Here is a 287568-nt window from a genome sequence, read left to right on the forward strand (position 1 = left end):
GCCTGCTAAATATAAGTGCCATTTTCTGAACACCTGTTATGTGGCAGAAGCTGCATCAGGTGGAGGACATACAACAACAACAATGAGGTAAGCATCATTGTCCTACCGTGTATATGAGGAGAACTGCGGTTCAGAAATGTGGAGTGACTTGTCCAAGGTCACACAGCAAAATGAGGTAAAGTGAGGGTAGACTCCCGACCAGCCTGTCCTAAAGGACACAGGCTGTCCAGCCTCACTGTCTCTGTAGAAGCAGTGAGACCAGAGTGGAGCCTTGAAGCATAAGTAGGTGTTTACCTGGAGAGGCAGGCAGCCGAGGGCTGGCCGGGTGAGCCAAGATCCAGGGTGTGAGGCTGCCTGGTGTGGTGTAGCAGGGAAGGGGGATCAGGCTATCCAGGGAGGGAACTGGGATTCAGCAATGGAGCCATGGAGGGTACAAAGCAAGGGAGGGCCACTGAGAGGTCCCTTCCAATCTCGGCCAACTCTGCCCATTTTCCCATGGGCCTCCAGTTCCCCAGTTGTCAGAAGGAGGCTGTAGGATGTGGTTTGCAGCACAGGCTCTGCAGTCAGGCAACGCAGCCTGGGCTCCCACCCCAGCTTCACTGGCCCCTCATTGTGAGGCCTTGGGGGAGGGACTTACCCACTCTGTGCCTTGACTGCTTCCCTCATGAAGTGGAGGTCCTGGGGGCCCAGTGAGTATTTCTTTCAAATAGACTAATTTTTAGAGCAGTTTTACATTCACAGCAAAATCAAGCAGAAAGTAGAGATTTCCCACATACCCCGTGTCCCCCCACCATGCGAGCCACCCCCACGCTCACCATCCCCACCAGAGTGGTCCATTTATTACAACCGATGGACCTACACTGACACGGCCTTATTTCCCAAACCCCATAGTGTGCATCAGGCTTCACTCTTGGTGCTGTCCATTCTGGGTCCAAATGCCACACAGAGCAGTTGCACTGCCCCGGAAGTCCACTGTGCCCCGCCGAGCCTCCCGCCTGCCCCGCGGCCCTGGCCACCTGCTATCTTTCGCTGTCTCCATAGTTCTGCCTTTCCCCCAAACCGTCACGCAGCTGGAATCCTACAGTGTCGTCTTTTCAGTCTGACTTCTTTCACTTAGTAATTTGATTTTCAGTTTCCCTTCTGTGCCTTTTTTTGGCTTTGTAGTTCATTTCTTTCCTTTTTTTTTGCACTAAATAATATTCCATTGTTCGGATGTACCACAGTTTACAGAGTTTTCAACGAGGTGATTCACAGAAAGCATTGAGAACTGTTCCTGTGCATAGGGCCACTCACTGTCCTCCGGGGCAACTGACAAGCACCCTGCGGGCCAGGATCGTTCTGAGGCAAGTGCCAGCCTCTTCAAAGGCGGGACCTCCGCTGAAGGCAGGGTCCTGAGGTTTCTAGCCGTCTCAGAGTCCCTGTTCAGCAGGGACGGGAGCTTTCGCCTCAGCTCCTGCAAAGGTGTGAGGCTGCTGGGATCACAGGATTCCTGGACTTGGTCCCCCAGAGAGGAATGACTTGAAGGGCTTGCTCACTGACCACATTCCTTGCACGCAGCTCATTTCACCAAAGAGAAAGTATTTCCACATCTCCTATGCTAATTAGCCAAACGCTCTGGAGCTGATTTAGCAAAAGCCTCATTTGCTCCCTGTGGAGCTCGGTTCCCCACGTTACTTCAAACACCCACCCCCGGGGTTTAGGTTAAAGGTAACCAGGGCGCCCACACTCATCAGGCAGTTTATACTGACTGGGCAGCTGTACAGATGGTCACAGATGTCAGACAGGGCTTATTATGGGATGGTCTCCCTGTGGTCTGCCGGCTCTCTCTGCCACGCCCCTCTCTTCTGGGCCTGGGAACAGCCTCGTCTCATTCCCCTGGGCTGGCCGCAAGCCCCACAGGAAGCTGACTGTGGAGGTGAGAAGGAGGGGCTAGGACTGCAGTAGGGAAGGACAGGGCGTGACAGAAAGGACACTGGCCTCAACTGGGAGTCCCAGGCTGCTCTGATTTGCTGTGTGACCTTGGATGTCCCTTCCACTCTTGAGAATCGGGCTGAGCTCTTCTCTGAACAAGGAGGCTGCGCCTGCTCGGACACCCTCCGGGGAGATGCAGTGGCTCACTGCCAGCAGGAGCATCGCCCTGGCAGGTGCAGGCCTCCGCCGGGCCCCTTCATTCCAGGGAAGCCCGTTCCGAGAAGGCAGGTCCCTCCTCTGTCCCTTTGGCTGCTCCCCAGTTCCTGCCTCTATGAGGACAAAGTGCTAGAGCCCCAACAACCAGCTCCAGGGCCTCTATCAACTCCCGCTACCCCCCCCAAAGAATCCATTCCCACCAAGACAGAGAGAAGAGAGCCCCTTCCTTCAGGGCACAGGGTTTCACTGCAGGCATCATAGTTGGGGACTTTTGAACTGGTCTGACCTACACTGAGTCCCAGTGTCACCTCTTCCTGGTGGGTGACCATGGATGTAGAGCACCCCTGAGCCCCAGGTTTTCATCCATTTAATGGAGATATCGGCACACCGATCCTAGATTTCTCATGGGTCTGGTGGGCATTCAGTTGAGATTGTGGGGGGACATGAGCTCACAACACTGTAGGCAGTGAATGTCAGGGACCGCCTGAGCCCAGCAGATATTCAGGAGACGGGATGGAGGGGAAGGTTGCTTGGGGTGGGCTGGGGCATCTTGAGCTGCCCACTACAGGACCCACGGGCTGAGCAAGCAGAAGAACGGAGAAGGATGGGCAGCCAGGTGGGAGGAGCAGGGCGAGCCAGGATGCCAGGGGGAAATGAGAATAGTGAGTTTGGAGGGCTATGCAGGGTACCTGCCTCCCAGTCTGTCCGCTGCCAAAGAAGCACCTCCATTGTTCCAGGGCTTCTCTCCTCCCTCCCTCCCTCCCTTTTCCCTTCTTTTCTTTCTACTTCCTTCACCAGATATGTATTAGTACCACCATGTCCCGGCACAGTGAACATCCACCAGCCCCTGCCTGCCCAGACTCACAAGGAAGTGGGAGAGGAAGCTACGGCATAATTCACTATGCACATACTCAGTTAGTGGGGGGAGTGTCTTGGATGGAAAGTTCCAGATGGGTAGCTGTTCTCTGTGATGGATAGGGGCACAGCAGGGGAGTTAGATGGTTTAGAAGATATGGCCATAATAATTCCTCTCATCCAGACGTGGAGTTTATTTCTTCACCTCTTGCATCTGAAGATGGCCCCATGATTTGCTTTTGTCAATGTGACACAATTAGCGAATGTGACAGAGCAGAGGCTCAAAAGGCACTCGTGCGTGGAGGCTGGCCACCTTTGGTAGCCCTTGGAATCCTGAGACCATGAGGCAGCAAGCCAAAGCTAGCCTGCTGGGGAGGCCACATGAAGGAGGGCTAAATGCCCCACCAACAGTGTGCCAACTGCCCCACACTCAAGGCCATCCTAGAACAGCTGGCCCAGCCAAGGTGCCAGCTAACTGCAGACACATGAGTGAGCCCAGGTGAGCGCACTGCAAGACACCCCAAATCGGCAACCACAGAGTCCTGAGCTAATTAACAGTGTTGTCAGTCACTACATTTTCAGGTGGTTACATAGCCAAGTGACTGATGCAACAGGAAAAGGGCTCCCAAATGAAGGAAGGTCTGAGCTAGGTCTGAGTAACCCAAAGGAATTAACCAGGGAAAGACTGAGAGAGGTTGGAGAATTCCAGGTGGGGCAGTGGGTACGTGCAGAACCCATTTCTTAGGAGGCAGAGCAGTGCTTTAATTTTTTTTAAACACTTTATTGGACAAATTGGTGAACTATCATGGAGTGAATGAACACACTTGTGTTACCAGACACATGTAGGAAACAAATGCGACCAGCTCCAGAGGTCCCTCTTATGCCCCTTCCTATCCGCCGTCCCCCTCAAGGCTGACCACCACCTGACGTCTGTCACCATATGGAAGTGCGCTTTTGAACTTCTTAGTTTTGAACTTCATAGATTGTTTTTGATCTTTGTAACATAGGAACCTGCTCCACATGCACTCTTTTGTGTCTGGCTTCTGTCTACATCATGGTTTTGAGACTCATCTGTGTTGTTCTTTTATTCTCATCGGTGAATCCCACTATGTATCCACTTTGTGCCTGATGGACATTTGGGTTATTTTGGCTACTAAGAATAAGGCTCCTCTGAATACTTTTGAACACATATTTTGAGAACTATGTGTACATTTCTGTTCAGTGTAGACTAGCAATGGAAACCCTGGGTCATGGGGTTTGCACATAAGGCAGTTCTTCCAAGGAACTGAAAGGAACTGGTGGCTTGAATGGGGGGCAGGGGGGAGCTTTAGGGGAGGAGTAGAACCTCATGGAGTGCTGTGGACACGGGAAGGAGGCTGGCTGTCATGATGAATGCAATGGACAGCCAGGGAGTGACACGCTCTAATGACATGCTAAGATCACTGTGGGGGCTGTGTGTGGAATAGGTGGGATGGGAGGTTGGAGACCATCAAGGGGGGTAAGGACACACGCAGACATGGGGGAGGAAACCTATGGGACAGATGGCAGCAGCCTGGACCAGGATGCCAGTGGAAATGGAAACAAGGAGATGATGTCTGGTCACCCAGTGCTACGTAACGCAGCTTAGTGGCTTAAAACAGCAATGCATTTTCTCCCACAATTTGGGGGGTAAATTGGGCTCCACTGGGAGGTTCCCACTGGGGTCTCTTGTGTGGTTACAGTCAGATGGCAGCTGGGGCTGGAGTCATCCAGCAGCTCAGAGAGTCCGAAGACGAGCTCTTATTCAGGATGGCTTTTCTGTTAATGCACCTGGTGCCTGGGCTGGGCTGGCTGGAGCAGCTGGGGACTGGTGGGACCTCTTTCCTTCTCTCTTCCTCTCTCCATGTGGCTAGCTTACGTTCCTTACAACAGTTTCACACTAAATGACAGCGGGCTTTCCCCCAGAGCAAATATTCTAGGAAGCCAGGACAGGAGCCTCAGTGTTTCTTATGACCCAGGCTCAGAGGTCCCACCCAGAACATCTTTCCTACCACATTCTCTCACCAAGCAGTCATTACATCTAGCTTAAGTTCAAAGGAAGGGAAATTAGACTCTACCTCTCTGTACATGTATGCCAGGAGGGAAGTGTTGATGGGCACTAGCTACCAAGGATGGTTTTGGGGAATCAGGTTAAATTTACGGGACTTGCTGCTGTCTTGGACAAATCCTTTGCCCTTTCTCCTTTGGAATCTGCATGTTAAAATCCATTTGAAAAGCATGAAACATGCATACTTTTCCAGCAGAGCCACACTAAGGGTTCTTCACAAAGATATGTTGCCTTTTGAGATGCTCAGGGGTCAGAAGGGGAAATGCCTCCCAGCATTTCACACACACAGAAGAAACCTCCTTGCAGAGGACTATGGAGAGAGTATTTTTGTTCCTGACCTAGTAGGGAAAACTTGCCTCTAGAGGTCCTGTTTCCTAGCTAAGGCCAACAATTGGCTGGACTTATTTCCCAGTATATCCCTAATGGGAATGATTCCACCTAGCATCCTGGACCAGTTGCTAAAGGTCAAAGGCTGCTGACATAGAACAGAAATCAGACTCAGTTTCTGCACAATGTATGACTTGTGTGACCTTGGGAACTTCTTTTCATCCCTAGTTTCCTCATCAATAAAGTCAGGATGATGCTAGCAAAGCGCGGTTGGCAGGATTAAATGAGATAATACAAAGTACTTGACATAATCGTTGGCAACCAGTGAGTTCTTGGTAAATGTCAGCTGCCCGGCAGACAAAAGATGCCCAGTATATGTGTAGAAATTCTCTTGTCTGTGCTGGGAATGTCAGTCAGCTGGTGGGGTGAGCCCAGGAATTGTATGTGCATCAAGCTTTGGCTTTTAAATCACCATTGTTGGAATAACCATCCCTAAAGTTTGCTTTTGATTTCAGAAATGTCTTTTTAAAGAATCATGTTTATTTCTGTGATGTGGCAGTGCCTCATCTGGGGTGTTTTCCCTCCCTCCACAATGCCCTGTCTCTTCCCACATTTTCACATTACCAGCATCTCATCATACTTTGCAGGGGAAAACATTTTTATCATCTGCTTTACTGGAAAATATACACTCCTTAAATAGTGTTCTAATGCCTGCAAGAAAAAAAAATTAGCAGAGTTGTCTCCTGGGAAGCAGCCTTTGACTATTCAAACCTGAAGAAATGAAGGGTTTTATTTGTGGAAATTGGGACATCCGGTGCAGTCTACGGAGAGAAGCAGAATTAAAAAAAAAAAAAAAAACCATCAACACCTCCACACACCAAAAAAAATATTAATAAAATCTCAGAGAATATTTTAATATTTTACACTTTAGGTAATTTCCAAGTTCAGGGCAGCTTTTCTTCTGAATGGGGTTCATTTTATTGCATAAAGGTGGTCTGAATTTTGCTGAAGACTTACTGAAGCATCTCTTCTCTATTTGCGAATCTTTGATCTCACAGCAACCCTGCCAGGTAGGGATTCTGGGTCCTATTTTACAGATGAAAGCACAAAGGCTCAGAAAGATAAGAACTTGCCTGAGGTCACACAGCTGAATCTCCACCGTCTGCCACATCCACTCACCACACTTCTTCCACTCTCTTTGCTGAGCTGGATTCCTTCTATTTCTCAGCAGTTCTCTCTGGCACCAGCCTTTGCTTCATGTCCTGCAGGATTCCTGGAAGCAGGTAGCAATCAATGGGGAGTATTAAGCCAGAAAAACTCAGAGAACAGGCAGACATGTGATATTCCTAAGGCATGGAGGAGACCTTGACTCTCTTGAGGAGCCCCGGTCTCAAAGAGTTGCTGGTTGGTGAAGTTTAAATACAATTAATTTATTCACATGTGCAGCTAACATTTATTGAGCATGCCCTAGGTACCCAGCATGGCAGTGGGCTCTGGCAATACAAAGATGAATTAGAGAGCCCTGGTTATAAATGCATTCTTTTTTTTTAAATGTTTATAACTATTTTGTTCTATTTTATTTTATTTTGATATTGTTAATGTACAATTACTTGAACAACATTATGTTTTTTAGACTCCCCCTATTATCAAGTCCCCCCCACACACCCCATTACAGTCACTGTCCATCAGCGTAGTAAGATGCTATAGAATCATTACTTGTCTTCTCTGTGCTATACTGCCTTCCCCATGTCCCCCACCCCCACCCCTACATTATGTGTGCTAATTGTAATGCTCTGTTTTCCCCCTTATCCCTCCCTTCCCACCCATCCTCCCCAGTCCCTTTCCCTTTGGTAACTGTTAGTCCATTCTTGGGTTCTGTGAGTCTGCTGCTGTTTTGTTCCTTCTGTTTTTTTCTTTGTTATCATACTCCACAGATGAGTGAAATCATTTGATACTTGTCTTTCTCTGCCTGGCTTATTTCACTGAGCATAATACCCTCTAGCTCCATCCATGTTGTTGCAAATGGTAGGATTTGTTTTCTTCCTATGGCTGAATAATATTCCATTGTGTATATGTACCACATCTTCTTTATCCATTCATCTACTGATGGACACTTAGGTTGTTTCCATTTCTTAGCTATTGTAAGTAGTGCTGCAATAAACATAGGGGTGTATATGTCTTTTTCAAACTGGGCTGCTGCATTCTTAGGGTAAATTTGTAGAAGTGGAATTCCTGGGTCAAATGGTGTTTCTATTTTTAGTTTTTTGAGGAACCTCGAAACTGCTTTCTACAATGGTTGAACTAGTTTACATTCCCACCAGCAGTGTAGGAGGGTTCCCCTTTCTCCACATCCTTGCCAACATTTGTTGTTGTTTGTCTTTTGGATGGTGGCCATCCTAACTGGCGTGAGGTGATATCTCACTGTGGTTTTAATTTGCATTTCCCTGATGATTAGCGAAGTGGGGCATCTTTTCATGTGCCTGTTGGCCATCTGAACTTCTTCTTTTGAGAAGTGTCTGTTCAGATCCTCTGCCCATTTTTTAATTGGATTATTTGCTTTTTGTTTGTTGAGGTGTGTGAGCTCTTTATATATTTTGGATGTCAACCCTTTATCAGACCTGTCATTTATGAATATATTCTCCCATACTGTAGGATGCCTTTTTGTTCTACTGATTGTATCCTTTGATGTACAGAAGCTTTTTAGTTTGATATGGTCCCACTTGTTCATTTTTGCTTTTGTTTCCCTTGCCCAGGGAGATATGTTCATGAAGAAGTTGCTCATGTTTATGTCCAAGAGATTTTTGCCTAGATTTTTTTCTAAGAGTTTTATGGTTTCATGACTTACATCAGGTCTTTGATCCATTTTGAGTTTACTTTTGTGTTCGGAGTTAGATAATAATCCAGTTTCATTCTCTTACATGTAGCTGTCCAGTTTTGCCAACACTAGTTGTTGAAGAGGCTGCCATTTCCCCATTGTATATCCATGGCTCCTTTATCATATATTAATTGACCATATATGCTTGAGTTTATATCTGGACTCTCTAGTCTGTTCCACTGGTCTATGGGTCTGTTTTTGTGCCAGTACCAAATTGTCTTGATTACTATGGCTTTGTAGTAGAGCTTGAAGTCAGGGAGCATAATTCCCCCTGCTTTATTCTTCCTTCTCAGGATTGCTTTGGCTATTTGGGGTCTTTTGTAGTTCCATATGAATTTTAGAACTATTTGCTCTAGTTCATTGAAGAATGCTATTGGTATTTTGATAGGGATTGCATTGAATCTGTAGATTGCTTTAGGAAGGATGGCCATTTTGACAGTATTAATTTTTCCTAGCTAAGAGCATGGGATGAGTTTCCATTTGTTAGTGTCCTCTTTAATTTCTCTTAAGAGTGTCTTGTAGTTTTCAGGGTATAGGTTTTTCACTTCCTTGCTTAGGCTTATTCCTAGGTATTTTATTCTTTTTGATGCAATTGTAAATGGAATTGTTTTCCTCATTTCTCTTTCTGTTAGTTCATCATTAGTGTATAGGAATGCAACAGATTTTTGTGTATTAATTTTGTATCCTGCAACTTTGCTGAATTCAGATATTAGATCTAGTAGTTTTGGAGTGGATTCTTTAGGGTTTTTTATGTACAATATCATGCCATCTGCAAACAGGGACAGTTTGAGTTCTTCCTTGCCAATCTGGATGCCTTTTATTTCTTTGTGTTGTCTGATTGCCGTGGCTAGGCCCTCCAGAACTATGTTGAATAAAAGTGGGGAGAGTGGGCATCCTTGTCTTGTTCCCGATCTTAAAGGAAAAGCTTTCAGCTTCTTGCTGTTAAGTATAATGTTGGCTGTGGGTTTGTCATATATGGCCTTTATTATGTTGAGGTACTTGCCCTCTATACCCATTTTGTTGAGGGTTTTTAATCATGAATGGATGTTGAATTTTGTCTAATGCTTTTTCAGCATCTATGGAGATGATCATGTGGTTTTTGTCCTTCTTTTTGTTGATGTAGTGGATGATGTTATGGATTTTCGAATGTTTTACCATCCATGCATCCCTGGGATGAATCCCACTTGATCATGATGGATGATCTTTTTGATATATTTTTGAATTCGGTTTGCTAATATTTTGTTGAGTATTTTTGCATCTATGTTCATCAGGGATATTGGTGTGTAATTTTCTTTTTTTGTGGTATCTTTGCCTGGTTTTGGTATTAGAGTGATGTTGGCCTCATAGAATGAGTTTGGGAGTATTCCCTCCTCTTCTACTTTTTGGAAAACTTCAAGGATGATGGGTATTAGGTCTTCACTAAATGTTTGATAAAATTCAGCAGTGAAACCATCTGGGTCCAGGGATTTTGTTCTTAGGTAGTTTTTTGATTACTGATTCAATTTCTTTGCTGGTAATTGTTCTATTCAGATTTTCTGTTTCTTCCTGGGTCAGCTTTGGAAGATTGTATTTTTCTACAAAGTTGTCCATTTCTTCTAGGTTATTCAGTTTGTTAGCATATAGTTTTTCATAGTATTCTCTCATAATTCTTTGTATTTCTGTGATGTCTGTGGTGATTTTTCCTTTCTCATTTCTGATTCTGTTTATGTGTGTAGACTCTCTTCTTTTCTTGATTAGTCTGGCTAGGGGTTTATCTATTTTGTTTATTTTCTTGAAGAACCAGCTCCTGCTTTCATTGATTCTTTCTATTGTTTTATTCTTCTCAATTTCATTTATTTTTGCTTTAATCTTTATTATGTCCCTCCTTCTACTGATTTTGGGCCTCATTTATTCTTCCTTTTCTAGTTTCATTAATTGTGGGTTTAGACTGTTCATTTGGGATTGTTCTTCTTTCCTGAGGTATGCCTATATTGCAAAATATTTCCGTTTTAGCACGGCCTTCGCTGAATCCCACAAATTTTGTGTTGTTCAATTATTGTTTTCATTTGTCTCCATATATTGCTTGATCTCTGTTTTTATTTGGCCATTGATCCATTGATTATTTAGGAGCATGTTATTAAGCCTCCATGTATTTGTGGGCTTTTTTGTTTTCTTTGTATAATTTATTTCTAGTTTCATACCTTTGTGATCTGAGAAGCTGGTTGGTATAATTTCAATCTTTCTGAATTTACTGAGGCTCTTTTTGTGGCCTAGTATATGATCTATTCTTGAAAATGTTCCATGTGCACTTGAGAAGAATGTGTATCCTGTTGCTTTTGGATGGAGTATTCTGTAGATGTTCATTAGGTCCATCTGTTCTAATACTTTGTTCAGTGTCTGTCTCTTTACTTATTTTCTGTCTGGTTGATCTGTCCTTTGGAGTGAGTGGTGTCTTGAAATCTCCTAAAATAAATGCATTGCATTCTATTTCCCCCTTTAATTCTGTTAGTATTTGTTTCACCTATGTAGGTGATCCTGTGTTGGGTGCATAATATTTAGAATGGTTATATCCTCTTTTTGGACTGACCCCTTTATCATTATGTAATGTCCTTCTTTGTCACTTGTGACTTTCTTTGAAGTCTATTTTGTCTGATACAAGTACTGCAACTCCTGCTCTTTTCTCCAGGTTAGCATGAAATATCTTTTTCCATCCCTTTACTTTCAGTCTGTGAATGTCTTTGGGTTTGAAGTGAGTTTCTTGTAGGCAACATATAGATGGGTCTTGCTTTTTAATCCATTCAGTGACTCTATGTCTTTTGATTGGTGCATTCAGACCATTTACATTACATTTAGGGTGGTTATCAACAGATATGTACTTATTGCCATTGCAGGCTTTAGATTCGTGGCTACCAAAGGTTCAAGGGTAATCCCCTTATTATCTAACAGTCTAGTTTAACTCACTTCATGTGCTATTACAAACACAACCCAAAGGTTCTTCTTTTTTGTCCCCTCCTTTTTCTTCCTTCTCCATTCTTTGTATGTTATGAATCATATTCTGTGCTCTTTGTCTATTCCTTGGGTGACATCTATTTAGCCTTAGGAATACTTCCATCTATAGGAATCCCTCCAAAATGCATCGTAGAGGTGGTTTCTGGGAGGTAAATTCTCTCAACTTTTTCTTATCTGAAAATTTTTAATCCCTCCTTCAAATTTAAATGATAACCTTGCCAGGTATAGTATTCTTGGTTCAAGGCCCTTCTGCTTCATTGCAGTAAATATATCATACAATTCCCTTCTGGCCTGTAAGGTTTCTGTTGAGAAATCTGATGATAGCCTGATGGGTTTTCCTTTGTATGTGATCTTTTTTCTCTCTCTAGCTGCTTTTTAAAGTCTGTCTTTGTCCTTGATCTCTGCCATTTTAATTATTATATATCTTGATAATGACTTCCTTGGGTCCCTTGTGTTGGGAGATCTGTGCACCTCCATGGCCTGAGAGACTATCTCCTTCCGCAGATTGGGGAAGTTTTCAGTAAATACCTCCTCAATGACACTTTCTATCCATTTTTCTCTCTCTTCTTCTTCTGGTACCCCTATAATATGAATATTGTTCCATTTGGATTGGTCACACAGTTCTCTCAATATTCTTTCATTCTTAGAGATTCTTTTTTCTCTCTGTGCCTCAGCTTCTTTGTATTCCTCTTCTCTAATTTCTATTCCATTTACTGTCTCTTCTTCTACATCTAATCTGCTTTTAAATCCCTCCATTGTATGTTTCATTTCAGACTTAAATTCGTTCCTGAGTTCTTGAATATTGTCTGTACCTCCATAAGCATGTTTATGATTTTCATTTTGAACTCTCTTTCAGGCAGACTGGTGAGTTCAGTTTCATTAGGCCCTTTTTCTGGGGTTTGTGAGATTTTGGTCTGAACCATGTTCTTTGATGTTTCATAATTCTGTGTGGTGCCCATTAGTGCCCAGAAGCTCCAGTCTCTGGAGCTGCTCAGCCCCTAGAGTGAGGCTGGGGGTCGTAGGAGAGTGGAGCTGGTGCCTTGGGGGAGGAAAGTTCTGTTTCCTGATTCCTGTCTGCGGTGCCTGTCTCCAGTGTCAGAGCCAGTGTAAGCCTCTGTCCTTTGCATCTATAACTGTTGTAGGCTGAGCCTCCTTCTGGCTGGCCTGATGCCAGTGCAGTGATTGCTGGTTTGAGAACTGGTGCCGGCAGGCTAGGAGGAAGGTGCAGCAGGCTGCGTTTCAGTGGGGGGTGGGGGGGGCCACGGAGCTGAGTAGGCAGCCACAGGGATGGGGCACCTGAAGCTCCTCAAAGTTCCCAACCAGCTGGGCAGAGCGTGCCCAGACAACCTTGTCCAACTCTCCCCTCTCTTGCACAGCAAGCTCCATGCAAACCCTGCTCCTTCAGCAGCCTTCTCGCTGCTAGGAAGCCTCTCAAGCCGCCTGCCTTTCCTTTGTCCCAGAGCAGCTGGGTGTGGATCCCCTCCTCCACAAATGTCTGCAATCTGTCCCCCAAGCAGTCCACCTGTCTGAGCTCCCCAACGTTCAGAGCACCACACAGTGTAGGTTTCTGCTCCCAAAGCAGGCCTCCAGGGATCGGTGTTCAGCAGTTCTAGGCTTCCACCCCCTCCCCTGCTCCATTTCTCTTCCTCCCGCTGGTGATCTGGGGTGGGGGAAGGGCTTGGGTCCTGCCTGATAAAGGCTTTCATATGTTACCCTGTGTTGGTGAGGTCTACTCTGTTCATGAGGTCTGCATGCAGTCTGGTTCAACCTTCTTTCTTGTTGCTGTTTCAGGGTTAGTTATAGCAATTAACTATATTTTCATACTATTTGTGGTTTTGGGAGGAATTCTCTGTCTCACCTCTCATGCCACCATCTTGAATCCTCTACAATGCATTCTTAAGTAGTTTGTAGTGAAGTGGGTGTGACAGAGATGCACAGTACTGGAAGCAGAAATATATGGACAGGTGCTGCGAAGTTCCTTAGACAGCCACCAGGTACCATCAATTCCAGCATCCCAACCGCTGGAGGATCCATTTCTACCACCTTGCAGCTTTGTCACTGAGACCAACTGTGTCTCCTGAGCTCCTGCTGTGTTTCTGGCCCCTTCTCCACACCACAACTAAAGCCACAATCTGACCCATTTTCGTCCTCCAAAGGTTCCTCTCTGCCCTGACAACAAAGTCCAAAGTCCTGGGCAGAGACCCCTCCACACAGGCAGATTTGGGGTCTTGTCCTCTGTCAGATCCCAGTGCAGAGCCAGGCCATGGGTGGGCATTCAACCAATGTTTGTGCAGCCAAACATTTACTATGCTATAATTCAGCCTTGTGACATTATAATGCGGAGCCCCTGCCCGCAGACATTCTGAGTCTTTTTGAAAACTAGTCGTTGGTTAATCAAGCCAGGATCCACTATAACCCCTTAACTGGACTGAATTTGAAATTCCTAACAGTTTTCATATGCTGATGAGCTAAGAATTTTAAACAAGGTTTTTAGAGACATGACAATACATATGTGCATGTGACTAATATCAAACTCCTAAGTGTTCATCGGGTTCATAGTGCAAATCCAGCCATATTTGGGATTGATGTGGACAGGCAAGAGGACAGGAGAGTCTGGGCTTACCAGTGACCCTGGGCAGTTATCTAAGCAGCTTCATGCCCCATCTACAAATGATCCCCTCCATTTCTGGCCTTAGGAGGTCACTGTGAAGAGCAGATGAGCACCGGCTAAAGCACGGGCTGTCCAGACCCGAAAGGGCTGTGCACACGTAAGGGGTCATGGTGGTGATCAGAGAAGGCGGCTTCCCACTGCCTGAGGTCCCCAGCACATTCCTCCCCTGGAAGTGGCTGGGGGTACACGGGAGCTATCTTTGTTGTTCCTATTCTTACCCAAAGGGGGTCTAGGATGTGGAGATAAATAATCCACCCAGATTATCTGCCTGAAGTCATCCTCCCCATAAGCAGAGGCAGGAAGAGCACCAGGCCAGATAGTTTTAGAAATCCTTCCGTGGGAGGGATGTTGGATTCCATGGTCTCTGAGGTCCAGTCCAGGGATTCTTTGTGATTCTCTGACTCCATGTCCTTTCCCTTGGCAGAAGTCAGTGTTAAACAATGATAAAGATTCTAGCAGAATTGGGCAATTTCTAGAAAATCCATTTCTGGAAACTCCCGGGAAGCCAAGCCTTTAGGCAGAGGACTTTTCCTTCCCCAAAAATGAAAGGGCAAAATAAAAGTAGTACTGTTATTTCATACAAGAGGGCAAATAACCTAAAACCCCCAAGAGGTCACATGACTGTTTCAGCCAGAACTCCAGACCCAGGAGGCTGCGTACACCTGAGGAAGGGATGTATCACAGTGTGGTCCTTGCCTGGTGCCCAGCATCATGAACTTCACCCATTGCCAAATGCAAACATTTTGTGATCGCCTTTCCAGAAGTTGTCTTGGGCCCAGGACCATGCAAGCCAACTGTTCGTCATTTGGTCCTTGCCTTCTGAGTTCAGCCCTGTGAGAGTCACTGACTCACTCACTCACTCACTCAGCAATGAGACTTCTCTCTGAGCCTGTGCTAGATGATCAGATAGGGAAATTAATGGGGTACAGCCCTGTTCTCAAGTACTTCACAATTAATGGCAGTGAGGTGGGGGGACCATCAAGTAAGCATAATTATAATGTAAGGTGAAAACAGGAGGGCTGGTTCACAGGATATTATGAGATTGTAATAATATTACAGGAGTTGTATAAGAGTCACTCAGCTGGGCTTAGGGGTTTTGGAGAAGGTTCCTTTGGGGAAGACATGACTGAGCCGGAGAATACTAGGTAAAGAGGAAGTGCAGGCAGCAGGGGAGGTGAAGGGCATTTCAAAGGGAACAGAATGAGCAAAGGCCTGGAGGTACTGGGGTGTGGCCAGGACCTGCAGCAGTTCAAAAAGTGTAAAACCAGGACTAATAGGCAAGGAGGTGGCACAAGGACCAATCAGGGAGGACCAGAGGCACTGAAGGGAAAAGGCATGATAATGATGCATTAGTTCAGTGAATATTCAAGTACATGTTAGGGGCCAGCCTCACTCTGACTGCTGGATCAGGCTCCCATTCCATCTTGAAAAACCACCTAAAATTCTCTTTCCACCTTGATGCAAAGAAAAGAAGTTCTTAAGGCTTGGGGCCAACACCTGGTATACAGTTGATGCTCAGTCCATGTTGGTCGTGGCTCCTCCCTGCCAGGGAGTTGTTACTGCCTGTACAATGTTCCCCAAATGACACAGCACTCCATTCACAGGAACTGTTATCTTTGTATGGTGAAAAATGGCCCATCCTGCAGCCCACACCTCATTGTTTAAAGCCTTCTGTTCCCTGAGATGGGCCTTTTGATAGAAAGGAAGGCCAATTCTCTGGCTCTTGGCTTTGGAAAGAAAATGACTTTCAGCCCAACTTCGTCCCATAGCAATTACAGAAAATAAATTGAAATGTAAAGACAGGAGATGGCTAGCAGATGAGGCAAAATTAGGTGCTGCTCGGCTACCAGCACCATGCTCTGTAGGGCAGAGGAGCAGACCCTGCTCCCTGGAATGTGAAATGACCCCGCGCTTTGGAATCAAAATCGGGGGAAGGCAGCTGCTGCCTGGAGCCCAGGGGCATGCATGCAGGCACCCATGAGCCCCCACTGCCTCCACGGGGCCTTCATCAGGCGCCCAGACCTGCAGATGAGGAGAGCTGGGGCAGGCTGGGGACTCCTGGAAAAGACCTTTGAGAGGTTTAAAAAGAACTTGTTGGTTTTCTGCCTGACTGTAAAAAATATGTGCTCATGCTGGGAAACCTGGCAAACAGACAGCAAGGAGAAAGAAAAAGCAATCTAGCGCTCCGCGCCTGGATATTATATTCCTGGTCATCTTCTGTATAAACTTCCCCACTGAAGTGTCAGTGCACGCAGGCAGCCAGCTCCTGTCCCTGGCTGCCCCGTACAGAAGAGGGCAGGGCCCAGGAAGCCACACAGGCCATGTCCCCACTGACCCTAGGCTCCCAGGTCAGTCCTCAGAGAATTCCCCTGACCCCTATCCCCAACCCAGGTACTTACCCCATGTGGATTTCTCTTTTCTGGAACTCTCTTCCATCTGTATTTTGTTTCCTTGTTGGTTGGCTGTTCCCCCACCTCTACCAGGAATCTACCCAAGGCTGGAGTCACCTTAAGGCCCTGCCTCAAGGGCATGGGATCTGTTCACCTGTGGGGGCTCCACAGTGATTGGTTATTTAGGGAGTGGCCCATCCTTGGGGGTTTCTAGTATTTCAGTAGTATGAACATAGCAAGGATAAATACAGCCCATGTTTAAACGCTGGGAGCCCTGCCCCTTTTTTTTTTTCTCTTAAAATATTCTGTACATAAAGGACTTTGTGTGTGTTCTGAAAGGGTCAGAATACTGAGCTGGAGGTCTCCTTCCCTCATTCACTTGGTAGCCTGGGGAAAATTCCAAGAGTCTGGGATCTCACTTTTTCTGTGTTTGTAAAACCAGTAACTCTGCCTGACGTTTGAATTATGAGCCCCAAACAAGATCCCGGAACTTAAGAGAGTCAGACGCCTATACTCCACAGGGTACCGGGCAGGCAGACTGCTCCTCCCTCCTTCCGGAACCTGGGGTCATCCATCTCTGGATGGGATTCCCTGGAAAAGGTTTCCAACATCCAAACCCAGGAAAGGGGGTCCTTCTCGCCACGGCCCCGAGTTTAGACAGAGAACTCCCCCTAACACCATACCCACACTCACCGCTCCCCTACCCAGGCCCTCGCAGCCGCGCTCCCGGGAGGTGCCTGCAGGGCGGGTGGGCACGGCCCGGACCCCTTGCCCTGAGCCAGGCTGCCTCTCAGAAATGCGGGGACAGGGGACCTGCGGTGGAGGGGTGAAGGTCGGGGTCGTACTCGGGACTGGGGGCGGGGGGAGGCGAGCCCTCCCGGACCAGGCACTGGCACCCGCGGGCTCACCCCCTGTTTGCGTCACTCGGCCCGCCTCCCCCTGAGACATCACAATCTGGGGGCCGGGACCCCGCGGCCTCATCATCGCCGGTTTGCTACCAAACAATCCAACCAACAAACACCCCGGAAAAAAAAAAAAAAGAAACGGGCCTGAGCTCCCTCCTCCGCCCCGCCCCTCGCCCCCCGGACCCCCGCCCCGCACAGGGGAGTGAGCGCCAGCCGGGCGCCCCGCACCCGCGCCCGCCAGCTGCCCGCCCGCGGCGGGGGCGGCACGACCGCGCGCCCGCCCCGCCCGCGCCCCGCCCGCGCCCGCGCCGCTCCGGCTCCGCGGCGCCCTCGCCGGGTGCGTGCCGCTCGCACGCCCGCCCGCCAGGCTCTCCGGCCCGCCGCCCGCGCCCGGCCCCGGCGCCCCGGCCCAACCGCCCGCGCTTCATGGCTGCGCACGAATGGGACTGGTTCCAACGCGAGGAGCTCATCGGACAGATCAGCGACATCCGAGTCCAGAACCTGCAAGGTAGGGCGCCCCAGCCTCCCCAGAAAGGAGCGCCAGCTCGGGCTGACCCCGGGCGCCCGGGAGCCGCCCCCACCCCGGCAGCTCCGGCCCGCGCCGCCCCCTGCCGGGTCCCGACCCAGCCCCCCCAAACCCCAGCGCTTCCGGCGGGGCCGGTTCACAGTTGTCCAGGAGGTGGGACGGCACACGTGTGTATCGGTGGTCCTGTTTTCTTTGGGGGAATGTCACGACGCTCCCTCCAGCCGCAGCTGCGAGTTTGGAGAAGTTTGTAGTGTGGGCTCAGGGGGGCAGTGGTCCAGGTCAGGGAGAGGAAGAGAAAGTGCGGTTACGTGCGTGTGAGTTCGCACACTTCCTAAGTACTCTGAGGCTAGGGGGATTGAATGGGGAGCGGCGCCTCTGGGTGGCTGGGGAGAAGGGGGCCAGGGGCGCGGATCCGTGGGGTCAGGCAGGCAGCAGCCAAGACCGGCCCTTTCCCCCGGAATGCCGGGGTCACTGGGGAGGGGGCGAGGGGCCCCTGGGCAGCGGACGCCTGGACCAGAGTCTGTCTTCTTGAGAGGAGGTGAAAGAAACTCTATGGCTAGCGCGTCGGACAAGGGCTCGGGAGTGGCCCTCGCCACCGATGAAGTCCATTTATCTTTCAAGAGCGTCTTCAGTGTGAACATTTAGAGAACACAAAAATATTTAAAGGGAAAAAGCCACCCACAATCACCTCCTAACCCACCCACCCAAAGAAGGCTGCTTTTCCTGGAGGTGTGTTTCCAGTCTGTTTCTTTACATCCGTGGCTTTGCCCAACTGGACAGAGTTCCACTTCCGGCCTCTCTTCACACGCAGAGACCTGGGCAGGGAGGGTTCTTCAGGCTCTTCCCCTGCAGGTTTGGGTCTCTTGGCGATTCCTAGGTTGGGGCGGCTCAGAGAGAAAGAGAGGGCTGGACAGATTGTGACGGGGCTGTGGGTGCCTCCACCCGCAGCAGGTGCTGTGCCCTCCCCGCTGGAGGGCTGGGTGCCCCAGGTACGGGGTGCAGTCTGGGGGTGGCTGAGTGCTCAGGTTTAAACATTACACCTGCGAGAGTGTTTCCTGGAGCCCACATGGCCCTGCTCCACCCCTTGGCTGAGCAAGGACAGTGGAGGCAGAGGTGACCTGAAGTGGTGGGGTTGCCCCGTGCAGTGGACACCAGAAACTGAGTTTTCTGTGGGCTCCCTGATCAGGCTGTGATTTATGTAAGAGGAGGAGTGGGCTGGCGATGTTAAAAACGATCCCTTTTGATAATAAGCCTTGTGCCTGGATCCTGTGGCCCAAGAGTGGACATCCTATTTTCCTGTTTGGGGGTGGGCATTAGTATCTTCTGCTGAAATGGCATCTGCTTTGTGCTGTCAGGGCATATGTGTGTATGCGTCTGTGTCTTAGGCAATCAGTGGGTGTTTAATATGTACTGATCAATTCTTTGTGCAAAAATTTCCTGTATTCCTTCAGGATCAGCTCCCAATGCAAGGAGATCAACTTTGTGAAGGGATGCTCAACAATATGAGGAGTTACTTATACCTAGAACTGTGAGAGAAGGCTTCACTACATGGGGACAATTTGAGATGGGTCATGAGGGTTGGGTCGGAGTTCACTGAGTGGGTTTCTCACTCTCAGCTCACAGTGAACTTTCCTTACTTTTAGGCAATGCCAATTAAAAGTTGAGATCAATGGGCTTTGCTGTTTAAAAAAACTTTTAAGTTTATATGTTATTATGTATATCTCTTATGTGTGATCATATATGTATATAAAAGTGCATAAATCTGAAATATAAGCCCCCAAAACTTTTAGGTATGATATACCCATGTAACCACCACCCAGATCAAGATGTAGAAGATTTCCAGAGGGGTCATCTCCCTTCCCAGTCAGTAATTTTTCCCCACCCCCCACCCACACAAGGCAACTACTCTTCTGGTCTTTATTACTGTAGTTTTGCCTCTAGAATTTCATGTAAAAATGAATCATACAGTACACAATCCTTTAAAATGGGCTTTTTTCTCCACATTATGTTGGTGCAGTTCAGCCCTGTCCTTGCTTATCAGTAGTTCCTATTTTATTTTATTTTTTTAGTTTTATGAAACTATGCTATTATAATTTGCATATCATAAAATTCACCTGTTTTAAGTTTATAATCTAATAATTTTTAGTACATCTAGAGAGTTGTGGAAACATCAAGTTTTGCGACACTTTCATTATTTAGAAAAGATGGCTAGTGCACAACATGTGCATCAATATCAGCTCCCAGACGCAGACCCAGGCAACACGTAGTTCCTTGTTACTGCTGAGGACTGTCCCGTCATATGAATTCCAAGGTGTCACTGGTGAGGGACAGTTAGGTTGTTTGCAGTTCAGGGCTATGCAAATGAAAGAAGCTGTTAGTCCTTGGGGGACCTTAATGCTGAGGAGTTGCTGGTTCCTGGCTTTGCTGCTCTGCCGAGAACCACTGAGAAGAGGTGGGAGAGGAGGTGGGGGTGAGGTAAGAATCAATCTTCTTTCTCCATTTTTTCCTGTGGCTTCCCAGTCTCTTGACCGAATGCTTACAAGACATTTTTTCTCCTTGTCTTTGTGCTACTCAGGAAGTCTCAACCGAAGAGCCAAGTCCAGAAGGCTCTCCTCGCCATGCTTAGGGCATCTGCCCAAACTGGCTGGTGGGTTTCAGCCAGCCCTGGATGTGTCAGGAGGACCAGCTGGTGGGCCACAGGCGGGGGCTCATTCATCTGAACTTAGTGCGGGTGGTAGGCAAGGGAGGCAGGAGCCGTGCAGACAGAAGGGTTGTTTTTAAGCCATTTGCTTAAAGCACAGGTAGTCACAGTTGTCGTGGTGATGGGAGGCTGGGTACAGTGGGATTTCATGAATCTGTAATCCTAGGGACTAAGGAAGATTCTGTGCTTCCATCTGCAGGCGGCAGCTACTGCCTTGGTCAGGCGGCCCTGATTCTTTTCTGAAAGCTTTGACTCTGGTGGCCGGGGGCTTCTGGGGTCATTCATCGGGATATTGCATTTCAGGGGGGAATGGTTTGGTAACATCCCTATATCCTTACATCTTTGTATACATTTAAGGTGACTTGGAGGTATGTTGGCTTCTAAAGGTATCTTGCTCATCTGAAGCCTTTGGCTATGGCCCTAGACTGTGGAATTTTGGAATCCACATAGATATGATTGTAATGTCGCCAGGTCATCCCCACAGAACTTTGGAATGAAGACTTCCTGGCCTGTCTGTGGCCGTTGGGGTGAGCTGGGCAGAGAGCAGGGCCCCTCCCAGGAGGTCTATCTGTCACTCAACCTGCTGTCCTGACATGTGGGCCGAGGAAGTCCATATTCACTTTGAAGGCTCCTAAAAGTGTTTGTAAGTGAAGGACTCTCTGGCAGAGAGCATGGGTGCCCCTCGGACAAAGGCTGCCTGTGCCACCGTCACAGGGTCCCTTGGAGGGAAATGGGGGGTGGCCCAAGCTGTTAACCTTTCTGGAGAGGAGAAAATGGAATTGCAGGATGTTGGTGGCCTCCACCTGGTGGTCCTGCTTCTTTGAAGCCATGTGGGGTAGAATTGAGGTTAGAGGCAGCCTGGTTAACAGTCTGTGCCTTACTCAGCCAGGCTGTGGGCAGCCAGGGCTCAGACGCTTTGCCGATGACAAGGCTGCTTTGGCAGCCCCCTCTCCCTCCTTGACTTGTCCTCAGGGTCCAGCTGAACGCACCACCAGTTCTGGGGGCAGCTGACGCTTGGTCAAAGGGGTGTCTGGCCAGAATTTGGAAGACACTCCAGTTCTTGTAGGAAGCCTCCAGAACCCCCTAAAATTCACAGCACTTTTCTGTTCAGTTTAGCAAACCTGTGCCAAGCACATAACATCACACAGACAGCCAGGAAGGCAAAGTTGGTTCTTGTCCCTGCCTTAAGGAGTGTGAAGCCAACACGGGCACCCAGCCAGACTGAAGCTTGGATTTTCTGGCAGCACAGACATCAGCTCAGTTTGGGGCTGTCTCCTGTTGCTCTGGTACCTGTTGGGTCCAATGCTATGGAGCTCGACCTCATTGTTTCAGAGCAGCGTGGCTGAGACCTGGCATCCAGAGTTGGGAGGAGACGAAGTTAGGTGAGGCTGGGCAGACACAGGCTGTTCTCAGTGCCACCATGGGGGAGCCAGGTGGGGCATCCATTGCTGCCACCTGGGCCCTGCAGGTGGGGTTCCCTAAGCAGCATCCCGTCCCTACCTCAGTGCCCCCCTCAATCAGAATTTGTTGGGAGGCAGCACTGCCAAGGTCAGCAAACAGGAACAGCAATTTGGGACACTTGGAATTGACAGCCAAGCAGAGGCAGTAACAGATCAGCCCATGTGGCAGGCATGTGCCAGGCATGGCACTAGCTGCTGCTTTCGGTGTTTCCCAAACCCGTGGGGTAGGTGCTTCTCTCAGAAGTGGAGAGGTGAAATGACTTGCCCGAGGTCGTGGAGTTGCAGGTGGAGCTGAGATTTGAACCCAGGTCAGACTAAGCCCACACATCCCAGCAGGCTCGCTCTGTGAATCATGCGATAGCTCATAGGGAAGGGAGCTGGTAGCCTTGAGTCTGGGAGCTAAAAGGCCTCTCAGAGGAGGGCGTTGGAATGGGACCTTGAGGGTAGAGCGGCAACTTGACCATTGGAACCCTCCATTGCCAGCATAGAAGGAAGGAAAGTCACTGGGTCAGCCTGCACGCTGGCTGGGGGGCAGGACAGGGCCTGCAGGGCTAAAAAGGTCAGCCCTTGCTGTGATACCCACTTCCTCCTCTCATTCCACTGACTCCATGCCTGTAGTGATCTCATTATGGCTCTGGGCCTTATGTCACCTCCTCCAATCTGCCTACCACCCAACACATGTCCCTGCTAATCCCTTCATCAGGTCTCAACCTATGGGCTCAGGGTGGCTCCTTGGTCCTTGTGGTGAATAGCATCATTGTCCATGATTGCTGGGATGTGAAAAGGTTGGGCTGTGCAGGCTTACAGGGTCAAGTCCAAGCCCCTTAGCCTGGTGTGCAAGGCCCTCTGTGGTCCAGCTCACAATGCCACACCAGCTTCCCCTCCCCAACTACCCACCTGCTCCCAGCCCTGGGCACCCTCCCTTCCGGTTCTGTTCTCCATACCTCTAGACCTCCTGTGTGTACAGCGGTGAGGTCCTGTGTGTCACTGTGGTCAGAGTTACCCAGCACCCAGAGAAGAAAAGGAGCCAAGGAGGAATTTTTCCTGCTTCCGCCTCCCCTGGCTCTTGGCAGGCACAGCAAGTACGCTGGAGATTTCTCTAGAAGAACTGAAGAAAATCAAATGCAGAGGTTTCCTGTCATCCAGGAGCTTGCTGCCCATGAGGGCCCTGGCCCAGGGCTGTGTGCTTGGTTCTAAAGAATGAATCATAATGTAGAACACTTATTTTAGGCCCCCAGCTGGAGTCAGGCCACAGGCTTTGAGTTAACTCTGGATTTTGCAGGCAAAAGGCCACGTTCTAGTCCCGGCTCCATCCCTAACTCAGGGTGTGGATTCTTCTGGGGGGCTTTTCCAGGTGGAGCATTTTATGCAGCCAGGAAAGCCACAGCCAGGTCCCAGAGGCTGAGGCCTGGGTCTAGGTCCTGGTTTTGTTACAGACCCTGGGAAATCTCTTCCCCTGGCTGTGCCTCAGTTTCCTCATCTGAAGGATGAGAAGGCTGCACTATCGGGTACAAATGGGCCCCCGGGAAGGTGGTTTGAGGAGTGATGGGGCCTGGGGGGGGCATGCCCAGCGAAGCCATCTGTGTTCCAGTCCCTGGCACACTCAGTGGGCAGCTGTGGGACTCTGGGCACTGCTGTGCACAACTGCCTGCGTTCCTGGTTTCTTTTCACTGTCAGCTGCTGAGACTCACTCCCACTAAGGGTCCTGTGTAGAACAGGTTGCAATTCATAAGCTTTGTTGTAAAAGCACGCAGTAAATGCATATTCTTAGTTTATTCTTGGCTGATGAATTACAGTCTCTGTGAAAGGCTGGGAAAGGTCTGGGACACCTGCTTTGAACTAGCCGGGCCAGTTCAAGGTGCCCAGAGAGGTTTAGTGACCCGGTCACAGTTACAGCAAACACAGGGCTCCTGCGTTTACCCATGTCCATTTGCACCAAGGAACAGAAGTGGTCAGGGGCCGGGTAAAATGGAATCCCGTCACGTAAACAATTTGTCAGTAGTAGGGTGGCCTGCAGTCCAGTTGGCTGCAGACATAGGAAGAGTTTTTGCCACAGAATCACTTGCTAGTGGCCCTGTCTGGTGGTTGGCCTTGATGCCGTCAGAGCAGCCCAGGGGCCAGGCAGTCAGGGGCAGAAGGAACTTGTGACCAGATCTAGGGCTCTGGGGAAACAGCCCTTTGCTGAAGGCGCCCCGATTGCATTAACTGCCCTCCCTGACCAGTGGGACACTGTGGCATTTAATTTTTGACTGGAACAGCTGAACACTGGGCAGAGTCCTGCCCAGCCAGCCGACGCCTGCCCTGCTCAGAGAGGAAGAGAGAAAAATAAAGTAATTGTCTTTTTAGTGGTTGAACCATTAAAAGTGAACTCCCTGTTCCCATAGAAATCTTTTCTTATTTCCCCCACCCCCTCCCCGCACTTTTTTTTCTTTAACAGTGGTAGATGGCATCAGTCACCAAAGAAATTAAGCCAGCATCAAAAATCGACAAGTGTAACTTAACAAAAATCTCTTGATGTTTTTTTTCCCTCACTAGTCTGTCTCCTTTTCTTTCATTAGTTATTTTCTATCAGATCGGGGATTGGCAAAGTATGGTTTGCAGGCCAAACCCGGCTTGCTGCCTGTTTTTGTGAAAAAGGTTTTATTGGAACACTGCCATGCCCATTCATTTGCATATTGTCCGAGGCTGCCTTTGCACTACAGTGGCAACTGAGTAGTTGTGAGAGGGAAGTACCCACAAAACCCAAAAGATTTGCTCCCTGGCTCCTTCGGAATGTGGGAATCCAGAGAGCTTCCTGTAGGAGGGCAGGATCCTTATTTTCTAGACCCAGACCCAGGGCACACGACAAATAGGAGAGTCTGAGATGACAATGTCAGCGAATGCTTGTGCATGTATAATGGCCCAGCCTTACTTTCAGAGGACTGGCACGTGCCGGTGGTGGGTTCTGGACCTGCTTCAGAAATGCACTTGGCCCCCAGAAGCCTGGCCATTTGGTTCTGCCATATGCCAGGAGCTGGCATGGAGGGGGTTGGGACGCTCCAGGAGTCCCCAGTACATGGAGGACACAGGCATTGTGAGGCTGAGGGCAGCATGTTAGGACTGAAGGTGTTTAAGGTGGGGGTTGCAGGGGTCTGGGAGGGAGGGGAGGCTGTATCCAGCCTTGGGGTGGGTCTGGGGTGGGAAGGCAGGGGAAAATCTGCAACCAGCAAGGCAGGCAGTGTGAAACCAGGGACGCTGGGGGAGGCAGTAGGCTCTTCGGCAGGACTGTGGCCTGGGTTGGGGTCATGGGGGTGCAGGGGGATGGGTCCCAGAAGTAGCCTGTCAGTGGACATTCTCCTCTCTTCTTGCCCTTCTTGAGTGCCATAAATAGCTTCTGCTTGAAGGTCAGTCTGAAGCCCCTGAGAACCAGGAAAGGCAGGGAGGAGGTGGGGAATTTGCAAAAGTCCTGGAGTCATTTTGGTGTCAACCAGCAGGACCTTTGGCTCCTGCAGCACTGGGGATCTCACTGGAAGGACCACTGGGACTCCAGTAATGTTATGCCCCAGTCCTGCTTCCCTGTCCTGGGGTGGAGCTCTCTATGCAGGCAGGAGCCTTTGGGATATTTATATCCCTCTCCTCTTTTAAACTATTTTTAATCATCTATGGGATGACATACTTAAAAAGCAGCATTCTGAGGCCTTCTGGCTGGAACTGGGGCGGTGGGTGGGGAGGGGGCCCGGGGATGACCTGTCAGTTTGGTGGTGAAATACCTTGGCCCTCAAGTGGTATCCTCTGTTGGCCCCTCCTCACCTCCTTTGTCCATCAGTCCTGGCCCCGGTTTCTCTCTCATCTAGGCCTTTCCGTTCTCGCCTGCTTTTGAGACCACTGTTCTCCTGCCTTCAGGGCGTCCAATCCCACTGCAGCCGTGTAACCAGAGAGCTTTCTCTTCCGTGTCCCTCTTCTGCCCGGATTCCTCCCTGCCTCCCCTGCTGCCCGGCTGTGCTCCGGCCCCCACTGCTTCTGTCCTTCCTGGAATGAACCAGACCCAGGTGCACCCAGGCGTCACCATGCCCTTTCTTGCCCCTGTACCTTTGTCTGCTCTGCTCCTCCTGCAGAGACTGATCATGACGGTGCCTTAGCAACCTCCCTGACCCCCACCTCACTGGCCTGGGTGGAATTCCCAGCCTCCTGCTCTGGACTGCCTGGGGCCCACCCCTGACAAGGGTGCGTACAGCTCCGTCCTGTGCACCTTTCTTCCCCTAACGTGGAGTATGTCTTCTGCCCTGTTTGCCAAATCGTGGTAGGCTGTATAATGGCCTTCCAGACATGTCCATACCCTAATCCCTAGAACCTGGGAATATGATGCCTTACTTGGTAAAAAAAGGACTTTGCAGATGTGCTTAAGTGGAGGATCTTGAGATGGGAGACGAGCCTGGGTGACCCAGGTGGGTCCAGTTAATCACAAGCATCTTTAAAGAGGGAGGCAGGAGGGAGTGGGGTGTAGAGAGGAGGTATCGTGGTGATGCCATTGCTGGAAGTGGCCATGAGCCAAGGCCCGCAGGCAGCCGCTGGGACTGGGAAAGAGAAGGAATGGGTTTTCCCCCGGAGTTTCCAGAATGAACGTGTTTCCTGCTGATGACTTTGGTTTATAGCCTGTCAATCCCATTTCAGACTTCTCACCTCCAGAATTGGAAGATGTTAATTTTGTGTTGTCTTAAGCCTCTAAATATGTGGTAATTTGTCCCAGAAGCAACAGGGAACTCTTGCACAAATGAAGTACCAGTGGCTGGCTGGGAGAGACGCATCTGGGAGGCATTTGCACATCTGGAATACCCTTTAGGTTTCCATGGGAGTTTGATGGACACTGGGGTGGTGGGTTCAAGTCGGAACTTGGAGTGCAGAGACCTGGGTTCTGGTCACCGGGCTGCTACCACTTGGCTGTGGAACCTGGGGAGGCTGCCTGACAAAAGGCAGAACAGGACTTGAGGGGACAGGAGGGGACCTGCCTAAGCCTCCAGAGACTTCACCCAGGAGTCCAGATGCAGTGCTGGTGTGATCTGAGAAGAACCAGGGGACAGGGTCACGGGGCCCAGGCTGTGCTCTTTGGCTCTGACAGTGTGGACAGCTGCGGCATGAGGAGGGTGATACGCTGGTCTGTGGACCCTGGCATTTCACATGCTCTGGAAGCGGTAACATCTCCATTCTAATCCTTGTGTTCTTTTAGAATTGAGATATGGTAGCTCTGGAAATGCCATTACCCTGGAGCAAGTCAAGTCCTGGATTTTCGGATAAACAATCTTCTATTTCATGTAAAATATTAGTCTATTAGAATTGAGCTATCATTATGATAATGGCTTATAGTCAGTTCCTGACTTTTGGTAACATTACGTCAAGGGCTAAAGGTCCAAGGCTAGACGTCCAAATTATGAGGAACTTGAATTCCTGGAGAATGGGAGAAAAAGCCTAATCATACCTCACTTTGGGCAGAGTGCAAAGACACCATGCTTTACTACTTTCATTTCATTCACTTCCCGAACCTCCCCTCCCTTCTTAGCTGAAGGTCAACCCATAACCTTCATTGCTCTGGTTCCACTGTCTCCATGGTATTAGGTTTATGAAACTCTTAGTAATCACTGATAATGACAGATTTTTTCCCATTTCTACTTATTTTCATGAAATAAGCATGAAATGCAATCACATGTTCCAGTCATTTCCCAAATAAGATGGCAGTGTAGTTAGTTAAAGGGCTTCCCTGTGCTGTACCCTTCTCTTTCAGGCTGACTCGAGTTAGAGAAGATAATTTGGGGTATTGTTGTAAAATGTGTAATATAGAGTGCAGGTTGTGTAGAAATCAGTTAGGTCAGGGCCTTTCATAATTGGCTATAGAACACTGATGTCATGATTAGGGGGACTGTCGGGGAATGGGAAATGACCGCTTACTGGGCACTGTACCATGTCTTTCCAATAACCCCTGTGGTGGGCATTACTATCTAACCCTGAAAACTTAAGGTTGAGCAAGTGCGTCATGAATGTCAAGCTACTGAGCTAAAAAGTGGTAAAACCAAGAATCAGAACTAAGCCTGGGAAGAGGGAGTAAGATGGGGACGGGGATATGAAGACGGGGGCTGATGGGACTTGAACTTGGCAGGTGGGGCTTGGTGAGCACTAGGTCAGGTCCCAGACAACTGTGGAAAGAGCAGTTGGCCTAGAAGTGGCCAGGCTAAAGGCTGTTGGGCAACAAGTCACCCAGCCTTGGGTAATGAGCCTTATCAGAGCAGTCAGTGACAGCTCTTTATAGTCACATACATACCAGGGTCCTTGCAGTGTTACAAAATAAAGTCTAAATTACTTGTGATTTCAAACTAGTGACTCCCAGGGGCAGGTCTGAGAAGAGTGGGGGCAAGGATCCGTTTTGAGAAACTGACATGGTAAAATCCCTGTGACCTTGAACAGTGGCAGAAGTGAATGCAGGCAACCTTGGGAAACCATCCTGTCATCCTCCTACTGGGTCGTATCCTAACAATGGCAGATTATAAAGCCCTGTCATCTCCATTATGTCACCTAATTCTTCCATAACCCTCTGAGGTTGGTGGTGTATCCCCACTCTACGGATGAAGACCCTAAGGTTCAGAGGAGTTCAGGAACTTTGCCCTGTCTCACAGCTCGTAAGCACCATATTCCAGGTTTCATTTCACACCCTGGTATCTGACACTTCCTCTGGCCCTCCATACCCACCGGCACTTGCTGGAGGCTGGTCTGCACTAAGTATTCACTTTCCCTTCATATACACTTGGGACTGTGTGGAGTTGTCCCTCTGAGAGACGGTCTGGCCTTTGAGCTTGACTCTGGTCTAAAAACAAAATGTGATACCTTCCCAATCAAAGCTGAGAGCCTCAGGCCTAGTGGCTGGGTGTGGGCAGGCCTGGGTGATGATCTATTGCGTTCCCAGAAGTGCTGTGGGTGAAATGGTATGTGATGGTTTCCCTGTGGGAGGATGAGGGGGACAAGGTGCCATGGGACTAGTGGTGGGCTAACAGAGGAAGAGGCCTGGAATCAGACAAGCGTACCCCTTGGTAGGTTATGACACCCCGGGGTTGTCCGCTATGCTTGGGCCTGTTGTTAGTGATAGCTCGTTTACAGTTGGTTTGCCCTGGTAGACCAGAAGCCTCATTACGCTGGGCCCTGGGCCCTGGCCTGTCCGCTGCTCTGTCCCCTGGCCTAGCCCCCTATCCTAGGCTCAGTGTGTGCTCAGCTCATATTTGTTAAATATATGAAGGCAGACTCAAAGGGAAGGTGTAGGTTCTGAGGTCTGGCAGACTGGATTTTTAGTTTTAGCTTCTTTTCAGTATTGACTAGCTGTAGATACCCCATGTCCCCATCCATGTCTGTTTCCCCTTCCCTTGCCTTTTCCAAGTCAAACATGTCAGTAGTTCTCCAAGGTTTGTGTGAAAAATAGTGGTTGCCCCTATTGCCCCTTTTCCCAGAGGTATTTTCCAAATAACATGCATGTATTACTTCATCTCAGTTTTTTGGTTCTAGGCTCCAATTTCTTACTATGGAAGGTAAGGACATAAGTTTCTTTTTTACTTTTAAACACAGTTTTTCCTGTCCTTCCGACTTCCTGATATACTTTCCTCAGAACTTTGGGAAGGTCAGTAACTGGGGTTTGCACTGTCACTACTAGGTCAGTGCTATTCGGATAGCCATGCAGGAGATTATGACTTTTCCTTTCTTGCTGTACTTTCTGGCTTTCTTGGAGTTAAAAATGGTCTGTTTCTGTTGGTGTATATGCTTATTGATTCATCCCCAAACTGTCAGTGTTCTAGGTACCCCTCGAGTTGTTTGCATGCACCAGGTAAATTATCTCCGTTTCCTCTTCTTGAGAACATCAGGTCCACCTGCTCGGATGTGGACTCCTAGCCCTCCACATCTGAGGCCTGGCTGTCACCTGGGCCCTCTGTCACCATCACCTCTGGTTCTCCTCACTGCTCTTCTGGGTCACATCTCCCACTTCCTGTTTCTGTCTTATGGCCTAGTCCCTCGAATACAGGAACACATCTTTCCTGAGAGAGTGCCTGGGCATTCAGTTATCTGAGAACGTGTACCTGAGAAAATGAATTCTTGATTGCTAGATTAGCTGGGCATCAAATTCAAGATTGCAAATCATATTCCTTCAGGGTATTGAAAGCTTGGCTCCACTGTCTTCTAGCTTCCAGAGTTGCAGCTGAGAAGTATGAAGCCATTTCTGGTCCTCTGTGTGACCTACTTTGTTGCCTCTGCAAGCTTATGGGATCTTCTTTTTGTCCTCAGTACCCCAAGACTTGAGAGTGACATGGCTTGGTGCCAGTCTTTTCATCCATTATACTGAGCACTTAGTAGACCCTTTCCATCCGCAACTGTGTCCTTCAGTTCTGGGAGATTTTCTCGGATTAGTCCATTGTGATTCCTGTTCATTGGTCTTCTCTAATTTTCGAGAACTCCTTTCTATTAGTCCAGGGTATCGTCCTGGAGAATCCTCTAATTTTCCTATCTTTTCTATTTTATATCCCTTTTGCATCAATTTTACATTCCGCTTTTTAATCTACCACATTTTTAACTTGGAAGAGCTCTTTCATATTCTTTAGAGAAGCCCTGTCTTGTTTGGGGCTGCAGACCTTCTCTTCACATCGGGAATGATGGCTGGGTCATGCTTTGAAAGGCTGGGGTTGAGGCATGGAGACAAATGGCCGGGTTGGATCCTGGATCTGCCACTCACTTGCTTTGTGACTTCAGGCAAGTTATTCGACCTCATAATTCTTCAAACACTAAAAATGAAAATAATAATATCGATATCTGCCTCAAGAGCTGTGATGATCACATGGCTACTGGAAGCAAAGCGCTTAGAGCTGCACTTGTGCACATTGGATATGCCGTGTGTGTGTGTGTGTGCATGTGCATGTGTGCATGTGTGTGTGCCTTCCACCTCTCTCTTTGCTTGCTTGTTTTCGTTTGGTCTGGAGCTTTCATATTAGAGGCTTCTTTCTAGCAGGCTCACAGCCTTTGATTGTCTTCTCATATTTAAGCGTTGGGGCCTGAAGAGTATCCTGTAAGCTCTGAGCACGGGCTGGGGCTTCTGGGCCGGGAGCCGCACTGAGGGCTGCCCAGCTGGGCTGTGTCACTGGGAACCCTTGGTCGGTATCTTCAGGTCTCTCCTCCTGGCTGGCCGGACTCCTCATGGAAGGATCTTACAGTCCCCTGTCTGGAGGGTCAAGCCCAGGCTGCTGGGGTGAGGAGTGTGGAACTGGGAGCCAGAAGAAGGGAGAAGCTTGGGGCAGGGTGGTCCTCTGTATCCAATATGCATGAAGTCACTCACTGTGCCCGTTCAATTCAGTTTGTACTGAGACCTTCTGTTTTATCCTCTTCAGAGAATAAACTTCCAGTCTTGTGCCTGATGGAGGAGGGCTATCACCCAGCTAGAAGACGGGGGGCGGGGGGCATCCAGGGATCCAGGTGGGTTTTGCATCTACTTTTCTTACTGCGTTCCTCCACCCAACCCCATTTTACAGACACCTTTCACCAACAATTCCTGCACCACTTGAACTTCTGAGTAGACTGGACTGTTTTTGTCCTCCCTCACTGCCATTTAGGACACAGATTTCTTGAATTTGCTAAGGCAGGTACTGCAGGTTCGTCTTTGTTCACCGTGCAGAATTCTGATGCTGTCCCGCCCCCTCCTGTTCTTTCCATCCTTAAGGGCTTATGTTCTAAGTACACAATACACACACACACAATCACTCCAGGTTGGGGTGGAGCTTTGAGATGGACTGACACTAGAAGCGTCTGTTGAGTCTCTTCTCTGAGAAGTCACTCCCCTGCCTCTCCAAGTGTCTCGAAGAGCCAGGCAGGAAGCAGACAAGCAGGTGCCGTGTGTTTCCCAGCCTGGAAGATGCGAAATGTGAGGATACTTGCTTGGCTACGGGCCCTTCCACTTTGACTATTTTTCAGAGATTGCTGCTGAATACTGGTGGCCAGGAGAATTCTGGGAAATTGCTGAGGGGTTTTGGTCACATCTAATGGCTGTCTCCCTAGCCGCACACTGTGGTTACCTGGGGCTGGAGTCCCTAGGCCTGGGGGTGAGGGGTCCAGGTGGGAGGCGGCTTAGAGGTGGAGTGATTTCCTCTGATGAACTTGCCGCCAAGGTCCAGTCTCCAATCCCCAGTCAGTGGGCTAAAAGCTTCTCTCAGCTCTGCAGGTGGGACCCCTGGCACCAAGCATCACACACTTCTGGTTGTCGTTTTAAAGCTGCGGCCTGTGCTGCGCCCCCTGGAGAGAAACACCAAACCGCTGAAGGAACGGCTTGTTAGGTTTCGCCGTTGTTTGATGTTAGAGTCCTGCCTGCGTTCATAAAACCTCCGGAGCCCAAAGCTACAGGCCACCTGGGGGAGAATTGGCTGGTGCCAAGCTCTGAAAGTTAAGCTGCTCTTCATGGCGAGATTAAAGATGATCCTGCCTGAGTCTCCAGCAAACACTACCAGGCTGACTTCCCTTGATTGCCTAGATTTTTGAGTAGGTTGGATGACCTGGGAGGAAGAGACACACCTTTTGGAGATTCCAGTAAAGACAGAATCCATGTGTGACCCTCCAGGACCCTTGAAATGATGCCTTTTTATCCTGCAGGCCTTATCGAGTAAACATAGTTGATCAATAAGAACAAAGCCAGAGGAAGGAGAGCCTGTCTGGTCTACAGGAAAGAGAAGGTTGTGGGAGCCAGGTGTGGACTTGAATTTTAGCCCCTTCACTGTGGAACTGTAGCCGAGAAATACACCCCACCGTGGAGCTTTGATCTCTTGTATCTGTCACATGACTTTAATAATAGTAACCCCCTGCCCCTCAAGGGTTGTTTGGAGTTTGACATCAGTGATGTCACAGATGCTGAGTGCCCAGTACTAATCAGGACCTTTTGAATAGATGGGTTTCTTTTATACTTAAAGTAAAAGAAGAGTTTGTTTTGGTACCATGGTCAATATTTTGGTAGGGATTCCACTGAACTGAACACCAGTCAATATTTGAGGTCAAATTTGGTGTCTGTACTCGAGGATCAAGTTGCAGACACCACAGGGCAGTAAGTGACTTGTTGAAGATTCATCAAACACTAAGTGACTTGTCTAGTTGGGGGCCTGGACTCCCCTGGGGATGGGATAGATGACTGGGATTGAGCCACCCAGCAAGGTACATGCTCACCGTGTTGGGTGGAGGTTCAGGATGGTGAGTTGGAGATGGGCAGGGTTGGCGCTCCCAGGTGAGTGAGGAAGATGGAATGAGCCAAGGAGCAGAGGCAGGAATGTGTTGGAATGTTCAGAAGGTACCTGGTCCAAGCTGGGTGGGAAGGGGACAGTGTTAGGTTAGGGGGGTCTTTATTACTAATGAAGTGATCTTTTGGACTCATTTTCCCTGACCACCATTTCCCCTGGGGACATGACCCGGCTAGCTTGTGGCCAGCATCCCTCAGTGTGTGACTACTGGGGAAACACTCTGGTTTTGGAACAGGATGGTCTTCCCTGGATGGGATGTTCCACATGTGGCAAGAGGCGTAGCATCCTTGACAAGCCCATGGATGCTAATCATCTGGCCATGAGCACCTCCCTCAACACTGGAGGTGGTAGCACCCACTTGAGAACTAACAGGGGAGCATGCAAACGAAAGGGCGAAGCTGTGCTTCTCCAAAGAGCTGTCTCCATTCCCACACAGACGGGCTGTGGTAACTACATGTGCCCCTCACTCAAAAGCCTCTTTGATATGAAGCTCCAGCTTTGTGGCTCTTGGAGAGTCAGTAGTTGATGTAATAGTCATTCTGTGAATTGTGTCCATTATAAGCAAGCACTGCTCTCCAGTTGTTGGACCAGCAAAGTTGATGCAATAATGCCTGACCCTTTGGGATTTTTCCACAGAAAATTACTTAATGCATCAGGTGCCAACACTGCAACTTTTGTTTCTGTTTTCAAAGATCATGCTTGTTTTCTCTCCACATCAAACCGGCCAGAGCCCTTTTGGTTCTTTAGTTAACGTCATGTAACAGCAACTTCCAGCAGGTGTTTATTGAGTATCTGCTTGGTGCCAGGCACCCTCCCAAGCACCAGGGAGATACAGACCCAGTCTCTGCTCCACGGCAGGCAGGCATTGCCATGGTCTTGTCAGGATATAATGATGTCTGTGATTGATGGCAGACTGTTGGGAGTGTCTAATGAGGGAACCCTGCATCAGGTGCCGTGACAGACTTTGAGACAAGGTGACAGTTTAAGTTGAAATGAGAAGAGTAGGAATTAGCCAGGTGGAAGAGAGAGAGGAACATTCCATGCAGAGGGGACAACTCACCCAGAGGCTTAGGTGGGCAGGAGTGTGGCTCCTGGACACGGCTGTACAGACTGGCGCAGAGAGGTTGTGGTAGGGGCCGCATTAGACCTGGAGCGCCTGGTGCACAGAGCCCCGGAGCACCACACTGGGTGAAGAAGGGCATGTCTTTGGAGTTGAGGTGGAGCTTCTAGATTTTTCCCATTCAGCCAAGCAAGAGACTAGGGCTCTGGGCCATTGTCAGTGGGATCAAAAGGTCTACGATTCTCTTCCTTTCAAACGAGGTCAGCTCTGAAGGGACAGTCCTGTCACTGATAGGACACAGGTTGACTGTGGCACTGGCTCATGGAGTTGGGGTGGCTTTTTGGCTTTGGGGTGCAGCAGGCACTGTGGCCCCAGTGTCCTGTGGGTGTGTGCTCTCATTTCCTCTTCTTGCCCCTATCCCAGTCCAGGCAGATCTGTCCCCCAGACGGGAGGGGCTTCTCCCTTCAAGCATCGTTTTTCTGGGCTGGGGATGAATGAAATGTAGATGAGGAAGGCAGTATATTCACCACTTATGTCACCATAATGTCCCCATATTGAATACCTACTGTGTGCCAAGAACTCTGTTGGCTATTTTATATTTAATTTTCACAACAGCTGCATGAGTAGGGGAATTATCCCAGTTTTCATATGGGGAATCGAGGCTTGGAGGGTCAAGTACAAGGCTCAGAGTCACACAGTTCATGGCAGACTCAGAAATTGGCTTTGGCTATTTCTCACCCTAAAGCCTGTGCTCTTGCGACTAAGCCACCCCTGTCCCCGCCGAAATGGGTTGGGTACTGTGACTGACACGCATGTGGCTCCAGCCTCACAGAGTCCCCTCTCTTGACCTCAGTGTCCACAGTGTAAACTGAGGGGTTAGATATGTGCTGTCCACTGTGGTGGCCACCAGTCACCTGTGGCTATCGAGGATTTCGAATCAGATTGAGATGTACTGGGAATGCAAAGTACACACAAAATTTGAAGACCTACTATGACAAAGAGGATGTCAAACACCTCATGAATAGTTTAAAAATATTGCTTACATGTTGAAATAAAAATACTTCAGATATTGTACGTTAAATAAGATACATCATTAACATGAATTTCGCCTGTTTCACTCGACTTTCTGTAATATGGCTGCAAGAAGACATAACAGTTCACGTGTGGCTTGCGTTAGATTTCCACGCAGTGGGACTTGGTTAGATTGTGATTTCCAAGGACACTTTAGAGGTTAGATTCACAGACTCTGGCACTCGTGTTTCTCTGCTTCCCGTGTGGTGTCTTTGAGCCCCAGGCCCACTTCTCAATTACTTGCCCTGTGTTTGTCCCTGAGACTCTCAGGAAACTCCTGCCCTCAACTCCGGCCTGACCTCTGAGTCCATCGCAGAAAAGAAACTCACCTGTTCCAGCTTGACCTGCCACCCCCTCATCTATAAAACAGAGACGAATCTTGCCCCCCTCACGGGCTGGTTCAGAATACAGGATATCTGTAAAGCCCCAGCACCTAGCAGAATGTCTGCGTGCATTCAGCCCCTTGGCAGCATTCTGTAGCTGATGTCAGTCACCCTCATGTCAGACACCAGTTGTTGGCATTGTCCCTGCTGTTACTGACACTGATTTCTTTAGCAGAGTTCAGGGGTGACAGAGTCCTGCAGTCCGTGAGCCAGCTGGTCCCTAGCAGGTGGGGTGGGCTGGCCTGGCCTGCGCCCTGGAAGCCAGGTGTGTGGGGTTGGAGGCCTGGATCTGACTTTGTGTACCTGGTGCAGGGAAATCAGAGGCCTCTGAGCAGGTGGGTCCAGTCCACACCCTGAATCCTCCCTCCAGTGGCCATAGATCCCCTACTTTTTCATCTATTTGGGCCTCAAGTGGGCTCCGATCTAGAAATTCTGGGGTCAAAGCATTGAAATGGTGGTTGGGCGTGCCGGTGGGACAGCTCCACTGGTGTGTGGTGATGAGGGGGCAGACGGAGAACAGAGGGCAAGGAGGAGGGAGCAGAGGGTCAGCCTGCCCTTAGAGAGTGCCCTATCTGGGAACAGAGCCCCTGCATGCCACAGAGCCGTGGGGTGGGGGCGAGCCCCCTGCCTCCCTGTGCCGTTTCCCCATCTGTACTTGGACAGAACAAGCACCACCTTGTTAGTGCCTGAGAAGCACTTGGCATGGTGTAGTGGTGTGGTCTGTAAGGGCATCCACTGGGCTAATCATTTGTGGCAATGACTATTTTTGCTTTAAACGGTTATAAAAGTCATACAAGCACATTTTGGGCCGCCACCCTAACACAACCTTCCAGTGTGACATTTGGGTTCATTGTGCGTTTGGGTCCTGCTTTTCACGTTTCCATGTCCTGTCTCATCCAGTGCCACCTTCTGGGCTGGTGGGCAGCCCCCTGGCACCCGGAGCTGGGTGTGGCCCCCCTCTGCCCTTGGCTTCATGTCTCAGCTGGGATCACCTTGTTGATCACCTTGGGATCACTGCCATGACTTGTCCACTCCTCCATCACACATGGGCCCTTTGCAGCCTCCGTGGGCCTGGCCCAGAATGGGTCCCGCAGTGCCCGGAGAATGGACACAGAGGGCCCCACTGTGTGCCTGGGCTGTCGTTTTCTTACCCAGCTCCCTCCTGAGAGGTGTGAGGATATTTTCCAAAGAGAACTGCCTTCCTGAGCATCTAACTCTGTACAGTCATCTTGACGTCGGGGTGGTATTTTCTCAGGAAGAGTTCCCTGAAAAATGATAACTGGGTCAAATATTTTATAGCTCTTGGTCAACATTTGTGGTGTATTTTATACTTAGGACTGCTTTTGGGGCTTGAGGTCTTGGGTCCCCCAAACTCCCTTCACTTGACACTTATGCAGAAACATAAACTTGAAGACACTTCTAATGGGGGATAGTGGAGGTGTAGAATACAGATGAAACAGAACAGTCCAGCCAAAGCTTGGGCTTCTCTCCACCCCTTCCCAGCTGGCACTAGTCGGGAGGGGGCATGATACATGGCTTCCTAGGGAGAGCCAGGCCTGAAAGCAAAGGAGTTCGCCAGGGGCGCCGGGTGGATGGAGCCACATGCATCAGCTTCTGAGGAAGGGGACTGTACGGGGAGGTGCAGCTGTGGCAAGGAGCTCAAAGGGAGGGAGACGGCCAGCACGGGTCAGGGGCTGGGGTGGGCTGGGAGGAAGGTCACACATCTCAGAGCCCAACAGCTTGGGCTGGATCCTGCAGGCCCTGCCTCTTAGGGGGCAGGTGGCTTCACACCTTGCAAGCCCAGTTTCCTGGTTACTGAAATGGTGCTGCTGTAAGGGGGCAGGCGTGCATCTAGCTGGTAAGTCCGCTAGTGCAAGCTGCTATTACTAAAAGCAGTTCCCCACTAAGCTCCCTGAGGGAGCGGCCTGCTTCATGCTCTGTAGAACTCTGGTCAGTGGTTCTTAACTCCACAGTTTGTCCCCGGGGATATTTCACAATGTCTGCAGACATTTCCAGTGGTCACAACTGTGAGGACAGTCTTGGCCTCTTGTGGGTGGATTTCAGGGATGCAGCACTTACCACAGACAAGGAGCCAGCATAGAATGTCAATGTCCACACTGCTGGGAGTGGAGGCCCTTCCTGTGAGGCCACCGCAGCTGTCTGGGCCCCACCCCCACTAAGTCAGGGGCAGGGCCGAGAATTTGCTTGCCCAGCAGGTGCCCAGGTGCTGCTGGTCCCTTGAGGAGATTGACCAATGAACCAAGCTCGCATTGACAGCCTCTACTGTAGCTAACGCCCTTTTGTGCTCTTACAATGAATGCACTGCAGTTTGTGACCGTCGCCTGAGAGAGCTACTTTTATCGACTGCCCCATTTGCCAGATGAGAAACTGAGCTCAAAGAATATGATTCACACTAAGTACCCGGATGCATGATTCTGAGAGGGGTGAGCTCTCCCTCTGGCAGGGCTTGCCCAGCCCAGCTGTGGCCTACTGGTCAGCTGCTGCCAGATGAGGTTAGTATGCCCCTCCTCCTCCTGGTCCAGTTCACATACTGCCAGTCAGCTTCACAGAGGGCGGGAGGGAAGCGTCCGTGGGCTTTGGTCCCGACCCTGGAGAAGAATGGTCAAGGGGGCGAGGAGGGTGCAAGAGGAAGCTGCCCAGGGGACCGGCTCCGGGGACCCCTGGTCTCCCATCCAGAAGTGGCTGAGCAGGTCCTAGGGACTCGGGTGGGAGCACTGAGTGCTGGGCATTCAGTGCCTTAAGGCCCCTTTACTCCCCTTGGTGCTTGGGAGGCTTGGTGTGGGGAGCTGAGGCCTGGCAGCCTGCAGAAGGCAGGAGACACCATGTGTGCGATGGCCCAGCTGGGTGCTGGGCAGCAGCACTCAGGAAGCAGGGTCTTGAACCTGAGCTCCTCCTGCGACTTTGCACAGGGCTTTGTCCTGGGGAATGGGGGAGATTCTCGTACCTCCCTCAGAACCTGATGCGCCGTGTGTGACCCAGATGCAGAGCACAGCAGCCCTGCAGAAGCAGCAGCCACTGGTTCGAGGCTGCCGGGGAGCCACAGCGCCCACTCCGGCGTCCTGGCCCCAGTCCCCTCACCTGGGAAGGAGGTTGGAAGTGGCTGCACGGCTTCCTCACAAGGTGGTAGCGAGGGTCCCAGGCAGCCGGGGTGGACACGCTCCTCCCTCCATTCCCCACCTGCCCACCTTTGCCACTCCTCACCTCCAGGCAGCCTTCCTTGGTTCCTAAGCCCACTGCACCCCGCTTCCACCCTGCACCCTGCTTCCAGTGCTCCAGCACTTAGCACTCTGCCCCCGAGCAGCTGTTTGCAGCTCCTGCCCCCAGGTTATGAGTCCTCAAGGTCAGGGGCTCTGCTGTGGCCCTCCTGTGTTCCCAGTGCCTGGCGTGGAATGGGTGCTCAGCAAGCACTGGGGTGAGCGTGTGGAATGGCTGTGTGAGGGACCCACACTCAGACCGCACTCACCCCCTACTTTCAGAGCATCTCCCCCTCTGATGGGGATCCCAGTAAAGGCTGGACACCGACCAGCCCAGAATGTTCTCTATGGGCTCTGGGTTGCCCTGGCTGCTCTCTTCTGACTTGGATGAGGGCCTGGGGGAGCCACAGAGAGAAGCCAGTGCAGCCCAAGTCTCCCCAGCCCACCTGCCGGCTCAGTAGGCTGGAAGTGCTCTGAGGGCAGGATTTTGTCTGGTTTGTTCTCTGAGGCATCCCAAATGTCCCGTGCAGGGTCTGGCACATAGAGGGCACTCAACAAACATTTGCATGCATGAGGGAATGAATTCTGGAAAGTGCTGGAAGTGACTTTCTGTGGGGCATCAAAATATCTAGCGGTAACATAGGGGCTTTTAAAATAAGTTTCCTTTCAAAGATACTCAGACGAGACTCACGTAATGGCTGTGTGACCTGAGCGGGTCATCATGCATTCTGAGCCGCCTTTCCCCTTCTGTAAAGTGCGGATGATAATACCCGACTCACCATGGGGTTAGGTTAAATACGCTCACTTACGTACAACCAACTCCATTTTAGTTTGCTTCTCGCACCTCTGCGGCCCCCTCCTCTGTGGGCATAGATGCATTTTTTGAGCAAGAGGGATTTGCTCACTTGTTATGCGTTCTCCTGGATAACCCTTGGACCAGTGTTTAGACCAAGATTTCCTTTACCTGATGGAAGTTTATTTCTTCCTTTTACAGAGAGTGTGTTTGTGGGGGAAGTGGTGCCGGCAAGTGGGGGAGTCACATTCCTGTCCCTGAGTTTACAACTCTTTGCATGACTGACACCCTCCTTTCTGGGGTCCCTGGGCCGGCAGCTATATGGCCCCCTGGAAAACTGTTTCCGTGCCCCAGCTTGCCTCCAGGGTGGCAGAAAAGATGAGAGAAAGAAGTGGTAACTACAGGAGAGCCCCCCTGCTGTGGTGGTGGCTGCCTGGGACAGGCTGAGCAGAATCCCGCGTGACTTGACAGTAGCCCTCTGCAAGTGCTGCAGAGGCCGTGGGGCCGCTGGAACGCTCACGCCTTGCTGGTAGGAGCGCAAAATGGTGCAGCCGCTTTGGGAAAGTTTGATGGTTTCTTAAAAAATGGAACATACACAGACAGTCCCCAACTTACGATGGTTCAGCTTAGGACTTTGGGCTTTATGACGGTGCAGAGGCCACACAGGGTCAGAAGAAACGGCACTTGAATTTTGAGCTTTGATCTTTTCCTGGGCTCTTGACATGTGGTACATCCTCTCTCGTGATGCTGGGCAGGGCAGTGAGCCACAACTGCCAGTCAGCCGTGCGGTCACCGGAGTACACAGCCACTACGCTGATGAGCCTTCTGTGCCTGTCCACCCATTCTGTTTTTCACTTCTGGTATAGGATTCCATAAATTGCATGAGATAATCAACGCTTTATCATAAAATAGGCTTTGTGTTAGATGACTTTGCCCAACTGTAGGCTAATGTAAGTGTGATGAGCACATTTAAGGTAATGTAGGCTAAGCTATAATGTATGGTGTAGTAAATACATTTTCAACTTATGATACATTCACCTTGTGGTGGGTTTGTGGAGATGGAACCCCATCATAAGTCAAGGAAGATCTGTACTGCCAGTCAGCCCAACAATTCCCCTCTTGGGTATTTACCAAGAGAAATGGAAACATGTTTGCACACACAACTACATGAGAATAGTAGGAGCTTTATTCACAATAGCCAAAAACTGGATATTTGGACAACCTAAATGTGCCCCAGCTGGTGAACGGATGCAGATTGTGGTAACTTCATGCAGTGGAATACTGCTTAGCCATAAGAAAGAACCACTCGCACACCCGCTGCAGATGGATCTCAGAAGCAAGCTCAGTGAGGGAAGCTGGAGTCTAAAGTCTCTACCTTACGATTCTGTTTATTTGACATGCTGGAAAAGACAAAATTATAGAACTAAAAAATGGATCTGTGGCTGTCAGACCATGGAGTAGGGGAAGAGGACTGACTGTTAGTGGGGCACAAAGGAACTTTTGGGGATGATAGAATATTCTGCATCTTGAATGCGGTGGTTATATGACTTTATTTATCAAACCTGTACACGAGATGGTGAATTTTACTATATGCAAGTTATACCTCAATAAGCCAGACTTTAATAGGAGAGCAAGGGAGAGAAAGAGACCACTAAGAGCTGAGAATCTCCTTGTTGCAGTTGTTTTCATGATGCTGGTCTATCCATTTACACAGGGATGCACAAAAATGGCCTTGTTTGGCTCTGTGACCGCTGATGTAAGTAAGCACTTTCTAAGCTGATCTTTGAAATTTCTTCCTCATAAAAGCCACAGGAACCCCTGAGCCCCTGAGCCCCAGGCATAGATTTACCTTGTAAATGAGACTTTACAAACTTCTTTCAAGCCTAGTAAAGTGAGACCTTCAGGGAACAGCCACAGGTAGGTAGGAGTCTGACATCACCCTCTCACTCTGGCCCCCAGCAGGCACCAAGCCCAGAGCGCTCCCTCACAGTACACTAACTGGCCTGCCTTTGCTTTCTCCACCTCTGAGAGAGACAGACCCCGGAGGTGACTGTGGATCCGTCTGGATTAGGTTTGTCTGAGAGTTACAGAAAGCCCCAAATCAGTGCTGTAAACAGATAAGCGTTTCTGTATGGGCAGTCCAAAGCTGGTGTGGCCACTGTGCATCACAAAATTCGAAGGACCCAGGCTCCCTCTAGCTTGTGGCACTGCCATCTCCTGTGGTAGCTCTTGACCTCATGGTCCAATAGGGCTGCTAGAGCTCCAGCCATTACATCAGTGTTCAGGGCAGCAGGATGAAGGAAGGGACAATAAAGACAGGTCAGGAGGTGAGTACTATCTGTCTGTTAATGGAAGTTTCAAGAAGCTGCCTCTTGGCAGTTCTGCTTACATCTCATGGGCCAGCACTTGGTCACATGGCTGCAATTAACTGTGAGAGAGGCTGGGGAATAGTCTGTGGTGCCCACCTAAGAATGGGGGGTTTAGTTCTATGAAGGAAAGAAAGGAAGGGCAGTTGGCATAGGGAGACAACCAATCGTCTCTGCTACAACTCCAAGTTTTGCCGTGTTTTTGTTGTGGGGGTGTTGGACCAGGACCCTTAGGGCTTAGTTTTTCCATCCATAAGTTGAGCACATAACTGCTCCTCTCCTGCTTGCTGTGGAAATTAAATGAGGTCATGTATATTCAGTCCCTGGGGCCCCCGGTTTCCCCATGATAACCATTTTTTTTACTCCCACCGTGTTTCCTATAATCAGTCTCTGGTTATTAACGTCCTGGCTGAGCGGGCACTGAGGAGAACACCGGAAAGACTTGACACACTTTGAAGATACCCACTATCTGGGCATCCAACATCTGCACTCTGCAGTTAACTCTGAGGCCCGCGGATCAAGTTGGTTGTCCCCTGGTGTCACCGCCAGCTTCACTCTGCAGCAGGCACCCAGCTCAGTGCCTTTCTGTGTGCTGGACAGTGCTGTTGTCACCCCTCTTTAGCAGAGGGGGAAGCTGAAGCACGGAGAGGAGTAGGGACTTGCCCAAGGTCACATGGCCAGTGAGAGGCAGGCTGGGTTAGAGCAGCTTGGGGCAGGGCCTGGGCTCTCTCAGTGTGTGTCATCAATACCCATGACTTTGTGCAGAGACACGCTGTCTGCACAGCCGGGCAGGACTGTGGGCACAGTGGGCAGACGTGTTACATGGGGCCATGGGACCCCCCAGGACTGAGGGCCCTTTGAAAGCAAAGCAGCCAGTAGAGGGTGGGGCTGGCAGAGGGCATGCCAGGCAGAGAGAAAAGGTGGCGATGATGGGGGCAGTGTGGTGCACCCATGGGGAATGGTCCAGATGAGGTCCTGGTGACTTATTCCATTTTCTGTTGAACTGTTGGTGTTCAGAATAATGACTGCTTGTGGGGGAAAGTCACTGACAATGAGCTTACAGGGTGATGTGAGTCCCAGCCCTGCCACCTGGCAGCTGTGTGAACTTCTGTGAGCTTCAGTTGTGTTTGTCCCCCGTGTTGCGGGCCTAATGCCAGGCCTGGCTGAGAGGACATATCCTTCAGGAAAGGCCTGGTGCCCGTTGGCCGCAGCCTCTCCTCCCCTTGACCTATCCTGCTGTGGCCCTCACAGGCTCTGGGGCTTCCTCTGCACCCAGGCTGGCACAAGCCCCCTTAGATGTCAGGACCCCAGTGTCCTGCCTTGGGTCCTCAGCAAGACTCTTGTCCTGCCTCTGAGCAGGGCCACTGTGCTCAGGTGGTCAGTCAGGAGCTCAGGGTGGCAGGAGGGGAGGAGGGGCCGAAGTCCCCTCGTTGTCACATCTGATTGCCGTCAGCACCTTTTCTTTGCACTTCTGACCCCCTTAGGCGGGAGCGGAGCAGCTTGCTGCACTTGAAAGCCCCTGGCTGGCCCCCCAGGTTGCTGACAGTGGCTCTCCCCACGTGGTAGATCAGTGGGCGTCTGATATTTTCCTCTTTTCACTAATATGTTTTTCCGAATTTTTCTACAAACAATATGTTGAGTTTTACTAATAAAAACAAAGTTTTTAAAGAATGAGCTCCCAGCGTCTGCCTGGTGCGTAGGTGACAGCATTCCTTTGCATCCTGCCCGCCGTCCTACTTTCCCCATAGGCACCCCCTCAACTAGAGTTTTCTATGTTGCCATTTTAACCTACTAGATGAAAATGGAACTTATTAAAACTTATGAATAATTCACATTACAAAAGAGGGTTGGCTTTATGGCAATCTGCTTATCATGTGACAAAGTCTCCCCGGGAAACCGAGAGAGTCAGCCCGCTGGAGGGTGGGGCCACCCACTCCGTGGTGTCCTCTGCAGGTGGGTCTCTCCCCGGCCTGTTTCCTCACCCATAAAGTGGAGGATTGGGCTTTGCTGCCTATTCTCACTGACTGGTCATGCTGCCTAGGTAAGGGATGGGGCCCAGCCTGGGCTCAGTGGGATGGCGTTCTGGGTTTGATTAGCAATGTCTGCCATGGTGGTGGATTAGATGTAGTTCATTCATAGGAAGGATTTACTGTACCAGGACTAGATTATCCCAGAAATCTCTTTGGCAGTCTGTGGGTCTATGCACGGTATCCAGGGCCAGCCATATACTTACTGGAGTATGAAATGAAATGAAATTAGGGTCCTGGCTGGGAGCAAGGAAACTCAGCCTTTCTTTCCCAGGAGCTCTGTGCGTCGTCCACCCCAGGTCCCTGCCCCAGACTTGTGATGTCCCCCAGCCCAATTCTCCCCCCACTGTTGGGCCCAGCACCATCCTGCCCTTGGCACCCACCCCCTACACCCACCTGGGTCCAGCTGTCCTCGTTTCCCCATTTGGCTCCTCAACCGCCAGCCCTCGGCCTGGCTGGCTGCTCCCTCTCTCTAGTGGCTCCCGATTGCCCTCTGCCCAGGGGGTTAACTGTTCTAAGACACCAGTTCTGGCAGCTCCAGAAGGAGGTTGGGTTCAATAACTGAGGCAAGAGTCAGGCAAGGTTCAGGCTTTTTCAAAACTGCTCTCCCCAGGGAGGGACAGGGTGAATGCCTGCCAGGGCTTGACTGTCAGGTGGGCCTCACTTGCCTGCCCTCCCTCCCTTCCAGTGCCAATTAACTGAGCATCCACTGTGTTCCAGACATTGTTCTAGGTTCTGTGAACTCAAGGTGGGCAAGACAGATAACATCCCACTGCCCTGGAGCTTCAAGCCTACTGGGGGAGATTAGCCATAAACTAGTGCACAAATAATCAAAATCCAGATGTTAGAGGTGCTTGGAGGAAAATAAAGAGGCGGAAAGGGAGGGAGAGTGGGGTGAGGGAGAGGGGAGTGTGGTGGTCAGAACACTGACCCTCCAAGGGGTCCGTGCTCTCATCCCTGGAACCTGTAAGTGTGTGACTCTACATGGCAAAAAGGCCTTTGCAAATGTAATTAAGTTGAGGTTCTTGAGATTGGAGATTGTCCTGGATTATCCATTGGGCCCAGTGAAGTCACAACGGTCCTTCTAAATAAAAGAGGGAGGCAAGAGGGTCAGCGTCAGCGTGTTGTAGCTTGAGTAAGACTCGACCAGCTCTTGCTGGCTTTACAGATGGAAGGAGACCACAAGGCACTTTGTTACAGCCGCCATAGGAAACTCATACAGGAAGTATTTGTGGTCAGGGGACACCTCTGAGGAGAACGAAAAGTAGTAACAACGCAAAGATTTGAGTGAAAAGTATTTTGGGCAGAGGAAATAGCATGTGCAAAGGTCCTGAGGCAGGATTTGTTTGTAGGTCACTCCTCTGTTATGGTCAGCTGTCACTTTAAGTGACCTGGCCCTTTGGTCAACATGAAGAACACTGACCTTTGCTCCCCCCTCCCCCATGACCCCTGGTCTCTCCTCTCTTTGTCTTTGCTCATGTTTTCCCTTCTGCCCTGAGTGTTCAATGAACTACACATCCAAAGAGAGCCAGCTCAATGTCACTTCTGAGAAACCTCTCCAGACACCACCCCTGTGCAAACTAGCAGCTTCCCCACCTTGCAGTTCTCGGCTCTTATATTCTCCCATTGTGCACCAGTCCCTTATTGGTACATCTCTCTCTTCTGCTAGGCTATTTTTCAGGAATAAAGTGTCTTTTATTCACCTCTCTATCTTTAGCACCTAGCATAATGCCTGGCATGCAGGAGGTAAAATGTTTGTTGAGTGAATGATAGCTCTGACCTCAGAACTGATTGCTCTGAAGCCTCCTGCTTACCCTTTCCGGCTACCAACCTCTTTGACTGAACTAACCAGCTTGTGAGCTTGTGAGCTGTGTTGCTGCCTGATCACGTTTTCCCCAGGGGCAATGTCCTCCTCCCTGGGATCCTGACCAAACAGGATTGAGCTTATCTCAGGGCCTTATCAGTCAGGAGCCCAGCAGGAAACTCACAGGGGTAAGAGCAGGATTTGATGGAGGGCTGTTTACAGAGGCGGGGCAGATGTGCAGCAGCCCGGAGCTGTTAGGGGCAAGGAGAGGGGGTGGAGTTGTAGCAACCCCAGAAAGCCACAGCCTGGTGAGAGGTCGCCCAGCAGGAGCTGTGGGCCAAGGTGGAGGAATGTAGCCCTGAGTGAAACCTCAGATGGGAGGTAAGGGGGAGAGCAGGAGAGTCAATCAATCAATCCCACCCATCTCTGCCCGTCTGTCCTGCCAGTGTTTGCCATTGGCTGAACCCATGGGGGCCAGAGGACAAGGGTGCTCAGTGCTGCAGCCTGGGGAGGAATCAGCCTCCCAGTTGGGGGATGAATTGGCGGGAGGGGGTGCTAATGACTACTGAGCAGTCCTGGGCCTTACGTCCTCATCCTCACCACAGCCCTTTGAAATGACTGTCCTTTTCTGCATGTTATTATAGACCACGAAGTAACCTGCCCAAGATGACACTGCTAGGAGGGACGGTGAGGGAGGGGAGTGGAGTGTGCATGCAGGTCTGTCTCCAACATCTTTTCTTACACGTGATCCTCCATCCAGATGCCTGTGGGCTTGTGTCAACCTGCCACAGGTCCTGCCATAGGTCCCTGAGCACCAGCTGTGTGCAAGGTCAACCCCCTGCCTGCCAGACCAGCATCCTAGGCCCTCTCCTTCCACAGGGGTCCTGGGTATGTCCTAGAGCCTAGCATTCCTCCCTTTCATTGCAGCAATCACAGTTGTTAGTTCTATGGTTGCGTTTTCTTGATTAGCACCTGCTTCCACATAGCAAGCAGGGGCCATGCATCTTGCTCATCATTATAGCCTAGTCCAGAGCCCAGCACATAGTAGATGCTTAGCAAATACCTCTAAACATACAGATGAACCCTATCATTCATTTTAGGTTCCGTAGCAGGCAGGTTCTGGAGCTGTTTGGGATGGGGGGCTGGGGGACTGTCTGGACAGTTGGGGCAGCCCTTCAGGGCCAGACTTCTTGCCTCCCCACTTCCTCCTGCATCCCACTGGTCTGTTCCGGGTGAGGGTGGGGACAGCACCTCCTTCCTGTCGTAGGATTGGTCCCTCCCTGCTGACCTTCAGCAAGCTTCAGCTGGAGCTACGTGAGAGATGGAGCAGGCAGTGGGGAGGGATTCTTTCCTCTTCTTTTCTTTATGCTGCCTCCTCCTCCACCTTCACCAACGCCAGGCCTGGCGTCTAGAGACCACAGGTCTGGCCAGTGGTCCCGAGGAGGGGCGAGGAGTGTGGCACCCATTCTCAGCTTCACGGGACAGCGCATCCTGGGGACCACTGCTCCTGTGGAGTCATTTCCTCATTATACAAGCCAGGCAGGGCCATGTCAGGGGCAGCACAGCAGCGTGGCTGGGCCCCCCTGCGCCTGGGCTGGGGTCTGTGTGGCTTGCTCCTGCCCGTGGGGTCAGGCGCTCCGAGTCTGTTGGCACTGCTCCCGGCCTGGCGTCCAGGGAGGGCAGCGAAGGCCAGAGCCTGGCAGACTTCCCAGGAGGGCTTCAAAAATATATATGTTTATTTGATTTGATTTCAAAACCAAGTAGAGAAAGCTTGGGAAATGGTGGGGGCAGGAGAAAAGTATCTTCAAGCCCATTCTCTCTGTCATTGTTAATGTCTTTGCTTTCCATCTTCTCCCAAAGGCAATGCTTTCTGCTCTGTGACACCTACCATGTCTTTCTCCTGCTGCTTGGTTGCCTCGCTGTGGTCACGTACGATGGCTGGGTGGGTATGCTGGGATTGAATTAGCCATGACCTTGGAGATGCACAGACCCAGGGCCTCCTGTCCCCTCGCCTCCACAGGCATTCTGTGCTCTCACAGGCTGCCCCTTCCCAGCCTTATCTTGCCCTCCCGAGCTTGTGTTCAGCCTTGAGGATTTCTCTCCAGCTCTCAGCAAACCCTGGCTCCTGGGAAAGCTGGTGTTTGTAATTGGGGGCACAAGTGTGGAGATCCCTACCCACCCTCCCATCCACTTGGGGATCCAGAGAGCAGGTGCAGAGGGGGGTCCCTCTGCTCTCTCAGTGTGTGGAAGGGGGTGGGGCGAGCTATTCTCAGGCTTTGGCCCGAAGCTATTTAAAGTCAAGGCCATGGTCTACTAGGAAGGAAAGAAAATCAGTGTTTTTTAAGATGTAAGAGGCTTTTGCTCTAGGATTGGGGCCGGGGTTGCTGGGGTCCTGGAGGTCTGGAGGCAGAGCTCCTTGAATTACTAGGCTTTGTTTGTGTTGTTATTTAAACCATGCTCAGGGAGGTTATGAAATCTCTGGAGGCTTTTAAAAATAGCATAGTTTCTAGTTTTAAAAGTAGTCCATGTCCACTGTATAAAATATGGGAAAAAAACAAAATATAAAGAAGAAAATAAAAAATCATCCCAGTGGCACCACCCAGAAATGACTGTTCTGAGACATTTGTTTTTCAGGCTTTGTTCCTAAATACGTTGATGGTTTTAACATAAATGGTTTAACATGCAGCAATTTAGAGCTGCCTTCTAGTCCCCCTGTCACTGCTTCCAGCCTTAGTGATCTTGAGTGAACACCTTATTCTCTCCATGCCTCAACCCTTCATCTGTGCAATGGGCTGAGAGCTGGAGTGCCCTCACAGGCTGCAGCAAGTCTAAGTGAAGCCATGTGCATACATGCACGCCAGGCTTGGCATGGTGCTAGGCACCTGGTAAGCTCCCAATAGATGCCTGTCATGGCCATTAGCGATTTCTGCCAATCTTACAATCGTGGACATTATTTGTTTTCATTTTGTATCACAATCTCAGAGTCTCCCTATGTCTTACATACTGGGTCAACATCATTTTGTAGTTGCCTGAGAATTCTGATGATTTATTTAGGCACTGTTTTCCATTCAGCTCTTCCCCTGTTCTTAACTATTTTCAATACATCCTGCTGTGATGAACTTGCACGTCCATTCTCACCACCATTTCTGATGATCTTTTAGGACATATACCAAGATGTCAACATATGGGGTCACAGGCAACAGGAATTTATTTCCCAGGCTCTGGATAATAAGAGACAAGATTGCTTTTCAGGAGGGTGACGCAGCTTTGCATCCCCTGCCTGATTTGCTAGGACCATTCTGGTCGCGTTAGTGTTTATTTGCAAAAGTGATCACCCCTGGTCATGCCTGTAACCAGGAGCCCCTGGGGATGGGAGGTGGCTACTCTGGCCAATGGCATTTCCAGGGAGGATGCGGGTGGCTGGTGTTTTGTTCTGGACACAGGCAGCCTACGGCCTCAGTTATGAGTCAGCCCAAGGAAGGGCAGGAGCTGAGGGAGCCGGGGAAAGCAGACTCACGGGGGTGGGAGGAGGAATCTGTTTACAGAGCCTTCATTAGGCTGCTTGGCTCGCATTGAACACAGGCCTGCAACAGGTGGTTTCCTGGACAGTGAGCCAAGCCCCAGACATTCAGGAAGTGCCATGCCTCCTGCTCAGGCTGTGAATGTTGTCGTCAGTAACCAGGGACACCGTTGCAGCCCCAGTTCTGCCTCAGCCAGCAAACCCTGTTTCCAAGGCGGTTTCTGTTGTCATTGTTCTTGTTCTCTTGGGCAGGAAGAAATTAAGAATTCAACACAAGAGCTTGGCCAGGTCAGAGCCTAGCAGGCAGCTGAGAGGGTATTAATCACAGTGATAACTAGAGTACCGATAGCCAATAGTTCAGAGAGCTACGCTCTTTCCAAGCACGTTTCCATGTGGTCTCTACTGCAGCCCGGTGCGTGGCACACCCTTAGTGGTCCTAATTTCTAGGTTCACTGCATCATTTTTCCTGGGCTCCTAAGCCTAGTGGGCCTGTGGTGCACACCCTACTCCATGAGCTCTTGGAATCCAAGCAGTACAGATAAAACAAAATAAATGCTGATAACAAAACACCTGCTTTGCAGATGAGGACACCAAGCCTCAGAGAGGTTCAGCTTTTCCATGGTCACCTAGCTGCGAAGTGACAGAACCAGAATCTGACCCAGGTCCGCCTGTCTGTCTCCAGGACCTGTGCTTCTGATCCCCACTGTGCACCCCTCTCACCCAGCCCACGTCTGCAGAGCACCCACGGCACACCGCACTGCCCACGTGGGGCGGGGACTTGCGAGCCGAGCAAAGCTGGGCCAGTTTTCAGTACTCAGAGCGTCATAAGGAGGTGTGTTCATTTCCTGCAGCCGCTCTAACAAGTAGCCGCACACTTTGTGGTCTCAAACAACAAAAATCTATGATCTTACAGTTCTGGTGGCCAGAAGTCTGATGCAGTGTCCCTGCCCAGGCAACAGCCAGGCTGCACGTCTTCTAGAGGCTTCAGGAGACAAACCCATTTCCTTGCTTTTTCTAGCTCCTAGAAGCCGCCCGTGTGCCTTGGCTCATGGCCCCTTGCTCCAGTCTCAAAGCTGGAGCATCTCATCTTCGTTCTCTCTCTCCGCTTCCATCTTCTTCCTCTTTCCTTTTGTGTTCCGGGCCAAGCCTCCCTCTGCTGCCCTCTTAGGAAGACCGTTGTGACTACATCCAGCCACCCAAAGAATTCTGAAAATCTCCCCGTCTCAAGATCTTTGATTTAATACATCTGCAAAAGCCTTTTTGCCACATAGAGGTAACATGCACAGGTTCTGGGGACTCATATCCGGACATCTGTGGGTGCTGCCCAGTGTGACAGGGTCACAAAGTGTAGTTGACCGGGAGATCCCAGCCAGCTGGGCTGACCCACTGTCCCTGTGCGCGCTGAGCGCTCTAATCTATCATCCATGAAACTCTTGGCAAAACGTAGAAGGCGGTAACCAATGTTAGGGAGGCTCTCTCTATGTTAAAGCTGTTTCTTTCCTGACAGAATATTGTGATGTGCTAGAATGCCAAAAGTGGCAGTGGGGAGTGGTCTCCGAGGACCTGGACTGTTTCGAGGACAGCCCCAGGGGGCCGGCACCAGCTCATGTGCCAGGAACCCTTGGCCATCTAGCAAATTCTGCTTAGTGGAGTTTTTACAACTGCAAGAGCCAAGAACAGCCTTGGATTTGAGGCCACTTCTCTTTTAATGAGAGGATTAACTAGCTTTTCTTTTCTGAAGGTTCCACTGTTTTGAAGATATAATCCCTAAAAGATACCCCCAAAGAACGGAAGCTTTGCCTTGAAATTTTACACGGCTCAGCTGCTGGGTGTCATCTCTCCCGGCCATAAGCATTTATTCTGTGAGGGCTGCATACGAGGATGCTGAGCACACACAGGCCCGGCCCCTGCAGAATGTCATGCCTTCTGTTTTCATTCTGTGTTGCCTCCTATTTAATTTCCCCTCTTCGGGTGGTTGACAAGCTGGCTATGGCCTGAGGGGGTCTTAACAGGGATGGCTGGCTTCTCAGAGGAATGGGTGCCAAAGGGACAGGCAGGTGGCAGCGCTGAGGTCTAGGCCGGCAGAGGAAGCGGGCGACCCGGGAGTGAGGGTGGCGACTTGGTGTGAGGGAGCAGGCGGCTCCTTCAGACTTGCTTCACTGCTGCCCTCCTCTGGCTTGAACCCTGAATGGCTCCCCATTGCCTTCACTACAAACCCCAAACCTCCTACATTTAACATTTAAAAAATTGAGATGTGATATGCATATGTATGTACACTGGTCATAAATATATGGCTTGATTGGTTTTTGTTGTGTGTGATATGCATACAGTCAAGTGTGCCAAAAACCCCAACCCTAAGCCCACAGATAGGTGAATTTTAATGTGTGTACATACCTGTGTAACCCTCATCCAGATCCAGGCATAGGGCCCTCCTAGAACCCCAGCACCCCCATGCGCCATCCACAGTAACCACCGTTCTCATTCCTATTGCCGTATGAACACTGCTTGCTGTTGAACGTCACACGAACGGAATCATAGCGAATGTATTCTCTGTGTGCATGTGCCCGGATTCTGCTGGACACGCTCTGGGAGATGATTCAGGTGGTGCGGAGCAGGAGTTCATTCTTTTGCATTGCTGGGTGTTAGTTCTCTGTGTGAACGTACCACGGGTTATCTGTTTCCCTGTTCCCAGCATGAGGCTCTTACAGATAACGGGTACGCTTTTCAGTATGTTCTTGTTGACCTTAGCACTTGTTTTTTCCAGGTTGTACTCAGAGATGGACTTGCTAAATCAAAAGGGTTGACATGTTTCACCTTTGTATATGCATCCTAACAGTTTTCCAAGGCAGTACCAGTTTACACTCCTGCCAGCAACGGGGAGATGAGCTCTAACTTCTTCATAACTTCTTCATGTCCCTTGTCACACCCATAAGCTCTGAATGTGCCAGTCCCTTCAGTCTCGTCCTTTGTAGCCTAGCAGAACCCTGTGCTCCAGCTGCTCTAGTTACAGCCCAAGGCTGCCTGCTTTCTCTTGCCTCTCAGCCTTTGCATGTGCTGTTCCCTCTGCCTGGAACACTGTTCTCCCTCTAACATTGCTGTCTCCCTCTGGCTAACTCCTTCTGTTTCAAACTTCCCCTTAGTCTTATCTCTTTCAAGAAGCCTCCTCTGATTCCAAAACTTCCTCAGTGCCCTCTTTGGGCTCCTTTGCCCCTTGGACCAGCTGGATCGTAGGTGTTGCCCCTCTGGGGTGCAACTACCTATGCAAGCCCTGTTAAGAGTGGGGCCTTGTAGAAGTAAGGACCCTTCTTCTGTGAAGAAGTTTCTATGAGGGATGCTGCTGTGTTGGTGTTGAAGTCATACAGCAGTTAGAGGCAGAGGCCAGGCCCTCCGCCAGGCCCCACTGTTCTTTAGTGGTGAGATCTTAGACAAGTCACTACCCTTCCCAAGTCTTTTCCTTGTGTAGCTGGTGGTGATACGCAGTATCAGTGTGCACTGAGAATCTTTATATGCAGTAATTGATTGTGGTTGATTGAGGAGGTAAAATTCAGAGAGCTGGCTCAGAGCCCCTCTGTCCACCAGAAACACAGGAGCATGTGGACAGAGTCTGGTGACTTTGGACCTGAGTTGTGAGCTGCAGGATCCCATGAAAGACACAGAATCCCAGGATTTCTCTAGGTGCTCAACTGTTGGCTGTATGTTAGAAATCTTACAATGCTAAACTACTGAAGCAGTGGTTCTCAGAGGGTGGTTCCCAGGTCAGCAGCCTCATCATCCCCTGGGAACTCGGAAATGCAGGTTATCAGGCCCTTCCCCAGACTATGCATTGGGCACTCCAGGCATGGGGCCCAGTAATCAAGTGTCCACAAGCCCCCTGCCTCCAGGAAGGTCCTCCTTCCTCCTCCTCCAGGGGGTCCTCACAGATCCTCCTCTTGCCCTCTGTGAGTCAGTGACAACTGTGGATCGGCTGCTGCCCTTTAGTGTGTCCAGCACCCTAGTGATGCCTAGGCTGCGGATCTGTGCTGAGGAGGGTGGGCAGGTTGAGGCAGGCCCAGCACACCTGGCCCTCTGGTTTGTGAGATGCACACAGCTTCAGTGGGGGCTGACCACAACACTGCGCTAGGAGGTTCTGGAGATACTGCCCATCAGACAGAGGGTTTGTGGGCGGAGACGCCTGGCATGGGCAGACAGGTTTTTATGTGTATAGATGCATACCTGGGCGCTCAGATCCGTAGCGTTTTCCTGGTTTGCAAAGCCAGCCCATCAGAATCACCTCTCCCCACTGCTGCAGATTCACAGGGAGGAGTGTGAGGGGCAGACGCGAGCAGCTGGCTTCCAGGAGGGCTGGATTCCGGGAAGGTGCTGGAAGCCGAATGTCGTGGCTTCCGGGGACCGAGACCTAGGGAGCAGCTTGAGCATGGCCACTGGCCTTTTTTTGTTAGTGGCTTACTCTTCCTCCCAAATCATAGATGTGCCTTTTATGGTAGGTGTCTGTCATCTGCAGAATGTGTGCAAACTTCCTCTGAGTCATGGGGCAAGGGCATAGACTGGCACATGGCCGGTGAGGAGTTAGACCCTAATGATCCCCAGGCGGTCTGCCGTGAGATCTGGGCCTCCGAGACATTCCCCCTGCCTGGAGGACAGGAGGCCTCGCTGTCCCTATCTTCACCTAACACCTGTCTATTTTATTTTATTATAACTTTTTATTTGGAAAAGCAGCCTTTTTATTATGGAGAACAGCTTTATTTTTTATTTTGAATGCATAAAATTACTTTAAAGTGTACAATTCAGTGGCATCTAACATTTCAGCACTATCCAACCACCATCTCTGTCTTGTCGCAAAACATTTCCACCTCCCTGAAAGGAAACTCCGCACCCTTCAGCTGTTACTCCCCGTGCCTCCGTCCCCGGCAGCCACTAATCTGCTTTCAGCCACTATGGATTTACCTATATTGGATATTTCATATCAATGGAATCACACAATATGTGACCTTTGGTGTCTGGCTTCTTTCATTTTGCATAATGCCTAGGCCCATCTGTGTTGTAGCATGTATCAGCTCACTTTATTCCTTTCTTTGTGGACAAATAATATTCTGTGGTATGGATGTGACATCTCCTCTCTCCATTCTCCCACTTCATTGTCTGGCACTTACTATTTTAAAATAAATTCCAGACATTGTGCTATTCCATCCATCAATATTTTAGTATGTTTCTTTAAAAGATAAAGACTCTTTGAAAAGCTTGACCACAATACCACAATACCATGGTCACATCTAAAACAATCAACAAGAATTCCCTAATGTTGTCAAACAGCCAAAGGAAGAAGTTTTTCAGCCCAGCCTTTGACACCCAAGCCTGGCTCATCCCCTTTCCTGTGGTCCCACATGGATCAGTTGTTAGTGGTTGCTTTGAGTGCTAGTGCAAAAGGATTCTGAGGTCAAGGCTGGGGTTTGTAGGAAAGAGGGCTGTGATTGGTTAACAATGCCTGCTGTGGGCATGGATAGAGACTGTGGCGGCACATATCCCAACTACCTTCTGTGCCTTTGTTTCAGGAATCCAGTCCTCTGTACACTCTTCCTGCCATTCCACCCACCCACCCAGGATCTCACCCTGTTAATACCCAGCTCAAATATCTGTTCTTCTAAAAGACCTGTTCAGCTCCTCCAGTATAATTAATTTTTCTACTCTTGCATTTTGTGGGTCCTGTCATATGTCTCCAGAGGAGGAAGTCATCTACTACTGTTCGCTCAGTGTTTACCAAGCCCTGTGTGCACAGCACAGAAGAAGCTATGCTATTTCCCCAGATGCCCCAGCATTCAGACATGGGCCCTGCCCTCCTGGGCTCTGATTCATATTCTCTCTCTTTTTCTCTGTCTCACACCCACACTTTCATGCTCTTGTTCCCTGGAGAGAATTTGCTGACCTAAAGCAGTGATCTTAACAGGTATAATTTGGGCACCAGTTAAAGACAGATGGTTCAGGGTTTAATTTTTCATCCTATTCATAATCAAACTCTGAAAACCGTGGCATCATGCAACAGAAACCAGCCCTGGAGCTGAAGCCCTAAGAATGCTTCAGCCCAGCCTCTGCTCTGTGACCTAGGGTGGGTCCTCGGCCTCCCCTGGTCCTTGACATCCTCCTGTGCACAACGAAGGGATGGACTCCATGATCTGTGATCCCTGGGCCAGCCCTGTACCTGACGGCTCTGCCCTTCTCCTCCCACAAGGACTGGCTGTCCTGCTGAAGGGCAGGCTTTAGACAAAGAGGAAGCAGAGAGTTTGTTAGAAATCACCACTGTCTTCCCTTTCAGGATCCTGTTACGGCCTTCTGTATGGCTGGCTGCCACTGAGCAGGAGGAATGTAAAAACTTCTAGGGCAGAGGCAGGAAATGCCTTGGAAATCAGGTCCCTTGACTCTGGCCTGTGGGATCCTGCCCGGCCCCTGACTCTGCGGCACTGCAGCCTGACCACCTCACTGCCCACTGCCTCAACTCCAAACAGTTCTCAGGTCCCTCCTCAGATCTGACCCTTCCCACCCCACATCCCCCAGCTCTGGCTCTTGTCCATCACGCATTCCTGGATTACAGCTTCCTCCCCGGCTTCTTGACCTGTACGTTCTTCCGACTGCAGTCTCCTCTCCATACGCTGCCAGAACGATGTTCTTAAGAATTAACTCTGATGTAGCCAGTCCTCATGGTTCTCTAGAAGTCCAAATCTTAGTGTACGAAAAACCATTCAAGATCTGGTATTTACCTTCTGCCCATCCTCTGCTCCTACAAAACCAAATTGCTCTTCCTTTTTGCACATGCTGTTCCCTGCACATTCTCTTTTCCCACAACTGTGTTTAGCGAACTCCTATATATCCTTCAGAACCCAATTCACATATTCTTACCTCCTCATACAGCTGATGGCCTGAGGAAGATTACTGAGAACAGAGACACATAGCCAAGTCCAGAAGGTGTGGCCCACAGGAGGGGATGATGGGGCAGTTCTCTGGTGAATTGGGGGAGGTGGAATGCATGCCTACCTGCCCCTCGCCCTCCCTTCATCTGCCAGTGTTGGAGTAGCCCGACTCTGCGCAAGAAAACAGCATATTGTCACAAAGGATCATCAGGGGTTGAATGTCAGAATTTCTAAAACTTGCTTCCAAATTTCCATATGTGGACAGATGTCACCTAAGAACGGGATTGAATGGGACCATCTCAGTTTCAAGACAAGAAATGCTGTCAGAGCAGGTTACAGAAATGTCAGAAACATTTCCCAGTGGTAGGTTTATTTCCTGTGGGTCCTGATGGAGCATCTCTGAGCAGAGATCGCTTCGCCTTTGCAAGGCTGAGGGATTCCTGTGTACACAGGTCTGCTACTGATGCCTGGGGCTTCCGACTGATGCAGAGCACGGCCTGGGAAAGCACGTATGTATCCCATAAAGCTTAGCTCTGCCAGGCACCACCTCCTCAGGGGGCCTTCCTTGATTCTCTCCAATCAAGGGGGTTAGGAGCTTACTGCCACAGAGATTGTAGGTCTGGCTTATTCACCTTCAGACCATGAGCTCCCGGAGGCAGGCATGATGCATTTTCATCCTGTCATTGCCTGTGTATGACACAGTGCTGGCCCAGGGTGACTGCTCAGAGTTTGTTGAATGAATAAAATCACCACTTGTCGATCGGCCACTCTGGATTTGGGAGAGACCTGCCTGACTGTCCCCCAACCTGAGTCTCTATGCTTTCCCTCATCTCCCCATTTCATTTGCTCACTTCCTCTTTCTCTTCCCCTCTCAACCAGCCTGTTCGCCTCTAAGCACTGCCCTGAACTGCTAATAATACCCAAATGTCTGCCGCTCAGAAGGAAGTAAGAGGGTTACAAAGATTTCCATCAAACGAATTTGGATCATCAAGAGATAAGCTGTAGTTCTTCAGAAACTTTATGAGTTGGAGCGTTTCTGTCCCCATGACCCGCCTAGGTGGAGTGCTGTTCTTTGAAGTGCTTCAAAGGGTCACAGGTGGACATGAACTTGCACCAAAGTCTTTGACTCCTGACATGGTCACATCTCCAGAATGTAAATTCATCACAAGTCTGACATCTGAGCTTGATTCTTTCCTTCAGCCTGGCCTAGGTCCCTGTCTGTACGATACTCACAGTAGCATGGGCCTCAGGGAAGTTTCCAGACACCTGGCAAAGGCCTCTTGGCACCATTTAATTCTACGAGCACCTTGACATGGCCTGTCTAAAAGGCCAGCCTCTGGTAAGACCTTGCTCAGGGGGGAAGATCACGAAGGGCTGAGCAGCAGGGGCCCCAGCACTGTGACAAGCCCCTCCCCACTTAGGTCCCCTTATTCATGGCACTAGGAAGTACCAGTTCAGGTCCCCAGGATAGATTCCCTCACCCACTTCCACCTGCCAGGAAGTGATAATAAAATTGGTCCCCCAAAACTTTTTCTTAGATCTATTGTATATTTGATCCCTGTTAAGTTAAAAAATACAGTTATGGAATATTTCCAGCATTCAGCAGAGTACAGAGAGTAGGACAGTGATGTCCCTATGCCCTTGGCAGCTTCAATAATAATTAAGCTGACCCCTCTACATCATCTGTGCCCCCTGCCTGTCACCCCCACGTGGCCTGATTGTTCTGAAGCAAATCCTAGATGTCAAATTATTCTATCCACAGTTATTTTAGTATAGAACTCTAAAAGAGAAACACTTTAAACATAACTTCAGTAGCATGATCACACCTCAAAAAACAAACAAAAATCCTTTAATATCATCAAATACCAGGGTTCAAATTTCCCCAAGTGCCTAATGAATGGTTTTTGGTTTTCCATTTTGTCAGGTGTTCAAGTTGGGTTCCAGACAGGGGCTGCTCACGGCACCTGGCTGCTCCTGCTGTCCCCCAGGTCTCTTGTAATTGGAGGTGCTTTCAGGGGAGGCACAGAAAGTCTAGGAGGGTTTAGAGGGGTGGGGTACCTGTGCCTGCCCCGCCGGCCCACTGCCCCGTGCAGGCTCCCGGGGCCCTGCCACACCGCCTCTCTCTGCCTCTGTCTGTCCCTCCAGCTCACACAACAGGCACTTCCTAATTGCATTACTTATGTAACTGTCACCAGACTTCTTGCATTTGTGTCCTTGTGTTCTAAATGCCCCCCTGGTGTGCGTGGTGCTGAGCTAGACACAGGGATACAGAGATGAAGAGTCACTGGAAAGATACATCTGGAGTGCCTGTCAGTCTGTGCTTGTATGTGTGTGATCCATGTAACTCTGCCACGCCTGGTTAACCTCAGCTCTTTACTCAAGTGTCACCTTCTCAGTAAGGCGTTTGCCAGCCGCTGTATTTACATCGGGGTTCCTTGACCTCAGCACTCTGTCGGGCCTGATGATTCTGTGTCGTGTAAGGCTGTCCTGTGTAGGCTGTTTAGCAGCCTCCCTGGTTACTGCCCACTAGATGCCAGGAGCACCCTCCCCTCAATTGTGACCATCAAAACATGTCTAGGAATTGCCAAATGTCCCCTGGGGGCAAAATCATCCCATCTAGAAAAATACTGATTTAAATTTAGATTGGAGAAAATTAAAATCACCACTTCCCACCCCTCCCCCATCTCCATTCCCCATCTCTTTTTATTTTTTATTTTTCTCTTTAGCCCTTATCCCCAGCTAACAGACTAGGTCTTTCACATAATTATCAAATTGATTGTTGGCTTCTCTAAACCTGACTGCAAGTGCCATGTGTCTGGGACTTGAGTCTACATCATCTATAAGGTTCTCACCTTTGCTCTCCTGCCCCGGGCCTAGGAGGGGGTCTGTAGGAGGGGTCAGTAAGTGTTTGTTGCATGAACAAGTGAGGGTTCAATAATGCAGCAAGGCACCCTCAGGAGGAGGAAGGCATTCAGGGCCTCCCTTCAAGGAGCCACATGAGGTTGGAGATGCCCTTCTGAGATAGCGCACTGGGAGTGAACAGCTCCTTGGGGTGCAGGCCATGCTTCCCTCTCGACCAGTGGCAAAGGCCATGTGCCCAGGCCAGGAACCTACCAGGAAGTACCTGGTAACCACTGCTGGGCAGAGGGGCAGGCAGCTCCCCAGGGAGTGTGTTTGCTACTGACCGCGTGAGGACATGATGGCACTAATCACAAATCCATGACTGCCAAGCTTGGGCAGGGCCGGCAATTAAAATACCGGCTGGTTTCATGGTCCTGGATGCCACGTAGTCCTGGGAAGTTGTAAGGTGTGGTTAGTGCCACATGGGGTCTGAGGGGAAAAGAAAGAAAGCAGACATTTCCAAGAGCAGCAATGGAAAGAAAGACCGAGGAGCGAGTTGGCAGGGGTGCGGTGTGTGAGTGTGCAGGTCCGATGGCCACGCATTTCCGGGAGGAAGCAAGTTGGGGCAGAAGAGCAACGGGCAGGGACTGGATGGCAAACGTGGGGAGAAAGACGAGAATGGTCAGGAAACACATGAATCGCAGTAAGGGAGGGTCAGAACCAAGTGGTAAGCCAGAGCCCGACTAACGAAAGTGAGGAGACAGAAGGGAAAGCCTCTTCCTTGTCTTTTCTTGCCACAAGTGCACACAGAGAAGAGGAAATCCTGCCCCAACCAGGTGGATAAGCCACGTGCTCTCTAATAGCAGGCGGGTGAAAGGTTCAAAACTGGACAGCTGGGTTCATCGTGACCCAGCCGATGGGAGATGCTGCCCGCAGGCTAGACTGGATGGGAGATGGGCCTGGCAGCAGGGCTTAGAGGACGGTTCCTGAGGACCACATGCAGTCATTTTACTGTAGGATGGTCTTGGCACAGGGTGAGGGCTTGGGAGATGGTAGCATTTTTATTATTATCAGTTATTTTTGACTCAAGGTGTGCAGTCAGAACAGAGAACAGGTAGGTGAGGGCAGAGGCAGTATTTACAGAGCCACAGATCAAATACACACCCACATCTACCCACCCTCCCAGCACCCCTCCCTTGGTGGCAGGCTGAGACAGTCAAGGGCATTCAGTTCCCAAGAAGCAAGCGGGGAGAACAGAATAAGGATTGTTGTTGATCCGTCACAGACACCCCTGAGCCTTTTGGGGCCTTTCCTGAACGTGGCTCATTGCGTTTGGTGTACTGTTTAGAGGTGAGCCGACTTCAGATGGGGGCGTCAGGCCCTATCAGATGACAGAGCTGGCCTCCTAGTTATAGGTGTACCTACCTAGGTCCTCATAGACGCTGCCCCCTCCTCCCTGCTGCTCAGCACATGGCCCAATGCCAGATGAGGAATCCTCCAAGCAGGGATGAGCAATGGATGAGCCCGCGCAGGTGTGCGACCTCCGGGGGAAGTGGGGACAGTCCATGAGCTCACCCGGGAATCTGCTCAGAGCAGTCCCAGGGACAGAGGTCCACAGGGTCCCTGCCGCCGAGCCTGCTGAATCTCTCTGAGGCGTCTTCCTGGGGCATTCTCCTCGCTGCACTCTGCAGGCTGTCTCTGCCTCACCCTCAGGGGCCCATCCTTCTGAGTATGCTAAATTGGGGGGCAGGGAGGGGGGCCATGTGTATATATGCATTGGAACGTCTAAAATAATTCTGGAAGAAATCACACAAACCATGACTACATTGTTTGCTTTAGGGGAGGGATGTAACCCAGCCAGAGAGAGGGATGGGCGGGAGAGCTGAAGTTTATTATTTTATTGTAATTTTTTTATTATTCACTTTTATTATACTTTCTGTAGTTGAGCCATGTCAATATTTATTCAAACTTATGTGAAAATAAATAAGGGAAATTTTCAATACTTGGCCCCAGTGTTTTCCATCCAGAGCCCTTATGAACAATTCGTACTTATTTTATTGATTGAGTTTGGCTTTTCATCTCTCCCTTTGGACTACAAACTCCACATAGGCAGGGCCCATGTTGGCCTGGTTCTTTCATATCTGGTACAGGGCTGGGCACACAGCCTGGCTTAACTCTCCTAAATTAAGAAAGAATGAAATAACTCAGGACATACGACAGGTGTATTGTTGTACTGAACTTGAATCTATATCCTGCAAACTGCAGGCTTTGAACACTGCCCCAGATGTCAAGGAACTCACAGGCATCCAATGAGTTTACTGCTAAAATTCCCTACATTCCTGTCATGCCAGCACAGGGCCTGGCACATAGTAGGTGGGGAGGAGAGATCTGTCAAGTATGTGGATGGATGTCTGATTTTATCTCCAGGCATTCTAGAACTTCCCCCACCCATAATGTTCCCGGGCCCTACTGCGGCTCAGGGGTTATCTGTTACAGCAGCTAACATAACTCTAATACCTTCCCTCACCTTCTTTACAGAGACACATTCCTTTACACCAGCCGATTGGCATGGCTCTGGTGTCACTGTGTCAATGGCAGCTTCTCCCGGGGCCTGCGTGTGAGATGAGTTTCACCAGGAGACGGCTGCTGTTGGCTTGCAGCTGCCAAGAGGATTGTGTGGTGGGGCTGTTGCTATAGAGAAAATCTGATTACATTCAAACTCAAATTTATTACATCAGCATGTTCTTTTTCCTCAAGGCTGGAGAATGTCACAGGGAGGCCCTTCCTCCTTCTGCCTGCATCAGGCTACTGGAAGGTAAATATTCCAGTGCTGTGTCTGAGCATGAAAAGAATGCCTTGTTCCTTCTGATCCCAGCCAGCTGCTCGAAATATGATTCACTGGGAAGCAAAAATGAGAAACTGATATGGCTGGAGCAACTGCAAATTATCACAAATGGGGGCCGGACACAGGCAGTGCCTTTCTCCTCCTTTTTCCTGCACTCACACGCGCCGCAGGCCACACCTGTGTGTATTAGTCAGGGCTTTCCAGGAAACAGAACCAGCAGGGCATGTATGTTCAGAGAGAGATTCATTTTAAGGAATTTGCCCACTTGATTATGGAGACTGGTGAGCCTAAAATCTGCTAGGTAGTCTGGCAGACTAGAGACCCAGGGAAGAGTTGCGGTTCAAAGCCAGAGGATGTTTGCTGGAAGAATCCTTCTTGCTTGGGCTGTTGAGGCCTTCAGCTGATTGGGTGAGGCCCACCCACATGCTGGAGGGCAGTCTGCTTTACTCAAAGTCTAACAATTTAAATGTTAATCTCCTTCAAAGACCACCTTCACAGAAACATCCAGAATAATGTTTGACCAAATATGTAGGTGTGTGGCCTAATCCAGGCAGCACGTAAAATTAACCAGTGCACTGTGTTTATTCCAAACATGCTCAAGGAAGCAGTGCATGGACTCTTGGGAAGCCAGGTGTGAATATTTCCTCTTAAATTTTTTGTAGGAATATAACTTTAATCTCTCTGAGCTTCTGTGGCCTTGTGAAAATACTGGCTGTTTATGGAGCCCCATCACTGGTCAAGGATGCGGATTCGTGATTCTGCCCAAGTGTAAAGAGGGCATTTTAAGGGACTGTCCCAGGTTGTACTGATGCTGCGTGGAAGTGTGCGGCCCAGAATCCAGGTGTGGCCTGAAGTCATGGTCTTTCTCCTGCTGTGCACCAGGCTGGGGTGAGGATTAATTACGGTGAGGTACAGGTGCCTCAGATACTAAGTGTGAGGCTGGCATCAGCCTGGCTGATGGTCAGTCTAACATGTTTCATTTTCAAATGGATGTGGAGTCTAAGGTCGTAATGACGATGGGATGATGACAGGAACAACCAATATTTTTGACATTTTCTGTGCCAGCCATTTGTATAAGCTCTTCCCAGGCACTAACCCCTTCAGTCCTCATGGCAAACACACACAAGGGTGGGTGTGGTAATTATCTTCATTTTCTGGGAAATTGAGGCTCAGCTTCTGTGACTCATCCAAGGTCTTCTTCCTGCTTCTGGAACCCCCTGTACCCCCAATGCTTGTGGCTACTCCAGACTCTGCAAAGCCTGTCTGGGCAGGTCAGGCTGCTATAATAGAGTGTCACAGACTGAGCAGCTTATAAGCAACAGACATTTGTTTCTCATAGTCTGGAGGCTGGAAGTCTAAGATCAAGGCTCTGGCAGATTCCGTGTCTGGTGAGGGCCTGCTTCTGGTTCATAGACTGCCATCCCCTTACTGTGTCCTCACATGGTGGAAGGGGCCAGGGAGTTTTCCGGGGTCCCTTTTTTAAGGTCACTAATACCACTCGTGAGGGCTCCACCCTTGTGACCTAATCACCTCCCAAAGGCCCCACCTCCTTATACCATCACATTGGGGGTTAGGTCTCATCATGTAAATACTGGGGGACACATTCAGTCTATAATATTATCCCCTCCCTTTCAACTCAAAATCCAATTATTCTGAATGTTCAATTCCATGTAAATGCTATGGCTTCATTGCTGGAATTCTGCATTTGGGGTAAACTGAGCAGATCCTCCCATTGCCTCCTGGGCCACCCATCCTCTGCATGGCTGTGGCCGCTCCATTCCCTCATGAGAATGCAGGCCATTCAAGCCTGCTGGGTGCCCAGCCCTGCTGAGCCACATGGCCACATGTCACTTGGTTCGGCCGTCGCAGGCCAGCCCAGGATGGCACTCATTACACAGTGGTTAAGAGCTGGACTCAGAGACTCAGCCCTGGCTTTACATCTGCCCCTCAGAAGGACAAGCTGTGTGATCTTAAGGCCTGACTTCCTTATTGGGAAAATGGGGAAAAAAGTAGCCCCTACCTCAAACATATCAGGATTAGATAAAGCAACTCTAAAGCACACAACAAGTGCTCAAGAAATGAGAAATGGTATCTATTTTTATTAACCATCTAATACGTGCCAAGGAGTTATTTCTTGGCTGACTCTGTGCTTGTTCTAGATTATTTTTCATGTCATAGCTTGCCGAGCTGTCCTGTGGTCACTGGCATGTGTATGTGTTTTGTGGAGGGAGCTGGGGCAGAGCTGCTGGTGAGCAGAACCGCTGGGGAAAAGCTAAACGCTCAGTAGCGAGGCCAAGAACTGGGTTAAGCACAGGGCAGATGAAGGGCCCAGAGAAAAAGTCAACTTCAAGAGAGTCCCCCAGAGCCCAGCTCTAAGAATAGCTTTAGTGCTTCTGAACAGGTGATGATAGTTGATAGCTGACGCCCCATGCAATGTGGGGAGACACATGGGGAGTTCAGACTGATTTCCCGGGGTCTTTGGGAACACAGACATGGACACCGGCCCAGCCCCAGCACCTGTCACCCAGACTTCTGATGCCGGCTCTTCTGAGCCCTGAGCTGAGCTGCTGCTCAAAGGAGAATTCTCAGGAGAGGCATCTGGATGGGGGAGCTGCTTGCAGATTGTCAGGATTCATTCCTTCTTGAAATGAAGTTGATGGATGCTTTCAGAGGGGCCAGGGCAGGGGAAGTGTGGTGACGGCTTCCAGGTTCTTGCTGCAGGCGGGAGATGGGCTGCAGGGATCCCTGTGTTATCTGGGGCACATGTGTCTTCATGGGGGTGTGAGGGGGTGCGGCCAACCACACACTTGCAGGCAGCCTGGGGTGGCCAGAGTTGGAAGAGCCCCCTGCACACCTTAGTGATGGGCTTTGCTGGGCCCTACAGCATAGACAGGCCTCTCCGGCCTTGGTGACACTCACGCTTTTGAGAGTGAAAAGGGGGACGCTATGAATTCCAGTTGATACTCATTAGTCACCGATTCCATATTTGCACTTCGCCTACTCGCTAAAATTATTTGTAACCCCAGACTTAATATTTGCAATGCTTTCACTTCACGGTCAACTGCAGACATGAGCAGAGCGGCAAAAAATCGGGGCCATCTAACGCACATGTTCCCAGCTGAAGTGGAACAAAGAACAAAGTAGCATTCTGTCTTCTTGTTTCAGCTCTCAGCCTGTAAGCAAGGTCCTTTTCAAGGTCTAGTATGCACCTTATTTTTACCATTTTTGTGCTTTTTTTGGTGATTTCACTATTTGAAGTGCCTCTCCCCACACAAAAGTGCTAGAAGTCTGTGATGTACCTTGCAGAGAAAATACATGCATTAGGTAAGCTGTGTGCAGGTATGAGCTATAGTGCTACTGGCCATGAGTCCAATGTTAGTGAGTCAACAATACATACCAAATGAGATGTCTTTAGACAAAAACACATCAAATGAGGTATGTATCAATTAGTTGACAAAAATGTTGTGACCAGAAGTTCACAGGAAGCTGATGCCGCTTTCCCCTAGGAGCAATAGTTCAGTATTTATTAATTCAGGGTTCATAGTGACTTTCTAGAACAACCTGTTTGAATAAAGAGAAAAATCAACTATTATTTCCTTTGGTTAACAGGATTAAACTGGGTCATGTAGTCACTTAGGACCTGACAGCTTCCTCCTCTAGGAAGTTTTCCATGGTCTCTCTAGCCTCCAAAGATCTTCCCATGACCCCATCTTGCCCCACAATATGTTTTATGTTTGCCCTTGGTTTGACACATGACACAGACTGCAGCATATTAGTAATTCTCTCATTTGTTTGCCTTTTTATATGACAGCAGCATGAGCTCCTTGAAGTCTGTTTTAATTCTTTGGACCCTACAAAGTACAGTGTTTGATTCTTTCTGCAAATGTTTAATTTGTTAATTTGATTTGTGTTGGATGCATTTTTTTAATGAACAAATAAATGCAAGACTGAAAGATGGAAGGAAGGAATGGTGTGCTCACTGAATGCCAGGCACCCACGGGAGGCAGAGTCTGTGATGAAGAGGAAGTCATTGTACACAGAATCTGGGTGCTGCACTAGTGGAGAACAGAGAGGCAGCACCTCCCCCATTTTAGTGGGGTCAGGGCAGCCAGCTAGGGGAACTGGACAAGTAGGTGAAGAAGTGCAGGACTGGTGTTCCAGGCAGCATGAACAGCATATGCAAAGGCCCAGAGGTACAGTGAGCAGGCATACTTGGGAGACACAAGGATGTTCAGTGGCAAAGACGATAGATGAAGTGGGGAGAGGAAAGCGCAGTGCAGCTGGACAAGCAGCTGGGCCAGGCCCCTGGGGCCACGTGTTTGCACAAGAGTCCTGAATTATGAAGAGCCTTTGGGGGGCTTAAGCACTCAAGCTTGCAGTTGAACATGGCACTTTGGTCCTTAATTAGCTCGACAGCACATGCACATGATTTGGAACAGGTATTGCCCTGTGCTGACCCGTGGGGGTCCCTAAGGAATAGGTGTGCTGTGGTGCTCAGGGAGCTCACGCCCTGGAGGGGGTCAGCCCCACCGGCCAGGCATAAAAACAGGATCCCCACATAGATCAAGATCTTGTTTATCTGGCCTGCTCCCAGCTGCTCTGTGGGAACTGCAGCCTTCTTGTTTCCTCTCAAATGTTTCTTGAAACCCCAAGAGGCTGGAGCTGAGGTGGGGATGGGTGTGTCCTCCCATGTCCTTGTGAAGTACACGTCCTGGCACCCGCCAGGCTTCTCCACACTGTTTCATTGCTGCTCTTGTGCCAGAGGTCAGGCTTGGTGTCGGGGAGCCGGTGAACAGCCAGGGTCCAGCCAGCACCTGGATCTCTATCTGTGTTCCCCATCAGAACCAGACGCCCTGCACCACCTCGCTCCATCCCTGCCCACAGGAGGCACCACCTGGCTGCTCCCTCTCCTCTCCCAGCCCTGAGTAGCCTGTGCCCTTTGCTCAAGCCTCCAGGTCCAGCAGCCACTAAATACACACTCCCCACCCCCTACACACACCCTGCAGACACACACACACATACACACCACACAATATATACACATAAACATCCACACACATTACATACCACGTGTACATTACACACACACACGCACGCACACACGCGCGTGCAACATGCACTCTGATACCTGGGCCTGCAGTGCTGGCCCCCACATTCTCCCTACTTCCTCCAGGATATTTCCTGCTGGCACTTTCTTTCTCAGTCTTTCTCTCTTTATTACAGGCCCCTGGCCTAAGGATTCTGGCCAGCACCTGTTCATGTCAGCCCCCTGCACACCCCACTGTGCTTGGGGTCACCCCTTCCTCCTGACACTGGGCTCTTTGGGGCATCCAGTGAGACATATGTTACTCTCTTCTCTTGGGATGAGCCAATACCTGGAAGCTTCTTTTCCCTGGTGCATGGAGACCCTCTTAGCTTTTCCCACCAGCCCTTAGATTAGAGGATCTGTTCAGGAAGATGGAGACATGTCAGCTCCTTGTAGAACATCGCTGCCAAGGATACAGTGGGCGTTCCTGAAAGACTAATGGAGAAGCTTGTGCAGCATAGTTACTAAACCATACGGAATAGCTACTGCGGGAGGCATGCCAATGGCGCTGCTGCCTTGTATGTCTAATTTTTAATTCTTACCATGACACCTCCCCATAGCCCAGGGCCACAGTAATACCTTAGTAATTGCACGGACGGGAAGAATGAATCTCAGAGTCTACTGGTTTGCTAGGGCTGCAGTAACAAAGTACCACGGGCCAGTGCTTTAACAGAATGTGTTTTCTCACAGCTCTGGAGGCCAGAAGGCCGGTGTCAGGGTGCTGTCAGGCTTGGTGCCTTCTGAGGGCCATGAGGAGGATCTATCTCAGGCCTCTCTTATCTGGCAGGTGCCATCTTCTCCCTGTGTCCTCGCGTGGTCTCCCCTCTGTGTGTTTAAGGACACCAGTTGTATTGGTTCAGGGCCCATCCTAATGACCTCATTTTCACTTAATCACAGTTGTGCTCTGCTGGGGCCCAGGACTTCAGCGTACGGAGTTTTGAAGGGACACAGTCTAGCCCATCACAGAGAACTCAGGCAGCTGGGTAGTGGAGCTCAGAAGGGAACCACATCTGCCGGGCTCAGAAGCCGTGCAGGGCCAAAGCAACACCCAAAAGCAGCTCTCTGGAGAGGGCTGTCTCCTTGCCTTGCTCTTTGGGGGTGGTTCAGGGTGGGAGATGTGGTGGGAAAGGCTGGAGGGAGCAGAACCTTCCCACAGCTGCCTTTATATTCTTACTCTAGGGATACCCTGTGTTCCAACTGGAAGGACTCATAGTGTCAGTCTTGAAAACTGTTCTTTCTACTGTACGTACCCAAAGGCGTGTTGGAAGTAGAGCTGTGGGCCCAAATTCTAGTTCTCATGCTTTCTAGCACTGTGGCTCTGAGCAAGCACCCTGAGCCTCGTTTCTTCACTGAGATGTGAGGGGCTGATAGTGACGCCTGCCTGTGAGCAATCTTGGTGGCAGGGGACAGAAGTCTAACTGGAACTAATCCAAGCACAAAAGGGAGTAAATCTGTTTACAGACTTCCACGCAGACACTGAAGAGGCTGCTGCCAGGCAGGGCAGGCAGGCTGCCGACCCCCAGGGGCAAAGGAAGCCAGGCCCCAGGCATTGCCAGTGGCGCGGCTCCTCTGTGTGTTTTGTCTGCCTTGCCCAGCAATTCTCTTATCCTGTAGACCAATTTTCTGCACTGAGTGGGGAATGGGCCGCCGCCATTAGCCCCCAAGTTCAAGTCACCACTTCAATCATGGGAGAGACGCCCCTATTGGTCTCTGTGGCCCCAAGTCCAAAGCTCCCAGGGAAGTAGCCCATTGGTTCAGCTGCGGTCCCAGGCCCTCTAAGCCAGTCTGACTGGGACTGGGAGGGGCAGGGTTCTGAGATGTGGTGGGGTCATGGCAGATGTGAGGCCATGTTAGAACATGGGGGCTCCGTACCCCCGGCCACGTGGCCGGTAGGGGAGCAAGGAGGCCGTCTCTCAAACAGGGAGTGTGCGCACCCTGTTATTGCAAACATTAAACAAGGTGGTGCTCCTGAGGGCTCCCAGCTAACTGCCTGCCTCCGGACACAGTAGCCCCCTTCTCCCCTAGTCAGTTGCTTATGTAATGCAAGTTAATTGAAAGAGATTGATTTGAATTAATGAGGTTCAGTTAAATTATTTTTAACACATAAGCACATAGTTATCCTATCAACAAAGTATTTTACATGACTGCTGCGGGGTCTCTGTCAATACATAGACACCTTCATTTACAGGTGGCATCCTTCACACCCAAGAGAATGACTTAAAATCCATTATTTGTAGAGGATAGGGAGGAAAAATGAATAAAAACAGTAACAAACAGTTTCTTGTCTAGATTCAACTGGCAGCAGGTGCCTGACAATTGTTTAATTGGATGAACAAAGTGTAAGTCATGCATTTTCCTCTTGCCTTTGCCTTTGGGTTTACTTCTCAAAGTCTCACTAGTATAAGCTCCAACCCAGGACGCAAGATCACACATTGTCACTTTAGGGATCCCAATGACTAATGGCCTCATTGTATATTTGGTCCAAAAAGAAGTCCTTGGGTGGCACTCAAGGCTCTCATCAGTTCCCTGCCTCCCCTCTCTGTTTATGCTCCAACTCTCCCTGCCAAGAAGCTGGGCTTCACGAGTCTCACAACCCAGCATTCATTGTTACATGGATCACCCTGCAGCTTCCCTGTGTGCGTGGAATGCCCTCTTCTTTCCCGTCCCCACCTGCTGACGTCACGCTGGACCTTCACGATCCTGCTGCAGGTCCACGCCCAGCCCAGGCCGTCCCTGAGGCTGGTGGCTGGTCCACCCAGAGAGCCCTTCTCCTGCCACCCACAGCTTTCCTGTACCTGCGTGCCCAGCGGGGTGTAGACTGGGACTCCTGTATTTGTATTTTCTCCCATATGGGTCCAGTGCATTGTTCAGTTCCATTTTTAAGTGAATAAATTAAAGGACATTTGGCCAGGAGCCACCTGGTCTTCTCCCTGGTCATCAAAGTGTCGTAAGTGAGTATATAAGAGATGGTTGAGAAGAGGGGTGTTGGGGCTTCATCTAGTGCTCAGTAAGCACAGGGCAGGTGCCCTCTGCTGGGCACAGCAGGTGGGATGTGCTCTAGGAGGCTGGCCTCTCAGGGAGCCAAACTGTGCATAAAGAGAGCCTTTTCTAAATGTTAAGCATGTAATTGTCTGTTGAATCACAAAGCCACTGGTTGCAGTTTCTTCAGGCAAAGATTCATTGTTGCTGACAATACAAGGAGAGTTCTTTCCCACTAAACATTCATGAACTTGATCAGATGGTGCTCTTTTGTGAATAGTATGGGTTTAAAATGACCTGCTGACTGCTGTGAAGTCCTTCCTAACTGAATGCAAAGGAGTGGGAAGGGGAACTTGGTGGAGGGTGTGCCCAGGAGGAGGAAAGCGTGGGAGCATTGTTCCCTTGTGTCCCCCATATACCCACCACATGTCCCTGTATGGAGAACCTGGGCTCTGGGACTCAGCTGACCCACCACCTGGACTCAAATTACAGCTCTGCCTACTGCTAGCTGGTTGACTGTAGGCAAGTGACTTAACCTCTCTGTGCCTCAGTTTTGTTCTTTGTAACATGGGGATAACAATAGTACCTGCTTCATAGGGTTAAAAGAATTAAGATTAAAATAATTAATTTGGGTGAAATGCTTAGATTAGTACATTAGGAAAAATGAATAAAAACAGTAACAAACGGTTTCTTGTCTAGATTCAACTGGCAGCAGGTGCGTGACAATTGTTTAATTGGATGAACAAAGTACAAGTCATGCATGTTCCTCTTGCCTTTGCTGTTCTGCTGTAAATGACATACGTGCTCCTGAAAATCACCACACTAATGAAAAAAATGGCAATAAGGAAAAATAGGGCTAGAGGCATGTCTTATATGTCTAGGCTGCTAGAACAGAACACCACAGAGTGAGTGACTTATGAACAACTGAAATTTATTTCTCACAGTTCTGGAGGCTGGACATCCAAGATCAAGGTGTCCACAGATTCCATGTCTGGTGGGCCTGCTTCCTGATTCATAGTTGTACCTTCACATGGGAAAAGGCAAGGTTGCTCTCTGGGGTCCTTTTCATAAGGGCACTGATCCCGTTCCCTGTGGTTCCACCACCAAGACCTCCTCACCCCCCAGACAGCCCACCTCTCAGTACTGTCTCACTGGACCTAGGTTCCAACATGTGGATTTTGGGGAGACACATTCGGTCTATAGCAACATGACAATGGTCAAAAACTTGTCAGTGGCCCATTAAAGAAAGAGATGGGAACCTTATAAAAACAATAGCAGTTTTATACCTGTTCTGTGGTTAAGAAATACATACAGACTGCCATACCTATGGCTGCCTGCCTTGACAAGGGCCTGCAGCTTGCTTCTGGAACTGAACACAGGAAGCGGGCAGCTTGTGAGCTACTGGGAAGTGGTGGAAGGAGGGTGACCTGAGACTAGATGGCAAATGGTTTGCTTGGGCTGCCATAGCAAAGCCTCAGACTGCGTGGTTTAAAAACGGACATTCATTTCCTCACAGCCCTGGAGGCTGGCTGTCCGAGATCAAGGTGCAGGCAGGGTTGGTTTCTCCTGAGGACTCTCTCCTGCACCTGCAGACGGCCGCCTCCTTGCTGTGTCAACGTTGTCTTCTATTTTGTGCATGCATTCCCCTGGCGTCTGCATGTCCAAATGTCCTCTTTTTATAAGGACTCTGGTCAGATTGGAAAAGAGCCTACCCTAATGGACTTATTTCAATCTAATCACTTCTTTTAAGGTCCTACTTCCAAATGCGGTCACATGCTGAGATCCTGGGGGTTAGGACTTCCACTTATGAATTTAGGAAGGACACAGGTCAGCCCATAGGAACTTGTAACATTAGCTGTGGATGAACTCATAACACAGGTTGTGGATGAGGTAGCCAATGTATGTGTGTGTGTGTGTGTGTGTGTGTGTGTGTGTGCTATGTATTCCTGTTTAGCTCTGATCAGCTGGGTGCAGCTTTCCATATACATCTAGTGTTTCTTGAAAACAAATTGTGCACCAACAAATGCACATTTCATTTTATGCTTAAGCCATCCCTAATATATCGATTGCATCAGCACCAATTTGTGTTTTGAACAAGCACTGTAGGAGAGCTGGCTGTACATGCTGCATGGTGAGTGCTGTATGCTGCTCCTCTGTGGGGACGACTGGCTTCTGGGTCATGGTGCAGGCCTGTCCCAAGCACGTCATCCTACAGCCATACCATGCATGAGGAAGAACAGCCATATCGTTGCCTCTATTTGTGCAGATGAGGAAACGAAGCCTCAGGACCCAAGACTTGCCCAGCAGCACAGTGGCTGGGGCAGGAAACTCAAGCCCTTTTGATCTTGATCTTAGCAGCAGTCTTCACATCTGTCTCCCTGTGAGAGACTCAGCCTGCGTGGGATGTTAAACATGCAGATTTCTGGCTCCTCCACTGGCATTTGGATCCTGGAGGGCCTAGGAAGCTGTGTTAGTGAGCATCCCAGGTGATTTTATGACCAGATGACGTAGGTGACACTGTCTGGCATCACCCAGCATGCAAACATTTGATCCTTACTTGTAACTGTGATGATTAAAAGGTATAAAATGGCATTTTGCATGTGAGCAAGACCTCCTTCTGGAGGTGGGCCTGTCTCACCCACAAGCTGACCTCGGCCCCCCATGAGGAGTGTGGCTAAGTGCAAAATGGTTAGGGCATGGAGTCGAATCCCATGCTCTTGCTCCCTGGCTGTGAAACTGGGCAGTGCGCAACCTGGAGAGGCAAGCACAGTTTGTCCCATTTTAAAGATGTGTAAACTGAGGCACACATGCGATCACTTCTGGAAAGCACTCTGCTTAGTGTACACACAAGCTCCTTTTCTTTGTCCCCTTATCCTTTCCAGTGGGTGGTTGAGGGGGGTCACAGTGCACGTGAAACTCAGGAGGTTTTGTGTCAGAGAAGTTGCCTGAAGTTTGCAAAGCTGTGAAGGTTGAGGAAACAGTCCCCACACAAGCCTACCCTCATTTCTGACACCAACTGCAAGTCTGACGGGTTCCAAAAACCACCCTCAGGTTTGATAATTCAGTACAAAGACACAGTACCCACTGAAAGCTGTTACATCCTCTCGTTGCCCTCTTGGCACTGATACGTGGCAGTACACACAGAGACTTCACTGGCCACTATGGAAGCTCACATGAGCCTCAGTACCCAGAGTTTTACTGGGGCTTCATTACATGATTGATGGTTTGATTGATTGCCCATGTGGTTGGACTAAGTTTCCAGTATGAGTGGTACTGTGTGACCACAGCCCCCAACCTGATCACGTGGTGGGTCTTTCTGGCATGGCCTGCCCCACTCAGTTGGAGTATGGGGGGTCCTGGCCCTAAACAAAAACACTCCTATCAGCTATTTTATAAATCACCTCCTAGAAGCCAAAGGCAAAGGCCAGAGCTCTCTTTGGGCAAGGCTAGATTCTGTCCTATTCAAAAGATGACGGGAACCAGCTTTGACTGGTCTGATGAATATAAATGTGCTCACGCAGACACAGGGCTGGGGCTGTCCGTCCGCAGTGACTTCCGTGTGTCAGGTTCCGAACACTTTGTAAACACCAGCTCTCATGTCCTCCTCGTGCCAACCCCATGGTGCTGTGGATGACCCCCACCTCTCACCGTTACAGACGGGGCGGTGAGGGGAAGCACCTTGCCCACCGTCACACAGCTGGGAAGTGGTGGTGCCAGAATGCCTGGAGCCACTACAGTTGGCTGCATTCGTTTTTCAACTTTTTAAAAACAGTAGTGAGTTGGTGCCCTGCTTCGGATAGCCTGCTCAACAGCCCCCTGGTGTTCCTTTGGTAATTTCTGGCCCCTTGGAGAAGGAAGGACCACCCAGAGTCCTCCAGTCTTGGGGCCAGACTCGTCAAGAGCTGGAAGGAAGAGGCGCAAAGCCATAAAGCAGCCTGGAGGGAAGTTAATTTTCAATCAAGTTGGGCTTTGCCTCTATAATCCTTCCCCTCTGCAGGGGCTGGAGGCAGAAAACTCTTCTCTGCATGAGGAGACGCAAAGCCTGGCTCCAGCCCTTGGACCAAGCTTAGAACCTGGGCCTGCAGCTTTGAGAGTAGGCCAATGTAAAGGAATGTGTCTCAGACAATCAGCAGGCCTGGAAGGTTCCAACTGATCTCTGTGAAAGAAGCAATTTAAAGGTTGGCAGAGGGGCCATTCACAAAAAGGCCCCACACCCAACGATTCTCCCCCACTGCTCATTCCAGGAAGCAGAGCGAGTTTGCCTAAGACACTTGGAATTCCTCCCCCACAGCCATCTGCGGTCCTAAGCCCCAAATTCCCTCACCGCTCTTAGCCTCAGTTTTCTCATCTATATAATGGAGATATTAATATATTAATACCACCTCACAAGTGCCCTGCACAGAACTTAGCAATTTTCAAAATTGAGGCTAATACACGACCTTTGTGATTTTGACACCAGATTCTCCTTATTTTATAATAGATGAGTTCTATTTATAAAACTGAGAGCAAATGTGTTTAAAAGCGTGCGAAGACCACTTGACTGGGAGATAAGTCTCTGTTACTACATCTGTGATTTTTAGGTGCAATGAGTCTACGAGATGCATTTTGCAATCAGAGTGATTGGACCCCATCTGTGAAAGTAACATCAAGTGCAGAGGCACAAACTGTTTCAGTGCACGGGGGCAGGTGGTGTTTTAGCATCATCACCCAAGAACAATGAAGATGTACATTGTCTTCCACCCTTCAACCCTCCCCTGCCCCCTCCTCACACACACATGGGAACCCTGTGCAGACGCCAAACATGTGTGCCTCATGGGAAATAAAAAGCACACTCAGGAAACCTAGAGGTTAGAGGGGGTTGTTTGTTTCCAGGTGGTCGCCTGAGCAGACTTCCTGTATTGTTGTTAAGAGCCAGCCCTCTCCTAATGGCTTTTCAAGATCTCACAATCTTTTCCACCTTCTTGAATACCTGTCCTTCTCAATCTGCCCCTGTGCCACCAGCCCACGCACCCAGCACACAGGCATTTGGCTCATCATCTCTGAGGCTGTTGTCCAGTCCCCCTGCATTGTTCCAAGACCCCAAGCAATACACAGTATTTACAGGTCCTTGCTTATGCCTTAGTCTCTTGCATTCATTCATTCTTGGCACCCCATGATTAGGGACGGCCTTCCTGGCTTCACAGGGTGGCCACATGGGGGTTAACCTATGGGGTTTCTAGCTCTTCACAATTTGCAATTGTTTCTCATTTCTCACTTGGACTCAGCAGCACTATTTACTGAAGTTGGCTTTTTGAGCAGAAACTAGAAGTTGGGGGAAACATAAAGGAGAGAAAAGACATCATGGAGAGACTGGTGCCTATAATTTGGCCGCTGAGCCACCCTGTCTTGAATCATTTTGCTCTGGCTGCATGAGAGAATGGAGACTAGTTCTGCAGATTGTAAATTGCCGTGGAAATGAAAGGACCCGCAGGTGCTTAGGTCCAATGTGCCTATTACTAAAGTACTTATAGTTACCAGGAAACTTGGAACTAGCATAACTATTCAATAATAGGGCTATGATTGAGTAGGCGTTGATGGGTTTATAAAAACAAGGGGACGTATATCAGTTAGGACTGTGTTTAGCTGCAAGTAACAAAACCCTAACTTACAATAACTTCATCAAAAAAGATCTATTTATCTCAATCAATAGGAATCCCAGACATAGGCAACTTAGGGCAGTTCTGGGGCCCAGCAAGGCCACTGAGGAACAGTACTTCTATTGCTGCCCTGTCATTCTTAGTGGTGGCTGTTGTGTCTTAAGGCTTCTCGGCTCCATGACAGGAAGGCAGAGGGTTCAAGGAAGAGGAGCCCACCCCCACGTTCTCTGCTCCTCGAAACCTCACTTCCTGACTTCCATTTCATTGGCCAGACTTTGTCACATCATGACCCCCTCAAGGGAGGCTGGAAAATTATCATTTTTAAATTATACCAACTGCCGGCCCAAAATTAGGATTCAGTTAAGAAGAAGGAAATAATGTGTATTGGGGAGGTAACTAGCAGTGTCTGCTGCAGTCCATCCCATTAGCTACCCAGCATCCTACCCAGCATCCAAACATGCCTTCCTTCTTTCCATATCAGAACTCATTTACCTTCTTCCCAAGGAGAAGGCCACAGAGTTTCATTCTGTCATTGCAGCCAGGGCTCAAAGTCCAGGATCATGAAGGGCTGTGCCAATTTCCCCATCAGTTTTGAATGCATCTGGTTCCCTGTCCCTATAAACTAAAAGACAAGTTATCTGCCCTCCTTGCCTAACACTCCAACACAAAGTGGTGGTGAAAAAGAGCAAAATAAATAATAATAATAGTAACAACTATTGCCACTCAGGAAAGGTGAGAAGAGGTACCAGGGAGACAGCCAGCAGTGCCCACAATACAGAATACCAGTGACCACATTGCATGCTTAATATGGTCAAAATTATGTTAAAACAAGCAAGCAAAATAAAACACATGAAGGAATAATGGAAGGAAATAAGCTGTTGGAATAATTTAGTCACTTTTTTATTTCTATTGTATTCTCCAGTTTTTTTGTTACAGGTCTCTACTACTGTGATAAACAGAAAATTATTTGTGCGATACTGTGTTTGTAAACATTTTCCCTAATGGTTTCGAGGACCAAAAAAAATCAGAAATATCGTCCCAGGCACAGGGTTAAAGACATAGCAACTTTTTAAAAGTAAGATATGAGTTCTATCAATTGTATGCCTATAGTTAAAATAAAAATACAGCCAAACTTATCATAAAAGCAATAGTCTCCCCCAGCTGTCCCTACCTTCCGGCCTGCTCCCACAGGGAATCCCTTTTATAGCTTTTAGACTTTGAAGCCAGGGTTCGTCCTTGGCAGTCATTGTGGTTTTGTGTGGGAGAACTGACCAAAATATGTGAAATTGCTAAGACTGCACCTCCTAGAGTCTGCGTCCTTCTGCAGAGGGACCTGCCACGGTGGCAGGAGGCAGTGACCTAAATTGGAAGGACTTAGAATAGTTCTGCTAATGAGTTCCGTCCTGGTTTACTAGGAAGTCTGTGCCTCGACTGTGGCGGCTGATGTCCCGGTTGGGGATGAGGCTGGCAGGCAGTACGTGGAACGGTAGGACACATGCTTGGGGGCCGGGTGTGAACCCTGGCTCTATTCCTTACTTGCTGGGTGACGTAACTTGTCCCTGCCTCGGTTAGTGCAGCTGTAAGATGGGAATCGGGAATGTTCAAGGTAAGGACTGTTGTTTTTTTTTAACATCTACTGATTTATTTAAATTCCCTATTTCTCCTGGCCCTCATTGTGGCATTTTATATTTTTCTAAGAATTTATTTTAGTTATGTTTTTGAACTTTCAGAATGCAATTATTTTATTTTGGTTTTGAAACTGTTTGAATAGAAACCCAAATAAGGGCCTGCAATTGCAATAGGTTGGTGTCTATAGGTTTCCCTTTGTCTCTCTTTTTTCATTTACAGTTTGCTTGTTGAGGAAATTAGTGAGGATGCTTCTAATTGTAAGCCCACAGAAACTCACAGGAGCATGACGAAACTGACGAGTTGCATTTACGTTAAGTGCAGAGGTCCCACCGAATCCTAAGGCCAGGATGCAGCAGGACTGCAGGAATGGGCCAGAGCACAGCTCTCCCTTGCACGCTTTCCCCCTCCCCATCTACCTTCCCCCATCTCTCATCTCTTTCTTATTTTCTGATCAGTCTTTTTGCTCTCCAGTATGCGTGGCAGCCTGCAGTCTCCAAATCGCCCTTTCCCTTCAAGAGACCAGGCAGAGGGAGCTGGAATCAGCCCCATTCTCAATTTCCAGTGTGGCACTCAGGCCCGGCCCTGAGCAAGTGGTCATGCTGTTGGCTTCCCAGGTCCTACTATACTTACCAGCTGGATCACAGCTAGGGAGTGGCATCCCCGTACAATGGGGTGCCCTGCAGAGCACTCAGGGGGTGCACACCCAATGATAGTACCTGTACCATAGGTTGGAAGCAGGCAGAGCACCGGGCACATAGTGAGCCCAAAATACATGGCAGCTCTAGCAAACTCTTAAAAGAAATCAAGATTCCCTCAAACAAAATGGTGCCATGGAGCATTGCACCCCATTTCTTTTTTTTTTTTTCACTCAATAAACATTTATTGACTGCTCAAGATTTTGGAAACACAGGAGAGAATAAAACAAGGTCCCTGCTGCCCTCATGGGACTGACATTCCAGAGGACAAGGTAATAATCAACAAACACACAAATATATAAATGTTATAACATCAGGAAGTGGTGGCTCTGTGGGGATGCTGGGTGACCCTGGTCAAGCCATTTAACCTCCTTGGACTCCCTTTTCTCAGGCTTAAAATGGGGAGTCAGAGAAGAAGTCTCCACTCTGAATAGACCATGAGGCCTGATTTTAAGATGCCCCCTTAGAGGACTGTGACATAGCTGGAGGGACTGTGGTTTCCCAGGAGTGTTTGTCCCTGGAAGTCGCCAAGGCCCAGGTCAGGGCTGTGGATCTATGTTCATCGTCTAGGTCAAAGCCTCAGAGCTTTCCTAAGTGGGCCGAAAGACGCTTATGTCCATCTGAAAAATGGGACAATTGAGGCTCTCAGAAAGAGAAAGTAGCTTTCTTGCTACCAAGAGGGCTAGAAGCAGATGCTTCTTCTTGTTGGACTTCCTTGCACCCCATTTCTTATTGAGGGGCAGGCACAGCACTTTAATTGGCCATTCACTTAAGCCAAGTTCCACAATGCCTAGCCTGGGTCAGGTGTGGCCCTTGGCCACTGTGTGCATGTGGTGGTGGTGATGTGGTCAGGCTTGTCTTCTTGGTACCTGAACCTGGGCTTAGAAAATGCTGGCCTGGGAGAAACCCCTTCATGGCAGCTCGGTGCCCTAAGCAGCCCCACGGGGGGTGGGGTTGGCTTCAAGGCCACACTTCCACTGATAGAGCCATAATGATCTGTCCCCCCGGGGATGGATGTCCACAAAGCCCTGGGGCCGGCATACGGCAGAGCTGGTCCCCATGCTGATTCCTGGGTATATTCTTCTGGGCTTTCTTGGTTCAGTCCTATAGGTTCTGCCTAAGGCTATGGCTCATATTGATGACCAGAGCCACACTGTGAGCAGGAAATGGAAGTTTCAGGGGACAGGTACAAAAGGGAGAGGTCCTAGCTTTTGTTCCTAGAGCCATGCTGGTGAGGTTAGGCTGCCAGACTGGAGAGTCAAGGCCACAGCTGGGACGTGAGTAATCCAGACTGTATGAGAACGGGCTTGCTGGTTTTGGAGGCCATCTGCAATGAATGGATGGGTAGCTGGGTTTTCCATTCATTTATTCATTCATTCACTCAACAAACATCTACACTTAAACACAAGGCAGCGTGTGGGGTGGTGACAATGATGTACAAGAAACGCTACTTACTGATTTACTCACTCACACCTTCATTCATTCATTCATCATACCCTACCTTCTTGAACAAAAACATTTAAGGTAGCTTACTTGACCCATAAAGTTTAAAAGTACATAAACAATAGAATCTGTATCGATATTTTTGTAAAAACTGAGGTCCGGGGGAAAGTTAGTATCCAGATTATTTGTAAAACTTGGGCTTTCAGATTTTTCCTGACAGCAAAACAAAAAAGGAAATTCCCTTGTTTTTGAGGTTCCTGTTGCCCCAGAAGAGGAAAATCTGAATATTTGCAGTAGCCCCTGCCTTTTTGTTTAAGAACCTGTTCAAGAATCTGTGATAGGCTAGGTCCCTTCTTTTAGTGGACTGGTGTGTTTTTATCGCCTGCCTAAGGGCACAGATTCATTTTCAAGTAAAAATTCACCCCTATAACCCTGTGACTAGAAACAGCTCTCATAGCTTGTCTGGATGGAGGAATTACAGTCATTTTCAGGAGAAGTAACACTTCCTTCCGGCTCACCAGATTTTTCATCAGCCTGATAAACACGTACCAGGGCTTCCTAGTCAGAATCAGCTGCTGTGGAGTATCCATGTGGTTTTAGTTTTTCTCTAAAATGTTAAGATTTGAAGAACTGGAACTGTCTGGCCTCTCCGGGTAGCCCATTCCTCTGTTGGTCAGATCTGAAGGCCTAATTCCCAGACACCAAACCAAAGCCTGTTGTCCTCTATCTCCTAACCGTTGGTCCCACTGGACCTTCCGCCTTTCCACGAGACACGCTCTCAGATAACGGAGCCTGGCTTTGGAGAGGTACTGAGCTCTTTGTCTTGGGAGGCATCCAGGAAGACTCTGGGTGACTGCCTTTGTGGTAGTGTTGGATGGGAAGCTACCCTCAGTAACCTTAATTTCTGGGTTTTTGGGGTGCTAAGAAAATGGGGGCGATTACTTTCCTTGAACAAAATTTAATCTGAGAAATTTTACCTGTGAGTTGTGCCATTTGATTTTTGTTTGTTTGTTTGTTTCCATTTCAACTTTACAAAAGAAGAGAAAAACATCAGTGAAGATTGTCTGGGGTCAGTTTTCTTTTTCATCCTCCCTTGGATTCTTCAGAAAAAAAGGGACATTTAGTCAAGGCTGAGGAGTAGGGGATGTGTCTTAACTTGATTTGAAAAAAGGCCAGTTGCTGAGGAAGGAAAACAAAGGCAAGAATGATGCAAAAGTCTGGTTGCCCAAATGTTACTTTTCTTACTGGCTTCGTTGATAGAAGGAGAAAATCCAAGGAGAATTTTGACTTGCCAGCATTCAGCACTGAGTAGTTCTGCTCTTTCATTTCCCACATACCTTATGCCTCTCCACCCTGCCACGGCTCTTTGATTTTCTTATAACAGAAACAGAAAGCGAATAAACCCCTGCTCCTAAAGCCCAAAACTGAATTTTTAAGCTGGACTTTGAGAAGTACGCCACCAGTAAGGTCTAGAGTGGCTGCTTAAATCAGGCGGTGGGGCTTATGGAGTCTGGGGCAGGCCTTGGCTAAGTGCGGCCCACTGCCTGTTCATGTGAATAAAGTTTTATTGTAACAGACCGTGCCCAATTAATTACAGTCTTGGCTGCTATCCCACCACAGCCAACTGGTCTCTGGAGTCCAAGTGGCCTGCAAAGTCTAAAACATTTACTATCTAGCCCTTGACAGGAAAAATTTGCTAACCGCTGGCCTAGAGCAGTGGTTCTCAGCCCTGGCTCAGAGTCAGAATCAGAGGGGAGCTCTAAAAATGCAGATGCCTGGGCCCTTGGCTCCAGGGATGCAGATTCAATTAGTCTAGAGCATAGTCCAGGCCTTTTACTTTTTGAAGTTTCCCCAGATGACTGTCATGTGCAGCCACATAAAGAATCATGGGTCTAGTCTCAGTGGGTTTTTGATTACAGCACTGGAATTTGCCATTCTACAGAGTTTCTGCCCGGTGACAATGATCCAACCTTGACCTCAGTGTCAGAGTGCTGCCCTTTCGTTGTGAAGCACCATGACTGTGGCAGAAGGGAGGCCTTATAATGATAAAATCCCTCCAGTGACCCTGGAGATGACATGTCTCTGAAGAGGGTTGAAGGGAAAGGCAGAGTGTGTGTGTGTGTTTGTGGTATATATACATGCACGCTGGCATGCACACCTGGGCATGCACAAGTGTGCATGTTTTCAAGGTTTTTGTAAGTAGTAACTTTTGTCTATTTTCATACAAATATGCTTCAAAAAGGAGCCAGTGGAGTGTGAAGCATTCAAATTTGTCAGGTTGGCACAGGTCAGCCCCCAGCCTCCAGCTTAGGCAGCCTCTCCTCTCCTTCTTGCTAATTAACATGACATGCTGGTGGCACTTGCAGCTCCAGAAGAATTTGGCACTTCTTGCCTTTCCCCATCACAAGCTCCCGTCATTACCCCTCCTGCTCTGGGTAGGAATTTCAGTTCACACAGTGTCACTATTTGTTGGCAGGTACAAGTTGTGAAGTGGATTTTCATAGTTTAAAGCAAGTGGGAACCACCTTGCCTGCCACTGACGTTGTCCCTCAGGCGGATCCCAGTGCTTTCTGCCCCTCCCAGCAGCTGTCCCCTTGGGGCTACCACTGGAATGTCCACCCTCTACCACTTCATCCCAGTTTGCCTGCGACTTCCCTAGTTTTAGCACTGAATGTCCCATGTCCTGGGATGCCTCTCAGTTCTGGGCAAACCGGGACAACTAGTCACCCTGCACTAGAGATTCTCACAGCTGACTGGCCTTCGCATGTACGCGAAAACATAGGTATTTGAAGGGTGAGTACGAGGTCGTATTAAAGACAAATGTGCTTAAAAATGCAAATCGAGGTCATTTGTATGAAGTTGAGTGTTTTTAATCTCCTTTTTAAGAAATAGCTGAACCCAAGAGGTCAAGCTGATTCTTGTTAGGCCTGTTCACCTATGTTTGGGGACAAAACACCTTGTCAGCCTTTGTTCTGCAGTTGAGCCAACCTGGGCATGAAACAGATCCTTCCTGAAGGTTCTTCCACAAGGCATTGGCTTGGAAGGGGTCCAGCCGGCCCAGCCTGGTGCTGTGGGGAGGGCCTCAGCTCGCAGAGATGAGGCTGCATTCTTCTCTCAGCTGTACCACCAGTCACTTCCTCGCCCTCAGACTCAGTATCCCCATTCACACAGGACACACCGCCGCTCCCTGTTGCTGTGAGGATTAAGTGGATTTAAGTGATTCTGACCGTGCCAGCAAAGGCTTCATAGATATTGACTCCCTCCTTCCCTTCCTTCCTGAGGAGCCCGGCCCTCACTCGAGACATCCGTCAGCCAGAGTGGGCAGCTGCTTTAACAGCCACCCCCACAGGGCCGTGTTAACTCACTGAAGATGTAGTTCTTACTGACTCAGCATCCAGCAATGGCGTTGCCCCTGGACGGCACTACCGGGTGGCCCTTTTCCACCGGGAGACTCAGGAATCCAGACTCTAAGCTTCTGTGGCTCTGCCCCCCTCTCCTCTTAGTATTGCCTCCGTGTAGTGGTCACAAGGCACAGAGGACATCCAGGCCTTGTCTGAAAGTGCCATACGCTGCACTTACTCACATTCTATCGGAGAACTCAGTCATGAAGCCTCCACCACCTGCAAGGCAGGCTGGGAAATGCAGTTTGGCTGTGTGCCCAAGAGGGAAAAGAAACTGTTTGGCAAAACCATGTGGCTGCCTAAGTCACTGGCCGTAAGCACCCAACAGAGACATCCCCGATTAATGGCTATCTGTCTGTATCTCCAAAGCAGGATTCTGCAAGAAGTCGTGATCAGTTTTATACAGAAAAAGGGTCTGGCTTAAATGAGCTTGGTTCAGACCAAGTTAAATACATTTCCTGATGGCAGGACTTATCAGAGCCTCTAATGCACTGATCATAAATAACCCTGAGAGGGAACAGAGAACACACTACTTCCCAGAGATACTGGGCTCTTCCTTTGAGAGTCCTTTTAGAGTTAGTGCTCTGCAGAATGTGGTTTGGAGAACAGTGCTTTAGGAGTTACTCAAGTTAGTATTTGGAAGCCTGAATACTTTCACAAAATCCCTGGTATAAAGAAAATCACCAGAATTTGTGGTCCACAGTGGAGAGTACAGTCCCCCAGAGATCGTGTCATCAGGGGTCCATGAGTGAGTCTTGATGGTGTATGGAGAAAATACTTTTCCATCTTCTTTCCTTCCTTCCACCTCCTCCTCTCCCTTTCTCCTTCCTTCCTTGTGGAACCTGGTGAAGGGGGCCCCTGGGGACAGGGTCCACATCTTCCTGTCCGTGGTGGAGGTGGCGTGGCCTTCAGCCTCGGATACCTGGCTGGGTGTGTGAGGAATCGGTACAAACCACTTAAACCTCCGCCTCAGGTTCAGCTGGATGCGGCATGGCAGTCTGCCTGGACTGGTCATGTCACCCTCGTCTGCCCATCTGGGTGGACGGCAAAGTCCTTTTTCCTAAGCATGAGTTTTTATGGCTGGCTGGCGTCATCTGTCATAATAAAAGCAGACTGAGGTTTAGCCCTGAGGTTAGACAGAATCACTCACAGAAAAAAAACTAGAGTGGGTTTATTTTTATTTTAGTTACAGGCACCAGCCCTATATATCTATTATATATATAGCTTAAAACTTAATTTGGTGTGTAATTGGGACTAGCTCTTTGGAGCCCTGGGTTATGTGTTTTGGAGCAGCTGAGAAGTAGGGGCATGGCGGGGCAGGACATGGTATGTTAATTGGTGGCCTCTGGGACCTGTGAGAGAATTGGATTGAAGTCCCCAGTTAGAATGAGCTTGGCAGTTTTATTTGAGTCTCTCCGGGCACATATTGGGGAGGCCACTGGTTTGCACCAGCTCGAGCAGCCTGCTCGCTCTCCATCCTGATGCCCTTATCCCTGGCCTGCACAAGGGGCAAAGGAGAGAGGGCAGCAGAGGAGACCGAGAGGTGAGGGGCTCTGCCAGCTCTGGCCTGCCCCTTCTCTGCACGCTTCTGTGTAGTTGCATGGTGCTCGGCCTGTGGTCCCAAGGAGGGTTTTGCATTTTATTACCAAAGTCTTGATAAAAGGGACTCGGGTCAGAGCAAACATTCAGGGAGGAAAAACAAAGGAAATTAAATGCAAAATCATGGCTGGTGCAAACCACATGGAGGCCTTGGCTTTAATACCGCCAGAGCCAAGGGGGGAAGTGGCCCCCAGGAGTCGGAACCAAAGGATGTTGGCCTGGTATTCCTGAAGCCTGGCTCCTCTCCTGTTTAAACCGAAATTGCCATTTAATTTGTTTCTGAGTTTTATTTCTCAAGTGAACCAGCATGGGACCATGTAATGAGGTTGGCGTTTCTGGGAGGTGTTGAAAGACGGAAAAGGAGCGAACCATTGAGTGGGACCAGGCCACATGCAGACAGAGGGGCCCGGGTCTCCCAGTGGCCAGCTGCACCGAGGGCTGGAGGGGCTGGCAGGGCCTGCTCCTCTGTGCCCTGTCCGTGGGGCAGACCTGTGGTCTGGTGGCAGTCCAGCTGGCAACCCGAGAGAGAGAGAGGTGTGTCTGCGCCCTGGTTGAAAGACCCCTGGGGGCCCGCCTGAGCTGATGGCGTGAGGTTCCATGGCTGGAGTGAGCCAAGGAGGACCCGTAGAATGAGAGGTTGTCTGAGCCATGGAGAAAAAGAACATTTGGGAGGGAGGAGTGGGTTTCCCAGACAGCGGAGGAAATCAGCTGAGACCCAGAATGAGAACACACGTGTGAACGTCTCAGGAGGTCGCTAATATGAGGTGGGGAAGGGGCTTCAGGACCAGGCTGCTGTCAGAGGAGCCCCTGGAGACTGTCACCGGAGGCTGTGGCTGTCCCTGGAGCTGAGAGGGAGGATGGGAATGGAGGCCTGCCAGGATCTTGTCCCCCGCAAGCAATAGGAGTAAAGGTTGGAAAGAGCGCGGTCTCCGGCCACCCTCCTGGACAGAGAGGGTGGTGGGGCCTTCACCCTCAGGGACCCTCATACTGGGGGCAGGGAGAGCCCTCCAGCTGCAGCCAGGGTAGCCAGGCCCATCTCCCAGATGACCTGCTCTCCCAGTCCTGGGTGTGTGACATCCACACCCATCTGGGGTCCAGGTGGGATCCCCCCTTCCCTGCTGCCACTGCCACCCCCTCCCAAGCCTGTCTTGGCTGCCCAGAGCCAGGCAGCTCCTCCTGGTCTCAGGGCTGTCAGGTCCACTTGGAAGAAGGACTTTGGCTCCATGCGGACTTGCTAGGAAAGCCGCCTGCAGGGCCCAAATATGTGTCCCCGAGGTGCCAGGAACTGTTGAGGATGAATGAGTCTGTTTACTGAGCTTATGCACGCGGCATGCACAGGCATCTTCCCATTTGGCAGAGGAAGGCATTGTCCTTATTTTACAGAAAAGAAATTCAACCTCAGAAAAGTTTAGTAGTTTGTCCAACGTTAGCATCGTATCAACAGCTGTGTTTATTAAGCACTTACGACGTGTCCAGGCCTGTGCTGAGGTCTTTGATGCTTTGTCCCTTGGAAACCTCATGACTGTCCCTTTGCCCCTTTCTTTGTCACCTGCCTGCACACTTTCCCAGCTACCTAATGGCCTGAAGAGTGACCGCAGCTCACCTCCGTCCCCACACCATGGCAACGCCCTCCCGTGATGTGGGGAGGACAGCTCCAGTGCACTGATCCCCACCGCACAGGTGGGTATGCTGAGGCCCCCAGAGCAGAACCCGCCTTGTTCAAGGTCACTCAGGGATACTGTCAGAGCCTCTCATTAGCTGAAGCCTTTCTCTGCTCGTGGGAGGGAGGGCTGAGGTGGGAGCCTTGGCCACAGCCTGATGGGCAAGCTCCCTAATGTGTCTCCTCCTCTACACCAGCCTCGGCGGGGGAGGGAAAGCGAGCTTTTGGTTTCCAAATGGTGCCGTAGCTCTCCGGGCACCCTGCCCTGGTGGAAGGTTCAGGTGTCCTGGGGCTTCACTAGCCCTGCCGGCGCCCCTCAGCCTCCTGCACCTGTGGCTTGGAGGAACGAGTGCATAGAGATGAGCCACGTCTCACCCCGCCTGCCTCCCTCCTTTTGCCCGGGCAGTGCCTCTGAAGCTGAAAACGAGTGCTTCCGACTGACCCCTCTGGGTGGATGTCACAGAATAAGTCTCTCCTGCAGAAATCCTGGTCTGCAGTCCAGCTAGGTGAATTCCAGTTCATCTCTCTGGAGAACCAGGACCTCCCAACTGTATGAATGCAGTGACTGAAGCCAGTCTCAGGAGGAGCCTTTTGGGCAAAGAAGGAAAGGGAATGACCTTTTTCCTTGCCCAGTGCCAGTAAGCGATTGCACGTCATTGTTGCAGCAGGCCCAGGAGCTACAGCCACGTCCCCACCTTACGGTCTACTGCGGAGCCCATGTGCCCGGCCGCAGTCCGCCGGTCTTTCTCCTGCACCAGGTAACATGCCCATTCCATTCTCTATTCTGTCCAAGATGACCAAGGAACCATGCCAACTGTCCCTTCCCAGCAAGACCTGGGTTCTCAAACTATATATGTCATCCCCTGCTGAGCTGGTTAAATTCAGATTCCCAGGGCTTAGCCCCAGAGAGTGTCAGTAGGTCTTGGATGGGGTCCAGGAATTAGCATTTTTACTGTCACCCCAGAAGCTCTTGATGCTAGTGATCCAGGGGCTCTGCTTTGAGAAATGCTGCCTCACTGAAATTATGTACATGTATATCTATAGGCATTAGCTCTGCGTGTGTGTGCCTGTGTGCATGTGTATGGTTCTGGAAAGATGGTCAATAAAATGCCGGCAGCAGTGATCTCCAGGTATAATGAGATTTCAAGAGATTTTATATATAGTTCTCTTCACTTTCCTATATTCCTTCATTTTTTATAATGAGCATATAATTTTATAAACGGATAAAGCAATCAAGCCCCTTCTAATGGGCAGGGAAGAGCAGAAATATGATACAGGGAATATTATGGAGGAAGTAGGTTTGTGGATAATGTGGACATAGGGACAAAGGCCACAAGGGTAAATGAGTCTGTTTTAACTCTCAGAGCCAGTGCCCCCCTCTCTGTGGTTCCCACCTCCAGAGCTGGCCACCGGTGGCCTGGAGAAGGGCAGAATGTCAGTTTCAAATTGTCTGTTCTTTGCAAAGCAGGGGCCAGAGTCACGTCTGGGGATTTGGGATGGTGGAGTTGAGCCAGAAGGCTGGGCCTCCCTTCTGTCTCCCTTCCCAGGGTCCCGGGCCTGGTTAGCCCCTATTCCACACCACGCCCACCCTTGGGCACCCTGGCCCGCCAGGCAGAACCAGCGATGGCAATTTTACAGCACCGTTATTACTCTTTTGCTGCCCAGCAGACCCACACCGGGCCTCACAAACACTCCATGAGAAGGCCAGACCCTTCCAGAGAAACGGTTTCCTACACCTTTACAATGTGAGAGCCGCGGAGGAAAAAAGGGGCCATTGGATTTATGGAAACTATATAAAGTTTATGGAGTCTTGGCAGGCCAGAAGTAGAAAAGACCTGCAGGCGGGGGTGGGTATTTTGAGATGGAGAAGGCCATGAAAGGGGGTCAGACCTTGGTGTTGAGACACCAGACAAAATGCCCCAAGTCCAGGGCGTGCTGTGTGGCTGTGGGGGCCAGAGAAGGTGACCCTTATGGGACAGCTTATCGGGGCTGCCTGTGGGGGTCATCCCATTGACTCTTCACGGCATGCCTGTGAGGGAGGCACAATTGTCCTCATTCTACAGACGGGACACTGAGGCAAAGGTATCTTGAAAGTTATGAGCCCATCCAAGGTCGCCTGGCTCATGGTGTGTGGCTCTCAAGAGGACGTTCTGGGGCAGGCTAAGTTCTGGCAGTCTGTCTCTCCTGTGTATTGAGTGATGTGTCCCAGTTTCAAGTCCAGAAAACATGGTTTCCAGACCCTGTTTCAGCTGGGGACGTGCCTGTCACGTGCAGTTTAGTCCCATGGTCCCGTTGGCTCCTTGGTCATCACCTTGCCCTCCCGTGGGTCAGCTCTGCTGTCAAAACTGAATTGTACCCAGACTCACCCGCTGGCCATGGCTGGAAGGGAAGCCTCCCAGAAGCTGGCTCTGGGTCAGGGAAGGGCTGGGTTGCTGTCCATGCCTTCAGGAGGCCTTGTGTCCCGTTCTGCTGTGGGACCCTCTGGAGTAGTACCCCTTAGGGTCTGAAGCCCCCTCCTCACCCACCAGCCCCAGACATTTCCAATTCATTTCTCCTTGTCTGTGTGCCTTGTGGGGTCCATGTTTTGTCTCCTGCTTGGCTGTGAGTTCTGGTAGTACAGAGGCCACAAATGCTTAATTCTTTATTTCTGATTTTGCCCACAGCGTTTGGCATAGTTCCTGGCGTATACTCATCACTGAATAAGTGTCAGCTGGGAGGATGGATGGGTGGATGGAAGGATGTATGGATACTTAGTTGACTGGAAGGATGGATAGATGGACGGATGAGTGGGTGAGTGGATGGATGAGGCATATACAGACTAACAGACAGCCGCCTGCTCATTGACACCCTTCCTCACGGGAGGACCCACAGCCCAGCACAGGTTCCCCCAGGCTTTCCCTGAACGCACTTCTGTTTCAGGAGATATACTTTGCTCTCTTGGCCACCGTATGGAGAAACAAGCCTGAGTGTTTGAATGTGTGTGTAAATACTTTACAATCCCATAAACTTGTTTAAAGACAGGTGGGGGTGAAGGTATAAACTGGGGCAGCCTTTTGGGAGGGCAATTTGGAAGTAGCTATTAAAATTTTAACTGTGCCTACCACTAAGACCCAGCGGTTCCACTTTTACTTGTCAAGCGTGAGAAATGTATTCATAGGTTTTGTGCACAAAGAAGCACATGCCAGGGTGCTTGGACCAGGATGCTCATGGCTACTCTGCTCCTAACCGTGAAAAACTGGAGATAGCTAAGTGCCGTCAACAGAGAATGGTAACTAAACTAGGGAACAACATACCATGGAAAAAGCTATAGAGGCAGAAATATCTCAAAGGGGCTTGAGGTGGGATTTTCTCCAATATTCTGCAAAGTTCTGAGACTCAATAACTTATGGCCCCAGCAAATGCCCCTCTCCCTACTCATTTCTATCAGCTTCTTTTCCTTTCTCCCTCCCCTCACTCCCCTCCCTCCCCACGAAACACAGTTTACTGGAATTAGATCTTTAATTCTTACGCCTACATGCCAGTGACCTTCCCTTCCAGAAAAAGGGGGAATATGAGAAAAAAAAGCAGTTATGTGCATAATTACTGTCTGCTGGCTCCTCAATTAAAAAGATTGAAAGGCACAATATTAAAATTTGATTTATGGACCCTACTATCTACCTAATAATGAGGCTGAGAGGAAAAAAGAACCATAGTCATTATGGAAAGCCATAGCCTTTTTTCTCCCCAGAGATAAATTGCCTCTCATTTTCTTATTGCTAAAGAATTGTGAAATGGTTTTAAGCATATGTGTTATGTTGAAATCCAGAATGTAGTGATTCAGGAGTCATCTGGCTCAGACATTTCCAGGAAGCTTCCTGAGAGGCATAGCGGTTGAGCTGTAAGGGGGGCTGCTGGCACAGGCCCCCCGGCCCCAGGCCCAGGCCCCAGTGCCTCCAACAGCACCAAGCCAGCTAATGCCACGTGGCCCAGAATGCAGCTCCAAGCCGCAGCTTTGCCGCTTATTAGCTCTTTCACCCTCAGTTTCTTCATCTGTAACATAGAAACGATAACCTTTTGTGACCCTGGGTGAGCACCTCTGTTTTCCTACCTGCAGGTTATAAATAGTTCTGTCCCTGAGGGCTGTAGTAAGGATTCAGTCAGTGAATGTGTATGAAGTGCCACAGAGCGAGGGCTCGCGACATCATATTCATTTGGTCATTGTTACTATTGCGGATGCCTTTGCCATAATTGGAAGAGCTAGAATTCAGATCTTCCATTTCCAGGGTGCTGACAGGGGCAGGCAGACCCGGGGGGTGATGCGCAGCTCTGCATTTCTCCAGCTGGTGCCCTGGGAAAGTCATGGTACCTCTCTGAGCCCCATTTGGTTCATCTGCAAAATGACAGTTTCTACTTTGCAGGCGGTGTTGTCAGTTTTAAAGATTAATGGAAACGAAGTGTCTGGGAGGCAACTAGTGCCGAGTAGATGGCAGTAACCCTTGAAAAGGAAGGCTCTTCCCTAAGAAACCTGTTTGGGAAACACTCTCCCTGGGAGAAGGGATCTCCGTGTGGTTCGTGCCCTCCCTGCTCACGGTGGTGTCCCCTGCAGAGCCCCAGTGAGCAGGGAGCCCCCCTTCCCAGAGGGCACAGTGTATTCCCCGGCTTGAAAAATAAGAAGGACAAAGAAAAGATATGAGCTGTTGTGCCGGGCACTGTGCTGACCTTGACTTGCAGGATGGCAGGTTTCTTTCCAGCTGGCAGTGAACTTCTTGTTTTCATGGGTCAGCTCAGACCTGGGGACAGGCAGCTGGCCCACGGACACAAAGCTAGGAGGTGACAGGGCTAACAGTCCGATGTGGGAATGCCAACTTCGTTCCCCCGCACTGTGGCACATTCTAGAGCCCCATCCTAGTCCCTAATCACCCTCTCCTCTGTGCCAGCTCCTGAGGTCATTACTCCTGCCCGGCAGGTGTGTGGCACTGTCACTTGGTAGTTTTAATTTGTATTTTCCCATAAGCACATCTTCAGCTGGAGAGCCAACTGTCCAAATGCTCACACTGGGTTGTGTAGAACATTTTGTTTTGTGTGTCTGAATTCATAGGGATTTAATCTATTTAAGATGCTCTGGGGGTTGGGCTGGGGGATGTGGATTCTAGGTGCCACCCCTTCCCAGCCCCCTTTTGGGAAGGGCTCCATTCATACATGGGACCCTCCGGCTCTGTCTGCTGTCCACCTAGAAACCCTCTTGTGAAGAGGAGGGAGGGATTTAGCACGTATTTCTTTTCACCCAGCTAATGATGCTACTCTGTTTCAGTTGAGAGGGAAAATGTGCAAAAGAGGACCTTTACTCGATGGATGAATCTACACCTAGAGAAGGTAAGAGGGCATGTGTGTTTTCATCAAGTGGAAACTGATCCATACCTGCGGGTGCGGTTCAGTAGTGTAGCAAGGGGAATGGTGGCTCTGTGTTTTCAATTGTTACTATTTTTTTGTTCATTCATTTAAACATTTATTGGGTGCATGCTCACTGACAAGTATCAAGCTCGGTGCTGGGCACATGAGGGTAAGTGAGGCATGATTCTGTGCTCATGGGGTCATTGGTCTAGCTGGGGAAGGAGAGGGTCTATATTTCAATAGGAATAGATGAGCAAATATTAGAAGACATTCATTGTTGAACAACCCAGACACTTACGTGGTGGGACTTGGGGCAGGGGAATCTTGGGAGGCTCTCCTTAAGAGCCATTTGTGGGTATTTGGATGGATTTATGCCAGAACTCTTGACACCTTTTGTTTTTTTATTGAAGTTTCATTGATATACCATCTTATATTGGTTTCAAATGTATATAGCACAGTAGTTCAACAGTTACCCAAATTATTAAATCCTCACCCCCTCTAGTGGGGTTGCTATCTATCAACACATAAGGATGTTATAGAATCATTGACTATATTCTCCATGCTGTCCTACTGTCCCTGTGACCAACTTATATTGTGGTTGCAAATTATTGTGCCCCTTTATCCCCCAACTCTTGACACCTTTTAGCAAGTCCAGATTCCCTTGGTCATCACATAATGTTGCTATTGATCAGTAATATTACCTGCCATTTGGTGCATCAGGCGTCCTCCTCAGTGTGTCTTATATGTCCTTTAATCCCCATGACAGCCCTCATTACCCCATGCTGAGGAACAGAGGCTTGAGAATTCAGTGGTTTTCCTGCAATTCCACACCCAAGAAGGAAGGTCTTCTTGTGGCTTCTCTTGCACATTCAACTTAATGGCCCTTCGCCCCTATTTCTTTCTCTCGAACATTCTCTGGCCAGGCAATTCTGAATTGCATTTTGTCTGCAAGCTCCTTGTGCACGCACACCATGAAACAAAAGCAGCCGACCCAGGTCCTCCGAGGGGCAGGTGAAGGATGAGCAGCAGACGGGGGGCAGGGCTGCGAGGTGGACGGTTGGCTGACTCGGAGCAGAAATCTGAGCCCTCCTTACATAGGAGGTTAGCCTAAATTGCCCTGGGGCTGAGAGAGGAGAGATTATTTTCCTCTTTATAAGTGTCAGATCTATCCCGATTCATTTTACTCACTTCACTTCTTTCTTCTTGATTCCATTATCTGCTTGTCCAAACAGATCCATTCAGTCATCTCATTTCTTTTTGAAACTGGTCATATTCTAGTACCCCGCTTTAGTGAGGTTAGGTATGTGTATTTTCTTTTCTCCTCTCCTCTTGAAAACCACAAGGGTAACTATTGACTCTCCTTAGCATTAACCCAGAAGAAAGGTTCTTAGAGGAAATCATTGAAATGGTTAGAAAGCAGAGAAAATAAATGTGGTTTTTAGGAAATGGAGTTCTTGACTGAAATTCTAATTCACATAATTTACCTTTAGGCCTATAATCTTTGCCAGGCAGCATTTGACCACCCACACCTCTTTTCCCCTCCTGGAGAATGGGTTACACTTGACCCTGGAGGTTCCTGAACTCTCCAGGTGAAAGACTTTGTATCACTGATGAAGCATGCTAAATCATTTGCTGGTTGCTTTGACTATTGGTGCATTTTCGGCAGTTCTCATAAAGCCAAGTGTTATTTTTGGAAAAAAGGAAAACCATTCCCTAAACCGAAGTTGATTGAACTCCTAAATTAATGCCTGATATGTGTCAGGGTAGCTGGAAAATTCCTCCTGGTGGATAGAATATCACGATGGCATATTTCTTTCTTTCTTTTAAAAAAAATTAAAAAAAATAAATACAGAAAAGTCACGAGGGTAATGTAGCAAATACCCAGGCGCTCACTCACCACCCCGGATGGGCCTGTTGGCATTTGTCATGTCACGGACTTTCCCCTCGGCCATGCTCCTGTCCCTTTTTTGGGGCAGGTGGGCAGCACCCACACTGAAGATAAATCAGATAGCACCTGAACGTGATGCCTAATAAACAGGGCAAAATTAACAGCCATGTTTCCAACCTTGAGACTTTCAAGAACAACCTTTCATGTAAAGGAAACCGGGGACTCCTTGGGGAGTTGAGCTTAACTGCAATTTGAAGGCTGTCAGAAATATTTACTGAGTCTCTGGCTTCTGGAAAAATTCCTTAATTTACTGAAGGAGTTAGAACATGAAGAAAGCCCTGGGGGTGCTGTTTACTTGGCCATACCAATCTCATGAAGCCCACGGAACGTTTGGGGCCGAGGAGTGTTTTCACTGGAACGGTTTCATTTTCTCCTCCTGCCCTCATGCGGGATGGACCCCAGCCAAGGCTCCGTTTGCTGCTGCTGAGGCTCTCACAGACACTGTCAATGGAAATTATTCTTCAGGTTCGACTCAAAAGCAAGGCTTGGCCACGGTCAGGGTTGGTAACTGAAAATTTTGTTAGTCCATCCATCAGGGGCTGTTTTATTCGGGTCTCACATTTTCTGCCTCGCATTAACAGGAATAACATTTCCGTAAGACTCTGAGTAACCTGATGCCGTCATGCACGGTGTGGAATGCCCAAGGAGCTGCGGGAGTTGGCTAAGAAAATAATTTGCCTGTGGTTCAAAGTTTCTGCTGCCCTTGAAGCAAAGCCGTTTTCTGTGCACCTGTGGGAGGAATCACCCTGTATTTTGACTAAGTAGGGGGCCTGGGGGCTTATATAAGGAGTAAGGAAATGCCACCTTCCTTAATAAAGAAAGAAAACATGGCCCTCCAAGCTATCGTGGAAAGGAGGCCTTCCCAGAGAAAAGAGTCCCTGGACCACAACTCCATGTTGCCAGGACTTTCCTTACCCTGAAGTCCCTGGTGGTCACAGCTGCCACCCCCAGCCCCCAAATATGAACACCCCCTTTCATTGTACCTGGGAGCAGAGAGACAGTCTATTCTAAGGAGAGACAGTGCCCACCTAACTATTCTAATGTGGCCAAAGGCCCCGATACCAAAGGTAAACTGAATTCATGCTGGGTGGGAGCTGATTAAAAAGGCATGTTTCTGGGCCTTGTTCCCAGAGACTCTTGCAGTGAGTCCTAACCATACTGCATGAAAGGAGCTATCAGGCTCTTCTAGTCAACAGAAACCTTCTTTTAGCAAAGTCTTACCTGGAACCCTAAAGAAAGGCCAGTAGACCTCACTGATGTAGTGGACACAGTGCATCAGCGTCCTTTTCCACATACCTCAGCCCCATAGGACACGCCAAAGCTGCTCTGCTGAAGCGTAGGGTTCCAGGAAACGCAGTTTGCAAATCCATGTGCTGGAGCATCTAACCATGTTCCAACCAGCCCTGGAACTCCAGGCCACATCCAGCCAGACTCCTGGCAGACACAGCACAGTGTCTGTTCACTTAGACAGTGGGCTTCTCCAGGTCTAGGCCCAGAGAGGAAACCAGGGGGCGTCTGGTTTTTCCCACCCAGGTCCCGTCCACACTCCAGACTGGACAATAGCCTTTCCCCCCAGAGACAGGAATGGTTCCGGGTGACCCGAGATTGAGGTTGCCATTTACTGGCCCAGGGAACCCAGAAAGAGAAGCAGGTGGGGTGGAGAAAGGATGACTCCTGGAGGAGGGGTACCAGCTAAGCATGTGTCCCTCTCATCACTTATGGGTGTGAGGCATTCCCCCCTGAATGAATGCCTTACTAAAGGAGGCAGGAGGGAAGCCCCTTGATGGTGAGCTGGTGTTCCTGATGGTATTAATCTGGGAAGACGGGTAGTGCCACGTGCTTTACCTGCACGATCTCATTTCATCAGCCTCCCTCCTCTGAGATCTTGCAGGTAAGGACACCCAGGGAGGTTAAGGAAAATGCCCATGGCTAAGTCCCTGTTGGGGGCTGAGCCTAGGGTTGAACTCAGGTGTGTCTAACACCCTTGCTTCCATAGTGAAACAGGTGAAATGTCACCTTCACATAACGTTGGTTTATCTCAAGAAGCCTGGATTTCACGGAGGAATAGAGGGAGTGGCATTCAGCTGATTAACTTTTTTATGCAGTTTTAATTAGTTTGATTTGTTATAATGAGCATCTGTTACTTTTGTAGCTAAACATATAAATATTCATGAACATATACATACAAGTCAGCCTCTCAACTTTTGAATTCCTTACAAACCTACAAACACAGGGTAGAAGAAAAGATTCTCTTCCTCTCACCAAACCTACCAGCTGTTCAGCAGGCTGGCTGTGTGTCCGTCCGCCCTCCAGTCCCTCTCACCCGAGGTTCACACACCAGCCGCCTTCCTGGCTTCCTCTGCCAAGGATCCCAGCACCTCTAGAGTCAAACTAAATATTGATGAAGTGACAACTAGCCCCATGGGAAGGAGCACGTGTGGAAACTGAGCAGTACTGGACAGGCCCTGCCGACACTGGGCCTGAGGCCCAGAGGGCCACTGGCCAGGGCCATGCCGCCGAGGTGTGGGTCTGGGCTGCATCCGTGGTCAGCCAGTATGTCCTAATGAAGAAACAGGACTGTGCCAAGGAGCTGGCTTAACTAAGCACGGCACATCTCCCAGCCTCTGTGAGCCTCAGTTTCCCCAAATCTGAAGGGAAGGGCTTGTACTAGGTAAGCTCATGTGAGCCCTACTAGAATTATTTAATTCAGTGGAAGGCTATAGGGAGGACATGCCATTGCTTATTGCCCTTAAGGAGAAATGTGAGTATAATGTACTTCGGAGGTCTGAGATCTCAAGTTAGAAGGGCCAAGGGTTCCTGGGTCAGGGCCCAGACACTGCATCTCCCCAGCTCTCCAGCACACCTACTGCCTGGATGTCACCTCCTCGGACCAGCCTTGCTTCCTGTGTGGAGCTGGGTTACCGGAAGTCTCTTGAGTGAAAGCGGCAGCTCTGAGAGGGTTGTAGATCACACGGGCCACTAACCGGCTGCTTTCTTTCCCCCCCTAGTGCGACCCACCTCTAGAAGTCAAAGATTTGTTCATTGATATACAAGATGGCAAAATCCTAATGGCTTTGTTAGAAGTCCTGTCTGGGCGAAATCTGGTACGTATGTCACAGCAGGGTCAGGAAGAAATTAAACACAAAGGAAAATGCTGCCAGAGGTTTCTTTTCAGGACAGACCTATATGTTTGTACACATACCTGGCCATGTGTAAATTCTACGACAAGAGACTTGGAAAGGTGACATTCCTTTCTCAGCGACTGAGAGTGATATAATCATATGTAACTAAGCAGTATCTCTTCTTTTTGGCAAACCTACTTTAGTAAATAAATAAACAAATGCCCAGTATTTTCCGTGAGTCTGTTCAAGGTAAACAGAGTTCTAAATGAGATTTAGAGCTAGATGGTTAAACTTTACTTAGCCAACCATTGTATTAACTAGAATAATGGCTGAGAATCAGGAAGATTGAGGAGAAGGGCATCTTACCAACCAACTTTTATTATCCACACGGCTAACTAGAACTGCTTCTAGAACCTTCCTGTAAGTCCCCCCTTATCTGTGGAGGATATGCTGCAGGACCCCCACAGGATGCCTGAAACTGTAAATAGATAGTACCAAACCCTATATATCCTATGTTTTTTCCTATACACACATACTATGATAAAGCTTAATTTATAAATTAGGTACAGTAAGAGGTTAACAATAATTAAGAATAAAATAGAACAGTTGTAACAATGTACTGTAATAAAAATTAAATGGTTGTGGTCTCTCTTGCATTGTCCTCACCCTTCTTGTGGAGATGTGAGACGATGAATTGCTCGCTGTGTGCTGCGAGCGAGAGGGAATGGCGTAGGCTTTATGACGCGGCATTAGGCCACTGCAGACCTTCTGACCATATGTCAAAAGGAGGATCATCTGCTCCAGACCACAGTTGACCACGGGTAGCTGAAGGCTGTGCAAAGCCAAAGCATGGATAAGGGGGAGCTGCCGAGTGAGGAAATTGAATTGAACTAGCTGCTCTTGAGGTTCTTTCCACTTGGATCGTCGCCAAACCTCTGTGCGTGGCATACATCTCTGCACAGGTCAGCCCTCCCCCTCTGTCATGGAGCAGGGTTCCTCAGCCTCAACACTCCTGATATTTGGGGTTGGATAGCTCTTTGTCTTGGAGAGCCATCCTGGGTGTTGCAAGGTATGTAAAGCATCCTTGGTCTCTACCCAAGGATGCCAGGAGCACTCCTGGGTGTGACAACCAAAAATGTCCCCGACCCTGCTGAATGTCCCCTGAGGGGCACAGTGAACCAGCCAAAATGCCAGTAGTGCTGATATTGAGAAACCCGGCTCTAGGTCAAGTGTTTGAATCGGCCTCAGTGACCCACTGTGCTAATCAAAGTACATCAATGGACAGAGCTACCAGCCCACAGCTCAGTCCATGCCGACCTCCCCAGATCTGTTTTTTATCGTAGATTTAAAGTCAAGAGCCCCTTCTTGTATTCTCAGATCTAATGTAGCTAGAATCTTACCACATTCCTTAACCCTTCCCACCTTTGCTCCCCCAATAGCAACATGGAAGCTGCCCGTAAACCACACTCCCAGGGGGCTGCCTGGTTACACAGTGAAGTCTAATGAAGGATCAACCCACAGCAGTGAAAATAGTATTTGGTTTCCTACAAGGTTTTCTAAGACCAGCCAAGAGTGGAGCGTCCACTTGCCCATGAGCTGGGCCTGGTAGTTCCCACCTGGTGTGACACCTACTGGTTTGCCTTGTAATGTAAACCACCCACCTTGAGGGGCATCCCCGAGCTTCAATTCAGGATGAGTTTCCTCCATGGCCCTTCCAGATGTATAACTAACACTGTTGGAGTGTTAGCTTCTGCAAGCACCCCCCTCCCTCCCTCTCTGTGTGTGTGTCTCTCTCTCCATCTCTGTCTTTCTGTCTGTATTTCCTTCTCTGTCTCTCCTCTCTTCTCTGTCTCTGCCTGTTGTCTCTCTGCCTCCCTCCCTCTCTCTTCCCCCATTCCTGTCCCCCCACCGCCCCCTCTATCTATCTGACCTGGGCTCACTGTCCGCAAAGCTCTTGCCCAGAAAACAGAAACATCTGCTGCCGCCAGGGAGGGACTTGCAGGATGATTTAGCAGCTGTGTGGTGACGCTCCCCTCCAGTGCTCCCTGCCCTGACAAAAACCATCAGCTCAGCGAGCAGAGCAAGTCATGAAGGTCTCAGGAGGAGGGAGAAGCATCAAAAGCCCAGATCAGGGTCAGAGAGAAAAATTTGACAAATCTGTCCCTTGTTTAACCCTTCTGGAGTCCCCCCCGTTCACCAGCTTGAGTGAGTTAAGTCCCAGGAACCATAAATAAGGGATGAGTTTTAGCTGTGAGCCCCTAACTTTCTCCTAAGATTAATACAAAAAAGGTAAAGAAAAAGCAAAGCATGCCCACGAGCACCACCGGGCACTGAGCGCCTGCCGGTTGAACTCCATGTCCTGTTCTGTTTTGTGTTACAGCTGCATGAATACAAATCTTCATCCCATCGTATTTTTCGGTTGAACAACATAGCCAAAGCACTTAAGTTTTTGGAAGATAGCAATGTAAGTATCTGAAATGCATCTCGTTAACATGAGCCCTTCCTGGGACCAAAAGAATGTGATTGGGAGTTCAGTGCCGATCACAAGAGAAGCAGGAAAAGGGGACTCTGCTAAAATGGTCAAACTAAGTTTAAATTTAACAGAACTCACTCAGCTAATCCATCCGTTGGAGAGCTAGCCCCTGACGCCCTGCCTACCCCGCTGGACCCATCAGGTTGAAAACTCAAGATGGTCATCCAGTCGTAGGAAGGGAGGGGCAGCAGGCTGGCTCCCAGGGCGGTAGAATTCAGTTGACATTTTCTTTTTCATTCCTGTGAATAAAATTACAGCGAACACGTCAGAGTGGAACACTTCCTCTGAGAACCCAGAATACAGGAGAATATTTCTCCCAGAGGATGGGAGGAAAGGGGAATTAAATGAGCCAGGGAAAAATTACAAAATCCTCCCATTGAATGTAACTTTCTGGACTTAAATTAGCTTTTTCAGTGTTTTGAACTCTGCTTCATGCCCGTCAAAGATGGGAAGGGACAGCCCTAGAGGGCTGACATTTCCAAGACTCCCCCTTCGTGATGTTTCATCAGTGCATCTGGGTAAAGACCCCTCAGGCTGCATGTACAGTAAAATTTCATCATTGAGTACGATTCACTATGGGTTCTTAATGGTGAGCAATAGAAGACGGTGGATGATTTAAACAGAAAAGGAATTTGTTGAGAGGATGCCGGGTAGCACACAGAATGGCTTGAAAGACTGGGGAAGCAGGGATGGTCCCCAGGGATGTCGGGAACCAGGACCGCTGCAGAGACGCCACCCCCCCATCCGAGGACCCGTGTGGGTGTGGCCATCATGGCACAGGCCCCGCCTCTGGGGGAAGGACGGCGCTGCCTCCGCCACAGCCCCTGGAATGAGCTCTCAGTGTCACACGTTCCCATTCAAAAGCCTGAGCTGCCAAGCCTGGTTCTCCCGTCCACATCCCAGCCGCCAAGGCTCCTCTCTCAGACTTCCTGGTCCCATAGCTCTAGGGGAGATGGGCATTTCTCACAAATTCCTACTGTGTGTTGCTGCTGGTCCAAGGAACCACTCTGAGAACCAGTGCCTTAGAGATTCACCAAGAGCGTCATCCTGTGGTCAGAACATAGTTAAATAAATAGGGAATCTCCCAAAGGTTTCTACAATAGGCACATTTTAACCAATCTGTAGGATATTTTGTAATGATACAGAAACTCTGGTTTTAAGCCTTATCCCAACACCCTATTTCTAGTTAGCATTGGATAATTAGCTTTCCTATTCATGGTCCATGATTGCTAACGTCAGTGGTCTGTGTCCAAAGGTGCATTAAATCTGGTGGTCGGGTGGTGGTCGTGCAGCATGCAGACAGGCATAGTGAGCACTTATCATCTCCCCTTGCAAAGAATGACTGACACCTTACTAGCTGTATGTCCTGGTCATGTTACACTGACCTCTTTGAAATTTCCCCACCTACAATGTAGGGATATTGTAAGTACCAGCATTGTGGGGTTGTTTGTGAGGACAAACTGAGTTAATACTTACATAGAGCTTAGAATAGTGTCTGCACATGGTAAGTACCACATATGTGTTTATTAAACACATTTCCATACACTTTTGCACTCGGGGTTGGGGTGGGGGGTCCTTGGGCTGTGCTGAATGGTACAGGTGAGAAAAAACACGCTCATGAATGCATCAGAAAAATAACAGGTTTCAGCCTTCTTGGACACCCTGTGTTAAGCTCATAAATTGCTTCTCTTCAGGTAAAACTTGTTAGCATCGATGCAGCCGAAATCGCAGATGGCAACCCCTCCCTGGTTCTGGGGCTGATATGGAACATAATCCTCTTCTTCCAGGTAAAATAATTTCCTTTCCATTATACTTGGAAATCCTTGTGTCTGCTTAGTGCCAACAAAACAGAGTGGGGCCAGGTCAAGAGACACAGGGAGATTTAGCTTCTGACAGATTTTGACATTTCTGTTTCCTGAAAAAGAACCAGAGGAATCTGGTTGCTCAAGATTTTGAGTCCCTGTGATTTTAAAAGTGGTGTGAGTTCTTCTCCAGAAGGGTATATCTGTTCTCTTGGGACGAGTTAACTGCTTTCTTCGAGAACTGATTTTTTTTCTAAAGTGTCACAAGAACTGGGGAAATATTTGTGACCAAAAATTGAACTTGGTAGAGTTCAGTGAACAAAATGACTCCTGTTCAGCAGAGACAGTTAAAGAGCCTGTCTGGAAAACTCTCGGAAGAGGCATGTGTGGCAGGCGAGGCCTTGTTTTTCCATCCTTAACAAATCCAGCCTCTAGTTGCAAAGGCAGATTTTTATAAAGGAAGGACAGGATCTGTGGCTGGGATACGAAGGCAGCATTTAAAACTGTACTCAAGCCCTTTCCCATGGAGAGGGAGCAGAAAGCTGACCTTTCAACTTCTAAAATTCCCCTCTTTTGAAATAGAAAATCAGGGCTCATTGTTTAATTGCCCTCCTGAGGGTAAAAATGATCTGCACAGAGGTGATTTGCTGGGGCTTTCTGCTCAATGCTGGTGTTTCAGAGAAGAACGAGCACAGACAAGGTTTGGAGATAATAGCTCCAGTTCTATGTGAGCTTTGAATTGAAACCAGAGGCTCTGTCTCTCTGAGTCTCAGTTTGCACTTCTGCAAAATGGGAGCAGTGGTCACACTATGTGGTGAACTCCAAGAGATGCTATGTGGGAAAGCCTTTTGTCAGTGGTACAGGGTTATATGCAGGCTTCAGTTACTGAGCTCATTATTAAACTCTCTGATAGATGCTGGAAACATCCTAAAGATATGTTAAAAGGTCAAAGTCTTACATCCAGCACAGATCTTCACGCATCCATTCAGTAAATGTCTCTTGAGTTTCTCCTCTGTGTCCTGCTCTGGACATACAAAGTCCTGCCCTAGCGACTCTCTGGGATCACAGACAAGCCAGTCCCATGTTATAGAACTCTGTGGTGAGAGTCATGGTCAAGGTATGAGCAGAGTGTTTTAAGAGCGCCAAACAGGAACAGCCGCCTCAGAGTGGTAAAGGAATGAGGAAACCTTCCTAAAGGAAGTGACACCAGAACAGGGTTTTGAAGGATGAGTAGGAGTGCACTAGACCAGTGCTTCTCAAACTTCACTGTGCATCTGAGTCTCCTGGGGGTAGTGCTGAAACTCAGATTTTGATTCCTGAGGTTCTGCATTTCTCACAAGTGCCATATGGTAGGAGCCACATTTTGAGAAACCAGAAATTCAGTGATGGAGGGAAGGGACGTCCAGGCAGCATAACCAGGATGAGCATAGGCAGTGGGGCTTAAAGTAGCATGATGCATTCTGGGAGTGGTTGGCCGTGAGAGGAAACGTGTAGAGCAGGGTTGTGTGCAGGTTCTGGCCAGAGCTAGAGATTCCAGGAAGGGGTGATCTTCCCTGTGAAGTGCCTCTGCACACACTACAAGCCACAGGAAATGGCCAGGCCAGTGTGGGTACTGCCCTGTCCCCTGACACACACCGTCAGGAAGGGGTTTCTCCTGTCTGCAGTGCTGGTTCTGCTTGAGCTGCCCCTTCAACCCGGGTCCGTGTGGCCTCGGGTCAGACGAGGGTCCACACTGGGTCTGTCTCTGGAGGTCCGACATGATGTTTTCCTTTCAGATTAAGGAGCTCACCGGCAACCTCAGCAGAGACTCTCCACCTTCCAGCCTGTCACCTGGCTCGGCGGGCACAGACCCAGACACTTCCTTCCCACCCACACTCACCGCAGAGAGGAGCGTGGCCATATCAGTGAAAGACCAAAGGAAGGCCATCAGGACCCTGTTGGCGTGGGTGCAGAGGAAGACGAGGAAGTAAGGCACAGCGCCCTGTCCCCCACCACCCCACACTGCCGTCCGGCCGAGGGACCTTCCCTGGGGTGGGCAGAGGGAAGGGCCATTTGCATTTATGAAGTTATATGCCTGTTGCTTTATGTAGACTTTCAGAACAGGGAATGCGGTACGTTTTTCGGTTTCTGCACATACCAAATTGCATCATAGAATGTTTGGTTTGCCAAAAACTGACAGGAGGCTTTGAGTATAAATCAAAGGGGCTTTCACTGTATTAAATCCCAAAGTGGAGATGTCTCTTAGATCCTAATAACATACACATATTTATTTTAAGCTTCAGGGTGTCTGTCAGAGTCTGTACCTACTTGAAGACTAATGGCAATAAAAGCTATACATATTCAGAGTTGGGTCTGGCCTTTCCAAAACCAAGACAGGTGAACTGGAACAAAGTTTCCAGCCTCCTGTTTGGCCCTGTGCCTGCAGATGAGGGCTTTCAGTGGGTTTGTATCAGGCCTTCACTGGTCACTGGCTGACCGCCACTGGGCCTATGGGCCGTGGGCAGGGATGGTAGAAAGCTAGGTCATGTGTGCAGAAAGGCCCACCAACTCAGGGCTACCCCAGCGGTGCCGAACACACACTGGGGAGGTCCTGGTGAGTCACCTCCCCAAGCCCCAGCTACAGGATAGTGACTTACCGTCTGCCTTACAGGATACTTAGGGTTAAATGGAATCACTCCAGGGGAGTGGCTTGCAGGATGCCAGCACTTAACAAGCACTCAACAGACATCAGATCCCTCCTCCCCATGTGTGGAAGAAAAAATAAAATAGAAGAGAGGTTAGATCTTTGGAGTTCCAAGTAGGGGGTCAAATATGATTGTGTTGATAAATGTGACCAATCATTAAATGTCATTTAAAAATGAATCAACCGAAAGAGGACCCATTGCCTGAGGCAGGGTGACTGTCAGGGCGGGGTACTGTCTTCAGGGTGGTGGTGCTGTTATGTCTCCATTGTGTGTGTGGTGATAGGAATCTGCACCATGCTAGCATCTCATGGTGCTATACTCTGCACCCCTGAGAATGAAATGGGAAATCAAATATGGTCTGTAGCTAATTAACCGTCACGTACCAATGTCGGCATCCTGGTTTTGTTAATATGCTGTGGTAACATAAGGTGCCATCTTTGAGGGAAGCTGGGTGCACAGCATACAGGGGCTCTTTGCCCTGCTTTTGCAGCTTCTTAGGAATCTTAAATGATTTCTAAATAAAAAGGTGCTTTTTTAAGAGAGTTCAGTGGCCACAGTTGGGAAATCAGTGGGGGTGGATTCTAAAAGAAGGCTTCTAAAGGAAATTAGTGCCTGGCAGGATTATCTATCTTTGTCCCTCACTTTAAAATTTAAAATTTTATTTATATTAGTAATAATACTAGCTGCCACTGAGCCTGTGGCTTCTGTGAGCTCCCTACATTGCAAAGGGTGACCATATTCCATGGCTGCTTTTGTGGGTTTAAACTGATACTTCCCCACAACAGCTGCCAAAACGTCACAGTGAGATGATCCCCATTTTATAACCTAGGAGTTTGAGGCTCAGAGAGAATATGTGATTTTGTCCAAGGCCGTCGCACTAGAAGCACAGAATGGGTGAACCTGGGTCTTTCGGGGTTCATTTTTATTGCATGACACATCCTTGCTTGCTATGTTTTGAATATCACTGGTGAAACGAGCAGTATATGGAATCATTCCTCATCTGTGGACTTGGAAACTCAAGGTCATCTTTTGCCTCTGTGTGTGACATACACCTTTCTATTCTGTTTGGAAATGGAAATGTGAATGGTTCGGGGCAGCTGTGCCAGGGTTCAGCGTGTCTGCCTTGCAAGGTCAGCATTCCTGACCCCACTCAGAGGCCAGTGAGGCTGCTCCACTGACCTCCTTATCACTGTGTCTGTAACTAACCTGCACTGTGGCCACCACTGTGGCATGGTCTCTCCAGGTATGGCGTGGCTGTGCAGGACTTTGCGGGCAGCTGGAGAAGTGGGATGGCTTTCCTGGCTGTGATCAAGGCCATTGACCCCAGCCTGGTCGACATGAAGCAGGCCCTGGAAGACTCCATGCAGGAAAATCTAGAAAAGGCTTTCAGAATTGCACACGATGCCCTTCACATTCCCAGGCTCCTGGAGCCAGAAGGTAGCAGTGGATCTCTCTCTTTCTCTTTCTCTCTTTTTAATAATTTGTATTGCATATGTAACACATGCTGTCCATGTGGAAAATCTGGAAAACACAGAAAAATCTAATGAAGACATTTTTATATCTCCCGGTATTTTTCTACATATCTAATATTTTTACAGAATTGGGATCATTCAGTATATGTATAGTTTTGTGCCATACTTTTTCTTCCTTAACATTATAATTATGCCATAAGTATTTGCATGTTTCTATAATGTCCTTGTCCTATACCTTTATTGGCTGCATAATGGTCCATTGCTGGGCATACAACAATTACCTTAGCTTTTCTACCAGTGGTGGATATTGAGGTTGTTTCAGAAATAATCACATTTATATATGTAATGCTACAGTAAATATCTTACTGAATAGATCTCTGTGTGCATCCCAAATTATTTCCTTTGGGACCAGATCTCATCAGCAGAATGACAGAGTTGGAAAGTACTTTAAAAGGTGCTAAGCTCTGTCTGTCAAATCGCTTTCCTCAAGGGCTAGGCTAATTTGGGACTGTCTCCAGCAGTGAGTAAGGGTCTGAGTTCACCAGACTTGCTGATGGAGCCGGCCCTGAGTTGGCTGCTCAGAGCAGAGGGCCTGAGAGAGCCCGGGATAACAGACGCCCTTGGGAACAAGGCTGGGGCACATATCCCAGCGCCTCTGTTCATCAGCCAGCTGTGAGGATTTAGTCCAGTCATTCACTTTCTCTGGTCCTCAGTTCCCTCAAGGGTAAAATAAGGAGTAAAACCCTCATTGGTCTGTGGGATTCTTTGCCACCAAGCATCCTGTGAACCTATTTAAAAATCTTGCGTCCCTGTGTCCTAACTCCTGTGTCTCTCCTAACAGACATCATGGTTGACACCCCGGACGAGCAGTCCATTGTGACTTACGTGGCACAGTTTCTAGAACATTTCCCGGAGTTGGAAGCCGTATGTTTGTTTTTCTTACCTTCGGTTCAAATACTCTACATTTCCATCCGCTGGCCATCAGACAAAACTGGGGTTCGGGCGATGTTCCCTGTGATAAGCAATGATAATCAAGACTTGATCTCAAGTCCCTCAAGAGTTGTCTTGCCACATTTTAATTTCAAAATCATATATAACATGTAGTATGTTTACAAGCAGGACAGAGAGACAGCTACACCTCTCACAAACCTCTTCCCATGCCACACTTTATTAAGATTATAAAACATGCTCATTTATAATATGGATCAGCTTCTACTTGGTTTTTTTAGATGTCAGCTGGAACAGTTTAGCTGTCTCATCAGGTTTACCAGAGTCTGAAAAACTATAAAGGACAAAGACTGTTCAAATGCATGCTTTTTTATTTCCAGAACCCCAGACTGTACTCCCAGATTTTTTGGAGCCGGATCAGACCTTTGAGAAGTTGTCATGGCCCCGTTGAACCTCACCCCAACCCATGCACAGCCCTGAGATAGTAGCAGTAAAGGCAACGAGCATAAGAACAGCCCTTTATTGAATTTGTTGGAAATGTGCTGAACACCTACTGCTGGTTCAGGGGCATTCAGCAATGATGGAGATTGGTCCTGACTCTGTGGAGCTTTGTTCTAATACAGAAAACAGTGAACATGCCGGCAAACACATCATAAGTTTCAGGTAGCTATAAGTACTAGACAGGAAAAAGTAAGCATAAACGGCCAATGCTCACAAGCTAATAGGGCTGTTCTCTTAGCTGGAGGTGGGTCAGGTAACTGTCCTGCGTTTCTCTGGGCTGATTGCCTTTCCTACAGTCCAGTGTGGCTCAGTATCATTATTCTCATATCATGGAGGAGAATACAAGTGCACAAAGTCCTCTCCAGTGTCACACAGCTCCCAAGTACAGAGCTGGGGGTTGACCCCAGATCTCTGTAGTTTGACCCCAAGTCTCTATGGTTCCACAGTCCAGTCTCTTAGATCCCTCATGACCTATGGCTAATACTGAGACCCCATTTTGTAGATCTCAGAAGAGCCAGACTGGGTGGCTGTGCTGTGGATTTTATTCCAGTCCCTTCCTGTGTGTGTTTCCCATCTGTCCCTGTACAGATCAATTCCCAGGGTGCTTTAGAAACAGGAATCACATGGGTTGGAATGTTGTGCCACTTGAAGCTGTGTGACCTCTAGCTGCTCACTTAATCTCTCTGATATATGTCTGTATAAGATGTCTGTATACATGTCTGTGAAATGGAAATATTACCCCCATTTCAGAGTTGTGTGAAGAATAGATGGATCTGTAATGTACCTAGTCCTTTGTCTGAATGCTCAGCAAATGGTAGTGATTGTTATTATTTTGTTATTCCATTTACTAGCCCATTGTTAAATTCTGAAACACAGAGCACCAGGGCTTTTCCTAGCCCTGAATTCTTACTCTGTAGGCAGAGTTTGACTTCAATTAAAACTTAAAGTATTTGTGTGATTCGAGGATACAGCCAGGATTCAGCAAATATATCACTTGGATCTCCTCAGTACTGGGGCCAGATAGGGGCTGGGGAGGGGTAGGATACCTGGACTTGAACAAGGTAGGATACCTGGAGAAAATGATCCTGATTGACAGAACACAGTGCATCACTGAGGGAACCGCCACTTTCATGTCTGGAGGAATACAGATGGGAAGTCCCCAGCTAGTCGGGACACCCTCTGAACTGTTCCTTAACAAGTCAGCTGAGTTTAGTTCATTTCAGTAAACATTGTTTAAGCCCTGGCCAGCCACGTACCAAACTCTGTGCCTAGCTTTATGGCCCAACATGGTTCATTTGGGTAATTGTACCATTTGCACTTGAAATGAAGTGTCTTATGTGGGGAAAGAAGTGACAGTATTTAAATGTTAATTAGGTCGAGTTAGTTAATATGCTTCTCTAATTATTCTATAGACATACAGTTTCTTTTTCCTGCTTTTCCTATCAATGAATGTGAAAGAGAAGTGTTAAAAAATCTCCAACTTCTGATTGTGGATTTCTCTCCTTAGTATTGTCAGTTTTTGCTTTATGTATGTGGAAGCTGTGCTTTAAATGCATACACATTACGGATTGTCACGTCTTCCTGGTGACTTGCTCATTTTATTTTCATGCAGTCTCTCTCTTTGTCTTGAAGTGTACTTTCGTGGGAATATAGCCATATCAGCTTTCTTAATAATTAGTGTTTGTGTGACATAGCTTTTTCCTTTTGGCATATTATGCTTACATTTAAAATGCATCTCTGGTAAACAGTATACTGCTGGGTCTTGTTTTTTAATCCATTCTGACAAGAATTAGTGTATCATTAATGTATTTTCAACCACTTACATAGATTAAATCTACCAACTTGATTATTATTTTCCATTGGTCCTATCTGTTCTGTATGCCATAATCCTTCCTAACTTTTTTATTCAGTTGTTTTTGAGGTTTCCACTTCATCTCTTTTATTGGCTTTTTAGCCACATCTCCTTATTTTGACTTTTTAGTAGTTTTTCTAGGGATTATAATACTAATTTTGAACAAACTTCACTCTACCTTGAGTTACTACTGTATCATTTCAAGTAAAATGCATATTTTATATATTTTTATATATGTAACAATCTAACTCCACTCACCTCTTCTCCATTCCTTTGTGCTCTTATTTTTTTTTACTTTACTTCTACATATGTTTTAATCCCCAATGCTTTGTTATTATTTTTGCTTTAAACAACCAGGAAAGTTTCTAAGAAAACTTTTTTAAAAAGTATTTTATATTGACCATATATTTACCATTGCAGATACTTTGCAGCCCCTCCTTCAGATTCAGGACTTTATCTGTGATCATTTCTCATCAGCTCAAAGAACTACCTTAGCATTCCTTGTAGTACAGATTAATAGTTATTTTAGAATCTTTATTTGCTAGTTCTCACCCTGGGGCATACATATTTGGGCCTACTTCTAATGACTGTTGTTTCTCTTTATTATGGGTCTCATTCTCCTGCTTCTATATGCCTTAAATTTTTTTAATTAATGCCAGAACTGGTGTATAAAGGAACAGTAGAGATTGAGGTAGATGACATCCCCTCCCCAGCAGACAATGTAACTCTTTAACAAACAAGGACCTGCAATGACAAGCTAATCATTTCAACCTTCTCAGGACTTGATAAAGGCTATGTTGCAGTTTCATTTAACGTCAGCTTTAATGCCTTTCATAAGCCAAAATGGTATAAAGGTATGGGTTTCTCCTACTTTCCAAAAGTTCATGTTATGCCACTTCACTTTTATGGAAGATCTACATTAGTACCTGTTTTCTCTAACCAAAAGAAAAAAAGAGGATTTTTTGCTTTTTTTAAAAAAAAACATTACCTACTAATGTAGGTCTTTTGTTAAAGGAATGTGGTCTAATGCAAACCTTTGGAAAGCAAGGGACACATAAACCTCCAAGATTATGCTCCACTTTGAAGCTCCACTCTCAGCTGCCTCTGACTTAGAAAAAGTCCCTGTGTGGGAGAATTAGCATATGAGGAGACTTGGTTTTGCATTTGGGACCCTTCTGGATTCAATCTGTCACACCAGCCTACACAATCCATAAAGATTTCACTGATATGTACCTATCTCAGGTGGGCTAGCTCTCCTGTCCATACCCAGAGTAGGTAGTTGCCCAAAGGTATGAAGTAGCTGACATCTCTCCCAGTTCAGAAGGGCCTGTCCTTCTCCAGAATTCCATTCATTGAGATTTTGTTGCATCCATAGCTTTAAAAAATACGGTTTTGGTTTATCTGGTGTTTTCACATTTCAGCAGGAACAATAGTCCTTTGCAACCACCTACATCTGAATCAGAACACTTTGCATTAGTTCTGTAGTGACTATTCTGCTTTGGTTTTTGTTTATTGAGAGGGGAATATACATTGGACTTGAATGTTCCTCTGATTTCATGTTTCCCTGTGTTTCTCTGCAGGAGGATCTTATGAATTCAGATAAAGAAACTCCTATCGAATCCACCTTTGTCCGCATCAAAGAAACTCCTTCTGAACAGGAGAGCACAGTCTTCCTTCTAACGGAAAACGGAGAGCGTGCCTACACCTTTAACCATGACGCCAGCCACCCACCACCCTCCAAAGTCTTTGTCTGTGACAAGCCTGAGAGCATGAAGGCATGCTGCCTGGAAGGCGTTTGCATCCATGCGCTGTCAGACAGCTCCACGGAGATCAGGTATCAGATCACAGACCAGGTCCTCCAAGGGGTCCCAGGGAATATCAGCAGCATCAGTGAGGCATCTCCAGAATCCTCCATTTTATTATCCAGAAAGGACAACCGGAGGTCCGACTTTTTACCAATCAAGAAAACTGTGCATTTTGAGACTGATACCTATAAGGATGCTTCCTGTAGTAAGGACCCTCTCTACAGTCAAGACCTGTGCTTTGCAGGGAGCCCAGGAGGGACTAAGGAATTGTTGGAGCAGGATGGTCAAGTCTTGACAGTTGAGGTTGCCGACGAAAAGGCAAACCAGGAAGCCCCAGAGATCCCAGAAGCGGCCTCTGATGAGACCCTAGGTGACATTTCTACGGCAGATGCTGAGACTGACCATTTGCAGGCTCCCCAGAGTCCTACGTCCTGGAACAGGGTGCTGAAGAGTTCCACCCATCTGGGGGAAGAAAGTCATCCCCTTCCATCTCTTGGAGACAATACTGTTATGGCCGATTCCTTAGAGATCAAGGTTAAGCTGCTGACTGCAGATGCTGTGGATGAGGGAGACTATTTTGAAGGCATACCGCTAAAAGCCTCTAAATTTAGCATCAACCTGGTAGATTTTGCCTCAACCAGCCAGGCTTTCAGTGAGGTTCCTTCACCTCATGAGAAAAAACCTGCCGAGCATGAGGCTTTGGAAGACCACATAGAGAAACTTGGTAAACAGAGAGGCAAATCTGCCCACAAAAAGGCAGATTCAGAGGAGGCCCCTCCAGCGAAGCCTGACAAGCAGGAGCCTCATGGGGAGCCTGGGCAGAAAGACCGAGAGGCTGTGCTGGGAGGTGCGGAGCCCAAAGTAGGTGTGAAGGCAAAGCGTAAGTCCCCCCGGGACCATCGCCAAGAGGAAGAGGTGGACGCGGAGGGTCCACAGGGGTTCCCCGGAGAATTGCCTTCCAACCCGCCAAGCCGCAGTGTCAGCTTGGAGACCCTCTGGCGTCACAGCGAGGAAGGCCTGGACTTGAAGCCCTCTCCGCCCCTCTCTAGGATTTCCGTCATCCCCCACGACCTTTTCTACTACCCGCATTACGAGGTTCCCCTGGCTGCCGTTTTGGAGGCTTATGCAGAAGGTGCGGAGGATTTAAAAAACGAAGACAGAGATCTGGAAGAGGCAGAAGGCTGTCTGCAGGATCTGGGATCCTGGGAGGAGGAGGCCGAGGAGGCCAAGGCCTCCCAGAGCAGCTGTAGCAACTCAGAGCTGGGCGACAACCTTGCCCAGGCCTACAGCCAGGCACCTTGTCCCGACCTGGGAGCACAGGAGGCCAGACCGGCCTTGGAGCCCACTCCCCCAGCCCCGCGAGGGGACCACCAGCAAAGGGAAGCTGAAGACAGCGCCCCCGTGGAGAACCATCAGGTGCCCGATTGTGCGTTCAGGGACCCTGGGCCCTGCACGGGGGGTTCTGCTCTTCTCTGAAGCTCAGCTTCTTCCTCCATAAACTAGGGAGATGGGAGCCTCCCTCACAGGCCCCGGGCCCACGACTCACGGAGGCACGGGCAAGGCCAGGGCTGGCACTGAGAGGAGCACTCCTCGAATTTTGCACCCTGGTCTCTTCACTGGCCTCCCCCTAGTCCCGGCCCTGCCCACAGCCTGCCAAGAGGCTCAGACAAGGGCACATTTGAGGGCCCAGCATAGCAGCAGTAACGATTGTAAGTAGTCATCGTAGCCATGCCTAGCGTGCACTGAGTGAAGTGAGCCCCTGCCTCCGTAGCAACCTAGGAAAACCAAGCAAAAGCTCCCATTTGGCTCTGGCCTCGATTTTTCTAGGCCTTTTGGCTGCTGGGCACCGTTTGTTGCTCCTATAGATAGAAGTAGGTTGTATAAACAAGGCAAGGGGGGCACACACTTCTCAGCTCAAGCAGCTGGCACACTTACCTAGCCAGCGTTCCCGTTTTATCTGACCTAGTAGCAGCTCAAGGGCGGCCACGAGGGTGAGCAGGGAGGGCCTGCTGGGGCGAGACCTGATCTGCTAGCCCCCTCGGTCTCCCGCCTCCCTCCAGCCAAGCCACCCTCCTCCAGCCTCCTCCCTGGCTCCTTAAAGACATTTAAGATTTAGGTAGGCCAGAGGGGGTCTACCTAAATGATGGGAATGGATGCTGGGAGCACAGGAAGACGGGAATTCTCAGGCTGAGGGCCTAGAAGGCACTCGTAGCAGGACCAATTGGCCCTGTGGGGTGGGGGCGCCACACTATGTCTGTCTTTAAATGGAGACAGAGGAGTGGCTCCACAGGGGCTGGGACCCACCCACCACCTTCCCCTTCTGCCCCCTGCCACCTCCCACCTTCCTCCTGTTGACTCTTCAGAAAGCAGCCCCTTCCTGCCGGAGACCCCAAGGTCAGGGGGCTTAGTTATGTCTCAGGAAATCAAGTCTTGGGGTCCCCAGGTTGGGGGACCATGATGGCAATGGGGTGATTATCTGGACTGTCCTGGGCCAAAAAGCTCTTTTAGGACAAAACAAGAGGGGCCGAGTGGGTGGCAGGAGGAAAGCCTAGCTGCGTCTGCCCCTCTGTGTTACTTAAAGTGGCCAGTGAGCGTCTCTGTTCCTCCCCCCGCCCCAAGGCGCGTGGCCTGTGGAAGAGCAGCTATGGCCTTCATCCTCTTCTGCTTTTCTTCTGGTCATTGCCGAAAGCAGATTGTGCCCCTGCCTGTGCCCAGCACGTGGACAGGGGATCGGCGGTGTGGTCAGAAGAGCCCTGGGCTGGGAATGGAATCGGGAGATCTAGATTTGAATCCGTCTTTGAATCTGACGGAGGGCGTGAGCCTGGCGAGAGCTTGCCCTCCCGGGTGCGGTGTGCGAGCTCTCGCCGGTCTGTTGAGCGGGTGCCCATTGCTCCTAAGCACACCTGGTAACTGGCCCCCTGGTATAGCTGTGACCTTGATCTGTGTAGGTGAGCAGAGGAAGGGGTGCATTCTGGGATGCCAGGTAATGTCTGTGGTCTTATTCCTGGCAGACAAGATGATGCCAGAGGGAGTATTTCTCCAATACCTGGCCCTCCTTTAAAAAGAAAAAATATCTAGTTCAATAGGCCTAGAAAATGGCTAGTTCTTCTAGTCCTTAAAAAAAAAAAGTCCTCTTCTCAGTAACTGTAATGGGGTATGTCAGAGGGACTTGATAACAGGGGGGAATGTAGTAACCACAATGTTGCTCATGTGAAACCTTCATAAAATTGTATTTCAATGATACTGTAATAATTTTTTTAAAAACCAGCAACAAGAAAGAGAAAAAAAAAAATCCTCTCCTCATTTCACCTTTCAAAAAGGTAACATTTGCCCATGACAATCTAAGAGGGACTGGTGTTTCAGACAGCTGAGAGCATTTTTCATTTCTGCAGAGAGCTTTGTTCTCTGGGGGGTGCACAGGACTGGCTACCCGAATCCTTTTATTCCAATACCGGGTGAGCCGGTTCTCCCAGCCCCTGAAGGAGATCTTGACCAGCGGCTCCAGCAATTCCCACGCTTCTTGATTTCATTCAGGAGCATTGCCCGCGGGTTTCAGAATCCCCAGTGGGGAAAGCAGTCAAAGAATCCTCCTTATCAAAAAATGCTAGAGATGTTGCACTATGCCCCACGTTCAGCCACAAGCCTGGTGAAGATGTCGTCCACAAACTGTATGACCGTATGTTTGCCTGTGTGTGTGCAGCTCTCCAAACTCAGGGGTCACCTTTGTACCCAGGACCTACTGGGCTTCCAGGATACTTGTTCCTCTGTTGAAGTGGGTGATGGTTGTGTGCAGGGTCCACCCATTGCCCACTGTAAGGGACATCCTTTATAGGAAACACTGTGGTAGTGGGAAGAGGTAATTATTATACCCATTTAACAGAGAGGAAAACTGAGAGCCAGAAAGGTAAAGACAGTTGCTCAAGGTCAGAATGTTAACCCCTAGCCAGGATTTGAAACTAGATCTTAATGACTCTTAAACCCATGTGCTTTTCACATCAGACGGTAGCATTTGGACATTGCACAGGGAGCAGGAGGCAGGCTGCTCTTCCCCGGCAGGCTGTGCTAGAAGGAGTCCACAGGTGAGGCAGAACTGGAAGGGATGCCCCGGGCCCTGGAGCCGAGGTAGAGCAGAGCATCGATGGGTGGTGTCCCTCACTCGACATCGACGGGCATCTGGGCATGAAATGCTGACTTGTATTTGGTTGTCTTGTCCTTACATCCCAGGAATCTGCAAACTTGGAACACTCTGCAAACCCTTTAGAAGAAACAGTAATGGAAGAATCAATCAGCAGTAAAAGAAAGGAAAAAAGGAAACATGTGGAGTATGTAGAAAGTTCGACATCTGTAGCGCCCAGAACCGTCTGCTCCTCAGAGGAGCTGGGAGATGACCCCTGCGATCACACAGCCCTTTGCAGGTACTTTATCACCACCTCCTCACCCTGGGGGTGGGGCGTGAACCAAAGTGGCCCAGCATCAATTCCCTGGGAATAAACTCAGCTCCCATGCCTTTTCCTGGACCCCAGGATGCCACCTAGTAGGTTTGCCTTGAGGAAACAGAGCTGACTGTCTACACCAGAGCAAATCAGCACCCAGCACCAGTTCTGCTGAGCAGCAAGGCAGAGCCACTTTGGCCTATAGCATGCTGTTGTCCCCACCAGCTGGACAGTGGGAACAGTGGGACAGTGATCCACTTTGTGGATGAGGAAAACCGATCAGACGTGAATAGTTAACTAAGGTTACCAGTTAATCAGCCAACAGCCAGGATATAGCCCAGGCCTCTGGCTGAGCATCTTTTGCCTCAGTGCTGGACAAACCAGATTTTTCTAGAAGATCACAGATACATTCTATATCAGCCTTGGAGATACGGTCAGAAAATTAGCTTCCTCTTGTATGAAAGGAAAAAGCGGTGGTACAACTGAGCGCCTTACAGCTGGAGAGCAGCATTATGCACAGAAGAGGGCACAGGAAAGGGAGTCTGAATACCAGTCTCTGCCCAGGTCTGAATTTAGCTTATAAAGGACCTCCAGTGAGTACCAAGACCTCAGGATGCTTAGAAAAAGAGATCACTTCCTGTCTCCCAATCCTATGATTTTGAAGAACACATGGTCTACTTAAAATTCTTTCTCACTTGTCTTTCTCCTAGACAAGGTTACAATGTGTCTCTTTAATATCCATCCTACTGTTTGTAAGCACACTCCAACCCAAGTGGGCATATCGGATAAAATGTCTCATTTCCATCTGATGTCATAGCTTGCCCAAATCCCCATGTGGAAGAGTTGGGATGGGGGTCACTGTACAACTGAGACATGAGAAGTTCTTGATGGTACCAATTCAAAACGTGTGTTTGTTTTTCAGGACTAGTCACAGTGACTCCAGCATTTACATTCGACGACATACTAATAGGTCTTTGGAATCGGTTAGTATGTGAATTTCTTGTTCTTCAGTACAACCCCTGCTGATCAGTTCCTTTCCATGCCTCCTCCTCCTCCTCCCCAGCCCAGAGCTTTGACATTACTGACCTCCAACATGTATACTTTTGGATAGAAGACAAGCAAATTCAAACCTTGTCGTTAAGCACAATGCAATCTCATGTCCCATTTGGGCAATAGGGGATGTATGTAAATAAAGTGATGATTTTGAAGCCCAAAGGCATTGTTGTTATCAATATTGCATCGAAAATCCCCACCCCCACCCCTACGCACACACACCCAGAAAGATCAAAGACTGAAGTTAAATATAAGTGCAGGGTTCACTTTATTTAAAACTACTTGGCCCCGGATGTGCTGGGACCCGAAGCAATCAGTGGTCTGCAGCCCTGATTCTGGTTGTGGGTGGTGGGGACTCACTCATTCACCAGTGGAGAGTTGGGGGAGAGGGTAGAACAATGTAGAATAGCATTTAGCAGTTTGACTTTGAAACTAGATGTTTGCAGTAGTGAGGAAAGCATGGCATGCTCGGCTTTGTATGTTAAAAATCATCTTATTTTCTGTTTCAGAGATTTCATCTTTACTAATTGGGTTGCGGGGCTTTTGTTTATAAATTTCACTGTAGGATCATATTAGCTTTGTTCAACTGAGGAACGCAGCAGATCTGGATGACACAAGAAACCGCACGTTAACCAGGTTGGTGGCTTTCCTGCAGGTTTCATGAGGCTGGAAATGTTTTTTTTTCTTTCTTTTTTTTTTTTTTCTTTAATTATGCAGCCGGCGTTTTTGTTTTTGTCTTTAATGATGCAGCCGGCGTTACGGGGGTGGCTGTTCTCCAACTAGGCTTTGTTGATACCAGTATTAATAGTCTGAGATAATACGATGATTGGTCCAGAGAAGATGAATGTAAATTGAATATGAGTAGGAGGGGAAAGTGGATATTAATGAACATGGATGGGCAGGGCATGGTTCAGGAAATGACTCAGTTTAAAGACAAGCCTGTGTCACGAGCCTGCAGCTGCACTTACCTAATGCAGTGACAAAAGCTGGCTTTCTGAGGTGGCCCCAGGCAGAAGTAGAGATCTGACAGTGTGGGTGTTCTGAATACTAGAGTGCCTGACAACCGTGTTCGTTCTGTGTCGCCACTATAGGTACAATACTCAGAAGCTCACTGAGCTGATTTTACAGTTTCACGGCATCAGAGCAGACATGAAGAGAGAATGCAAACATGCCAGGATGTCCATGAAAGTATTTCTTGCTGTTGGAGAACTAGATGCCCTTGTCTAATATTGATCAATTGCTATAAAACTGCTATAATGTTCAGTCCCATTTAGGACATAGGAAACCAGAGAACTCTCTGTAAAACTCTGACAATTCTGAGATGCCCCATCTCTGTAAAAGTTATTGAATCACTTCATTTTATTGATTTTTTTTTTTATGTTTGCCACAGATTTGAATTGGTTTGAAAGGGCGTAGATTATTGGAATGGAAAGCCTCTAAATATTGCCCAACACCCTAATCCTTAGAACTCCGCCTCTCTGGTTCCGAAAAAAGAGGCAAGACACGGTTCCCTCTCCTGCCATTAAATGGAAATATTAATTCATGTTTTCCTCCAGGTTTGACATGCTTAGAGGAAAATAGTACTTTTAGCTTTTTTGAAATTGAGACTGAAAATTGAACCCACAAGATTGAGAAACGTACCTGTGTTTTTGAACATTTATTAACTCTGTAATAAAAATATAGTTTAAATTTTTTCCTAAAAAGAAGTTTAAGGAAAAGAAATCTCATCATTGTCCAATGCATGCGAGTCAGTTTCTAGACCAAGGCACCTGTTTAATCCATTCTTGGCCTCGCCTCTCACTGCGTCTGGAGGTAGTTCAGGGATGGGGTGGCTCTGCTCCTCATAATCTCCATCACACTCCGCAGATGACCCTGGAAGCTTGCGTGTTCTAACAATGCTCTAGAACTGAGTTTAACAATGCAGCTTCGGGCAGAGGCGCCCCAACCTTCCAATCAGATTGTGCCCCTGACTCTTTCCTCTTTGGGAATTTGGATCTGTGGTGGGTCGCCACATGGCACCCTTCTGGGCTTTAGCCACCAGGGAAAAGTAAACTGTCCCATTAACTGCAAAGTTAAAGGAGAAAGATAATGCTGACCATAATCAAATCTAGTCATTACTTTAAAGGTTCTATTCCATATTCAAACACAACACCTTGGGGTAGTGGGATGTGTCTTTGTTTCTGATGGCCGTTTTTAAATTATCTGTGTCTCTATTCTTTTAGATGACTTACGAAGTCCCCTCTGTTACTAACCAATGACACAGTGCTGTCAGCATCTACCTCTGCTATAAGGACACTGTGCTGTAAAGGGCGGTGTCCTGGACTGGGAGTTCATCCTGGACCAGTCCTAGCTCTGTCATAAACTGTGTGGCCTTGAGCAAGCCACGCCCCCCACCCCCACCCCCGGGAGTCTCAGTATGCCCACGTGCAGAACGGGGCTAGCGGCTCCTCCCGCTGAGTGTGTGGGGGATGAACTGAGCATGTGTGAAAACTCTAGTGCCATCTGGACCACGGCCCTCTGCCCGGGGTCTGCACACATAGTTTGAAGTCTCTTCAACACCTCACTGGGAAGCCTTCAGCATTGCATTTGGGCAATGAGGTTGCAGTATGGGGAAGGCGTGGGACCATTGCACTGGGGACCCCCTGGTAACTGCCTTGTCTGTGTCTTCCCTTCTGCAGGAAGGCCAGCAACTCTGGAGAAGCCGTGCTGCGGAAGAGCCAGAGCCCACAGAGCGACTCACTGACACAGTTCGTCCAGCAGCCGGATATGATGTATTTTATGCTCTTCCTCTGGCTCCTGGTTTACTGCCTGCTGCTGTTCCCACAGCTGGACGTCAACAGACTCTGATGCGTGTGTCTGCATAATAAAAAGACCGGACCCTGACGGGGGCGTGGGAGTTCTCTTTCATTTTATTTCAGGTTCTGGATGGGGGGCTTCTGCAGACAGTTGAGCATCTCTGAGGAAACAGACTCCCTCTCCCTGCTTTTTATCTATGTATCCTTTTTCTCCTGTAAGTCCTAGGCATGCTTTTCTCTTTGGCTGTGTACTCAAAACTCAGGTGTTTGCTGGATCCTTAGGTGGAGTTTGTTCTCGTGTGCCTTGCTTTGTCATATATTAAGCACCATTACTAACAGTTCACTATAACCTGGGTCATAGCTTGTCCTACATGCAGGTTTTTAAGGTTCTAGATGGACTTGAGTTACGTACCTCTGAGATGAGGGTCCTCCTGGTGAGAAAGAGAGTGCATGCCCCCAGCAGAGTCTCCCTGGGGACAAAACCCCGTTTCCCTCCCAGAGGTGGGGTTTGAGCAGGTGCTGATGTCCGTGCATCTGCTGTGGTCTGGCGGTTGGCAGTGGTCATCAGCGATATCTAAGCAGCATAAAGCTGGCGGCTCCAGTATGGCACATGCGGGATGGCAAACCCCAGGAGGAAGGTGAAGGCTGGGTCATGAGCTGCAGTGCACTTGGTTTTGGGGAGCATAGGGAGAGCGGGATGCATTTCAAATTCCCTTTTGCATTGACTGAATTGAGGTAAAGCTGTGATTTTCAGCTCATTTCCACCAAGAGAATCCTTTCAAATGAATTCTTGGGGGAGGAGGGATGAGGTCAGATGGTATATTAAAAGCAGAGCTCAGGCTGACCCAGAAGAGCCAGGCCTCCCTCCCTGTTTGCCTCGCCAGCCCCCTGGCTTCCATTGATGGCTCCTGAGGCATCTGTGCTGAGCCCCCAAGGCCTCCCCAGAGCACTGCAAAAAGCCCCTTAAAAGCTCCCGGGAGGAGCGCAGAAGTGTCTGGGCTGAGAATAAGCTCGGGCTGATGTCAGAGCTGGAAGTGGTCCAGCGGCTTCCTGCCCAAGGAAGCTTGTGCACACCTGCCTCAGGACACAGCCTCTGCGCTGGCATCCTTTGCAATTGGTCATAATGGGCTTCTTGAAAGGGAAGCACTCCAAGTAGAAGACCAGAAGAGGTCGTGTGTGAGAGGAGAGAAGCACCTACCCACCCATCCATCTTTCCTCTGCCCTGGGCTCCCCACTCCCTGTTTCCTGCCAAGATGCAGATGGTGATGATTCCCCCTCAAAAAGCATGTATCAGGCAACACTTATAAAATCACCAACTATTAGGTCAGAAGAGACCCGCAGACAGCAGCTTGTCTGCTGAACCCAGAGAGGCACAGTGGCTCGTACCGAGGACACAGTAACTGGGAACAGACTGGCAAGCATACCGAGGCCGCCTAATGCCCAGTCCTGAGCTGCCCCCTCTTTTAGGAAACTTTCACTGAGTTCCATGAATGTCCTGAACAAAGGATAAAATAAGATGAAAAGGTCCTCATTTAAAGAAAACCAAAATTTCTGGCCAACTATCAACCTTTGCTTTGTTCTTTTCCCATGAGGAAGCTGTCTTCACTTTCAAGTCCATCCCCTATTACTTCTGGAGGACCCTAGACAGCTCTGACAGCTTCTCAGTGGACGTAACAGAATCGCTCTTACTCCAGGAACCACGTTTCTCTCTTAGCAAGCCAAGGACTTGCTTCTTTCAAGCAGTAGGTTTCAAGTTTACAGAATTCCAACTTGGCCAAAAGAATTTACAAAGCACATTTGAGTGGATGGCAGCCCAAATCTGGCCTCTAACCCGTTCTGATTACAGCCTGCCTTCTCGCTGTGAACAAATCTACGCCTTCCAAGTGGAATGCTGTTGGAAGCTTGGAGTGATTCCATCGTGAAGGCCACTTGTCCCATGGAACACAAGCTAATTAATGAACTCCCCGATATCACGGAAAGCTCAAAGGTACGGATAATCAGATAATAAAGATCATGCAACCCTGGACACCTCAACCAAATTAGATGTTGGAAGAGGCAGAGAAGAGCTGACCCAAAGGTTCCTCGTATCATTTTATGGGTCTAGAGCTTGTTCACAAAAATTAGGCTGCTTCTGTCATTTATTACAGTGTGTTTGTTTAAAATCATCTACTGGCAAGATGCCTACAAGTAATGTGGTTCGTGTTGGCAGTGAACTGATTTTTTTTTAAGGGGAAAAGCATTTTCATTTGAGTAAAGGCTTACTATAGAAGAAGCTGGAAATGAAAGGTGGATATCAAAGCCTGCAGGATAAACCGCCCCATGGCTTATAATTTTTTTAAGAATTTGTTTTTAATTCTTATCCAAGTAATACATGTGCATAGTTTAAATAAACAAATTCTATGAGGGTTTTAATGAAAACTTAGTCTCCTAAGTCTTGCTCTATATAGTCTTACTTCCAGCTCTTACAACTGTTTCTTCTGGTATTTAGCTTTGCATTTCAACATGCTTACAACTCTTTTTAACAGAAACATCTGCTGATTTGCTCTTATGGGAGGTGTGGCTCCTGCTCTGACCCACACTCCATTTTATTTTTGTAGTATAGTTAGATCACAGTGTTCAGTACCTCTGTATTCAGTGTGGGTACATAAGGACTCTTCACTCCTGAGCCAAGCAGTGCACTGTGCTTACATGTTAGGTTTTCCTGCTTGATTTATTTTATTTATGTATTTTTGAGGGTGTGGAACATTCTTCAATAACTTTCTAAGAAAAGGAACATGGAAAGTATATATTATTGTAAGTAATTTGAGATTTTGCTAAACTTAAAATATCTATCTTCTGCACTTACTCAAGTGTAACTGGGTAATAGGACTGAAGGTGAAAAGTAATTCTCTCTTACCACCTCCTAAAGTTGTTGAGATTTCTGAGACCATTCTGATTCCCAAGTCTTTAGATGTGATTTGGATTTCTACCCACTCCTGGGAAACATTAAGATCCTTTTATTCGTAATGGTCTCAACTGTCCTAGTGATGGTACACCCTCCATTGGTATTCCTCATGCTGGGTTCTCATGAGAAATTTCTGAAGTTTTCTTGTAATGGTTCACATTCTTTCTTTGTTGACCACCTATTGTTCCAATGTTGGACCTCCCAGGCTAATCCTCTAATATTTTTTATCTTTTCAATTTCTAGTCTCTTCATTTTTTGGATCTGCTTTCAGGGAGAGTTATTCAGCTTTATCTTCTCAATAGACTTCATGAATGTTTTAATTTTTAATTTCCAAAATATCTTGTTACTCTCTTGTTTCTGTTTGATAGTGTCCTGTTCTTACCTCGTGGATGCAGGTCTATGGGTGCAGGTCACGGATTACCTCGTTAAGGGTGTTCATGGCAGGTGTTTCTGGGAAGGTCCTTTCTGCTCCCTGTTTTGCCTTTGTTTCCCCCAAGTTCTTTCTCTCTTGGTTAGTGTCGGTCTCTTTCATGTCACAAGCTTTCTTCAGATATCTGGTGATCCTGTGGAGCTGTTCTTTTTAAGAGCATTAAAATAGATTGAAAGCTTTGTGTATCAATTGGTGGGCTTTTCTGTAGGGTCACAGGTGGGCACTTGGACTCTTCATGGAAGGACCCCACGTATCAATATTTGCCAGTCTTTTCTCTGGGGCTTATTTCATTCCTTTAGAGATACTTCCAATCTTCTCCTTCCTGGGAAAGAGAGACATATTCAGGGCTACTTGCCTAGGCAGTGCCCTTGTACAGTTTCAAAATAGGCATTCCCTCTGGGTAGATGACTTAGAAAGAGGTGCCCCCACTAGACAGAAGCCATCCATGGGCACTTGGCATCGCTAGCAGAAGGCATCATTTGCCCCTTTCTCCAGGAAGATGCAGCCTTGAGCCAGTACAAGGCTTGGGGAACAAAGCAAGGGCTAGATTTTAACTCCCAGTAGTCCCCTTAGCCATGCATCTTTGTGCAGTACACAGACCATACGGCTGTACACAGAGATCCTGGCAACACCTGAGTGCCTGTGTGCTGACCTCTGAGCAGGTGGTCTCATCACAGTCAGTATTTAGACTCATTGAATTGCCCCCACCTCATTATGCTTGTCCCTGGGTGGGAGCCTCTCTCCTTTCCCCATGGAGCAAGACTGCTACTTCTGCCTGCTCGGTGGCCTGCCTCTGCGGATGCATGGTATCAGGATTCCTCTGCCATGCTCTCTTCCCCAGTAGCTCTGCCCCTGTCAGAAACGGGTCCACATCTCTTGCCTACTGCCATCTCTTCTCTGCTTATCTTCTTGATTGCATAACTTCCATTCCTTTGCTCTCATTTCCATGCAGTTTCATGAGGGAAGAAATGAGCCCATATATTCAATACCCCATCTTGAACCGCAAGTCCCAGTTGAGCCTTCTCACCATTGTGTTTGGTTCACTGCCCTGTTGCCTTGTTTGTGAACTTGCCCTGCGTCCAGCTGGGGCAATGTCCATCCTGCCAGGCTGCGGCCTGTTGAGTGCCTTCGTAAATGCTGTGCCAGGTGAAGGGAGAGGGTTAAATGGCATGCAGCTCTGCTTGAATGCCTCAATTAAAAAACAGATTCTCTGTCCCACCCCCCTTAGCACCCCCTGTCCCCCGAAACTGAAATCTCCTGCCTCCCTACAGGCTTCAGTCTCTAGAGTCATACAGTTTCTGGGTTTCCTTTGCTGCTCTCACTTTGTTCTGGAAGCAAGCAGTCCACCCTGGGATTTTCCAGCAAACAAACAGGGTGCTCTGTTGGTTGGCTGTTGGGAACTTAGCAAGCATTTCCTTCTGGCCAAACCTGGCCTGGGGAGATGGGCTCCCACCAAACTTGGAACTAGGGAGGACACCTAGTTGCACACTGCCCAGGACAGCCAAGACACGTGCTGCTCCCTTACTGAAGGACAACGTAATTCCCCAGCCCTCTTCCCCATGCAGTGCTCACCCGGTTCTGATAAGGGTAGAACATCTTAGAAGGCAGAGAAGCATTTGGAAGCTGCCTGTGCAGTCAATTTTCCTAAGTCGTAGATTATCCGATAGCCTTAGGCATCTTGTAAGGGCCTTGTCTGAGAAATGAGAGCAGCGAAGATCAGGAAGGCGAAGTGGCGAGTCACACTGCTAGTTAGTGACCTCAGCATGGACAATTTGATTCCCAGTTACGCGTGCTACAAAACTAGTCTCCAGCCACTGAGGCTGAGCTGCACCTCCCTTCTTGCCAAGGACTCAGAACATCATGGAGCTAATGTCTCAACCACGAGTCAGAGTAAACAAGTAAAGAATGGAGCTCACCGCGCACCAGGATTCATCGCAGCCTCTTTGGCAAGAACTGTTCTCTTCCCACGGCTTTGTCACTGCAGGGCAGTCGTGGGACATGAACTCTTTCACACAAGCTCAGTTTTTCTCCAGTCTTCGGAAGGACTCCAGAAGGCCCGCTGGAGTTTTGAGACCCGGTCTCCCCCTCCTTCCTTGGAGGCCTCCCTCAGAGACCTCTGCCGAGTAGCCCGCCTGGGCTCAGCTCCACGTCCAGCAGTCCCCGAGGTGGGCTGAGTCGGAGTGTCCAGCCAGCGTGGCTCCCCAACCTTTTAGTGATGCTCTTGCCGGGAAACGAATGCATAAAGCTCTTCAGGCCCAGATGGGTCCTTTCTCTTCGCCCAGCACTGCGTAATCTCCATGGAAATTACCTTTGGGGAAGATTTAATGTCTTGGGACTGCAGCTGCCATCTGGGGCTCCCGCTGAGGAGAAGGCTGTTCCACTGGCCCGTCCTCGTGGTGAGTGGGGCTGCTCTAATGACAAGCTCCTGGACCTGGGGTGAGTGGCTGAAGTCTGAGGGCCAGCCTGAGTGTGAGAGCATGCTTGTTTGCTGACAGTTACTGTGGCATTTACCTTAATAGTTAGCCAGTGTGAGGGAGCCAGGAATGGGATGTCACTTCTTTGCTGGACGTTGAGCTGCACTGATCTTTCCAACTCTGCCTCTCATCAGGCGTTTCCTTGAGGAAAGGCAGCACTCAGGAGCCTGGTGCACGACATGCCGCAGACCGTTCACTCCCGTGGCGTGCAGACACTTGTCTTCAGGTTCCACGTGAGCATTCAGCTTTCCTTGCTCTGGTTTTTAAGAGTGACACAGTGACCTTCAGGCCCTGTCACCTCAGTGCTGTGCGTGGGACCAGGCTTGGGATGAGTTTGGTGGAGTTACTGGGCAAAGGCCTAGAGGCACCGAACTCCTGCTTCTCCAAGAGTTGGCAGAGGTCATCAGAGTCCAGAGCTGCTCTGACCATCCCAGAATTGCCAGACCCTGCAGAATGGGGAAGACCAACTTCTTTGTGTTTATAATTTGCTCTGAGAACCTTGATGAAAACACATGCGGCAAGCAGTTCTTCCCAGCCCAGGGCCATAGGGTCAACAAGCCAGAAAACACTCCTCTTTAGGGGAAAAAGACAACCAGTATTTTGTGCTATGTGATGACATTTTTAAATACACATGCAACTCAGTATGTGGCCCTGATCCCACCGCTAACTCTTAAAATCCCTGACAGTCAGATGTCAAGTCTAGTTTTCATCTAGCAGGCATCTCTAACTGAAATCATTTGTTTTTAAATCCCTCCCTCCTTCCTTCTCTGGGAGGTAATATGGAATAGAGAGGAGGACAGGTGTAGGAACCAGCCAGATCTAGATTTGAGCCCTAGCTCTGCCACCACATATCTGGGTGATCTTGGGCAAATCAGTGTCTCTGAGTGTCTTCTGTGCACACTAGATACTCAACACAGATTTGTTGAATGAATAATTCTTCCTTGCAAGTTTGTTATGAAGTTGCAAAATGCTCAGTAGCTCCTCGTGCTGCGGTTGCTTCCTCTCCAAGCTTTAAATCTATCTCCATTAACCACAGCATCTTCCAACCTCTCTTCATTCCACCTTCATCTTGGCAGCTGCTCCATCCCCGATCTAATTCAGGCCTTTTACAAGAGGAAGTGGAAGCCATTGTGTACCCATTACTCATTGGAGTTCTACAACAATCATAAGAGGTGGTTATTTCAGAGAGGAAATTAAACCTAGGCAGGAAAACTAGCAAGGTTGTAGAACTAGTAAGTGGCAGAACTGGGAACAAAGGACTATTGTCAAAGCTGACTTCCATCCTAGACTTCACTACTCAGAAAGGAGGGCTGTGCTAGTGGGAGTCTGATTCTTGGTCGCCGTGGCACATTTAGCAAGTTGGCAAGGGTGGAACTTCTGAGTTGGAAGCTGATGAGGTTTATTGGTCATACTGCAACCCCCCCCCCCACTTTGTTCTCCTTCCCACGATTCTGCATACTTTGACTCCCAATCCCCCATCAAAACTGCTTAAATAGCCTCATACTTGCATAAAAATGACTGAGCTTGCCCCCAAATGATGTTTTAGCCTATGACTGCAAATTTACAACCAAACGACTGCCTCTAAAGGGCCTTCCGCAGTAAAATCGCAGTGTCTAACTTTGACGACTTCTGTGACTTCAATTAATTCTAAATCCTGCCCCCAGCTAGTCACCTCTCCACCTCCAACACATGGTTTTCAGAGTAGAAAATTAGGTTTTCTCCTTCAGAAAACAAATCCATTTCATTGTGTTGGGCAGAGCATAATTAAAATGGGGAGTGAGAACATGGATTACTTGGATGATGTCATAATTGGTTGGTCTAAAATAGGCATTATTTTTTCTGTGTTTTAAGTGTAAACGTGATTTTCTTCATTGTTGCCAAAAACAAACAGGGAAAAAGAATCTTTTGATAGGTTTATCCCCTTTGCAACATTTTACCACTTCTTTTAGCCCCACCAAAAGTCAATAGAGCATATTCTCTGCAAGTCTGTGCTATGAAAAAGGACAGTCACAAAAATGCCTGTATTCCTACATGTCACGCAGGATTTTAACTCTTTTTTTAAGGGAAACTCTGGAAGTGTTCTAACCTAAAGAGCTGATGTTATTTCAAAGGACAGCACTGGCCTGGGCATCGGGAACCCTCATCCTCGCTCTGGGTCACCTACTGTGACATTCAATAATTCATTTACCTGTCTGGGTGGGAATTTGGAAGACCTTTTTAAAAAAAAATCTTTCCTTGGTTTAAAAATCCAAAGGATAGAAAGTTAGATTTTTTTTTTTAATCTCAATAAGTGGCCTGTTTGCTTAACATAAATGCAGCTTTGTATTTATAAGTGGAATCCAAAGCTTAAAGCATTGCTTCTGGCTTTAGTATCTGAGAAAGGCGCCTTTGGAAAGGGTCTGGAACAACAAAAGGGACTGTGTGAAAGGGGTGGGGGTGAACATCTGAACTAGCACCTGGGAGATCTGCTTCGCAGGGCTGGAAGAACTAAATTGGACCCCTTAAATTAAGTCAGCCTCTGAGGCAGTATCCCAGGGAAATTTCTTTCAAATTCAAAGGCTCAGCTGCAGGAATAAATAGCTCTCAACTGGACCTTTCTGTCCATCTCACCTTTTTTCCCTTCCCCCAGCAGACTCCAAATAAATCAGTACAGAAATCCCTGTGGGAATGAGGGCATGCTTGCATTCTAACATTGGATTCCTTAAGCCAAAGGCTGGTACATATGTATAAAAAGCCCCTGGGTGGGCCTGGTACCTGAGGGAGGTACTGTGAAGAAGAGGCCTGCCCTTTGCCCTTGAACTTGCACCATAAGATAACTCCTGCATCACTTGCATCGGTGCTGTAAGATCAGCCAAAGACAAATAGTCAAAGTGGAAAAACGGTTGCTCCCTTCCATACATCATCAGGACAAATTACTAAACTGGAGTTTGTTCAGAGCATATTGTATTGGATGGCGATAGGTGTTTATTTTTCCAAGGTCTGTAATATTTAACAGATTTAATGCTACAATTTCTCAATGTCATGGCAGGATTCAGTGGACAATGTCTGAAAATTTTTACTGGGAGCTCCTAAGAGAACTATTAAAAAAAGAAAAGGTGAAATGTTATTTTGTAGTACAAGGATAATTTTGTCTATTTAGTATATTCATAGCGGTAGCTTTGTAAAAAGGGATCTTTGTAAAAACAAATGGTGTGAATGTGCACTCTTATTTATTGATTATTGTAAATGAAGATATAAATGACTTTACATAATTTATACCTGTGGGAAATTAACTAGAATATTTGTTATTTGACTGTTTTCTATTAAGGAATATTAGGCTTGGTGCTATGATGAGTGGTCTTGTAAAATTACATGTATTCTTCAGAACATTTTTGATGATAAATTTCATGAACTGACCATCTCGTTGATAATTCTTATTTCCATGTGTTAAACAGAAATTATATTGCCTCTCCTTTGTCCCAAAAAAGAGTCCTGTTGCCAGGGTAAAAGTGAAGCCAACTAGCTTTAGAATTGTAGAGACTGTAGGGAATGTACCCTTTTTAAAGCTGTTAACTTGTCTTTGCACATGAAGCTCCAAGATGAAGCAATAGTAGTCGTAGGAGCTACAGAGCTGTAGACTTAGACCGCCTGCCTGGGCTTGAATCCTGTCCTACAAGCTGTGTGACCTACAGCAAGTTACTATGGCAGCCTGGGTTCCCCAGAAAACAGCCTGAGTCAAAGCTGAGGTGCCGCTGCATCCCTGGTGGCTGAGCGTGATCCCGGGGCAGCAGGAATGAGGCAGGGCATGAGGGAAAGCAAATTAAAAGGTGATGTGGCAAATATTTTTTCAACATCTGCTAAGTATTAAGCACTGTTCTGGTTGCTGAGAACAGAGTAATAAACAAAATCAAAGTCCTTGTGCTCATAGAGCTTACATTTTAGTCTGGGAGGAGAGACATAAAATAAGTTCAATATATCGAATGGCAGATACATATCGATAAGTGTTCTTAGAAAGATCAAGAACGAGGATCAGATTGGGGTGGATGGGGAGGTGATGGAATGTTGATGGGGTAGCCAGGAGGGACCTCTGTAGGGAGAGACATTTGACTACAGATCTGAAAGAGATGCAGGGATGGATCACTGAGTATCTAGGGGAAGGGCTTCCAAGCAGCAGCTAGTGCAAAGGCACTGAGGTGGAATCATGGTTGGTGTTTTTAAGGGACAACAAAGAGCCCAGTGTGACTGAAGCCCAGTGAGAGAGATGCAGGAGAGGAATTTACCTGGGGATTTGGTGAAGACTCTGGCCTCTACCCAGGTGAGCTGGGATCCACTGGAGGGTTTGGAGCACATGTGGCTTAGCAGGCTAATCCTGGCTGCTGTGATGAGAACAGACTCTGGGAACAAGGGTAGAGCCTGGAGGCCAGGCAGGACCCATTGCTAAAGAAGGCTATGGTAAGACCAAGGTGGGAGCTGTGGAGCGGTAAGCAGTGCTTGCACCTGGACATGTTTTGAAAGCAGCCCTTGTGGATTTGCTGTGGGATTGGGTATGGGCTGTGAGAGAAAAAGGTCAGAAGGCTCCAAGATTTGGCCTGAGCAGCTGGAAGGATAGAGGTAGGCTGAGATGGGGAAGCCATGGACAGGGCAGACGTGGAGTTTGAAGATTCACGTGTGCAGCTGAGATGTCCATTAGATGTCTCCTTCCCCTCCCGTTGTCCAAGGGTGCTCGCCCCCTGGCTGGGGAATGCCCAGAGTACTGACTGATCATCTTTCTTTCCACCCTGGGTAGGCGCAGACCCCAAGGTCCCTTAGGTGCTCAGCTGCTGGGTCACATTTGTGCCTTGGGAATCTGGTGGGTTTGGAATCTCAGGTCCCCAATGCACCTTGAAGCCATTCCCACCTGCATCCTGTGGAGCCCCCAGACTGGTCTCTCTCCACCTTCACCTCTGTCTCACTCCCCAGGCTGGCCTCCCCTCCCTCCCCCTCCTGTCTTTGCATTTTTAATCTTTTGAACACAGATGTCAGGTCCTTCCTAAACCTCCCTCAACATTGTGCAGAGCATGTTCCCAGCTTGAATGGAGAAAAGGAGAAAATATAGGGTGAAAATACATTGAACTACCTGACCACGTTAAAAAGCGGGGCAGGGGGCAGATAACACGATAGGATGATAAGTCTTGCACGTGGGTCTCCAAAGCCTGTAACCAACGGTACATGATCATGCTTCAACTTGGGGCTTGAGTCTTACTTTGGACAGGGTGGCTGTGATATAAAAAGCTCAAATGTGAAGATGGGATGATATTTTTCTTTTCATTAATTGCCAGAACATTTAGAATCGCTTCATCTGCCTCTGACTGAAAACTCACAAGAGCAATGGCTTAAACATGATAGAAGTTTTACTTTTGTGTCAAGAGAGGCCACCGACCCAGGATTGGTTTGGCAGACTCAAGCCCCAAGTTGGAGCGTGATCGTGTGCAGTTGGTTACAGGCTTTGGAGACCCACGTGCAAGATCCCTGTCCTTCCCTCTGCTCCCAGAGTTCTTGCAGCTTCATTGGCCCTAGGCTCCATCCTTGACCTCACAGTCCAAAACAGTGTCTGTCCATCCAAACCACACATTTGTGTTGTGTGCTGTAGAATGGAGGGGGCAGAAACGAGCCGGCCCTGCCTCTGAGGCTTCCTAGAACCACACAACGCCTCAGCTTTCATCTCATTGCCGAGCTAGTCACTGACCACAGCTCCCGAGTAGTCAGGAAAGGTGTGCTTTGGCTGAACACACTGCTGAATGAACTATTAACTGGAGGAGGATGTGGTTGGGACAGGCAACTAGGCACCCTCGGTGACCCCTGCCCACAACCATGCTGTCGGTTTGGGCCAGAGATGGCAGCTTGTTCCATAAACACTCCCGGGCAGGAGGCCTGCTGGTGCACGGGGCGAGGTGCTGGTGATAAAAGTCAGATAAAAGTAAGATGCAGTGCTTCCGTCTGACGCTCACCAAGGAGCACATTTACCCAAATAAGTTGTTGAAAACTTCTGTCTACACAAAAGCCTGCACAAGGGTTTTCATAGCGGCTGTGTTCATAATCGCCAAACTTGGAAGCAACCAACATGTCCTTCAATAGGTGAGTGGGCAAACAAGCTGGGGTACATTCATCCAATGAAACATCATTCAGCAATACAGGGAAATGAGCTACCAAGTCATGAAAACAGGAGGAAACCGAAATGCATGTTGTTGAATGAAAGAAGCCAGAGTGAAAAGGCTACACACTGGGTGAACCCAGCTATAAGAAGTTCAGGAAACAGCAAGACTATGGTCTTCCCAATGGGTTTCAGCCCCAAACAAGTTCACTATGGATTCAATGTGACCAAAGAAATGCAGTAGAATGTTCTTGGGGTGAAAGGGTTATAGCCAATTTTATTCCCACGGTGGCAGGTCAATCACTAGAATCCTGTCCACTCAGAGCAAGTCTGCATGTAGCAAGCCGGGCCCTGCCTCTGGGCCTCTCTGCCAGCAGAGCCATCTCAGTCTCTGTCTTCGGCGCTACCACCACTCCAGCCTCTGCCCTGCTCTCCTGCAGCCTTGCAGCTGTGCCACTGTGTTGCCCAGGGCACTGGGCAGAGCTCTTTATATAGAGTCACTAACAACATATTGCCCACATGTGTGTGGTGAGCGAGCCAACCAGGCCAGGTGAGAATCCTGGCCACAGGACCCTTCACTTTATCCACATATGGAAACAGTAAAAAGATCAGTGTTGCCAAGGTTCATGGGGAAGGGTGACAGGGATGAATAGGTGGAGCACAGGGATGTGGAGGGCAGGGAAGTTGTTCTGCACAGTACTGTAATAGTGGATACATGACATTACGCATTTGTCAAAACCCATGGAATTACAACACCGAGTGTGGATCCTAACATACAGTGTAGACTTTGGGTGATGACTATGTATCCATGTAGGTTCATAGCTTGTGACAAAGGTACCATACTAATGCAAGATGTTATTAATAGGGGAAATTGTTACTAGCGGGTGGGAGTAGGATTTACTGTACTTGCTGCTCAGTTTTTCCTTAACCCTAAAACTGCTCTACAAGATGAAATCTGATTATTATTTTCTCTCGCCAATACCCAAAGGTCACAACTGGGCAGAGATCACTTTATTTGTAAAGTTGGTTGTGGAGCAAATGTTCTTACGTCTATGGGATCTGTGTACGTCTTTGTTAGTTGTGACCATAATCTTATTCCACCCGAGAATTGTTTTTACAATGACTGCGGCATTTCTCACTGCGGGATGTTATCACAGCAGTTACTATAGAATTGACTAGAGGGCTTAGAGGCGCACCATCTGCCTAGGGAGAGGCTCTGAACACTCAAGTCACATAAGAGAAAGCATGTATCATAAAATACCTGCGTGAAAATGGCAACTCACAAAATAGAAGTTAAAAGTATGACTTCACACCTTTTAAATTAGCAAAATGTAAATAGAGGCACTACTTTACACATGCTAAACTAGCATACAATTTCAAATGCCACCCTACCGCTGTGAGGAATGAGGTGGGATAACACCCAGCTGGTGACAGTCTACTTGACAAACACTTCCACTTGTCCATAGGGTGAGCAAGAAGCACAGGGAGGATCACGTCCTTTGAATTTTAGAAATTCATGTTAGAAATTTATTCTAAAGACTATTTCCTGAGGACCTAATTCAACAGACATTAAAAACCTATTGTGGAATTCAGGAAAAACGCCCTGGTTTCTCTAATAAATTGGTGACATTTAAAAAAGCAGGTGTGGGAATAGAGGTCACAGGATAAAGGAGACTTATAAGATGTGAGAACCAAATGAAATGTGTGGACTTTGGCTGGACTCTGATTTGAATAAACTACTACAAAAAAGACTTTTAAACATATGGGGAAATTTTAATGTGGACTAGAAATGATATGAACAAGTTATTGTTATGTATAAAAATAGCAAACAATTATGTTTTAAAAAGTCATTATCAGAGATGCATGTTAAAGTGTTTTTGGGTAAAATGACATGCCAAAAATAATCCAAATTTTATGTTACATATATCTCACCACAATAAATATAATCCAGAAAAAAAATGTAGGGGGTAAAGAAGTGTGGTGCGGGGACAGGCAGCAATGAAACAAAATTGGTGAATGTTGACAGTGGTTGAAGATTTCTGATGGACACACTGAAAGTCATTATACTTTTTTTATATCCTATTATGGCAAACTGCTGGTTGCACCTTCCTATCTGTTCGAAGCATGTAGCCGGGCACCTAGCCACCTAGTAAAGACTCTATTTCCCAGCTTTGCTTGCAGCTTTAGTGTGGCCATGTGACTACATTCTGACCAATAAGATGTAAGTGAAAGTGACATGTGCTACTCAAGGGTCTTGCCCTTAAAATAAAAATCCTTTGGGTGTTTGTTGTTTTCCGCAACTATCCTGCTGGAATCGGAAATACTGGAAAAGGAACCAAGGAATCCTGACCCCTTTATTGCCCCCCTAATCTTAGAAGTTTATTCTTCAGTACAGAAAGATGAGACTGAAAGATACTTCTGTCTCTGTGGTTGTCCTTATTTTAGGACCACATCCCTCTCTGTGAACCTATTCTATGACTACATCCAGTGGGCATTCAAAAGTCACTCACTGAACAATGCACAGACTCTCATCAGCTTAGCTTAGGTCTGGTAAATCAGGAGGCAATCTATCAACCTCAGAACTACAAGCTCACTGCTTTGGGTAACAGCTTGCTTAGGAATTTTCTTAACTACTTGGTCAGTTAATATCAAATAAGGAAAATTCATATCCAGCATCTACTATATATATGCCAAGCACTGTGCTGAGCCTAAAGAAAATAGATTAATATGGTATTATGTCTCCCTCTTATAAAGATCTTGTAGTCTGGTGACTTAATTTTATACAAGATTAAGGACAGAAATCTGTGCACTATTGATGGAAGATAGCAGTCCTTTCCAAGACCAAGCACAATAATATTATTTCTGATTAGATATAAAATTATGAATCAAAACAAATTTCTACATGCTTTGATACAGCAATAAAAGGTTAGAGTAACCGAAAAATTTTAACTGCAAAAACACTGTAACAACAAAAAATACTTTAAAGGAGAAAATTCCACTGGTAGTCCCTTCACACATACACTATTTTAATTTTCCCATTTACTTCAGTTGATGTTTTATGTACAATCTTAACAAGGCCCAACTAAAGCACAGATAGAAGATTATTTTCTGAAATGTTTGGTCCAACCCTCTCCTTACTCAAGCATTTTTCATATCTCCATATGGACTGCATACATATTTTAATGGCTGCAGAGTATTCCATCATGCTAACATTATATTTTGCTTAGTCTCTTCATAGTGGCTATTTAGGTTGTTGCCAATGTTTTACTATGATTAAAATGCTATAATAAGGAGCTTCATGAATTTAGCTTCTTCCTTTCTTAACAAAAGTACCCAGGATTATAATCATTAGCTCAGAAGTGATTGTTTTTATGTTTCCTGCCAAATTGATTCCCAAAAGAGTTGCACCAATAATTATTATTAGGACTATAACAGTTTTAACAGAATTTCACCAGATTTGGGCATTACTGCTTACAGTTTTGGTTACTTTAGAAAATACATTTTTCTTTTTTCTTTTTTAAGATTAAAAGTGGGGTTGACTTCTTTATTTGTGAATTGACTGCCCTTATGTGAAATATAAATGTCCTTTGCACATTTTATCTATTGGAGCCTTAAAGATGTTGTTGTATTTCTGGCTATATCTTTTTTTAAGGCTTTAATTTTTTAGGGCAGTTTTAGGGTCGCAGCAAAATTGAGAGGAAAGTATAGAGATTTCCCATGTACCCCTTTCCCCACACATGCAGAGCCTCCCCTGTTATCAATATCCATCACTAGAGTGGGACATATGTTACAACTGATGAACCTACATTGACATCACTTTTACCCAACGCCCATAGTTTAATTAGGGTTTACCTCTGGCTTTTAATAATATCTATTACTTGTGCCAATTGCTTTTAATCACAGTATAATTTTTAGAGAAATTAATAACATTTTCTAACAATTTATAGCTAACAGGGATAAACAGGACAAGTGAGTCTCATGGCTTTTAATATATTTAAGCAAAAAGCATGAAGTGATAACTGAAACATTAATTTCACATGATATATGAAATACAGGGTAGATCACAGTGAAATATATAGCTCCATCTACTGTAAATACTTTGAATTGGATATCTCTGGGTTTTTACTTTATGGGTCTTAGTTTACTTTCAAAATGAAATGAATTTAGCAGTTTTGTAAACAATGTCATGCTCAGAGCATTTTATCGATTGCACGTTTAACAGAAGGATGTGGCCCTCGGGCTCTCCTAGTTGAACAGTTGTAAGGCAGCTCCTAGCCCAGCTGACTGAAATTTGGTGATCTGGTAATCCTGTGCTGCCTCAGAAGGGCTGAGGTATTATGGTATAAAAGGAGTCACTTTGATAAAGCCAGTCTTTGGAGTGGGATAAAATTGAAAACAAGAGGAGAAAGGGCTTGTGGAAAGTGCTGGTGAGGTGAGTAAAGAAACTGAAAGCCAGGAGCAAAGGTAAGGCGAGGCCAATGGTGTTCTCATTTATCCCCAGCTGACCAGCATTCCAATGAAAGGACATGGTCAGAGGTGATGGTTCCTTGACGGAGCAGCTCATTTATTTACAGCAGTTACTCCTAGCAGAGACCACATAGCATGTTCTGAGCTGGGAGAACCTCCAGCAACTACTGTCTAGTAGATGGAAAAACACTCAGGTGAAAACCACGCCCTGTGGTTAAGTGCTAGAATAAAGTATATGCGAGGTGCCTTGAAAGTAGAGAGAAGGAAAACAATCACTGTGCTTAGGCAGTGAGAGCTGGAGCAGCAGGGCATCCGGTCTCAGAATGGGTGACCTCACGCAGGAGGAGAAGTGAGGATAAACCCTAAAGCACGAAGAATGGTATGATTTCTAAGGGCACAGAAAGAGAGGAAGGGCATTTTGGGCAAGAGGAACAGCAGGCATAACTACCTAGAAGTGTGAAATACTGTCATGTGTTTAGGAAACAGGGTAGCCTGGTGTGGCTAACAGTAAGATGGCAGGGCAAGGAGGTACATAAGCAGGGAGCAGCTTCTGCAGAACCGTGAACTCCAGGTTGAAAAGTCTGCAGGCAACAGAGAGCGTCAAGAACTTTCAGCAAGGCTGAGACCAGAGAAAAATCACCTGGAAACAAAGCAGAGGGTAGGTTGTGGCAGGTTAACACTGGAGGTTAGAGAGACTGGTTAGGAGGCTACTGTAATAGTTCAGAGGAGAAGCAGAGTATCAGAAGCAGGGCAGTGACATTATAAACAGGAGGAAACAGAATCACAAGAGGGAGATCAAATTCACCTTTGGAATGGACAGCACTGGGCCACTAACTGGACTTGAGTGACATCTTTAACCAAGACAGGACATTCAGAGAATTTCGCTATTGCTGAGGTCTAGACAATAAATTATATAGTCACCTTAACTAAGTTGGATGGGTCTGGAGCAGTGTTTTTATTTGGGGAAGGGAAAGCTGGAGGAAGGAGTGGATTTACTAGGAATAGTATTAAGTACTGCGGAAGAGGGTTGTCAGAAAGGAGGAAAAGCCATAGAGAGTGTTGCCGACAAGTTTTGCCGACCTTAGAATTTGCCTTAACCAATCTCCCAGTGTCTATTAGGCCTCCCATGTCAGTGAGCCCAGAAATGGTATGGGGTGGCTTTCGGGGAGCTTAGCCTAAGTGATAAAAAGCTATCAGGCCTGAAAGTGACTCAGGCCTGAAAGTGAGACAGTCTTTGGGATTTAAATCCCAAACCCACTACGAATTGTTATGTGACTTTGTCTCTTATCCATGGAGGTTTTTATCACTATTCTGTGCCCCTTGTCTGTTGAGTCTTAATTTCTTTATGTGCAAAATTGGGATAACTATAAACCCACTCTTAAAGCAGCACTTGAAATTAATACATGTAAGGTATTTAGCATAATGCTTGGAGCTTAGCAATTACTCACATTCATCAATTCGGTTCATATCAGTACTGGGTATCTTTAGGATTGTTTGTCCAACTGTCCTCTGAAAACTTCCTACGGTCTGTGGTATACTGAATAAAGATAGACTGCAAAGATATCTCTGTCTTTATCCCTGGCCCGGTGAAAGTTACCTTATCTGGCAAAAGAGACTTTGCAGATAAGATTAAAGTATGGATCCTGAAGTAGAAAGGTTATGCTGGATCATCCAGGTAAACACTAAAGCTCAAGTGTCCTTATAAGAGGGAGGCAGAGAGGTCTGACTACAGAGGAGTGGAAGTGCTGTTACATTGGAAGCAGAATGAGTTACTCTGAAGGTGGAAGGAAGGGGCCACAAGCCAGGGAATACAGGCAGTCAGGAGAAGTGGAAAGATTCGGGGCAATGACTTCTCCCCTCAGAGCTTCCAGAAGGAACCAGCCCTGCCAACACCTTGGCTTTAAACCCAGTGAAGTTGATGTCAGACTTCTGACATCCAGAACTGTAAAAAAATACATTTCTGTTGTTTGAAGCCACTAAGTTTGTGTTTAATTTGTTACAGCAGAAAGAGGAAACAGACACCTGCCCACAGTGGGAGACTCAACAGCCATGTTTTTTTTTTTCTTTCTTGTTTTTAAAAAAAATATAATTAACTGTTGAGAATTAGGCTTGGGGTTGATTAATGATTGTGCATTGAGTCCCCTATACAGAATTTTATTGTTGTTAACAACCATCTGATCAATAAATATGAGAGATGCCCTCTCAAAAAAAAAAAAAAAAAAAAAGAATGCCCAGGTCCCATTCCAAAAAAAAATAATTAACATAAAACGGATCAGTTTCAGGTGTACAACATAGTAATTTGACATTTGTACATATTTTGAAATGCTCACTGGCAATAAGTCTGGTTCACTTCCATCACCATACATGGTTACAAAAGTTTTTTTCTTGTGATAAGAACTTTGAAGATCTATTCTCTTAGCAACTTTTAAATATGGAGTCTAGTATTATTAACTATAGTCACGTGCTATACATTACATCCCCGTGAGTTTTTCAACATCCATACTTCTTTCACTTGAGCTGAGAGTAGCCACATGACCTAAGCTGGGCCCATCAGATGCTTCCATCCAGGCATTGTGAATATTGAGCTGCAACTTATGGGTGTTGAGTCGCATAGATGGCAGAATGCCAGAGAGATGGTGCATCAACTTCCGCTGCTGAGTCTCCAACACTGTCCTGCTTCCTGTCCTCCTCCTGGATTATTCAGCTCTCCCTCACATATAACAGGATATATTGTGGAATTTTACAGTATCCTTTCAACAAAATCCCTTTGTAAGTTAAGGTAGCTAGCTTTGGTTTTGGTTAATTGCCATCCCAAGGAATTGATCAATACAGACAAGCTGTAATGAACAATCAACTAAGAAAACAGCTTGTCTGCAATGAGCCACTGGACTGCAACCTTTCTGGCAGCACCATTCAGGCTTTGGTGGCTTTAAGGCAGACGGCAGTGGTCCCTGGGAAGATGCTCTGCAGCACAATTGAACAGTGAGCAGAGGAAATGCCCTTCTCTAAGCAAAACTAATAGTTCTGAGTGGTTGAGAAAACATGGCTCACCTGACCTGGCACAAAGGTGGGGAAGCCCAAGGAAATGTCGTTCTAAGGAGAGCTGCACATTCTCAACCTGACTGGATTTTTGGGAGGAGACTGTGGGTGGGAAATTGAAACATTCACAGAGCCACATAGTTCCATGGGGCAAGCAGTCAAGCTCTGCACAGTGGGTATACTTTAAAAGAGAAGAAGACTGCAGCCGAAGCCCGGGGCCTCCCCTGGAAAGAGTTGCTACACTTTGGAAGAAGCCCCATGGGAGTGAATCTATTTCTGGAGCCAGCCTACTTTCTATCCTTTGGTATCTGAGAACCAATTCAGTGACAGCCACTTTGGAAGAATAGAGCCCAAGAATATGGCACATTCTCTGCTCCCAAGGGGCTGAGCATAGCATAGGGAGGTGTCCAGGGAAAAGGTCTGCTTTATATCATTGACTAATGCTAAGATAGTGGTAAATACTAAGTGCCACCATAGCACTAATCCTACCTGGAGACTTAAGAACAGGTGCCTACAGGTGACATCTCAGCTGGGTATGAGGTAGTATGGGAGTAAAGTTGTTAATCATAAGCAGGGTCACAGACAGAGGCACAGTGGAAACGCTTTCCAGCAGGTACTTGGAGTATAACTACACGACTGACTCTGGTCAACACATAGGGACCCACACATTGTACCTCTGGAGGAGCAGAGGTCAGTGTTACCAGAAAATAGACAGCAAGGATTACAGGTAGGACATGAGGCTGGAAACCCAGGTGTAAGCTGGGGTACAAGGGACTTCGAATGCCATACTAAAAAGTCTGGAGTGGGGGCTGTCATTGAAGATTTTAAGCGGAAGAATGAGTCAATCGGATTGGTGTATTAGAAGTCAGGCTAGAAGCAATGTGGTACATGAAATGGAAAGAGGTGCCCCTAGATCTGGAAGGAGAGGAGGCTGAAGGTTAAGGAGATCTCAGGGGACTCTCACCTGATAGCCTCTGTTTTTCCTCTAAATTATTAGGTAAGAGGGAAGGTCATAATCAGGGACTGAACAGAAAGGGAGGTGGCTCCCACCAGTGTTCAGACTGGGATGGCATTCTGGGGGTCAGTTATGTGTCTCCTAAGCCCCCCCATGGTGGCAGAAACAGGGTATGGTTTTAAGGGCTGGGTTGTGGTCCCACAAAATTCCTATGTCGAAGCCCTAATCCCTAACCTCAGAATGTGACTGTATTTGAAGACAGCATCTTTAAAGAGGTGATTAAGGTCAAATGAGGTCATATGGGTGGGCCCTCATCCAATACATCCTTATAAAAAGTGGAAATCTGGATACACAAAAAGAGACTACAGGCATGTGGGCACATGGAGGAAAGACCATGTGACATATATGAAGAAGGCGGCCATTTGCAAGTCCAGGAAAGGGGCCTCAGGGGAAACCAGCACGGCTGACACCTTGATCATAGACTTGCAGCCTCCAGAACTATAAGATAGTTCATTCCATTGTGTAAGCCACGCACGGTGCAGTATTTGTACAGCAGCCCTAGCCCGCTAACACATACAGCGTGTCAGAGTGTCCCCAGGGGCTGGATGCCCACAGGGACTGTCTCAGTCTGTCCAGACTGCTGTAATGAAGTACCACAGACTGGTGTTACTACCAGTCCAAAGTGAGGGCGTCAGCTCAGTTGGCTTCTGGTGGATGCCCTCTCCCGCTGCAGACTGCTGACTCCTCGCTGTGTCACATGGTAGAAGGGGCGAGCTTTCAGGGGGCCACTGTACAAGGGCACCAATCCCATCACAAGGGCTTCACCCTGTGACCTAATCACCTCTTCAAAGCCCCACCTCCTCCTACCATCGTCTTGGTGGCTAGGGTTTCAACAGAGGAATTTTTAGGGGCCCAAACATTCAGACCATGGTTGGGAGCCACCCTGGTAGTTGCCTTGTTCTGAGCTGCTTGCCTCCTGTCACACACGGAAGGTGTCAGAGAATGGCAAGGAAGAAACTCTGGAGTGTGAGAACTAGGAGGAAAAACCGCAATAAGTTTATCTAGGAAAATGGGTTGGTGAGTGGTAGGGAAGTGAAAAGGAATGAATGATAAAGTCACTCAAATCTATTTTAAACTCCAATAGTTTAGACCGTAACTGATTTAAAAAAATCTGGGTAAACCTGACTTTGTAACTCCAAACAGCTTTAGAAATTGGTTCAGCAGAAGTATTACTGCTGCAAGGATGTTGTTTACTAAGTAACAATTCAATATAAATGAAGCGTGTACTATTTTTTTTTTTTTTCAAATGAAAAAGAGCTGATGCTAAGGTATGGGAAAATTGGTATCGCCCAATTAGGGGAAAAGTCAATCAAATGCTGTGTCCTGCCGTGACACTCCATGGCTGTAACCTTCCTGTTGTTTTATTTTCCCCAGTATGGGTGAAAAGATACTGAAATTGTAGGAGAGCAGTTCAGGGTGCTGGGAACAGCTGTATTTTTCCCTGGTAGAACACTGCAAAGTCCGAAGGTCAGGATTCTTTCATTCTAAATGAATCAAGCCTCAGGAATTCAGCGCTGATGTGAGGGGCAAAAGACATGAAAGAAACAAGTCACCTAGAATGAGGAGATGCCAAGAAACATTGATTTTACTCAAGCCTAAAGAGAAGATGATATAATTTATGAACTGGGGACAGTGAAAAAGGTGTTGAATGTGCCTGACTGGTGTATTTTTCTCTCTGTTTTATTCCCACTGAAAATGCTATTAGAATAGACTAAGGCTCATGTTCAGTTGTTTTAATTATTTTGTTAAAATAAAAGCAACAACAGTAAACTCTGCTGTTAATCATAATCACAGTTAACAAGACCCTTTGATCTGATCTCAGAGTCTAATGCCTGGCAATGTTCTATCCTAAAATTGTACCTTCTGCTTTCTAGAAAATGGTGTTGGTGACCTCAAAACCACAACTACAAAAGAAAGAGAGTGAACTATTCATATTTTAACCTTCCAAATATCTAGAATTCAGCTACGTCTTTCTCCATGAAGGCTCTCCTGGCCATGAAGCCCCACACCTTTAAACTCTTACAAATGAACCCTTCTGTTCGGGTCTTCTCTCTTTTCTACACTGGCCGGAGTGAACTTTTAAAAATGTGTATCTGCTCACATCGCCTTTGGCTAAAAAACCTTCCTATGGCTTTTCATCGCTGGGATGAAACAGTAAATCCTTAGCATGATACACAAGTTCCTTTGTGTTCTGGTGCTGTTTGCCTGTCTTTCCTCATCTCTTGCTCCCTGGGTCAAAACTGGGCTTGCCTCAGTTCCTTGAATGAGCCACAACTCTGGCTCTGGGCTTTGGGCATCTGTTCCTTCTCTCTGAGGAAAGCTCCCTACCCTTTAACGGCTATCAGTACTTCAGGTCTCAGCCTGCAAGTAAGTTCCTTACTTAAGAACTTGCTTGACCCCCATGGACTAAGTTAGGTTCCCCTATTGTGAGGCCCCATATCCATTCGTGTGCATCTGTCATAGCAATCACCAAACTTTGCTGATGTTCTTTTAACATTCTCTCCTGCTGGACTGTAAGTTCCAGGAGAACAGAGACCATGTCTACCTTTTTGAACTCTATAGCTCTAGCACCTGAAAGAGTGTCTCATACAAAAGTGCTCAATGAATATTTAGTGTTTTTATAATGAGTGAGAGGAGATATTTGTAACAGCTAACACTCAGCATTTCTCCTAGGAAAGGGACCCTCTTGGGGGAACTACTCTGATTAAGCTAATCAGACTGGGTGACCCCTTGAGGGTTACGGATGTCAGCAAGCACTAAGACCTGTCTGAGGAAGAGGCCAGGACTCAGTATCCGAGTTAAAGAGGTAAATTTATTGTTGCTTAAGAGACGGAAGAGCTGTGCGTGCAAGGCACAGTCTTCATGATCAAAGCAAATGGCTGATTTAAAACAGGCACTGGGAAGTGTGGAGCCCAGGGATTGGTGGACTTGCAGAAATAGGAGTGTCCAGGGATTGATTATTATCTATGGAAATATGGCTACTGGACTGAAGTTTGTTAATCGTCTGACTTTCAGAAAGTAGAGGCTGTCATTAAATAGCAAGTTTTCAGGAGTATTCATGTGTATTCACGTGGAACTGATCAATTTGGACTGTTTCTGGGGGTTACATGTTGTTACAGTGAAAGAACAATCAGTTATTCTGGGAGGGTGGAGGATGAAAATTTTATTCTCAGTCCCCAAGAGATGAAAAAACAATAGCAACAAAAAACATCACCAAAGAGGAGAGAGGGAGGGAGTGAAGCAAGCTGAAGGCACAAAGGAGCCCTACAGTGATGGGATGTCATTTGGAGGACAATGCCTTTATTCAATGCAAGTTATTTTCCCTGACATGAGGCAAATTCTCTCCTTTCTCCCCATCCTACCTCCCTCCCTTCCTAACACAATCATGCATTTGGGGTAATGGTTGTTATGCTTAGGGAGAGTAAATAAGCTTGTGGAGATGGAGGGAGGCTGGGTTTCATGTCTGAGTCACTGTGGTGTGAGGCAAAGATGGTTTGTGCATTGGTTGTCTAGAGCCTAGGGTGACCATTAAAACCTAAGTGAGCTCCATTGAGGAGTCATAGATTTTGATTTGAAGGCAGGTTTATGGAGGTCTAGTTTAAATTCAGTAAAATTCAGTGTATAGTTCAATTTGTTCTGACAAGTGTATAACTACTGCCACAATCAGGATATAGGTCATTTCCATCACACCAGAAAGTTCCTTAATCCCTTCCTTCACATTTAGCACCTAACAACCACTGGTCTGATTTCTTTCCCTAAACTGTACTTTTGCCTTTTCCAGAATGTTATATAAATGGAATCCTACAGGATGTAACCTTTTGTGTCTGGCTTCTTTCACTTGACATAATACCTTTAAGATTCAACAGTGTTGGTGTATATAACAATAGTCCATTCCTTTTTGATAGCTGCATAGTATTCCATTGTGTGGTTGTACTACAGTTTGTTTTTCTAAGAGATGACATTTGGATTGTTTCCAGTTTTTGACCTTTGTGAATAACATTATTATAAACATTCACATACAAGTCTTTGTTTTCATTTCTTTAAAGTTAACATGTAGGATTGAGATTGCTAGGTTATATGGAAAGTATATATTTAACTTTATAAGAAACTGCCAAACTGTATGAGAGTTCTAAATGCTCTGTATCCAGGTCAGCATTAGATAAGGTTGATCTTTTTAGCCATTTTAGTAGATACGCATTGTAGTTTTAATTTGCACTTTTGTAGCAACTAATGATGTTGAGGAATTTTTTTACATGTTCATTTGCTGTATATCTTTACTGGTCCTTTAAGGCATCTGTAGAAATATTTTGCTCATATTTTAAAATTGGGTTATGTCTTTATTATTGAGTTGTAAGAGTTCTTTATATATCATGGATACAAATAATTTATCAGATACATATTTCAAAATTACCTTCTCCCAGTCTGTGCCAGTCTTCTCATTTTCCTAGCAGTGTCTTTTTCAAAAAGACATTTTGAATTTTGAGAAGTCCAATTTATCAATTAAAAAAATATTCTGGCTCATACTTTTTGTTTCTATTAAAGAAACCAGTGCCTAACCCAAATTACAAAGATTTTCTCCTACGGTTCATCTAGAAGTCTTACATTTTTAGTTTTATATTTAGGCCTATTACCCATTTTGAGTTAATAGTTGTATATATACTGGGTGTGATTTAAGATTCTCTTCCTCCTTCTTCTCTATCCCCCTACTCTTCTTCTTTCTTCTTTTTTTGCATATAGATATCTAATTGCTCCTGCACCACTTATTGAAAAGACTATTTGTTCTCTCCATTGAGTTGCTCTCCCATCTTTGGCAAAAATTGAGTGACCATATATGTGTGATTATTTTTCTTTTCTTTTTTCTTTTGACATCCTATTATTTTCCATTGATCCATATTTTGGTCCTTACATCAACACCACAACATCTTGCTTATTATTGCTTTACGGTAAATCTTGAAATCAGGAAGTTGCATCCCAACTTGCCAACTTGTAAATTTTATTTAAAAAAAAAAGCCTACTGGGGTGTTGATGGGAAATGCGTAGAATCTACAGATCAATTTGGGGAGAACTGTCATTTATGATACAGTACCTTTGTTTCATGAATATGCGTGGATGTGTTTCTGTGGGGTGTGTCTGTGACCCTTTGCATGACAGTTAACTCTGAATATGAATAAGGTTGTATCTGCTAGATTCTCTTTTGTAAATTTTTAATTTTAAATAAGTGTTTTATGGAGACATGCTTTGAGCCTGTGTAAACATCTTATCCTTGTCTAACTTTTACCCACTAGATTTAGCAAAAATTAGTATTTCTTGTCTGATGACTGCCAAATGGTAATTTTTCTCATTTCATTATTCCTTCCCTACTTATTAATTACATTCTACTCTAAGGAAGATATGTTTTTTTCTCCTTATTTTTTTGAAAATAGCAGTGTGGACTCATGGATGCTATTTTATTCCATGTGATATGATCTCTTGGTATCATTATTTGTTCTGATGCTCAAATTGTCTCAGATTTGGCCAGTGGGAGCCCCTTTAAACTGACTGCTTTGTCTTTTTGAAGTGTTTCCATCATTCTTTCAACGTTTTCATATTTTCTGGCATAAGAAGTTATTTATACTTCCTCTGCCCTAACATTAAAATTCAAGGAGCCCAGGTTCCTTTTAGTGGAAAAAGGTGTTTAATTTGGGTGTAGGTAGTCTCCTGGTTATTGTGGTGCTGTTCAAGGTCCTTCTCAACAGGCCCAGCTAGGGAGTATGTATGTATATATGTATGTATGCATGTATGTGTATATGTATCTGTCTGTAGCTATTGAAAACCTTGAATCCTTGAATTCACCTCAGTACCTCCGGTTCCAATCCAATCACTCAAACTTTCTTGCTTTTTGCCTTTCTGTATTTGTAACCCTTTTCTCACAGAGTGAGAAATTTGACTCCCATTATCCTTAATATAATCTTTTCTTTGCGTAGTCCCCCTGTATATATCAGTTACCTGACTTTGTAGGACTGTTGCTCCACCTTCCTTACTTGGGCTCTGGCCTTCACCCTGGCTTATTTCCTAGCTGAATATGCGGGTGGCTATATTCTATGCAGATGGAAAAGTAGAGCAAACCAGTCAGTTGAGAAAGATACATAAATGAAGCAGATACACAGAAAAAAAATCATGAAGGATACAGAGTATCTTTTGAATTCCTTGAAGCTTTTCAACTCCTGGCTTTAGATCTTTGCTAAGATGTAGCTGTATGTATTCCTGCTCCTGGCTTTTGTGAGAAGCTTCTATTTCTTCCCTTTTGGTTGGTAAATTCTTCCCATTTTGTTAAGCTACTTCAGGTTGGTTTCTATTACTTACAAACAGAGAGTCTTAAACAAAGGTATATTTATATCCTGGATTGTTCTACAAAAAAATAAAACAAATTGAGGAAATAATCAGGGCAACAGGAAAATAAAAATTGGCCCACAGAAAATCCATACCACATGGTACTGTACGTGTTCAGCTTAACACGGGCTGAAATATTAGCTCTATGATTTCTAGTGATCCAAAGTATGAAATACTATCCCTTATAAGAGTCTATGTCTCCAGATTTAAAACAAGTCAGCAACTAGAGCATGGATACACCATCAGAACAAAATAGAGTTTAGAAGTGAACTTTTCAACAAATGGCCATTTAATAAATGGCAAATTGCGTAGCCATCTGGAAAAAAATGAATTTACATCTATACTTCACCCCATATACAGAATCAGTTCCAAATGGATCAATGTTTAATTGCAAAAGACTGGAAGTCTGAATGTCTATCAGTAGAGAATTGGTTAAACAAATTATAGCACATTGCTACAAAATGTTATGGGGATCGAAAAATATAGCAGAGAGCTCTGCATGTTCTCACCATACACATATCTTCTTGATACAGCAAGTAAAAAAAGCGAGGTATAGTAAACGTGTATGGCATGCTACTATTTTTGTATATGAGGAATGTCTTGGCTTATACATACATAAAAAAAAATTCTCCAGAGGAATGAGCAATGAACTGTTTGGGACATGGGGCAGATTCTTTGTACTGTTACATCTTTTTATGCTTTCTGATGAACCATATGTATGTACTACTTAGTTAAAATTTTTTTAATTGATGATCAGACAAGTCTGCTGATGGAAAAGCCCAACTAGTCTTGACAGATTGAGAAGACAGCAGGAAGGGCTGGAAGTGTTACTTGACCACAAATTCTCACTGCTAGGGGATCCCAGTCCCTATTTGAGATGCCATTCTTCTCAGAGATGATTATCTCCAAAAGCCTTTAGGTGTGTTACTGGGGGAGGCCTACTGCCCACAGTGCTTGACACAGAAGAAATGTTTTTTCTACAGAGGCCTGCCCAGAGCATTCTACTTCCTAATTTTGCCCATGAACATTCTATGTTTCCATGAAACTTAAGGCCAATTTACAGTAAATATATGATCAAAACTTGAGCACAGTGACTGAGCACACAAGTCCTGAAGCCAGACTATCTGGGTTCAAGTCTCAGTTGTTTACTTATTAGCTGCTTACTTCCTGGAGGTTTTTCAGTTTCTTTATTGGTTAAATTGGGGGCCAGTTACAGCACCCATTTCTCAGGGTCCACATAAAGATCACATGCATTTGAGTCATAGAACAACCTGTCCAATGTCACTGTAATTTGAGCCACTTAAGCCATTAAAATTCTTCTATTACGCACGTTCACATAAAAAGATGTAAATGGCCACATTTATCCCAATATATAAAAATATTAATCATTTCAACATGTAATCAATATAGTAAGCTATTAGTGAAATATTTTACATTTTTTGGTAAGGAATACATACATCTGAGTTCCAACGAGCACGTCTCAATTGGGACCAGCCATATTTTAAGTGCTCAGTAGTCACACATGGCTGGTGGCCGCAGTATGGATCAGCACGGTCCTGGGAAGTGTCTGGCACCCAGTAGGTGAGCAGTGCTCTTATCAGCAGGGGTGTGGTTTCTGGCCCCATACCTTGTCTGGACTAAATCGGTGTACCAGGCGAGTCCACTGCAAAAGATGCCTACATTTTGTGATAAACGGATAGGATTTTCTTTAAGCTTTTCACTTACTTGATCTCCACCCCTATTTTAATTCTACCGGGTACAGCTACCGGGTACGGGTAGAGGGCTAACTGCGAACTATGCAAACGAACAATTTACATAAGTGGGGCCACTGTCTCCAATTCTTTATCTGGTTATCCCAGTTCCCGGCAGGGGTGGGGGGTGGAGTGGATTCTGTCTCCTCAAATGAGGAGGGCCCTGCACCCACGAACGCAGGCAAAAGCAGGCGAGTAGGAAGGTCCTTTAAAAGGGGAGGAGGTGGCTTGAGCCCTCCTGAGAACAATTGGAACCGTGGCACGGGGAAAGTGGGTGCCACAGGGGCAACAATGGAGGCTGACCAACGCCAAGAGCCCGGAGGTCTCGGCAAGCTAGGCAAGCATCCACAACCCCGACGCGCTAACCGCACAGGGCAGCACAGGCGCCCAGCCGCAGGCAACTGAACGCCCCGGGCCAGTCCCAGCGCTGGGCCGCAAACACCAAAACGGCTTCCGCCGCCCGCGTCCGCTGTCTCCCGGCTCCTGAGTGGCTGGGGGGCCGGGATTAACCTTTCACCGCCGCGCTCTGTCCAATCACAGGCTCTCTCTCATGCGGGCGCGGAGCGAGCGGGGTGAGCGGAGCGTGGGGGCGCGGCGGGGGCGGTGCGGACGCCCGCGGGATTCTCCAAGCGGCTGTGCGCCGTTGCCGCGGGCCGTGCGCGGGCTGCGGGCGAGCTGGGCGCTGCGTAGTCTCCGCAGGCGCCGGCGGGAGGGGTCGAGTTGGAGGCGCGGCGCAGGCTGCTCCAGGCCCAGGTGAATGGAGTAACCTGACAGCGGGGACAAGGCGACGGCGAGCGGGAGGAAATGGCGGCGGCGGCGGCGCCGGGCGGCACCGGGAGGCCTGGGCTGTGAAGCGCGCGCCGGAGCGGGCTCCGATGGTTCTCGAAGGCCCGCGGCGCCCCGTGCTGCAGGTGAGGCGGGCTCCCGTGGAGCCGCTTTGTGTCCTGGGCGGGGAGCAGCTCCGCCCGGCCCCGCACCCGCCTCCGCGGCGACGCCCGCGTGGGCGCCCGCGTCCTGGCCCCGCGCTCCGGGCCTGGCCCGCAGTGGGGACACCGGTGCAGGCAGATGGCGCGTCCTCGCCTGGTCCCAGGCGGCGCGGCCTGCAGGGCGGGCGTCCACCCGCTGGGCTCCGTGCCCCTCCTGAGCCTGCGCTTCGGAGGGACTTTGTGCGGCCGCTCGGGCCCTGGATGGGGACGCGGGCGCCTAGGGATGCGGAGTGGAGCAGATCCTTACCGCCCGCCCCCGGCCCGTGGAGAAGGGCAGGGGTTTTGACAGGTCCGCTTAGGCACCTGGCAGGGGAGCGGAATCGACAGCAGAGTCTCGGGAGCATCCTCGGGACCTGCGGTGGTGGGGGTCCCCGCGCGGGGCCTCCTCAGTGGACACCTTGGCAAGGGCCGGGAGAGAAGGGAGCCGGGGCTCTCGGTGCTGGCAGGAAAGCGCGAGCCTTCGAGTCCCGCCCGGGGACGATTGTTCGTGTTTGTTGGCAGGTGACCAGATCTGGGTCCCACGGGGCGAGTGGCCGAAGCCATCTTTTCGCCCCTCCCCTCCGATGTTTTTGTGCCACAACACCTGGACCCTGCAAAGGAGTCTTCAGGGTTTTTGATCTTTGGGAAATCAGTGTTATGTTTTAAGTTAGCACAACAGATTTGTGTAGGTTGTGTAGAAAAGCTGAGCTGCCTCGATGACTTTGCTCGAAGCACAGAGCTAACAAACCACTTCATGTATCTTTAATAACGTGAAGACTGGCAAAAGCAGATGAGTTGGGTAGTCTTGCCCTGTAGTGCTCAGTCTGCTTTTGTAAAGAAAGTCGTGCTAAAAGGCGCACGTTACTGAAAAGTCTAAGCCTTCTTAGGACTATTATGGTTTAAAAAAAGTCATCTTATCAAGAGTATTGGAAGTCTGTGCTGCTTTGAATTTTCTGAGTTTTAACGATCATGATATTCAGTTACGTTGCTTGTTTTTCGAGTGCAGCACACTGAATGGAAAAGGGTAGAAGTTAGGAGTTAAGGAACTTGGAAATCTTTTTAAAAATGTACTTTGTAAAAGGTTACCTATTGGTATGAACATTACATTTTTCTAAATAAAAATACTAACCAAGAGTGTAATTTATTAGAGGAAGGATGATGGTGAACAGTAATTTTAGTGTTAATAATATTTTGGGGAATATTAATATTTAGGTTCGGAAATAATTTATCTTACAAATTACTGTCTTTAAAGCTAGCTAGCTACCTATGGCACATGTATATTACATGTAGTATGTGGTAATATGCACTCATAAATATTTCAAAACTTCATTTTAGGCCATGTGTTATAAAACTCTGGATGTAGAATAGAAACATTGTAGAATATTTCTTTTAATATCAGTATCAACGTTTAAATGGTAATGGGAGTTAATGGGTTTATTCTTGGCATCAAAATGCTGTTTTAAGGAAAGATTAGTCAAATTTAATTTGGAGGAAAAAGATCTGCAATTATTTTTCTAAGGGCTTGCTTTGCTTGTTAATCCTGCCATCTTATTAAGGACCAAGTTTTGTCTATTGTATTATGCCTGTGGCTGGCTCTGTGTGTGAGTTGTATAGTGAGGTGGTTTTGCTATTTGCTGAGTTGAACTGTTTTGGTTTTAGAAGACATTTTATTTTGCTGTGGCTCATGATTCTCATTTGACCCTGATTTTGTGGTGTTAGATAGTGGCTGTTGCTGTCAGCGTAGTGCTGCCTTCTAGGAAGGATGACTTTTAAGGCATTGAGAGATTCATTCCCTGCCACTGTGTGACATGTGAGATGCTTGTTTGATTTGAGAAAGTAGGTATTTCATAGACTGTTCTGTGACTTCTGACCTTACCATCCTGTGGTCATTACTTGTGACCAAAGAGAGAAGGGAAACATTAATAAGGAGTGACCTGTATCGTGTGCCAAGGTTTCAGTTGCTTTTGATATACATTCTCATTTAATCCTCACTGTGACCCCAGGACACATCACTCAGTATGTCCTTATTTTACACTCAAGGAAACTAAGACACAAATTATTGCCCCAAGTTATGTATCTAGAAGGGGCAGAGGCAGGCTTGAATCGTGGTATGATTTCAGAGTCTTTGCATGTGGTCTCTCTTCATTGCATTGCTGTTCCAAGTGGATTTTAGGGGGAAAACCTGCATAACCCATGGATAAGTCTTTAGTTAATGTGTGTGTTGAATGAATGAAACTGTCTAACCTTAAATATTCTGGTGATCTCTGGTTATCTGAATAAATCAGATTTTTTTCCTTTTTTTGTAGTAAAATAAGGACCATTTTAACCATTTTAAGTGTACAGTTTTGTGGCATTAAGTATATTAGCATTGTTTTGCTACCCTCACTACCACATCTCCAGAACGTTTTCATCTTCCTTGACTGAAACTCTGTATCCGTTAAACACTACCCATTCCACACCTCTGCCAGCACTAGGCAGTTACCATTCTGCTATCCGTATGACTCTGTCTACTCCTAGGAACCTTATAGAAGTGGTGTCATACAATAATTGTCATTTTGCGCTTTATATCACTTAGCATCATGACTTTTATGTTATAGTCTGTGTCAGAATTTCCTTCCCTTTTAAGGCCGAATAATATTTCATTGCATATACACCCTGCCCTGCACCCCCCCACATTTTGTTTGCCCATTCATCTGTTGATGTGACACTTGAGTTGCTTTTACCTTTTGGCTTTCTGAATAATGCTGCTGTGAATGTAGATGTACAAATATTTGCTTGAGTCCCTGTTCTCACTTCTTTTGGGCATAGACCCAGAAGTGGTCTAATTGTTCTTGATCATCAAAACACTAGACTCAGAATTTATTGCAGTGTGCGTTTTCTCAGGGCTGCTCCAGACGCTTGTACTATACTGTACTACAAATATTTCCTCTGTGTCAATAAAAGACTTTAATCTCCTTGAGGTGCATGATTTACTCAGTTTTATGATCTTTATTCCATCGAGTGTTTGGCAAATATTCAAATACCTGACTTCATTTGGTTGATCAGTCATGGAGCTATTGTTGTGTTTTGTTGAATACCAGAGGAAGATACTGGGAAGGCCTCTGTTTAACTTAGGTAATATTAAGTTGCAGCAAAGTGATGTGTGTTTTTGCCATTGCTCTGCTTTTGGATATTTAAGAGTTTGGCTCACTCTAAAAGCCCAGTGGATGCATGTGTATTATACTAGCTCATTTTCACTGGTCTCTTTGCAATATTTGTTTTGTTACGTACTTATGTTACAGAATAGACTATAATCTTCTGAGGCAGCATTATGTCCTTGATACTCTACCTGCTTTGCCCCTGAAGTTGGATCTTCTATGCCTTGTTTTCTGATTCATTGATTACCAAATCCGTGTTTTAGGCTGATTTTTAGTTCTAACTAATTTGTGAAGAGATTCTGATTTGTACATTCTATGCAGAGACAGCAGTTTTTTATTTGTCCACTTTGAGAACAGATTTGAGGTGGTCTTCTAATAATGGATGGGTGTTTGAGAAGACTGAAAATAATGGTAATGGTTGAGGGGTGGGTAGAGTGTAGAGGCTGCTGGAGGGAAGTGATGAGAACCTAAGGGAAAGGATAGCTGAGCATCTGCATGTAACTAAAGGTGTTTTTAAAAAATGTTTTATTAGTCAAAGCTGAAGAGGAAACAGGACTAATTATAGTTGGCATTGATTAATGAAAGGAGGCATACCAATTAATTAGGAGAAGCAGACTTTTCTATGAAGAGTAATTAATTGTTTGGATTCTTACATAAAATGACACTAACAATAGGTGGAGAAAATGTTTTAACATTTACAAGTGATAGAAAAATGTTTTTCACATGCCATTTTAGAGAAACTGGATAAAACCCTTGGGCATGATGGAAAACTTTATGTAGGTGTCCATCATTCTGGTGATCTGGCTCATCAGAGTTTAGGGAATGCCTTTTCAGATGGTGTCCTTCAGATATCATTTGTTTCAGCAGGCTTTTGACGGATGCCGAATAACAGACGAACTCTTTTCTGGACAGAACAGGCAGTTAGGCTTTTCCAAATTCTCTCTCCCAGTCTTCAGAAATGTGTATTGGTCTGAAAAGTAGGACTACTTGTAGGGTGGTGTACACAGAGAAATGTATCATTGTCCACGTCTAGAAATGAACACAGAGAAAAGTATCATTGTCAAGGTCTAGCTGAAGAAATTTTCAGTCATATAAGAAGGCCTTTGTTAAAATAAATTCTGAGTGCAAAATATCTTATCTGTTTATACAAAATTGTCAGTGAAGTGTTGGTACTACTTTAATGTGCAATGTTGCTATGTATTTTAAATAAGTGACTAAGAATATGCCACAAGAAAATATTGTCTGAGGATGTTAGTGAGACTTAATAGAAATAAACCTAGAACACTTAAATTTTCACCACATTGTTTTGAGTTTTAAGGCTCACAATGTTATTAAGTGTCTTGGCTGTGTTAAGTTTTATGGGGTAGAATAGTAATGTTGCCTGGCATTATAGAAGATACTCAAGATTTGTTGAGTGCAAATTATATTATTTTTTGAAGTACTTGGAAGTTAAGACAGTTTTATGGAAAATGGTACTGCTCTTCATATTAAGTCTTTTTAAAAAGATCACTGCTATTCTAATTTTGGACAAAACGTCCTTTCTGGTTCTCCATTTGTGAAATACATATGTAAGATTAGGTGAACAGAAATATTGTGGAGGAGGAGAAGTGTTAAAAATTTCATAGAAGAATATTGCTGTACAAATGGGGAGTTGTCCTGGTACTGTAGACTTGTCATCGTGTGGCAGGCTAACCCTGCTGGTTGTTGTGGGGGTTCTTTAGGTGAGAGCTCAGTGTACACAATAAAATAGGGATTTAAAAAACTCAGTTGGAAATTCTTTTGGGGATTAGAACATGTCAGCAAACCAATGAGGATTTTAAAAATAATATACTTGAACTCAAATAATGAGAGTGGATTTCAGTTTAAAAACTGATTTTTTGTAATGATGTAGAAAGGTTCTTGGACTAAGGAATCAGACCCGTAACTCATCTGAAGGGGAAAAGAAGTCAGTAGATTTATCTACTAGTTTGAGGTATGTAGAGATTCCAGGGTCTGTTGTCCTGCTGTTGGTAACAGCCTGGTAGGGCAAGGAGAACATGACAAACCCAAAGACGTGAACGGCCTCTCCTCCTCTTACACATCCTGCTACACAGCCACCACCGTGGGCTCTGATAGTGGTATTTGAAGCTATTTATTTTGCAAAGTTAAATAATAATGTTTTGTTGTGGCATTATAGGGATGTTTAAAGGCCTGTATTTGGTGTAGAAAGATCAAGATTCAGGTTCTGATTCCTTGAGTTTGTAACTGAGGAACACAGGGCATATGGCAACCTGAGCCTTCCTCATCTGTAAACTGGTCATAATAATTGTCTCTACTTCTTGAGGTGAGAAGATGAATTTCTTAAACTCTTGGCTGTTTCTGGCATATAGCTGCCATTTGATAAAATTTAGCTAATATTTTTCCTTTAAATATGTACATTAGAGAAAATTTTGTTATATTCTTAATGTGATTAGATTGTGTTGTGATTTTTTCACCCCCAAAATGATTAATATTGAGATGTATGTCTAATACATTTATAATGGAAGATGAACAAAAGGGCTTAGACAAATATTTCACAGAGTTTTCAATATTGAGGATTATCTATTAGATCAGATGGTTCAACTATCTTGGCTGGGTATCTATAAAAGTGATACCAAGTGTAATAATGCCTTAAATATAGCTAACTTTGTCTAAATAACCATTATTTTATTTTGCCTGAATAAATTTATCATCTTTGAATTTATTGTTTTGAACCAACATAAACTTATTATGTATGTATCATATGTACTTCATATAGGTCAATTGTTCTTACTCTTTGAAGACCCCTGATTTGATGAGAGAGATGAATCTTGTCTCCATAAAAGTATATATGCCCATAATTTAATTTAAAGTTTTAGGAGATACAGAAACCCCTCCTGAATCCTATCCATAGAGACTTACTTTAGGCTATGTCTACATATACAAAGACAAGTAATAGGCTAACTAATCGACAACACAGCTCTGGATAATTGAGGCATGAGGTCCACAAGATGGTGGACCTGAATGAACAGTATAAAATAATGAGAGGTTAAGGAACCTGGGTTCTAGTTTGGACTTACTTCTAAATAACTAACTGTTTGTTAAGGGCAGGTTACCTTGGCCTTTCTAGGCTTGGCTTTAGTTTTCCCCCTGATAAAATGAGAACATTCACAAGTCTCCCAGATATCTATGGTCAGTACTCTTAGTAGTGCCCTGATAATTCAGGAACCTCTCTATTTCAGGTTGAGAATCAAACTAAATGTGAAACATGGAAAAGAGAGTTTGCATTTGTTGAGCATTAAGGTTGGAATATGGTGACCATGAGAAAGGAGATGGTGGAGTTGTGAGATGTTCTGAGCAGGAAATGTAAAATGAAGACCCTGGGAAATGGTTTTGAAAAGTGAAGTCAGATTTTGCCTTGAATGGATGACAGAATCTTTCAGAGACAGTTGAGTCTTGTCATCTTCTGTTGGGGCATCTAGTACAACTTAGTAAGTGTTTGGTAATGGATGAATCTGACAGCAGTGTTTGAAGATCTCTATCTGATCAGTATGGTGAAGAGCAGGTAACCCAGTGAGAAGCCTCTGGTACTATTAATGAGGAGAAAAGTGTCTAGCAGGCATCCTGTATTTTGACTTTGAAACCTTTGATTTTGTATAAAGCACTACTGAGATTATGTACATAGTAATCTCAGTCTTGTATACCTAAATGTTAAAAAGAAAAAAAAACCCAATTTCTAAATTTTTGTATGTACCTGTTATATATATAATAACTTAGGTAATTTATTAATCTTAGATTAAAAATTGTGAGTGTTTAAGGAAAATGCAGAATTTTGTTGATACAAATAAATGGACAAATAATACCAGAACATAAATTAGGCCTTTAAATGCAGTCTTTAAATGGAATTGGACTTAAGGCCGGCTGTACTTTCTAAATGTTATTAGTATCTTATAAGAGTAATTCTTTATTACTTATATAATTTGCGGCCTGTAGTTTCCAATGGTTCTTCAAAAAAGTATGTGAAGGAGTTGCCAAATGGTGCTTTCCTTTTGGGATACTTTTGTAAAAAGTTTCTGTTGACATAGGACAGAATTGTGAAGGAGACTGTTTTTACACTCAGTCTTTGTAAACCTCAAGCTTTTCTGTTGCTGAACATTAGCAGAATTCTGGGAAGTTTTTTTACGTGAGAGTTGGGTCCATACTTTGGCAAAGAGTAGGGAAATAATTTTCTTAGTCTGTTTAGCGCACACACACACACACACACACACACACACAAAATACACATTTATGCATATGTACATACATAAGAAAGCTGTCTTGCCTCAGCAGCAAATGCTGTTAGCAAAATGCTTACCTGTGTTGTCTGTACTGAGTGATGAAAAAGTTACACAGTACATTGTAGTTTCTGTAATATTAATTTATCTTGTTTTTCACTATGTCTGAACCTCTTTATGTGGCTACTTTATCTTGAGGTAGCACTTTTCATTTCACTACAGAAAGAAGTTTCTATATAGTGTTTGTGTTAAGCAGTAAATCATGTTTAGTTTTTAGCAGAATGGAATAAAGATACGGGCAGACCTTGGAGATACTGGGGGATACTGGGGATTCAGTTCCAGACCACCATAATAAAGTGAATGTTTCGAAGTAGAGGGAGTCATATGAATTTTGGGGTTTCCCAGTGCATATAAAAGTTATGTTTACACTATGTGTATTAAATGTGCAGTGCCTAATGCCTAAAAAACTTTTAATTGAAAAAATTTAAAAGCTTTAAATAAAAAGTACTTTATTGCTAAAAAATGCTAATCATCTTTTTGAGCTTTCAGCCATATAGTCTCTTTGCTGGCGGAGGGTCTTGGCCTTGATGTGATGGCTGCTGACTGATCGGGGTGGTAGCTGCTGAAGGTTGGGGTGACTGTGGCAGTTTCTTAGAATCCGGCAGCCGTATTTGCCGCATCCATTGACTCTTCCTTTCGTGAGCCAGTTCCCTGTAGCGCGGTGCTGCTTGTTAGCGTTGGAGCCAGTCCTCTCGAGCACGCCCCTGCTTTATCAGTTGAGTTTATGTTAAGAGTCTAGATCGTTTGCTGTCATTCAGCGGTATTCACAGCATCTTCACCAAACATAAATTCTATCTCAGAAACCACCTTCTTGCTCATCCATAGAGAAGCAACTCCTCATCCATTGAGGTTTTATCATGAGATTGAAGCAATTCAGTCGTTTTCAGGCTCCACTTCTAATTCTCTTGCCATTTCAACCACATCTGCTGTTATTTCCTCCCCTGAAGACTTGAACCCTTCAGTCATCCATGAGGGTTGGAGTCACTTCTTCCACACTTTATCTCCTCAGTAAGGTGTAAGCAGATTTGGAAAATTCTAAAATACATATTGTGTGTCCTAGTGGCTTTGCTCATGTTCAGGTAATAGAGGATGTCAAAAACACACAAGCCTGCAGGATACTACAAGAGCCAGTTTTGTACTTCAGTCCAGTATGGGTTCTTCCCTGTGTGTGATGGTAGCTGCTGAAGGTTGGGAAGGGCTCTTTTAAACGGCTACAGAAGCTCTGAAAGGTGAGAGTCTGCAGTGGCAGTTTCGGTTCTTGCTCCTCTTACTGTGTGGTCCCGAGCTGTGGTAACCATGTAGCATACTCCTAACTGACCTGCAGGTGGAGATGCTCGGAGAGTTCTTTAGCTTTAGTAGGGCTTCTGCAGTGTCTCACCTCCTCCCTCTACCTGCAGTTCTTTTTTCTGCACCAAGCATCTTACCTGTTTTTTTTAGTTATTTGCATATTTGACTTAGCTCTTGAATTAAATGTATATGTTGTAGGACTAAGAAGGGGAGCCTAGGGGCTGATGTCTTTTGTAGGTCCCATTATAGAAATGAGGCTGAGACTGAGACGTGAGCTCCTTTGCACGAGGTCTGTCCTACAGCCAACAGATGGATTCAGTCACCACTCTGACATTGGAGCCTGCTTCTTTCCCCTTCATCTGGATTCTTTCTGTAATATATGTATATGGGGTTTAATTGTAACATAATTCAGTGAAAAAATTAGGGGACTGCATTTATTATAAGGCAGCTTCTCTTTGAATCATCTCTGAAATTCCTGTAGTGGATATATTTTTATTTTTTTAATTTTTAAAATTGTGTTTTAGCAGTCACAAATCTTCATCTTTCTTTTTAATTTAATTTTTGGAACATCCAAAATTCCCTTGATAGTTAAGTCTGGATCTCCAGGTGGAATTGTGCAAAAGGCAGTCAAGGACAGAGAGTTGTGCCTAGAGACAGAGTGACCAACCATCCTGCTTCCTCCACAGCTGGGGTGAGTGGGTGGGTGGTTCCTGGGACAAGGGGCTTTCATTGTGCAAACAGGAAAGTTTCAGGCAAAGCAGTATGAGTAGAGAGAAGCAATGATTGTAACCAAGAAAAAGAATGTCTACTCTGAAGGAAAGAGTAAAGTTCAGAAATCTCTTACTTGGTTGTGTTTAGATGTTCTTTTCTGTGGCCCTTGGAGAGAGAGAGTCGTTCCTGGGCTGAGATGAACTAGGGAGAACCCACAGTGTATACTGAGAACGAGAAAGCAGAGGCCCAAATTGCTTGAAGCTGACAGGACAAGATTCAGATCCCCATGGACCTGTGTTTTTAGACCCTTTATGATCTAGCTCCTGCTTATCCTGTTGGTTTCATTGTTTTGCCATTCTTCTGTGGGAAAGCGCTCCAGCACATTGCTTACAGTCTTCTCAGCTGGACCTGCCTGGTGTCTGTGTAAATGCTTCTGCAGGTGCCGTCTTCTCACGCTCATGGTGCCCTGTGCCAGGCGCTCCCTGACTAGTGCTATTCCTGCTCATCCATCAGAACTGAACTCCAGTCTGCTTTGTACTTTCTCTGGACTATGAGTTTGGCTAGGGAGGTTTTGCTCAACAAGTATTTGCTGATGACTGAATGAATGATTTAAGCTGCAGGAGGTAAAACAAAAGTTTTTTCAGTGGGGAAAACCACCTAAGTATTACTTTGTATACTGTACCTGAAGTAATATTGGGTAAGTTCCATTCGTCTGTGTTCTACTGATAGCCAAACATATATATATTTTAGTAGAGTTTTGTTTTTAACTCTGTTTCAAAATACTTTCAAACTTATGAGTTGTAGGAATAGTATGAAGAATTCCTATATTATTGCCTACATTTACTAATAGTTAACATTTTGCCATATTTGCATTCTTTCTCTGCATATGATTATACTTTCTCTGAACCTTTTGAGAATAAGTAGCAGGCATTATGCTCTTCACTACTAGCAGAGGTGTATTTTCCAAGAACAACAACATTTTCATACATAACCACACTATAGTAGTCAAATTCAGGGAATTTAACATTGATTATGATATTTAAATTTCACCAGTGCCTCTGTAGGGAAAGGGAAAAAGACTTTTCCTCTGTGCTCTTAGGTTCAAGGATGGAGTCTGTGAATTAAACTGATAAAGGACAGATTAACAAAGGGTTTATTTTGCAAGTGTGCAGGAGATTCACAGGTAAGTGAAAACCCAAGAGAAGTAGTTAGGTTTGAGAGTTTATATTTTAATTTTAATAAAGGGTGATAAATGAAAAGACAAAGTAAAAGAAAGGCCTTTGGGCTTCTAGGGATGGTAAATTGTGGGAAGACAAATATATGAGGGACACCGACAGAAGATTAGGGTTATGTAGTAAGGTTTATGCAGAGTCAAGTCCGGGCTCCAGTGAGTAGTCATCTGTCTGTGGTACTGGAGTAGAGATGATCACACCCTTACAAAAGGAAATGTATGCCCTGCTTTTAGGCAGAATGGTGGGGGAGGGCAGGAGATAGTCCTGTGTCTGCTGTTGCTCTGTTTCCTTTAGCTTAAAATAATCCTTATGCCAGAGTGGCATATTTTGAGGTTGCATATTCTGATCCGCCTTCAACCCAGTAATGTCCTTTATGGTGGTTTTCCTTCCCTAAGGCCAGATTCAGTCCAGGAATGGGCCTTGGGTTTGGTTGTCAGGCCTCTGTGCTGTTTTTTTTTTTTCTAGATAATTATTTTTTATTGAAGGGTAGTTGACGCACACTATTACTTACATTAGTTTCAAGTGTACAACACAGTGATAAAACATTTATATACATAATTTCTAGGTTCCAGCTATCACCCTACCAAGCTGTTACAATATCTTGACTATATTCCTTATGCTATACATTACATCCCGGTTACTTATTTATTTTACCATTGGAAGTCTGTCCTTTTTTTTTTTTTTGTGAGGGCATCTCTCATATTTATTGATCAAATGGTTGTTAACGACAATAAAATTCTGTATAGGGGAGTCAGTGCTCAATGCACAATCATTAATCCACCCCAAGCCTAATTTTCATCAGCCTCCAATCTTCTGAGGCATAACAAACAAGTTCTTACATGGAGAACAAATTCTTACATAATGAATAAGTTACATAGTGAACAGTACAAGGGCAGTCATCACAGAAACTTTTGGTTTTGCTCATGCATTATGAACTATAAACAGTCAGTTCAAATATGAATACTCATTTGGTTTTTATACTTGATTTATATGTGGATACCACATTTCTCTCTTTATTATTATTATTTTTCATAAAATGCTGAAGTGGTAGGTAGATACAAGATAAAGGTAGAAAACATAGTTTAGTGTTGTAAGAGAGCAAATGTAGATGATCAGGTGTGTGTCTGTAGACTATGTGTTAATCCAAGCTAGACAAGGGCAATAAAACATCCACATATGCAGAAGATTTCTCTCAGAACGGGGGGGTGAGGTTCTAAGCCTCACCTCTGTTGATCCCCAATTTCTCACCTGATGACCCCCCTGCGACTGTGCCTGTCTTAGGTTGTTCCTCCCATGAGGAATCTTACCCGTCTCTGGCTAACCAGTCATCTTCCGGGGCCATACAGGGAAATGTAAAGTTGGTAAGTGAGAGAGAAGCCTTATTGTTTGAAATGGTTAGCTTTTTATTTCTTTGCATATTTATGCCCTGTAGCTTCTATGGCCAGCATTTGTCTTGAGGTATCTTTACCACTTGGAAGAATTATGATACTCGGTAAATTTGATATGAGGCACGAATTCTATTTAAGGGTTGTAATTAGGAAGGAAGAAGAAAAGCTATAGAAGTAGCAGGCGGAAGAAAACATGGGAAGATTGATTATTTCTTTGACATATCTTCTTGTAGAGTAACTTCAGCATGTATAGGTTTTAAGCTACTACTTAAATTGTGCACACACATTAACATAATAGGAGTATAGTTACATAACCAAAGCATATCTGTAATTACCAGCCATCTCCAGTGAAACCAAGAGAACCAGTTAGGCACCTTAGGCATTTGTGAAAACTTATCTATGATATGGTGGGTATTGTCCAACTGAACTTGAACAGTCTGAGAGAAATCAGACAAATTAAAACAACCCATTCCTGGGGAATGTTCACATCCCTTATGTTCTTTTAACAGTAAATAGTCTGTAGTTGTAAGATTTTGGAGCGCTACAATTTGCACTTCTCCTAATTCTTGGTTGAGTTCCAACAGTATAGATCCAGTCAAATTTGTTGTTTTACTGTATGCACAGGCCAGCTTAGATATCTCCTTCATTCCCATGGCAAGTCCAGGAGCTGGTGGGATGAGTGCATCTACAGCTGTAGCAGTGCGTGGGTCTTTGTTGGGGTTTGTTGATGATCATCTTCTGGCATGAGTCTTCCAGAGAGTGCTGATGTTGGAAGTTCTCTTTCATATCGTATCATAGTTCATTTTCGGGGTAGCCCAATTAGGCTTTGATCTTCTGTATAAACGCAAACAGACCCTTTGCCTACACTTTTATATGCCCTTTATACCCTTGTGTAGAACTCATTGGAGGTTACCACACAGGAACTGCCCTTTTTTATTTTTATTTTTTTTGTTTTGTTTTTGGTATCACTAATCTACACTTACATGACGAATATTATGTTTACTAGGCTCTCCCCTATACCAGGTCTCCCCCATAAACCCCTTTACAGTCACTGTCCATCAGCATAGCAAAATGTTGTAGAATCACTACTTGCCTTCTCTGTGTTGTACAGCCCTCCCTTTTCTCCTACCCCCCCATGCATGTTAATCTTAATACCCCCCCACTTCTCCCCACCTTATCCCTCCCCACCCACCCATCCTCCCCAGTCCCTTTCCCTTTGGTACCTGTTAGTCCATTCTTGAGATCTGTGATTCTGCTGCTGTTTTGTTCCTTCAGTTTTTCCTTTGTTCTTATACTCCACAGGTAAGTGAAATCATTTGGTATTTCTCTTTCTCCACTTTACTTGTTTCACTGAGCATAATACCCTCCAGCTCCATCCATGTTGCTGCAAATGATTGGATTTGCCCTTTTCTTATGGCTGAGTAGTATTCCATTGTGTATATGTACCACATCTTCTTTATCCATTCATCTGTTGATGGACATTTAGGTTGCTTCCAATTCTTGGCTATTGTAAATAGTGCTGCGATAAACATAGGGGTGCACTGATCTTTCTCATACTTGATTGCTGCATTCTTAGGGTAAATTCCTAGGAGTGCAATTCCTGGGTCAAATGGTATGTCTGTTTTGAGCATTTTGATGTACCTCCATACTGCTTTCCACAATGGTTGAACAAGTTTACATTCCCACCAGCAGTGTAGGAGGGTTCCCCTTTCTCCACAGCCTCGCCAACATTTGTTGTTGTTTGTCTTTTGGATGGCGGCCATCCTTACTGGTGTGAGGTGATACCTCATTGTAGTTTTAATTTGCATTTCTCTGATAATTAGCGATGTGGAGCATCTTTTCATGTGTCTGTTGGCCATCTGTATTTCTTTTTTGGAGAACTGTCTATTCAGTTCCTCTGCCCATTTTTTAATTGGGTTATTTGTTTTTTGTTTGTTGAGGCGTGTGAGCTCTTTATATATTCTGGACGTCAAGCCTTTATCGGATGTGTCATTTTCAAATATATTCTCCCATACTGTAGGGATCCTTATTGTTCTATTGATGGTGTCTTTTGCTGTACAGAAGCTTTTCAGCTTAATATAGTCCCACTTACTCATTTTTGCTGTTGTTTTCCTTGCCCGGGGAGATATGTTCAAGAAGAGGTCACTCATGTTTATGTCTAAGAGGTTTTTGCCTATGTTTTCTTCCAAGAGTTTAATGGTTTCGTGACTTACATTCAGGTCTTTGAGCCATTTTGAGTTTACTTTTGTATATGGGGTTAGACAATGGTCCAGTTTCATTCTCCTACATGTAGCTGTCCAGTTTTGCCAGCACCACCTGTTGAAGAGACTGTCATTTCGCCATTGTATGTCCATGGCTCCTTTATCAAATATTAATTGACCATATATGTCTGGGTTAATGTCTGGATTCTCTAGTCTGTTCCATTGGTCTGTGGCTCTGTTCTTGTGCCAGTACCAAATTGTCTTGATTACTATAACTTTTTAGTAGAGCTTGAAGTTGGGGAGTGAGATCGCCCCTACTTTATTCTTCTTTCTCAGGATTGCTTTGGCTATTCGGGGTCTTTGGTGTTTCCATATGAATTTTTGAATTATTTGTTCCAGTTCATTGAAGAATGTTGCTGGTAGTTTCATGGGGATTGCATCAAATCTGTATATTGCTTTGGGCAGGATGGCCATTTTGACGATATTAATTCTTCCTAGCCACGAGCATGGGATGAGTTTCCATCTGTTAGTGTCCCCTTTAATTTCTCTTAAGAGTGACTTGTAGTTTTCAGAGTATAAGTCTTTCACTTCTTTGGTTAGGTTTATTCCTAGGTATTTTATTTTTTTTGATGCAATTGTGAATGGAGTTGTTTTCCTGATTTCTCTTTCTGTTGGTTCATTGTTGGTATATAGGAAAGCCACAGATTTCTGTGTGTTGATTTTGTATCCTGCAACTTTGCTGTATTCCGATATCAGTTCTAGTAGTTCTGGGGTGGAGTCTTTAGGGTTTTTTATGTACAGTATCATGTCATCTGCAAATAGTGACAGTTTAACTTCTTCTTTACCAATCTGGATTCCTTGTATTTCTTTGTTTTGTCTGATTGCCGTGGCTAGGACCTCCAGTACTATGTTAAATAACAGTGGAGAGAGTGGGCATCCCTGCCTAGTTCCCGATCTCAGAGGAAATGCTTTCAACTTCTCGCTGTTCAGTATGATGTTGGCTGTGGGTTTATCATAGATGGCCTTTATTATGTTGAGGTACTTGCCCTCTATTCCCATTTTGCTGAGAGTTTTTATCATGAATGGATGTTGAACTTTGTCAAATGCTTTTTCAGCATCTATGGAGATGATCATGTGGTTTTTGTCCTTCTTTTTGTTGATGTGGTGGATGTTGTTGATGGACTTTCGAATGTTGTACCATCCTTGCATCCCTGGGATGAATCCCACTTGGTCATGGTGTATGATCCTTTTGATGCATTTTTGAATTCGGTTTGCTAAAATTTTGTTGAGTATTTTTGCGTCTACGTTCATCAGGGATATTGGTATGTAGTTTTCTTTTTTGGTGGTGTCTTTGCCTGGTTTTGGTATTAGGGTGATGTTGGCTTCATAGATTGAGTTTGGGAGTATCCCCTCCTCCTCTATTTTTTGGAAAACTTTAAGGAGAATGGGTATTATGTCTTCCCTGTATGTCTGATAAAATTCCGAGGTAAATCCATCTGGCCCGGGGGTTTTGTTCTTTGGTAGTTTTTTGATTACCGCTTCAATTTCGTTGCTGGTAATTGGTCTGTTTAGATTTTCTGTTTCTTTTTGGGTCAGTCTTGGAAGGTTGTATTTTTCTAGGAAGTTGTCCATTTCTCCTAGGTTTCCCAGCTTGTTAGCACATAGGTTTTCATAGTAGTCTCTAATAATTCTTTGTATTTCTGCGGGGTCCGTCGTGATTTTTCCTTTCTCGTTTCTGATACTGTTGATTTGTGTTGACTCTCTTTTCCTCTTAATAAGTCTGGCTAGAGGTTTATCTATTTTGTTTATTTTCTCGAAGAACCAGCTCTTGGTTTCATTGATTTTTGCTATTGTTTTATTCTTCTCAATTTTATTTATTTCTTCTCTGATCTTTATTATGTCCCTCCTTCTGCTGACCTTAGGCCTCATCTGTTCTTCTTTTTCCAATTTCGATAATTGTGACATTAGACTGTTCATTTTGGATTGCTCTTCCTTTTTTAAATATTCTTGGATTGCTATATACTTTCCTCTTAAGACTGCTTTTGCTGTGTTCCACAGAAGTTGGGGCTTAGTGTTGTTGTTGTCATTTGTTTCCATATATTGCTGGATCTCCATTTTGATTTTGTCATTGATCCATTGATTATTAAGGAGCGTGTTGTTAAGCCTCCATGTGTTTGTGAGCCTCTTTGCTTTCTTTGTACAGTTTATTTCTAGTTTTATGCCTTTGTGGTCTGAAAAGTTGGTTGGTAGGATTTCAATGTTTTTGAATTTTCTGAGGCTCTTTTTGTGGCCTAGTATGTGGTCTATTCTGGAGAATGTTCCATGTGCACTTGAGAAGAATGTATATCTTGTTGCTTTTGGATGTAGAGTTCTATAGATGTCTTTTAGGTCCATCTGCTCTACTGTGTTGTTCAGTGCTTCCGTGTCCTTACTTATTTTCTGCCCAGTGGATCTATCCTTTGGGGTGAGTGGTGTGTTGAAGTCTCCTAGAATGAATGCATTGCAGTCTATATCCCCCTTTAGTTCTGTTAGTATTTGTTTCACATATGCTGGTGTTCCTGTGTTGGGTGCATATATATTTAGAATGGTTATATCCTCTTGTTTGACTGAGCCCTTTATCATTATGTAGTGTCCTTCTTTATCTCTTGTTACTTTCTTTGTTTTGAAGTCTATTTTGTCTGATATTAGTACTGCAACCCCTGCTTTCTTCTCATTGTTGTTTGCTTGAAATATGTTTTTCCATCCCTTGACTTTTAGTCTGTACATGTCTTTGGGTTTGAGGTGAGTTTCTTGTAAGCAGCATATAGATGGGTCTTGCTTTTTTATCCATTCTATTACTCTGTGTCTTTTGATTGGTGCATTCAGCCCATTAACATTTAGGGTGACTATTGAAAGATATGTACTTATTGCCATTGCAGGCTTTAAATTCGTGGTTACCAAAGGTTTAAGGTTAGCCTCTTTAGTATCTTACTGCCTAACTTAGCTCGCTTATTGAGCTGTTATATACACTGTCTGGAGATTCTTTTCTTCTCTCCCTTCTTGTTCCTCCTCCTCGATTCTTCATATGTTGGGTGTTTTGTGCTGTGCTCTTTCTAGGAGTGCTCCCATCTAGAGCAGTCCCTGTAAGATGTTCTGTAGAGGTGGTTTGTGGAAAGCAAATTCCCTCAGCTTTTGTCTGTCTGGAAATTGTTTAATCCCACCGTCATATTTGAATGATAGTCGTGCTGGATACAGTATCCTTGGTTCAAGGCCCTTCTGTTTCATTGTATTAAATATATCATGCCATTCTCTTCTGGCCTGTAGGGTTTCTGTTGAGAAATCTGATGTTAGCCTGATGGGTTTCCCTTTATAGGTGACCTTTTTCTCTCTAGCTGCCTTTAACACTCTTTCCTTGTCCTTGATCTTTGCCATTTTAATTATTATGTGTCTTGGTGTTGCCCTTCTTGGATCCTTTCTGTTGGGGGTTCTGTGTATTTCCGTGGTCTGTTTGATTATTTCCTCCCCCAGTTTGGGGAAGTTTTCAGCAATTAATTCTCCTAAGATACTTTCCATCTCTTTTCCTCTCTCTTCTTCTTCTGGGACCCCTATAATACGGATATTGTTCCTTTTTGATTGGTCACACAGTTCTCTTAATATTGTTTCATTCCTGGAGATCCTTTTGTCTCTCTCTATGTCAGCTTCTGTGCGCTCCTGTTCTCTGATTTCTATTCCATCAATGGCCTCTTGCATCCTATCCATTCTGCTTATAAACCCTTCCAGAGTTTGTTTCATTTCTGCGATCTCCTTTCTGGCATCTGTGGTCTCCCTCCGGACTTCATCCCATTTTTCTTGCGTGTTTCTCTGCATCTCTGTCAGCATGTTTATGATTCTTATTTTGAATTCTTTGTCAGGAAGACTGGTTAGGTCTGTCTCCTTCTCTGGTGTTGTCTCTGTGATCTTTGTCTGCCTGTAGCTTTGCCTTTTCATGGTGATAGGAATAGTTTGCAGAGCTGGGACGAGTGACGGCTGGAAGGACTTCCTTTCTTGTTGGTTTGTGGCCCTCCTCTCCTGGGAGAACAGCGGCCTCTAGTGGCTTGTGCTGCGCAGCTGCGCGCAGACAGGGTTTCTGCTTCCTGCCCGGCTGCTATGGAGTTAATCTCCGCTGTTGCTGTGGGCGTGGCCTGGCTCGGGCAGCTACTCCAAAGTGGTGGAGTCGCGTTGGAGCAGGAGCTGCTGCGAGGCTATTTATCTCCGCAAGGGGCCTCCCTGCTCCCTGCAGCCCAGGGGTTAGGGTGCCCAGAGATCCCAGATTCCCTACCTCTGGATTAACTGTCCCGCCCTGCCCCTTTAAGACTTCCAAAAAGCACCCGCCAAAACAAAACAACGACCACCAAAAGAAAAAGAAAAAAAATTTTGAATTAAAAAAAAAAAAAGGTGGTTGTTCGTTTTTCTTTATTCTCCGGTGCCAGCCTCAGGCCTCTGCTCACCGGTCTTTCTGCCCTGTTTCCCTAGTATTTGGGTCCCTATCCCTTTAAGACTTCCAAAAAGCGCTCGCCAAAACAAAACAGCAAAAAAAAAAAAAGTAAAATGGTCGCGCGCTTTTCTTATGTCCTCTGTCGCCCAGCCTCCAGTGCCTGCTCACTGTTCTTGCTGCCCTGTTTTCCTAGTATCGAGCACCCTGCACTCTGGCCCGGATGGCTGGGGCTGGGTGCTCGGCAGTCCTGGGCTCCGTCTCCCTCCCGCTCTGCCTGCTCTTCTCCCGCCGGGAGCTGGGGGGAGGGGCGCTCGGCTCCCGCGGGGCCGGGGCTTGTATCTTACCCCCTTCGCGAGGCGCTGGGTTCTCTCAGGTGCGGATGTGGTCTGGATATTGTCCTGTGTCCTCTGGTCTTTATTCTAGGAAGGGTTGTCTTTGTTATATTTTCATAGATATATGTGGTTTTGGGAGGAGATTTCCGCTGCTCTACTCACGCCGCCATCTTCCGCCCCTCCCTCTGTGCTGTTTTAATCTGGAAAAGTTTATCAGCTTTTATCCTTTATAATACTGACATTTTTGAAGAGCACAGGCTAGTTGTTTTGTAAAATGAATCTTAGATTTGGTTTTCATGTTTCCTCATGATTAGATTCAGATTTTGCAGTTTTGGCAGGAAAACTACATAAGTGATAGTTCTCAGTTCCCCACATTAGGAGGTGTATGTCAGTTTGTCCCAGTATTGGTGGTGGTAATTTTGTCACTTGGGTTAAATGGTTTCTTTGGGGGTTTTCCAGTGTAAAAATATGAATTTTTATTTGAAGGAGTAGGTAGTCTGTGCAGAGATAGTTTGAGAGGATGTAAATATTTTGTTGTAAACTTCACTTATTACTTTTGCATCATTATGTTGCTAGCCTCAGTTACCAATGTGATGGTTAAAAATGGTGACTTTCTGTCATTCCTTCTACATTTATTGGCTAACATTGAATAGAGTCTTATCTGGATTTTAAGCATAATAAAGTGCAGTTCTAAAATGAAAAATTAATGAGAAATGTTATTTGAGTCTTTGAATTTTCCCGGTTGTACTTGTAACTTGAGAGCTTTAAATTGTTGCTGAAACATCTTCAAGGTTAGTATCAGATCAGACTGCATTAATATGGAAGACAGTTTTAGTGGTTGGAAGTTAACCGAGGACTAGAATGGGGAATGGTATAATTGGATGAGGTCAAAATTATCATTGTACAAATTGATGCCTCCCTAGCTCTGATAGTTTTAGGCCAGCCTTGAGCTATTCTTTGTGTGGAGGGAGCAAGGGTGGGGGCATTAAACTTGTTAAAATGACATGCGTTGTTTAATATGGGTCTTTTAAAAGTAGGAAGCATTATATTGAAATTTTCATTTGACCTACAAAAAGGTACATGTTAATTGAAGGTTAGATCGATAAGGCTTATTGTTAACATGGAATTAATTAATGAAAATTATTTATGGATAATTCCAGTTTTGCTGCAATTCTGTGTAAGCCAAGTATGGTATATTATCTTTCAAAGATCTTAAAATTTTGGGGAACAAATAGCAGTAGCAATAACACCTAATACAGGGCAGATATAATTAGACCCTGGTTTGCTGGGTATAGATAGCCCATGTGTGCTGGAGATCAGAGAGTAGAATGATAGAGGTTTTTAGGGAGGCCTGGGGGTGGTTGAGTGGGGATGGGGCCCAGAAGCAGGAGCTGGTCTTTGAAGGTTGGGCTGGCAGTGTGGTGCTCCGAGGAAAGCAGATGCCACGAGTGGTTGCACGTGTCACACGTGGCTATGATGTGCCTAACCTCTTGCCTACAACTTTTAATAAGTTTGCTTTCCTGACTCAAACACTCATGAACCAGCCATCATGCTCAACCCACTCTTAGGCTCATTTGGTCTCAGGACTGACCTCTCTTTAGTATTAAAATATTCAGTTACATTGTGTTAAAATGTAAGCTTGACATAGAAAATTGTGGCCCTTTTCTTCTCATGGATGTTCTTCCATAGTGTAAAAAATAGGCAGAAATTAGTCATGAATTGGGTAAAATTTTAGCATTTGTTAAACAATGTTTTTATTGAGTAAAGTACAGAAACTTGGAATTGAACATTAATCTTAAAACTCACCTTGAAAGCTAGTGGTGTATTAAGTATTTCCCTCTCTTGAAGCAGAACTGTTACAGGTAACTTGAAGGGGAGGGGTGGGTATCTGTGCCATTTTGATGTGTTGGAATATTATCTTTCTGAGAAATATTCTAAGTTAAGTGGGCTATTGGCTGGTAGCCTAAGATACTTTTTATATGGAGATTTTGATGGATGGAATTTGTTAAAATGCTATTTGACCTGTGTTCAACTTTAAGTTTGGACAAATCTAATTTTAGGCATAATTACATTGAAATGTAAACATAATAATATGTTTATGTTACAGATTTAGAGAAACCTTGAAATTTGTTTGGTTCATAGGGTAGTGCAAGAAAAGGCAGCTAGTAAATTCTCGGCTCAAGTTACAGAAACAGGAATTTTACCACATTTAATGACTTAACAAGGGAGACTTTTTAAAAAACCTAAAACAAATAATATCTCTCTAAACTGTTGTCTTACAAATCATCCTTGGCTCAAAAGTTTGTTTTCCAATTCTAAAAGTAATAAAGTGTTAAAATTGTGGGGAATTTTAAAATACAGAAAAGTTTTAAGGAGAAGGAAATCACTTGTAGTAATCCCATCTTCAGTTTTGGTGTGAATTTTCTCTCTCCATTCCTCTCTCTCTCCCTTTTTTTTTTTAGTTTATAATTTGAAGACCTAATCTTGATCTTACTGTAAATGAAAATGTTTTGCTTTTTCATTGAAAGCTGTAACATAAACTTTGTTCATTATAACCTGTCATCATTTTTAATGGCTCAATTGAATTGTGTCATGTAAAATAAACCATGGTTTACCAAGCCATTCCCTCATTCTGTTCTAGACATTTAGGTTTAGGGGGGGTCACAGGAGAGGCATTTTTTGCTATTGTAAATGATGATGCTGAAGGGAGCTTGTCTGTCTGAATTTTGTGATAATGTTGCAGGCTAGATAAAAATGCCAGAGTTTCTAATTAATGACAGGATAATGGCATTAAAAAGTAAAAATAAAACTATTGCTCTTGTATATTTCACTATCTAAAGAAACCATTGTTTAAAATCTTGAAATTATTATCCCTTTTCTCTCTTGTTTCTCAAGCTTTGGGTTAGCCTTAGACTTTTCATAATTTAGATGCACCCAATAGTAGTTGGTAAGTTCTTGAAATACTTACTTCATATACCATGGATGTTTTCTGTCTTTTTGTTTTTTCTTATATTTTATATTGTCAAAACTTGTCCATTTGATGGTGATGATCTGCAGAGCATTTCATTGCTTCAGAAACAGTCAAGTGAAATAATATTCTCAGTCTGTGGAGCAAACACAAGTAGCGCATAGTACTTTTTGGTGTTTGATTTTAAAGAGAACAGTGGACACAAAGCTGTTAATTTTATTCCACATTATATATCATATTTTGTGATTTAAATTTGTTTGATTTTCATCCTGCTATAAATTCATAATGACTAGATAATTCGTAATTTGTGGTTTTTCAGGTTCATGTGGCTTAAAAAAACTATAAAATCTTGTATTCTTGATAGGAGATCATGTTTTCTGTATTGCATCTTAAAATTAATAAGACATTTTAGTTTTCTTTAAGGACTTAAAGTCTTAAGAACTGTTTGAGAGCAGTGGTTCTAGATAGAGATAGTAGTGTGGGTTTCTTTTTGAAACCATTTATTGAGCATTTCCTGTGTTGCAAGCAAGCTTTCTCTACTAAGCTTAATATACATAATCTTCTTTAATCCTCATAATGGTCAGGTTTTCCTGTTTTACAGGCAAGGCAACAATCTTAGAGAGAGGAAGTGGAGCCTGATGACCCTTGGTATTCCTGACACTGGACCCCTTGCTGGCATTCAAATGATTTTAAATGAAAGATACTTAAAAAAGACTTAGCTTTCTCCATCCCAGTGGCCTTACTCAGTGCCTCTCCTACGTGGAGGGCCTCCGTGAGGAGAGAGTGACTGGGCATGAGAAAGTATGAAGAGGTGAGAGCGTCAACTTGAAGTGTGAAGTTAGCTTGAAACACTGAGACTCTTTTTCCTCTAACTTTAATTTAGAAAAGGGAGCTTGCTGGGAGTTGTTTTTAAACAACTTGGATCTTTTCTGTGTGCAGATTCCTTTTTAATATAGCTAAGTATTTGCCAACTGAGCTCCATCTTCATTTTTAAAGCTCCTTTTCCTACTATAGTTGGGCAACATATTTTAGGATTTCTTTAGTATTTAAGTTTCAAGAAATGGAAGTTTGTTATTTGGCATGAATACTATTTGAGAATTGGAATATGTTTTTTATTGAATAAGCATTAAATTGGAATGTGGTGTGTGCATCACAGGCTATCCACTAAAGAGATTCCAGAGACAGAAAGAAATCTTACCCGTTTATATAGCTATGTGGTTACCACCTCCCATCCATGTTTTCAAGATAAAATTGATAATTTTCTCAAATCTTTATGCCTGGAGGTAGATTTTGCAGTTTGGAATCAGATAACAAGTTAGGCCCATTTCCTCCTGGGAAACTGAGAGATTTGGGCTTTATCTTTCTTGATTACATTTCAGTGATGGCTCTTGGGTCCTTAAAACAGTCCTGAGATGTGAGACTGGCTAGAGGCTTGGTTAGCTTATATTTTTAAAAAAAGGCACATATATTTGAAAAGGACTAAGAAAGAAATTCTGAAAAAAAGCCTCTTAAAAGTAATTAGCCCTTATAACTAGTAACCACAAAGATGCCCTTAGAGGTTTAGGCTTGGTTGGTGTTAAAATAATGCCTTGGATCCCATAGTATATTTGTCACTAGGAACTAAAAGCTCTTCACACATTGTTTAGTTTTATCTGTCAGCTCACAGCAGTACTTTTGCTTGTCACAATGCTCCTGTGGTTTCTTTTTCTTTTCTTCATTGTGGGACTTTATGGTAGTTGTGCATTTTGAATTTCATGATAGTTGGAATGAAATCTGGGCAGTGATACTATAAAGTTAATAGTATTGGAATCCATGACACACTATAGTAAAATAAATTGGAAGTTTTCTGTTACCAGGAAGCTCTAGAAGGCTTTAGACTTCAGACCAGAAGGGTTAGCTCTGTTGTTACAATCTTGTCTGAAAGTGTGCAGCCATTTTCTGGATTTAGGTGCTAATGTGAGTTAAGGTTGTTGGTTTTTACTAAAATTTGACTGAAGTCTGGTATGTGGCCTTTTTCAGACTATCTTAAAGATGCCTACCAAACAGAAATTTGTATTTTTGTAACTTAAGTTGTGGTTGTCAATTAAAATTAGAAAACTTGACCTATTGCCTCTGTATTATGAACATATAATAAGTTGTCATTGTACTTAGCATGTTAGCTTTCTAATGTATCTGCATGTAAAATTGTCTAGGGAAATAATTTGGACAACTCAGTGGTAATTTAATGTGGAGTTGCATTGAATTTTAAAGGTTTATCAGCTGATTATTTTGGTTATGGTGTTTCTGGAAAAGAGGTGAAAAGAAGAATTAGAAAAGATGTAAGTCGAGTGTGACACATTAGGCCATGTAAGTGTATTGAATTTGCATTTTACTAGGTCTCAGTGTAGAATGGAATTAAAGGTCAAAAGGAGGAGGGAGCTTTAGAAAACAACCTGACACTCAGAGGTAGGGACATACCCACATGTAAAGCATGAGGCTGACATAGGGTTTAATTTTAAAGCCAGATTTTATTGGAGAAAAAATGTGATTTACTGCCAAGAATTCTCCCTTGTATCTAATTGGATTGCATTAACAATTTCTAAAATTTTTAAATCATATTAGAATATAATAAATATTAGTTTTAAAAGGCAGCCCTTTCAGTACTAACTCCCAGTAGATAAGTTATTATACCAGAGATCTTATTCTGACAAATTAAATGTGAAAATTTTGTCAGTAGGAAATTTCTTTAAGTTGGTTTTTAAAAATGAGTTGCATGTTCTAAAATATTCTCTCTGATTGCTTTTAGGTTACCTAGGGTATGAATTAATACAGACTTGGAACTGAAAGAACTTAGAATCAGCATTTTGAGGTAAATATGTACGTCCTAAAATAGTGTTAAGGTGTCCCCATTGTCCTCTGTTAACTTACTAGCAAAACAAATTTGTGTGTGAAATGAGAAAGTTTAACTGCCACGTAAATGTCCTCTCACCAGTGGGACTAGTTGTCGATGAGGGAAGGGGCCACTGCCGAGCTTCAAGGAGGAGCTGCCTGGACCAAATCTGGTGTCAAACCCAACAGAATCAACATTTATTGATTAAAGGAGGCTTTTCATCTCAATACTTGGTGCTTCCTTAGCTTTTGATTTATCATCTCTTTTATCTTTTAGTAGAACCACCCCTAAATTTAAATTTCTTCACAACATTAACATTGTTGAACTGTGTTCCTGAATTCTTTTATTCATAAATGAATTCTGTAGAGAGCTTATAGTGTGGATTGAACTGTTCTTTGAGTTTGTGTTTTTTAAGTTCATTTTGAGAAATTGAAATTACTGACCGCTTTCATGCATGTAGTACTAGGTGATTTGCATTTCTCAGTCAAGTACCTCCTCTGGTGACCTTCTCTTTATTTTGTATATGTGAATATAGGAAATAACACAAACTTACCTTTTTATTTGTGTGTTCATTTTCCTTGTCACCCTCTTTAGAATTTATTCACTTGGATTTCCTTGTATTCATTTTGACATCTTTTCTTGAACTTTTCTCTTAACTTTTTCTTTCCCCATATCTCTGGGAATTAGGCATGCTATTGTTTCAGTTCATTCCCTTGTTCTTTGTTTTAGGATAAGACTTAGAATCCTAAAATAACCCACATATCTTTTGTTTCAAAGTTAATACAAAATAGTAGCCTTTTATTCAGAGCTTTTTATCAGTAGGGCTTTCTTGTAGATGTGTTTATATTCAGTTTAAGTACAGCAATCTTAAACTTGGCTATTTTTGCATTTATTTTTAGAGCAGAAACTTGGGCATGCTGTGATTTTCCAATAAACTGCTATCACTATGTCAAAATGCAGTTCAGACACCACCACGACAGAGGTCTCAAACATTAAAACGGTAAATCTGTGATTTATCATTTGTGGAAAGAGGAACAGAGTTTGTATTTTACCCAGTTATTTCTAAGTGAGTAGTATACAGAGGCTATGAAACAACCTCACTAATCACATGAGTATAAATTGTTTGGCCAGAAATTTAAAGTTTGTGACTGAACAGCAGTCACGTGGAGTTACTCTTTCGGCTCTGCTGAAGCAGTTAACCACAGCCAGTTCGTCTGTGAAACTGTAGAACTTGTACTTAGCAGTAGAGACGCAGAGCTTTCATTAAGGCCAAGTTAAGGGAAAAAAAATCTACTTGAACAGTCAGAAGAAAGTAAAAATTGGCAGAATTACAGGTTTTTCTGTTTTCACATTATTGGATTACCTGTCGAATTTTCTAATCTTGGATTCATTTTTCCCTAAATACAAAGTGTACTATGAGGGCCTGCCACTATATACTAAATGAATGAAATTAATTTAAATATTATGACCTTACGTAAAATGTAACTGGGAGGATTTAATTGGCTGTCCTCTATTTCCTTAAATCCTTTTTCCTGCACCCATTTTTCAGGAAGAGTAGGTGTGGGGTGGGTGTAGATTTCCAAAACAAATAGAAGTATCTTCTGAATGGTGCATGATTCTGTACTGTACATTATTGTGCGTAGGTTCATGACTATCTGATTCAGTTCATCAAACATTTATTGAAATGTATTATAGTACATTATGCTAGGAAATTTAAGAGCTGCAAAGAATGAGACACACGTCTTGTTTTCATGGAGCATGTGTATAAACAAGTAAGGTGTGTACGTATGTGTCTCTGTGAATAGAGGCAATGTGATATAAATTATGACAGGAAATGGAAGCTGCTTGGAGGTCTTCCTGTCACTCAGGTGGACCCTGTTTTCATTCTGCACACCAGTACTATTGGTTTGCCTCATCCTGGTTGGGGTTAGGTACAGTGGGCGATGCAAATATGGGTGCAGCACATAGTGCCTGTGCTCGAGCATCCCAGTCTGATTGGTAGTATTTATACATTTTAAAAATTCTTTCTTGGAAATAATTTCAAACTCACAGAAAAGTTGCAAGAATAAAAGTTGGACAAAGAATACGTGCTTTACCCATTTTGCCCTATTTGCCTTACTAGTTGTACACATGTATATATACGTATACGTATATGTAGTCTTTTTTTTTTTTGTCCTGAACCACTTGAGAATAAGTTTTGTACATCGTGACCCTTACCCCTAAATACCTCAGTGTGTGTTTCCTAAGAATAAAGATATTCTCTTCTGTAACCGCAGGGCAGTATCCAGCCTCAGTGAATTTGACAGGTGCTGTCTACGGTTCCATTAGCGGGCTCTGTAAAGGACATTGTTCTGTGGTACAGGATCCCATCTGAGATCAGTTACTGCATTTAGTTGTCATGTCTTTACAATCTTCTCTAATCTGGAACATTTTCATAGTTTTTCTTTTTATGATAGTGATATTTTTAAAGAATATAGTCCCCTTTTTAAAAAATAGAACATTCTTCTCTTAGACTTTTTCTGGAGTTAATATCATTACTAGCATTATCTCTATGAGAAGAAATGGTGACATTGTAGGAGGAGAGTGTTCTCCTGGTTCCTGGCTGCATGTGGCTTTTGGAGGTGGAGGAAGATATGTTTGGAAACTGACCTTGGTGCGTTCTTTTCTCCTTTTTTTATTCCCATTTCCTATCAAGAGTTAGGCTCATTTCCTGGCACCTTCCACCATGTCTTTGATTAGCATTTCAGTTGGGTGAAAAGTGAAGGGTCAGGTTAGGATAAGTAGTCCTAGACAGTAACAGTCTGTAGTAATGAAGAAGTACAGAGGGGCCACAGGAATGGTAGCCAGCTGAGAAGTGCCTGCAGATCTCAGCCTTGGAATTTCAAAATGATCTGTTGAATCTCAGGAAATTAGGTAAAATGGACTTCTACTTCAGGTTCTTGGCAGCTGTGTTGAATAAAAAGCTTGAATGATAAACCTGAGGGCCTGAGGAATTGAGAGAAGTGAACGCCTTAGTGTGGGGTCAAAGGAATGACTGTTGGAGCTTTGGTTCAGTAGAGAATGAGCAGATTTTTCCTCATGAACACAGTTCTTGTTGATCCAGGGAAAATAATGACTTGATGGTTTTTCATAATGTGTTCCCGAATCCTTTGCTTGCCATCTTCCTCTGAGGATAATGGGAGTGGTTGTACTGTCTGGTCCACAGCGGCACCTGCCTTGCCGAGGTCCTTGGTTCCTGCAGCTGTAAACCCCTGTGCCACTTACTTGAGAACACACTTGTATTAGCTGGATGTTGGATTCCTGTCAACTGAATTAATCTCTGAAATCAAAATTTGATATTGTGCCTGTGTATAAAAGAGACTCTACACTTGACACTTTTTGGATTAGATACAACAACTTAAGCCACTGTGTTGTACCATGGTTATAAATTTAACACATCCGGAGATTCAGGAGTTTTTTGTTGTCAAGGAACAAAGAGTGGGATTCTTTCCTTCCTATTTCATACAGTAATAGCAGTGAACACTCCAGAGCAGTGCAAGGGAGAAAACTCCCTTCTACAGGGCAAGTGAATTCTGCTAACTGTCAGGAAAGCTGATGAGGCACTTTCACATGGAGACCTGAAACCCTAACTCTCTATCTGCAGGATAGGAATTTCAAAAAGACTCAAGTTTTATTTTGTCACTTTATATAATCAGATTTATCTTTGGGAAAGAATACATGAAATGCAGGAGAGAGCTTAGATACTGAGAAAAAACTTTCACTTCACAGAATGGTGTATTTTGTTTTAATTGACCTAGGTTATGTATAATTTTAAACATGTATTTTAATAGGTGATTAGCTGTGTAGTTGAGGTAGGTTGTTGAGAAAAAGACCCATGTTTATGGTCTTTTGATAAAATGACAATGTTGGCAGGCATTTGACTCTTTCCTATGTGCAGGCACAGTGCTAAGTGTCTTCCATACATTGTCTCATTATTTGATCAGTAATAATAGCATTATAGAATTTATAAAGCATGTTTGAAATATATTTATATATATGTTTATGTGCTTTAAATATACCTACATATTTAAAGGCATCATACTATACATATTTTCTGTGTCAATAAATATAGATATAGATGTAACTCTATAAATCAGTAAATACAGATAAATATATATTAATGGAGTTAAAATATTCCATTATAATTGCTATACCATAATTTGCTTAGCTAATTTTTTATTAGTACACTTTAAAGTTATTTCCTGTTCTTAAGTAATAATGCAGCAATAAATACTTGTATATTCACTGTACAGTTGCCTGATTATTCTATACATTCTACACAAGTTTCTAGGTGAAGAATAGAATGCTTGACTTTTAAAACGATCTTCTTAGATCAGGAAAAAGCTAAAATAAGTACAGGAAGAGTTTGAAAGGCCCGTAGGAGTGATACTTTGATGTTTCTCCTGTTTCTGTGCTTTCTTTTGTTTTTAACCCTGCATGGTTGTGTAATGGTATTCTTTTTCCCTTTTGTAGTAAGCTGCGCTAGAACAAAAATGCAATGAGAGAAACACTGGATGAGTGAAAAGCCCTGCTTTGCAACCCCTCAGCATGGCAGGCCTGCAGCTCATGACCCCCGCTTCCTCACCAATGGGTCCTTTCTTTGGACTACCATGGCAACAAGAAGCAATTCATGATAACATTTATACGCCAAGAAAATATCAGGTACTAATGAGAACACTAATACTGGAGCATTTTTACTAAAATGGAATAAGTTAGCATACAGTGGACAGAACTTGTATGAAACCCATTTACCTTTTCAAGCTTTCTTCTTCTGATTAATTTTCTCATTCCAAGTATGTTTGTTTTTAATAGTCTTTTTAACATCTGGGTAATTGATTTGGTAGTTTTATTTGTGAAGTTCCTTACTTTTTTCCTCTCTGAAAACCTTACTGTTTCTTTTTATCCATTTGGGTGTGCCTATCCTCATGAGCAGGGTAGGAATTGAGATTGGTTTGTACAACCATGAACTGGCAGAACCATGGTTACTATAAATTTAGTCATTCATGTTATTCTAGAGAAGTATTCTGTCTGTGCGAAAATAGTTCTTAAAGAAGTTGTAAATGCCATTTAAACATACATTTATACAGCACAGCTATGTGTAATAGGCATTTTACTGCCTCTGGTTATTATTATGTAGAGATGTAGAAAGTGTATTTTTTTGACAAATCTATTGGATGATGATTTTAGAAAACAATGAGATTCCCTGAATTAAAACAAAATCCAATTTTAAAAATTTTGTACTCAGGTAAGAAATGTATATAATCTTGTTTGCACTGTATTTCTAGGTTGAGCTGCTGGAAGCAGCTCTGGACCATAACACCATAGTCTGTTTAAACACTGGCTCAGGGAAGACGTTCATTGCCGTACTGCTCACTAAAGAGCTCTCCTATCAGATCAGGGGCGGCTTCAGCAAGCATGGAAAAAGGACGGTGTTCTTGGTCAACTCTGGTAATAACAAATTATTTTATCAAATTTTGTGGAGGAAGTTGGATGAGATTTTTTGGCTAAGCAGATTTTCTCTGGATATTAGTTAAATTACTGAAATTGTAGAGAGCTTGATGAGTAATGTCCTTGTCGAAGCTCTGATAGCAGAAATATCATTTTGTCTGATTTCATAGCTTTATAGGATTTCTTAAATGTTAGCAATTTTATTTCACAGGTGTTAAACATCACATTTCCCCTTCAGTGTAATTGCATTGTATTAAATGTCATTTAATTCTGATTCTGTGTTTCTTTTAAATGGATTACTTTTGGAACATAACCTAATTTTTGCTTAGATGCTTCTCAAAAGTTACATTTTCAGTAAGAGTCTATTCAAAATACTGGTTTTATGTGTTTGGAATTAAATATTAAAACAAAAGTATGGAATATGAGTCTAGGCTGCTAGGGTACTAATATAACCCTGCCATTCCTCTCCTTTGCTTATTAGATTGTCTCGGCATGTGATGTTCTCATGTGCTTTAAATACATATTAGACTCTTATTTCTTGGTGAAACAAATTGATTTTATTAAAGAAAACAGGAGGAGTGGATCTGGAGTGGTTGTCATTCCAGCATAGGAGTTAGATTCTTAGTTTGGGGAAAATTAACTGTAAAGAAAGAAGGTGGTATAAGGTCTTCTGAGGTGAACGACTGAAGGCATGGTGGGGAGTCTAATAAGTTTGTTTTAGAGAATAACCTTGGAAATACGATTTTAAATTGGCTATCTAAAACACTGGTGGTTAGGTATACTATATAATGAAAGGATTTCCTTAACTGTCTTAATCATTAGTAGTCCAGAGAGTTAAATAGGTAAGATTTCTCTTATTTACATGGAGTATTATATTTGTAATCAGCAAACCAGGTTGCTCAACAAGTGTCAGCTGTCAGAACTCATTCAGATCTCAAGGTTGGGGAATACTCAAACCTAGAAGTAAATGCATCTTGGACAAAAGAGAAATGGAACCAAGAGTTTACGAAGCACCAGGTAAGACTTGTAGAGAAATTTCATTTTATAAACCCCTACAAGTCCTTGACTTGGTTTACAAGATTGTCTGAGTTAGGTAGGAAAACTCTATTTTCCTGTACACTTTGTCAGCCTAGAAAGTAGCCACTACATACTCTTTCCCACTGTACATCTCATGTTAAAACCAAACAAATGACTAATTTATATTTGCTCTTACTTTATAGAAAAGAAACAACTTTCCAATGTGATTTACTTGCTTGAAAAACACAAATTCCTGTGGCCTGTTTCCAACTTGCAGATAACCTGCTTTCAGGAATTTACTTTTGAGTTTAATGTCTTGAAACTGGAGACATTTCTTGGTTGAGACCTTAGGCCTTTGACAGAGACTTCCTCTAGCTTACGTGTTTCCACGTAGCCAGCACGTGTGGATGGTCTTGTATTTGTTGATGTTGCGGTATCTGAAGTGGTTAAGAGGTGCTTCTTCCTAAGTAATTAACTTTAAGTGGTCCACAGTCCACTGGTATGTCTCACAGATTGGATTAAATTCTCATTTATAAAGCACTTAAGTGCCCACAGAATGATAAGGTATGAAAAGAACACTTAGTTTGTGTCTTCCAGAAAACCTTGTCAGTTCAGTGGGCAAAAAAGAAAAAAAGTCTAAAGTGTTTTGTGATTTGATTAAATTAACATGTCTTAGTCAAAATACGGTTGTAGGAACTGGAAAACCTGAAGTAGATGAGTAGATGTATCTTAAAAACATGGTCTGCATTATGGAAAATTTTTTCTCTTTGTCCATGTTTTTCTAATTCTGCTTCTTGTTTCTTAAGTATGAGCTTCCATATATGTAGAATTTTTGTTTTAATTTTAACTAGTGAATTTTATTAATGCTCACCCCCAATACTGTGGTTCCCTATCTGATTTCATGTAAGTGTACCCAGGCAGGTCAATGACACATTTGTATGCTGATGCCAATTTATTTTAGGTTCTCGTTATGACTTGCTATGTCGCCTTGAATGTTTTGAAAAATGGTTACTTATCACTGTCAGACATTAACCTTTTGGTGTTTGATGAGTGTCATCTTGCGATTCTAGACCACCCCTACCGAGAAATTATGAAGGTAAGTTTTAAGATTTTTTCACTCTTAACAATGCTGGTCAAATTACTGAATATAAATGGTATTTTTATACATGAAAAATAATAATATGAGTTCCTAATTTTGAGAACTTGTTTCCACTGTATGAATGAATGAATATTAACTTAAAACTCATTTAAATCTATAATAAACTATAATAGTCTGTAATAAGTCTAAATTGCTAATAAAATTTTAAACAATGTAGATGAATTACATAATCTGTCATAGCATATTTTAACGTGCCTTTTGATAAACATCTTTTAAACAAACTACACTAATTCCATAAGTAATATTTGTTAGTATTTATCAGTCTTTCTGGCATGTTTTAATATGGTAATTTCTCTCCTGTTATGGCCTTGCAAAATAAATTCCTTACTGTGGTATCTTTTACTATGTTAGCTCTGTGAAAATTGTCCATCATGTCCTCGTATTTTGGGACTAACTGCTTCCATTTTAAATGGAAAGTGTGATCCTGAGGAATTGGAAGAAAAGATTCAGAAACTGGAGAAAATTCTTAAGAGTAATGCTGAAACTGCAACTGACTTGGTGGTCTTAGACAGGTATGTGAGTGTGAGTGACTTGCTTTAAGGCGACTAGCTATCACCAATTTTAAGTCTTCAGGACTTTTCATAGTGCCTTGTGGCTAGTACCTGTTGAAGTGAACAAATGGCTCTTAAAAGGAGTGAGCAGGACTAAGAATTCTTTTTCAGGACAGTTAGTGAATGCAAGAATCTAACCTTGTTACTCCACAGAGTAGCAGGTGGTGGTGTTTCTGTCTAAAGAGACAATGTTGCTAAAGTGGGGTCCCTTACTGTTTTCTGATCTTGATAATGACTGGGAACTTGGGCAGTAAATTTGTGTCCTTTTCTGAGAAATGAGACTCCGGGGTAGTCATCTGTGCATTTTGTTGGTCTGACCTGAGGTCTCACGTGATGCTTTGAAAGAACATTTATTTATTTACAGAATTCAGTATTTTATGATATGCTTCAAAATAACTGGAAACACCCTGTAGTTTGAAAGTGGGTGTGAATTTCTGAGAAAGACATTCCTTATGATTTCCGGGTTTGTCTCAGGTGCTTAATGATTTCCAGGTTTGTCTCCTTTTGAGGAGGTTGCTATTTTGACTTTCGTTAAAACACCCACATACCTACACATGAAATTTTTGATTTAAGGTGGTGAAACTTATATATAGCTTTTATAAATTAGACTTTTAAGTAAATGGTACTAATTCAGGTCATATGAAATATCTGTATATCCTTATTAGATAGTCTTCAGCAAGGGAAGATTACCAAGTGGTGGTTCTTGGAACAGTTATAATAAATAGATAAGACTGATTTCTCAGGTTATTAAGGAGTGGGGGTTTTGAATACTGGCTCCACTTATAAGCTGTGTGACTTGAAGTGAGCAATTTACTCTTCCTGAACCTGTAAAATGACACTGATAGTGGCTTCATTGGTGATGACAGGATTCTTTGATGATCTATTACATGGAGACATGGAAAACAACTTGCAGTGTGCCTGTCATTCATAGGAATTTGGGGAAGTTCTTGTAAAATGAGAAGAAAAAGTAATGCTTCAGAATAATATGGTATCCAAATGCCATATGAAATAGAAATCTCATGACCTTAAGACATGCTGTTCTGATTTCCTCAGCCAAAACAATCTATGATGTAGAAAGTAAAAGCCTGTAATTTTGCTTTTATCTGACCTGTATTAGATCGGTAAGCCTGTACTCCTTGAAGTCTTCAGAAGTAGAGGTATTAGAGCACTTAAGTAATATATTGAATTTGGTATTACCTGGTTCTCTAAACATGATCATTTGGTTAAGCATAAAATGCTAGTTGAGAGTAATGCAAATTATATTACTTAACTATATCTTTCCTATATTTCTTTTCCTTAATTAATCACTGTGTGCTTTAGAGTATTTTGTATCATTCTGGTTGTCTTATTATGAAAGGCATAAAAGAGCCAAAGAATGATACTGTAATTGGTTTAAAGTTGAAGAAACTTTCCTTATAAGGATATGTTAAAAATACATTATAAGTAAACATGACATTTACAAAGGCTAAAAGTTTCAAATAGTATGAAATGGATAAGTTAAATGATAATGCCTCCTCCTATGATCTACTCTCTATACCCATTTTTGCTTCTGAGAAGTAATCATTATTGAGTTTCTTGAGCGTTTGGACCAACATTGTTCTTCATTCTGGCCGAAAACTAAGGGGGCAAAAGATGAATCTAAGCCTAAAATACAAAACAAAAAACATGGGATAATTATGAAATCACAAAATACACAAAAGTCTTTGTCAGCCTTATGAAGTCCTTCCTGGAGACCTGACAGGCAAGCATAGTACAGATACAAGGAGTTCGCTTGAGGAAGGTTGTTGTGAGTCAGCCTGCCAATCCCAGGTCGGTATAGACAGTGAAAACAGCAAGGTTCTTTTTGGTTTAGATACCTAATGGATCATAATGCTGTACTGAATTGATCGTGGTTTTGACAACCTTTTTTTCCGATGCTAGATATACTTCTCAGCCATGTGAGATTGTCGTCGACTGTGGACCATTTACTGACAGAAGTGGGCTTTATGAAAGCCTCCTCATGGAATTAGAGGAAGCACTTAATTTTATCAATGACTGTAATATACCTGTGCATCCAAAAGAAAGAGATTCTACTTTAATCTCTAAACAGGTAAGCAGAGGAAAGTATAGGGATTATACTAAAAGGCTTCTGTTTGTTCTTAATTTTGAAATGAAAATATGCTTCTAATGAGGATGCTTTCTGTACATTTTAGTTTAAGTCCTGACCTTCTTATCTCTTTGGACATAGCGTATTGGGTTGAGTTTACTGTTGCCTTACAGACATTTATATTATTAAGTATAGACCTTGATTTAAAGAGATGAGTGAGGCTTCCTGTCATGGTTAAGGATAAGGAACGAGTCTGTTCTCTTTTTCTTGGTCGGATGAGTTAGTTCCTACTTAAATCCTTGGTCTAAGGAATTCGGCTAGTACTCTATGGTACCCTATGTGCAACTGGGTAGGAGCCCATCATCCCTGAGTGGTACAGCTTTGAGAAAAGATTCCTTAGGACAGTGGTCTTCAGAGTGTGGATCCTAGGCCAGGGGCATCAGTATTGCCCAGGAGCTTGTTAGAAATGCAGATTATGGGCCCCACCCTTAACCTTCTGATCTGAGTGAATCTTGGTGGGTGGGATCCAGCTGTCTGAGATTTGACAAGCCCTCCAGTTACCCTGGTGCAGTAAAACTTTTGAAAACCATCATCCTATGACTATGCAGCCATTTGTGAATGTTAACACTGTATTGAATCTCCTGTTGATTTTTTTCTGGAGTAGCAATGTCCAGACTCTTCTCAGTCTTCAATTCTTAGTAAGTCCATGTTCAACCCAGTATGTTTTTTACTTGCCTGCGTAACTGGTGATTCTTCTGTTGTTGCTTCATTATGGTATTATATTCTGCTCTGAGCTAGGTTTGTTAAGGTGGTGTTCTGGGCATAGAGTGCAGGGAAAATTGTCATACTCTTATACCTAGAGTAAAATTACTCTGCTACATAATTCCTTGCATATTTACCTGGAAACAAACGACTCAGTTGTATTTCTTAACTAATCATAGATCTAAAATTATGTTTCATTAACCTTATACAGTTGCATCTTTTAATTTGTTTTTTTTCCTCTGGAAAACAAAATGTTGGTTGGTGTGTGTGTGTTTACACACATACATAGGAAAAGCAGAGCTTTTTTTTTTTCTCTGTGGAAAACAAAATGATGGTTTGGGGCTGGGTATATGTGTGTGTGTATGTATACGTGTATATATACACACACACACACACACACACACACACAGGAGTATATATATATGTATATAGAGTGGTCCCTCTCCCCAGCCTTGGGAAATTACTCTCAGTGTTTTATATTAGCCAGGTAAATTTATTTTGAAGGGGCAAAGTGAAGACAACTTAAATCCCAGGTAACTCCTATAAAAATGTTACATGATTGTTTAGCATTTGGCTCTACGTTTTTTTGTAGATACTATCAGACTGTCGTGCGGTATTGGTAGTTCTCGGACCCTGGTGTGCAGATAAAGTAGCTGGGATGATGGTAAGAGAACTGCAGAAATATATCAAACATGAACAAGAGGAGCTGCACAGGAAGTTTCTATTGTTTACAGACACTTTCCTAAGGAAAATACATGCACTATGTGAAGAGCACTTCTCACCTGCCTCGCTCGACCTGAGATTTGTAACTCCTAAAGTCATAAAACTGCTTGAAATCTTACGCAAATATAAACCATATGAGCGGCAGCAGTTTGAAAGCGTTGAGTGGTATAATAATAGGAATCAGGATAATTATGTGTCTTGGAGTGATTCTGAGGATGATGATGAGGATGAAGAAATTGAAGAAAAAGAGAAGCCAGAGACTAATTTTCCTTCTCCATTTACCAATATTTTATGCGGGATTATTTTTGTGGAAAGAAGATACACAGCAGTTGTCTTAAACAGGTAAACCTCTACGATTAATGTTTTTTTCCATAGAACAAGGCAGCTTTTTGTTTGGTGAAGTGATTTGCTGTAGTAGCTTTCAGGGCTGGCAGAATGACTGTGTAAGTGTCCTTTACTTGTTGGCACCATCATAAGTCATGTGTAGTGCGGTGCTGGGATGGACAGAGAGGATGTTTATATATGCAATAGCTTTCCCAAAATGGGAGATTTGACATGCCTGAGGTGTTTTTCTTAAAGGGTGCTAATCTTTCCTAATCCATCTAAAATAGAGAGCAAGTAGAGAAAAATTAGGTTACATTAAAGTAAAGCATTCCTTGTTTTGTATTCGATTGTTAGATTCAATTCAGATTATTTATTAATCTGTGGGTTAGGCATTGTATTAAGCATTTCATACCAAGGTCTCTCCTTCAGGTAATCTTAGGGTAAATTTTATCTGAGTACTGTGGTAGCTAATTTTTTTATGCCAGCTTTTTTCCCTTAACAAATACTCATTCAGGTTTGTAAGTTTGCATTGGCAGAAATTAAGAACAACTGGATTTGCAGTTTGAATTGGTTCATAGACTGTATATTAAAATTTTCTGAATCAGAGGAGAATAAAAATGTTAGGAAAAAATTTGGAGAACATTGGCAAAGCTGCCAGTGAAATCTATTTTAGGCTGTGGATTCCCATCCCTGCCCCCTTCAGTGTAAGTGTGTTTTTCCTGAATACAGACCCAGCCAAGGAGCTGTACATCAAATTTGTGTCAAATGGTCACTGAATATATAGTTCTTTTGCTTTTTGGATACTCTTGTTATTTATAAGGGCCAGAAAAGGGTCCTTATTTTGTACTTCAGGCAATTTACTTTGCTGTGAGACCATTAATTGGCCAGAGTTGATCCCTAAAAGCCTTTTCTGCAAGTAGTGATCTCGGAGGAGAAATTAAGCTTTGGTTCCTGAGGTAATTTGGGATTTTTTTCTAAACTGCTCCTGGCTGTTTTGGAGCTTTGAAAACTTTTCTTGAGTAACGAGAAATGAGACTCTGGGGTAGTCATCTGGCAGTTTTCAGTCTGGTAATTTTCATAGTCATTGGGCCTGATCCTTATGGTGACTACATAGTAAAATAACTTTAGGTAGTGAATTACATTGGAATCGGAAGTTTAAGCTTGGAAAGGGGCTTCACTGACTGTCTAATTGAGCCCACTTATTTCTATAAAAAAGAGAAAGGGCCTTGGGAGGAAAAGTGATTTGCCCTGAGTTAAATTGCTAGTCAGTGGCAGAGACCGTTCTAGAATCCTGATACCCCACCTCCTAGTTTTCGGTTCTCTTCTACAATCGTAATGCCCCTGGGCATCATGGAACACTGAAAACCATTGCTTTACAGAGGGAAGACTGCCAGGAGACATACCAGAGAGAGCATGATCATTGGGATGATTGCTTAGAATGGGGAAAGGCATTTCAGGGGTCAAAAAAGTTCAATATTGGCACAGTTCTGAGTCTCATTACAGACACGGTCCCTGCCCTATACAGGATGGCTTAAGAATTATGTAAATTTTCTGAGGCTTGGAGAGGAGAAATGGGGGTTTCTTCTTCCCCTCTTCTTAACATGTGTTTTTAAATGCAGAGATGTGCCAGTTTTTATTTCAGGAATACTAGCTTGAGAAGGTTTATCAAAATCAATCACTTACGTCCTTTTGACTTTGAGAATCAGACTTATTCTGGTCAACTTTCATAAAATGTGGCTGGAATTCTGTGTTGGATGATGATTCAAGAGTGGTTTGAGGGTTGACTTTATGGGTAGCTAATTAAATATACAATAGAGGTCTTGTTCCAGTAAGCTTTTTAATACACTGAGAAAAACTTCCTGAAATCCAGATTCTTTCCTCCCGTCAATTTAATGAGAGGAAAACCCCTCCTTCAGTGCAGTTTCATGGGAATATAAACTATTGTAATACAGGGGCAGTGTTCTACTCTCCTAATTAAAAAAATAAGTCACAGCTATTCTGTATATAATGTAGATATGTATATAGTTTAATGTTTATATGTGTGTGTGTGTGTATATATATGTATGTATGTGGTTTCATGATTTATAACTTAATCTTTATATATATACTTTAAAATTTAATAGTATTCAGTGAGGGAGGAAGGTGGGTATTTTTGCTATATTATAGATGAGGAAAATAAACTAAGACTTAATTTGCAACCCTCCCAAAATAACACAGATACCAAGTGGCAGAAAATGGCTTCCAGTTTCCTAGTCTGCTGTTCTCTTCCTGTGCAGTTCACTGGTGGTGTGTGACACTAGTGTTGAGCAAACCTGGGTGCACATCCTATCAGCCATCCCCTGCTTTATTTTCCTAACAACTTTTTGTTTACAAAAAAGTTGTTTACAAAAAAGTTGTGGAGATAGTGTCAAGTGCCCCTATACCTTTCCTCCTGTTTCCCCATCTCTTATATCACAGTTGACCCTTGAACAACATGGGAGTTAGGGTTACCAACCTTCCACACAGGTGAAAATCATGGATAACTTTTGACTCCCCAGAAACTTCTCACACACTGTTGATGGGAAGCCTTACAGATAACATAAATGATTGATTAACACAGATGTATGTTATATGTATTGTTTACATTTCTCTTGATTTCTCTGTGCTTGTGTGTATAAGTTTTTATAAATTTTAATTTTTTATAGTAGATTTGTATGTATTTTATGGTTGTAAATGATAAAGCAGACTAGAATCTACATATACTTTATGCATTCATGGCATACTTAACTTTCTCAATTTTTTTGATACCTCTATAGTCTCTATATGGTTCATCTGCAAGTTTTTTCAAATTGTTACAAATCGCCAAAAAGTTTTCCAGTGTATTTATTGAAAACAATTCGCATAAAAGTGGACTCAACCCATGTTGTTAAGAGTCAACTGATTAACATTTTACATTATCATGGTATATTTGTTGCAACCAAGAAGCTAACTCTAGTTGTTAGCTTACTAGATTTTTATTACTAGTTACTAAACTCTAGGCTTGAATTTCACGAATTTTCTCATTAATGTCCTCTTTTTAACCCAAGGTACCATATTACATTTAGTTGTTCCGTCTCCATAATCTCTGGTCTGTTGTAGGTTCTCAGACTTTCCTTGTTTTTGATGACCTTGCCAGTCTCGAAGAGTACTGGTCAGGAATTTTGTAGAATGCTTCTCAGGGTTAGGATTTGGAAGAGTAGCACAGAGATGAAGTGTTCTTCTCATCACATGCTATCAGAGGGACTCATGGTATCAACATGAAACATCATTGGTGATGTTAAACTTCATCACATGGTTTTGATAGTGTTTGCCAGGTTTCTCCACTGTCAAGTTATTCTTTTTGCCTTGTCTTACTGTGTTCTTTGGAAACAAGTCACCAAGTCTAACTTATCCTGGGAGGGAGGGATTAAGCTGCATTTCTGAAGAGGAGTATACCTACATATATTATTGCAATTCTGTAGGGAAAACTTAACCTCTTTATCCTATTTACCTATCTGATTATATTTATTGAAATGTGTTCTTTTATCAGTATGCATTTATGTTCATTTATTTTATGATTTGGGTTATAATATAATAACCAATGGTTATTTTGTTGCTCACATTGTTGCACTTTGGGTCACTGGGGGCTCTCTGAGGTTAGCTCCTACTTTGCTCTGACATGCTCTCATGCTTTGGTTTTTTGAGTATCTTCTTATTTTCTGGTATTCCAAGATGCTTCAGGCTCTTCATGTATTTTCCCTCCTCCATTATAGAATCAGTAATTTCTCCAAGGAGCCCTGGTTCCTTTGATTTCTACCTACTTTTTAGATGTGTATTTTATGAAAGTTATGTAGCTTTTTAAAACCAATGTCTTCATTTACAAAATAGTAAAACCTTCCTCTCTTATTGGGTCATTAGTAAAAGACACTGTATATAAAAATGGCTGTTTTATCACCTGACACACAGTAGGTGCTAATTACTTAGTTCTTCATGCACACATTTTGGGGATACAGTATCAGTATGCTGTTAATTATCAGTGATGCTTTTTTGGTAAGATCATAGAGGAATTACATTTGATTTCTCACATTTGCAGGAAAATATAAGGAGTAAAGATAATTAAAGGTAACATATTTCAGTTCTTGGCTGATGTTTCAAATGATGTTTGTATCTTTGAATTTTTTTTCCCTTATGGTTGTCTGCATAAATTAGCATGTTTAGTCAAATCATGATTTTCAGTAGTACATCTACTAGTTTTCTGAATCTAGTGTACATATTTCCTATTTTGGGCCATACTATTTCCAGTGCTAATTAAGGATGCAGTGTGTATACACACACATGATCTGTGGGCCAGGAACTGTACTGTTAGATACAGAGACTAGAAACCTTCAGTTTTGACAGTAAGTTATGTCTGCTGAATATAATACAATTTGCATTATAATTTTAATGCTTTTTAAGTTTCATTTTCTTAGTTAATTTTCATGGAATTTAAAAATATATTGGTCTCTGATGGATTTGAAATTAGAAAAAAACTCTGGTTCTTTGTTACATAGTTTCAGAAGCTCTGTGCACTAGAGAAGAGCATGCTAATTTGTCAAGCAACTTGATTGTGGAACAGTTCCCATAAACTCAGTGTAAAACTCAAAAGAAACAAATAAGACTTTGTATCAATTCTGTGGTACTGTGAAATGGATAAGCAGTTTGTGTTACTCATTTGGAAGCCCACAACAGTAATAAAGCTTGTTTTGTTTTCTCTGGAAGCCTATGGCTTTGTCTTGAGCACGAGATGAAGTATCCCTTTAACTCATCTGATGGATAAATAAATTTATTCTTTCTAAATGTTACCAGCATAGGGATATAGCATTTAATTATTGCTTTTAAGAGATTTTATTAATGTGCATGTTGTCTTTTCTGTTTTCTACAGTGTTGATGTGAATTTTGTTAAAGAGAAATAAACTTACTGAGTGCTTCCTTTTCTGTTTATTGAATCTGCCAGATTGATAATTTTGCAAAGTAAAATATATTCTTTGTCTAACTAGGAGTAACTTGAATTTTTTTTTACCTCGATTGCATTCATATTGATGCCTATTTACATAAACTAAAATCTGGAAGAACATATTTTTAAGATAATTAATTTCATACTTTAGATTTTGGGACATGCTTTTTGTGTGTAACACTGATTTTTGTTACTGACATCATAAGTTTAATGACTAAATATAAAGCTTGGAACATATTAAGGAAATTTCTGATTCTGAACATTTTAAGTACTTCAACTATAGAACAGAGTCTTAAACTAACCTAGACGTGCAAGTGTTTTGCTGATTTGGAGGCAGGAAGATATTCTAGATGGCCACTCAAGGTTTCTTCCAGCTCTTTGATATTAGTCTGTTTCATGTATTAAAGAAAAAAAAAAAAGAATGGTTTGACTTAAAATGTAGTTTTTTATTAGGAATTTATACTATGTCATATGGCTTCAGAAAAATCATATGGAATCACTTAAATCAGGTGTGGAACCATTTATCCTGTGTGCTGAGTTTTTGAATGTGGGTATTTCCAAAATAGCTGTAATGGCAACACTAACTGTTAACCTCCTGTACCCGTGTAATGTGATCCCATCCTGGAGCCCTTTTTGCTTTCTCAGCTAGAAGGCCAGCTTTAGGTAACCAGCACTCTGCAGTAGTACAGAGCAGTAGGCAGAGAGAGGGATGAGCTGGGAGCCTCCTCCTTCATGATAGGATGGGATGGGGTCTCTGGCTTTGCTGTGCCAAGTCCAGTATTCTCTTACGCAGAACTGTGGTCAGTGGCCTGGGTGGGAAACTGTTGGGAATGGAGATGCGTTTATCAGTAGGCAGAGGCATTTCTTTCCTTAGAAGCTCTTCTTCCAGGACCCCAGTGCTGGGCTGAGACTGAAGGAAATAATCGCACTTCTTTGCCTCAAAGCCAGGACTGTCTTACTGTGTGTAGAGGGGGAGTGAGGTCTCCTTGGCTGTAGAGATGCTCTCTTAGTGTCAGGGTGATGATACTGACTCTCTAAGCTTGTCTGTAGGGGCATGACAGTTGCTGCAAACTGTGCGTGCTTTTAGAGAATTGTGTTCAACTTTCAGAGAAATGCATGTGTGTTTTTCTTTATAGGGCCTGGCCTGAAGCCAGTATATGAGGAATCCATGTTTCTCTCTACCTAGCTCTGTCCCCTCCTGGGCCACTAGTAAGTTACCTAGTAGTCTAGTAAGTTATCACTGCCAAATTAGAAAGTTTGAGGTACTGTGGCCATTTCATTCATCAATAGGTTCACACACAGATCTATGCAGTGAAGAGTGGTAGTGATGGCTGTTAAGTTGATTGAAAAAAAAATACCAAGACCATTTTGTTAGGCATGTTGGCCAAAAATACATGTATTTCCATTTTAAGGGGACCCTTAAAAACAAAAGTTTAATTTTTTTTCTCTCAGCAATGCTTAACTTCCAAATGTATATAATATTCTTAGATTGATAAAGGAAGCTGGCAAACAAGATCCAGAGCTGGCTTATATCAGCAGCAATTTTATAACTGGACATGGCATTGGAAAGAATCAGCCTCGTAACAAACAGATGGAAGCAGAATTCAGAAAACAGGAAGAGGTAACTTAAGTTAAAATAATTGTGCAATAACAATTTTCAGGGCACAGACAAACTCCCTTTCTTCCTCAGCATGTTTTGGCAATGCAGAGTAGATGTATAGTGATCCATATGTTCAGAATTAGAGTAGTTATCTGGTAAATCAATTTTGTGTCTTAATTGCCATCAAGCATTTCATTTGCCTTGGTTGGACTGATGGCACACAGTACATTTCATAGAAAAACAAAGCACGTGTAACTGTAACTCCTGTTGACACCATATATGACTCTGAAGCAACAAACTGGAATTTTTTCCTAGAAAAAAGTGTCTCATTGTTTTCCACTTAAAGGCCTACCTTGGTTGAGTGCCTTAAAAGAAACAGTATATTTTAAAGAGTTTTTTTCATGCTCCTTAAGATTTTAGTATAGGAAACGGCATTGTAAAGATACTAAAACTTAATATAGTATTGTGGCTTGCAAACAAAAACTTTTTATTATAAGGTTTGTTATTTAACTTAAAAAGTAGCAGAATAATTCATGTTGAAGTCATTTTCTACGTCATAGCTTTTTGAGACTATTCTAAGTTTGGGGAGTCCAATGGCCAGAGTCTGACCGATCTGTTTAAAACCCAGATTTGACTTTATTACTTAACTTAATCCTAGATTGGGAAATGGTGTTATTTTAAATCTAGTATGAAAAAAGTTTCACTTTATTTTTTAATCAATTCTAATTCCTTAAAATTGTCCCAGAAAATAAGTAATGCATTGCTTGTAATTTTTACTTCCAAGTAATTGGGGGATTTTAGTGCAAAGAGTTTTGACATCTTTGGAGGGATATTGGCACAGACTCCCAGAGCTAATAAAATACCATTGTGGAGGCTCAAAATATCAACAAGACTCCAGAAGTGGATTTATTGGTCACTTTGTTGGTTAGATTCTTTAATGGTCATTATTGAAGAAGCCAACCTCTTCAACTTGAAGGTTTAATGTGATTTGTACAGGGGTATTTCTGTGAAGTAGAAAGACACTTTGGTTTTTCAAGTTATATTCAGTTGAAAATAGCCATTAAATCAGAGTTCCTTTTCCCATCTGTTCATTCATCTTGAATTTTGTGTGATGTTGTCGTCTTCTTTAGCCTGGCTTTAAAGATTTAGTTTGCCCAGTATGTGTTAGAAATGACTGTTGTCACTTATTTTTATTACATTGTTTTGCTTGGAAAATTTCTTAGGATTGCTTTTTTTGGTGGCTTTTTTTCAGGTACTTAGGAAATTTCGAGCACACGAGACCAATTTGCTTATTGCAACAAGTATTGTGGAAGAGGGTGTTGATATACCAAAATGCAATTTGGTGGTTCGTTTTGATTTGCCCACAGAGTATCGATCCTATGTTCAATCTAAGGGACGCGCAAGGGCACCAATCTCTAATTATATAATGTTAGCAGACACAGACAAAATAAAAAGTTTTGAAGAAGACCTTAAAACATACAAAGCTATTGAAAAGGTAGGCTCTGAAAATTAATATGGTATCTTTGTCTTCTGTGTGCATAGAAATAGATAAAAAGTTTTATCTACAGAGTAGTCTCAACAAGAGTGTGCAATGTGTACATTATAAGAAAGCTTAGAATAATTACAAAGAGCCAGCAGTTATTTTACGAAGTGTTTGAAAGCTCACAATAAAATAGCAGTGAAAATGGGCATATGGATTTTTGGGGAAGAATGCCTGGAAAGCATCCTGTTAGTATGGACAATATAGTATCTGTTGATTAACTTGTGGAGTGATCCGAGAGTGATGACATAGCCCCTGTACATGAAAAGCTGGCAGTCGTGTGCATGTGTGTGTGTGTGTGTGTGTGTGTGTGTGTGTGCACAGTACAGTGTAAACGTTGTGCGTGTATTCGCCTGACTGGAGCTGGGAGCAATGAACTGGGAAAGATTATCTGCAGCAGGTGACTCAGAAGTATTGAAGTATTTTTAGGAGAGATGTTTCATGTCACGAGCTTTTTTTGTAGGTCCAGAGGCAGACAACTGCCATATGGCAAAGAAGGCATTTGTTCTCATCATAAATCCTGGTTTTACTATATTCAGATATTGAGAAACAAATGTTCCAAGTCAGTTGATACTGGTGAGACTGACATTGAGCCTGTTGTGGATGACGATGATGTTTTCCCACCATACGTGTTGAGGCCTGATGATGGTGGGCCACGAGTCACAATCAACACAGCCATTGGACACATCAATAGGTATGGTATGAGATCATTGGCCTGGAGAACCTGTGAGTATTGTGAGATTTAAGTCTAAACCTGTAACTATTGTATTTACACAATCACCAGTCTGTCCATTTATAGCTTGTAATATTTTGATGAGAGAAGTTTTTTTCCACTCATTCTTCTTTTTGATCAAAAGGCAAAAACAGCATTGTGCGGTAATAAATGTTCTTATTGGCAAGGCTGACATAACAAAAGCATGCTTGCTTTAATTAGATTTAATTTAATTTTAGAGTGGTTACTAATTTTTTTCTGAATCCTGAATTTGTCGTTTTGTTCTGTGAATGTTGGAGGATGTTCGGTTTTCATCAGCAACAATGTAAGATTATAATAAATGAACTTGTATTTTTGAGTATGTTCTAATTTACTTTGTCCTGAGTTTGTAATAACATTTCTAAGAACTAAGAAAAGCAGATATATACCTAGGTTATGTATTAGGGTAAATTTCATGCAGAGGCTAAATAAAGGAGCAGCAAACAAAATTTTCTTTTTAACTTCACTTTTAAAACAATTTCAAACTTTAAAATGTTGCAGGAATAGAACTCCCATATACCCTTTACCCAGAGAGACCCCTTTGGGTTTCACAGTGCTGTTTGGAGTAAAGGTCTGGCCCAGGATCACGGGCTGTGCCTGGTTTGCTCATTCCTCTGGCCTCCTTCAGTCTGGAACCACTCTTCAGCCTCTCCTTGCAGTTAAGGACCATGAAACTTTTGAAAATTACACCCCAGTCGTTTTTTAGTCTGTCCCTCAATTTGGGTTTATTTACGTAATATTTTCTCATGATCAGAGTGAGGCCGTGCAGTTTTGGTCAGTGCGTCACACTTACCACAGAGGTGATGCTGTCTCCTCTCGCCTCATTTTACCAGGAGCACTTGATGTTTGTTGGAGCTCTTGCTGGTGGTGGTGCCTTGGATCACTGGTGGAAAGTCCGCCAGCTTTCCCTATTGTAAAGTCACCTTCTCCCCCTCACAGTTAGTGACTTCTCCATGGGGGGTACTTTGTGACTCTACAAAACTTATTCCTACCCCCAGTTTCACCTATGAGTTTGTGTCTCTTGAGACTGAATTGGTAATTCCTGTGACTGCTCGATACCGGGCTCTCCCAGTCCTACTACCCTTCTTGCACTTACTAACTGGTGTTCTGCTGTAAGCAAGAGCTGTCTTTTTTCTCTATTTATTTAGTTCTTTTCTTTTCTTGAATTTGTTACTGTCATTTATTATTTACTTTGATGTTAAAGTTATCTCAAACTTGGCCAGTAGGAACCCCCTCAGGCTGACTTCCATGTCTTTTTAACATTTCTGTTAATGTTAACTTCACAGCCTCGCTCTGATCATGAAAAAGTATTACGTAAATAAGCCCAAATTGAGGGACAGACTGAAAAACGACTGGGGTGTAATCTTCAAAAGTTTCATTGTCCTTAACTGCAAGGAGAGGCTGAAGAGTGGTTCCAGACTGAAGGAGGCCAGAGGAATGAGCAAACCAGGCACAGCCCGTGATCCTGGGTAAAGGGTATATGGGAGTTCTCTGGAGTATTCTTGCAACATTTTAAAGTTTGAAATTGTTTTAAAAGACATGGAATGGCACCATTATTATTTGAACAGTTCCTTATTTTATGCACCCTAAGATGTTCTATATTCAACTCACATTTTCTCTGTTCCAGCCTAGATTTTGGCTGTAGCTCTAGAAGGTCTGATTCCTTTTAGTGGAGAATGAGTGGTGGTTAGAAACTGAAGTCTGAACACTAGGTATATTCAGTGTTGCTGGGGTATTGCTGCTACCAGGCCCTTTAGTAGACAGAGCTAGAGAATATATTTATTTCAGTATATATTCTCATACACATTTACATCTGTGTCTCACTACCTGTCTGTTGTTACCTTGAGTTTTAGTGACACCAGAGGGTCACTCTAGCTTTCCTCTTCTCCATCTTTGTTCTTGGCTTCTTTAGTAGTGAGAAATATGCCTCCCATTGTCCTCTAAATAAATCTGTGCTCAGTCTCCCTTTGTGCACGCCTTCTCTTCTCTGCAGACTGCTGCCATGTCTGGGTGCCCTGACTGCACCAGTGTGGACCTTGCAGGACTGTTGCTCATTCCAGGAGCCTCCTTATGTGGGTCCCAGTCCCACTGTGTTGCCTTCCTGTCCCAGCACAGCTCTTTCCTCAGTCAGCATCAGCGCCAGCCCAGCCAGCATGGGCCTTGGGCTGTCACGGGCTGGTGTTCTGGTTCTGATGCCCTTCCTTGTGTCACCACTGGGCTGCTCTTCTGCTCTCTTCTCCTGCCTTTCTTTTGCTGGCTCCAGTGGTTTTTGGCACATGTAGGATCATTATTAAAGAACAAGCACTGGCAGTGTATTCTCTTAACAGACTCAGGGTATTTTCTGCACTGTCCAGTATGGTAGTACTAGACATATGTGGCTATTTAAATTCACATATTAGTTTTATTAAAATGAAGTAAAGTAAAAATTTTTGGTTTTCTAGTTGCCCTTACCACATTTTGCATGCTCACTGGCTGCCTTGTGGATAGTGCAGATGCAGAAAGAACATCATTGCAGACAGTTCTGTTAGAAAACAGTTTCCTCTTACTGGAAGTTTGAAGCAGTAAGACTCAAACTCCATGCGTAAATACCGAGGCAGTAGAGGGGAAGAGGGGCATAAAAAATCAGGCTTTAGGATGTGAAAAGCAATACAGGTTTTTTTTTTTTTTACCTATTTCTCAGTTGTAGATTCAGCATCAGAATTTCTTTTTCTTCACAGATACTGTGCTAGATTACCAAGTGATCCGTTCACTCATCTGGCTCCTAAATGTAGAACCCGAGAGTTGCCTGATGGTACATTTTATTCAACTCTTTATCTGCCAATTAACTCACCTCTTCGAGCTTCCATTGTTGTAAGTTCAGAAAAAGATATGATTGTACCTTTAAAGTATTTTATTAATGGATTTTTTTTTCTAGCTTCTCTAAGCCTGTGCAAGCTATAGGTATATTTATTTGGCTTTAAATCTATTTTAAAATGTAGATTTAGAATTCTTCTATAGTCAACCACATGTTCAACTCTTCAGTAGACTGTATAACTTAAGACAGTGTTAGAAATGGACTAGGTAACCTCTGAAGTTTCCTCTAAGATCTTAGTAATATAAGCATAGAATCATTCATGTGTGGCTTAGAAATTAGGGACGTAATTCATTAAATATAGTTGGGCTGCTCTAGTTATTTTGTTGTTGACTCAAAAAATCTGCCTTTGTGTAACTGCAGTCCTTGGTCCTAATCCTGATTTCCAGATATTCCAATGTGACTAATTTCTGTCGCACATGAGAAGTTGCTCAGGCCTATCAACATATATGTTATAGTCCGTCCTGATACACCTTTAGTTTTTTGTTACATGTTTGTAGATAAGTGAAAATAAGATACATTAAAAATCCTTTTGAAATGTAAATTCATCAGTATTGTCAAGTCTTAGTTATAACTTCTTTGGATTTCATTGGGCAGGATTTTAAAAGCTGGCTATTTTCAGATACGGAGGCTAGGATTTTTAAAAAATTAGCTGACATTTTTCAAAATAAAGAACTGTGCTCTAGTGAATTTCAACTCTAAAGCTATTGAGACAGGTTTCGCAGGTGTTTTGTGTATTAATGATAATATAGCTATGTCCATATGCAGTGGTAATGTTTTTTGTTACTTTCAGGGTCCACCAATGAACTGTATACGATTGGCTGAAAGAGTTGTAGCTCTCATTTGCTGTGAGAAACTGCACAAAATTGGTAAGAGTGTTTGAAAATCACGTGCAAATAAAATGAAGTTGAAAACATTGTGAGGCAAAAACATATCGAGGGCTTTATGTAAAGAGCTCTGGGAACTTTGTAGAGCTGTGGGCTCGCTGCTCTTGGTGTGTTTGTGCAGATCTTGTAATGATGCAGGAGGTGTGTGTTTTCCCCAGCTGAACTGCAAACAGCCGTAGTTTCTTTGCTCCCTTTACTGACCCTCTTTCAATATATAAAGGTCATCTCATAACTGTTCAGTCATGAACATTTGTGTTTTAATCTATCAGTCTCTCAAATCAGTCTATAATAGTTTTCAAGTCCATTTTTTAAAAATGGGAAGTCTTGTTTTCTGTGGCCTTTGTAAAGGGTGATACGTGCTGTTTTCCTGTTGAGATGTTTTTATTTTTGAATCTTAGAATGGAATTTGTAGTCCTCACATTGACTACATGAATGCCAGATAGACTTTGCCTTAGGTATCATGTCTGACTGCTTTTGTATTATTAAAAGCAAAATGTCTTCGTTTCATTAGTCTTCTAGTTGCTTCCTAACATGGTGCCATTCTCGATTATTTACTAATTAATTAGAGAGGCAGAAATCCCAATTGCTTATATTAATTCTCTTTAAATTTCTTAGGTGAACTGGATGACCACTTGATGCCAGTTGGAAAAGAGACTGTTAAATATGAAGAAGAGCTTGATTTACATGATGAAGAAGAGACCAGTGTTCCAGGAAGACCAGGTTCCACAAAACGAAGACAGTGCTACCCAAAAGCAGTTAGTATTGGTTAGAACTGAATAAGAGTCGTGCATTTCTGACTTTGTATTTCCTGCTACATCAAATTTAGATCCCTCTGCTTGGCTTCCCAAATCCTTCTGGCTTGGCCCACCCTGTGGATCTCAGCTCATTTCTCTATTCACAACTTCTCCAAAATCAGCCCCTCTGCTTTCATTCATATACTGTATGCCCTTCTGTCCCACTTCAGACTTTTTGTTTTTCTTCTCAAAAGGGTTCTTGGACTCATCTGTCAAATTCCATCCAGAATGAGTTTATTTCATTTTAAGAGGTAGTCTCTGTTTTATTCACTTTAGTGGGAAGATTTTTGCTTTACTTAAATGTTTACTAAGATAAAAGAAGATTGGTATGGTCAAATAGGCAAGTGGAGCGATGCCCATTCAGTATGAGGGGCACACCAACTGGCGTAAGCACAAGTATTTGTCAGGAGTTAGGCTATAACCTCCCAGGAGGTGAAATGAGTTATTTCAGTTTGTTGTGTCTGGCTGAATCTGTGCCATGCTAGCAGGATTGGTGCACTAAAAATCCCTGAGTCTGACTTCCAGTTAGAGCCATACTGGGCTGAAGTACTTATATTTGAAATATTTCTTCACTTTTTTACCTTATAAGAGCCCCAGACAGAAGCAAAATTTACCTATGTACTTTTACCTTAGCCTAAATTTGTGGTTCCTTTGTTTTTTCTTTGATCTTTTGAGTTTTTACTTTGAAAAAATATACACCCAGCTAACTGTTTTCAAGATTCAAAATCATGTCAATTTTTCAAAAATCATGAGTGTTACTACCCTTTTCCTGAAATGCTTGTTTCTCAATTTTACTACTCTAACATTCATCCCACAGATCACTGGACTAGTACCATATGACCAATGTTGTCACTAATAATGAGTGCTTTGGGAAACATAGGACTGCCTTGCATCCTGTTTGATAAGTAGATACATTCTGTATTATCTGATTATATATTAACTCAAACCCTCTCTTACCAGCATGTCTGTGTCTTTTAACTGCAGATGCAATCATGTTATTTAGCCTCAGAAATTACAAAGAGTCTTTTGGATGGGGTATGAATACTGAACGTTTAGAAATAATCTCAGATTAATTAAATTATGGCTTACTCGTATGATGAGATAGCCAATTAAAAACAGTATTGATTGGTATTAACCCTAAATGATGTTCTCATTGTAGTAACTGGAGGTAAAAAACTGACAGTTTTTGTTGTGTGATTCTGTTTGTCATGAAAACATGTATGTGTATGTTTATATACTTGTATACAGGAAAAAGTCTGGCAGATGGTAGAGTATATCAAAATGTTAATAAAGGCTATCTGATAGAATTATGTGGGATTTTAAAAATTTTGCTACCTTTACTTTCTGATATTCTACATAGAGTAAAGACTAAAAAACTCAAGAAAAGAGTTCTCTAGTCAAAAGAAGTAGATATTAAAAAAAATACCCTACCTACAGTGTTTGGTTATTTTTTATAATTTTGGTGTTAGCTGCATAGTCAACAGTGAACTTGGGCCATCTTGCAGCCCAGACCTCTGAGAAAAGGTGACTCTCCAGGGGGGTTAAGTAATTAGGAACTCTCCTGCCTTGGGTTTTTTCTTAGTCTTTTTTCTTAGTCGTCAGCTTTTAGTAAAGATAGATATAAATTTGTTTTCTTGCCAGCATCTGGAAAAAGAGATTATTTATTAAAAACACTTCAGCACGAGGCTTAATTTATCCTTCCAATTCTAGATTCTAGAATGCTTGAGAGATTATATTATTAAAAACACTTCAGCATGAGTCTTAATTTCTCCTTCCAATTCTAGATTCCAGAATGCTTGAGGGATAGCTATCCCAAACCGGATCAGCCCTGTTACCTGTACGTGATAGGAATGGTTTTAACGACACCCTTACCTGATGAGCTCAACTTCAGAAGGCGGAAGCTCTATCCCCCTGAGGATACCACCAGATGCTTTGGAATACTGACAGCCAAGCCCATACCTCAGGTGGACACTTCATAGTGCCTGTTGATGTTAAAAATATCTTTTTTCTTCTAAAAAAAGCAAAATTTAAGGCAACTATCTTTTGTTACCACAGAATGTTTAATACTGAAAAATTGAGCCCTCTCTCTTATTCCTCTGATAGAAAGCATCATTCTTCTGAAGTTAAATGTTTACAATGTAACCAAATACCTGTTCATTTTGGGATGCTTTATTTTTCTTTTTGCTAAGATCCCGCACTTCCCTGTGTACACACGCTCTGGAGAGGTTACCATATCTATTGAGTTGAAGAAGTCTGGTTTCACGTTGTCTCTACAAATGCTTGAGTTGATCACGAGACTTCACCAGTATATATTCTCACACATTCTTCGGCTTGAAAAACCTGCACTAGAATTTAAACCCACAGACGCTGATTCAGCATACTGTGTTCTACCTCTTAATGTTGGTAAGAAGAACCCAGACTCTAAAGTGCTCACTTATGTTAGCTAAAACATGAAAGTTTTGCGAAACAGCTTATTGAGTGTAGTACAGGAATCCTTTACTTTGATAACCCTAAATTAGACCACGTATATGAGTATATGGCCTAAGTAAGAATGTTATCTGTATTGATGATATTTCAAGAAGTTAAAGAGTCTTTTTCTTCCTCAAGTTAATGACTCCAGCACTTTGGACATTGACTTTAAATTCATGGAAGATATTGAGAAATCTGAAGCTCGCATAGGCATTCCCAGTACAAAGTACTCAAAAGAAACACCCTTTGTTTTTAAATTAGAAGATTACCAGGATGCAGTTATCATTCCAAGGTAAGTATTAAGTGGAAAGCAGGTGGTGGTGATACTTTAGTTTCAGAAGATTCACGTGTTCACCTGGGAATGTACTGTTTTTTATGACTTGGGCATTGTTGTTACTAATAAGGAATTTAGGTATCTCTTCATGGTGGACCTGTTCTCTCTAGTTTACTTCCTTGAAAACCAGAACCTAAAATGATTGGTAAAGGGATTTTACTTTGTGAAGGTCAGAAAATTCTAAATGATGTTGAAAAACTTAAAATCCTCCATCTTTTTTTTTAACCAGAATGGATGAAATGTTTATTTATTTTTTAAAGTATCATTGATATTCAATCTTAAGATGGTTTGACATACATGGCATGCACCCTTATTATCAAGACCTCATTCCTTCCATTGCAGTCACTGTCTATCAACACGGTAATATGTTATAGAGTCATTAATTGTATTCTCCATGGTATACAACCGTCCCAGTGATCTACCTATGTTGTGATGGCGAAGTATAATGCCCCTTAATTCCCTTCTCCCTCCCCAACCCTTCCCTTTTGGTAACCACTAGTTCCTTCTCAGTGTCTGTGAGTCTACTGCTATTTTGTTCCTTCTGTTTTGCTCTGTTGTTATACTCCACAAATGAGGGAAATCATTTGGTAATTTGTCTTTCTCCGCCTGACTTATTTCATTGAACATAATACCCTCGAGATCCATCCATGTTGTTGCAAATAATCCTCCATCTTTTTAATCACTCAAAGGCTTGAACAATTTGATTGTAAATAATAGTTTATCTTCTTAAAATTTTATAAGGAATAATGGTTATTAAGTACAATTAAATCAAAATATTTTTTTTCTTATGTTGTAAAAACTTAGGGTGATGGAGTTTGTGAGCAGTAAATATAAGCACTTTTCAAGGAATTAGAGTACTGGTTGGAATTCAGTCTTTGATTTTTTTTTTTTTGTCTTTTTGCACCTCAAACCATATATTAATGTTAGCTATCATTGAACTATCAGTATCATAAATGGTGCATTAATAATGCCTTTTATGTGCAAGTGTCTTTCATGTTTAGCATTAGTAATGTACAAAGTATTTACTCAGTTGGATATTGAACGTTTTCCATGCCTTCAATACTATGCTGTTTATAGTGATGAAATTAAGAGAGATTTAAAGGTGCCATTTAGCTTCACTGTTATCAAAGAACGTATTTAGAACAAGGATGTTAGTAAAGTGGGGGAGAATGGAGAGTCAGTTTTAACTTAATATAAGTACAGTAGTCTCGTCTTAAATCCACTTGAACTCTATTATTTGGAATTGAAGTTTTCATTAATGTTATTTATTTTTAACCTTTGAACTCTCACTTAAAATAATTTGCATTTCCATATTAAAAACAGCTGTTTTGTGAATAGTTGATTTAAACCAAAAAGTCACTGATTGTTTTTTGTTTTTAGATATCGCAATTTTGATCAGCCTCATCGATTTTATGTAGCTGATGTGTACACTGATCTTACCCCATTGAGTAAATTTCCTTCCCCTGAGTATGAAACTTTTGCAGAATACTATAAAACAAAGTATAACCTTGACCTGACCAATCTCAACCAGCCGCTGCTGGATGTGGACCACACATCTTCAAGGTAAGGAGTTTCCGAAGTGGCATTTCCATTTCATCTCAGGCATCATTTTCAGAGGTCTGTAGGCACATGTAGGGTACTGTCCACACTGCCCACCTGTGGACTGAAGTCAGGAGATCTTTGTACCCAGAACTGCCCAGCATGTGGCCCAGGGGTCTGCAGTTTAAATGGGCTCTTCAGGGGACTTGTGGGCACTCTGAAGTTGAGAACCACTGTGAGAGTGTACTTGTTTTTTTCTGTTTGATGAAATCATTTTGAAATTTTTGTAGACTTAATCTTCTGACACCTCGCCATTTGAATCAGAAGGGGAAAGCTCTTCCTCTAAGCAGTGCTGAAAAGAGGAAAGCCAAGTGGGAAAGTCTGCAAAATAAACAGGTAATGAATTGTTACTAGCAAAACTTAATATTTTTATAGATAAGTTTGAGTTTTGTATTACGAAGTTAACCGAGTGGTATGGCTATTTTGGAATTTGCGCAACCCTTAAGTTTTGTTATGTTTTAATTAATATTATATATTGACTTTTATTTGAATGTCTTTTTGGTAAGTATGAGAGGTTTGGCTTTTGTACTTGGTCCATTGATAACAATTATACCATGAAATAATCCTTATAAAGCCTAGGATAAAGCCTGTTCGGTGTTAAAGATTATTTTTAGGAATATTTTTAAAAATAAGATTTTGGTAGTATTTATGATTTTTGTCATCTGTTAGTGAAATTGGTCTTAAATTTAATTTTTATTCCTTTGTGTATTTGCTTTGTATTTCTCTATCCACATTTTTCCTTATTCAAAGATACTGGTTCCAGAACTCTGTGCTATACATCCAATTCCAGCATCACTGTGGAGAAAAGCAGTTTGTCTCCCCAGCATACTTTATCGCCTTCACTGCCTTTTGACTGCAGAGGAGCTACGAGCCCAGACAGCCAGTGACGCTGGTGTCGGGGTCAGATCACTTCCCGCAGATTTTAGGTATGCCTGCGCAGTCAGCCAGAAAGAAAACAGGTCATGAAATCCTATCTGCAGAAGAACTGAACTAAGTTCAAAACTTAATTTTATATAAAATAATTCTTAAAAGAGTAAAAAGAAAATAAGGTCTAATACGTAAAATAAATGTATCCTTTGCTGTGTTCTTGTAAAGTTATAGAAGGAGATGAGATCCAAAGGTCAAAACTCATCTCTTCCTTCAGTGGTGGCAGTTGAAGTGAAAACAAAATAGTTCTTTGTTACCGTGCTGACATTTTAAGAGTGCTTCCTCTTTTATAAAATCAAATCCACATTAATTGCCTCAATATGTTCTGTCTTCATTTTCTTACCCCATTATTTTCTTCCTACTGGTAAAGTCTATGCACTTAAGGAAATATTGGTTTAAACGCTCAAATTAATTTTGTGCATCTAGTTGGCAGGACCATGATTCAGGAACTTTAAGATATAATAGTACAAATCACAACTCCATTTATTGAATTCTCACTACAATGTCAGATGCTGGCTTACATTCTCTAGCCTCCATTAGGTCATTTAGTCATTATGGGGCATACAGCAGGGGATTAAAGTGGTACAGTGAACCATGTCCCACTGTAATTTACATTGCACAAGATTCTAGTAATGTTAATTTCTACCTTAGAAAGTTGTTTCTCTTCTAAAGTAGGAGCATATTTATAGGGACATTTTTAAATTTTTTATTCAAATTGCTCTTGCTTGAAGCCTAGCTCTTTTGAAGAATCTGATTAAAGTTATAAAAATGTCTTTGCAGATACCCTAACTTAGACTTCGGGTGGAAAAAATCTATTGACAGCAAATCTTTCATCTCAGTTGCTAACTCCTCTTCGGCTGAAAATGAAAATAACTGTAAGCACAGCACAATCATAGTCCCTGAAAATGCTGCACATCAAGGTGCTACTAGAACCTCCTCTCTAGAAAATCATGACCAAATGTCTGTGAACTGCAGAATGTTATTCAGTGAAACACCTGGCAAACTCCAAATTGAAGTTTCAACAGATCTTACAGTAATTAATGGTCTTTCTTACAATAAAAGTCTTGCCAATGGCAGTTACGATTTAGCTAACAGAGGCTTTAGCCAAGGAAATCAGCTGAGCTACTACAAGCAGGAAATACCTGTACAACCAGCTACCTCATACCCCATTCAGAATTTATACAATTGTGAGAACCAGCTGAAGCCCAGCAATGAATGTACTCTACTGAGTAATAAATACCTTGATGGAAATGCTAACAAATCTACCTCAGATGGAAGTCCCATGATGGCTGCAGCCCCTGGTACTATGGGAGCTGTTAAATCGCCCAAGGACAGGATGGATTCTGAGCAGAGCCCTTCTACTGGGTACTCCTTGAGGACTCTGGGCCCAAACCCTGGACTTATCCTTCAGGCTTTGACCCTTTCAAATGCTAGTGATGGATTTAACCTGGAGCGGCTTGAAATGCTTGGTGACTCCTTTTTAAAGCATGCCATCACCACGTATCTGTTTTGCACTTATCCTGATGCTCATGAGGGCCGCCTTTCATATATGAGAAGCAAAAAGGTAAGAAGTAATTCTTTTGTTTTGAGCAGTCAGAGTAATGATTCAGTGCCTAAAGTGGTGTAAAATACAGGATGGCAGAGATGAGGAAAGTGTTCCCCCCAGGGATTGTTACACCCGACACGTGCAACTAAACCCTGTGGCATACCCTCCCGGGAGCTGCTACGGTCTGGTTTTCACTGATGAAGCACTCGGGTTTTGGGGGTTAGCTGATGTGTATGTGCCTTCTTACTAATAGAAATTCAGTTCCCGTGGAACTATTTGTGAAAATGTGTGTGCCTGCTAGATCCTGAGGGGATATAAAGAAACACGTGACACAGTTACCCAGGAGCTCGTGCTTTGAGTTGAGTTAAACACTTATTTGGAAGGAGGCTATCTCAGCATACAAAGCACACAAACGTGGATAAATAAAACACAGGCTCTCTGTGGAGGAGCTCCTCTTCAGGGTTTTGGGGAGTTGGGAAGGGAAAGAGTAGCGCCTTCCCAGCTCGGTGGCTCTCCGGTGTCAAGAAGTGAGACTGGAGCCCCAGGTCAGCAGTGCCTGATGCCCAGAGGAAGGCGTGTTCCTAGCCATGGTGTTAAGACTTAAGGGGGGAAAGTAACGAAGGTAAATTGTTTAAATGATGAACGAGGTGTCACAAGGCAGCATGTCCCTGCTTGACAAATAACTTAACAAAGCTGCTAATTACCCTAAGCACTTGGAAGGAAGGAATACCACTTGTGATCAGGGAAGGCGTTAGAAGAGGTGCATCTGCAGTGCATGAGCAAAATGAACAAATGGCAGAGCGTGTCTGCACTCAGCGAGTAAACCTGGCAGCCGTTAGAAGTGTGGGCATACCTGAGAAAAGGCTTAAAAAGGCAGGTGGCTGCGGCTGTGCTGTGGAAGACGCTCAGTGCCGGCTAAGGAGTTTGCACTTATTTGACTGTGGAAGGCACTTTTTACATAAGGGACTATTAGTTTAATAAAGTGGTAGTTTTCAATGATCAGTCTGGTAGCAGAATGGAATGTGAGCTGAAAAGCAAAAACCAAGCTCAGTGGTCAGTAGGGCCTTTGAAGAAGTCTGAGCATAAGCAGAACATGGGATCGACCTGGAGCTCTGGCAGGGAGGAGAGGACTGAGGCAAGCGGTAGTTCAGCGGCCATAATTTTAGCTGACACAGAGTTCTTACTCCAGCCAGACACTGCTCTTGTCACCTTACTTACATGTATCAGTTACCTGAATTAATTCTGTATACTTGATTCATTATTTGTAATTGTGTATACTTCTATTGTCCTCATTTTATAGATGAGGATATTGAGGCAGGAGTAACTTGCCCAAGGTCCCATGGCAAGTACGTGGCAGAGCCCAGGCAGTCCAGCTTCAGACACCTTCCCCTGCCTCTGTCCATGATTCCTCTGGAACAGCAGGCACCACAGTGAACATTACAGGCCTCCTCTCATCTACTCTTCTCAGCCAGCCCTGAGAGGTTGATAACATGTACCCATTTGACAGATAAGAAAACTCCTGCCTAGGGAGTTTAGCGAGCTTGTGTGAAGTCATCTAGCTAATCTGATAGTCAGGTGAGTCTGAGGCTGAGCCCGTGCCCTTCACCACTCTGCTCTGCTATCTCAGCTCGCGATACAGTCAGGACAGCCACACACACTGGAAAGCGGGCCGACTGCAGAGCTGGCAGTGAGGTAGACACAAACATGGGAATCACAGGTGTAGGGCCTTTAGACCTCGTGGACTGTGAAGTGCAATGTGGTTCAGAAGCCTGAGAATTTAGGATTAAGATACAGGTTTGGGGACATAGTTTTCATAAGAGTGGTGACTGAAACTCTGAGAAAATGAGATTTCCGAGGGATGACTGCAGGAAGAAAATGTCAGAGGCTAAGGAGGAGTATAAAGTAATAGTATTCTAGGTAAGAAAGAAATTATTCGTATTTAGAAAGTTGACCCATTCATCTGCTCAGTAAGCTTTGGATCCTCATTGCCCACAGAAATCATTGTCACTCCCTCAGCTTGGTGTCAAAGGCTCTCCTGGTGCTCACACCCCAGACACGTCTTGCATCCCAGTCAGGCTTTAGCTTCATGCTGTTCTTCATCCGGGCTCCACGGGCACCCCCACTGCTGCTCTCCTGATGTCCTGCCCCCACCTCTCCTTGTTGAATTCTGCCTGTCCCACACTGTGCCTCATACAAGCACTTACTTCCTTTCCCATGCTGCCAACCATTTCTGTCCATTTTCAGTGTAATTTCCATCCCTTTCAAGTCCCTGATGCCCTCTGTACTGTTGACATGTGTGATGCTCTGTTCTCATGGTATAGAAAAGGGAACTAGCATTTATTTGAACTGTTCCATTTCAGGCAGCGGGGAAGAGCATGTTACTAGCACATAGCAAGTGTCCTGTGTAGATACCCATCCCAGCTGTGTAGTCTGCAGACCCCTGGGTCTTGCTGACTTTGTTCTCAGGGGTGCCTGACTAGTTACCTCTCCCATGGTGGGTACTTGTTCATTGTTATTGAATTCCATGGAAAAAGGGCTCATGAAGTACTTAAATAAAAAGGAATCCAGTTTTTAGAAAACAAAAATGAGATTGGCAGTTCTAGATCTTAGTTTCCAAGTTTTTAGTAGACATTTCTAGACAGAAATGCAAAAATTTGAGTAGGTTAGGCAGGACATGGAGGCTTAGGAAAAACAGACCCTAAGATAGACAATAAAGCTGTTTTATTGCTGGGAGTAAGCACGGGGTTTTCTTTATTACCTACCTCTTACTCTACTTTAAAAAGGTTAAACAAAGATATTTTAAAATGCCATCCAAAACAAAGGAACAATCTTTGAGAAAACACTACAATTGAAATCATATTTGTGGCTTAGATTCTAGGAGTATAAAACTTAGTTTGTTCAGTGCCAGTTTCCATATTATAACTAGAGTTTATGGCATTTCCCCCTTTATTTCATTGAGAATATTGTGACATTTTGGACTTTTTCTGTGGATTCTTTTCTCTTCTGTTCTCATAGTCCCAATTAGCAATTTGTATTTAATATCACCATGTTGTGCTTCTAAAAGTTTGAATTGTCTGAACTGTTTCTTCTGATTTCATTAGTAATTTGCATATTTATATACATCACTTTTTTTCTGGTCTGTGTTTTATATTCAGTATTACTCATCTAACTACACTAAAGGATAAAGAATACATGGGAATTAAATATTTCCTATTGTGAGTGAATAAGTAGAGAAAGCATGTGTTCCTTGTAATTGATGACCAGTTACTGTAATATGAGGAACATTCAGCTAAGAGGATGTTAATATGCCCTGTATGAATCCCAGCAGTGATCATTTATGGATAAGTGTCTTACAAGTTTTTTCTGCTGAAGGTCAGCAACTGTAACCTATATCGTCTTGGAAAAAAGAAGGGACTGCCCAGCCGCATGGTGGTGTCAATATTTGATCCGCCTGTGAATTGGCTTCCTCCTGGTTACGTAGTAAATCAAGACAAAAGTAACACAGATAAATGGGAGAAAGATGAAATGGTAAGTTTTTAATCACAGGAAGGATTTAGTTTTTGGTGAGCAGGAGAATTTGTTCTGTTTATTTTTTGTTTCTTTTCCCTGGTGCGTTTATAATAGGTATTTGATATATTGAATTAATTCATCTAAATAAACTGTCCTTTCATTGAATTTAGAAACAGTGTTGTAGTTTTGATGGAAGTCAATTTTTATTATCTTCCTTAACAGAGGCAAAAGTGTATCTGATGTTGGAACTCAAAAAAGAAAAAAAAAAAAAAGAAAAACCCCATAACACTGCACAGCACTACTACATACTACAATTTATCAGAGATCTTTTAGCTCTGTTGAATGAAATGACTTTTCAGTGACCAATGATTTCTGGTCTGTCTGTGAAAAAATTTAAATAAAATCTTGCTTTGGTAGCTCAGGATGTTCTCAGTTAAGATTATTTCTCCTCTGGTGACCTTAAAAAAAAAAAAATTCACCATACACAAAGGTTGTAGTTTTCTGGAAATAGTTAAAACCTTGCCAATGACTTAAGACTCCAGATATTAGCTAACAGCGGCTTCATTTTGTCTTGTCTTGAAGGCCACCAGAGGGCACCTCGGAGGGCCTCCAAGCTGTGAAATCAGCCAGCCAGCCCAGTGGTGGTTGCCTGGGAAAAGCTCTGGGGCCTCTGCCAAAGTTAAGGGCGCTTTCTCAGGCAGTTTCATTTCTCGGACTTTTATTTTGCGTTGTTACTTCATTTTCGTTTCAGGCCAACAGAATACTGTTTCTAAATATTACGTATTCTTCCTATTTTCTTCCTGACGCATATGTCCTAGTTATCTGTCTCAAGTATTTCCAGGTTGTATGTCCTGTGACTCTATTTTGATTTTTACCTCTTTACTGAGTATATTTTAACTTATGCAATATCCGACTCATTACAGAAATTATCTGGAAAAGCATTGAAAGAATATTTTAATGCAAGTTTGATTAGAAAAATTATATTTTTTGTTTAGAAATGGGTAGAACTTTAGAAGAAAATGTGTAAATTTTGAGAACTTTAGAGAAGATACTGAATTTCTATGGAAAACATTCCATTGATAATTATCTGTCTCATAAATTCTGTTTCATAAGTGCTCTTTTAGGAAAAAGAAGTATCAAAGCGACATGTCTTTTTGATTAAAAAAAAATTTTTTTTTAAAGATGTAACAGAAAGCTCCTATTTTCCTTAGCATTTCAGATGACCTGGCATTTTGGTTCTTTGAATTCACTAAAAAATACTGTTCATATTTTCACTTAAGAGTTTATACTTACTGAACTCGGCCCTCCCATGACACTGCAAGGCATATGCTTGCTCCATCCCTGTTCTACCCACATCCCTCCTCAGCAAACAGGTTTAAGGGAAACCTTTGCTTACTGATGAAGTGGTAATAATTCAGGGAGAAAGTTGGCTTGAACTGCCAGAGAAAAGAGCTACATGCTGGTGTGTGTGGGTTTGTTTCTTTTTTTTAAGAGCTTGAAGTGCTCTTGGAAATCATTTAAGAGGTAGAATCCCACTATTTTGTAGATAAAGAAACTGAAACCCAGAGTCATTAAAGAACTTTGCCCAAGATCACATACCTTATGAAACCCAGTCCTTTGGTTTGTTTTCTTCCAGTCTATGGCTGCATCTTTCTAAAGATATGTAAGGATTTTTTTTTTTTAGTTAAAAAAATATTCACTCTGATTTTTTTTTTAACTGCAATTTGGCCTTTTTGTCCTTAAAGACCAAACAATAGTAAAAAACATTTCATATTACCTTGGAAAAGTATGAAGTTTTTGACAGGAAATAGTTCCTAGAGGTCTGCCTCTGTGTTTCTTTGGGGTTCTCCCTTAGTGTTCAAAAGTTTTATAGATTTTTTAAATAAAAAAACGTTTAAAGGCATATAGTTGGAGATGCATGGGTTGGCTCACTGCTCCTAATTCTTTTCCAACAAATACGTTGTATCTCTTTTGAGTTAGGCTTAAAATGAATATTTGCAGTATTTAAAACTATTTGACAAAGTTTGAAAACCTTTTTGTCAGAATACTCTGGGAAGATGTTACTGTCAGAACTGAAGCACCCTCCTACCTTTCCTGTCAAAGTAGTCTTTTTTTTTATTGTACAACATAAATTTGGCATCTTTCTGGCATTGCAAAAAAAGTTTCATCAATACTGAATCCTAGCTCATTTTTATTAAGGCTGTCATTCACAAATAGTCTTTTGCCAAAGAAATTGGAATTAGCAAAGATCTTCTGACAGAAATTGGATTGTTATGTTTCATGTTAGTCTAAATTTTCTTCTATTTTTGTCAGTTATGCTATAATCTGCTACCCTGATTACTGCAGCGCAGTGGAGGGGAAAAGCATAATTTCCTAAATTTATAGCTTAGTTCAGTGATCACTTTTATTTTCCAGCAAAGCAATTTAGTCTTCTGTTGTAGCAAATGCACTTCGATTTGAAATGGGGACAAAGTCTTTATCAGGATACCCTATTGTACATTTTTAATATTCTAGAGATTTTACAAATAATTTTATCTGTTTTCATATTACATTGTAAAGATAATGCTTTTTCTACATCTGGAATCTAATTTTATGAATTTGGAGATCTTTTTAAAACATTTAAAAACTGTCAGCCAAATTGAATGCCTCTCTGGCTAGCATTTGGGGGCTTTCATTGTGTGTTCTGCCAGAGGTAGAATTCTTAGCTGAAGTTCTGCCTAGTGGACATTAATTTTAACTTTATAACCATGTACAAAACCCTTAACTTAAAGCTTCATACTGGATAAGATCATTTTATAACGTAGAAAACTAACATTCAAAGAACATGTTTTACTTTGTTTATATGATTAAATAACTTATTTTATGTTAATTGAAAACAAATGGCCATGATTTTAAAGTTGCCTTTTAGTATTTGTGGTTGTCATTTGAAATTATCCATAACCCTTGCTTTTATTGAGTTTCAAACCCTTTTAAAAACAGCAGCTATGTCTCCCCTCCTTCCCCATTCCCCCTCATTTCAGACAAAAGACTGCATGTTGGCTAATGGCAAACTGGATGAGGACTTTGAGGAGGAGGAAGAGGAGGAGGAGGGCCTGCTGTGGAGGGCTCCAAAGGAGGATGGCGACTATGAGGATGACTTCCTGGAGTATGACCAGGAACATATCAAATTTATAGATAACATGTTAATGGGATCCGGAGCTTTTGTAAAGAAAATTTCTCTTTCTGCTTTTTCAACCACTGATTCTGCATATGAATGGAAAATGCCCAAAAAATCCTCCTTAGGTAGTATGCCATTTTCATCTGATTTTGAGGATTTTGATTACAGCTCTTGGGATGCAATGTGCTATCTGGATCCTAGCAAAGCTGTTGAAGAGGATGACTTTGTGGTGGGATTCTGGAATCCGTCAGAAGAAAACTGTGGTGTTGACACAGGGAAACAGTCTATCTCTTACGACCTGCACACTGAGCAGTGTATTGCTGACAAAAGCATAGCTGACTGTGTGGAAGCCCTGCTGGGCTGCTATTTAACCAGCTGCGGTGAGAGGGCTGCTCAGCTTTTCCTCTGTTCGCTGGGGCTGAAGGTGCTCCCGGTAATTAAAAGGACTGATTGGGAAAAGGCCGTGTGCCCTGCCAGGGAGAGTTTCAGCAGCCAGCAGAAGAACCTCTTAGGGCGCTGCACTCCCACCTCTGGAGCCGGCTCACGCATCTCTGTATTTAAGGACTTGGAATATGGGTGTTTGAAAATTCCACCAAGATGTATGTTTGATCATCCAGACGCAGATAAAACCCTGAATCACCTAATATCGGGTTTTGAAAATTTTGAAAAGAAAATCAACTACAGATTCAAGAATAAGGCTTACCTTCTCCAGGCTTTCACACATGCCTCCTACCACTACAATACTATTACTGGTAAGGTGTCCCCGACCAGCTTCATTTCCCTGAAAGTGGGACCGTGTGTTAATTGCATTATTCTGGCCTTCTTAAAAAACATGAACTATGCATGTGTAGACTTAGTGCTTATTAATGTGCGTAGTGTGGGGTCGGGGCCTTGGGGGGAACAAAAGAAGCCTTTATTTTCCTCATCTTTTTGGGAGCACACACTTAACTCTGATAGCTGGAGTATTGCTGTCCTACAGACTTGTCCATATGTCCTTGTACATGCTGCATGCTGGAGAGGTTTGAGCCTTCGTGTTTTGTGGTATTTTTTCCATGTTTATCCTAACCCAGTGTCTTTCTCATGCCCATTCAGCATTGCTTTGATTCTTGATTTGTTTGTATTCTGATATATTTCCATATCCTTTTATTGTTCTTCCTGAACAAAAAGGCCCCTCTCTCAAGGTCTTTTGAAATCTAAAGATGAATAGGTTAAAAGAAACTACTTCACTGGAAGGTGTCACTGCCCTTGCGTGGACCCTGCTGCATCTTCTGCTTCACGTCGTGTCCCATGTTTTTTCTCTCCCGTTAGATTGGAAGGGAGAATAGGTGCCTAACACTGGAATCAGCTTCAGCTCATAAAACACAGCTAGAGTCTTTGTTTTTCTGTATGGGAGTAATAAGTGCTCAAACACAGAATACCAAAGCAATGTATAGTTTGTATAAGAAAAACAGTGTAGGTTAAGATAATTAGAAAAATGTGAAAACCAAAAAGTGAAAAAGTATCTGACTGAACTAGAAAGACTGGTGAAACGGACACCTATTTTTCTTTGTGGAGAGGAAATGAGGCATGGTTTTCTACTGTGCTCTAGGAAATGGGACCTGGGTTCTATCCTGTCTCAGCCCTGGCCCCTTTAACGCATTGGGCATGTGGGGACAGGTCACGTCATCTGTCCCTGCCTCAGTTTCCTCAGCTGAATGGACTCATTTTCATCACTGTGAGAAAATGGAGGTGCAGGTCAACCTCAGTAATTCTGTATGTCTTGTCAATTGACTGTTTTTACCTGAGGTCTTTTGCTTATGTCCTCTAATTCAGGTTGGGAAAAGAGGGTCTCCTTGTACTAACTGTAATCTTGTGTAATGATTACAGCCCAGGAGTGGGGAGGCACTGCATTGCTTACACACATTCCAGAGCGTGAGTGAACCATGTGAGGGATGGTGTCTGAGTACAGCCTGTGTAGAAGGAAGGTGCACGTGCAGGTCCAGCCTCCCTGTGCTGGCGCCTTGAGGCTGGTGCCAGGCCCTGCCTGGCCAGCCCACTGCAGAGGCACGGGGCTCTGTGATGCCTGGGAAATGCCGTAACAAACATTACTCTTTTGGCCCCTTAAAGAGTTTATGACGCCATTTACATATAAAAAAGATGCTTAATTTGCCATTAAAATTTAATTTCCACAGGCTTCAGTAAGTAGGTTATGTCACATAATTTTGTCACTGAAGGATATATATGAAAAACCAAATAAAAGTCTCATCAGTGGGTTTGGGGCTCAGACCTTTGTATCAGCTATTTTGTAGTGTAAATGATTTTGCCCACACTCATGGCTCCACTTTGGATCCTTCTTCAGATTGTTACCAGCGCTTAGAGTTCCTGGGAGATGCGATTTTGGACTACCTCATCACCAAGCACCTTTATGAAGACCCCCGGCAGCACTCCCCAGGGGTCCTGACCGACCTGCGCTCTGCCCTGGTCAACAACACCATCTTTGCGTCGTTGGCTGTGAAGTACGACTACCACAAGTACTTCAAAGCAGTTTCTCCTGAGCTCTTCCACGTCATTGATGATTTTGTGCAGTTCCAGCTTGAGAAGAACGAGATGCAAGGAATGGATTCTGAGGTTAGTGCTTTTCAAATATATGTTGAACTCGTTTTTAAACTAAGCCATCTGACTAGGGTTCTGGGTGCTTCGGAGTTCTGGCTGTCTTGGGGGCAGCCGCAGGCCGGGGCTGTGTACCCAGCGTGCCGCACATCCTCTGGAGACCTGAGTGAGCTGTGGCCCTCAGGTAGGCTTTTTACACTTGGCCATGTGCACCGTGGTGCATGTGGACCTTCTGGGGGAGAGAAGGAGCCAGGGTGGCTCAGTTGTTCCCTGTTCCCCGTCCTGGGTTTGGGCTTCCTGTGCTGAGGTGTCCCTCAGGGTAGGGTTTACCTTAGTGAGAGCGCATATGGTTCTTTTGGCCTATCTTTCTGTTTAAAATGGATCAGAAACGCTTGCTAAGTATCTCAGGTAAGCATCATAAATATATATTTTGCTTCTGCTGGAAATGGAAAAATCTCATTTAAATACCAACTTTCTAAATTTGTAACCATTGGAATTTGAGAGGCTTCTACTGTAAGTTCAGCCAAAGGTTCTTTGGTGATGGAGCTAATTCTAATGTGTTTGTGAACTGTTTCGAAGTTTTGTGGAGAAGGATCTTGCTCACATCCTTGCAGTCTCCCCTGCTCCCTCACCAACATCCATCTGCATACCTGTGTACCCAGGAGAGCACTCCCATTTCTCATTCTTCCCATTCTGATTCCTGATTTTCTTGTTTTTGTAGATTTCCTATAACTGTGATAGTCATTTTAATTGTTCTGTCTTTAAGTGGCATCTTTGCATTTTTTGTGCCAGCCACTGTTAGCGAGTAGTGTATTTCCTTGACTTTATGTGAGAGAAGAAGAAATCAAGTCTAGATCTGCGGTAAAGCCACAGGCAAAGTGTCAGGCTCTGTAGCCTGTGCAGCACGCCTGCCGGAGGACGTGCAGGAGGCAGGGTTCTCCCTGTCCCCTCGCCGCTCTGTGCTCGCCGCCAAGCTGAGCCATCTGGGCTGCAGCCCAGCCAGCCCATAAGGAGACGAGGCTTAGAACCCTCTCGGGTATATTCCGTGTTTCTAGGCTCATTCTTTAGAAATATTTATGCTTAGAGTTTGAGGAAGTAACTAACATTACATTTATTTTCTAATGACAGTGGGGCATGCTGGTTCTGTTAGTTTTTGTTCATCATTCTTCCCCTTGTTTAAATATACATATAGAAGTTACAGAAATTATTCAGAAATGTCATGGTCTGCCTTTTTCAACTGACTGCTTGATCTTAAGACAGTCTGTCCACTTCCCTAGGCCTCAGTTTCTCATCTTCAAAAGGAGAAAAATGGAATTTGATATAAGTTTTAAAATTCCTTTCTACCTCAAAACCATGAAATATGAACAATAAATATCTTGTTTTTCCAACAGTCAGCATTATAAATGTATTACATAGAACTTAGTGTCGCTAAACAATCTATTTAGAAATTGCTCAAAAAAGAAATAACTGTCTCCCTTTCTCTTTATTTCTCTTTCACAAGTAATTTGTGTTTATTTTAGAAAATACAAGTATATAAAAAGAAAATTAAGATTATGCAAATGTAACTACCTCATAGTAGCACTTTGTTATGTTTTATTGCTAATGTATATAGACACAAACATAAAATATAAAGTGAGATTATATTATGCATAGAATACCATAACCTTTCTTTTCATTTAATGTGTTGTTGTGGGTGACTTCCCATGTATTGATTGGTGTTACAGCTTTCAGTAGCTGTACATTAGTTCATATACGGCTATAATATAATGTTATAAATAGTCCTTTGTGGCTGGACATGTATGCTGTTTTTAGTTAGGGCTTTTGATAAACATGGATGTGTTAAACATGCTTGTATATCTAGTCCCCTCCCTGAGATAAATTCCTAGAGATGGCATTGCTGCATCAAAGATTAAGAACTTTTAAAAGGCATTTAATACATATGTTAGTTTTTATTCTATTAATTTGAATACCTCCTATGTGTCAGGTAGTGAACATTTGTTCAGTAATTTAATAAAAAGGGAGCTTGGAAGACAATATCTTCCCAATAGAATTTCCCTAGCAGAAAGTGGCAATTTGTCCTTCCCGAGCAGCACCGCCCCTGCCAGTGCTCTGCGGCTCGGCAGTCTGCCGCCTCCTTGCCAAGCCGCTGGGATAGGACTGTTTTAATATACAGTTCTTTGACTGTTTCCAAAGCAACTCTAAATTTATGTTAAGGGTTGTTTCTGTTTGGGTTTAGAAGTAATCTTTTTCCTTTGCTGAGTAGAGAATAGGAAGGGGATTTTTTTTTTTCTTCTTTCTTGAGAAACTTGAAAACACTTTTTTTCTTTCAGGTAAGCTGATGTTTGTAAAGAACCTGTTACAGTGTAGTGGGCCTGCTGTAAATGGTCAGCACGGTTACCCTTGTTAAAGATAGAGCTAAAGTCATATCCAGGGAAAGAAACGCGCCTCTGTGGGCTGCCTTTCCACCTGGCCCTTTTGCTTACAAGTCGCTTTTCTCTCTGTAATAGCTTCGGAGATCTGAGGAGGATGAAGAGAAAGAAGAGGATATTGAAGTTCCAAAGGCCATGGGGGATATTTTTGAGTCGCTTGCTGGTGCCATTTACATGGACAGTGGGATGTCACTGGAGACGGTTTGGCAGGTGTACTGTCCCATGATGCGGCCGCTCATAGGTACTGTCGGCTCCCCTGGGAGAGAAGCAGAGTCACAGCTCAGCAGCCTCGCGGGCGTTACTCACGTGACTCTTTCGTTTTGATTACAGAAAAGTTTTCTGCAAATGTGCCCCGTTCCCCTGTGCGAGAACTGCTTGAAATGGAACCAGAAACCGCCAAATTTAGGTAAGTAAAAATGTGCATGGAAAGCAATTAATTTAGAACCAAGGGGGAAAGTTCTCAAAGCTGCCATAAACTAGTGATTCTGAACAGCGTCTCCACTGGGGCCCGCGCTCATGCCGTTCCCATCTGCAGTCTGATTGGCTTCTCCTTTGGTTTTTATGAAGTAATGTGGTTAAAGAAGAGACGGCAGCGCTGTCTGTCGGTGGTTTGCAGTAAGTCGTAAAGCCCATTTCCTCTGCGTGGTGTCAGTCTGTACCTGGGATTCAGCCCGAGAGTGCACACTGAGTGCTGACCGCAAATGACAGCAAATACTGCTGACTTCTAATTCAAGCTTTTTGACTCTTTACAGCCCGGCCGAGAGAACTTACGATGGCAAGGTCAGAGTCACGGTGGAAGTAGTAGGAAAGGGGAAATTTAAAGGTGTTGGCCGAAGTTACAGGATTGCCAAATCTGCAGCAGCAAGAAGAGCCCTACGAAGCCTCAAAGCTAATCAACCTCAGGTTCCCAACAGCTGAAACCCCTTAAAAAAAAAAAAGCCAGAATTAAGGGGGAAAATATTTAAATTGAAAATGATGATTTAAAGTTGATACTGAGTGGAATGAATTGAAGGCAGAATTTAAAGTTTCTTTGATAACAAGATAGATTTCAGAATAAAACATTTAACATATGTATAAAAATTTTGGAACTAATTGTAGTTTTAGTTTCTTGCGCAAACACAATCTTGTCTTCTTTCCTCACTTCTGCTTTGTTTAAATCACGAGAGTGCTTTAATGATGACATTTAGTAAGTGTTCAGAATAATTATTGACAGGTTTTGTTTGTTTGTTTTTATTTTTAGTTAGATTTCTGTCAGCTTTGCTTAGTGGTCGGAGGCCAAGGAGATCGGAGGCTTAAACCTCCAGCCGTCCCTAGAATTCTGTAGAGGGCTCTCGACACCCCTCAGTTTGAGCAGTGGTGCCAGTCCTGCAACAGCTGAGAAGCCGAAGGGAAGGATGTGGTTTGCGAGCCGACTGTGCAGTGTGGTCCTTTCTTTCCATATTGTACTGTGTAAGATGATGTTTCTGGTCGCTGTTGCATTTACTAGTAAGGGACAGATATTTTAATTAACATGGACTGGCATGTTAGCAAGTCAAAGTTTAGTTTTCTCATGCCACGTAGTCTTGCATAAAAAAGGTTCTTGCCTTAAAAGTAAAACCCTCATAGATTCACTTTAATTTCTGATTTTTCTGGAACAAACCATTTTACATTCCCTTCATTTTATTATTCATTAGATGTTGAGACAGTGGAATATTTACAACTCACTAGTATAGTTGTAACTTAACTTATTACAGGATGATATTAGAATTTCTGTCATGTGTACTGAAGACCTTTTAAAAACCAGAGTATGTAGTCCATGTTTTTTTTTTTAACATAGTAATAAAAATGATCTTTGGCTAAATACCCAGTTTTACTAAAAACCTCCTGCTAGGTAGTTCCTGTGATGGAAACTGGCAAGTTTTGCCCTGTAGGCTGTTGCTCTAAGAAAATAAACTTTAGACATATCACACCTAAAATATGCTGCAGATTTTATAATTAATTGGTTACTTATTTAAAGAAGCAAAACAGAGCACCTTTACCTTTAGTCTTCTCACATAAATTTCTTACTGTATTTTCAACAGTGTTGCATGCATATTTCACCTACCAAAGCTGTGCTGTTAATGCCATGAAAGTTTAACGTGTGCGATAAACTGCCGTAATTTTGATATATCTGTGATTTAGGTCATTAATTTAGATAAATGAACTTATTATTTCCATCTTTGGAAAAGAAAAAAAAACATTTTGAGGCATTTGCCTAAGTTTCTTTAATTAGACTTGTAGGCACTCTTCACTTACATACCTCAGTTCTTTCCTTTGCATGCAATTTCCCCTGTTTGGTGCTATGTTTATGTATTATGCTTGAAATTTTAATTTTTTTTTTTTGCACTGTAACTATAATACCTCTTAATTCACCTTTTTAAAAGCCGTGGGTCAGTCTTGCACTCTCACCAACATACCAGTAGAGGTTTGCTGCAATTTGCCCCATTAATTATGCTTGAAGTTTAAGAAAGCTGAGCAGAGGTGACTAATATTTTCCAGCACATCATTCTGAACTCAATGCTTCATGTAATGTTGCATTTATGTTTTAAATTGCAGTCAAATACTGTACTTCTTGCTTTATCTGCACCCCTGCGCCCCCCCACCCCCCCCCCAGAGAAACACCTCTGCACCTGTGCACACGGAAAGCTGGCAGCTCTGCTTTCTAAGGAGACCTGCATGAAGGGGATGATGTTAAGCTTCTCCAACATCATTTGTTGTCTCCATTCTTAAACTTAAATTGATATCGAAATTATCTAAATGAGGTTTTGAGCAAGTCGGTTTGGGTAGACTCATTTTTTAAATATTCAATTCTGATTTGGAACCTTAGATTTTTATTTGGTTTTTTGAAAAACCTCAATGTAAGATCTCCTGGCAAGTTAAAACCAAGCAGTTCTTCATTTATATAACTGTAAACATGTACAATTAACAAGTAGGGCTGGGTGTGAATCTTACTCATGAGGGTGATTTGTGGTAACGTTTTATCACAAAGCTCGTGATAATTTATCAACGACCTGATGCCAGGAGCTTAGGGCTTCGCATTGTGTCTAATGCACTGATCCCGGTGTTAAGGGATTCTGCCTCCTGGCACCAAAATCAGATTGTTCCACACTTAACAGTTCCCACTGGGAGAAAAACGCCTCAATATATTTTGTAACCTTAAGAAGAGTATTTTTTGTTAATGCTAAAAAAGTTCAGACTTGGATATGATTAGGTCATACATTCTCAGGGGTTCAAATTTCCTGCTACCATTCAAAATGTTTTATCAACAGCAAACTTTAGATACTTCTTTTCTTCTCTTTTTCCTTCTCTTCCCTTTTCTTTCTTGTTATGGAGAAAAAAATAGATAATTTTAATTTTTGACTTACGTTGACGCATTCTATGATCCCTTGGTTACTAAGTTAAGAAACAAAAAGTATGAGTTAGACATATGAAATGGTTATGAACGCTTTGTGCTGCTGGTTTTTAATGCTGTAAAGATTTTCCCAGTTTAGCTTGGTGAAATGTTTTACATCCATTAGTTAAGGTGAAAGATCATTCTGTGTTGCCCCACTTTACAACCATGTATGTCATCCCTTTGTTCCTGTGATTGCAATGTGAGACCGAGTGTCATGTGGGAAACAGGGGGAGGTGTCCTTGTGCTGCACGCACATGTGTGAAGGATGTGGAAGCATGTCCTGAAAAAGCAACTCCAGGAATCCTTACGATGATGGTGTGAAGATTAGTTGGTAGGAACCTTCACTGTAAATGTTTTTAATTTCTCTTATAATATACTTTCAACAGTCCTAACTATGCTGCGTTTTGTAATAGCTTTCCCCTGTTCTGTTCATGTAGCACAGATGAGCACTGCACTTGGAACCATGCTTTACCTCATTTCAAGGAAAATATGCTTAACTGAGAGGGAAAAATGTGGCTTAGCCTCGCTGCTGTTTTGATTTACCGGATTTGAAAAAGATGATTATAATGCCTGCAATGTGTCATATACTTGCACAACTTAAATAGGTCATTTTTGTCTGTGGCATTTTTACTGTTTGTGAAAGTATGACAAAGATTTGTTAACTCTTAATTATGTTTTTAAAAATGTTTGTTACACTTTTTCCTTTTTCTCTTACGTTATGTGAAATGATTAAATTTAGAATGATTTCTAACACTCCTGTAATTATCTTTTAAAATACTAATATTTTTACTTTCTTAATAATAGCTTGCCCTCAGAAAGATTCAAATTACTCTGCCTAAATAGCAAGAGACTTGAGACTACTTTGGTTTTTTTGGTTCATTTCATAAATACAGTTATTCACCGAGCAGTCAGCCCTTTCGTCATGACCTGAGATCAGACGGTGACTGCAGAGTGCAGGGAATAATCCAGATCCACCCCCACAGTTCAGTCTTGAGGCCCAGGTGATTAAGGCATGTCTTGCTCTATTCGGGTATCTAATTCTTTTACACAAAATTTAAGACACCAAACTGAGACCTTGATACCTTTATTTAAACTGCATCTGAAATTGTTAGTCCTTAACCAGCTTGTGTTATCTGCAGAAGAGAAACTCATGTCATGTTTATTACCTATATGGTTATTTTAATTACATTTAAATAGTTATATTTTTTCAACCACTGATTACTTTTCAGGAATTTAATTATTTCCAAATAAATTTCTTTATTTTATATTGTACATGAGAAGTTTTTAAGATATGTTTAAAACCAAGAATATTAAAATGATTTTAAAAGTTGTTGGAGACGCCAGTAGCAATATCTAGGGAATTTGCATTGAGACTATTATATTTTCCACTAGCAGTGAAAATGATCTTTCAAAACTAACTTGTAAATATATTTTAATCATTGTTTTTTCCTAGTCCATTTTTATTTGGACATCAACCACAGACAATTTAAATTTTATAGATGCACTCAGAATTCACTGCAGCAGCAGGTTACATAGCAAAAATGCAAAGGTGAATGGGAAATAATAAAATTTCTGGCTTTTCTGCTGTAAATAGAGTGAAGGAAAATGACTAAAATCAAGTAAAACTAACATATAATTTGATTGACAACAAAGTATTTACCATCACATGCTGCAGCTCTTTTTAAGGAACATGATGTAACTCATTCATACAGTAATCATGCTGCAGAAAAATGCAGTCTGCACCTTATGGGTCATAATTACCTTTAGTCGTTTTTTTGTATAATTGTAGCTGAGTAAATCTCCAATAAAGTTACGGTCTGTTCACTTGGTGTCTTCTTATCTTTTTCTTTTCTCAGTTCGATTCAGTTCAAGAGGGTAATAATACTTAAAATAATTGTAGCAGAAATGATTAAAATGTTTTAATTACATCGTCATATGAAACTACATATATTAATATAATAAAATTTTGTTTGCCAGATTCTGCTTTACATCTATTTATAAAGTGAAATAGTAATAATTGTCTTCCTTTTCAAGATTTAAGTTATGCCAGTGTGTTTTCTTAAATTCTGCCACATTGACCAGTGTGCTGCAGGTTCTGGGTTATTTCTGATACATTTGACACATTCCATAAGTGAATTTGGTTATTCTGAAGTCACGTGGACAGAATGTTCAGCTTCCAGGTTTTTAGGACACACTTCCAGTAATGATTAAGAAAGAATGATGTTATTCCCAGCTTTGACCCAACCTTCCTGTAACTCAGTAAACTAAGTGCAAATAGGAATGACTTGGCTGTATGAACAAGATGGCAGGTTTAAGTTTCTCAGAAGGAGGAAAAATTTGTTTTCCTCTGAAACAATTTAAATTAATTCCTTCCTTTTCTCTCCCTCTGACTTCTCCAAAGAGGAAAAGAGTATATATATTTTAATCCCGAGGAATCTGTAAGAGCCCTACGAGCTTTGTGTGTGTTAGTTTAACAGCCCTGACTCACTGAGTAGCTCTGGCCAGCCTCGGTGCCACCGCTCCTGCCTGCTGGCATGACCCTACACCCCACGGCTGGCAGGAGGGAGTGCAGAGTCAGGCTAGTTTGCAGATCATGGTGGGCACAACAAAAATCCAGATGGAGTGGAAGTTTTCCTTTCTGCATATCCGTGAGCACGACACCTGTTTTAGAAGGAATGGTAGGTGCCGGTTCACAGCCAGCCTCAGCCTTGACCCGAGTTGCCATCCTGGCAGACAGTAGGGCCGAGGAGATGCGCCCATGGCCGATGTGCAGGTCAGGAGCCTGCTTTCTAACCCATCAACAAGGCACTGTGTGAGTGATGCTGACAGAATTTTTCTTTTTTGGTGAATTACATATAAAGCTAACCATTGAAGCCATTCGTAAGTATATGGTTCAGTAGCATTAAGTACATGCACACTGCTGTGCACCATCACCACCACACATTGCTAGGACTTTTTCTTCATCCCAAACTAAAACTCTACCCATCAACCACTAACTCCCCTGCCCCTCCTTCCCCTGGCCCCTGGTGTCCACCCTTCTACTTTCTGTCTCTGAATTTTGACTGTTCTAAGTACTTCACATAAGTGGAATCAGGCAATATTTGTCCTTTGGTGGTTGGCTTATTTCATTAATTTCACTTAGCGTAATGTCTTCAGTGTCCGTCTATGTTGTAGTGTGTGTCAAATGTCCTTTTTAAGGCTAAATAATATTCCATTGCATAGACATACCACATTTTGTTTATCCACTCCTCCACTGATAGATGCTCCCACCTTTTAGCATAACAATGCTGCCATGAGTGTACACGTACATACCTGTTTGAGTCTTTAGTGTATGTATCTGGAAGTGGAATTGCTAGATCATATGGTAATTTTACATTTAGTTTTTTGATCATCTGCCTTCTGTTTCCCACAGCACTGAGCCATTTTACATTTTTGCCAGCAGTGCACAAGGATTCCAGTTTCTCCACATCCTCACCAGCATTTGTTACGTTGTTTTTTGACAATAGCCATCCTAATGGGTGTGAGGTAGTATCTTATTGTACTTGTGATTTGCATTTCCATAATTGTTAATGATGTTGGTCATCTTTTCATGTGCCATTGGCCATCTGTTTATCTTCTTTGGAGAAGTGTTGATTCAAGTCCTTTGCCCATTTATGAGTCATGTTTTTTGTTGAGTTTTAGGACTCCTATATATTCTAGATACTAAAACCCTTATGAGATTGGTGTTTTGCAAATATGTTCTCCCATTCTGTGGGTTGCCTTTTACTCTGAAAATTTCTCTTGAGAAATTTCTAATGGCATAACACACTGGCCTCAAGACTCTCAGGAAAAGGCTTGTGGACCTAGTAGCTAAGATGTACTGAACATGCCTGATCTTTGCTGTCTTGCATATGCCATTTACTCCTCACCACAATTACAGGAATGACAACTTTTGGAGGGAAGTAAAGCATGGAGTTGCAAATGGAGAACTGGAGTCAGACTCCCTGGTTTCCAGGACTACATGACTTTGGGCAAGTAACCACTGAGCCTCACGTCCTTGCCTTTGCAGTGAGGGACAGAGTCATTCAGATTCAGGGATATTTTTGTGTGAAATACTGGGTGCTGTGCCCCACACGTCGGAAGCCCATAATAAGTGCTAATTGCTACTACACTCCCCATTTTACAGGTGGGGAAAAAGAGACCTTGAGAAGTAAAGTAACTTGCCTGGCATCACAGTAAGAGTCAGAGCTGGGCCTTGAACCCATGGCTACCTAAAAAATCAAAAGAAGTCTGTAACCATCATTCAATAATTCTCTAATGTATGTGGGTTTCTTGAGATAAAATTGGAATTAAAATATGTGAACATGTGTATATTATGCTATAGGTGTTTTGTGTTGAGAAGAAAACCAGATGGTGACTCACCCAACATGGACAGCAGTTACTGGATTTGTTGTATATGTAACCCTAGTAGCTCATTTCTTTCAAATGAGCAACAGATTCGTGTATGTCTTTGTTAGAGAACCAGGGTTAGAACCAACCATTAGTCTGTTATCCAACTCGCATTAGCCTGAAAAACTAGGAATCTGCCCAGTGGCTGTTTAAAGGCTGTGTGCACAAGCCCAGTCTTGGTCAGGAGGCACTGGTACCCCATTTGAAGTTAATGCTCTGGCCAGTCCAATAACAGGCAAGCATTTAACTTCGTAGCTTTCATTCCCTCCTGTTTTTGTATTCACTTTTATTTTTAAGAAAAAGGAAAGCCCTTGGTCTCAGCGAAGCCACCCTTGTTAGGTTGTAAGGTGTCATTACAACAGGGCTAAAAAAGTGAGTGAAGCTGGGGCTTACGCTCTAAAGCATGTGTTCTCTGCACACACACACCCAGCCTGGAAGCAGACGCCCGTCCTGATACCGGCATCTTGGCAGAGTGAAGGGAATGTTTTCTGATCTTGGTAACCTCCAGTTTACCTGCTTGGGGGACAGGATCATGATCGTTGGTTGTATATAACTGAGGATCTAATTAGGATGTTAGCAGATAACAGTAGTAGAGCTGCTAGAAGGCTATTTGTATCTTGAAATTTTTTTTCTAACTCTTAGTAAATAATTTTTGATGAGCTACTGTCTAACATCAAGTGTTCCTGTGTTTCTGTGCAGAATGTTGCCATTCATTGGTCACACTCCCTACCCATCCCCACCTCCCATGCCTGGATCTGCCTTTGAGATGGAGACTCAACTATTAGAATACAGGGATATTAATAAATGCTATATAGCAAAGAAAGGTTCCATGGTGAACTCAGTTTGGGCAGTTACAGGTTAAACAAAACTAAACAGCATTCCCTGCAGGACTTTGAAGGCCCTTTATCATGCTGAAGTATATAGGGACTCGGAGAGAGTTAGCATTAGACTACAGAAGCCTTCACCATAGATCCTGAGCAAAACAACTTGAAGACATGCCCTACCAAGTGTATCTGTTTATTTGGTGAACAACACGTCTGATGGTGCCTGGGAAGCCAGCCTGACCGTGGTCTGGCAGCCAGTGGGCCTGAGGTCACATGAGGGTGACCACCAGTTCTTGAGGGTGGTGGACTGCAAGGGAACCCCGAAGTCTTGAATCACTGGGTCACTGCAGCTCCCCATTCTTGCTGAGTGAGCCTAGATCCTGCAGTCCTGGTTAAACTTAGCTTGCAATGTGCAGTCATGCAGTAAAGCTCCCATGGAAATGTGACCTGTGTCAAAAGCTATGCATATCCAGGTGTTGGCCCCTGACAGCCCCAGAGCAGGATGCAATTCATGAAGTTCTCCTCCCACAGGTGCTGCCTCACCCATCTCAGGTTGATGGGCATTGTCTTCTTCCCAATAATCCCAAGTCCATAGGGTTGAGGGAGGCCTATGTGCTACTGATTCTGCCTGAAAGTGCCCTACTGTCTCCCCACCTCCTTCACTGGTGCAACACTCTCCTTCCTGCAGACGTGGCTGGGCGCCTAGCCCTGGGGTTGCCTCCTCCAGGACCCAGGGACACCCTCAGCCTGCACTGGCTCTGGGTCAGGCCCTTACCCTTCTCAGCTCGTCTCATCCTCTGGTCACCATCTCCAAGTGTCAGCTACTGGAACACAAAGGACTGTCCTAACTGCCAGTACGTGGGCCCCAAATGCACTGGACTACAGTAAGGCCACAGTTCATGCTGATACTTCAGGGCTGTGCAGTCTGCTATCTGCAGATGATAATGGCTTTTCAGGTGCAGGGTCAGGAGGCAAGTGTGGGGCGGATGGGGGTGCCAGCAGAGCAGACAGTGGAGAAAGTCCCTGTTTGTCACAATGTTGTCACCAAGGGGAATGGGGCCCAGATCCCTCCTGCATATTGTGTCATAGGCTTGGGTGAAGTGAGGGTCTCCTGGTCAGTCTGATACAGTTGATACACAGAGTTGAAGACCCAGTAGAGAAACGTCTCGAAGAGCCTGTGCTTTTGGTTGAATGGGCACGGTGAATCTTGTTCTGATCTTTCTCCTTTTTGCTTGGACTCCTAGGAAACTCAGAGCCAGATTCTAGCAGACCTCCAGTTCATCTATTTACTTAAATATGTGTCAAGCACCTTCTATGTGCAAGCACTAGGTGCTGGGGACAGATGAGTGAATAATACAAATTTCTTGCTTATTGCAGAAATTTTGGTGGGTCCTAGTGGGGAAGACAGGCCACAGCCAAATCAATTAGTGGTTCTTTTCTGGGAATACAACCCCGTGTTTGCATTAGTAATTTCTTGTTTCCCCCTTGCCCTGGTACTCCTGAACTTGCCATCCTGTCCTGTTACAGCATCTGCCCCATCATTGTCTTGTCACCATGTGTCCTTTGGAAATAGAGATGGACTGTAATAAACACATTGCTACTCCTCGGTCCAGAACGCATTTGTTGAGCAGCTGCTATTTGACATTAGCTGACCTAGCTGAGTGAGGTGGTCCTTGAGGAGGCAGAGAGATCTCAGTAGTCACAGCTTGGAACTTGACACAGCCCTCGTTTGTGAAGACAAGTGAGACCACATACCTGTGGCTCTCCACACAACAGGGGGCATTATGCTCCCGGTTTTCTCCCACTGAGAGCCCAGCTCAAATGTGGGCAGACACAGTGGGACAGAAGTTGCTTTTATGGGAAAGTGTGTTTGAGCTTTAAGTTCTTTTGAGAGCTGTAAGGCCACTTTGGGTTTTGTTTGGTGGTTAGTCAGTTTTACTTACATTAACCTATTTTGGAATAAAGGGCTGAATCAGTCTTCTTAACAGGCCGGAATTCCAACTTGAGGTTTTATTTATAAATAGAAAATCTAGGCTTTCCAGAACTAAAGCTCACTAAAACCAATTTTGTTGACAAAGAAGAGGTACTGTCAACTAGTGGTCTGAGCATTTCTAGGCATTTGGGATTCCTGAGTCCCAGATATGCCCCCAGGGCAATCCCATTTAACTCTCCTGTATCAAGGACGTGGGCAGGAGCTAGTCAGCTGGTGCCTGGGTTCTGCCGTGGCCCAGCCAACCATTTGCCTCCTGTGGCCTCCATCTCCTCTGTACAGTGAAGGGGTTGGCCCAGGAATCTATCAGGAGTTGATAATGCTCAGGGCCACAGACATTTCATGGTAAATGCAGAAGTAATAGAGATTTGAATCATGGCTGATTTAAGACCATGCATTCTAGAAGCTGAGGTCATGTTGTTCTTTTGCTCAACACATCATCTATGCATTCATCCATGAATGTCGATTGAGCATCTCTATGGTCAGGCCCCTTCTGGACACCATTGAGTCAATGAGAATCAGATAGACAAGTCTGTCATGTGCATGCGTGCTTACATTCCAGGAGGACAGGAGCAGGGAGGAGAGACAGATCTTAACCAGAGAAATCAGACAGTTTTGGAGAATAACACTTGCTCGGAAGAGAATAAGACAGGGTGATAACTGAGTGACAGGTGGAATGGTGTGGCCAAGTTTAAATAAAAATGGTAGATAACATTTACCGAGTGCTTAGTTTTCTCAGCTCTTCCCCTGTATTTCATATAAAAGAGTGGGTATGCCTGCTGCCCTCATTTTACAGATGAGTAAAGATATGTGGGGATGCGGGAGACATTTCTAAAAATGAATAAAACACAGACCCTGCATTCAGGGCTCAGTGGGGACAATAGTGTGTGGGGATGCCAAATAATTTCAGTCCAATTTCCCCTCTGATAAAGGACTGACCAGGACACAGTAGAAGAAGGCTGGAGGATCATTTACTGGAGGGTTGATACTTTAGCTGGGTTTTGAGGGATGAGTAGAAGTTCTTAAAAATGTCTCACATAGTACTTGCTGTTTCATGATGCTATGGACATTTGCGTTCTCTGCAATAGACTGAGTTAGTCTGTGGATGGTTGGTCTAGGAAAGCTTCTAAGATGTGGGTCATGTTATTTGCCCATATCATAAACCCCAGAATGTTTGGGGAATTATTTAAGGTAGGCAGTCACAATAAATCTTCAAAATTCAACTCACACATTTTAACCCAAATTTACAGTTTCAGTGTGGATAAAGACATTCCTGCAAATGTTCTGAGAGCAGGCTCTATTTTTCTGGGTTGTTGTTTTAAACTTGAACTTCCTTAAGCAAATCTCTCCTCCTAGCAGAGTCTCGGGTTTCTCAAATACAAGATGGGTTCAGCTGGACCAGTGAATCTGAATTGGAATCAGCGAAATCAGGATCTCAGGGATGAGACCCGGGCATCTTCATTTTTAAAAGTTGCCTAGATGATCCTAATGTGTAGCCAAAATGAGGAAGCATGGGAGTGGAAACAGGGTGGCCCTCTGTGTTCTGGTGGGGCCGGAATAGAGGGAGCTGTGAGGCCAGGGCCTCTTCTTCCTACCTCAGCCAGAGCTGTCCCAATTTTATCTGTTCTATTTATTTAGCTTTTTTATAACACTGTGTTGGAAGAAAGGGCTCTACTGCCCAAAACTGATGTTTGAAAACCACTGGGGCAGAAGCCTGCTAGGACCCTCTGACTCTGCTTCTGTGGTTCTCTGGGGACTTCCCCCATGGTCTGGATCTTGGTAGCATTTCTGTCCTCTACAGAGCAGCAGCAGCCTTCTATATGTGGCTCCCTTTCCTTGATAGGTGAGCGAATCCCCGGACGTGGCAGCCGCCGCATTACAGTGAGGGTTTGGATTACCAAGTTACGAATTCCGGTGGAGAGCCCTAGTGAAGGGTCAGAGGTATTTGAGATCCTTTGGGATCAAACGGGGGATACTACTAAAACAAGATGCCACTTAATAGATGATAAATCTTGATATTGTAAGTTCAATGTAGTTTGATGGTTGTAAATCCAGTGAATCTATGGCAAGAATTTGCTGTGTGTTGCATTTATGAAACATTTAGTTAGGTGTTTTTATAGGTATGACTTTTTTCATAAGGTATTAACTTTTATGGACTCAACAAGGAAATTTCATATTGGTGTTAAGTACACTGCTATTTGCGGGTCTTTGAAATGAAGAAAAGATATTGTCACTTTTTAAATGATAAAGCTATTAGATAATATTTATAGTAATAGACAAATCTAGAAGTATACCTTAGTATATTTAAGAATATGTTTTAGGATAAGAAAATGGTAAGATGCAAGCTACTCTGAAGTCAGCTTATATTCGATGTCTAGACTGTAAATTTGGGAAGAAGTATACACATATGGGGTTGAAATGTGGCTACGGTGTGAATGTTAGGGTGAGTCTCCCAGGTTGGTGGCCTTGAGTTCATTACTAGTCATGTGTATTTGCTTTCTATTTCTGAGAAACAAATTAACATAAATGTGATGTCTCAAAACAATAGGTACTCATTACCTCACAGTTTCTGTGGGCGAGGAGTCTAGGCAAAGCTCAGCTCGGTCCTCTGCTCAGAGACTCACAGGACATTGAGGTATCGGCGGGGCTGAGATCTCTTCTGGGCTTGGAATACTTCCAGTTCATGAGGTTGTTGGAAGAATTCGTTTTCTTGCACATGAAAAACTCCTGGAAGCTTGTTTCTTCAAGGCCAGAAGGACAGCTTCTCTCCCACTTCAGTCTTTCTTTTGAGGAAAGACGTGAACCCCCTTTTAAAGGGCTCACTTGATCAGGTCAGGCCCACCTAGGAAAAAATGTTCATTTTTATTAAAGTCAACTGATTAGGGACCTTAATTACACCTGTAAAATCCTTTCACCTTTGCCATGTAACGTAACCTGTCCATGACAGTAACATCCCGTAATATTCCCAGGTCCTGCCCACACTTAAGGGGAGGGTGTTGTACAGGGCATGTACACCAAGGGGTGGGAATTGGGGCCATCTTAGAATTCTGCCTGCCACGCCACGGATACCACACCATTTCTTAACCTATCTAAACTTTCCTTTTGGTGCTATCAAATGGTACCCAAGTGGGCACTGAAATTGCTTATAGTTCGTTTTTCATAACACTTTGCTTTTCCAAATCCCCACACTCTTAATAATGGTCACTGACATATTTTTTGGATTAGGAGGGATGCAGTGTCCAGTTTTTAACTTTAATCTCCTCCCAACCACTCATCAGGACCAGAAAGATAACAATGATCAGCACCTCCATGATTTACCATATGAGGTCCATTCCATGGCAAGTTTCCCTCTCCTTCCTACCTACCCTCTGACTTCCTGGAGCCCCCGCCCCCCAAATATTCCCTGTCAGTCATTTTCCATTTCACAACTAATGTAGAACCCAATTGGAGACACATAGAGAAGAACAAATTTTTACACAGTTGCCGTGGGTCACTGGTAGGTTATTGGTCAAATAATATTTGGAGCACAGATAACTGCTTTTGTCATTGTAACTGAAGGTGCACTCCACATAGCCGTAATTATAAATGCAGGGAAATGGAGGGAAAATCCATCTTATTTAAAAGTGTCTTAGTGTCAGCAAACACATTGCTATGCCATTAAGAAAGTTTTTGTTAAGGACACGTTCGACTTGAGGTTTTTAATTTGTTTGAAGTATTTTGCTAAAACAGAATTATGTTGGAGTTTACATAAAAGTAGAGAATGACATGAAAAGTTTTAACTTAAGCAGCAAAATATAAAGGCTAATCTTATTTAAAAGTAATATGTATGTCTTGATTGAGTGCCCAGATACGCTCAACTGGGACTTTTTAGTGGAATCGGGTCTAAGCTGTTACACTGAGTTATACGGAGAAGGTTTTCCTGAGCTTATATTGCCAGACCTGAAATACTCTTGTGGCTGCATTTAATAAAGAAACGAAAGTCTTGAGTAAGGGGATATGATTTTTTATGACAGAAGGAATGCAAATAACTTTTAGTCTCATTGCCTTGACCGGGTTTGGTTTGATTTGATGGAGTTTAATAATGACTTATAACCTGTGCTGACAATATGCAGGCCCGCACAACGTCATTTAACTCATTTATTCTGCTTGCTGTAAAAACAAAGAGATGGCAAATAAATATATGGAGCGTTCATTGTTTGTCAGAGGGCCCAAGCCAAGAGTTTTCAGTGACCTTTTAAAATATGGTCCCAGGCTAGTACTAAAATGTCTGTCACTCAACACACACACTTGCATGCTTTGACCTTTTAACCCATGCATCTTGTGTTTTTCTCTTTCAAATGGGTGTATGAATTTCCAATCAGCTGCAGCGATTTAGGCTTTTGCATCAGAGGATTACTGTAAATTGCAGCCTGACAATTACAATACGCAGGGCACTGGCGAGTTATTAATGGGGCTCGCCTACTGACGGCCTTTCAGCGCAGCCTCGGACCTGCTGAGCCTCAGCCTAATTAGATCCAGGGGTAGAGGCTCCTGCAGATGAGGCGAGCGGGGAGGGGGCTCCCCAAGACCCCGCCTCCAGCAGAGGAAGATATCAATTGATTATGGATGACTCCTGTCCGCCATGTCGGGTCTCTAATTCACCTCCTCCTTAATGACTTGTATTGGCTCAAGGAGCTCTGCGTGATTTGACAGCGTCAAGCTCAGCTGACAAAGACCAGCAGGTGATTTTAATTGAGGACTTCTATTGCAAGAGATTTTATGCAAGACAGAGCAACAGTTCAACAGACACAAAAGAGGCCTGTAAAAAAAAAAAAAAGTCTGCAGCAGTTCCAGAATGAGACTGGGACCAGGCCTGGACTTAGCTACTTTACTTGCGTTTAGTTTACACTTTTTTCACCCCTCCAGTGGTGGGATCAGGAAAGGAGACCCCCTTTTCTACCCCCCTACCCCTGGAAATTCTGCAGCCGTCTCTCCTCTCTTGGGTTTCAATATTTATCTTGAGGGATGAATTATGTCCAGGCATAAATTATGTTTGACACTTCTCGATGTGGGGGGAAAAAATTAAATTTTTCACTGCTCTGAAAAACATTCCCCAGAACATACCGCTCTCGGAGTGTGTCCTGAAAGGACCAAGCATGCTGTTTAGTTTTACAAAAGTAAATGGACTGCCTGTCTGAAGCGTTGGACTGGTGGGGGATAATGATCAGTGGGCGAGTGAATGAAAACAAAAGGACGGCTGATAGGATCGCAGACTTGGAGCCCCAGGAAAGGAGGGGAGAGGAGAGGAGCGAGGTGGAGCCAGAAAGCCCCTCCCTGGGAGAAGCCTTGTTGTTGGAGGCTTGGGCCGCATAAAGGTGCTGTGCTATCCAGGCGGCAGTATAGCCAGCACCCGCTGGTGGCCTCTGATGTGTGCCCCATTCTGAGGGCTGATGGGGACTGTATTTACCTCCTTGGACACTCTCTGGGGATAGTCCATTCTGATCCAGGCCCTAGGAACTCCACGTGCTCTTCACCCACCCTCCACCTCACCCAGCTTCTCACCATGATCCAAATATACCAAGTATTTTTGTGCCCTCCAGCCTTTGCCTGTACTGCTTAACCTACCTGAATTTCCCTGCTTCATCTTGCGAACTCCTGTTCACTCTTCCAGACACAGTTTAGTCACCTCCTCCAGGAAGGTTTCCAGTTCCTCGCTTGCACTCCTGTCCCTGGCATTCTGACTCCAGAGACTACACTCTAATTTACTGCCCTGTGTTGGCTCCCACAAAGTGGGAAGGAAACATTTGAATGTCTGACTTATTGAATATCCGAATAGCCAATAGCCAGAACACAGTTTGTGGGTACCGGAGGAAGGGAACCAATTTGCCCACCAAGGCGCTTACCGAAGGAGTGGCACAGTTAGAGGGAAGGAATGAGGTGCATGAGGTGGGTGGAGGCAGCATCAGGGCGCACCTTGGAAGGGAAGCAGACCCCAAGGCTGGGCAGGACACTGGGCAGTGGTGGGAGCAGGGTTTTCCAGGCACAGCTCGGACTTGGGCAGCAGACTGGGCGCCACTGCCAGATGGTTAAAGGGCTGGGAATGCTGCCCAGAAAGACTCCTGATTTGGAGTGACAATGCGATTAGGAAACTCCAGGATGTGATCCCCCTAATAGCCTAGTTTGGTCCATGCGTTATGAACAGGTTGGCAGATGCCACCACAACCCCCAAACAGTAAATCCGTGCACTCCAGCCACCCCACACACCCACTGCCCTGGCCTTAACTTCCCTGCCCCTGCCCTGCAGAAAGACCTTCTCTGTCCTCTGGCTGGGCCTGTCCACCTCTCAAGGCAGTGAGGGCCTCCCCTGGGAAGCCTTTCCAGATTCCTCATCTTGGTTAGAACTATTTCCTGGGTATGCCTACCATGCACATCTAGCACATGTTACCAGCCTGTTTCTCTGATTCCTGGAGTCCCACTGTGAGCCGTTTGGGGCTGGTGTCAGATTCATCCCGGTAACAACCCACAGCAGCAGCCACAGTCGGTCGTTGAATAAATAAGAAAGCAAAACAGAGATGCTGATCCCCAAGATCTGCCTTGATCCACAAATTTGGAAAGTTAAGCTGCTTGATTTGTTCTTTTAAAAGATAAAGCTTGGAACTATTCAGTGATTGTCGGTGGGGGGTGGGGAATCTTTCTAAAATAACCACTAAGCATAACAATCTAGGTTATCTTGTGTGGTTGCTGAGCCCTGATGGTGCAGTGGGCCCTGTGGAGCTTGGGGGCTCCTGCCATGGGGGTGATTCCCGTCTGGGTGCGAGGGGGTGCACAGGGGCAAACAGAGAGTAAGGCAGTGCAAAGGGGGACCCGCACCCACACCAGGGGCACCCAGGTGGATGGAGGTGGGGGGAGAATGGAAACAGAGACAGATGGGGGTGGCAGACATGGATGGGGGCAAAAGAAATGGGGGGCAGATCAGGGAGGGGTGTGGATCAAGGTGCGGGCATCCTGGGACTTGTCTCAGAGGACGAGAACGTGAGGACTCTCTGGGCTGTCATCCTGGTTCTGGGGACGGGGCCGGTCTGAGCAAATACGTTTAAGGACCATTACAGTCATCTTTGTCTCCCTCTGTCTGGTGCAGAGCCCAAAACAGGCGGTTTTCGATACGTACTTATTGAAGAAAGGAAGGGATGTTGAATGTGCAGAGTGGATCCTAAATCTACATCCCAGCCCCACTATAAGCCCTGGTCTGATTTCCCAGCTTTCCCCAAACCCAGCCTGTGCACACTTGACTTGTTTCCTCTACTTTTCTTTACTGTTTTGATGGCCTGCTTTTCTCCATTCCTAGAAATGTCCAGCCGCCTTCTCCTCCTCCCTTCCTCTCACCTCCCGCCTAGAAATGCCTCTTCTCACCATCCCCCTGACGCCTGGAGCCCCCGCCAGTGGGCTCTGCCCTTCCTTCTCCATGTCATCCCCCCCTACGTGTCCACCCCCTTCACGTGGCCCACACAGGGCTGGCCTCCATCCATCTGCTGGGTGACCCCGGACTTACCCTCTGACTCTTGGTTCTTGTGTCACTACGGTGAGTGGTTGGTTGGAGCGAATGGTCAGAGTCGGAGGTGTTGTGACATAACAGAGAAAAGCATAGCTTTTGAGTTCTGGGCCGGATTCAAACACAGATTATGCCATTTAGCAGCTGTATGACCTTCTCACACAAAGGTGACCATGACTTGTTCTAGTGTTTAGCACAAGGCCAGGCACCCAGCATGTGTGAATAAACATGCCTATTAGCTAAGTCACCTCTGGGTCCCCAAGATGATTATGCATCCCCAAGTAAGGGGAAAGGGCACTGCTCTTGGTTGCTCCCCCATTTATGTTTGGGGGACCTTGCACTCCCTTTCTGAGAGGGCCCAGCCCTTGGGAGCTGTGAACAGTGGGCCGCCAGGCAGGCTGGGGACTGATGGCTGGACTGAGGCAAGGTGAGGTCAGATGTTCCATGGCCGAGTTGGTCGTCTGGACGCGTCACTGCCTGGCCTCGCCTGTTGGCAGCCGTTCTCTGGAAGGGCCTCATTAGGCAGCCAGGGCGAGGCGGCCTATGGCCAGGTGGTCAGACTCACTCTGCGGGCATAACTCAGGCCTTGGCTGGGCCACTTGCCCTAGACTCGCAGGGGCCCCTGGGTGGCTGAGGCCATCTGTGTGCCTTCGCTCATCGCCCTGCGGAGGGGAGCGGAGCCAGCCTTCTTCCCCGCTGTAGGCCCCGAGAGAGGGCTTTGTGCATTTCATTCTCCTTCCAAAGAAGCGGCTGTGATGGATGGATGTTTTCTGGCCAGCCCCAGCCCAGTTGGACCGCACATTTCAAAGTGTCAGGCTGCAAAGAGCAAGGCCAGGGGGATGGAGGGTGGCAAGAGGACACGGCAGGGGTGGTGGGTGGGAAGAGACGAGGCTGGGGGTAAATGCACTCACTCAGGAGACCCACCAGGAGGGCACAGCCTGGAGGGGGCGCTGCCGGTGTGGCTGTCCCTGCAGAGATCACAGCACTGGTTCCTCTCATCGGGAGCCTGCCAGGACCTAGCCAGGGAGGCTCCAGTGAGAGGCATCCAGAAAAAGGAGTGGCCTGTCAGTGGAGTTGGCAGCTGAAACCCTTATCCCCTGGTGGGGTGTGGAGATGCGGCCCAGACTCTGGGGCCAAGCAGATTTTAGGGGCTGGGCTGCGCTGAGCATTTCCTCCACCCTCTTCAGGGAATGCAGGACTGGGGGCCTCTTCCCGGCTCCTGCCTCCGGCCCCGCAGGCTTTGAGGATCTGCAGTGTGAGAGCCGGCTGGGGAGGGCCTTCAGATCTTCCAGCACAAGCCTCCCCCCTGCCCTCAGACCATTTTCTGAAAGTGGGGACCGAGCACAGGGAGGGCAAGTGGCTCCTGGTCCCCACCTGCCTGGTTGCGGGGCTGAAGCAGAAGCCTGCCTGGGCTCTTCTCACCTTGCACTGCGGGCTGCTCTCTTCATTTCCCCCCCACTCACCTTCCATATTCCGTACGTCCCTCTCTCCTCTCGGATCCTTCTGAGTCAGTCATCCCTGAGGAAAAGGAGGAGGGGATTTGGAAAAGGAGTGTGTGCATGAGAAGTAAGTGGGAAGGGATGGGCGATTTGGAGGGAGGATCCTGCTGACAAAAGCCGTTTCCTAGTGTGGGAAAGGACGACCGGGAGGAGCAGATGGTGTGAGAGTGGGGGACCTGGAGAGAGCAGGGCAAGACAGGGAAGGGGGACCCCTGAGGAAGGAGCCTGAAGGGAGAAGCTCGTGGTGGCTGTGGTGCCCTGAATCCTTTTTGGAACAATGTTCAGTATAAACAAACAAATAAATGCTGATGGTGGTGATGATGGTGATGATGGTGATGATGGTGGTGGTGGTGATGGTGGTGGTGGTGGTGGTGGTGACGGTGATGGTGGTGGTGATGGTGATGACGGTGATGGTAATGGTGGTGGTGGTGATGGTGATGACGGTATGATGGAGATGATGGTGATGGTTATGGTGGTGATGAGATGGTGATGGTGGTGATGAGTGATGATGGTGATGATGGTAATACTGCCGCTGATTGTATTATCTCACGGTGTGATTTTAGATAAGTCCTTTATTCTTACTGGGCCTCTGTTTCTCCATTTATAAAATGAAGAGGTGGAAGTTTGGTTTCCTTCCTTCTCTGAGATTCTGTGATCCAAAGAAAGGATGTAGAAAAATCTTTAAGGAGAGAAAGAAGAAGAGTTGGAGGAAACAGTTGGGATCAAACAACAGAAACAAAGGGGAAACATTCGTCCCATCAAGAGACAAAAGAATGACGTCTCCTGAAAAGCCCCTGGTCCGTGGGCTGGGACGGCTGTCCCTGCACTGCTGCAATGGACGTGTGTGCTGACAGCACCTGACTCCCAGCCCGGCGAGCCCTCACCTGCTAATTACATCTACTAGGACTGCCTCCGCAGGGGATTTGGCCCCACAAAAATCACCGCCCCACCCCCAAAGGGTCTGGAGCAAATCATTAAAATATCAAGTTTCCAGCCCCTGGGGGGTGAGTAGGTGCTAAAAAGAGGCCAAGCTGGATTTGTCAAAGACCAATCAACTCTCACACACCAAACATCCCCACTTGGTGCAAGCCACCAGCCTGGGGTTCAGGGCTGGGAGAAGCAGTGGGGGTAGAGGGGACGCTGGGAAAGAGCTTAACCCCAGGGCACCAATTAGTTGCCCTCATGGCCAGACGGAGCTGTGGGGAGCCAGGAGAGAGAAATTACCCTGTGAAGGACCAACAGGTTCAGTTCTCCACCAACTATGGAAATTTTTGAAGCCTCAGGCTTTCAGCCTGTAGCTTGGGGTCAGTCTTCCCTTGCCTCTGATAAAGGTTAACTGGGTCCATAGCTGTGGTAGAACTTTGCAAACTGCAAAGCACGAAGGAAATGCAATCCATCCATGCCCTTCTTCAATTAAGAAAGTCTTAGCACAGCCCCTGTACCCCAGCCGCAGGTAGGCTCGGGAGCCCTCGGCTGCGGGTCCCCCTTCCTGTGCGTCCTCCCTCGGAACCACAGCTGCGTCTGCTGCTCTGGCGCATCCTCCGCCTGACCCTGGGTGCGTGGGCCCTGCAGACCCTGCCCCGAGCTCTGCTCTCCCCTCGCCCCTTGCGCCTCTCCTCATCTGAGTGATGTCTTTTACTCCCGTGGCCTTGATTGTTCTCGGTGCCTATGATTCCACAAGGCTGAATCCCCAGTGCGGACCAACCTCGCTCACTTCCCGACCCCGTATATCCATCCATCCCCTGGACTCTCCCTTTGAATGGCCCTCAACATTAATTCATGGAGAACTGACCATCTTCCCAGCCCCTCAAAGCCGCTCTTCTTCCCACGCATCCTGTCTGAGTAAAGAGCCTCACCTCCATCCCGTTGCCCAAACAGGAAACCTGGGACTTGGGCTGGTCACCGACTTCCTGCTCCCCTCACCCCCGTCCAGGGAGTCCCAGGTCCTTCCAGCTTTTCTGTTCGAGCTCTCGGTGTGGTCCTGTTTCTCAGCACAGCCAGGACACGTCTTGACAGCCTCCCCACCACTCTCCCGCCCTGAGTTCGGTCTCTCCTGGTCCCTTCTCGGCACAGTCACCGTAACGATCTTACTAAAATGCAAGCCCGACTCCACCACCCCTCCCTTCCGGGGGATGTCTTGTCCTACTGTGAGGCCGTGTCCCTGCCAAGGGCCCACAGGGGAGCCCCTCCAGAGCCTGTGCTCCCGGTGGTCTTGCTGCTGAAGGGCCACCTTCCAGTGGTTTTCACCAACTTACCAGGCTAGGTTCAAGCAAGGCATTTAAAACCCTGAGCCTCAGTTTCCTCGTCTGTGCAGTGGGGACACACGCCTACTACACAAGACTGTTGTGAGCTTCCTGTGAAGTAAGGGTCACAGATAACCTCCTAGTGTGGTGGGAGCCTGCCAGGGAGTTCTACGAATTGCAGGGTACACGCGAGGTATTTTTTATATCAGTTTTACCCAATTCTTGAGGCCAATATTGATTTATTTTGTCTACATTGTTATTTATTTTTCCAATATACTTTTATGTTCAAACAAGGACATAGTATGGTATCTCCTGCAAATTTTACATACCCCAAGAGCACACGTGGGCTCTAGCAGATGTTACTGGGGCCCTGCCTGTATCTCCTCTCCTGTAGCACTTGGGGTCTCACCGCTGGTCTCCCAACGCTGGCTCCAGCGTTTCTCTGGCTGCAGAAGCCCACTCCTCCCAGCCCCACGCAGGCCAGAGGGCCTGAGGGCTAACAAGCTCTGGGGGCGGCCCTCAAACAATGAGTGACTGAGTGGGCGTGTCAGTGCTGCAGCGCCCCTGCCCAGGGCGGGGGTGAGGGCGGGCCTGGGGGAGTGGGGTGGGCGGAGGGCACGGGGACTGTCTGAGCTAACTGCTTTGAGGTGTGTGGCCCTGAGGTGTGGCGCCCTGAGGTGTGTGTGGCCCTGAGGTGTGGGGCCCTGAGGTGTGTGGCCCTGAGGTGTGGGGCCCTGAGGTGTGTGGCCCTGAGGTGTGTGGCCCTGAGGTGTGTGGACCCTGAGATGTGGGGCCTGATGTGTGGGGCCCTGAGGTGTGGGGCCCTGAGGTGTGTGGCCTGAGGTGTGGGCCCTGAGGTGTGTGGCCTGAGGTGTGTGGCCCTGAGGTGTGTGTGTGGCCCTGAGGTGTGGGCCCTGAGGTGTGGGGCCCTGGGGTGTGTGTGGCCCTGAGGTGTGTGTGGCCCTGAGGTGTGTGGCCCTGATGTGTGTGGCCTGAGGTGTGTGTGGCCCTGAGGTGTGTGTGGCCCTGAGGTGTGGGGCCCTGAGGTGTGTGGCCCTGATGTGTGTGGCCTGAGGTGTGGGGCCTGATGTGTGGGGCCCTGAGGTGTGGGGCCCTGAGGTGTGGGGTCTTGAGGTGTGTGGCCCTGAGGTGTGTGTGGCCCTGAGGTGTGGGCCCTGAGGTGTGGGGCCCTGGGGTGTGTCGCCCTGAGGTGTGGGGGCCTGAGGTGTGTGCCCTGAGGTGTGGGGCCCTGCGGTGTGTGTCCTGAGGTGTGGGTCCTGAGGTGTGTGGCCCTGAGGTGTGGGGGCCCTGAGGTGTGTGGCCCTGAGGTGTGTGTGGCCCTGAGGTGTGTGTGGCCCTGAGGTGTGTGGCCCTGAGGTGTGTGGCCCTGAGGTGTGGGGGCCCTGAGGTGTGTGGCCCTGAGGTGTGTGTGGCCCTGAGGTGTGTGTGGCCCTGAGGTGTGTGGCCCTGAGGTGTGTGGCCCTGAGGTGTGGGGGCCCTGAGGTGTGTGGCCCTGAGGTGTGTGGCCCTGAGGTGTGTGTGGCCCTGAGGTGTGGCGCCCTGAGGTGTGTGTGGCCCTGAGGTGTGGGGCCCTGAGGTGTGGGGCCCTGGGGTGTGTCACCCTGAGGTGTGTGGCCCTGAGGTGTGGGGCCCTGGGGTGTGTGGCCCTGAGGTGTGGCGCCCTGAGGTGTGTGTGGCCCTGAGGTGTGGGGCCCTGAGGTGTGGGGCCCTGGGGTGTGGGGCCCTGAGGTGTGGGGCCCTGAGGTGTGGGGCCCTGGGGTGTGTCACCCTGAGGTGTGTGGCCCTGAGGTGTGGGGCCCTGGGGTGTGGGCCCTGAGGCGTGGGACCATTAGGTCTGTGGGCTGCCTCGGCTCCACAGCCCCCTGCAGAGTCCTGCAACCCCCATGCCCGTCCTCGGGGCCCTCCGGTTGGCCCTTTCCCTGCCCCACTACTGGTGTGTCCTGGGATCCTTCCTCTCCCGTAAACTACCTGCACTGCCTCCTGGCCAGTCTGCTTCCAGGAACAAAACTAAGGCTCAGGCTCCGACCAACAGCAGCAGCAAGAATACAGTCGTGACAGCGAGCGGGGCTGCCAGTCAGCGCGCTTCTCTCCTGCAAGGTCCTCCCTTACTCTGGGTTCCCGGAGTGGGAGCGTATTCCCAGGTGAGGGCGCCGAGGCTGAGGTCACTCGGCTGGCCCGGCCGGAGGCCCCTGAAGGCAGCCCTGGATTCCAGCTCCACATGGGTCCCGGGCCCTCGCTCCCGGCAAAGGGCCCCTTCGATGGTGTCCTTGGGTGGAACCTTCTGGAAGCATGATGCTGGGCAGCACTGGTATAACCCAGGAGGTCTCCATACGCGTTCTTGGCAGGCCAGGCAGCTGCCTCAGGGCTTCAGAAAATCGAGGCCATTCTGCAGGTCTCATGACCCTGAAAACTCCGCCTTTTTAATTGCTCTCCCACTTCCCTTGAGAAAGCTAGTGGACACAGGAACCACCTGACCATCTCCTCGACTTGCCAGAGGGGCACCGCAGCTCGAGGGTGAGTGCTTGCGGACTTCCAGAAGGCAATGCCGGCTCCACGCTGCCAGATGGGACTCTTCAAGGAAAGCTCGAAATTCAGATTTCTGAATGAAATCTCCCCACTTTAAAACATTGGCCACCATTTCAATACCTTTGAAATCCACCCTTTGGTTGCCCAACTCACCCCTTCTGGGAGCTGAACTTTGCCCACAGGCTGCCAGCTGGTGACTCTGGCCGGAAAGCAATACCAGCGGGTAGCAACAATAGACAAGCAGGTGTCTGTCTTTTCAGTGGGGGAACTGAGTCCCCTGCTTCCATTGCAGCCACCAGATTTCCATTATGGCAAAGGGGAGACACACACCTGGGCCCAGCACACCTGAGGGGATGACGCCCTTTCACTGAGGTGCCCCTCTGCCTGGGGCTGGACTGGATATCCCTGAACAACTTGGGGAAACTGAGGCTGGCAGGGGCAGGAGTGTGCCCAGTTTCCACCATCCAGCTACGTCTTAGCAGATAGGAAGCTGCCCCTGCCCAGCCCCCTCGGCTGTGCCCCTTGCTGGTGTGGCCCTGCTGGGGCCATGGGAGGCGCCCTGGCTTGGGCTGCCGCTGTGGGAGCCTCCTGGCTGGCCTCTCCTCACTGGGGGCTCAGCCCATTGCTTAGTTTTCAGGGTCTGGGCCGTGCAGTTTGCCGACAGCTGCCGAAGTCCCGGGTGAGTGGTGAGCCACCAGATCTCAGAAGGACTGGGGTGTTTGTTTAAAACCTTACAAACAGTGTACAGCAAATGGCTTTTAGTTTACAGGCAAGGACCTCACTGCTGTGCGGCCCTGAGGGCTGCAGGGAGGGTGCATCTCGCTGGTCCTCCGGGTAGGGGCCTATGGGGGAGGTGCTGCTAAGGGGGCCGCCTCCCTGGGCCACCCTGGCAGCCTCTTGCCTCCTGCCGGGCTTTACACACTCTCTTGGGCTCCCCCATTGTTGTGGGTTGAATTGTGTCCCGTAACCCCGGATAACCTGGGAATGTGAACTTACTTGGAAATAGTGTCTTCGCAGATGTAGTCACGGTAAGATGAGGTCAGTGGGATAGACTAACGTAATCTGGCTGGTGTCCTGATAAGGCCACCCGAAGACACAGAGCCGCAAGGAGAGGAGAAGCGCTGTGACGGCAGAGGTGGAGGCGGAGCTGTGCTGTCACAGGCCAAGGACTGCCACCAATTGCAGGAGCTGGAAGGGTCAAGGACATCTTCTTTCCTAGAACCATCAGAGGGAGAGTGACACTTCGATTTTACACTTCTGGCCTCCACAACTGTGACAATGAATTCCTGTTTAAAGCCACCCACTTTGTGGTTCTGCTAGGATTCTCTTAGGAAACTAACGCACTCTTCTACCTGCAGGACACCTGCTAGGATCCATTCATGGCACACTCCTGCCCAGGGCTCTCCGGGCTCCAGACCCTACAGAACCCAGTGCCAGTCGGTGTGCCCACCTGGATGCTCCTGGGGCCCCTCCAGTCAGCGCCATGCAGCAGGGCCAGGTTACAACTTCATGGTAGCCTAACAGGCCTCAGAGGCCTCTATGCTCCTAAACCATAGGGCTGTGGAGCAGCCGGGCATGGCGATGGCAGACACCAGCTGGTGGCCAAGGGCAGGTGATCCTGAGATGTAAATGACAACCAAGTCAAGGACCAGGACAGAGAAGTGGCGATCTTGCCTTTGAAGGTGGGGAGTGGGCAGGAAAGAGGTCCTCCTGGCCATGAGGCCAACCAGCTCTGACTGGGACCCAGGGCCGAGTTTACATAATCACTTGCTATTCGGTGCTGTCTCAGACCAACAGCACCGACCTGGTAGCAGGCTCTAGGGTGCACCCCAGACCTACAACAGGGGAACCTGCATTTTACCAAGATGCCTCTTGACTGGCATCCGTGTTGCATTGGAGAAGTGCTGTGCTACAGGTGGGAGGGTAGCAGGACGGCTGGACTTCCTTCCCCAACGCCTCCAGGCTCAGCTGGGCTCTCCACCGGGGCTGCTCCAAACTGGGTCCACAAGTGCTCATGCTCCGTGTTGCTAAGAGGACATTCTGGGCTTCAAGGCCCCTCCACTTGTCTTCCTCCATTGCTTCCACCCAGGGGCTCCAGGGGATATGCAGGTGTCCCTCAGAATCCTTCCCTCTCTCGACCTTCCCCCTCTGTCTGGTCGTCAAGCCCTGGGGATTAACTCCTAGGAAGGAAGGAGGTCTGTCCTCTCTCTGTCGCATGGCCAGCCTCTTCTGCCTCTTGCCTGGATGAGTCTTACAGGCCCTAAGGTTCTGTCCCCTCCAGACCTGCCTCCTGTAAGCCACTCCCCAGCTGGTGGCCCAAATCACAGTAAAAACTCTGATTCTCACCAAGTCAGGCTTCTGCTTAACTCCCAGAACCCCAAGCCCTGTCCCAGAAGGACTCAAGTCCTTGCTGAGGCCCGGAAGCCTGGCCTGCATTGGCCCTGCCTCCTCCCCGGCTGCCCGACACCTGCTGCCTGCTCGGCAGGCACTCGCCCCCACTCACGGCGCCCCTGCCCTTCACAGTGCCTTTGTCCATGCAGGTTCCTCTGTGGGGCACCTCCTTGCCATGCCTTCCTTTCCCTGGTCAATTCCTGCTCATCCTGGAAATGTCACCTTCTCCTGGAGGCCTCCGTGCACCCCCGACGAGGCCAGGCTTCCGTGCCATCTGCCTGCACCAGGTGCTTTTCCTTCTGGCACTTGTCACAGTGGCACTTATGGGTGCAGGGCTGTGTGTGCCTGCTCGAGGCTCACATGTGCCAGGAAGGCAGCAGCCAAGTGTGCAATTCTCCATGCACCATAGGCGCATCTGCTCAACTCAGCCGATGAGAAGGAAAAGCAGCAGAGGTGGCACTTCCTACAAAGGGGAACTCCCTGCCCGTTCTTTACTCTGGGCCGGACTTTTCCCCCAAATTATCTGTAGGTCCATCCAGATCTTCAAATGCTGAAGGCAAAGGAGAGGCCTTTGGTTGGGATAACGCATACACGGGTTTCTACTGGTGTCTCTGCCCTTAGCAGAGCCTGCTGGGCATCTCAGGTGGCCAAATATTGACCAGGGCAGCTTCCCATGGGACTCCTGGGGTGGGCTGGCTGCAGACATGCTCTGATTGTAGAGACTTATGAGAATCAGCCCAAAAGCTGGTTCTGTGCCTCCTTCCTCCCCGACCCCAGCATCCTCTCCTGCCCCCTCCAGCCACTCCCGTCTGTTGGCTCTACAATGATTTTGCTGAAATTCCAGCCTGATTGTGTCTTTCCCTGCACTGAATTCCTTTGCAGACCCAAGGTGTGTTGAGCAGCTGAAAGAATGACTGAGCGGTGGATGAACCACCCAGTTATCCAGGCTCTAAGTCACGGGAGCAAAACATGGGATTTCAAAATATTGATCATGACAATCAGGAAGAAGCACGTTCGCTTTCTCTCTCACATGTCAACACTTTGGTCTCCTCTGTGAAATGGGTACTTCTATCAACATTTTATGTGCTCATTCTTCAATTTCCACTGTCTTTCTGGACAAAGTAAGTTGATTGGGAAACAGTCATATAGGAAGGGGCAGAGGCTTCCCAGAGAGCAGAGAGGAGGAAGTTCAAGTCCCAGTGCCTGATGACCTGGGACTGGCAGGCAACCTCCCCAAACTGCACTTCCTCCTGCAGAAAGAGGGATGGGAGTGGTTTTCTTAAAGAGTTTGTGTGTGTTCAATAAGTAATATCAAATATCTAAACAAACAAATAAGCAAACATAGTCTTGCTGTGTGATCTTGGGCATGTCACCTTCCTGCTCTGGGCTTTGTCACCCCCTTAGAAAAATGAGGGGTGAGCAGGCACCCCAAGGCCCCTGCTGCCCTCCAGACTTTGAGGCTCTGTGCTCAGTGTCCCTCTGGGTCAACCAGCTCAGGGGACCTGGTCTGAGATTCTGCTGCTCTGTGGAGCCGAGTGTGGGTCAAGCTTGGGGCTGTGAGATCCACGGTGGTTTGACTTGTGTCCTTCCCCTGGTGTCCACAAATTCACTTTTGTTTATTTTCCTGAGAAGCTAAACAAGCCAGTGAGACTGAGCAGCTCCACTCCAGATGTGCGTTTTCACTGTAAAAATATTTTTGCATGCAGAAAGTTGCACCGAAGTGTTTCCACAGGTAAAACGCTGCTGTGTGCTACTCGGACCTGTGGCCAGCCTGCTACCAGGGATGAGCATCCCGGGAACACATTTCAAGAATAGTAAGAACAAACATGTGTGAAGCACTTAATAATATTGTCTATCAGTTTGCCAGAAAGTTCTTGCATGACGTTTTCATCCTCATCTCCCCTGTGTGGTCAGTGTGACTGTCATCAGTGCCTTTTTGCTGGTGAAGGAAATGAGGCCCAGAGAGGCTGTGTGACTTCTTCAAAGTCACACAGCCTGTGAGGAGCAGAGCCGGGACTAGAAGCTAGGTGTGTCTGACTTCAGAGTCCAGGTTGTTACCTGTTGTGGTGCACCTTTGGCGTCCAAATTCAAGTCTGGGACAAGCCCCTGGGTTTATGCATCAAACTTTTTGTGTCCGTACAGTTTCTGGTCATTTTCTAGGAGGATGTTATCTGTGAAAAGTTTCACAACTACAGCTTGTTGTTAATCTAGAGAGAGTCCAGAACATTCTATGTGTACAAGACTGTTAGAGCCAGAGAGGCCTTGAAGATCATCTTCTATACTGTGCTCCTTGAGCAGGTGTAGGAGTGACATGGGCACATGGTGGGTGGCCGTCCTGGGCTGAGATGTCCCATCTCCTGGCCTCCATGGCTGTCTTTGTTCCTTACTCTGTGAGGCTAAATATTTTCTATAAATGCAATTTATAGAACAGCAGTGCTGCACACCTGAAGCTTTTGGTGTGCACATTTATACATAAAGCCATCCCGGAATGCATCACTGAATGCATAGAGCTGCATTCTGAGTCATAGAACAAACACATCCCTCTGAACTGTGATTTTGGGACTCATGGTGGACCTGCACTATATGACCATCATTTTATATCCATATTCAGCAATATGCAGACCTTGAAAAAATGGGAGTAAACACCAATTTGGAGAATGCAGGTGATTCCAGCCCCTTCCCCCAGGCCCGCAGAGGACACCTGGGAACAAGTTGGGGATGGCCACCATCCCTGTGTCAGACCCAGCTCCCAAGAACTCACAGATGCATTGTTTTCCTCAAATTCAGCTCCAAACACCAGCCTACTTGATGGCCTGGTGCTCAGGTGGGAGGTGTGATCTGCTGGGAAGGAGGCAGGGAAAAGGCAGAGCGGGCTTGCTAGGAGGCGGCTGGATTCACAGGCCAGGCAGGGGCACCTGAGGGTGGGGGAGGGAAGTGGAGGGTGTGTTTGCAGTTGACCTTTGAACAATGCAGGGGTTACGGGGTGGGAGGGGTTGCAATCCTTCTCACAATTGAAAATCTGCATATAACTTCTAATTCCTCCAAAACTTAACAACCAAAATCCTATTACCGTTGACCAGAATCCTTAGCGATAACATAAACAGTCCATCAACATGTATTTTGTATGTTATATGTATTATATACTGTATTCTTACAATAAAGAAAGCTAGAGAAAAGAGAAATGTTTTTCTAAGTTGATGCAAATCTCCAAAAATTTTTCCAATAGATTTATTGGAAACAATTTGCGTATAAGTGGAGCCACATATTTCAAGCCTGTATTGTTCAAGGGTCACTTGTATTGGGGCTCTTTGCGACTTTTGCCATCTGCGCTGCTGTCGCTTCTGCCCTGGGGTCTGCAGAGTGAGTGTGTTCATCCTCCTCCTGGAGGACAGGACCCCAGGGAGCCTTCTCGGGCCCGGCACAGATTTGCTGTTAACGGGTGCTTGGGGATGGAGGGCCTGGAGTTAAGGGACCTGCTGCCCTCTGAGCAACGGGGCCCCTCTTCTGGTCCTGTGGGGAAACATTCCTGAGGGTCACAGACCATGTCTGCATCTGGGACCCTGGCAACAATGGGGCAGTGAAGGACAGCTGGTGGGTCCTCTCCACGGGGCAGCTCACTTCTGGGGCAATGACATCCTCAGGTAGATGCTTTCAAGGGGTCATTCAAGCCCCCGAAACAGTTGTGGAGCCTCAGTAATGGTGGGATGAGGGAAAGCGCTCAGCCGTCAGCCCCTTTCCTGTGTCAGGCATGCACCTGCCCCTCAGCTGCACAATCCCTGTAAGTGCCATCACGATGCCAGCAAGAATGTGTCACACGTTCTCGCTATTGTCTCTGTACACCTTGAGCCGGGCACAAAGGAGTCTCTGTAAGCAATTTTTGAACAAAATTGTATACTATTAAGAACCATTTGGGCCAGGATGATGTCCCTTTAAGAGGGCTGGAGACGGCTGGCTCTCATGTCAACATGGAGACAAAAGGGGATTTTACACACCATTCATTTTCTTTTATAAGTCAAGAGAACTGCTCAATCCTGGAATGTGTGCACGTGTGTGTGTATGTGTGTTGAATCCATGTGTGAGCATATGTGTGTTCATGCATGTATGTGTCTGTGCATACATGCAGGGTGGGGGAATGGAGATCAGCCCTAGGACGGTATCCAAAGGGCTGAATGGGCCAGTGGCCCGAGCATGCAGAAGTGAGCAGAGGGGGTAGGCAACAGCTGAGCGCTTCCCAAGGAAGAGGGCGGGGGATCAAGCAAAGCTGTGGCCAAGGTAGGGCATGTGATAGGTGCAGACAGGACCGGCAGCCCGGGATCAGGGGAGTGGAGGGTGGGGGTAGGCCCGCGGCTCGGCAGCCCGTGAAGTCATACTGCAGCCGCCAGGGAGAGTGCTTCCTGGATGTCCTGTGTGCTGGCCGCTCTGCTGAGCTCCTGCAGGCATGGTCCCCTTCGGTCCTCACCCCAGCCCCAAGGTGCGGGGCTGTCCTCCCGTCATCAGCAGAGGGCACGGAATCAGACACACAAGGTGCTTGTCCAAGACCTCAGAGCTCCCCACCGGCCAGGCTGCCGGCAGAGCTGAGCAGGAGCCACTGTGCTGGGTGAGGTTCCAAGCTGCGGCTGCTTGCGTGGATGTTTTCACTTCCCGGGACGGTTAATTTATGTCTCAGTTTGTGTCCAGAGACGTGGTCAGACATTATTTTGGATGTTTCTGTGAGGGTGTTTCTGGATGAGATTGACATTTAAATGGTCGGACTTTGAGTGAAGCAGATTGTGTGGGCCTCTCCCAACCAGCTGAAGGCCTGAATAGAGCAAAAGATCGACCTCCCCTCAGCAAGAGGGAATCTGCAGCCGATGGACTTGAGCTGAAGCTCTGGCCCTGCCCTGCTCTCCAGCCTGCTGCAGACCTAGACCTTGCCAGGTTCCATATATATGTACAATAAATATATATAATACACATAATACATGTGTAAACAGTATATAACATAAATATATATAGATTTATTTATATACATACACACACACATATATATAAACACACACACATCCTATTAGTTCTATTTCTCTGGAGAACCCTGACTCAGGGCTCAGGAATCGATGTCAGTAGGAATAAGAGCCTAGAACCAAGCACCCTGAAATTAACTCAGATGGAACTTTCTGGACACCCAGCGCAGCTAGAAGCTGTGAGGGATGAAATGCGTTCCAGGGCAGGTAGGAGAGAGTGGGAAAGCACATGGGTGGTGTTGGGGGACAGCATGCCCAAGACCAGGCCACCTCTGCCACGTTATTGCTCTGTGACCATAGTCAACCCATTTTCCTGCCATGTACCTCAGTTTCCCCCTCTGTGCAGGTGTCCCTTTGTGCAGATGGTGTTTGGGGTCCTCCCTGTCCGGGACAGCCCATGGCTTCTGGAAGAACAGAGCAGGAGTGAGTGCCCCATGCTGGCCACGCTGTCTTGCGGCAGCCCTTCTGCAGGCATCCCTTGGGGCCTGCTGCTCCTTGCAGTGAGGTGGTGAGACAGAGCGGGCAGGATGCCTGGCCTCAGGTCCAGCTCCAGAGCATGCCAGCTGTGTGGCTTTGGACAGGCCAGTTGCACTGACTCAGCGCCCATTTGCCCAATATGTAATGCTACCTTTCTGGCTTGTCCTGAGGGTTAAGCAGGTGAAAAGGTAGGCATGACTCTTAATACATGTTGTAGAAAACCCACCGGTGATTCTTGCTAAACTCTTGGAATGGGCAGACATGAAGTGTCTGACCTTGCCTTCGCCGTAAGGGGCTCACACGCTCCATTTCCGCAAGGCCCACCGTGGGAGGCTCCTTTTGGAATGGAATCCCCCTATCGTGAATGAGCAGAGCCCTGCTGTGGGCTGGAACCTGGCCGTCTTTTGTGACCACAGCCTGGTGCCCTAGGCTTTGTGCTGGACATTGAGAGCCTGTGGTGTCTTAGAAGAAATGCACCCAGGAGGAGGCAGCCCTGGGTGTGGTGGGCTCTACCAGAGGTATTAGCTGGGAGAACAGAGCAAAGGAGGGAAAGCAAAGCCTGTTGGTCTTCCCTTCTGCCTACAAACCTATAGAAAGTGTGAAGAAGACAGTTCTTGGAAAAACAGCAGTTTGTATCACGTGGAGAAATGGACTCCAGTGCAATTCAAGGAGGGGATTGTGCCAATCAGTCCTCTCCAGTGACACACACTGCCTTGGAGGGGATGAGCTCTGTGTCACTGATTTTCATCCACGCATCCGTGCGTCCATCCACCCATTCGTTATATCCTCTTGCCTGCCATCCATCTGACCATCTAGCCTTCCAGCCATTTATTCACCTGCCCTTCCACCCATCTATCTGTCTATCTTTCTTCCATCCCTCTATCTTCTCATCTATGCAACCATCCATATGTCTATCCCTTAAGCATATACTGAGAGCCTAACCCTTACAAAGCTCTTCATTGGAATCCTAGAATTCAAAAGATGAATATTGGGTCCTTGTCACTGAGGACCAGGACTAGGGCAGCCAGGGAAGATCAGCTCTTAGGGGCAGGTAGACCACATGTGGACACAGAGCTGAGGGGTTTCCTGTTCGGGCAAGGCAGGACAGGGCAATTCTGAGGGGCCTTCCAATGCAGACATTTTCTGGTTCAAGAAGTCCCCACTTTAGTGACTTACCTTAAGTTTCAACCTCAACTGCAGATTACTTCGAATACACACCTGTCTATTCAACCATGACTGTGTGTGCGTGCCCCGTGCCTACCAGTGCTGGGGATGCAGTGGACCACTTCCTGTTCCCATGGCACTTACGCCCCCGTGGTGAAGACAGCAAGCTGACAGACGTGCCTCAGACACTGGTAAATCCTATGCAGAGATGCCATAGGGAAGGGGATGGAGGGACTTGGGGGATGGAGCTGTTATTCAGGTCAGATGGTCAGGGAGTCAGCAGGCTCCCGCAGGCAGTGGTGGTCTCGGGGAAAATGTGGGGGCAAAGGTCCCAAGGGTGAACCTGCTCAGACCTAGAAGGCCAGTGTAAGGAGAGCAGACTAGGCAGGGTGTATGGCAGGAGAGGAGGCCAGAGGCAGCACGAAGGGCAGCTAAGGGGCTGTGTCAGGCCCTGGAGTGAGGCAAGTTGCCACCCACCCGGTGCGCAGTGACATGATCTATTTATATTGCAAGGATCGGACTGGGCTGCTAAGTGGAGGAGAGACTGTAAAGGGCAGAGTGCAAGCAGGCAGGGGGAAGAGCCATGAGGGCCTAAGAAAGAAGCAAGAGAGAGGGAGGCTGGAAAAGGCCCCGGCCCTGAAGGTGGGGGAAGGGGCCAGGAGCCAAGGGATGTTGGAAAAGATGGGACAAGCAGTTCTCCTGCAGGCCTCCAGAGGGAGCCAGCCTCACTGATGTCCCCCCTGTGAGACCCGCTCAGACTTTGGACCTCCGGAACCGCAAGAGAGGAAGCCAGTGCTGTTCCGGTTCCTAAGCTTGTCCTGATCTGTTACAGCGGCCGTGGGAAACACACAGGTCGGCTCTCCTGAGGCCTCTGTCCTCGGCCTGTAGACGGCTGTGTCCTTACACGGTCCCCCTCTGGGCGGGTCTGTGTCCTCGTTTTCTAAGTCACCACTCAGATTGGTTGTACCATAATCATCGCCACCTGGTTGTACCACAATCACCTCTCTCCACGCAGTGACATTCTGAGATTCTGGGGGTCAGGGCTTCAACAGAAGGATCTTGGAGGCACAATTCAGCCCATAACACCTCGTGAGGTTCAGGGCTTGTTCCCCACTTGCCAGTTAGGAAACCCAGTATCTGAGAGGCGAGTGAACGCACCCAGGGCCCGTCCCCGGCGTGTAGCTGGTCCACGTCCTGTCCCCTCCTGCTAAGGCTCTTGCCGCCACCAGCCCAGGCTGCCTGGAGAGTGGAACACCTCCCCCCGCTGCTGGGTCCCATCCCCGCACGCGCACCTCGTCAGCGACAGGGGCCTGGCCAGGGCGGGCCGCAGCCCTGCTCCCACCCTCACACTGCATCACGCGCCGTCCCCTTGGCCGTGGCCTCGGTGTAATCAAACACCCCCGAGTCCGATGTCGCAGAATTAACAATCCTCCACACGGTATAAACAGAGTCTAAATCAAATGCCAGCGAAAGGATATTGCCTTTTAAATAGGTCCTGACAGCTGTGGAAAATATTATGCCCAAATAGAATCCTTACATACGACAGACATTAATTCTTAAAGAAGCCCTAAACGGGTCCTCTGAATCGTTTGTAAGATTTTATTTTATTATGGATTGAATGTATTGAAGTAAGACTATAATCTTATTGTGCTCTGACCTCTGTTTTTATAGCTCTGTATAAACAGCAGTTACTGTATTAGATGGAGAGATGTTTACAGACGGAGAAATAAAAACACACCGATTTACTATGTTGTAGAAACCTGAAACCAGCCCGAGGCAGGGCCTGGGTTTTGTACGTCAGAGGCCCCGGTCTGATGGGAGCAGACAGCTTTGCTGGGCAGGAAGGCAGAGCAGGGCCTGGGTCCTCGGCTTCTCTCGGTGGGGAGCATGCAAGCTTGTGACTCCAGAGCGTCAGGCCCTTGCCCGCCACCTCCCTCCGAAGGCTCTGAGATCCGGGCCGTTGGGACCCTGGGTTGGACACAGATGAGAAGGCTCGCTCTCGGGGGTGTGGTGTCTGTCTTGTGCTTTTGTTGCCTCCTGGATGTGAGACTGTTCAGAGAGAGGACAGGCTTTGGGGCAGCACAGACATGAGCTGGACCTTGGTTCTGTGCTTAATGATGCTGTGGTGCTGAGCTTAAACCCTCCAATTTCAGTTTTCACCTCTGGGACGTGGGAATGAAAAAGCCTGTCTCCTAGGCTCTTGGGAGGAATGGAGAGGATAATAGACAGAAGGTGGTGGGCACTCAAGAAAGTTCCTTTCCTTTGCCCCACCCTTTCCTTTAAAAATCCTATTGTATTTCCATTATGGTGGCCCTGAGCATCCTCGGTGAGTGGCTTTCTTTTGGTGGCCGTAGTCACTTTATGGAGCCCATTTAGACTCTCCAAAGGAGCGTCCCATCCTCTGTCCCTTCCTTCCTAACTCAGTGCATGGGATGCCAGCTGGAGACGAGGGCAGGGAGAAGACAAGGTAGAGGAGAAGGATGGGCTCTTTCGAGGGGGACAGTACAGGTTCAGGAAGGGTGGCCAATGGAGATTTACCTGAGGAGTTCATCTTTGAGTAAAAGCTCCAAATAGTTTTCTAGCTAAAACAAAATGTGAGCATCTGGGAGAAGAGGATCCCAGGCCGGGGGAACGGCAGAGGCTAAGGCTGGGAGGCAGGTGCAGACAGGGTGTTGGACGCTGAAGTGAGGGGAGGATCATAGGGACGAGGTCAGGGACATGATGAGGTCAGACGGGGTCAGGTGTCCGGGTGGGTATAGGCTGGGGCACAGAAGTGGTGCTGTCATTCAACTACTGGTGGCAGCAGAGGGCTGGTACTAAGGTCCTAATGGTCCCCAAAGGGCAGACCACTTGAAGATTTAGGGGGTGCTATGGACTGAATGTTTGTGTCACCACAAGTTCATGTGTTGAAGCTCTAAACCCTAATGTGATGGTATTAGGAGGTAGGGCCTTTGAGAGGTAATTAGCTTTAAATGAGATCATGAGGGTGGGGCCCCCATGAAGGAATCAGTGTCCATAAAGGAGGGGAAGAGATACCAGAGCTCTCTCTGCTCATGCACAAAGAAGAGGGCATGTGAGGACGCAGTGAGGTGGCCCCGTGTAAACCAGGAAGAGAGGCCTCCTCAGGAGCCAAATCTTTCAGCATCACCCTCTTGGACTTTCAGCCTCCAGAACCGTGGGAGACACTGTGGTATTTCATTATGGCAGCCCGTGCTGACTAGGACGGGGGATTCCCCATGCCAAATCATGGCTCAGACAGGGACGTCAGTTAGTCAGTTATGGCCACATCAAAGGGTTACCCAACAACTCCTAAAAGCCAATCATCCACTGAGAAATTGTTAGAATGCTTTGTTGAGCAGTTTCTGCTATCATGAATACCATCTGGTTTGTATACACACATGCACATACACATCAGAATAATTTAAATATTTTTCAAAATTGTATTTATATGTGATTAATGTATTAATTGATATTACCATAATAGTTGATAAATAAACTGTCACATCCATGTACATGTGGCTCATGTCACCTCGAAGTTTGCTGCCAGCTCTAGCATTCACTCATTTTCTCCTGCCCCTGTGTGTCTCAAGCCTGAAGCACCGGAGTTCTAAATTCTGACTCTGTTTACCCACTCCTCACTGCACCAGCTGCCCGGCATCTTCTGGCCTCAGGCTGGGTCCCCCATTTCTGCTGTGCTGTCTTTCATCAGCCACTTCCTCCCATGAAGACACAGTGCTTCGTCATTCACAAAGCAAAAACATATTGTGCATTTATCTGGGGAAGCCCTGCCACGTTGCTGGGGAGACAGCCATGAGTGAGGCAGAGACCCCACCCCCCGGAGCTGGCACTAAAGGGGAGACCGGCTAAGAGTGAGATACGGGAACGCGATGTGCACTCCAAGCCGAGAGACTGTGGCACTAAGGAGGAAGGTGGGCAGGGAATGGGGCTGGGGCTCCTGAGGAGGCCCCCTAATAAGGATTTATTCCTGTGGACATAAGGGACTTCCTGGGCCACCCGTCTTGAGTAGTTTGTGACTATTTCCTATGCCAGTTCAGGGGATTTTCGGTGGAATGAAAAGTGTGGGGAGAGGCATGAATCGTGAAGGAATCACACCCATTTGTACAGTGTTTTGGGCTATTGTCATTCCTGGGGCCTCACGTTAGCCCAGGTGGAGGACAGGCGAGGACACTGTGTCCAGGGAGGCCGTCACTGACCCTCTATGGTTGGGCATTACATTCGCAGGATGGCTCCAAACAGTGATAAATACCACAGCTTCGTCCAAAGAGAATGTCTGAGTGAGGGGTGCTGTCCTGGAGGGAAGGACACCACTCTGGGGCTCTCAGCACAGGGCGTGGGGAGCAGAGCTGGGAGGCAGGCGTATGGGGTTTCCTCCCTCAGGCCAGTGTCTGGACTCCTCTCTCCCTTGATTTGAGGGTCATGTGTCTCAGGCACTGGTGTGCCTCCAGGGTGATCCTACCCACGCGGGGGCCTTCGGCAATGTCTGGAGACCTTCTGGGCTGTTATACTACCTGTGTGGGGCCGGGCATTCCTCCAGGCACACAGTGCGTAGGGGCCAGTGCCGAGTACAGCCCCCGCCACCAGGCATGAGCTCTAAGCGTTCCTAGTATTGTGGTTGAGAAAGCTTGATGTAGATAAACAGTTAGGTCTGAAAAGGACTCAGAAGTCAGGGTACTTTGAAAATAGGGAAACTGAGGCCTAGGGCTGAGAAGGAGCTTAGTGAGGGTCACATGGTGGTGGTGATCAGGGGCAGGGCCAAGACCAGGCCCCAGCGTCTCTTCATCCAGGTCAGTTACCCGGGTCACCCGGGGACCCCTGGTCTCTGCCAGCCCTTTGCCCATGTGGACAGTCAGTCAGGACTCAGGTCTGGCCAAGGGTTAAGACAACACTGTGCCCACCGCCTAGTTTCAGTGCAGACCCAGTCTCTGCTTGCTGTGTGGCCACAAACTGGGAACTTACTTTCCTTTTTTGCTTTCTCCCCCCAGAATCTGGACTGAGCTCAAACCAGCCCTGCCATCTCATCCCTGAGCCACAAACCCAGGCGGGCCCCTTGGGCATCTGTCTTACGGTCTAACACAGCAAGCACTGGCAAGATTCCCACACTTCACGATCACCAACGGCTCTCCTGCCTGCAGCCCGTAGCAGAATTGACAGCTGAAAGGTTCCGGCTCTTTGGGACAAAATGGTTGAATGAAAGATTCTTCATCCCTAGATTGTCAGGGTGGGTCCCCAAGGAGGGTTTCCAGTGTGGGATTTGCATGTGGCCCTCTCCCCAAATGCCTCTTTTGAGATGTAGAGGCAGGGGTCCTAGCAACAACTGATCAGAGTAGCATTTTCTCTGACATTATGTTGAAAATACAGGATTCTCCCTTGGAATCTGGTGCAAAAAGTGAGACACCAGGGGGGTGCCCGACTTATGTGTGTGCACTGCTTAGCCACGCCGGAGATGTGGGCCTGTGGATTCCAGTCCCTTCCACCGTCAGTGTGGGGGACCGGGCCTCGGCTCCAGGTTTTCTGGCTGCCCAGGACAGGTACCACCTGGTGTCCTGAGGATGGGGGGAGAGCGGGTGGGCATGGAGGGTCTGCGCCTGGGGTGGCACATGAAGTATATCTTCTAAAAATTTTTACTCTTTCTTTTGAAATAACTATAGATTCACAGATAATTGCAAAAACAGTACCAAGAGTTCCTGGGGAAGCTTCTCCCAATGGTGACATCATGTATGACGGTAGCACATTATCAAAACCAGGATGTCGTTCAGCACAGTAGAACAAACTGGATACAGGCTGGGCTTGGATTTCACCAGTTGTTACGTGAGTTCATGTGGTTTTACTTTTTCTGTGTCTTTACAAAGAGTCCTAGGACATTTTATACCATGGGTAGATCAGTGAAGCCATGGTCATGATCTTGAGTGTTTGCCCCCAGGAACTCTCTCCTCGTTCCCCCAGACAGTCAGTCTGCCCTCCCTGAGCTGTGCCCCTAGTTCCTCTGGCCTTTTCTGCATCTCTAAAGTTGGGTCACACCGAGAGTGGTACATAAACGGCGCTATACTGTATGTCACCTTTTGAGACTGGCTTTTCTCACTCGGCATAATGCCCTGAGGACCTTTTTATTGCTGAGGAGCAGTCCAGGGTGTGGCTGCACCACCATTTGCTTAACCTGAATTCCATCCAGATCGCCGTGCCTGCCCAGCTGGTGGCGGCTGCCCGAGACACGGTGACAAGGAAGGACTCAGCTTCGTCGCGGTCACGGGGCCGCCCACCCTGGTGATCGGCTGTGCTCTTCCTAGTCATTGATCTGCACCTTCACTCAACACATTGATTAGGCACAGACTCTGTGCAGGATGAGCAGTGCCATGGTGAACAAGCAAGAGCCCCTTCTAGATGTGTGCCCGCTTGTGGCTCTGTGGAGGGGACCAACAGTTAGTAGATGAGCACGAAAATATATAGTCAGAGCTTGCAGGATAATATTCCATTGTATAGATACGCCACATTTTGTTTATTCATTTGTAAGTCGGTTTGAAGGAAAAAAGTGGGGTTCTGGGAGAGAAGGTGACTTTGGGAGGGGAGGCTCCAGCAGCCTTATCCACTCAGGATGAAGAGGCATCGGTTCCTGGAGGGGAATGGCCTTCTGGGAACAGCATGTGCGGGGACTCTGAGCCTGGGAAGAGGCACACACACACGTAGGGAGAATGGGAGGTAGGCAGCAGCCCTAACGTATGGTCCAGAGGTCTGTGGGAAAGCCGGGCCAGATCACGTGGGTCCTCTAGGTGGAGTGTATTATCTCCAGGGCAAGAGGGAGCCATGAGAGCATTTTAAACAGGGGAGAGGTGCAGTATGGTTTGAGTTTTACAAAGATCGCCCTGGCTGCTATTCAGTCATAAGGGTGAGAACAGAAGCCAAGGGGCCTGGCTGGGAGGTCATCGTGGCCTCCTGTGACCACAACTGTGGTGGCCTGGTGTAAACCCTTGGCAGTGGGAGTTACGAGATGTGGACAGATGAGAGAGGCTGATAGAAGGCAGAGGTGCTGTGACCTGCAGGGGTTGGGCTGGCGGCACTGCAGGACACAAGGTTACCTGGGCCTTGCGGACACCACTCCGGGCTTTGAGTTCAGGGGCAAGGGTCACATGAGGTGGCAGAAAGAGCACCGATGGCCTCTGGGCAGAGTGGCTGAGTTCAGATTCTGGGCCCCCATTTATTGACTGCCTGTGCTCAGTGTGACTTGGCTTCAAGCAGCCTCTATGTCCTCATCGGTAGAATGGGTATAATTAAAGGGGCTGTTGCAGGACCAAATGGGATGGCGTGTGCATGGCCCTCAGTGAGTCATACTCATCTTTTGTCATCTCCTCGCCTGGGGCCAGGAGCAGGATCTTGTTTAGCCTCCTGCTACCTGCAGCCCGCAAGTGCCTGCCACGGGGCAGGTGCCCCATAAAGGCTCGTTAATCTCCTCTCTTTCCTTGAATTTCCTGGAGAGTCTTCTTGTCCAAGGCTGTGTGGACAGCGCCGGGGGTAGGGGTGGGGGCTGTGGAGCAGGGGGTGGTGGTGCAGGGGGCAGAGCAGACTATCTGGGGCCCTTTGAGGTGCTGGGCCTAGGGTGTGCTACGTTTCAATCTCAGAGTGTGTGATTCAAACCACACCTTGGCCATTGGAGCTTTAAGAAACATGCCTCCAGAGAGGAGGGTTGGGGATGAAGGCTTTGCGGGTCCGAAGGGGGCAGCCATCTACCGTATTTCCTTCACTTGAAATGCATGTTCTTTCTTTTTTCTCCTACTTTTCAGCTCTTTTGAAGTCAGGATACATGGTGCATCTCTGTGTATTCTTAGCATGGTGGGGTTTATGTTCCCCCTCCCCAAACAGTTGTTAAATCTTCCAGTTGATGGTATTTTATATCGAGGAAATCTGGCTGTGCTTGGCTTCCTGGCCCCACCGCTCCCTCCCTGTGATGTATTAAGTCACTGCGAATTAGGCCGGACGAGCCAGACAGATCCTGTCTGAAGGTTTTCTGAGTCCCCCGGCGGTCTCTCTTTACTGTCTAAAGCTTCTGAAAGTAGATGGAGATATTTTATTATTTGTTAGCCTGTAACTTCCTCAGCACGGCCTCCTGGGGTTATTACTGGTGAACTCAGAGACATTGCTATGCATCAGATTTTACCCTCTGACAACACAAATCACTGAATGAGAAGGAGTCCTGTCAGTGATGTGTATACTGTAGGAAGCGCATAAACGCAGGATGTCCACCATAAGGCCAGCAGGCGGAGGAAACAGAATTCCCTTCCACCTTGTGTTATTTAGTGAGTGGTGTGGGGTCAAACGATGGTGGAGAGGCTGGTGCTGACCAGACACGACTCGGTGACCAGCTCAGCAAGACACACGCGCTCCCGCGGGGCTTCAGGGTGTGTGGAGGGCAGAGGAGGCAGAGGGAGGCTGGGGGGAGACACTGAACACTAAGATCCCTGGGTTTCAGGTAGCTGGAGCCCCTGGCCCTCCCTGCAGCCTCCAGTCCCCTGTGCTGCTTCTGGCTAGCCGTCCTGGGCACCTGGGTGGCAAGGGACCCACCTGTCTGTGGGTGGGCCTGACTGTGGCCACCTGCACAGCATGTCCAGTCGGCAAGGCTGGTGCTCCCGCTCTCAGCTCTGTGGCCTGGGGACATACTGGATCAGCCTCTCCCTTTTCTTCGGACAGCCCTTCAGAGAGGTGGCAGTGCCAGTGACGGTCCTGGGCTGTCACTCCCTGTATCTTCCTCTGTGGTATGTGGATGACCACGGGGCCCATCTCATAGGCTGAAGAGGTGGGTGGCACTGTGGAGACCTCACAGGACAGAGAAGTAGCCCTAAAAGCTACTCTTTGTTGTCGGGTTGTTATGAGGACACTGGCAGCATGTCCTGTGGGGAGCCGAGGTGGACATTTTCTCTTGCCTCCATCCCGGGCAGAGCCTGGGCTGCCGCCTGCCCAAGGCTTGCTGTGCGTGCAGAGCGGGCCAGATGGGTGGCGCAGCGGCGCCTGACAGTGGAACCTGGAGCCTGCAGGCGGGGGTGGCTCAGCAGCGGTGGGGGTGCGGAGCGGAGGGGCCCAACTCCAGCTCCGAGTGCTCCCTCCGGCTCAGGGCAGCCCCAACGCCCTGTGCTCTGGGTCCTGCCTTCTGAGAAAGGCTGGCTCCCGAGGAGGGGCAGACCGAGCCCGCAGCCCCGCACGGCCGTGCTGTCCAGGACCGCAGCCTCCGCATTCCTGGCTGGCCTCACTTTGGGCCTCACCTGTTCCTCTGGCCCTATTTCCCTCTGGCTGGCTTCTTCATATCATTGTTATATTACATTTTATGTATCTTTTCATGCTGCCCCAATCCTTTTTGGTTTCTGAGCCAGGCAGGATGAATGGACTGAATGACAACTCAGTGTCTGCTCCATCCCCTCTGTGTCATTCTCACGTTTAGGGTCAGGGTCCAGGGCCACGGGAAGCAAGTCAGGGTAAGTGTTGGGCAGGGGGTGGTCCAGAGACCCCCGCCCCACACCCCCTGACATACACACATGTTACATGCAATACCCGCCCCGTGGGCACCAGAGCTCCCCTGCCCCCATGCCCGTTCCTTGCTCCTAAATTCTCTGGGAGGCCAAGGGCTTCCGGACCCCTGTCCCAGCCTGGGCCAAAGTCCTTTCCTGGAATGTTTGTTTGAGTTCTCTTCTGCCCTGTAAACACTCAAGGGGCCCAAGGGCATTGCAGATGCTGTTTAAAGAAGCAAAGGATGAGTCTCCAGCTCAAGGGTGGGCTTAGGCTGGAGCTGGGCTTCCCGGCAGAGGCTGAAACCCTCAGTGGAAAAAGTGAGGGTTTGTGCATAGGAAAGTGGTAGCACTTACTGACCGGGGGCCCGGAGCTGGGCCTGGGCCGGAGCCTGAGGTCGCACTTTGCACGACTCGCTTGAAGGGTCCCTGTTCTGGGGTGGAGGTGTGATGATCCCTGTCTCCTCCCCGGGTTGCTGTCCTGCAGCTGTGAGCACAGGGCCTGCTCCCTGGACAGGCCACAGCTCCATCCTTGTACCCCTAGACCAGCCGTGATGCAGGCCCCTTGCTGGATGTGGCCGTGGGCAGTGGGGCCCACCTTGCCTGCCTAAGGGGGTCACGTGGGTAGTTGGTGCCCACACTGGTTCCACTTGCCACTCCCCATCCCTCGGCCTCCTGGAGGCCTCAAGGCAAGGTGGGCATAGCGGCAGGCCCTCCTTGAGTGTCACTCTGGCTGGCCAGGGTGGCGCGTGTACCCCCCCTTGGCCCCACACTCTCCCCCACCCCATGCTCTCACACTCCCACTGCCACTGGGCCAGCGCACATTCATTTTCCTCTTGGCATCAGCAGCCTGAGTTTCTTTTGGGGACCCACTCCTCCCCAGTCTTAGCACACAGGGTTCAGCTGGGACTGACCCACCGTGGACCTCAGAAAGTGAGCCAGGCTGGGTAAAGCAGAGCCCAGCCTCCTCCTGGCCACAGCCACCATGCAAGGATGGGCACATGACTCAACTTGGCCAGTGGGAGCCCTCGGCTGGAACTTTTGGAAGAAGGCTGTGTCCTCCGCTGTACTGGGAGACTGAAAGTCCAGAGCTGTGTGGAGTGAAGCCACACAGGGGTGGAAACAGAGCCCAGACTGAGTGGTATTCCAAAACCCTGGCACTCCTGGGTCAGCCTGAGCCACCTTGGACCTGCCTTATAGGCACTGATCAATCCTCTTTTTGTCCAAGGTAGTATGGGTTGGGGTCTATCCCTTGCACCCAAAGCCACTCTGAGCCGTTCAATGGGGCATTGATGGTGGTGCCGGGCCTCAAGGCCTTTTGGTGCAGAGGAGTGGGGGCCACTGGGGTGGTGGGGTTTGGTGACAGGGAAGCTGGTCACATGGCTGGCTAAGCGGTAGGGTCAGCCTGGACATCAGCCAGGAACCTGGACATCAGGGCGCCAAGCCTTTCCTTGTCTTTGCGGGAGCTCCAGGCATGCTTCCCTGTTGAGATTTCCCTGAAAGTACAGGTTTCTCCCACTACCTGAAAGGAGAGCATCTCTATGGAGCGTATGGAAGCCGAAATGGGGTTAAGCAAAGAAGCCATCCCCATTCATTTATATGGAAAAATTTTTGAGCATTCCCAGACCCTAAAAATAGCCTCTCTTAGGCTTTTCTGATTCCTCAGGACACATCTTGCTAATGGATGCACAAAATAAGTCGAGACAAAGCACAGATGCACACAGACACAGTTCAAAGCCCTGGTGCCTGCTGCTGAGATGCTGAGTGTGGTTCCCAGCGAGGGGGCCTGGCTCGGGTGTGCACGGCTTCTGTAGCTGCGCACTGCACAGCAAATACTGAACGCTATTTTCGCTGTTCAGCTTTTTTTTGCAAAAATGAAAATCCTCTTAGAACTTCACTCTGTTAGTGGAAAAGGGTACTAATGTAGATCTTTTGTAAAAACAAAGTGGCCTAATACGAAATTTTGAAAAGCAGGGAGACCTGTGCCTGGGCTTAGAAATGTGGTAGCCTAAATCCCAGGTGTGGGGGAGGCTCGGCATCCCCAGCTCCTCTTCTCAGATGGCCTGTCGTCTTACTGTAGCCCAGGGCAGGAGGAGGCAGCGCCCTAAGGAGGGTCCACGCACAAGTCAGGGCCTGCCTGACCTAGCACCAGCTTTGTTATGCTTATAAATGTTTTATTATTGCTCTTCAAAAGACAGGGCTATTTTGCATATAAATAAGCATACGTACAAGCAATAACCCACCCAGAGGTCAGCTCTTCCTGGGATCTTTTCCTGCTCCCAGAGGTGGGGTTAGGATCTCCTTCCTTTCTCCCCCATGTTATTTCCCTGCCTACTTTTTAATACCTCGGGACTGGACAGGGGGTTTGCTTGCTTACATCCTGCATGACGTCCTTGGGGACACGGACTGTGTCTTAACATACCTGTGTCCCAGCATTTGGGCCACATCAGATACACTGTAGGTGGTGAGTAAATATTTGCTGAGGCTCATGTGCATTTCCTAGCTGGACAAACGTGGACAAGGTCTGGCCACTTCTCCAAGCCTCAGTGTCACCTACGGCAAATGGGGTTAAAAAAAAAAAGTATCCAAAAGTTGTTGCAGATTCTGTAGATGCCAGCCACATAGCTCCTTGGCTCATCTCTGAGCTCCCCTGATGCGGACTGCTTCCAGCAGAGGACAGCTCCCCTTTGCAAGGGGCCTGGGTCTTTCTGCTGCTCAGCCTGAGGGCATTCTCTCCAGTTTGTCTCCAGCTGCAGGGGAGTTAGGGCCCTGGGGGAATCTCTCTTCCGATGGGGATATGGATCAATGAATAAATGTACCAGTCTCCATATTCTCTGATAGGACAATTCTAAGGGCCATTTTCTAATTTCCCAGAGGGTCCCCATCCAGGTGGAACCCCAGTGCCTGCAGAGGTGACTCACTCATTAGCACACCCTTCCTACCCTGCTCTGCTCTTCAGTCCCTTACTTGATCTTCCTGGGACAACATCCAAATGAACAACCTCCCCCAAGTTCTAGTCTCAGGGTCTGCTTTTGGGGAGCACAAATGGAGACAGTTATTCTGAAAGAGACTGTTTCAAGACAGATACCTGGTGTATAGTAAGTGCTTAATGAACATAGGCCATTGTAGCTACACCTTTACCCAGGTTACATCATCAACATTGTCACTGTTGCCATCACTGTGATCATCAAAGTCATGTCTTCTCTTAAGGACAAGGCTGCCTATCCTAAGGGGGAAGATTTCACCCATATTCTCAGCCCGCTCCCCTCTCCCCATCCCAGAACCAGGCAGCAGAACTCAGAACATTCGTGTTTCAGATCAGCTGCTAATCAGATGCCCCGGGAACTTGTCCCCGGTCCTGGCACCAGCCAGGGGTCCTACTGCAGCTGCTCTTTCTGCTTTTCTGCCTTTGAATGGTGAGGTAGAGGCTTAGGTGTCCCCCTGGAGCACAGCCAGGGACTTCAGCCCTTCCCTGTGGGCCTGGCATCCCCTCCAGCCGGGTTCCAGCAGGAAGATGCGGGGATTGGCAGAAGGCAGTTATTTTCTGGGCCCAGATGGCTGCATTCCCCAGCCCCCTCCCCAAACAAGATGCATGTCCCTCCTGCTCCATGGTCCAGTGATTAAAGCAAACATATTCAAAGCAACGAGTTGTGCCAAATCAAAGGAAAGACAAAGAATGCATAAAACCCAGCAATTTAAGTTTCGTATTGGAATATCAAAGGAATATTGAAATATAGGAATATCAAATACCGATTCATTATTTTTTTAAATGTTTTGCATTTGCAGACTCAATTTCAATGGGATAAAGCCTGCTCTCTTTAAGAGGCTCCCATATAATATAAACTTCATTGGTTTTAAAGGAAACAGATTGGAAACCTGGGACACAGATAGATTTTCTTTTTCCCTTTCTTGCCCAGCTGTGAAGGGTCTAAATGCAAGGGACCCCCAGAAATATTCATTGATTTTTTTTTAGTCACATCATCTAGGCCTCATGGAGGAGCTCTCGTATCCCCAGTGTCACACTAGATGCTGGGGAGACATGGAGAAATGGAAAGACTGGTAGGTTATGCTTCCTGCCTTCAAGGAATCTCAGTTTTTCCCCTCAAGTAAGATTGACCCTTAATGTATTAGTCAGGGTTCTCCAGAGAAACAGAACCAATAGGATACATGTGTGTATATATGTATATATGTGTGTGTGTGTGTGTGTATCTCTATATCTCTTTATCTATCATCATTGATTTATCATCATCTATTGAGAGATTTAAGAAATTGGCTCATGAGAATTGTGGGCCCAGTAAGTCCAAAATCTGCAAGTCAGGCCAACAAGCTGGGAATTCCAGCAGGAGCTGATACTACAGTCTGGAGCCCAACGGCAGTCTAGAGGCAGAGTTTCTCCTCATCAGGAAACCTCAGTCCTTGCCCCTGAGGTCCTCACCTGATTGGATGGGGCCCACCTACCTTATGGAGGACAATCTGCTTTATAAGTCTACTCATTGAAAACTAATCTTTATTCAAAGTTTACTTACTTAATTATTAATCACATCTAAAAAAACACCTTCACAGAGACATCAAGACTGGTGTTTGACTAAGCAAGTAAGCACCACAACCTAGCCAAGTTGGCACAAAAAGTGAACAGTCACATTTATCAAACAATCTAAAAGAAGTGTAAAATCCAGGCCTGTATTTGCCTCGTTGTCGAGCTCTCCGGTGGGCTCAGCATCGTTCTGAGCACTGGAGAATATGTGGGAAATAGGACGGCAAGGCTGCAGACACTCTGCTGGTGGGAGCTTGATGACCAGAAAGGGAACAGACATGAACAAGGCGAGTGCAGGGCATGCGAGCAGAGCAGGGCGGTGGAGGGAAGTGACGTGTGGGCCCGAGTGGAGGGAGAGAAACGTGGATAGAATGGACGACTGACTCTTTGGTGAGGTGACGTCTCATCCAAGACCTGAATGACAAAAACTAGCCAGCGGGTGTGACAATCTGAGGAAAATGGGTTCCTGGCAGAGGGAACAGCAAGTGCAAGCCCTGAGGTGGGAAATGGTCCGGCATGTTGGAAGATCAGAAAGAAATCTCCTGTGGCCAGAATGGGTGGGGAGTGATGTGTCACGAGGGCAGGGGTGTGGGGAGTGGCTGGAGCATTCTGGAGTCAGTAGTTGGCCATTTATGTTTCTTCTAAAATTGGTAGGAAGCATTTGGAAAGTGATAAGCAAGAGAGTGATGTGATCTGATTGATGATTTTTGAGGGTCACTCTGGCTGCTGGGTGGAGGATGGGTATAGGGGAAGGAGGGTGCAAACAGGGAGCTCAGTTACAGAGCTGTTGCTAAGATCCAAAGGAGAAGAACAGCTTCTGGATTGGCAATGAGAGATGCTCTGCAAAGCCTCTGTCCACTGAAATAACCATAACCAGGGAAAAGTATAAATTCATTATAATTATAAAATTAGATTAAAATCTGTGGAAATTATTCTAAGAGCATACAACAAATGAAGAGCTATTTATTCAAAAAATCAATTAAATCTATGACAATGGAGGTACAACCCACTCCCAGTTCAGCATGACTGAAGCCTCCACTTTGGGGACGTGTAGCCTAGAACATAGGATCCTCTACCCTGCAGCTCCCCGTTTAGGCCACGCTGTCTGTTCAGGAAGGACAAGCGACCAGCACTTCTCATCCTCCCTGGCCCCAGGCTACAGAGGCTCTGCTTCAGGCAAGAGTGGCTGAAAGGTCTGGGACATCCTTCCACCAGTTAGTCCTCATAGAGTAGAAGCTTACCCCGGGTAAAGCAGGCCAAGATTACCGGGGCGCCAATCACCAGCTTACTCATGAGGTGAAAATTCCACTAGCAGAGGATCAACAATAACGTAAAAGGCTTGAACGATATAGACCAACTACTTTAACAAATAGCCACCCAACCACAGCAGAATACCCATTCTTCACAGTGCATATGGAGCAGTCTCTAGAATAGACCATATCCTAGGCCATAAAGCAAGCTTCAATAAATTTAGAAATGGTTGGAATAATACAAAATATGTTCTGTGACTACAATGGAATGAATGGAATTAGAAATCAGTAACAGGAGGAAATTAGGGAAATTCACTAATATGTGGAAATGAAACAATGTATTCCTAAGTAACCAATGGGACAAAGGACAAATTGTAAGGGAAATTAGAAAATGTTCTAATACTAAAGAAAATTAAGATCCAACATTCCAAAACATGGGATGCAGCTAAGGTAGTATTTAGGTGGAAATTGATAGGTGTAAGTGTTTGTATTAAAAAAAGAAAGAAGATCACAAATCAAAACCTAATCTTTCACCTTAAGACAGTGGAAAAAGAAGAGCAAACTAAACCTAAACCAAGCAGAAGGAAGATTATAATAAATATCAGAAAACAATAAATAACAGAAAAAAATCAAGGCAATGAAAAGCCTGTTCTTTGAAAAGATCAACAAAATCTGCAGATCTTTAACTAGACTGACTAAGGAAGAAGAGAAAAGACTCAAATTGTTAAAATTAGCAGTGTAAGAGGTGACATCACAATTGACTTTACAGAAAAAAAAAAAGGATTGCAAGTGAATACTATGCAGTACTAAGGATTGCAATAGAATATGCAGGAGAATATATGCCAACAAACTAGGTAACATAGGAGAAACAAATTCCTAGAAATATACAACCTACCAAAACTGAGTCAAGAAAAATAGATCTGTTTAATTGAATCAATAATTTATTGAACTAGTAATTTGAATTACTAATTTATTGAATTGAATTAATTAAAAAACTTAACACAAAGAAAAACTTAGGCTCGAATGGTGAGCTCTACTAAATACTTCAAGAATTGATACCAGTTCTTTTCAAATTCTTCCACAAAGGAGGAAACCCTTCTCAAATTATTCTTTAAGGCCACTATTACCCTGGTAACAAAACCAAACACAGGTATTACAAGAAAATTACAGGCTAATATCTCTTACGAATACAGATGCTAAATCCTCAACAAAATAATAGCTAACCAATCTAGTGATATATAAAAAGGATTGCACACACGACCATGTAAGATTTATCCCAGGAATGCAAAACGATTCAACAACCAAAATCAGTTACTATAACACATGCTATCAATGGGATAAAGGACAATGACCTATGTGATTACCTTAATACATGCAGAAAAAACATTTGATAAAATCCAGTACCCTTCCATGATAAAAACTTTCAACAAAGTAAGAAAAAAATGAATTTTCTCAACTCGATAAAGGACATCTACGAAAACTCACAGCTAACATTATACACAATGGTGAAAGACTGAATGATTTCCCCCTGAGGCCAGGAATAAGACAAGATCTCTGCTCTTACCAACTCTATTCAACCCTGTACTGGAGGTTCTGGCCAGGGCAATTAGGCAAGAAAACAAAGTCAACCATATTAGAATGGAAGAAATAAAATTATCTGTATTTGGAAACGACATGGTCTTGTATATAAAAATCCTAGCCAACCCTCTGAAAAGTTATTAAGACTAAACAGCAAGTCCAGCCACATTGAAAGGGTAAAATAACAATATACAAAAATTAATTATATTTCTATACATCAGCAATGAACCACCTGAGTGAATGAAACTAAGGAAATAATTCCATTTATTAGTATCAAAAAGGATAAATTATTTAGGGATGACTTAACCAAAGAAATGTGAAATTTATACTCTGAAAACTACAAAACATTATTGAAAAAATTAAAGAAGAAAGATCTCAATAAATGGAAGGGCCTCCCATATTCATGGATCAGAAAACTTAATATTGTTAAGATGGCAATACTGCACAAACTGATCCATGGATTCCATGCAACCCCTATCAAAATCCCAGCTGGTGATTTTGCAGGGATTGGCGTGATGATCCTAAAATTCATATGGAATTTCAAGGGGACCCAGAATGGCCAAAACAGTCATAAAAAGGAAGTACAAAATTGGAAGGCTCACACTTATCAATTTCAAACTTGCTGCAAAGCTACAATATCAATATAATGTGGCATTGGCATAAGACTAGATATATGGCTCAATGGAATAGAATTGAGAGTCTAGAAATAATCTCTTAATATACAGTCAGTTGATTTTCAACAAGGATGCCAAGACAATTCAGTGGGGGAAGGAATAATCTCTAACAAACTGTGCTGGGACAACTTTGTATTCACATACAGAAGAATGAAGTTGGACCCCTACCTCACTCAGTATACAAAAATTAACTTAAAACGGTTCAAAGACTTAAATGTAAGGGCTAAAACTATAAAATTCCTAGAAGAAAATATAGGAATAAATTGTTGTGAACTTGATTAGGCAAAGCCTCCTTAGATACCAAGTGACCTAAGAAAGAACAGATAAATAGACTTCATCAAAATAAAAAATTTTTATGCTTCAAGAGACATTATCAAGAAAATAAAGACAACCCACAGAATGGGAGACATTATTTCCAAATCATATGTTTGACAAAGGCTTCTATCTATAATATACAAAGATTTCTCATAACTCAATATTAAAAAAAAGACAACCCAAATAAAAAGTGGACCAAGAATTTAAATAGACATTTCTTCAAAGAAGATATACACATGGCCAATAAGCATATGAAAAGATACTTAATATCATTAATAATCAGGGAAATGCAAATCAAAACCACAATGCAGACATTCTTCTGCACCAACTATAATTTGCCCCTTATACCTTGCTAGAGAGATTATAAAATGATGCTGCTGCTTTGAAAAATAGTCTGGCATTTCCTCAAATAGTTCAACAGGGTTTCCATATAACCCAGCAACTCCACTTCTTGGTATATACCCAAGAGAAGTAAAAACATGTGTCCACAGAAAAACTTGTATGTGAATATTCACAGCAGCATTATTCCTAATAGTTAAAGAGTGGAAATAACCCAAATGTCCACAACTTAGAAATGAATAAAAAAGCTGGCATATCTATACAATGGAATATTATTCTGCAATAAAAAGGAATGAAGTGCTGATACATGCTACAATGTGGATGCACTTTGGAAACACTATGCTAAGTGAAAGAAGCCAGACACAAGACCTCATGTTGTAGGATTCCATTTATGTGAAATGTCAGAAAAAGCAAATCGATACAGACAGAAAGCCATTTGGGATGGGGTTTGCCTGGAGGTGGTACTGGCGGTGGATTGCGAGTGACTGCTAATGGGGAGGGGGTGTCTTTTTGGGGTGATAAAAATGTTCAAAAATTAGATTACAGTTTTTATACTCAGTGAATACACTAATAGCCACTAAACTGTATACTTTAAGCGGATGAAATGTATGTGAATTATATCTCAATAAAATTGTTGAAAAATTCCAAGTTAGAGATGAGGATGATTTGGACCACAGTGATGGGGAGAGGGAGAGATGTGGGAAGTAGGCAGTGTAGGCAGATATTTCCAAGGTTTCGCTGATGGGTTGGATGCAGATGATGAGGGAAACGGGGAAATAAAGGGTAAGTGCAAGGTGAAAAGACCACGGCTTGGGAAGACATGAGTTACCTGTTCACTTCTGTGGTGAGGGTGACTGGAGAGGTTCAGATTCAACCCCTTCTAAACCACTACGGAAGCAAGAAGAATCTGCTCTGGAATAAGAGGGAAGAGAAGCTAAGCAAGCAAAAACAGCACATGTCTACTGCCCCTGCAACAAAAGGGTTTTGTGGTCCTTAGTTTGAGAAATGCTACATACTAGCTTTCCCTCTTGGAAATTCACAAGGTACCTTGGCATAGTAAAGGCTCTGTGAAGTCCTGCAGAATAAAAACCCTTAAAAACTTTACCTGGTATTTAATAAGCACTTTCATTTTGTTTTGTGTTGAAGCCCACTAATGAAGACCCTATGAATCCCAAGTTTTGGAATAGAATTGGGAGCTGCTGGGCTACATGACACTGCCCCCAGGCCCCTAGTTCTCACATTTGTGAATCTTTCAGGGTTGTGGGTCAGGTATAAGGTAATAACCTGGGGTAAAGGGGGACACTGTGGACATGACAAGTCAGCTAATAGAACCCCATGTGGAATAGCTGTGGCATTAGGAAATGTGGTTTGGGAAAGGTGCCTGTCCCCAGCAGCGATGCCCACCACCCATGTGCGGCTGGAGTGGGGAACCCTCCAGCCATGATGCCTCACAGATGTTCCCATGAAATTGGCAGAATAATGAAACAGCTCCCCCTCAACCCCAGACAATCTAGATGCCCAATCTGGGTTAATAAATGGTTGGAAGTTTAGACAAGTCCTCTTTGAGTCACTGGGATTTGTACGTGTTCACAAGCTCAAGACAAAATGTATGTATGTGTATGTTTCAGATTTGTTTTGTGTAAATGGAAAAAAGCATTGCATTGGTTGAAACTTCATAAGGCTGGAAGATCAGCCTCCAGATCTGCATCTTGAGATAAAACAGGGCAATTACCCAGGCAGGCCATCTCCTGGAACGGCTTCAGGTGAAGCCCCAGCAGCTGAAACTGAGGACTCTGAAGGAACTGAGATGTTCCGAGAATGTTCCCAACCACCACGACTGCATCAGCGCTCTGTCAGGGAGCCTGGATGGAGGCTTTCCACCCCAGGGTGGCTGCTTCCCCCACAGATGGCGGGCTGGCTCTCCCAGAATTTAGCCTGCGGGCCCTAATTTGAGGAGTCTCTGTCCCACTTGATGGCTGTCAGCACAGTCCACCTTTGTCCCCGGGGAAGGGAGAGGCAGGGCTCCCAGGACAGCTCAGCCCCCAATGCCAGTGAGAGGAGAGAAGATGCCAGAAACAGAAACAGACGATGCAGAGCTGTAGGAACTCAGTTTCCCCTGAGGACTGGAAGGCCCCTTCACCCTCTGGACCCTCAGCTTTCTTCTCAAGGGCTTCCATGGTCCTAAGTCCTTCTTAGGGAGAAGAAGACTTCTTAAGACATGTTGAGAGACACACATCTTTCCCTCTTTACTGGAGGAAGTTTGTTGGGTAGGGAAGATGCTGCAAGAGCTGTCCGGAGGCCTCTTTTCTTAGACACTGAAGGAACATGTCTGATTGTGACGTCCATAGAATCACGAGGCCAGCTGGGATCCTATGCTCCCAAAGGCCCGCACACACTGTCTGAAGCTGCCCTTCGATGTTCTGTGTGAAGGCAGTGCCCCTTCAGGCTTTTGGGGGATATCGTGGGGCCTTAGGTCAGAGCTGCCACTTCTACCGTACTGACCCCAGTTTAGAGATTTTTCTCTTCTGCACATGCACCTGGGCTCCCTTGTGGACCTCATCCCCTTTTGTTGGTTTACACACACACACACACACACACACACACACACACATATACACAGAGTCCTGAAGCCTTTGAGTGCATGTCCAATTTTATTAAGTCTGGTGGTATGTTTATATATTACAATTAAATACTAGTTATTCTTGATTATAAGAACCCTCATCTTTCTCTCCTCTACTCCTCAGGGACAAGATCTCAAACCGTTTCTTTAAGCAGAGTCATTCCTTCTGCTTTTTCTTTTCAGACATGAGCTGAGGCTGCTTCTCCAGAAAACCAAAACACTTTCCACCCGGAAAAGAGAGTGCGTTTAAGGGGTTCTCCCAAAGCCACACAGCTACTGAGCACTGCGGGGGGAATGACGCCCAGGGTCCATGCCTTGCACACTCCCTGAACTAGACTTTAAGCGACAAAATGGAATATGGTAGAAATCATGGGATGTCACCTCCAAGATTAAGTTATAAAAAAGCCTGTGGCTTCCATCTTCCTCCTGTGCTCTCTTCCTCCTCTAGCGAGCTTGCTCTGGGGGAGACCAGCCACCATATTTTGAGGCAGCTCTGTGAAGAAGCCCCAGCGAGAGAAGCCGAGGGAGACCCCTGGCCCCCAGCCAGTGGGGAACAGAGGCCCGTGTTGCTGAGGTCTTTGGAAACAGGTCTTCCCCGCATTGAGCCTTCAGATAAGATGACAGCAGTGGTCATGTTTGGGTTCTTGACCCACAGAAACTGAGATAATAAATGTGTATTGTTTTAAGTTGCCAAGTTTAGGGAAGTATCCATATCATTCATGAACATAAATGCAAGTATCTTAAGATATTAGTGAACTGGGTCCAGAAATGTATGAAAAAGAAAATAAACCATGATTAAATTAGATGTAGTCTAAATATGGAAGGCTGAATCAACATTAGCAAAATATCAGGAAAATCCACCATATGAAAAGCTTCAAAGAGACAAACCATATGATCATCTCAGAATTTGCAGCAAAAGCATTTGATTAAATTCAGTTTGTGTTGGAAACTCTTGGTGGCTATGAAGAGAATTTCCTTAAGTTGATACAGAGTATTTGCCAGGAAGCTGTACCAAATATTCTGCTCAGTGGTGAACTGTTGAAATCTTTCCCTTTAAAATCAAGGCTAAGACAAAAATTTCTGTAATTGCTCCTGTTTGACTCTTTTCTGGATGTCTTAATAGAGATAATAAGACAAAGAAATGAGCGGTGTAAATATTGTAAAGGAAGAAACAGGAGTATCCTTATTCACAGATGATATTCTTGTCCATACGAAAAGCCTAAAAGAATCTGGGGACGGATTTATCAGAATTAATAAGGGAGTGCAGCAAGTTTGCTAGGCCTTGTGCACTGAACCGTGTCCCCTCCCACCGTTGATATGTTGAAGCCCTAACCCCCCAAGTGACTATATTTAAGGCCTTTAAGGAGGTAATTAAGGCTAAATGAGATCATAAAGGACGGGGTCCTAAGCTGTTATCCTTATAGGAAGAGGAGGACACCAGAGATCTCTCTTCATGTGTGCACAGAGGACAGGCAGTTTGAGGACATAGCTAGAAGGCGGCTGTTTGCAACCCAAGGAGAGAGGCTTCACCGGAAACCATCCATGGCAGCACCTGGATCTTGGACTTCAGTCTCCAGAACAGTGGGAAAGTACATCGAAGCCACTTAAGCTGTGTTATTTTCTTACGGCAGCCCTAGCAGACTAATTCTTACATGTAAAAGCAATATATGCATGAATTAGTTGCATTTCTATATATCAGCAATGAACAGTTAGAAAATGCAGTAAAAACTACTATTTGGAGCAGCAAAAAAATTGAAGTCTCTTAGGATGGACCAAGCAAAATAGATAAGCCTAAATAGGAAAACTGTAGCAATGTGTTGAAAAGCATTAAAAATATCTAAATACATGGAGGGACCTAACAGCTGTATGGATAAGAAGACTTAATATTTGATAGACCCCAGTTCTTTCTAAGTTGATTTTATTAATTAAGTGCCATTTCTATCAAATTTCCAGAGGTTTTCTTTTCCCTATTCATTTTGAAGAAATTTGACAGCAGACTTTAAAATTCATACAAAATATCCACAGACCTAGAATAGAAAAGACCCTCCCGAAGAAGAAATAGCAGTCTGGGAGAACTGCCCTGGCAGATATTAAGAATATAAAATAATTATGATTAAGACAATGTGGCATATGTATAAGGATAGACAAACAGAGCAAAGGAATGGATGAGATGTCCAGAAACAGGTGAGCACATTGTACAGACCTGGTGTGGGTGGGACAGGTTGGCAGACAGATTGACGGAAAGAAAGGACAGACTGGTTAGTAAATGGGGCTAGACCAACTGGACATTTATCAGGAAAAAGAAATGCATCCCTACTTGACACCATGAACAAAAGTAATCTCAGATCCATCATGGACTTGAATGTGACAGGCAAAAGTTCTGAAGTTTTAGAATAAAATTTAAAATATGACTTTGAAGAAGTCAAAAAATTATCAATCTTTCTAAGGCTTGTGATTTGGGGGATCATTTTTAAGAAATCTGTTCCTATCTAAAAGCCACAAAGATACAGAAGTTCTGATTATCAAATGATTCCTTGAAGAATGAAAAGAAAAGCTCCAGACTAGAAAAGATTTTTGTGAAACATGATTGACAAAAGATTAACAACAGCACAGTCCAATAGAAATACAGTGGAAGGTGCACGCACAGATTTCTAATTTTTGATGGCCATAACAAAAAAGTGAAAGAAACACATAAAATCAGTTTTATTTAATGTTAATACTATGTAATGTATATAATGAAGTGTCTAACAGAAAACATTTTATACTGCATCAGTCCTTAAATTTAATTAAAAAAAATTAAAAAGTCTTCTTCAGCAGCACTAGTCACGTTTTCCACATGGTGGTTGCTGAGCCTTCTCTGTCAATTGTCCAAACATCCAACTTTTGGAACAAAGATGGCATTTTAAAAATGATTCAGGCACGTACCCCCTCTCAGTTTCCTATGCGTAGAGAACAGAAACAGAATCATTTTATTCTGGAAGTTTAAAATTTGATTTTTAAAGCAATAAAACAACTTATAGAAAACTTTGAACAGAGAAAAAAATCACCCCAATACTCCTTGCTCATCTCCATGTAGCCCTTGTACAACCGCCCACACCACATGCATCACACATGGTGTGCGCACACACACACACACACACACACACAGTCCCATTGTTTCCACATTAGACTAGGTGAAGCTCAGTACTTTTCCCCACTTCCCAGTGCCCTGCACTTATCATCATCACCTAGCACATAGTATGTGCTCAATAAAGCTTTATTGACTAAGTGGTTTATGCAACTCCGTCAATGCTACTCTTTAGAATCTATTATTATAGCAAAACACATTTAGGCTAGTGGCCTTGCTTTCATCTGAAGAACGTTCTTTGCAGCACTGTGTGTGCTCTTCTAGGCCACTGGCATGCCATGAACTTTACAAGTGTTGCATTTATAGGCAACACTGTGAGGAACATCATCTGTGATACAACTTTACTTTCCACTGAATTATGCCTTCAGCATACTGTCTCCAGGCTGGTCATTCCAGACCAAACCCCGGGATCATATTTACAGCTCTCGAGATATGTTGCCAAATTGCCTTTCAGAAATGTCATGCCAATTCCCCTTGCCAACAAGCCCTAGGTTACAACATAGCCTTGCCAGTGGTTTGTGTTCTGTTAAAACAATTTCTTTTGCTAAAGAAAGTGTATTGGTTAAAGACTGCATTGGGTGTCCACCAGTAGATGAATGGGTAAAGAAGAGATGGTACATACACACAATGGAATACTGTTCAGCCATAAGAAAGAAACAAATCCTACCATTTGCAACAATATGGATGGAGCTGGAGGGTATTATGCTCAGTGAAATAAGTCAGGCAGAGAAAGGCAAATACCAAATGATTTCCCTCATTTGTGGAGTATAACAACGAAGCAAAACGGAAGGAACAAAATAACAGCAGACTCACAGACTCCAAGAAGGGACTAGTGTTATCAAAGGGGAGGGGTGGGGAAGGGTGGGTGGAGAGGGAGGGAGAAGGGGATTGCAGGGTATCATGATTGGTGCACATGGTGTGTGTGGGGTTATTGGGCAGACAGTGGGTTATTGGGCAGAGAAGACAAATAGGGACTCTGACATCTTACTGCACTGATGGACAGTGACTGCAGTGGGCTATGGGGGAGACTCGATAATAAGGGTGAATGTAATAACCACACTGTTTTTCTTGTGAAACCTTCATAAGAGTGTTTATCAATGATACCTTAATAAAAAATTTTTTTAAAAAAAGGAAAAAGACTGCATTGGGCTAAATGTTTATATTTTCTTTCATTAGACTTGCATGTCTTTTTCTTTGCAATTTTTCTCTTCGGCTTTAAAGCTAAGAAAATACTACTCCTTCAGGAGCTTGACAGACGTTTGATTATATTTTCTACTAGGCTTTTTGGTTAATTTAATTTTTTACCTATAGCATTTTTATTGGAAAAAATAATATAACATTGTAGAAAATTTTAAATAAAGGAAAAAGATTGTTGATGCATAACACTTCCACCTTGTCAGAGCTCCTGTCATTTTCTGTAGCCCTTTCCAGTGTTTTTCCACATGCATACGTATTTTACATAGTTGTAGTCAGGAGCAGAGGTGATGTTATATTCTGCTTTTTCACTTATCACCATAGCATAAGCATTTTTCCATGTTGCCTCTGAGTCTCTTCAAGAATATTTTAGTGGCTGCATAATATTTTATCTAGTGAGTTTAACTTATACCTTTGTTAATCAGTCTCTTGTTTTTGGATACTTAAGTTGCTTTCAATCTTTTACTATTAAAAATAATTCAGCAATAAACATTTTTATATGTAAAATCTTTTTGGATTATTTCTTTAGAACAGATTCCCAGAGCCACATTCTTGATAAAGGCTATCACCCCACAGCAGACACACCCAGCTGCCTGCTCAGTACCCTCTCCTCTTCCTCCTCATAAACAGAACCTCTGATTATGTCCAGGGTGGCCATGTCCCCAGTTTAAAATGACTTTCCCAGATTCCCTTGCAGCTGCAGTTTCCCTTTGGCTCAATGAGGAGCAAACAGCAGCTTATAACTTTAGGTTACTAGGAAAACTAGAGCTTTCTGGTTGAAAAAAAAGGATGCTTTTGAGACTGGGAGGATAGAAGCTGAGCTTTAAGCTGGTAGAGCAGTAGAGAAAAGGACCCTGGCCATTGAGGATATCATGGAGATGGTGCATGAGCCCTGGACCCTACCTCTGGGCTCCTGGAATATTTTTCATTAATCTGTCATTCTCAAAGATATTTTAGAATACCGTATCAGAATTCCTTGTATTTCCAGGGTGGATGGAGGATGGGGAAAGCTTAGGGGAGGGAAATAACATGTGCTAAACATCTTGTACATATACATCAGGTGCCTTACATACGGTATGTCCCTCACCCATCATGCGCTGCTAAGGAGGTCACTATTACTATGCCTATTTTACAGATCAGGAAGTAGGGGCCCAGAATGCTTAAACAATTTTTTCAGGTCTCCTGATTCTTAAGTGGCAGAGTCCAGGGTCCAAATCCAGATCTGTTTAACTAGAAACTTTATGATCTTTCTGCTTTGAAGAGGAATCTGGCTATATTATTAAAAGAAAGGTGAATCTCATTCTCTCAGAAAAAAAATGCCATGGGGTTCAGAAGGAAGCAGAGATGCACAGGAACTCATTTTGGAGCCAGAGTTTTCTTTTACACTTAGGTATTATTTACATACTTACATACAATTTTGTTCCCTGTGTCTGTCATACTGCCTGGCTACATATATTCAGTGAATGGATAAGAAAATGGATGATTTTGTATCCCAAATCTTAGAGTACCTGACACCTACTAGGCCATCAGTAAATCTTTGTTGAAAGAATACATAAGGAAACAAATAAATACTTTTTAATCTCAATTCCTAGCCTGGCACATGGTAGCTTCTCATTAACATTAAATGTCATTATTCCATAACATCTTATCAGAAAATGTTCTCCTTTCATTACAAATGCTTGTTGCAATTACTTTTTGTGGCTGCATAATATTCCACCCTTGCTTAACTTGTAAGCTAGACCCAGGCAATTGGAGGCTCCCCACTACCTCCCCAGTCCTTGGAGCATGTGTTCTGCTTGCCTTCTGTGCTCCCGGAAGCTGCCTCAAGGATACAGCCTTGCGATAGTTGAGACTGGATGGTATATGTGCCCGAGGCCAGGTAATCTTTTTTTTTTTTCCTGGATAATTATTTTTTATTGAAGGGTAGTTGACACACAGTATTACATTAGTTTCAGGTGTACAACACAGTGATTCAACATTTATATACATGATAATTCTAGGTACCAGCTATCACCATACCAAGCTGTTACAATATCTTGACTATATTCCTTATGCTATACATTACATCCCGGTTACTTATTTATTTTACAATTGGAAGTGTGTTTATATATATATATATATATATATATATATATATATATATACATATATTTTGTGTGTGTGTGAGGGCATCTCTCATATTTATTGATCAAATGGTTGTTAACGACAATAAAATTCTGTATAGGGGAGTCAGTGCTCAATGCACAATCATTAATCCACCCCAAGCCTAATTTTCATCAGTCTCCAATCTTCTGAAGCATAACGAACAAGTTCTTACATGGAGAACAAATTCTTACATAGTGAATAAGTTACATGGTGAACAGTACAAGGGCAGACATCACAGAAGCTTTCGGTTTTGTTCGTGCATTATGAACTATAAACAGTCAGTTCAAATATGAATATTCATTTGATTTTTATACTTGATTTATATGTGGATACCACGTTTCTCTCTTTATTATTATTTTTTTAAATAAAATGCTGAAGTGGTAGGTAGATACAAGACAAAGGTAGAAAACATAGTTTAGTGTTGTAAGAGAGCAAATGTAGATGATCAGGTGTGTGCCTGTAGACTATGTGTTAATCCAAGCTAGACAAGGGCCATAAAACATCCACGTATACAGAAGATTTCTCTCAGAACAGGGGGTGTGAGGTTCTAAGCCTCACCTCTGTTGATCCCCAATTTCTCACCTGATGGCCCCCCTGCGACTGTGCCTGTCTTAGGTTGTTCCTCCCTTGAGGAATCTTGGGCCAGGTAATCTTAAACATCTATTTAAATGTTTAAGATTTGGCTGATGGGTGCAGAGATCTATTTGTCTGGCAGCCACCTAAGACAAGCCCTCAGAAGTAAGTCAGCTCCCTGTTTATTAAAACTGCCACCTCTCAGTCTGGAGTGGTCTGCCTCATTTTTGGTTTCCTCCTATCCTCTGGTTTTAGATTACACCCAGGAAGTTTTGTGAGACAACAACCACTTTGTCTTTATTGGTCCCCTATAGTTGGATATTTAAAGAGTTAAAAATTTTTTTGCTATTATATAAAATGTTATGGTTAACATCTATGTTTATGTGCATAACTTCTTATATGTATTTTAAATACATTCCTCAGCATGGAATTATTAGGTCAAAGGTTTCCAATATATTAATATTGATATAACTCTACTCAAAAGTATTGTTTTGATCCATGTCCAAACGAGCAAGTCATGTGCATGTCTGTATTATTTTACACTCGACAGCCCTGAACACCATCAATGTTGATTTCATCATAATCACACATTGCTGACAGCTCAGCATTACAAAAAACTCCAGGATGAACAAAATAGGGAAAGCCCAAAATGATTGTTTTAACAGTGAGGTTAATTTAATCCTCCTAAGTACATGATGATATTTATATTTCAAGCAGCAGGGTTTGATGATGACCTGTCTCCTCCTCTGTACAATGAGAATCAGGAGAGAGAGAGTCTTTGCAGATTTTTCCAGTTCTGGTGGGCTGCAGTTCTGGATCTTTCTCAGACACATAGGAATGTAGATTTCTTTCCTGCTCTGTGCTTGTTCTTAGTGTCAAGCACGAATTCATTTGAGAGTTAATTACATGGTTTAATTGGGCTTAACACTCCTCTGGCTTAGCTCTGACAAGGGCCTAACCTTTGGATAACAATTAAAATAAATAATGTTTGTAGACTCCATTACAATTTTCAAATCAACTTCATATGCCTCTGTTCTTTGGACCTCAAAATATTCCTGAGAAGATAGGTGTTACTATTACACCTAATTTATGAGGGAAATGTGAAGTTCAGGGTGCTCACCTGACTTGCTTGAGATCACATGGTAACAAACTAGAGGAACCAGGACTTGAGCTCAGGTTTTCTGACTCCAGGTCCCAGGGTTTTTTTTTAATTCTCCTAAGGATGGACTAAGAACCAACTGGTCAGAATGAGCATTGCCTACACCTATATCTGGTTCTTTTTTCTTTCCTGGGCATTTGGAGATCACAGTTCCCAGTTCCCATCCAGTGAGGCAAGGTCATGGACTAGTCCTTGCCAATGACGTAGGAGTGGAAATGATGTATGTCATTTCCAGGCTGAGGCAAGGAAGGGTTCTTGTGTGATTTATTCTTTTGTCTTTCTCCCTCTTGACTGAGGTGATCATGGATGAGGACCAATGTTGAGATAGAGGAGCCACCCAAAAGAAGCATCCAGAATCCTGAGTCACCATGTGGAGGATAGTTGCCCTGGAGAATCACCCAGAGCTGCATTGTGTGAATAAGCAATCCAACATTGTGTTAAGCTACTGAGTTACTGGGGATTGTTTGTTACTGCAGCCTATCATATCCTACCCTGACTGATACAAGGAATTCACACTGATATGGGTATAGGGACCATCCTGTGGTGAGGAACCTGGCTTTTTAGGCTAATGTCTGTCCCTTTCCTGCTTTGTCACCTTGGTCAGGTTACTTTCACTTTCTGAATCTGTTTTCTTCTCTCCAATAACAAGTGATTGAATATAAGCAGAGAGCTCTTTATGTTGAATAATATATGCCTTATGTAATCAAATGACTAATCTGATAAACTTAAAGCTTTGCACCTTGGCTGCTCAGAGGATGTCAGTAGGCCTTCCTGAACCAGGCCTGCTTGGGTCTCCTGGGGTCCACCTGATGTGATGTTCTGGGGCTCCTCACAGCCCAGGTTGGAGAGTCCAGGACAAGAGGGGAGTCCAAGTTATTTTCTGGTACTTGCTTCGGAGACATGAGATATATATATTCCAGAATGTGGACCTTGCAAGTTTCTTTCCATCAAATCAAGGCTTCCCTTCAGAAAGCAGGTGCTTGCTTTCAGAAATCTATGCTCATTTCTGTGTTTGGCAAATGTTTCTTGAGTATCTACCATATGCTAGGCCTTGTTCCAGGCAATGGCGATCCAGAAATGACTAAGACACAGTTTCTGTTCTGAGCAGTTATCATACAGTGAGAAATAGGGAGAAGAATTGGAGGTAAAAAAATAGTATATTTTATTTGCTAGGATTGTACCTACCATTACTATTTTTTGCGCTCCATTATGTTCTGAGCACTTCAGATAAACTATTTTGACTCTGTATAGCCACCCAAGTACTAGACTCCTTGGTGTTCCCTAAAACTGCTTTTGGAGGATTGCCTTTCCTTTTAACAGTGAAAGGAGAAAGGTTTGAACCACTTCACCATGTGCCATAGGGCTCCACCATCAGCCTCCCCCAGGGTCTCTGGGGACTGTGGGTAGAGCGTGTGGGATTCTCCCCCCTCTCCACCCACTGTAAGCTCTGCTTCCGCTGAATTCTCCCTTGTCCGCCATCTGCCTCCTGTGTTCCGGCCCACTCTCCATGGCCATGGTTCATTCCTTGACCTGCATCTCCCCAAACACCCTAGGAAAGGCAGGCATGGGGGCTTGAGCACGTGGGGGTCGCAGCCCTGGTAGAGTGACACACACAGACACAGCTTAATGCAGAATATGGGACCGTCATGGTAAGATATGCCCTCTAGGGAGGACCGGCCTCCCTGTGTCTCTGCAGCTGCCCCCATGCTCCTCCCTGCTGCTCAACTCTCACCTGCCTTACCAAACTCTCTGAGCACCTCAGCAACCTTGAAATATCTTTGCTTCAACTTCATTCTTTCTAGGACTTCTCTCTCCACCTTTTGGACAAAGCCTCTGACCCATCAATGTATTTCGCTAAACAAAGTGCTAGAGGTTCTGCATCTTAACACCTGTCTTTCTTGGGACTCCATCAAACTCTTTGTCACGCCTGTGTCCCTCCTGTCCTTGCAGATGGATTTCCCTGATACAAATTACACTGTGTCATCTGTCATCTGTCATCTCCACTCCCTCCCCTGAAGCCCCAGCTTGGAAGGCAAAGTGGTGACCTTCAGTTTTGTGCGTGTGTTTTTTAAACATCCTTCTTTACATGCTTATAAAGTACAGTCGACTCCCATCCTTCCGTATTCACGAATTCACCTCCTTGCTAAAATGTACTGGTAACCCCCAAATCAGTATTTGTGGGCTTCCCCAGTCATTCACGACCATGTGCAGAGTGGGCACAGTTTTGGGTCCCCCTGTGTATTTGTTCCCACCTGAGGTGGATCGAGGTGATGCTCTGCCTCTCGTTCCCATTTGCCTGCCGTCAACAAGGGCCTTTGTTGCAGTCTATTTTTTTTTTTTTTTTTTTTGTAGATAATTATTTTTTATTGAAGGGTAGTTGACACACAGTATTACATTACATTAGTTTCAGGTGTACAACATAGTGATTCAACATTTATATACATGACAATTCTAGGTACCAGCTATCACCATACCAAGCTGTTACAATATCTTGACTATATTCATTACATCCCGGTTACTTATTTATTTTACCATTGGAAGTGTGTACTTTTTTTTTTTTTGTGAGGGCATCTCTCATATTTATTGATCAAATGGTTGTTAACAACAATAAAATTCTGTATAGGGGAGTCAATGCTCAATGCACAACCATTACTCCACCCCAAGCCTAATTTTCATCAGTCTCCAATCTTCTGAAGCATAACGAACAAGTTCTTACATGGAGAACAAATTCTTACATAGTGAATAAGTTCTTACATGGTGAACAGTACAAGGGCAGTCATCACAGAAGCTTTCGGTTTTGCTCATGCATTATGAACTATAAACAGTCAGTTCAAATATGAATACTCATTTGATTTTTATACTTGATTTATATGTGGATACCACATTTCTCTCTTTATTATTATTATTTTTAATAAAATGCTGAAGTGGTAGGTAGATACGAGACAAAGGTAGAAAACATAGTTTAGTGTTGTAAGAGAGCAAATGTAGATGATCAGGTGTGTGCCTATAGGCTAAGTGTTAATCCAAGCTAGACAAGGGCAATAAAACACCCACGTATGCAGAAGATTTCTCTCAGAACAGGGGGGGTGAGGTTCTAAGCCCCACATCTGTTGATCCCCAATTTCTCACCTGATGACCCCCCTGCGACTGTGCCTGTCTTAGGTTGTTCCTCCCTTGAGGAATCTTACCCGTCTCTGGCTAACCAGTCATCTTCCAGGGCCATACAGGGAGATGTAAAGTTGGTAAGTGAGAGAGAAGCCTTATTGTTTGAAATGGTTAGCTTTTTATTTCTTTGTTGCAGTCTGTTTTATGCCACATTTTTTTTGCATTTTTGCACTTTTTTTTGGTGTTTTCCCTGTCATAATGACCCCCAAGTGTACCCCCAAGCTGCCTAGTTCAAGGGGGCCGTGATGCGCTTTACTGAGCAACTACGTGCCATCTCTTGTGCATGAGTTACGGTGCACTTGGCCATGAGTTCAATGTTAATGAGTCAACCATATATGTTAAATAAGATATATTTAAACAGAAATGCACATAAAACAAGCTTATGTATTGATTGATGAAGATGTGGCCAGAGGCTCCTGAGGGCCTCACCCTGTGCTTCTCCGAGGAGTGATGGTTCAGCATTCACTAATCCAGGGTTCATGGTGACTTTATAGAACATAACAACCACACATAATGAGAATCCACTGTGCTTACTGATCCTCCTCATTTTGTACCCAAGGAATGTAAGCTCAGCAGCCTGCTGCCAAGTCTGTGCCCAGTTTCGCTGGCTCTAAGGCCTCTGCTCTTTCTAGAAACTTTGCTGTCCCCACATTCCTGCTCCCTCCTCTCCTGTCTAAAACCTTTGAAATATGAGGTTTATTTTCTATCCCTTAAGGGGTCATGGAAAAAGTGCCCATCCCTGCTTGTCCCTTGCATTTTAATTGTCCCAGAAGGGTCTGGGGGCTGGGAGTGGTAACTTGTCCCCCCCCACCCAAGCAAGTGGGCAGGGTACAAAGGTCCCCATTTCAAGTTCTCCCACCCCCAACTTTGAAGCCTAATAGCTTTAAAATCTTACAAGTTGTAAAAACAATTAAAGCAATAATCTTAAAAAGAAGCAGAATGCGGCCTTCAAAGGAATGTGAGCCATTCACACTTCGCGGTTAAATAAGGCCTGGAGCTGGTTCAGGCCTGAGAAAACGCAGAGGCGCCCTGAGAATTTGTTGATGCCAGTTTGGACAGACTGTTTATTTTCATGATTTCATGGAAGAATTTTAATTTAATGAGTGTTTTATACTCTAATGTAAAGCATCATTCGAGCCCTGTAATTACTGTGTCAAAATAAGCCTTCTTAAGCTGCACGGCTTGAACTCCAGGGCTGTGACTTGCATCCGAATCAGGCCAGTGGAAAGCAGGGTGGGGATGCTTGGAGCGGATCACAGATCGGCTTCTTAATGGAATTGGAGATTAACGCCAGGAAGGGGTGAAGGGGTGTCTCACTGAGCTAATTGCCCCCAACCTGTGGCTTCAGTGCTGGAGCTGATGGGCCTTGAGACAACTGTCTCCTTCTCCTTGGCCAATCTGAGCCTTCCCACTGAGAAATAATCTACTTTCCTAAAAGCCTGTTTATCGGGGCATGGTGGTAAGTAATTTCAGACACCCTATTTCATCATTTCCGATCCCCCCCTGTTTTAAAAAGGAGGATAGTTTGCTTTTTTAAAAGGAGGATATTTGGATTTTTGCATGACCCACAAACATTGTTATTTTTCCTCTCATTTGTTTATTTGAGAGCACGGAGGAGATTTCTTTACAGCCTAGAGGAGAGGGCAGCTGCTCCCAGCCCTTCAGATCAAAGGTGAAGGCCACGTGAAAATGAAAACCCCGGGTTTAGTGACCCCCCATCTCTGTCTGCTACTTGCTCTTTCCCCTCACCCACTCTCGCCAGGGCCAGCATTCTCGGGTGTCTCAGGCTTTTCCCTAATGGAGCACAAAATAGGCTTTCCAGATACAGACTGAGAACTCATCTTTCATCACACCCGCCTTACCCCTGGATGGGGGATCCCCAAACAAGCCACTGGAACGTCTTCTCTGGGGTATTTTTTCATGCTAAGCTGCCCAGATTTGTATTCATTCTTCCAAGTCCAAGAATCTGACTGCAATTCAATCACTTTCTGTTTCCATCCCTGCTAAGAAATGCATTTATAGTGGAGATGCTGCATACTTTTCTGAGCAAGGAGGGGAGTTCTCACTATGGTAACAGAACGGCCTCTTGCACGGAGCCTGTGACGGCACTCCCCAGTTAGGAAACAGCAGCAGCGAACATGAGAACACCTCACAGCCTCCAAAGTCCCGTTCCGATTCTGTCTCCTCCCCTCCCCTGAGAATCAGGGCTGGGATTATCATTTTGTGGTTGGGGACCCAAGGCTCTGCGAGGTGAAATGCATTACTAAGGTGCAACAGGACCTCACTTTAGGTCTTTTTGAATCCCCAGTTTTAGGTTTTTCTTATGAGGATTGCCCAATTAAGTAGAAAAAAAAAAAAAAAGACACCCAACTAAATTTAAATTCAGATGAACAGTGAACACTTAAAAAAAAATATGCCCATGTGATATCTAGGATATCTGTGTACTAAAAAGTTTTGTTTATCTGAAATTCAAATTTAATCAGGCATCTTGTATTTTATCTGGGGATTTCCAATTTACTAGCTGCCTTCCCTTAAACAAAAATATGAGCCCTCTAGGTGCAAGCTGTTGGCCCCTGGCTGAATCCACTGGCAGCTACAGTTGTTTTGGCTGATGTATCAATTGAATTCAGGGATTTTTAGATGGAGCAGGCGCTCGTCAGCCAGCACGATGCCCACCACTCCTCTGTGGCCCCCGCAGCCTCGCCTGGGAGTGTGCTGCCTGGTCCCCACAGCCTCTGAGTCAGGCACCGCTGTTCCAGCCTTTCCAGGCTCCTCTATGGTCTCTGATTGAAATACCCTAGTGGAGCTTCATGAACCCCTGTTGTGGGTAATCTTTTGAAGAAAGGAAAGAAAACGTATCAACTTGACTGTAACGTGCCAACACTGGTTGAAGAGCAGTGACCTCAGTCAGTTCTCTGGGATGTAAGCCTGGTGATCCCCGTGTTTGCCAATGAGGACCCAGGGGTTCAGAACAGGAAGTAGTTGGTCAGGTCACTCATCTGGCAGCAGGGAGGGGTGGAAGTCAAGTCCCCAGACTTTACTGTCCCATCTTTCTTCCATGGTCTGTCCATCTTAAAATCCATTGGTTGGTTCACTTCTGAGATCAACATTTGTCGATTGATAAGCAAGTGCCCGGTGCTGATGGGTCACCAGTCTCGCTGGCTACTTTTTCCTTCTTTCACTTGAGAAGGACCAAGCCTAAAATGGAGAGGCATCTGGAAAGGCTTTTGGCTATTCGAATCCTGCAACCCAGGGATGGGTCTGGATTTTTATTCTTTAAGAATACTGCGTCTTGGTGGAAAACGCTCTTCTCATTTTGCGCCTATGATGCCGCTAAATTGTCCCCTGGATTTATTTCAAAGCAAAAAGAAGCAGCAAAGATTGCAATTCTTATGCTGTAGTTGCTCTTTTTAACTCAATTATGTTTTGACAATTCGGAATGAAACTTGGGGGCATGTCTTTGTTTAAGCCGTTGGCCTTGCATCAGAATAGTCGGCTCAAGGTACATGGCTAGTGTCAGGACTAACAATCTTTGACAAGGGCATTTAGCGGTTGTAATTCAAATCTAATTCAGAACATCTTAGCACCGGACCTGTCAGGCCCTTAAAATGCACTGTAACTACAAAACCAAGGGCAATAGTCCCAAAGCCAGCTCTGTGCGGCCTCAAGTTGATATGTCAACAAGAGCAGTTACAATTAGGGGTTCTTTCAAGCATACTAAACTAATTTACAGTACTCTGGAAAAGTGGGAAAAGGACCTGAGGCTTAAAATCCCGGGTCTTCTAGATTTCAAATCCACAGCACATAAAAATACAATTAGAGTTCGGCACCAAATAGCACAGCCTTGGGTCTGCCTTTTGGTTGCATGTATACTATTTGCCCTTAAAAATAGATATGCTCCAAAATGCATGCATGTGTATAGTTAAAACAAAATAATAATAGTTGACTCTCAACCACTAAAAAAAAAAAAAATACCCTTGTCAGGTCTTATTAATATCATGTTGTGGGCTGGTTGAGCCCTAAATCGGCAAGTACCTATTTATTATTTGTGGATGCTGCTTGAAATCAAATCTGGCTTAATTGGGGAGTGTTTCTTCTTGATGGGGTTCCACGTTTGGCCACAAAGCACCAAAAGCCAGTGTGGCCTGGATGGTTCGAACTGGCATGAAAAGCCAGCCTGGACCAGGGAGATTTGGAGTACGGTTGGCTTGTTGGACACACATAGGATTAGGGGGACCAACATGTAATTTTACCATCAAAATAAAACCGGGCCTGGTTTGAAAGCACTTTGGTGATTCTAGGCAGCTGTGCACTTTTAATGCTGCCTTAATGCGAGGACAAAGGCTAATGGGAATGTTTGCAGATTTTGCATTTATGATTTATCTACTTTTAATGCACAACAATATAGACCCACCACTCCAGGGACTCATAAATGTGATTTTACTTCCCAAATTACAAAGCCAGTCAATTATTCGGGAATGAGTCATTCATTCAAAAGTGTCAGTAATGTGATGTGTTAACCATCAGGAAATTTTACACCAATTGGAATTATAAACACCAGACTTAAAAAAAGAAGAAAAAGAGAAAGAGAAAATCTTAGCCAGCAGCTAACTCTATGAATGGTGCCTCCTGTTAGGCACGACATTTGGGGGAAGGCAGAGCTGGAGAACATATGTGAGGATTTTTTCCCCTCCCTGCCTCTTCCTCCCTACCCCAAAGTTAACATTCTGTAAAACAGAGATGGATAGTGAGACACTTGCTGGTGACAGAAGGGATGCCAGCAGAGGTGGGACAGGAGTGACTGAGTTGGCACTGACATCTGGGCTTGGTGGCTGGGAAAGGGCTGGGAACCCCACAGTGCAGGGAGCAGTATGGGCTGAG

General features: G+C 45.4%; 3 protein-coding genes and 2 long non-coding RNA genes across 16 annotated transcripts; 4 read left to right on the forward strand and 1 right to left on the reverse strand.

The window, feature by feature from the left end:
* Positions 1-5808: 5808 nt before the first annotated feature.
* LOC118910894 (uncharacterized) lies at positions 5809-17400 on the reverse strand. Of its 4 annotated transcripts, XR_005024222.2 has the most exons (6): positions 17013-17400; positions 16329-16910; positions 15303-15383; positions 14148-14345; positions 6575-6668; positions 5809-6481 (listed from the first exon to the last, which is right to left on the reverse strand). It is a non-coding gene; the product is annotated as an uncharacterized LOC118910894 (long non-coding RNA). The 4 variants fall into 4 exon arrangements; XR_005024219.2 differs by having other exon boundaries at positions 16329-17400; XR_005024220.2 differs by having other exon boundaries at positions 14148-14460; positions 16329-17400.
* A 131-nt stretch (positions 17401-17531) lies between these two features.
* On the forward strand, positions 17532-118539 carry CLMN (calmin). 4 transcript variants are annotated; one of them, XM_036882039.2, is made up of 14 exons: positions 17532-17732; positions 91424-91485; positions 96460-96555; positions 98954-99037; positions 100801-100893; positions 102684-102874; positions 104836-105029; positions 105906-105988; positions 109946-111586; positions 114395-114585; positions 115526-115586; positions 116222-116292; positions 116748-116844; positions 118335-118539. In XM_036882039.2, the coding sequence occupies exons 1-14, from the start codon at positions 17651-17653 to the stop codon at positions 118518-118520; spliced, it is 3132 nt and encodes a 1043-aa protein (XP_036737934.2). In that variant the 5' UTR covers positions 17532-17650; the 3' UTR covers positions 118521-118539. The 4 variants fall into 4 exon arrangements, with proteins under 4 accessions (XP_036737934.2, XP_036737935.2, XP_036737938.2 ...); XM_036882040.2 differs by having other exon boundaries at positions 118339-118539; XM_036882041.2 differs by lacking the exon at positions 17532-17732 and adding an exon at positions 46233-46281.
* Positions 49817-51724, forward strand: LOC130679462 (uncharacterized). The gene is made up of 2 exons (XR_008992404.1): positions 49817-50693; positions 51162-51724. It is a non-coding gene; the product is annotated as an uncharacterized LOC130679462 (long non-coding RNA).
* A 144-nt stretch (positions 118540-118683) lies between the features above and the next one.
* LOC130679461 (uncharacterized) lies at positions 118684-127695 on the forward strand. The gene is made up of 2 exons (XM_057488168.1): positions 118684-125522; positions 125557-127695. The coding sequence occupies exon 1, from the start codon at positions 122401-122403 to the stop codon at positions 123304-123306; it is 906 nt and encodes a 301-aa protein (XP_057344151.1). The 5' UTR covers positions 118684-122400; the 3' UTR covers positions 123307-125522; positions 125557-127695.
* Positions 127696-147663: 19968 nt separating this feature from the next.
* DICER1 (dicer 1, ribonuclease III) lies at positions 147664-222241 on the forward strand. 6 transcript variants are annotated; one of them, XM_036881991.2, is made up of 29 exons: positions 147664-147802; positions 172840-172902; positions 173823-173923; positions 177436-177624; positions 178248-178410; positions 179297-179427; positions 180389-180523; positions 180938-181098; positions 183058-183226; positions 184578-185050; positions 191511-191643; positions 192875-193117; positions 193702-193856; positions 196631-196763; positions 197558-197633; positions 198267-198406; positions 200230-200409; positions 200635-200848; positions 201053-201206; positions 202629-202811; positions 203078-203183; positions 203598-203773; positions 204555-205338; positions 208693-208848; positions 211851-212739; positions 214326-214594; positions 217084-217246; positions 217336-217411; positions 217758-222241. In XM_036881991.2, exons 4-29 carry the CDS (start codon positions 177511-177513, stop codon positions 217921-217923), a joined length of 5742 nt encoding a protein of 1913 aa, XP_036737886.2. In that variant the 5' UTR covers positions 147664-147802; positions 172840-172902; positions 173823-173923; positions 177436-177510; the 3' UTR covers positions 217924-222241. The 6 variants fall into 6 exon arrangements, with proteins under 6 accessions (XP_036737886.2, XP_057344152.1, XP_036737888.2 ...); XM_036881988.2 differs by lacking the exon at positions 147664-147802 and adding an exon at positions 147822-147960; XM_057488169.1 differs by lacking the exon at positions 173823-173923.
* The last annotated feature ends 65327 nt before the right edge of the window (positions 222242-287568 follow it).

Source organism: Manis pentadactyla, chromosome 11 (assembly GCF_030020395.1).
Source record: "Manis pentadactyla isolate mManPen7 chromosome 11, mManPen7.hap1, whole genome shotgun sequence".
NCBI classification, from domain to species: Eukaryota; Metazoa; Chordata; class Mammalia; order Pholidota; family Manidae; genus Manis; species Manis pentadactyla.

Coding starts and splice junctions, on each gene's coding strand:
- CLMN (XM_036882039.2), top strand. CDS start 17,651: ATGGCTGCGCACGAATGGGACTGGTTCCAACGCGAGGAGCTCATCGGA. Junction 91,486..96,459: donor TGAATCTACACCTAGAGAAG/GTAAGAGGGCAT, acceptor TTCCCCCCCTAG/TGCGACCCACCTCTAGAAGT. Junction 102,875..104,835: donor GTGCAGAGGAAGACGAGGAA/GTAAGGCACAGC, acceptor TGGTCTCTCCAG/GTATGGCGTGGCTGTGCAGG.
- LOC130679461 (XM_057488168.1), top strand. CDS start 122,401: ATGCATCTTTGTGCAGTACACAGACCATACGGCTGTACACAGAGATCC.
- DICER1 (XM_036881991.2), top strand. CDS start 177,511: ATGGCAGGCCTGCAGCTCATGACCCCCGCTTCCTCACCAATGGGTCCT. Junction 193,857..196,630: donor GCCATTGGACACATCAATAG/GTATGGTATGAG, acceptor TTTTCTTCACAG/ATACTGTGCTAGATTACCAA. Junction 217,247..217,335: donor CATGATGCGGCCGCTCATAG/GTACTGTCGGCT, acceptor TTTTGATTACAG/AAAAGTTTTCTGCAAATGTG.